Genomic DNA, 288358 nt, shown 5'->3' with positions numbered 1-288358 from the left:
CATCTTGAGTATCTCTGCAGAACTCGAACAGTAGGTGTGTGTGGCTGTGGGTATAACAGTAGGGGCTGTGGGTATATCGTAATGGCGGTGGCGTGACTAATGTGAATAGAACTCGGAACTCTAAACGAACTAGACACTAAGACCAGCAACTCGACACGACGATGCAACCGATAATTCAACTATGCAAGCAATGAAAAGAAAATTGCAAAGGCTCAGACTGGCTTGGACCAAGGATGAATAGATCTAACCCTTTTTTGTGGCTTTTTCTTGGACAATAGGTAAGAAAATAAATCTAATCTACGAAAACTGGAAATTCTCACCGAGCAACCTGAAAACTGATACCATTTGATAGAGGAGATAAGGGAAAAGGAGCCTGGTCCGATGTATCAGATGATGAGGACATGACTACCTTGGATACGACCAAAAATATTGCATACATGCATATTTGTCAGGTGATTTCTAATGCAAACTATTCAATAATCTATTTATGTTATCCAGAACAAAAATACTTCACACACTTTTGTGTTTTGTCTAATTGCAGGTGTATGGGACATTTGTATAATCCACATATGAAGATAAGGGAAAAGGAGAAGTTTATGTTGTGTTCAAAAAGTCCTCTAACGTCACTTTTGGGCCAAGAGAAGATAGAGTCCAAGTCTTTCACGTTCTGGATTCAGATTCGGACTGCACAGACATACCTGACTCAAAATGCCAACAACTTTTTCATACGGACTCCGAATTGGGTGATTCTTTTTTTGTTGGAAACTAGATTTCATGCTCTTTCCAACCCAATTGGATTCACCTTCAAATTCGTCCGGATAGTTGAGTTACGGACGAAACAATCTGACGTTGCAGCAGAATCTGAGTCAAACTACAAGCCCAAAGGTGTTGCATCACCTCCACTTGGGCCCATGAGCCTTGTACGACCTAGGGTTAGTTTTAGGCTGCCTTGGGACGTCCTCCCACCTCCTTGGCCGCCACCCCTTGCTCCTATATAAGTAGATCCATCTAGTAGCTTTTTCCTTGGGATTTGTTTAGTTAAAAGTTAGCCATTGCAACTTCGTGTACTTCGTTTGTGTCCAACGACCAGACCAAGACCGCTTCCGGATCCCCACCATTATCAATACTTCATATATATTTGCGATATTCAGATTGCTTTATCATATTCTTGCTCGTTCTTCGATTGCTTGCAGGAATAGACCTTCGTGGTCAGGCTGACCGTGCTTCCAGCATTGTCAGTAACCTCAGGAGATTGGTTTAGCGGTTGCTAAGGCGCAACGTCGTGCACGTTTGTAGTCGGATCGTCAAAGTCGTCTCCACCAAATCGATAGTTATCATCTCATCGAAAGATCGGGACACCCTCGCCCTCTATCAAACATTCTCAATGATGTTTCAACTACCATGATAGTTAAATTAAAATCTATTCCTTTGTTGTAGGGAAAAATTGGCTTTTCGTAAAAACTATAACCATAGAGCTTTCCACCAGTCAAATATGCATGTAGTGATAGCATTATTCTGTTCTTGCTCTACTGTGTTATATTGCCAGCATATTCCATGTGCTGACCCGTTTTTGGGCTGCAACATATTCTGTTCTTGCTCTACTGAGTAAGGTGAGTTAGGTCGTTGCCGTGCAGCTCAGCTATGCCGTTGAAGTTGATGGACTCACTTTATCTTCCAAGCCTTCCGCTGTTATCGTATTAGATGGCCTTAAGCCCTATTTACTGTAATAAGTTCTCTCTTGAGACATTCGTTGTAATAAGTGTGTGATTGCTACTTTGTTATAAATCCTTCGAGTACTGTGTGTGTCAGCATTACCGATCCAGGGCTGACACTGAAGCATAGAGACTTGACCATCTGAGGTCGGGTCGCTACAACTGCGGGATCGGTTGTGCCGTCGTATGATTCGATATTGACGGGCTTGAACCCCTCGGGGAATTCATGATCCAGTACTTTATCTGTGAAGCAGAGCGGGTGTGCGGCTCCTCTATATCGGGCCGCATCGTGGCGGAGCTCTGAAGGAGTCCGTCTGCGGCATTCGGCTCAAGCGTGGTCAAGTTTGTCATGTTTGAATACGTAGCCGTCGTCGCGCCTCGAGGCACGTCCTCGTGATCTGTAGATCGATCTTGTGTGTCCTGTTCTACTATCCAGGGTCTGTCGGAGGTCGTACGTATGGCCCCGGACTCTTACGTCCCTATTTTGATGGGGTGGTGGGGCAGTCTGCTGTTCGGCCTGAGTTGCCGCTTTATCTCGACCGCGGGTTGGTCATTCCGCCGCCATGTCCCGACCTTGTGGTGGTCGATCCGCATTGTGCGAGGGAGATATATGCTCTGGTGCCTCCTCATCGAATTGAGGTAGCATTCTATGTTTCGGGTAGATCTTGGCTGGGCGGTTGAGGCTGTATTCCTCGGTTGTCAGGACGTCAGTCCATCTGTGGACGAGCAGGTCTTGTTCAGCTTGAAGCTGCTGTTGTTTCTTTTTCAGGCTCCTGCTCGAGAGGATCCTCATACACGATGACGTCTTTGTTGCCGAGGCTTGTCTCCTCCTCGGAGGGTGGACGGTAACTTTCATCCTCCGGGTCATCTTCTATGGCCTGTTCGTCAGTGTTGTCTTGCCTGATGTCGTGTTCCTGTTCGGATGTAGCCCCGGCGGGGTCTTCACTGTTTTCGGTGTCACCCGGAGTACTATTTACTCCGGTGCCAGTGTTGCCGTCCTTTGAGCGACAGGGCTTATGGCGGTGTTTGGGCCGCCGACGCTTGGACTGTGTCTCGGAGGTTTTGTTCGCATCCGGCTCTTCTTTGTCGTCGCCAGATCCTTTAGGTGTATCAACCATGTACACGTCATACGAAGAGGTAGCCGTCCAGCGTCTAGTGAATGGCGGGTCTTGGCCTTGCTCCTTGTCGGGATCGTCGTCCATACCATTGATGTCTTCGGAGCCATAGTCAAGCACATCGGTTAAGTCATCGACGGTGCCTATGGAGTGGGTGGCGGGTGGGAAGCGAAATTCCTCATCATCCGTCACTAGCTCGAACTGGACATAGTTCAGCTGTGAGTCCTTTTCCAAGGACAAATTCTTTAAAGATTTTAGCACGTCACCCAAAGGCGAGTGTTGGAACACATCAGCGGCGCTGAACTCGAGGATCGATAACCGATCTAGCTCGGTGTCTGTGGGTGTACACAGTCCAGAACTTGTAGCCGGAGACGAGTCCAAAGTTCCATTAAAGCGAATATCGCAGGGTGTCGAGTCCACGTGCGGCTCCAACGCCGCGGACTCTGAGGCCTCGGATGGCTCAGTCTGCTTTGGCTCTAAGGTCGTTGCAGCCGCAGGAACCATCTCCTGGGTGTGATCCGATGACACATTTAAGTCATGTTCATCGGGATGAGGGGAGCGATCACCGTGGGCTCCAGTCCCTCGAAGATCAAGTCTCCGCGGATATCCGTGGCGTGGTTCAAGCTTCCGAATCCGACCTGATGGCCAATGGCGTAGCCGTCGATCTGCTCCAGATGGACAAGCGAGTTGGCCCGCAGTACGAAGCCGCTGAATACGAGGATCTGTCCGGGGAGGAAGGTTCCTCCTCGGACAACGTCATTATTGACGATTGAGGGGGCCATCAAACCTTTTGTCAATGACACAGTGGAACTGTCGATGAAAGCACCAATGTCGGTGTCAAAACCGGCGGATCTCGGGTAGGGGGTCCCGAACTGTGCGTCTAGGATCGATGGTAACAGGAGACGGGGGCACGATGTTTACCCAGGTTTGGGCCCTCTCTATGGAGGTAATACCCTACTTCCTGCTTGATTGATCTTGATGAATATGAGTATTACAAGAGTTGATCTACCACGAGATCGTAATGACTAAACCCTAGAATTCTAGCCTATGGTAATGAGTATATGTGGTGTCCTTTCCGGACTACCCCCTTCAGTTTATATAGACACCGAGAGGATCTAGGATTTACATGGAGTCGGTTACATAAGAAGGAATCTTCGGTCGCCAATCTTGCCTTCCACACCAAGTAGAGTCCAATCCGGACATGGTGCAGTCTTCGGCCTTCATGTCTTCACAGCCCATCAGTCCGGCCCATGGATAATAGGTCGGACACCCGATGACCCCTTAGTCCAGGACTCCCTCAGATGTTAATCCAACAGCCGTGCTCCTTCTTCAACCTCTGTTCTTGCTCCTGTCTCCCATGGGCGGCACCGCGGAAGTGCTGCCACGCACCTGAACCAGTCGAGTTTCCCACTCCTCTCCATCTGCGACTCCACTGCCGCGTCTTCCCCATCTTCAGGTCATTCCAGTCTAGGGCCTCGACGTCGTCCACCGGCCTTGGTGCGCTCGGCATGGCGTGGTCAACGTGGTCAACAAACAAGAGTCATCGGAAGATGACTGTACGTGAGGGGCTGACAATGGGGAGGCACCACGCCCATGGACACATGCATGCAACTGCATCCTTTTTACGTTGAAAAATAATGTTTTCTCCCCCTAACTCTGGGACCGACCAGCTACATCTTCGCACGCAAAGAAGTGTGTCCTTATTACGGGAAAAACAGTACCCCTTTGACAGCTGGGACCAAGCAGCTATATCTTTGCATGCAAGGAAGTGCATCCTTATCCTCCCTGACCGCTGGGACCCACCTCACCAGAGCGTACGTAGCGTTGTCATTCTGGTCGCGAACGTGTACGTGCATACTGGTCGATCGGTCTGTTTGCAAGCTGCAGCAATGAATCATGGCCGTGTAAGGAAGAGCACGTGTCGTAGTAGAGGCGCGCATGTGTCGTAGTAGAGGCGCACACGTAGCATGTACATGTACGTACAGCAGCCAAGGTGCAAGAAACTAAATACGGCCACGTACATACATACGGGCGGGGTCTCAAACGCCTACTCGCGCATACGTACGGCCAGGGCTCGTGTACATGGCTGGTTCGGAACGGAGAAACTGCGTCGTCGTCGTGTTCATGGGGAGGCAACGGAATGCGTCATGTTCATCGGGAGGCAACAAAATACGTGGTGTTCATCGGGAGCCAACCGGCTTGGACGCAGTCGATCGAAATGAGGCCTGGCGTACCACAGAACGAAGGAAACGACCTTGTGTTCGACCGGCCACGATCGAAACGGGATCCTGTTCATCGGGAGGGGTCTGGCATACCGAAAAACGGAGGAAACGAACTTCTCTTGGACCTCCTACGGTCGAAACGGGGTCCTGTTGATCGGGAGGGGTGTGGCGTGCTGCAAAACGGAGGAAACGGACTTGTGTTGGAGCGCTATGATCGAAACGATGATCCTGTTCATCGGGAGGGGTATGGCGTACCGCAAAACGGGACTCCACGGGATACTGTTCATCTCCACCATCGACTGCCTCCATGGGATACTGTTCATCCACCATCGACCTCCTCCAGCCTCCACATGCGACTGTTCATCCACGGGCTCCTGTTCATCCAGCCTCCACCGCTCCTCCACCGGCTACTGTTCAACCAGGCCTCTCCATAGGGTCCTGTTCAACAACCCCTCCATGGGCTACTATTCATCCAGCCCTCCACCGGCTAATGTTCAACCAGCCCTCCACGGGGTCCTGTTCATCCACCTCCCAACCGGCACGATCAATCGGGGTCCTGTTCATCCAGCGGCAACAGCCTCTACTGCCACGGGGTCCTGTTCATCCACCCCCACCGGGAACTGTTCATCCAACCCCCCCCCCCCAACAACGCTCACTGTTCATCAAGAGGCAGCAAGTTCGATCGGCTTCAGTTAGCAGCAGTAGCGAAGGAATCACTCAATCGGGTTCCGTTAACAACCATCGATTGATCGCTCGGGTTCAGTAATGTGTAGCCTGCAGTGCAATCGCTCGGGTTTAGTTAGAGCCCAACGCCTCGCTCGGGTTTAGTTAGAGCGCAACACCTCACACACACGCGCGTATGTATGAGAGAAACGCGCATCACTCGGCCCCGGACCACCCACCGTAACCGGGAACCCCCCCCCCCGATATTTTCCTCGCCCTCGCTTCTACCATGGTTTTTTCCGTCATGGACGGCCCAAAGAATGTCATGCAGCTGCGTCTCTGGCCCGCCCAGGAAGAAAATCCCATTTTCTGTTATGATTTATTGTCATAGAAGTAGGAGCCCGCCACATCTATGATGATACCGGGTTTTGTCACAATTATAGTCATAGAAGTGTCATAAGCATGACAGAAAAAAAATTCGACATGACACGCATGTATCGTTGCTATTAAGCAAAACAAGATGGTGTTTATCCATACGTGAGTTTATCTTATCTACATCATGTCATCTTGCTTAAGGCATTACTCCGTTCTTTCATGAACTTAATACACTAGATGCATGTTGGATAGCGATCGATGTGTGGAGTAATAGTAGTAGATGTAGAATCGGCTCAGTCTACTAATCTTGGACGTAATGCCTATATACATGATCATTGCCTTGGATATCGTCATAATTATTTTCTGTTCTGTCAATTGCCCAACAGTAATTTTTTTACCCATCGTATGCTATTTTCTCGAGAGAAGCCTCTAGTGAAAACTATGGCCTCCGGGTCTATTTCTATCATATATTAAAGCCAAAAATACCTTGCTGCAATTTTCTTTTATTTATTTTATTTTGTCTTTTCTTAGATCTATCTATCAAAAACTATATCTTTTAATCTTGCTCATACCCATTGAGGGATTGACAACCCCTCTAGACGTTGGGTTGCAAGTATTTGTTGTTTGTGTGCAGGTGTTGTTTACATAGTGTTGCTTGGTTCTCCTACTGGATTGATAACCATGGTTTCATAACTGAGGGAAATATTTATCTCTATTGTATTGCATCATCCCCTCCTCTTCAGGGAAATCCCAACGCAGCGCACAGGTAGCACTCCCCTGTGATGCGGAGCATCCCAAGGTCATCCCCATGGACCTACCATCGCCTCACCAAGTGCCTAGTGGACCCATGACATGAGCACGGGCAAGAGCTCTTGAAACCGAGGTGACATCTCTCCTCTCACATTTCCACTTTGATGCACATGAGACATGGCTACTACCTCATACGGACACTTTGTGCATACTCAGGTATCATGGAGAAGCTAAGGAGCAAGGAGAAGAAGAAGAGGAAGATGGATGTGAAGACGGAGAAGAAGAAGTGATGAAGAAGAAACTACAGGCTCCTGACGTCCGCTCGCCACCGGACGTCCGACGATCTCCAGGCTCCGGACGTCCGGCCCTCTCCGGACGACCGACGCCACCGCACCCGAGCCAAATCTATGGATCTCCGGAATCCAACGCACGACCGATGCCCGGACGTCCGACCGAAGACCACCCGAGCCGAATCTACGGACGTTCGACAGGCACCGGTCGTCCGGACCCTCGCGAGCCTCCGGATGACCGGTGACTCCCGGACGCCTGACGCATGTGTGTTGTTTCGTGTTGGGCCGCAACCCATGTACCCCTTCGCCCCCCCTCTTTTGCACTAAGACTATATATATACCTCCTATTCCTTCTAGCTAGGGTTAGCATTGGTTTGGCTCATATTAGAGATAGAGCATTGCTCATCCACATCGAATCTACTCCACGAGAGGGACCGCGGCCCCTCTACGGAGAAGATCCACGTTGGATTCAAGACCTCCTCATGGAGAAGAACATCAAGACCTCCTCACGAAGAACACCGGTTACCTCTTGTATCGTCTGTTGTTGACTTTGGATCTTGTATCTTCCTTTGTGTTCATGGATCTAACGCATGTGTGATCATACTTGTTTGTTTGAGTGTTCCCCTTGTGTTTTCCCCTCGTTTCCCTCCTCGTGTTCTTCGTGTTCATCGCGGGATCTGCTCCTTTCATGAAAGATCGGCCGATTAGGGTCCCTACTCTACATCATCTTGGTATCAGAGCCTAGTTGATCACAATTCCGGAGCCTCCCTATTGTGTTGCTAGCCTAGTTTTTGTCCCAAATTCGAAAATTTCCCCACAAAAATAGCCCCAATTTTTTTGTGATTTGTTGGTGTGTTCAAATTTTGTTGGATTTGATACGTGGATTTGCTTTGTTTTGAGTGGATCTAGCTTTTCCCCCTTGTCTCCACCATTTCCATCCACAAAATCCTCCGGATTCGACGAATTTCCATATCTCCACCACGAACCCTAGCAGTTCATCTCGTGCCCGAGTTTCACCCAGGCACCGGACGTCTGACGACCGGACGACCGGCCCAGCCCGGACGTCCGACCCACACTGACGAAACTGAATTTTTTTCAGTTAGTCACCACCACCGCCCCACATTTCCGCATACGCACTCCTACCACCTATACACCATCACCACTTCTGCATACCACCACCATTGCTTACCCGTTTCATACTCCGACACGTGTTGCCTCTTCGAGCTTTGAGAATTTGAGTTGCGGTTCTGTATCCTTTTGTGTTTCGGCTATCTAGGTACGGTTCGACATCAACATCACCGCCGCTCTTCTTCGCCACGGACACATCATCAACAACGACTACCTCGACGACGTCTTGGTATTCAGTCTACCATTTTGACACCATATCGTAAGCAAGAACGGTAACCTCTTCTTGGTATCGTGATACATCATCCTTGCCATTATATTGTAGCCATCCTAGCCTTACTCCTTTGCGTTTCTTACCCATCGAGACTAGCTATTGAGTATTGCCGGCAACGAGACTTGTGCACATTAGTGATCATACTTCCCATAGCATACATACATCATTGTTGCATATCTTGGTATCATCTCTTGTGTCACAAGGTTGTCATCGCATACACAATTGCTATCTTGGTTTGTCAAGCATTGCATGAGAAAAGAGCTCAAACAACAACGAGCCAAACAAGCTTTTAAGCAAAAGGGATAGATAAGAAAAGAGCTTTTAAGCAAGAACCATAGCATCATACAACATTAAGATTGTCATACTCGATCATCTTGGATCATTGCATAGAAACACCTTGCATAGAACATACTTGGGATAGAAGTCGTTGCATTTTTGCTTAGTAGGTTATGCACAAGTCTTGTATCCTCCTATTGTGCAATCGTGCTAGCGTCTCTCTAGTGTTGTGGAACACGAGCATTTTTGTGGATTCCACATTTTGGCTCATCCTTGGTTGCCCAACCCCACTTATCTCTTTGCGTGTGTGTTTCCATGTACACTACATTGCTTGGTCTACTTGTTACATTGGAATCTTGCGAATCTTTTCCAACATTATTGAAGCTCACTTACAATTGCATTAAATTTTGTGCCACCATCCTAACCAAGCTCCACCATAAGCTTTTACTTATGTAGGTGTGATAAACCGACAAGAATCGGTACAAATTGTGCTATTTCCTTGTCCACATTGGAGTGATCATTGATCCACTTTCAACTTCGGTCAAGGTACATTTGGTATTCGTTCTTCTCTTTCTACCACTCACATTGTGTATCTTGGAATGATGGATAGGCCAAGTACTTATACCAAACCACTCTTCATTGAGCATGACGACGACACGAACTCCTACGTCACCAAGAGCCACCTCTTTGGTGCACAACATGCTTTGCATCAAGAGCAATAAGCAATGAGTGCATGCATCGACAACCTCGCTGCCGACTTGCGACTCTCCGAGCAACGTACAAGGGACTACTTCGACCACAAGCTCAACGATCACAAGCAAGAGAATGACGCAAGGATGGACGAAATTCACGCTTTGTTGCTCAACCGCTCTTCTTCCACTTCGTCTTCATCAAGAAGGACTCGCTCAAGTCGACACTCCGATTTCACCCTCTTCGGCTCAAGTACACCGACATAGAACACTCTACGCCGTGCTGCACACAACGATCGTCAACCAAGCCTCAATCCTCTATGCGACACCGACTCTCAAGAGTGCCGACAACGTCAAACCCAAGAGGCTTTCGCGCTAGCACGAGAACGACAATGACAACGCCAACATGAAGAGCAAGAGCGAGTGCATCTACACCAAAATGCACAAGACGCCGAGGCACAACGCCAAGAACAACAACTCCGTGACGCTCAAGCACTTGCGGCACAATAAGCCCTCCAAGATTCATGTCGAGCCATAGCCAACCGAAGCCGACAAACTCGTGAACATGAAGAAGCACTTCACGAAGAAATTCAAGAACGAAGATTTCAAGCTCGCGTGCATCGTCAAGTTCCTCCTCGAGCTCGACAAGATCCTCCACAAGCTCGCCAAGAACATCAAGTTCATCAAGAGCATGACGAAAATGGAAATCCTCCACGACAAGAGCAACATGAGGTTGACAACCCTCCTCACCAAGAGCAACACGAGCTTGACAATCATCAATAACATGGGCATCATCATCCCCGACCCCAACACAATGAAGAGCAACACTACGGAAAGCTCAAGTTCACCATGCCCAAGTTCAATGGAAGCAACGATCCCGAAGAATACCTTTCATGGGCCTTGAAGGTCAACAAAATCTTCCGCTTGCACAACTACGACAAAGAGAAGAAGATCGTGATGGCATCCCTTGAGTTCCAAGACTATGTCCTCATTTGGTGGGAACAAGTTATCGAGCGTTGAGAGGCAAGAGGTGAACCACCCATCACTACTTGGGCACAAATGAAGGATGTCATGAGAGCACGCTTCATGCCTACCTACTACAACCGCGACCTCTTCAAGAAACTCCAACTACTCAAGCAAGGAACCAATTGTGTTGAAGAGTACTACAAGGAGATGGAGATTGCCATGATATGAGCCAATGTCATGGAAGATGATGAGAAAACAATGGCATGTTTCTTGAATGGACTCAACCATCCTATCAAGAAGATCGCCGACTTCCAACCATACTCAAACCTCATCGAGCTAGTGCATCAAGCTACCAAAGCGGAACGTCAAGTGCAAGATGATTTCAAGTATGCCAAGTTCTCATCCAAGTCATACGGCTTCCACAACACCCAAGCTTCAACGACTCCAACACTGTCTACCAAGCCTTCTACTAGCAACATCGACAATTCGAGTTCCAAGAAAGCTTCGTCAACTCCAAGTCATCCTTCTACTACGGGCAACTTCAAGCTGAGAGTTTCATCATCCTCAACCCCCACCGATGAGACCATCAAGATGAGTTCCTTCAAATGCTTCACATGCGGAGGCCGAGGCCACAAATCCTATGAGTACACCAACAAGCGGACCATGATACTCAATGACGACGGCACCTACAACTCGATGAGTGAAGGAGAAATAGACGCTCTTGAGCAAGTCGCCATACACCGGCAAGTGAACGATGAAGAGGAACAAGTCTTTTGCGATGAAGATTCAAGTCCCGCTCTTGTTGTCTCCAAGGTCTTGACTCTCCAACATCACCAAGAAGAAGACCAAAGATGCCATATCTTCCACACCAAGGCCGGCATCAATGGACGCTCCATCAAGGTCATCAACGATGGAGGGAGTTGTCATAATCTCGCAAGTGAAGAACTTTGCTCCAAGGTCCAATTGCCCAAGATGAAGCACCCACATCCATACAAAGTGCAATGGCTTAGCGACTCCGGCACTATCCAAGTCGAGCATCGAGTATAGGTCTCCTTCAAAATTGGCGCCTATGAAGACACTTTGGAGTGCGACGTCGTTCCAATGACCATTTGCCACCTCCTCCTTGGACGCCCATGGAAATTTGATAGAGGATTCATCCACAACGGATGAACGAACCACTACATCTTCAATATTAAAGGAAAGGAGTTCGTACTTCGTCCCATGTCTCCAAGCCAAGTTGTCGCCGACAAGCAAGCCACCCATTGTGGAGATAATAGTGAGAGAGCGAGCCAAGAAAAAGAGAGTGAGCACCACAAGCCCAAATCGAGCGCCTCCACGATGAGCGACAAAAGAACTTAATCCTATTTGCCACCAAAAGTGAGATAAGAGGAGTGTGTGAGAACCCATCTAGTGTCCTACACTACGTCCTTTTGTGCAAGGACAATGCACCATAAGCTAACACCTCTCACACTCTTCCTCTAGTGTTGTCTTCTCTTTTGCAGGAATTTCACGATGTTTTCCCCGACGAGCTACCTTTTGGACTACCTCCACTACGAGGCATCGAGCACCGCATCGACCTCATCCCCGGAGCACCGCTTCCGAACAAAGCTCCCTACCGCGTCAACCCCGAAGAAACCAAAGAAATACAAAGGCAAGTAAAGAATCTCATAGACCATGGACATGTGCGTGAAAGTTTGAGCCCTTGTGCCGTCCCGGTCATTCTTGTGCCAAAACGAGACGGTAGCTTTCGCATGTGCTCCGATTGTAGACCTATCAATGCTATCACCATTCGTTATAGGTATCCCATTCCACGCCTTGATGATATGCTTGATGAACTTAGTGGTGCCACTATCTTTTCAAAAATTGATCTTAAAAGTGGTTACTATCAAATCCGCATACAAGAGGGTGATGAATGGAAAACCGCTTTCAAAACCAAGTTTGACTTGTATGAGTGATTAGTCATGCCTATGGGTCTATCGGAAGCACCGTGTACTTTTATATGTCTTATGAATCATGTATTTCGCCCTTACATTGGTGTGTTTGTTGTGGTCTACGTCGATGATATCCTTGTTTTTACCAAGTCTCTCAAAGAGCATGTCACCCATGTCCGAACCATTTTACAAACTCTTCGAAAAGAGCGTCTCTATGCTAATATGGAGAAATGTCTTTTTGGCGTTGACAAGCTCGTTTTCTTGGGCTTTGTTGTATCTTCTAAGGGTGTTCATGTTGATGAGTCCAAGATCAATGCTATTAAGGCTTGGCCACAACCAACCAATTTGCAACAAGTGCTTAGCTTTCTTGGCCTTGCGGGTTTCTATCGTCGCTTTGTGAAAGATTTCAGCACCATTGCTTTGCCTTTGCATGATTTGAGCAAGAAGAATGCGCCTTTTGTTTGGGGACCATCCCAAGATACCACTTTCAATGAGCTTAAGAATTTGCTTACTCATGCTCCCGTGCTTGCATAACCCAACTTTGACAAACCCTTTGAGATTCATTGCGATGCTAGCGGTAATGGCATAGGAGGTGTGTTAACGCAAGAGAAGCGCCCCATAGCTTACTTTAGTGAGAAAATCTCTGGCGCACAACTCAATTACCCCATCTATGACAAAGAGCTCTATGCTTTAGTCCGCATTTTGCATGAATGGGAACTCTATCTTCGCCCTCATGAATTTATCATTCATACCGATCATGAAACGCTCAAGTATCTTAAGGGCCAAACCAAGTTGAACAAGCGTCATGCTAAATGGAGTGAATTTATTGAGTCTTTTCCTTATGTCATCAATTACATTAAGGGTAAGGAAAACATTGTGGCGGATGCCCTTTCCCGCATATTCATGCTTGTTACTAAACTTGAATTGGATGTCATTGATTTTGAGCATATAAAAGACTTGTATGAGCATGATCCTACTTTCGCTACTACTTATGCCAAGTGTTTGACGCACACCTCTTGGGAACGCTATTACATCAAAGATGGATATCTTATGAAAGCTAACAAACTTTGCATCCCCGAGTCTTCTCTTCCTTTGTTGATTTTGCAGGAATCTCATGGAGGAGGCTTAATGGGACATTTTGGACGCGACAAGATGTTCGCTACGCTCTCAAAGAACTACTATTGGCCCAAGATGTTTCGTGACGTCAACCGCTTCACCAACCGATGCTCTACATGTCGCAAAGCTAAGTCCAAATCTCAATCCCATGGCCTTTATATGCCTCTACCAATTCCATATCAACAATGGGAAGACATTAGCATGGACTTTGTACTTGGTTTGCCTAGGACTAGAAATGGGAAGGATTCGGTATTTGTCGTTGTGGACCGTTTCTCAAAAATGGCACATTTCCTTCCTTGCAACAAGATAGACGATGCTTCACATGTTGCTACTCTATTTTGTAGGGAAATATTGCGTCTACACGGAGTGCCAAAGACGATCGTCTCGGACCGCGACGTCAAGTTTCTTAGCTAGTTTTGGAAGACCCTATGCACCAAGCTCGGAATCAAGCTACTCTTCTCCACAGCGTATCATCCACAAACCGACGGCCAAACGGAAGTTACCAACCACACACTCTCCGCTCTACTTCGAGTACTCATCAATAAGAACATCAAGGAGTGGGAGGAGTGCCTACCTATCGCCAAGTTCGCCTACAACCGAGCAAGACACTCAACAACCGGCAAATCCCCCTTCGAGGTCGTCTACGGATTCAACCCTTTGTCCCAATTGGACATTCTCCCTCTACCACTCCAAGATCGCATCAATTTGGATGCAAGTGCATGTGTGACTCATCTCAAGAAGGTGCATGAAGATACAAGACATACTATCGAGGCCATGTACAATGACTTGCGACCAAGCTCAACATCAATAAGCACCCCATGGTCTTCACCATTGGTGTTCTTGTGTGGCTACACCTTCTCCAAGGACCGCTTTCCACAAGAACGCAAGTCCAAGCTTTGACCACGAGCGAATGGACCCTTCAAGGTGCTTGCACGCTGCAACGACAATGCCTACAAGATCGACATTCTACGCGACAAGTACTCCGTGAGCGACATCTTCAACGTCAAAGATCTCTCTCCCTACCATGGTGATGAAGAATTTGATCCGAGGACGGATCTTCCCCAAGGGAGGGGAGATGATGTGGAGAATCCCAAGGTCATCCCCATGGACCTACCATCGCATCACCAAGTGCCTAGCGGACCCATGACACAAGCACGTGCAAGAGCTCTTGAAACCGAGGTGACATCTCTCCTCTCACATTTCCACTTTGATGCACATGAGACAGGCTACTACCTCATACGGACACTTTGTGCATACTTAGGTATCATGGAGAAGCTAAGGAGCAAGGAGAAGAAGAAGAGGAAGATGGACGTGAAGACGGAGAAGAAGAAGTGATGAAGAACAAACTACAGGCTCCGGACGTCCGCTCGCCACCGGACGTCCGATGATCTCCAGGATCCGGACGTCCGGCCCTCTCCGGATGACCGAAGCCACCGCACCCGAGCCAAATCTATGGATCTCCGGAATCCAACGAAGGACTGTCACCCGGACGTCCGACTGAAGACCACCCGAGCTGAATCTACGGACGTCCGACAGGCACCGGACCTCCGGACCCTCGCGAACCTCCGGACGATCGGTGACTCCCGGACGTCTGACGCCTGTGTGTTGTTTCGGGTTGGGCCGCAGCCCATGTACCCCTTCGCCCCCCTCTTTTGCACCAAGACTATATATAGACCTCCTATTCCTTCTAGCTAGGGTTAGCATTGGTTTAGCTCATATTAGAGATAGAGCATTGCTCATCCACATCAGATCTACTCCACGAGAGAGATGGCGGCCCCTCTACGAAGAAGATCCATGTTGGATTCAAGACCTCCTCACGGAGAACACCGGTTACCTCTTGTATCGTCCGTTGTTGACTTTGGATCTTGTATCTTCCTTTGTGTTCATGGATCTAGCGCATGTGTCATCATACTTGTTGGTTTGAGTGTTCTCTTGTGTTCCCCTTGTGTTTTCCCCTCGTTTCCGTCCTCATGTTCTTCGTGTTCATCGCGGGATCTGCTCCTTTCGTGAAAGATCGGCCGATTAGGGTCCCTACCCTACATCACCCTGTGAACACATTCCACGGCTTCAGCCTTCTAGAAGTCAACAGCCTTCTCCTCTTCCTCATCATTCGCATCATCCTTGTATCGCTTGTCATGGCCTCTGGCTGGCTACTCTTCTTGCTTTTTGTCCTTCTTCTTGAAGCCCCCAACTCCAACCTTAGCTCTCCTCTCCTTGTCCCGCCTCTCCTATTCCTTCTTCTACTTCTCGACCAGGTATTCCACCCAGCGGTAGTCTTCAATGTCGTGGTCGGAGGAGCAATGGATCTTCCAGTAAGGGCTCCCCGGGCCACCACATATGGCTCAATCTCCATCCTTGCTGCTAGACTTGGGTTTCTTGCCGGGTGACTCCACCGCAACTACCACTTTGGACTTGCGCTTCTGATTCTTGCGCTTATTGTGACCACAAGAAGTATCAACCCTTTCCTCGGTATCAACGTATCTTCCTTCGCTCGAGCGCACCTGTCGGCGAGCTTGCTACTTGTGAGCACGTTGGGATTTCCTTGACGAGGAGACGATGATGCAGTACAGTAGAGATAAGTATTTCCCTCGTTTAAGAACCAAGGTTATCAATCCAGTAGAAGAACCACGCAATACCTCGTGAACAACATCTACACACAAAATAACAAATACTTGCACCCAACCCACACAAGGGGTTGTCAATCCCGTGGTGGGTAATTGTAAGGATCAAATCTCATGGTGGTAGATAGATAAACAAAAACACAAAATTAAAGAAAAGAAATTAAACTACAGCAAGGTATTTTGGATTTTAATATATGATCACTACAGGAATTAGCTTATTTGTCGTCTGCCACGGCGGACAGCAAAGGCACCAAAAGCAGATAGCAAAGTGCTTTGCCGTCCACCACCGACGGCAAACCTGTCCGGCAAAGAGGGATACGGTAAATAGGTTCTTTACCGACTACTTCGTCAAAGCGGACGGCAAAGGACCTTTGCTGTCAGTGGCGGACGACAAAGAAAATGGACGGTAGCTAATAGGTGTTAGCCATGTTGGGTGGCTAACGACAGCCTTTGCCATCCGCCAGCGGACGGAAAACATTCCCTCCCCTTTGTCGTCCGCTGGCGGATGGCAAAGTAACCAAATGGTCAGCTCCCAGGTTGCGCAGGTTGCTGCCACATGGAATCTTTGCCGTCGGTGGCAGACGGCGAAGAACCCTTTGTTGTCGGTGGCAGACGACAAAGAGGTTGTATTTTCTCTTTTTTTGTTTTTTCTTATATCCAAGCATTTTCAAAGCAAAATAGGTGATATATATATATATATATAATATATATTTCATAGGGCAATTACAGAGCAAACATATAAGATATCCAATACATAACTTCATCATACATGCATAGTTCCATCCAACCATACCAAGTTCCATCATACATAGCAAGTTCAACATAGAGGCACCCAATCATATATATTGCAATAGTTTCATCCAACGATATGTGCATAGTTCAACGATAAAAAAAGAAACAGATAAAGGGATAAGAAGCACTCCATCAATGCAAGCTTTCGTCAAGTGAATGAAATCTGCAAAATGGGAAATAAGAAAGTTAGGAGAAGAAGAAGAAGAAGAAGAAGAAGAAGAAGAAGAAAAAGAAAATGAAGAAGAAGAAGAAGAGGAAGTAAGCATATTAGGTAAAATGGAGCTAACCTGGCTAATTATGCCATTTTTAGTGAACTAAGCATATTATGCCATTTTTGATATAAACCAGCTTAGTATAGGTCATTATTGAGCTAACCTAGGTAACTAAGCATATTAGAGCTAACTTAGATCATTTTGGAGAAGAAGAAGACGAGAAGAAGAAGAAGACTAGAAGAAGAAGAAGAATACTAGAAGAAGAAGAAGAAAAGTCTAGAAGAAGAAGAAGATTTCTACCCTTTTCCATCTCATTCTTCTTCTTTATCTCCTCTTCCTTGTTTTTCTTATTCTTATTCCTTATTTGTGTCATTTTAGAGCTTACATAGGTAATTATGCCATTTTTGAGCTAACTAAGCTTATTATGTCAATTTGGAGGGAAAATGTAAGTATAGGTCATTTTTGTGCTAACATAAGTAATTATGCCATTTTTGAGCTAACGTAGGTAAAATGGATCATTTTGGAGCTAACCTAGCTAAAATGGATCATATTGGAGCTAACCTAGGTAAAGTTGGTCATTTTGGAGCTAACCTAGGTAAAATGAATCATATTGGAGCTAACCTAGGTAAACTTGGTCATTTTGGAGCTAACCTAGGTAAAATGGATCATATTGGAGTTAACTTAGGTAAAAATGGGTCATTTTGGAGCTAACCTAGCTAATTATGCCATTTTTGCGTTAACAAAGCACATTATGCCATTTTTGACATAAGTAAGCTAAGTATAGGTCTTTATTGAGCTAACCTAGGTAACTAAACATATTAGAGCTAATTTAGCATTTTAGAGCTAACTTAGGTCATTTTGGAGCTAACTTGGGTAAAATTGATCATTTTGGAGCTAATTAGGCTTATTGTGTCATTTTCGAGGAAAATAAGCTAACAATATGACATATATGAGGTTACCAAGATTTTTATGACATTTCAAACCTAAGTAAGCTAATTATACCAGTTTTTACATAAGTAAGCTAAGTGTATGTCATTATTGAGCAAACCTAGGTAACTAAGCATATTAGAGCTATCTTAGATAATTTCAGAGGAAACAAAGCTAAGTATAGATCATTTTGGAGCTAAGTAAGCTAATTTTGTCATTTTGGAGGAAGATAGGCTACATCTAGGTCATTATGGTAAGCATGTTGGAGGAAATAAAGCCAAGTCTGGGTCTTTATGCATTTCGTGAGCAAAAGACTAGAGAAAACTTACCATCATCACGGAGGTTGTTGGGGATATAGCTATCAGTTATTACCCGCCCAGGAGGGGCCGGGTCAGCCCCAATGGCGGGTTACAAAGGAAGCCCAGTAAACATTAAGATGATAGTTTATAAAATCTTATAGAAGGCCTAAAAGGCCTAGAGGCGGCTTAAGGCCCAATATTGTAAATCGTCGTATGTAAGGAAAGACTTGTAAACAAAGGCATGTAAAAGAAGTCACCGAGCCGGACACGATTTATGAGCCGGCGGGGACTCTGTAGGCCACCAGGCGTCAACCCGTGTATATAAGGGGACGACCCGGTGGCGGCTTAGGGCAAGAAACAAGAGATCGATAACCAAGCTGGCGAGTTAAGCCTCTTAGTGATCGAAACCCCAGCAATATCAACACAACTAGATGTAGGCTTTTACCTTCATCGTAAGGGGTCGAACTAGTATAAAACTCTCATGTCCTTTGTCCCGATCAACCCCTTTAAGCTTCCTAGTTGCGATGGCCCTACGACTAAGTCCTTTTGCTAGGACATCTGTCGTGATAATTCCATGACAGTTGGCGCCCACCGTGGGGCCAGCACACGGTGGATTTGAGTTCTTGAAGGGCAACTTCGAAGGGCTCAAGGGATACGTTGTGGGCCGGATGACCAAGAGTCGTCACGGCAAGCTCTACATAGACGACGAAGGCTGGGCCCCCGATGTCGGCTCAATTGAGTACGGGTATCGGGTTCCCTTCGGCGGAATTCATGTCTTCATCGGCCGGATCGGCGAGTCAAGTCCTGAGTCGGACGTCCACACCAACCTCATCGTAACGGCTCAGTGCGCGAGGACCACCCGTGTTCAATCTGTCGTGAAGCATGCTTTCGTAGGCTGCGTCCACGGCGGTGAATACTCTGAAGGATTGGTGGATGGCGGTGAGACGACCGTCTGTTCTGACACTGCATCATCAACGGGCGAGACGGACTCTTTGTATCAGCTGCAGGATGGCATGCTCGGGGGTTGTTCCGGTGGCAGCAGTAATCCGGACCTCCTTGAGCCGCCGAATTGGGCCGGAGTCTTCATGACAGGAACACAGCCCGGGCAGAACTCCACAGCAGCAGCAGCAGCGACAGCTACCGGGTCGGCCGCAGCCGGGTCAGGAGACCCCGCGCGCCCCCCGGCTCAGATTCTAGTGGACCTCATGGATAAACTGACGACTCTGTTGACTGCCGTGGTAGAACCGGCGGATAAAGCCCAGCATGACGCAGAGGTGGCACGCATACGTGAAGAGATGGTACAAGCTAAGGAAAATCTAGCAGCGGAGGAGGTCAGGATGGCAGCGGAGCGGGCGGCTTTGGACGTTCGGGCTCAACAGCTTCAGGCAGAGACTTTCTGGCTCTCGATGGATCGGAACGCATCAAACGAGGTCATGAGAAGAAGGCATCAGATAACTCAGTCATGTCTACCTCTGATGCTCGATCCTAGGAACCTTTTTCATACACCCGGAGCTGGGACAAGCAACCCGCCGGAGGCAAATCGGGTCACGACACCCGGCGCACCAGTCCAACCGCGCGCCATGGAACCACCTTGTGTACATACCGCTCCACCACATTATGTACCAACGCCGCCGGGTCACTTCTCCAATCCTTTGGAAAACCTCATTGCAGCATCGGCTCATTTGGCGGCTCTTCTGACGGAAGGTGACTTGCCGGCAGCGATCGAAATGCGAAGGGTGAGAGAACTTCTTCAAACAGCTCTGGCACAGCAGGATGCATACTCCTATAGCCGAGACAGGATCCATTCAACTCCTCGCACGAGCCGGAGCCCAAGCTACAGTAGGCATATGGATTCAGCCGACATGTCAAGCAATGCTCAGCGCCGCAACCGGCCACACATGTATGAGCCGGTACAGGCTGGAGCCTTTAACTTGGCGGATCAGGAGAGGATCCGACAAGAGGCTGAGCGAGCGGTTCAATTGGCAGCAGAGCAGGCGGCTCATCAGACTTTTCCGGCTTATCCAGCAACCTCGGTTGAGGCAGGAGTGGCCACAAGAACCGGAGGTGTTCCTTGCCTGGTGTCGGCCATACGTAATGAGTGTTTGCCAAAAGACTTCAAGGGGCCTCATAAGGTGCCTAATTACACGGCCGACTTGCAGCCCAGGGCTTGGATTGAGAGTTATGAGATGGCTATGGAGTTGTTGGAGGTCAGCGACGCAACAATGGATAAGTATTTCACTATGATGTTGGATGGAACAGCTCATACTTGGTTGAAGGGGTTGCCACCCAATTCTATCGGCTCATGGGCGGAGTTGAAGGCCCGGTTCATCCAGAACTTCAAAGACACATGTAAGCAGCCTATGTCGATTGTGGACCTGACTAATTGTAAGCAAGAGGACGGTGAATCTACAACCCATTGGGTGCGTCGGGTCAAGGAGATAATACATTCGTCTGATAAGATGGATGCCGGCTTGGCAGTCTTGATGTTGGAGAAAAATTGCCATTTTGAACCTCTGAAGTAGAAGTTGGGGTGGCTCAAACGTGACTGCAATGACATGGGCCAGTTGATTGCGGCTCTCGTCAAGTATGCTGATTCTGATAGTACCAAAGACCTGGTGTCTGACGAAGAAAAGACAACGAAGGGAAAGAAGAACGGCAATGGAAAGGGTCACCAGCATAACCCGGCAAATCAAGGAGGTAATAAACGTAAGGCTGATGAGTTTGTCTCTAACACCAATGCACAGGGCGGCAATCAACGGCGCAAGGGCAGGCAACCCCCTCGGTCAGGTGGGTCAGGCCCCACCCTTGAGCAACTATTGAATGAGCCTGGTCCAAGACACGGCACCCGGGAGAAGCCAGCCACCCACCTGTGGAAAGATTGTACGATCATGAAGGCGTTTAAAAATTCAAACGCGTTTGATGGAGGTCACGGTCCAGGCGCCAGTTCAGGTGGAGGCGGTTTCCATGGCCCGGGTGCCGGTTCAGGTGGAGGAGGATTTCACGGTCAGGGCCATCCTGGTAACCAAGGAGGATATAATCCACAACCCGGCCAAGGTAATCAGCCGCAACAGTCCGGAAATCAGAGCAACCCAAAGCAGCTAAATAGTGGGCAATACCATGTGTTCACCACTAGTTTATGTAAGAGGGACCAGACGCTTCACAAGAGGGTCGTCAATGCCGTTGAGTCGACGATTCCATGTTACTTACGTTGGTCCGAGTAGCCTATTGTGTGGAGCAGAGAGGATTACCCACCCCGGGTTGATAATCTGGGTCACTTGGCCTTGGTAGTGGCGCCTCAGGTTGGTGGATATAAATTCACTAAGGTACTCATGGATGGAGGCAGCAGCATCAACATCCTCTACTATGAGACGTTTCGCCGGATGGGGTTGACTGGTAAGAGTCTTAAGCAATCCAACACTGTGCTTCATGATGTGGTACCTGGCAAGTCGGCATACCCATTTGGTAAGATTGAACAGGAAGTAGCCTTTGGGGATGAGTATGACTCCAGAGCAGAAAAATTAACCTTTGAGGTGGTTAAGATCAAAAGCCCATATCATGCTTTGTTTGGACGGCCGGCTTATGCCAAGTTCATGGCTTGGCCGTGTTATGTGTATTTGCAGCTCAAGATGCCGGGTTATAAGGGCACCATTACAGTACATGGAAGCCGGAAAATAGCCTTGGAGTGTGAAGAAGGTGATGTTGCCTATGTTGAGTCTATTTGTGCAACAAAGGAGTTAAAGTTTTATAAGGATCATGTTGACCCGGCAGACATGACGTCTTTAAAGAAACCAACGACGGAGCATGAGCCAGTGTTGAAGTTCAAATCAGCTGATAACACCAAGATGGTTGACTTTGTGCCTCGCGACTCATCCAAGCAGTTCATCATCAGTGCAAACTTGGATCCGAAATAGGAAAGCGCGCTCATCGAGTTCATCCGTGAGAACCGGGACATCTTTGCATTGAAACCTTCCGACATGTCAGGTGTCCCGAGGGAACTCGCTGAGCACACTCTCAATATTGATCCAAAGTTTAAACCTCTTAGACAGTTTCTGATGCGGAGCATCCCAAGGTCATCCCCATGGACCTACCATCGTCTCATCAAGTGCCTAGTGGACCCATGACTCGATCACGTGCAAGAGCTCTCGAGACCGAGGTGACATCTCTCCTCTCACAATTCCACTTCGATGACCATGAGACATGGCTACTACCTCAAATAGAGACATTGTGCATACTCAGGTATCAAGAAGTTAGCCATGGAGACGCCAAGGAGCGAGGAGACATTGTGCATACTCAGGTATCAAGATGGATGTGAAGACGGAGAAGAAAAAGGGCTAAGTCAGAAGAAGCCCGGACGATCCGGACCGCCGTCCGGACGATCCGGCCTCAGCCCAGATGATCCAAACCCCGGCCCGGACGATCCGGATAATGTGCCCAGCGACACCCGAGACGGTATCTTGGAGATGGTTCATCCGGACCCAAGCCCGGATCATCCGGCCACGCCCGGACGTCCGGCCCAAGACCCGGACATCTGGCCCTCCCGCAGCTGCTACAACCCAGCCGGATCATCCGAATGCCAACCTGGATCATCCGGACTCCCAAAGCCCGGATCATCCGGACCAACTCCCGGATCATCCAGACATTGCCTGTGTGTGTGACTTGGGCCGAGGCCCGTGTACCCGTTTCGTCCCCCCACTTACCCTCTCGCCCCTTGGGCCATAAATAAACCTTCTACTCCTCATTTTTTAGGGTTAGCAAATGTTTGGCTCATGTTTGTGAGAGAGCTTTGCTCATCCACTTGGTAGTCTTCTCTATGGAGATTCGAGCCTCCACCGGAGAAGATCCCCCAAGCGGATTCAAGACCCCTTTTAGGGAAGAACTCAAGACCTCCTCATGGAGAAGACCGGCTACCCTTGTATCGTCCCTAGTTGTCCGTGGATCGTGTATCTTTCCTTATGTACTCGAGGATCTAGCCCATGTGTGACTTATTCATGTCGGTTTAGTGATTTCTCTCATGTTTCCTCTTGTGTTTTCCCTCGTTTTCCCCTCGTGTTCTTCGTGTTCTTGGACGGGATCCGCTCCTTTCATGAAAGATTGTCCCCTAGGGTTCCTACCCTACATCATCTTGGTATCATGAGCAAGGTTGATCACAATTTCGGAGCCTCCCCTCTTCGTTTTCTAGCTTGATTTTGTTGTTTTTCGTCCTAATCCGAAAATACCCACAAAAATTGCCCCAAAAAATTTTCTTGTGATTTGTGAGTTTTGATGATGTTTTGTTGGTTTTGATCCGTGAGTTTGTTGTGTTGCAAGTGGATCTAGCCTTCCCCCACCATCTCCACCTCAAAATCCCTCCAAAATCCGCGAAATCCCCGAATTTGTGGCCGTTTTTGAGTTCATCCCGAGCCCTCCCCGACCGTGTTTGACCCGCCTGGATCATCCGGCTGGTCGCCCGGATCATCCGGCTTCATCTGACCAAACTGCATTTCCTGCAGTTTTTTTAACCACCGCCGCCTACGCCTCCGCATACCCACTTGGACCACCACCCCCTAACTTCCGCAAACCCCTACGCAAACCTTTCCAATACCCCAACCCACACCACCACTTGATCGCTACCTACTCCGACGCTTTTTGTCGCACTTGGTTTTGAGAATTTGAGTTGTGGCTCACCGTTTCCTTTCGTGTTTCGGCTACCTAGGGACGGTTCGACATCAACATCTCCACCGCTCATTTTCGCCAAGGACTACTACGAATGACTACACACTTGTGGTATCAATTTTCCATTGGTATCATCTTGGTATTGTGATATCACCATACTCTTTTCCATTTGGATTGATAACCCCATAGCCTTACTTTTGCGTAGCTTACCCATCGAGACTAGCATTTGAGTATTGCCGGCAACGTGACTTGTGCACATTAGTGATCATACATCCCATAGCATACATACTATCATCGTGTTGCATATCTTGGAATCATCTCTTGTGTCACAAAGTTGTCATCGAATACACAATTGTTATCTTGGTCCGTGAAGCATCGCATGAGAAAAGAGCTCAAACATCAAAGAGCCAAACAAGCTTTTAAGCAAAGAGAAAAGATAAGCAAAGAGCTTATAAGCAAGAACCATAGCATCATACAACATTAAGATTGTCATACTCGATCATCTTGGATCATATCTCCGGAACCTCATACTTGGGATAGAAGTCGTTGCATTTTTGCTTAGTAGGTTGTGCACAAGTTCGTATCCGCCTATTGTGCAATCGTGCTAGCGTCTCTCTAGTGTTGTGCAGCAAGAGCATTTTCATGGATTCCACATTTTGGCTCACCCTTGGTTGCACGACCCCATTTATCTTTCCGTGTGTCATGTTTCCATGTACCACATCTTGATATTGGTCTACTTGTTGCATTTACAAGTCGTGAATCTTCTCCAACATTATTGAATCTTGCTTACATTCACATCAAAAATTGTGCCACCATCCTAACCAAGCTCCACCATAATCTTTTACTTGTGTAGGTGTGAGAAGCCGACAAGAATTCGTACCAATTGGGCTATTCCCTTGTCCTACATTGGAGTGATCATCGATCCACTTTCAACTTCGGTCAAGGTACATTTGGTATTCGTTCTTCTCTTTCTACCACTCACATTTGTCTTGGAATGATGGACAGGCCAAGTACATCTACCAACCCACTCTTCACGGAGCAAGATGATGACATGAACTCCTTCGTCACCAAAAGCCACCTCTTTGGTGCACAACGTGCTTTGCATCAAGAACAACAAGCCATGAGTGACCGCATTGACAACCTCGCCACCGACTTGCGACTCTCCGAGCAACGTACTAGGGACTACTTCGACCACAAGCTCGACGATCACAAGCAAGAGAATGACACAAGGATGGACGAGATTCGTGCTTTGTTGCTCAACCGCTCTTCTTCCACTTCAAGAAGGAGCCATTCAAGTCGCCACTCCGACTTTACCCTCTCCGGCTCAAGTACACCGCCATCAAACACTCTTCGACGTGCCGCACGCAACGAGCATCAAGCAAACCTCAATCCTCTACGCGACACCGACTCGCAAGAGCAGCGACAACGTCAAACCCAAGAAGCCTTTGTGCTAGCACGAGAACGGCAACGACAATGCCAACATGAAGAGGAAGAACGCGCGCGTCTACACCAAAATGCACAAGATGCCGAGGCACAACGCCAAGAACAACAACTCCGTGATGCTCAAGCACTTGAGGCACAACGAGCTCTACGTGATTCAAGTCGAGTCGTAGCCGACCGAGGCTGACAAGCTCGTGACCATGCCGAAGCACTTCGCAAAGAAGTCCGCGAGAGGATTTATCAAGCTCGCGTGCACCGTCAAGTCCCTCCTCGAGCTCGAGAAGCTCCTCCATAAGCTCGCCAAGACCATCAAGTTCATCGAGAGCATGAAGACAATCAGAATCCTCCACAACAAGTGCAACACGAGGTTGACAACCCTCCGCGCCAAGAGCACCACACGTTGAACAATCATCTACAACATGGGCGTCACCATCCCCGACCCCAACACAATGAAAAGCAACGCTACGGCAAGCTCAAGTTCACCATGCCCAAGTTCAACGGAAGCAACGATCCCGAAGAGTACCTTTCATGGGCATTGAAAGTTGACAAGATCTTCCATTTGCACAATTATGAAGAAGAGAAGAAGATCACAATGACATCCCTTGAGTTCCAAGACTATGTGCTCATTTGGTGGGAACAAGTCATTGAGCGCCGCGTGGCAAGAGGTGAACCACCCATCACTACTTGGGCACAAATGAAGGATGTCATGAGAGCACGCTTCGTACCTACCTACTACAACCGCGACCTATTCAAGAAACTCCAACAACTCAAGCAAGGAACCAAGAGCGTTGAAGAATACTACAAGGAGATGGAGATTGCAATGATAAGAGCCAATGTCACAGAAGATGATGAGCAAACAATGGCATGCTTCTTGAATGGACTCAATCATCCCATCAAGAAGATCGTCGACTTCCAACCATACTCAAATCTCATCGAGCTAGTGCACCAAGCTACCAAAGCGGAACGCCAACTGCAAGATGATTTCAAGTATGTCAAGTTCTCATCCAAGTCCTACGGCTTCACCAACAACCAAGCTTCAACGACTCCAACACCAACTACAAAACCTTCTTCTACCAACATCGACAAATCGACTTCCAAGAAAGCTTCGTCAAATACAAGCCATCCTACTACAAGCAACTTCAAGCCGCGAGCTTCATCATCATCAACCCCAACCGATGAGACCATCAAGACGAGTTCCTTCAAGTGTTTCACTTGCGGAGGCCGAGGCCACAAGTCCTATGAGTGCACCAACAAGCGAACCATGGTCTTCAACGACGATGGCACTTATGACTCCATGAGTGAAGGAGAAATGGAAGCCCTTGAGCAAGTCGCCATGCACCGCCAAGTGAACAATGAAGAAGAACAAGTCTTTTGCGATGAAGACTCAAGTACCGCACTTGTTGTCTCCAAAGTCTTGACCCTCCAACATCACCAAGAAGAAGACCAAAGATGCAACATATTCCACACCAAGGCCGGCATCAATGGACGATCTGTCAAGGTCATCATCGATGGAGGAAGTTGTCATAATCTCGCAAGTGAAGAACTTTGCTCCAAGCTCCAATTGCCCAAGACGAAGCATCCACATCCATACAAAGTGCAATGGCTTAGTGACTCCGGCACCATCCAAGTCGAGCACCGAGTACAAGTCTCCTTCAAAATCGGCACCTACAAAGACACCTTGGAGTGTGACGTTGTTCCAATGTCCGTTTGTCATCTTCTCCTTGGATGGCCATGGCAATTCGATAGAGGAGTCGTCCACAATGGGCGTACAAACCACTATAGCTTCAAGATGAAAGGAAAGGAGTTTGTGCTACATCCCATGTCCCCAAGTCAAGTGATCGCCGACAATAAAGCCACCCATCGTGGAGAGAATAGTGAGAGAGCGAGCCACCAAAAAGAGAGTGAGCGCCACAAGCCCAAATTGAGCGCCTCCACGATGAGCGACAAGAAAAACATAGTTCTCTTTGCCACCAAACGTGAGATGAGGGAAGTGTGTGAGAACGCATCGAGTGTCCTACACTATGTCCTATTGTGCAAGGACAAGGCACCACAAACTAACACCTCTCACAATCTACCCTTGGTGTTATCTTCTTTATTGCAGGAATTCCAAGATGTTTTCCCCGATGAGCTACCTCCGGGACTACCTCCACTACGAGGCATTGAGCACCGCATTGACCTCATCCCCGGAGCACCGCTTCCGAACAAAGCTCCCTACCGCGTCAACCCCGAAGAAACCAAAGAAATACAAAGGCAAGTAAAGCATCTCATAGACCATGGACATGTGCGTGAAAGTTTGAGCCCTTGTGCCGTACCGGTCATTCTTGTGCCAAAACGTGATGGTAGCTTTCGCATGTGCTCCGATTGTAGACCTATCAATGCTATCACCGTTCGCTATAGATATCCCATTCCATGCCTAGATGATATGCTAGATGAACTTAATGGTGCCACTATATTTTCCAAAATTGATCTTAAGAGTGGTTACTATCAAATCCGCATACAAGAAGGTGATGAATGGAAAACCACCTTCAAAACCAAGTTTGGTTTGTATGAGTGGTTAGTCATGCCTATGGGTCTCTCGGAAGCACCGGTCACTTTTATGCGCCTTATGAATCATGTCTTTCGCCCTTACATTGGTATATTTGTCGTGGTTTACTTCGATGACATTCTTGTGTTTAGCAAATCTATCAAAGAGCATGTCACCCATGTCAGCACCGTTTTGCAAACTCTTAGAAAAGAGCGCCTCTATGGTAATATGGAGAAATGCCTTTTTGGTGTTGATAAGCTCGTCTTCTTGGGTTTTGTTGTTTCTTCTAAGGGTGTTCATGTTGATGAGTCCAAGATCAATGCTATTAAGACTTGGCCGCAACCAAGAAACTTGCATCAAGTGCGTAGTTTCCTTGGCCTTGCGGGTTTTTATCGTCGCTTTGTGAAGGATTTTAGCACCACTGCTTCGCCTTTGCATGCTTTGAGCAAGAAGAATGCGCCTTTTGTTTGGGGACCATCCCAAGATACCGCTTTCAATGAGCTTAAGAACTTGCTTACTCTGCTCCCATGCTTGCCTTACCCAACTTTGACAAACCTTTTGAGATTCATTGTGATGCTAGTGGTAATGGCATAGGGGGTGTGTTAATGCAAGAGAAGCGCCCCATAGCTTACTTTAGTGAGAAACTTTCCGGAGCGCCACTCAATTACCCTATCTATGACAAAGAGCTATATGCTTTAGTCCGCGTTTTGCATGAATGGGAACATTACCTTTGTCCCCATGAGTTTATCATTCATACCGATCATGAGACCCTCAAGTATCTTAAGGGTCAAACCAAGTTGAACAAGCGTCATGCTAAATGAAGTGAATTTATTGAGTCTTTTCCTTATGTCATCAAGTACATCAAGGGTAAAGAAAACATCGTACCGGATGCTCTTTCCTGCATATGCATGCTTGTCACGCAGCTTGAGTTAGATGTCATTGGCTTCGAGCATATCAAAGACTTGTATGAGCATGATGCAACTTTTGCTACTCCTTATGCCAAGTGTTTGTTGAATACATCTTGGGAACGCTATCACATAAAAGATGGCTATCTCATGAGAGCTAACAAACTTTGCATCCCCGAGCCGTCTCTTTGTTTGTTGCTTTTGCAGGAATCTCATGGAGGCGGCTTAATGGGACATTTCGGACGCAACAAGACATTCGCCACGCTCTCTAAGAACTACTTTTGGCCCAAGATGTTTTGGGACATCCATCATTTCACCAACCAATGTTCTACATGTCGCAAAGCTAAGTCCAAAGCTCAATCTCATGGCCTCTATATGCCTCTCCCAATTCCATACCAACCATGGGAAGACATTAGCATGGACTTTGTACTTGGTTTGCCTAGGACTCGAAATGGGAAAGATTCCATATTTGTCGTTGTGGACCGTTTCTCAAAAATGACACATTTTATTCCTTGAAACAAGATAGACGATGCTTCACATGTTGCTAATCTCTTTTGTAGGGAAATATTGCGTCTACATGGTGTGCCAAAGACTATCGTGTCGGACCACGACGTCAAGTTCTTGAGTTACTTTTGGAAGACCTTATGCGCCAAGCTCGGAATCAAGCTACTATTCTCCATGGCATATCATCCACAAACAGATGGCCAAACAGAGGTGACAAACCGTACGCTCTCCACCCTTCTTCGTGTTCTAATCAAGAAGAACATCAAGGAGTGGGAAGAGTGCCTACCCATCGCCGAGTATGCCTACAACAGCGCAAGACATTCGACTACCGGCAAGTCCCCTTCGAGTTGTCTACGGCTTCAACCCGTTGTCTCCATTGGACATTCTACCTCTACCACTACACGAGCGCATAAACATGGATGCGAGTGCCCGAGTCAACCACCTCAAGAAGATGCATGAAGATACAAGGCACACCATTGAGCTCCAAGTACAAAGACTCGCGACCAAGCTCAACGTCAACAAGCATCACATAATATTCAACATTAGAGATATTGTGTGGCTACACCTTCGCAAGGAACGCTTCCCCAACGAACGTAAGTCCAAGCTTCTACCACGAGCCGATGGACCATTCAAGGTGCTTGCCCTCTACAACAACAACGCATACAAGATCGACATCCCACGTGACAAGTACTCCGTGAGCGACATCTTCAACGTCAAAGATCTCTCCCCGTACCATGGTGATGAGGATTTCGATCCGAGGTCGGATCTTTCCCAAGGGAGGGGAGATGATGCGGAGCATCCCATGGACCTACCATCGTCTCATCAAGTGCCTAGTGGACCCATGACTCGATCACGTGCAAGAGCTCTCGAGACCGAGGTGACATCTCTCCTCTCACAATTCCACTTCGATGACCATGAGACATGGCTACTACCTCAAATGGAGACATTGTGCATACTCAGGTATCATGGAGTTAGCCATGGAGACGCCAAGGAGCGAGGAGAATCCGAAGAGGAAGATGGACGTGAAGACGAAGAAGAAAAAGGGCTAAGTCAGCAGAAGCCCGGACGATCCGGACCGCCGTCCGGACGATCCGGCCTCAGCCCGATGATCCGGACCCCGGCCCGGACGATCCGGATAATGTGCCCAGCGACACCCGAGACGGCATCTTGGAGATGGGTCATCCGGACCCAGGCCCGGATCATCCGGCCACGCCCGTACGTACGGACCAAGTCCCGGACATCCGGCCCTCCCGCAGCTGCTACAACCCAGCCAGATCATCCGGTCGCCAACCCGGATCATCCGGACCCCCGAAGCCCGGATCATTTGGACCAACTCCCGGATCATCCGGCCACCGCCTGTGTGCATGACTTGGGCTGAGGCCCGTGTACCCGTTTCATCCCCCACTTACCCTTTCGCCCCTTGGGCCATAAATAGACCTTCTACTCCTCATTTTTAGGGTTAGCAAATGTTTGGCTCATGTTTGTGAGAGAGCTTTGCTCATCCACTTGGTAGTCTTCTCTACGGAGATTCGAGCCTCCAACGGAGAAGATCCCCCAAGCGGATTCAAGACCCCTTATAGGGAAGAACTCAAGACCTCCTCACGGAGAAGACCGGCTACCCTTGTATCGTCCCTAGTTGTCCATGGATCATGTATCTTTCCTTATGTACTCGAGGATCTAGCCCATGTGTGACTTATTCATGTCAGTTTAGTGATTTCTCTCGTGTTTCCTCTTGTGTTTTCCCTCGTTTTCCCCTCGTGTTCTTCGCGTTCTTGGACGGGATCCGCTCCTTTCGTGAAAAATCGGCCCCTAGGGTTCCTACCCTACATCAGTTTCTCCGACGGTTCAATGAAGAAAGGCGCAAGGCCATTGGAGAAGAGGTGGCCAGGCTCTTGGCGGCCGGGTTCATTGTGGAGGTCTTTCACCCAGAGTGGTTAGCCAACCTGGTGCTTGTACTCAAAAAGAATGGCACTTGGCGCATGTGTGTGGATTACACCGATTTAAACAAGGCTTGTTCGGCTGACCCTTTTGCCCTCCCCCGTATTGATCAGATCAAAATGCTACGGCGGGTTGCGCATGTTTGAGTTTCTTGGATGCTTATTCAGGTTATCATCAGATCAAGATGGCAGTCAAGGATCAGGAGAAGACAGCTTTTATCACTCCTTTTGGAGCTTTCTGCTATGTGTCTATGCCTTTTGGGCTTAAGAGTGCCCAGGCGACTTACCAACGGTGTGTGCAGAATTGTCTTCACGATCAGATTGCGCGTAATGTTCATGCTTATGTGGATGATATAGTGGTAAAATCCAAGAAAGAGGAAACCTTGGTCGCAGATCTGAAAGAGACCTTCGATAACCTCCGGGTCTACAAAATGATGCTTAACCCGGCTAAGTGCGTTTTTGGAGTCCCAACTGGCAAGCTCTTGGGTTTTTTGGTGTCCAACCGAGGTATTGAAGCTAACCCGGAGAAAATTAAAGCAATCACATCCCTGGCCAAACCAACATGTATCAATGACGTTCAACGGCTAGCGGGTCGAGTTGCTGCTTTGAACTGGTTCATAAGCCGGTTAGGGGAGAAGGCGATGCCTTTGTATTAGATGATGAAGAAAACGGATGATTTTGTTTGGAGCGATGTTGCAAACTCTGCTTTTGAGGATCTGAAGACACAGCTTGCAGAGCCGCCGGTTCTTGCTGCTCCAGTTGAGAAAGAGCCGCTGTTGTTATATGTAGCCGCCAACTCACGAGCTATTAGTGTGGCAATTGTGGTGGAGCGCAAGGAGGTTGGCAAGGAGCATCCGGTTCAACGAACGGTTTACTACGTCAGTGAGGTGTTAATTGAATCCAAACAATGATATACACATTGGCAGAAGCTCGTATATGGGGTGTTCATGGCGAGCCGGAAGCTTAAACATTACTTTCAGGGTCACCCAATCACTGTGGTTAGCTCTGCTCCTTTGGGAGACATCATTCAAAACAGAGAAGCCACTGGACGAGTCGCCAAGTGGGCCATTGAGCTTGGGTCTCAGGGGTTGAAGTATGTACCACGTACTGCGATCAAGTCTCAAGAACTGGTTGATTTTATTAATGAGTGGACAGAGATGCAGATGCCGGAAGAGAAACCAGACAAGACATATTGGACTATTCACTTTGATGGGTCCAGACAACTGGAAGGCTCGGGGGCTGGAGTTGTTTTAACCTCCCCTCAAGGTGACAAATTTTGTTATGTGTTGCGGCTGATGTTTCCGTGCACTAACAACGCAGCGGAATATGAAGCCTTGCTCCATGGTCTTCAAGTGGCCAAAGAGATGAGCCTGAGCCGGGTCCGGTGTCTTGGCGACTCAGATTTAGTGGCTCAACAAGTCTCAGGTAAGTGGGATTCCAAAGATCCTCTCATGGCGGCTTATCGCCGTGAAGTTGATGCTATTGCAGGGCATTTTAAAGGTTATCAGGTGGAGCACATTCACTGTAGGAAGAATGAAGCGGCTGATACTTTAAGCCGGTTGGGATCTCAGCGTAAGCCGGTGCCACCTAACACCTTTTTGGATGTTTTGCATAACCCGTCTGTCAAGTTACCCACAGAAGAAGATCTAGCCGTTCCTGACCCGGAGGCACAGTTGGTGGCGGCTCTTCATGTCATCCCAGATTGGACAGTGCCGTTCTTGGCTTACATGACCCGGGGAGAATTGCCAGCGGATGAGACCCTGGCTCGACAGATAACCCGGCGGTCTAAGTCAATGACGATTTCGGATGGAGAACTATACCATCGCAGCGTCTCTGGAGTGTTTCAGCGATGTGTTTCCCCTGAAGAAGGCCAAGAAATACTTCGTGAGATCCATGAAGGCGATTGTGGTCGTCACGCCGGGTCAAAATCTCTGGTGGCCATGGCTTTTTGTCACGGTTTTTACTAGTTGACGGCTCACGCTGATGTAGAGGATCTGGTCAGCAGATGTGATGAATGTCAAAAGTTCGCACGACAAGTACATGTGCCGGCTCAAGAGCTCCGGATGATTCCAATCACTTGGCCGTTTGCGGTCTGGGGACTTGACATGGTGGGACCTTTCAAAAGGTCTAAGGATAAAAAGACACATCTTTTAGTGGTAGTTGATAAACTCACAAAGTGGGTTGAGGCAGAGCCGGTGAGTAAGTGTGATGCGGCCACGGCAGTTCAGTTCATGAAAAAGGTGATCTTCCATTTTGGTTTTCCACACAGCATTATCACTGACAATGGCACTAATCTATCCCAAGGGGCTATGGAGGAGTTTTGTCAATGTGAGCATATTCGGCTTGATGTTTCTTCTGTAGCTCATCCTCAATCCAATGGTCAAGCTGAGAGAGCAAATCAGGAAATTTTAAAAGGTCTCAAACCGCGGCTTATGGTTCCTTTACAGCAAACGTCGGGTTGTTGGGTAGAGGAATTACCCTCGGTGCTGTGGAGTATCAACACCACACCTAACAGGTCTACAGGTTACACGCCTTTCTTCATGGTATATGGAGTAGAAGCAGTGTTGCCTAGTGACAACTGTCATGACTCGCCCCGTGTGGCGGCTTATGTTGAAGCTAACAATGAACAAGCCAGATAGGATGCACTTGATTTGTTAGATGAGGAAAGAGACTTAGCAGCAGCTCGATCAGCAATTTATCAACAGGACATGCGCCGTCATCACAGCCGCCGGGTTAAGTCCAGGACTTTTCAGGAAGGCGACCTGGTGCTCCGGCTCATCCAGGATCTGTCAGATGCACACAAGTTATCCCCACCTTGGGAAGGACCCTTTGTGGTCAGCAAGAACTTAAACGACGGGTCATATTACCTCGTTGACGTTCGAGAGCACAAAGACTGAAGTAAGTCGGAAGAGGAGACCCACCGGCCGTGGAACATTGCTCAACTTCGGCCATACTACACCTGAGCCACCGGCTCTCATCATGTACATACTTTAAAGGTTGTATATACTATGATAAGTAATAAATCAGGACCATCGGTCTCTTTTCTTTTCAAAAGATTAAGCATCTTTGTTGTTTCTTATTATTCAAATGACTATTAAGGAGCTGATCAAATTTGAATCAAGTCTAACCTTTTTGGTCCGGCTTATGATCGTATTCGAATCTAGCTGCAACTATCATGGTCACTTGGGGGCTTCCTGTTCAAACATAGGTCGTATTCGAACCAAAGAGAACATAGCTGCCGTAACCCTCTTGATCGGCTCAAGGCCAAACTCACTAGGGGGCTTCTTGATCGTATCCGAATCATAGCTTAACTCCTTTTGGGTCCGACTTGGATCGTATTCGAATCAGGGTTGTTAAAAACCTCTCAAGGTCATTTGGGGGCTTCCTGTTCATACATAGGTCGTATTCGAACCAAAGAGAACATAGCTGTCGGTACCCTCTTGATCGGTGCAACGCCAAAGCCACAGGGGGCTATATGGTCGTATTCGAACCTTAACTTAACCCCTTTGGTCCGGTTTACTGATCGTATTCGAATCAGAAACTCCCAACTTTTAATTACAAGGTTCAATTTTATTTACTTTTACCACCTGTTATTTGCCTTCTAGTTTTTTGTTGTCTCAGTTTCATGAATAAACAGCATGGTCTCTTTCGCCGGCTGGACTATTGGATAACAAACCACAAAGGTATGATAATCATTAAGTATTCAGAAGCATTGACTTCTCCAAAAAATTGGATTATCAGCTTCAACACCCAGGTTATTTAAACCGGTGGTCTAAAGATCAAAGGTACAAGTATGACTATTGTTTACAAGCAATTACCTGTTGTATTAATCAAAGGGTTATTTTCAGCCTTGTTCTCTTTTTATGTCGGTTTCTGTTTTCTACTATGGAAAAAATATTGGCTATAAGCCGGGTGTTCTAACCCGTTCGGTACTAAGCCGCCAAGCCAGTCTTTTCTCTTGTATCTACAGGAATAGAGTTGAAGTATTATAGGGACAACCGTAAATATGATGCATATATTGACATCAGGAAACACAGGATCACACACAAGTGTTTTATGCGTGATGGCATAGGCAAAGCATGCAGTGTTTTCACAACTAATCTATTACAAGGCTTTTATAAGCCGATGAAGATGGTTATTACTCCTCCCTCGCCGGTTCACCGCCCTCTGTTGACTGGAAGCTGGGTTTTGACCAATCAAAACCGTTCACGGTGACAAATTCTGCTTCTTCATCAATCAGGCCGACCGAATCAACTTCCGGAGCAAATGTATTTTCACGAACAGGCGGGATTAAATCAGTCACCTTGTACGAGGGAGTTGCCATCTTCTTATTTTCAACATCAAAATCCGGCTGATACTTGTCGATGTTGGTTTCAAATCCAAGAATAGTCGCCTGAGGTCGGACTCCGCGCATGCAAGCCATGAAGTCATCTTGTTCAAAGGGAGATCTGTCTTCCTTCACGGTAGGATATCCTCTGGCCACGTCCGCCGGGTCTAGATCTGGCACCCAAGCCTTGGAGCGGCTCAGGGCAGTCAAAGCTCTGGCTCTCACACAAGAGCTCTTCACTTCTTGAAACCTGGCGGGTAGGATTGATAGTTTCTTTAAGACGTCGCTGAGCCGTTTGGGTCCTTGATTGGCAGGAGAGATGGCGGCAAGTGCCCGTTGTGCGCCAATATACAATTGCTCCACTAAGGTATACACTGCCTTCAGTTTAATCACATGATCTTGGCTCGGATTCTTGCTTTGTGGGCCTGCACATATTTTATAAACAAAGTCAGCTAGCGGCTTATATTCCGGATCAGCAAAAAGTACACAAGATCAAAGACAGACGGCTTACCAAAGATGGCGGCCACCATTTGAGACACCCAGCCCTTTAAACTGTTCAGCTCTGTTGAAACCTCTTAAAGGGCTACTTCGGCCTTCTCGGCGCGTTGTGTCAGAAGCGTTTTTTCCTCTGCCCAGGTTTTCTTCTTGGCGGTGAAGCTGGTATTTAATTTTTCCGTCTCAGAGAGACTTACTTGAAATTTGGAGTTAGCAAACTTGATTTCTGCCTCCTGACCCGCCAGCCGGATCTTCGCATCAGTCAATTGCAAGCTCAGTTCAGATACGGCATTCTGCAAAAAACGTACCCAGATGAGTCAAGATTTCGCTTAAGGTTCAAAAGTCAAGATTCAAGTCTCAAGTATTTTACAAAACCACTTAACACTTGGGGGCTAATGTATGCCAAAACAATTTCTTATGACTCTAAAGACATACTTTAAGTCCCAAGTACTTTACAAAGTAACAACACTTGGCACTTGGGGGCTAATGTATGTTATTCAGCAAGTTTCTCAAGGTTAAGCCAGATTACGAAGTTCTTTGAATACGGTACAAGACAATTTAAAGTATCGGCTCATTTATGATCAAATGAACCGGCCCTTGGGGACTACATGTGAAGCTTTTGTTCTATTTTATTGAACTCAAGAAAAGTTTCAAAGGTAAAAGTCTTAGCCTATATTATAAAGTCTACAGATCATTCCGGTTCTCTCATAATCTGAAGACTTGGGGGCTGGTAGAATATAGATAAGCCAAAAGAACATACCTCGTATTTCAGCTGCAACTGTTTGACCATTTCGATCTCTGAGCCGCGACTGGAGTGCACATGGCTAAGATAGCCGGATAAAATATCGTTGGCATTCAGATGATCATAATGTGCAACATCAAAGCACACTTTCTGTCTCTCCAATGCCTCTTTTTTCGCCGTGTGGCGAGCCAACATGGTTGGATTCCCCGGCTCAACAAAGCGGCTCCCGGTGATCAAAACATCTTGCGCAGACGGTGACGGCGGGTTGGCCGAGCTCGATGGTCCAGTTGTGTAAGGGTTAATGATGGTATCATCAACCGACGGCTCAAGAGGATTTGCTTTTGCATTGACAGGCGGGTCTTCTGGAGTTTCAATTGATGGAGGAGAAGGTGGCCTCGCAGGTTCAGGTGCAAGGACTAGCGGGTCTTCCACCGGCTTAGTTACCTTGGCCTTCTTAGACTTAGCTTGACCACTAAGAGAAATATTATAGGACTGTCAGTATAAGGATACAGTTTGAAAAAACACGGAGGAAAGAGGATTTTTTCCTTACCCAGGGGCAGTCTTGAAGGCCGGAAACTGGGTCTGAGACGAGTCGCCAGAGGAGCGAGATACCTCCTACAAAGATAAGACAAAGTAAGTAATGCAAGGGAGGAGATCCATTAATAGAAAGTCAAAGATAAAGAAATAAACCTCGTTCTGGCGTTTTTGAGGATTTTGTTGAAGAACAACAGCCGGTTCGTCTTCGGTCCGGGCTTGATGGCGGCTCTCATGCTGCTGCTTTATCAAAAGAAAGTGAGGGTCCAGATAAGCTAAAGGGTGTGAAAACCTTACTTTCCGGGTTACGACTCGAAGTTTCTGTCTTGGCAAATGGGCTGAGTCGGAGGAAGTAGTTACCTCTTCTTCCACGGCCTGACTGGCCCTAGTGTCATCCTGGTAATGATCAGTGTTAATAAGATTATTAAAAAATTGTCCAAGGGAATCAAGGGCTACCTCCGACTCAGAAGTATCATCAAGCCTCATCAAATCTTCAGCAGTGCTCTTCTTCTTCTTTTTCGACCTCTGGGTCGTTTTCTTGGCGTTTATGGCGGCGGCTCTAGCTTTCTTGGCAGCTCCGTGGTCATATTTAGCTTTCCAGAAATCAGATTTGGCCTGCAGATAGGTAAAAACAAGATGAAAGGTCAGGTAATTGTTAAACAACACGGCTGGGAAAATACAAAGGAGAGAGATCAGAGTTTCCGTACTTCTGGCCCCGGGTTAAGCTTGCAGAAGGGGTTTAACCCAACGATACTACAGTCTTCATATTTTCCGTTCACCATAAGGGTTGACATTGAAACAATATCTTCTTCCGTTAGTTGAACGGAGTTGTGACAAAGAGAATCATCTAGGCCTCCACCATACTCGTACATCAATTTTGACCGACGGCTTAGAGGGATAACCCGCCATGAGATCCAGCAGCGGGTCAGATCAACTCCGGTTAAGCCGTTTCCTAATAAGGCATTAATCCTCTTTATTGATGGGATAAGCTTCTTGTGTTCGACAGCAGTAAGCTTGTCAGGGAGCGCGAACTTGGAGTCAAGACGTTCGGGGCGATAACCCGGCAGTGGCTTCTCGTTTGATGGTGAAATGTCTTGACAATAGAACCAAGTCTGATTCCAGTCTTTTCGATGACTCGGCAAGACTATGAGGGGGAAGACAGTGCCTTGCCGGCACTGAATTGAGATGCCTCCAAGCTCCAAGCTAAGGCCGTTGGTGCACTCGTTCTGCCGATTCAGATAAAAATATTCTCTAAACGGCTCCGCGCTCGGCTCTTCTTGAAGATACACCTCACAAAGCACTTGGAAGTTACAGATGTTAGAAATGGAATTGGGCCCGATATCTTGAGGGTGGAGTTTGAAAAAGTGGAGGACCTCTTTGAAGAACTTTGAGCCGGGCGGTGAGAAGCCACGGTTCATATGGTCAGTAAAAACAATCACTTCGCCATCTCTTGTATTAGGCCGTTCTTCGTCTGGTTCAGGGGCACGGTAAGACATGACGTCTTTTCCTGGCAAAAATCCTATGGAAAAGAACTCCTTCAAACGTTCCTCAGTTACGGTTGAGGGAACCCAGTTGCAGATGGTTGGCGCTTTGGACGGCATGATGTTCAAAAACGAACTAAAAAGAAAGGCAACATGCCGGTTCAATTCAATGGTGAAATTAACAGTTAAATGATGATAATACAGTGGAGTAATGGCGGCTTAGTTAAGGGCTAATGCCATATAAGGAAAAGTAAGCCGGCACAGTAAGCCGCCATGACTACAGATATTTGAGAAAGCAAATTCAGCTAAGTGTTGAGACAAACAAGTTTCCTAATTGCTTGGTATTATTCCAGATCAAATGGCTATTCAAAATGGGAAAAATTCTAGACCTAAAAAGTTTAGCGCAGATGAGTCTGTAAGTTCTAATGAGGTCTTTGAACCAGAGAAAGGGATCTATGGGTATCAAGAGTAGGCACAAAACCACTACCGCACAAGCATATATATCTTTTTGGATCAAGAAGAGGCCTGCGGTGGAAGAACTACGAAGAACTGCGATGAACTATGAAGAACACGCAGAAGCCTGGAAACCCTAATGCGGATCTGAGAAGCGAAAAGGAGAACACTTACAGCCACAGATCTTCTGCGGAGGTCGCCGCTGTTTCTCTGGACTGATTCGGGTTGATGCAGCAGCCAAGGTCGACGGAGATGGAGGTGAAGCGCGACGGCGGCGAGGCTCGAGCAGCAGAAGGGTTGCGAGAGGAAGAAACCGGAGAGAGAGAGAGAGAAGAATGAGGAAGGCTGAGGCGTGCCTATTTATAAGGAAAAAGGTGAACAGACGGGCACAAAAATTGAGGAAGAGCCGAATAATGGTTATCCAACTACACGGACGCCTCGATTCTCGGAAGGCATTAAAGATGAAGATCTGTTGGGAGATGACATCATAAAAGTTTTTTGTGTTTTCAAGAGATGACGTCATGGCAGGTTACAAAAAGCTTCTGTGAGGATAAGAAGATGGATTTTGTTTAAGTGTTGAAGATTGACAAAGAACAAAGTTCAAAGTCAACCTGCGGCCTAATGTTGGGGATATAGCTATCAGTTATGACCCGCCCAGGAGGGGCCGGGTCAGCCCCAATGGCGGGTTACAAAGGAAGCCCAGTAAACATTAAGATGATAGTTTATCAAATCTTATAGAAGGCCTAAAAGGCCTAGAGGCGGCTTAAGGCCCAATATTGTAAACCACCGTATGTAAGGAAAGACTTGTAAAGAAAGGCATGTAAAAGAAGTCACCAAGCCGGACACAATTTATGAGCCGGCCGGGACTCTGTAGGCCACCAGGCGTCAACCCGTGTATATAAGGGGACGACCCGGTGGCGGCTTAGGGCAAGAAACAAGAGATCGATAACCAAGCCGGCGAGTTAAGCCTCTTAGCGATCGAAACCCCAGCAATATCAACACAACTAGACATAGGCTTTTACCTTCATCGTAAGGGGCCAAACTAGTATAAGACTCTCGTGTCCTTTGTCCCGATCAACCCCTTTAAGCTTCCTAGTTGCGATGGCCCTACGACTAAGTCCTTTTGCTAGGACATCTGCCGTGACAATTCCACGAGAGAGGTGAAGGACCGCCGTGGCTCGTGTCGGTACCATCACCTGGAGAAGGAACGTGTGATGCTTGTCTGGAGGAACGTTGCACCAAAGATCATTGGCAATGTCTCGTTAGCATGACGACACTCAAATTTATGAGGACATAAACTTGAGCTGCCTGCAGATTTTGGGGTTAGCCCCACTTTTAACATTGCAGATTTGAAGCCTTATTTGGGTGAGGAAGATGAGCTTCCGTCGAGGACGACTTCATTTCAAGAAGGGGAGGATGATGAGGACATCAATACCATTGTTACACCCATAGCCCCTGCTACATATTGGACCAATCACTAGAGCTCGCGCACGCCAATTGAATTATCAGGTACTTTCGATTCTTGATAACGATTCTAATGTTCATGAGAATATGATGCTGCCTAAATTGGATACATTTGTTTTGCTTACAAATGAAGGGCCTAGCTTGGACAAGAAAGATGAACCTTGGAGCAAGTTCAAGCATGGAGATGATGGCATGCGCAAGGGGATTAAGAACGGAGTTACAAGTGATGATTTCAGAACTTTGAAGCCACCATAAGGGGTGCATGAAGCCTTGGACGAAATATACAAGATGCCACTTCATAAATTTCGTCCAGAGGCTATTCTAGGTGCAGCGTCACCTTATTATTGGGCCAGGCCCATGTATTTTCAAAATACTTAAGTATAGGCTGTTTTTAGAGTCCGTATGTGTGGGGAAACAAGAGTTAGGGTTAGTTTCGGACCCCTCCTCCAAGGGCCATGAAATTCCCCCCTCTTCCTCCATATATACATTCCTTAGGGCGTCGTCTAGACTTTGGGTTTTGTTTAGATTAAAAGTCTGCCATAGCTGCAACTTCGCGTACTTCGTTTGTGTCCAACGACCAGACCAAGACGTCACAGAACCCCACCTTCATTAATAAAGCTTTCCTCTTTTATTCGCAATATCCCGATTGCAATCTCAGTTTCTTGCTTGTTCTTCATTTGCTCGCAGGAAATAGACCCTCGTGGTCAGGTTGATCATGCTCCGGTGTGGTCAATAACCCTCGGAAGTTGGTTTAGCGATTACTAAGGCGCGACGTCTTCGCACGTTCGTAGTCGAATCATCAAAGTCGACTCCCACAAAACGATATCTATCTCATCGAAACATCGGGACACCTTCGCCTCTATCAAGTGGTATCAGATTTTCAGGTTGCTCGGTGAGATTTTATAGTTTTTCGTACTTTAGATCGAGTTTGTCCTTCATACCTACAGTCCACGAAAAAGCCACAAAAAATCGGGTTAGTTCATCATATCCGAACCAATCTGAGCCTTTGCATAATCTTTTTAGGATTTCGCATTGTTGAGTTTGCGGTTGCATCGTCGTGTCTAGTTGCTGGTCTTAGTGTCTAGTCCTTTAGAGTTTCGAGTTCTGTTCACAAGTAGTCACGCCGCCGCCGCATCATCATCATCACCGCTACCATATACCACCATCATTGTCACCGCTGCCATATACCACCATCGTCATCACCACTGCCATATACCACAATCGTCATCGCCGCTGCCATATACCACATATCTACTGCCATCACGATAATCCGAGTCCACCTCCATCATAGATTCGCCACCAGTCCGTGTTCCACCGCCCTACATATATTCGCCACCAGTCCGAGTTCCACCAGATTCATCTCCGCCACTAGTCCTAGTACGAGTCCAGGATTTGTTGCTTTGTTTTGGATTTCCAGATCACGCCATACTCCGAGTCGTGACAGAGTCGGACTCCCCAACTTCCATGCTACCTGCAGTCGTGACAGAGTCTGGAAAATTCTGGCTAGGCAGTTTTTAAGACCATTTGTAGACTTTTTCAAAAAAAATTGTTGCGGAGAAAAAAAGAGAGGAAAAAAGTGGAAAAAAATTCAGAGCGTGCTCCTCCCTTGTTTCCGTGCAGCGTCGTGATTTTGTTGGTGTTCTAGGCTCGTGTCTCTAGCACGGTCTAGCCTAGGACCAGCACAGTACCGTCGTTGAGCGTTTATTCAACTTTGCATCTCTGAATTGATTATTGATGACCCTTTTTGCTACCATATTATAAGCCTTCCCAGCTCCACATACATCTACGTCGTGCGTTTGACTCTCCCTGGTAATCGCTCTATCCAGACTTTGAGAGTTTTGACTACGACGGTTGCTGATCACCGCCTGCTGCTGGGTAAGAACTGGTAAGAATTTGAGATTTTCTTGACTGATTTGTGACACCCACCACCACCTCTTGTTAGTAGTCTGTAGGATCATATTCTTGTGTGTTTCTATTGCTGCTAATCATGGCAGGATCACAAGCCAACGAGACTGACTGGGAGAACATGACGAATAAGGAGTTGCATGATAAATTTCAGCAAACGATCGGTGGACAGGTGCAAGATGTGCTAAATAGATTTGAAGAGGCCATGGAGAAGATAGATGGCATGGAGAAGACGTTTGAAACAAAGCTCGATAACAAGTTCAATGAATTGCTCGCGCATCTTCCACCACCACCACCGGCTGCACCTAACACACCTCTACAACGACAACAACAACAACAACAACAACAACAACAACAACAACAACGACAACTACCTCCACGTCGCGAAACAGCCCTCCGCCGAGCGAGCTGTATCCCTCTTGCGCCTGGCCAAACTGTCGATGCTGATGTTGATACTTCTGTGGCTCCTGCTGCTGATGCAGAGGAGGATGATTTTGCGGGAGATTACGAGGATGAGGTTGATCAAAATTAGAACTACGTGCAACCACCAGCACCGCAATCACCAGGCCATCCACATGCAAATAATGGCAATGGTAGGGCTCCCCCTCAGGTATGAGATCATGACCATCTCTCTAAACTGAAGTAGAATATTCCACCATTTGAGGGTAGATATGTTCCTGAGATATATCTTACTTGGGAGTTAGAAACTGAACAACGATTTACATGTTTACAATATCTCGAGGAGAGACGTGTTCCTGCTGCTGTTTGTGCTTTCACTAGTTTTGCATGTGTTTGGTGGTCTGAGCATTGTAGATTATATCCTATTCCAGCTACTTGGGCTGCTTTGAAAACTGCTATGCGTACTCGTTGGGTTCCACCATATTATCAACGTGAATTACTTCAAAAATTGCAGCGTTTAAGACAAGGAAAAAATTATGTAGAAGAATATTATGAGGAATTACAAACTGGCATGATTAGATGTGGTATTGTTGAGGAGAATGAAGCTATGCTTGCACATTTTATGGGTGGATTAAATAGAGAGATTCAGACCATTCTAGAGTATAAGGAGTATACTAATGTCACTCATTTATTCCATCTTGCTTGTAAAGCTGAACGTGAAGTGTAGAATCGACAGACATTGGCGCGAACTAATTTTTTTGCAGGTCGATCTTCATCATGGACACCACGTGCATCCTCCGATTCCACTGCATCAGCATCTCCATCAGGTGTCACCTCCAGCCGTGATACAAGAAACCAGGCACAACCACCACTATCTGCCAAGAGCACACCTGTTGGGCCTGCGCATAGCTCTTCTTCTTCCATGGCATCAACAGGGCACACAAGTGATATTATTTGTCGTCGTTGTAAGGGAAGAGGACATTTTGCGAGAGAATGCAAATCTCACCGTGTGATGATTGCTACTGAGGATAGTGGTTATGAGTCCGCTAGTGACTATGATGAGGAGACTTTGGCTCTTATTACACGTGAAGAACACGGTGGAGATGATTCTGATCATGAGACACAATACATGGATCCTGAAGATGCTGACATGTATGAATGTTTAGTTGTTCAACGTGTTTTGAGTGTGCAAGTCACACAAGCTGAGCAAAATCAGAGGCATAATTTGCTCCATACAAAGGGAGTTGTGAAGGAACGTTCTGTTCGCGTCATCATAGATGGAGGGAGCTGCAACAACTTGGCTAACATGGAGATGATGGAGAAGCTATCTCTCACCACAAGATCACATCCACATCCTTACTACCTCCAATGGTTCAACAACAGCGGCAAGGTTAAGGTAACACGTACTGTTCGTGTGCATTTTAGTATCTCTACATATGCTGATTATATTGATTGTGATGTGGTACCTATGCAAGCATGTTCCTTATTACTTGGTAGACCATGGCAATTCGATAAAAATTCTATACACCATGATAGAAACAATCAGTATACTCTTGTTCATAAGGATAAAAATATTATTTTGCTTCCTATGACTCCTGATTCCATTTTGAAAGATGATATTAATAGAGTTAATAAAGTAAAACAGGAGAAAAGTAAGAGTGAAAATCATATTGTGGTAAAAGAATTTGAGCAACAAATGAAGCCTAATAATAAACCATCTGGTGTTGTTTCTGAAATTAAATTGAAAAGTGCATGTTTACTTGCCACCAAATCTGATATTGATGATCTAGATTTTAGCAAATCTGTTTGCTATGCTTTTGTGTGCAAAGAGGCATTATTTTCATTCGAGGATGTGCCTTCCTCTTTGCCTCCTGCTGTCACTAACATTTTGCAGGAGTTCACTGACGTCTTTCCACAAGACGTGCCACCGGGATTACCACCTATTTGAGGGATTGAGCATCAAATTGATTTAATTCCCGGTGCATCATTACCCAACCGTGCACCATACCGTACCTATCCAGAGGAGACGAAGGAGATTATGCGTCAAGTACAAGAACTGCTCGACAAAGGTTATATACGCGAATCCATTTGTCCTTATGCTGTTTCTATCATTTTAGTGCCAAAAAAGGATGGTACGTCGCATATGTGCGTTGATTGTAGAGGCATTAATAATATTACTATTTGTTATCGTCATCCTATTCTAGGCTAGATGATATGCTTGATGAATTAAGTGGCTCTACAATATTCTCCAAAGTTGATTTGCATAATGGATACCATCAAATTCGTATGAAATTGGGAGATGAATGGAAAACAATATTTAAAACTAAGTTTGGATTATATGAGTGGTTAGTCATGCCTTTTGGATTAACTAATGCACCTAGTACTTTCATCTATATCTATCTATCTATCTATCTATACCTATACTAATTACAGACTCCTTGTAAAATCACACATTGAACGGTAATTAAGAGCCGTTTATCTGGTGGGACCGAATTATTACGGTGGAGATCGATTCATATAATCCTAGGGCAAAATTGACATGCCAGTCACAAAATTTTGCAAAATCATCCATCCGATCCCTGTGTTATGTATTCTACATAGTCATCGGATGAATCCCAGCCGGGCAAACTTTTACACACGCCTCCTCTTTTTTTATAATACAGAATACAAAAAAAATGTCTGCTCCATTGGCCCGTCTTCTCCTCCGCCTCCATTGTTTCTCCTCGGCTGCTCTCCATGCCCTAGGCGGCACTCCCATTCATGGCCGGCGACCCGTCTTCTCCTCTGCCTCCATTGTTCCTCCTCCGCTGCTCTCCATGCCCTAGGCGGCGCTCCCATTCATGGCCGACGAGCAGAAGCTTCAGCCTCCGTCGCGCCCCGAGGTACTCCGTCGCCGCGCGCCCAGCCGGCTCCCTTTTCCTCTTTGTTCTCCGCTGCAGGTCACCGGCCATCCGTGCTGCAACCCAATCTCTTCTCAATCCCGCCCCTGTCAAATCTTTAAATCTCCTCTTATTTCAACTTTTCATATCCAGGACCGTAGTGATGATCTCAGGTAAGCCATGTGTGTTTCTATTTTCCATTAGATTGATGTGCCTCTTTGATCTAGAAAAAGATGCCGGATCTGGGTGTTCTTTTGATCTGAAAAAGGTTGCATCACAATAGCATTAATAATTTGTGTTTTTGCGGGGATTAGTAATTTGTGTTTTAGGTCTCTATCTGAGCTTTTGATTTTTGTTGTAACATTAGTATTTTTTCTCACTATGTATATTTATCAAACTCGCATTGTTATTCTTGGAGTTCCATGTATACAGATCTCCTTCTTGTATTTCATTGCAATGTTATGATCAGTGATGCAAACCAATTTCTCCTCATCCAACCATTAGAATTCTTCTTATTTCAAGTTTTTAAATATAGATGGTTGATGCATCATATGAGGAGGTGTAGTACGCATGATGTTTTCAAGAAAGGAGGCCCCGGTTGGTACTTGAGGCCGTCAAGTTGAGGAATTACGTTGGACTGGTGGCACCACAACTTACAATCGAAGCCCTACTCGAATCCGTCTCCCGTTATTCCTGCCCCACTCCACTGGTAAATCACCCTGCATTGTTAAATCCGTACTCCTCCATCCGTTTAATTCATATAACCCATAACAAGTCGGCTTAATCCATCACATCTCATCAACAACAACAGGCCTTTTTTTCTATCTATCTTCATCACTTCTCTACGTCAGATTATACATTTGGGTGAGTGGGTGAGAACCAGCTAGAATGTGATCTCGCCTAAAGTGGCACCATGCAGCAAGTTTCTGTTAAACTACATCCACATCAACTGTCAACCAGCCAATTTACATTAACTGTTTACACAGGAAGCTTTACACATGTCTTCCCGTGCGACCATTTGTTAGACAACAAAAATAGTTGACGATTCCTATGGAATGAACTTCGACGTTGTATGTTATTTCTCCCGAGTAAACGCTAATTGTTAGATTATCGCATGGTAGTGGTATATATATATCTATTAATTCTCTCTTCTGGGATTACAAAAGGCTAAGTTGACATTTTAAGTTTTACAAACTTCCTAGATTTCTCAAAATGATTTCCAATAATGTGTATGATCTATCTTTGGCAGATCTGCAGTAAGATTTTCAAATTGTTGCCCATGCAAAATTAAGCTAGATGTATGGCGTACTTGAGTTATATAAATTCTATTTACAGCACATACACGTACTGTTTTTGAAAAGGGATCCAAATCTATGTTTTTATTATTATTAAACACCCATATGAAATTTCCCTGCAAATGTAACCATGGAATCCATATTTCCTAGGTTCGTTCGTGATAATATGCTATTTCTTTTGGAGTTCCAGTGTTTAGATTTTAGAGATGCTAACTTATACAAAAATATGTATCAGTGTGCCCTATTAGTGATTTGCATATTTAGAGCGGGGAGGTATATACATTGATAATGATCCGAATATTGTCAGCTAAATATGTTTTTACGAAACTAACAGATTTATGTGTTCCATTGTGCGCAGCACAATGTTTAGTGTACATGCGTGACACTATATCTACTTTTCCAAATAGTACTCTAGACTAGGAACTGTAAAAACAATATGTGAGAAAACTTAATCACTACCATACTATTTTTAAGTAGGTTGCAAATAGGATATATAGTCCTTATATGACTTTAACTACCTCCAATTCACGTCATTGATCACATTGTAACTGTTCCTGCTGCTGCAGGTTCGACTTCAATTTTTGCTTCTGTACGTATAGTGTTGGTTCGCTTCTCCATAGCTTTCTACCTCCCGGAATCCATCTTCCTATTGCCACATAATTACATCATTTGTTTTTGGGAAATCAATGTATAGATACATTGTTTCCCATCCCTCGAATAGGTGGTAATCCCGGTGGCACGTCTTGTGGAAAGACGTCAGCGAACTCCTGCAAAATGTTAGTGACAGCAGGGGGCAAAGAGGAAGGCACGTCCTCGAATGAAAATAATGCCTCTTTGCACACAAAAGCATAGCAAACAGATTTGCTAAAATCTAGCTCATCAATATCAGATTTGGTGGCAAGTAAACATGCACTTTTCAATTTAATTTCAGAAACAACAGTAGATGGTTTATTATTAGGCTTCGTTTGGTGCTCAAATTCTTTTGCCACAATCTGATTTTCACTCTTATTTGTCTCCTGTTTTGCTTTATGAGCTCTATTAATATCATCCTTCAAAATGGAATCAGGAGTCATAGGAAGCAAAGTAATATTTTTTATCGTTATGAACAAGAGTATACTGATTGTTTCTACCATGGTGTACAGAATTTTTATCAAATTGCCATGGTCTACCAAGTAATAAGGAACATGCTTGCATAGGTACCATATCACAATCAACATAATCAGCATATGTAGAGATACTAAAATGCACACGAACAGTACGTGTTACCTTAATCTTGCCGCTGTTGTTGAACCATTGGATGTAGTAAGGATGTGGATGTGGTCTTGTGGTGAGAGATAGCTTCTCCACCATCTCCATGCTAGCCAAGTTATTGCAGCTCCCTCCATCTATGATCACGCGGATAGAACGTTCCTTCACAACTCCCTTTGTATGGAACAAATTATGCCTCTGATTTTGCTCAGCTTGTGTAACCTGCACACTCAAAACACGTTGAGCAACTAAACTTTCATACCTGTCAGCATCTTCAGGAGCCATGTATTGCGTCTCATGATCAGAATCGTCTCCACCGTGTTCGTCACGTGTAATAAGAGCCAAAGTCTCCTCATCATAGTCACTAGCGGACTCATACCCACCATCCTCAGTAACAATCATCACACGCTTAGATGGGCATTCTCTCGCATAATGACCTCCACCCTTGCAACGTCGACAAATAATATCATGTGTTTGCCCTGTTGATGCCATGGATGAAGAAGAGCTCTTTGCAGGCCCAGAAGGTGTGCTCTTGGCAGATAGTGGTGATTGTGCCTGCTTTATTGTATCACGGTTGGAGGTGGTAGCCGACGGAGGCGCCGGTGTAGCAGAACGTGTGGAAGTAGATGATGCACGTGGTGTCCATGATGAAGGTCGACCTGCAGAAAAGTTAGTCTGCGTTAATGCCTGTCGATCCTGCACTTCACGTTCAGCTTTACAAGCAAGATGGAATAAACGAGTGATATTAGTATACTCCTTATACTCTAGAATCGTCTGAATCTTTCTATTTAATCCACCCATAAAACGTGCAAGCATAGCTTCATTCTCCTCAACAATACCACATCTAATCATGCCAGTTTGTAATTCCTGATAATATTCTTCTATAGAATTTTTTCCCTGTCTTAAGCGCTGTAATTTTTGAAGTAATTCACGTTGATAATATGGTGGAACCCAACGAGTACGCATAGCAGTTTTCAAAGCAGCCCAAGTAGCCGGAATAGGATATCATCTACAATGCTCAGACCACCAAACACATGCAAACTAGTGAAAGCACAAACAGCAGCGGGAACACGTCTCTCCTCGGGATATTGTAAACATGTAAATCGTTGTTCAGTTTCTAACTCCCAAGTAAGATATATATCAGGAACATATCTACCCTCAAATGGTGGAATATTCAATTTTAGTTTAGGGAGATGGTCATGATCTCGTACCTGAGGGTGAGCCCTACCATTGCCATTATTTGCATGTGGACGACCTGGTGGTTGCTGTGCTGTTGGTGGCACGTAGTTCTGATTTTGATCAACCTCATCCTCATAATCTCCCACATAAGCATCCTCCTCCACATCAGCAGTAGGAGCCACAGAAGTATCAACAGCAGCACCAGCAGTTTGGCCCGACTGAAGAGGGACACGGCTCGCTCGGCGGAGGGCTGTTTCCCGATGTGGAGGTAGTCGGTGTTGTTGCTGTTGTTGCAGAGGTGCGGCAGGAGCAGCCGGTGGTGGTGGTGGAAAACGCGAAAGCAATCCAGCAAACTTGTTATCAAGCTTTGTTTCAAACGTCTTCTCCATGCCATCTATCTTCTCCATGGCCTCTTCAAATCTGTTTATCACATCTTGCACCTGTCCATTCATCATTTGCTGAAACGTATCATGAAGCTCCTTGTTCGTCAAGTTCTCCCAGTCAGTCTCGTCGGCTTGTGATCCTGGCATGGTTAGCAGCAATAGAAACACACAAGAATATGATCCTACAGACTACTAACAAGTGGTGGTGGTGGCGGGTGTCACAAATCCGTCAAGCAAATCTCAAATTCTTACCAGTTCTTACCCAGCAGCAGGCGGTGATCGGCAACCGTTGTAGTCAAAAACTCTCAAAAGCTTGGATAGAGCGATTGCCAGGGAGAGTCAAACGCACGACGTAGATGTATGTGGAGCTGGGAAGGCTTATAGTATGGTAGCAAAAAGGGTTAGCAATAATCAATTCAGAGATGCAAAGTTAAATAAACGCTCAATGACGGTACTGTGCTGGTCCTAGGCTAGACCGTGCTAGAGACGCGAGCCTAGAACACTAACAAAATCACGGCGCTGCACGTAAATAAGGGAAAAGCACACTCTGGAACTTTTTTTCGCTCTTTTTTTGCGCTCCTTTTTTTTGCGCTCCTCTTTTTTTTTCCGAGACCTACGCAGGCAAGGAAACACGACTCGGAATTTAGATTGATCTCAAGAACAAACCTAACATGAGAAGAACTCGGATTGGTGGTGGATATATGGTTGTGGTATATGGCAGCGGTGGTGGTATATGGTAGCGGTGGTGGTATATGGATAGAGATTGGTGGTGGTATATGGATACGGATTGGTCGTGGTATATGGATATGGATTCAGAGCGGTGGCGGATAAGCAAAAGTGGTAGATGGGCGATGATGATGGTGCGGCGGCGGCGTGACAACTTATGACCTGAACTCGAAACTCTAAAAGACTAGACTCTAAGACCAGCAACTTGACACGACGGTGCAACCGCAAATTCAACAAAGCAAAAAAAACCCTAAAAAGATTATGCAAAGGCTCAGATTGGTTCGGATATGATGAACTAACCCTAATTTTTTTGTGTGGCTTTTTTTTTCATGGACTGTAGGTATGAAGAACAGACTCGATCTAATCTACGAAAAACTATAAAAATCTCACCGAGCAACCTGGAAATCTGATACCACTTGATAGAGGCTAAGGTGTCCCGATTTTTCGATGAGATGGTGGCTATCGTTTTCTGTGGGAGTCGACCTTGACGATCCGACTACGAACGTGCGAGACGTCGCGCCTTAGCAATCGCTAAACCAACTTCCGAGGGTTATTGACCACGCCGGAGCACGATCAACCTGACCACGAGGGTCTGTTTCCTGCGAGCAAACGAAGAACAAGCAAGAAACTGAGATTGCAATCGGGATATTGCGAATATAAGATGAAAGCTTTATTGATCAAGGTGGGGTTCTGTGACGTCTTGGTCTGGTCGTTGGACACAAACGAAGTACGCGAAGTTGCAGCTATGGCGAACTTTTAATCTAAACAAAACCCAAAGTCTAAACGACGCCCTAAGGGCTGTATATATGGAGGAAGAGGGGGGAATTTTGTGGCCCTTGAGGGTGGGGTCCGGAACCAACCCTAACTCTTGTTTCCCCACACATACGGACTCTAAAAATAGCCTATACTTAAGTATTTCGAAATTACATGGGCCTGGCCCATTAATAAGGTGATGCAGCACCTAGAATAGCCTATGGACGAATATTATGAAGTGGCATCTTGTATATTTCGTCCAAGGCTTCATGCACTCCTTATGGTGGCTTCAAAGTCCTGAAATCATCACTTGTAACTCCGTTCTTGATCCCCTTGCGCATGCCATCAACTCCATGCGTGTTCTTGCTCCAATGTTCATCCTTCTCCAAGCTAGGCCCTTCATTTGTAAGCAAAACAAATGTATCCAATTTAGGCAGCATCATAATCTCATGAACATTAGAATCATTACCAAGAAACGAAAGTACCTGGTAATTTAATTGGCGTGCGCGAGCTCTAGTAATTGGTCCAGTATATGTAACAGTAGGGGCTGTGGGTGTAACAATGGTATTGATGTCCTCATCATCTTCTCTTTTGCAGGAATTTTACGATGTTTTCCCCGCTGAGCTACCTCCGGGACTACCTCCTCTACGAGGCATTGAGCACCGCATCGAGCTCATCCCCGGAGCGCCACTTCCAAACAAAGCTCCCTACCTCGTCAACCCTGAAGAAACCAAAGAAATACAAAGGCAAGTAAAGCATCTCACAGAACATGGACATGTGCGTGAAAGTTTGAGCCCTTGTGCCGTCCCGGTCATTCTTGTGCCAAAACGAGACGGTAGCTTTCGCATGTGCTTCGACTGTAGACCAATCAATGCTATCGCTGTTCGTTATAGGTATCCGATTCCACGCCTTGACGACATGCTTGATGAACTTAGTGGTGCCACTATCTTTTCGAAAATTGATCTTAAGAGTGGTTACTATCAAATATGCATACAAGAGGGTGATGAATGGAAAACCGCTTTCAAAACCAAGTTTGGCTTGTATGAGTGGTTATTCATGCCTATGGGTTTATCGGAAGCACCGGCTACTTTTATGCGTCTTATGAATCATGTCTTTTGCCCTTACATTGGTGTGTTTGTTGTGGTCTACTTTGATGATATCCTTGTTTTTAGCAAGTCTCTCAAAGAGCATGTCACCCATGTCCGAACCATTTTACAAACTCTTCGAAAAGAGCATCTCTATGCTAATATGGAGAAATGCCTTTTTGGTGTTGATAAGCTCGTTTTCTTGGGTTTTGTTGTCTCTTCCAAGGGTGTTCAGTTGATGAGTCCAAGATCAATGCTATTAAGACTTGGCCACAACCAACCAATTTGCAACAAGTAGAATAGCTTTATTGGCCTTGCGGGTTTCTATCGTCGCTTTGTGAAAGATTTTAGCACCATTGCTTCTCCTTTGCATGCTTTGAGCAAGAAGAATGCGCCTTTTGTTTGGGGACCATCCCAAGATACCGCTTTCAATGAGCTCAAGAATTTGCTTACTCATGCTCCCGTGCTTGCTTTACCCAACTTTGACAAACCCTTTGAGATTCATTGCGATGCTAGTGGTAATGGCATAGGAGGTGTGTTAACGCAAGAGAAGCGTCCCATAGCTTACTTTAGTGAGAAACTTTCCGGAGCGCAGCTCAGTTACCCCATCTATGACAAAGAGCGATATGCCTTAGTCCGCGTTTTGCATGAATGGGAACACTATCTTCGCCCTCATGAATTTATCATTCATACCGATTATGAAACGCTCAAGTATCTTAAGGGCCAAACCAAGTTGAACAAGCGTCATGCTAAATGGAGTGAATTTATTGAGTCTTTTCCTTATGTCATCAAGTACATTAAAGGTAAGGAAAACATTGTGGCGGATGCCCTATCCCGCATATGCATGCTTGTTAATCAACTTGAGTTGAATGTCATTGGCTTTGAGCACATAAAAGACTTGTATGAGCATGACCCTACTTTTGCTACTCCTTATGCCAAGTGTTTGATGCATACTTCTTGGGAACGCTATTACATCAACGATGGATATCTTATGAGAGCTAACAAACTTTGCATCCCCGAGTCTTCTCTTCGTTTGTTGCTTTTGCAAGAATCTCATGGAGGAGGCTTAATGGGACATTTTGGACGAGACAAGACATTCTCTACGCTTTCAAAGAACTACTGTTGGCCCAAGATGTTTCGCGACGTCAACCGCTTCACCAACTGATGCTCTACATGTCGCAAAGCTAAGTCCAAAGCTCAATCCCATGGCCTTTATATGCCTCTACCCATTCCATATCAACCATAGGAAGACATTAGCATGGACTTTGTACTTGGTTTTCCAAGGACTCGAAATGGGAAGGATTCAGTATTTGTCGTTGTGGACCGTTTCTAAAAAATGGCACATTCCATTCCTTGCAATAAGATAGACGATGCTTCACATGTTGCTAATCTCTTTTGTAGGGACATATTGCGTCTACCCGGAGTGCCAAAGACTATCGTCTCGGACCAAGACATCAAGTTCCTAAGCTTCTTTTGGAAGACCCTGTGCGCCAAGCTCGGAATCAAGCTACTCTTCTCCACGGCTTACCATCCTCAAACCGACGGCCAAACGGAGGTGACCAACCGCACACTCTCTGCTCTACTTCGAGTACTCATTAAGAAGAACATCAAGGAGTGGGAGGAGTGCCTACCTATCGCCAAGTTCCCCTACAACCGAGCAAGACACTCAACAACCGGCAAGTCCCCTTTCGAGGTAGTCTATGGATTCAACCCGTTGTCACCATTGGACATTCTCCCCCTACCACTCCAAGAGTGCATCAATTTGGACGCAAGTGCACGAGTGACCCATCTTAAGAAGGTGCATGACGAAACAAGGGAAACCGTCGAGCGCCAAGTACAACGATTTGCAACCAAGCGCAACATCAACAAGCACCCCATGGTCTTCAATATTGGTGATCTCGTGTGGCTACACCTTCGCAAGGACCGCTTTCCATAAGAACGCAAGTCCAAACTTTGACCATGAGCGGACGGACCCTTCAAGGTGCTTGCATGCTACAACGACAACGCTTACAAGATCGACCTCCCCCGTGGCAAGTACAGCGTGAACGATATCTTCAATGTCAAGGACCTCTCGCCCTTCCATTGTGATGAAGAATTCGATCCGAGGATGGATCTTCCCCAAGGGAGGGGAGATGATGCGGAGCATCCCAAGGTCATCCCCATGGATCTGCCTACATCTCATTTTGTGAGATAGAGCTTCGCTCATCCACATCGGATCTACTCCTAGTGAGAGACCGCGGCCTCTTCGGAGAAGATCCCTTTGGATTCAAGACCCCTCTTTAGGGAAGAACATCAAGACCTCCTCACGGAGAAGACCGGCTACCCTTGTATCGTCCTTGGTTGATTGTGTACCGTGTGAACACTATGTATTTGAGGATTTAGCACATGTGTGACTTCCTTGTGTTGGTTTAGTGTTTCTCTTGTGTTTCCCTTGTGTTTTCCCTCTCTTTCCACCTCGTGTTCTTCATGTTCACCACGGGATCCGCTCCTATCGTGAAAGGTCGGGCTATAGGGTTTCTACCCTGCATCAGGTTATATAAGCGAATCCCTTAGTCCTTGTGTTGTTCCTATCATTTTAGTGCCGAAAAAGGATGGTACGTCGCGTATGTGTGTTGATTGTAGAGGCATTAATAATATTACTATTCGTTATCATCATCCTATTCCTAGACTAGATGATATGCTTGATGAATTGAGTGGCTCTACAATATTCTCCAAAGTTGTTTGCGTAGTGGATACCATCAAATTCGTATGAAATTGGGAGATGAATGGAAAACACCATTTAAAACTAAGTTTGGATTATATGAGTGGTTAGTCATGCCTTTTGGGTTAACTAATGCACCTAATACTTTCATGAGGTTAATGAACGAAGTTTTACGTGCTTTCATTGGACGATTTGTGGTAGTTTACTTTGATGACATATTGGTTTATAGCAAATCTTTGGAGGAACATTTGGAACATTTACGTGCTATTTTTATTGCTCTACATGATGCAATTTTGTTTGGTAACCTTGGAAGTGCACCTTTTACACCGACCGAGTACCTTTTCTTGGCTATGTTGTTACTCCACAAGGAATTGAAGTTGATAAAGCCAAGACTGAAGCTATTGAGATTTGGCCGCAGCCCAAAACGGTCACACAAGTGAGGAGTTTCCTTGGCCTCGCTGGTTTCTATAGGCGTTTTATGAGAGATTTCAGCACCATTGCTTCACCTCTCAACGAGCTTACAAAGAAGGATGTGCCTTTTGTTTGGGGTAGCGCACATGAAGAAGCCTTCACGGTATTGAAAGATAAGTTGACACATGCTCCTTTACTCCAACTTTCTGATTTTAATAAGACTTTTGAGCTTGAATGTGATGCTAGTGGAATTGGATTAGGAGGTGTGTTCTTACAAGATGGCAAACCTGTTGCATACTTTTCTAAAAGATTGAGTGGGCCTAGTCTGAACTATTCTACTTATGATAAAGAATTATATGCTCTTGTTCGGACCTTAGAAATATGGCAACATTATATATGGCCCAAGGAATTTGTTATACATTCTGATCATGAATCTTTGAAACACATTAAAAGTCAAGCAAAACTGAACCGTAGACATGCTAAATGGGTTGAATTCATTGAGACTTTCCCTTATGTCATTAAACACGAGAAGGGTAAAGAAATTGTTATTGCTGATGCATTGTCTCGTCGTTATACTATGCTTTCACAACTTGACATTAAAATATTTGGTTTGGAGACCATCAAAGATCAATATGTGCATGATGCTGAATTTAAAGATGTATTGCAGAATTGTGAGGAAGGGAGAACTTGCAACAAGTTCGCTCTTAGCGATGGATTTGTGTTTCGTGCTAACAAGCTATGCATTCTAGCTGGCTCCGCTCGTCTTTTGTTGTTGCAGGAGGCACATGGAGGAGGATTAATGGGGCACTTTGGCGTTAAGAAGACGGAGGATATACTTGCTACACATATCTTTTGGCCAAAGATGGGACAGGATGTTGATTGTTTTGTTTCTCGCTGCACTACATGTCAAAAAGCTAAGTCAGGACTCAATCCTAATGGTTTATATATGCCTTTGCCTATACCTAGTGTTCCTTGGGAGGATATATCCATGGACTTTGTTTTAGGTTACCTCAAACAAAGAAGGGGAGGGATAGCATATTTGTTGTCGTGGATAGATTTTCGAAAATGGCACACTTTATACCATGTCATAAAAGCGATGATGCTGTTAATGTTGCTGATTTGTTCTTTCGTGAAATTATTCGCTTGCATGGTGTGCCAAATACTATTGTTTCAGATCGTGATACTAAATTTCTTAGCCACTTTTGGAGATGTTTATGGGCTAAGTTGGGGACTAAACTGCTTTTTAGTACTACTTGTCACCCCCAAACCGATGGACAAACTGAAGTAGTCAATAGAACATTGTCTACTATGCTTAGGGCTGTTTTGAAGAATAATAAGAAAATGTGGGAAGAATGCTTGCCTCATATTGAATTTGCTTATAATCGTTCATTGCATTCTACTACTAAGATATGCCCTTTTGAAATTGTGTATGGTTCCCTACCTCTTTCACCCATTGATTTGTTGCCTCTTCCATCTTCGGAGAAGGTTAATTTTGATGCTAAAGAACGTGCTGAATTGATTTTGAAAACGCATGAGTTAACAAAGGAAAACATTGAGCGTATGAATGCTAAATATAAAATTGCTGGAGATAAGGGTAGAAAACATGTTGTGTTTGCACCTGGAGATCTTGTTTGGTTACATTTGCGTAAGGATAGATTTCCTAATTTGCGCAAATCAAAGCTAATGCCACGTGCTGATGGTCCTTTTAAGGTGTTAGAGAAAATAAATGATAATGCATATCAACTTGAGCTGCCTGCAGATTTTGGGGTTAGTCCCACTTTTAACATTGCAGATTTTAAGCCTTATTTGGGTGAGGAAGATGAGCTTCCGTCGAGGATGACTTCATTTCAAGAAGGGGATGATGATGAGGACATCAATACCATTGTTACACCCACAGCCTCTACTGCTATACATACTGGACCAATTACTAGAGCTCGCGCATGCCAATTGAATTAGCACGTACTTTCGTTTCTTAGTAATGATTCTAATGTTCATGAGACTATGATGCTGCCCAAACTGGATACATTTCTTTTGCTTAAAAATGAAGGGCCTAGCATGGATAAGAGGGATGAACACTGGAGCAAGACCAAGCATGGAGATGATGGCATGCGCAAGGGGATCAAGAACGGAGTTACAAATGATGATTTCTGGACTTTGAAGCCACCATAAGGAGTGCATGACGCCTTGGACGAAATATACAAGATGTCACTTCATAAATTTCGTCCAGAGGCTATTCTAGGTGCTGTGTCACCTTATTATTGGGCCAGGCCCATGTATTTTCGAAATACTTAAGTATAGGTTGTTTTTAGAGTCCATATGTGTGGGGAAACGAGAGTTAGGGTTGGTTTCGGACCCCTCCTCCAAGGGCCACGAAATCCCCCCCCCCCTTCTTCCTCCATATATACAGCCCTTAGGGCGTCATTTAGACTTTGGATTTTGTTTAGATTAAAGTTTGCAATAGCTGCAACTTCGCGTACTTCATTTGTGTTCAATTACCAGACAAAGGCGTTACAGAACCCCACCTTTGATCAATAAAGCTTTCCTGTTATATTCGCAATATCCAGATTGCAATCTTAGTTTCTTACTTGTTCTTCGTTTGCCTGCAGGAAATAGACCTTCATGGTCAGGTTAATCGTGCTCCGGCGTGGTCAATAACCTCTCGGAATTGGTTTAGCAATTGCTAAGGCGCGACGTCCTCGCACGTTCGTAGTCAGATCGTCAAAGTCGACTTCCTCCAAAACGATAGCCACCATCTCATCGAAAGACGGGACACCTTTGCCTCTATCAACCATCATACACTTCATTGTCATCATCCGCTGCCACTTATTTTGTTCACCATCGTCACCACCATCCATCCGCTTTCGTCATTCGTTGTCATCACCTTCTTGGTTCATCTTGTTGCTTGATTCATCTTAGAGAGAGAGAGAGAAAGAAATCTGAAAAAAAAGAAAAAGGAGAGGATGCGGGATAGAGTTTGTTTGGAAACTACATAAGTTTGGATCAATCATAGAGGAAACAGAAGAAGCAGCAATCATTGGAGTTGATCGAAGGAAGGAAGTAGGTCACGTGATTCTGCTGGTCCCTCGCCCGTAGCCCCGTACATATCCCAGTTGGTTTTTTTAAGAGAGAAAAACGTTTGAAGAGAGAAAGAGATAGAAGGACAGAAAGGATTGTACGCAACAAAAAAGGCAAGCACTGATCTACTATAAATCCCTCATTTTTCGTGGTATAAAAAAACAGATCAGGTCGAATCCTCCTGATTTGTAAGTTCGGATCAGCAGAATAACAGGGCAAGTTTTGGTGCGGCCTAAAACATAGAGGGAGTAGTTGGCGAGCTCAAGGTTGGAAAGAAAGAAAAGGTCCACGTTTGGAAAGATATAAGTCGTTCAATTGGCACGATCTTCTGGGTATCGAAAAATCGCCTATCTTTGGAAGGTTTGGATCGGTAAAAAAAGAGAAATTATAGCAGATCGGTTGACTTTTTAGGACGTTGCCAACAAGAAAAAAACTGTACGGCCAATCTGTTGATACTTTGGAAAGGGTGCGATCCGTGAAAAAAGGAAAAAAAACCAGATTCGGTTGGAGTTTAGGAAGCGATCCACATTGGCTGTTTAACTTTGGAAAGGAAATCAAAGAGATTGAAAAAAAGGCGATTCTGACCGGCCAAAAAAACAAAATTTGGAAAGTAAAGATTGGATCGGCCTCCAATGCTATGTTTTTGGTTAGTAATGTGGTGGTACAGGTTTTGGAATCGGCATTTATTGTGAGGAATTATTTTTGGACATTGCCAAAGGAGATACTGAAAGAAGTAAAGAAAAAGGAAAGTACCAGTCGGTTTGGTTTGTGGCTGATTTGGTGTCCTTGTGTGGCATGTTTGTTGTTTAATAAAAAAGAGCAGATTGCATTACGGGAGAGTGGAGATCGCAGCAAGGAAAAAACGAAAAAAGGACGAATTGTTTCCAGATCTGTTTCCTTTGAGACTACTAATTCGTTTGGGACGTAGAGATAAAAAAAGATTTGGTTCCCACGAAGTAGTACTCCTTGGTTTGGATACAATTTTTCTAAAAGAATCACGTGGCCCTCATTTTTTTGGGGCGAAGTTGACATCTTGTTTGATTTTTTCCCCTATTTTTGCTACGTTGGAATCTTGAGAGAGAGTAAAAAAAGGATATAGTGTTTGGAAAGAAACAAAAAGTTGCAGAGTTGACTTGGATAAGGGAAAAAAGACACCTGACTAGTCCTAGTCCTAGTTTGTTTGGAGAGCTGAGATTCTTTCTCAAATAGAACATTCACACGCACTGTATTTTGGTATTGGACATATTAGATTTGACGGAAGAAAGACAATTGGAGTGTCAGTTGATTTGTTCAGCGAGTGTTACATTTTATCTGTCTGTTGGTCATTGCTCAAGAGGACAACTTGCTGATTCTTGTTGATTCCACATGAAATGTATTTGTGTCTTAGACTCGCGTCTCTAGTACGGTCTAGTCTAGAACCAGCACTCGACCACTTTGAATGGATTTTCAGCTTGCATTAATTAATGTGGTTTTGGCATTTTTTTTGCACATATATAAAGCCAACCCAGCTCCACATATTTCTGCACCATGTATCCATACATTTAGCTGGCAATCGCTTTACCCAACTTTTGGAGTTACTTTACACCGCTGGTTGCCGATCACCGCCTGCTGCATGGTAAGAACTTGTAAGACATTGATATTTGCTTTATTGTTAGTGTTTTACCACCACATCCTAGTAGTTATAGGAACATTATTTTTGGATTATGTTTCTTGTTTCTACTAATCATGACATGATCTAGAGTCAATTCATGGGCTTTGTCGATCACGGGAGACGTGCCACCACCTATGCAAATTCCACAACGATCACGAGAGGTGCATAAACATCCAAATGCACATGCTCAGGTTAATGTTTCTATACCATCATTTAATGGTCGTTTTAGACCTACTTTATATATTGAATGGGAGTTCGACATAAATAATATATTTGCTTCCCATAATTTTTGAATGAACATAAAAAATTAATGTTGCGGTTGGTTCTTTCACTGGTTATGCTTTAGTTTGGTAGAGTGAATATTGTCGGTTACACCCTGATTATATACCTATTACTTGGGATGATTTGAAACTTGCCATGCGACATACATTCGTCCCCGCTTATTATACTCGTGACATGATTAAAAAGTTGCGACTTTTAAAACAAGGTAGTGACACTATAATGAAATATTATGATGATTTACAAACTACCTTGTTACATTCCTCTTTAGAAGAAACTGGAGATGATTTTATGGATAGATTTTGGGAACGATTAAATCGTGACATTCAGGAGATACTAATTCATGAACAGTGTTATCCTATGGACCGTTTGTTTCATCTTGCTTGCAAAGCTGAATAGGAGATAACAAGACGTGTTACCCAGAAGACAAACAAGCGGAAGGTGCAAATCCCAAGAGTTGCGACGGTTGTTCCTTCCACCACTGCGCCTACTATGACAACAACATCCATTGTTGTGAGCACTACATCACCTCCACCACGTGATCTGTCGCCACCTAGAGTGCCTACATCATCTGAGTTAACCATAATAGGTAATGACAAAGGTATTAATCTTCCACCTCCACATGAGTATGATGAATGCTTGTTAATTTAAATGCACCATGCGATGAGCTACCTACTACTTTGATCACACCAACTATTTTAGAGGACTCTGTTGATGATTCGACTTTGCCATGTGATCAAACAATTTTGAGTGAACCCATTGAATTAAGTATTGATGCGAAAGAACCATGTGAATCAGGAAATAACTCAAATTTGGATCAAATACGTTTGAAAATAATTGTGCCAATGTTTAATCATTTTGATATGACCTCTAGTCTTGGTGATGGTTCATCAATGTTGGGATGGTTTAATGATAAGCATTTTCAATCTTTTGATATGAATAAGAGCTTCACTTATATGTGCAAACTGAGTTGCAATATTTTCATGCCTTTGAATTCTTGTGATATATATATTGGCTTTATATTTCATGATTTTTGAAGGGTGCTCTTGTATAACCATGTGACATGTGCCCCAACTGAGATCAGTAAAAATGGATGAATATACATATACAATGTGTACACCTTGTCTTTTTTGTTAGCCACATTTCAGACTAAGCAACGCCGAGGACGACTTTGATTTCAAGAAGGGGAGGATGATGAGGACATGGCTACCGCGGTTACACCCATATCCCCTGCTGTTTTACCACTTGGAACAATTTCTAGAGCTCGCATACACCAATTAAATTATCTGGTACTTTCGTTTCTTGGTAATGTTTCTAGTGTTCATGAGAATATGATGCTGCCTAACTTAGATACATTTGTGTTGCTTGCAATTGAAGGGCCTAGCACGGACAAGAAGGATGAACATTGGAGCATCGTCAAGCACGTGGATGAAGGTGTGTGCCAAGAGAACAAGAACATAGGTTCAAGTGGAGATTTCCGGACTTTGAAGCCACCATGATGACATATAAGAAGATGGACAAAATATACAAGATGGCCTTTCATAAATTTCGTCCATAGCTTATTATTGGTGTTGCGCCACCTTATTTTGGGCCAGGCCCATGTAATCTAGACCAGACCAAGACCGCTTATGAAACCCCACTTTTATCAATACTTCATCCATATTCGCAATATTCAGATTGCTTAATCATATTCTTGCTTGTTCATTGATTGCTTGCAGGAATAGACCTTCGTGGTCATGTTGATCGTGCTCCGGCATGGTCAATAACCTCTCGGAGTTGGTTTAGCGATTGGTAAGGTGTAACATCGTTACACGTTTGTAGTCGGATCGTCAAAGTCGTCTCTACCAAATCAATAGTTATCATCTCATCGAAAGATCAGGACCCTCGCCTTTATCACTTGCCATATTTGAAGTCTTCTTGTACTTGTCGTTCCGCCTTGGTCTCTTGATGAACTAGCTCGAGAAGTTTGGAGTAGGGTTGGAAATCGGCAATCTTCCGTATTGGGTGGTTGAGGCCATTCAAGAAGCGTGCCATTGTTTGCTCATAATCTTCTTTGACATTGGCTCGCATCATGGCAATCTCCATTTCTTGATAGTATTGTTCCACCGTCTTCATGCCTTGCGTGAGGAGCTGCAACTTCTTGAATAGATATCGTGTGTAGTATGTAGGCACGAAGCGAGCTTGCATGACGTCCTTCATTTGTGTCCAAGTCGTGATGGGTGGCTCGTCCTTCTCGCGACGTCGCTCGATCACTTGTTCCCACCAAATGAGCACGTGGTCTTGGAACTCGAGGGATGCCATGGCGATCTTCTTTTCCTCGTCGTAGTTGCGACGACGGAATATCTTGTCGACTTTCAATGCCCATGAGAGGTACTCCTTAGGGTCATTGCTTCCGGAGAACTTGGGCATGGTGAACTTGAACTTTCCTTAGCGGAGTTCTTCATCATAGTGACGATGTTGATGTCGCTCTTGTCGAGGAGGAGGATCTTCAAGCACTCGATCTACTTGGTGTTGCTCATGGCGTGGATGGGGGTCTTGGATCACTCGATCCAGTTGTCGAGGAGGAGGTCGGGGCATATGTTCACGGTTTCACCTTTCTTGTTGTTCTTCACGTTGAGTGGCTTTTTCTTGTCGTGCTTGACGAAGGGCTTCTTCTTGCTCACGTACTTGATGACTGCGTTGGGCAACTGCTCGATTGGAATCTCGGAGTGCGTCTTGAGCCGCTTGAGCTTGAGCTTCACGACTTTGGTGCTCTTGCCGGATTGCATCGCTGTCTTGAGATTCTAGACGTGGACGATGTGGCGACGATTGCTCTTGATCCATGTCTTCTCGCTCTTGGCGTTGTGCTTGCTCACGCGCTCGAACTCGGTCTCGGAGGCCATTGCCATGGAATGGATTTTCTTGCGCTTGGCGATCTTGAGTGTCGTTGCGTCAAGGAGGACCTGCGTCGGAAGAAGAATACGACGACGAGTGGCGACTCGAGTGGCGCCGTGAAGAGAAGGAAGACGTGCGGCTCACTAGCATGTTGCGAAATTCATCCATTTGTTTGGATAGCTTGGCATCCAAATAGTCCCATTGTCATTCTCCTGATTGTCATAGGTTGGTGGCGAGTTGCTCGATGCGATCACCCAAAGCTTCACTCTCTTAATGTAGAGCTCGTTGCGTGATGAAGAAGTGATTCTTTGTGACGTAGTCGCATTCTCCATCTTGCTCCTCGAAGAGAGGCTTCGCCGAAGAAGAAGGCCTATCCATCATGTGGAAGTGGTGGCGAGTAGGAAAATGAGAGAACAAAACCAAAGTTACCTTTTCCGAAGATTGTGGATGTAACAAGTACGATCCCACATGATGCTATAATAGTAGAATTGGTACCGTGTATTGTTTCTCACACCTACAAGTGAACGGCTTATGGAAGAGCTTGGTTAGGAAGTGGCACAAATAATTCAAGCAAATGTTAGTCAAGATGTTGAAAAGGTTGAAAAGATTCACAAATGGCAAGTAAGACAAATAGATCAAACCCAAGGATATCACTAGGAACACACACATGAAAGATAAATGGGATCCGCACAACCAAGGAGTGAGCTTTCAGAAGTGGAACCATGGAAAAATCTCTTGTTGTACGAATACTAGAGAGATGCTAGCTCGATTGCTCTAATGGGATAGATACGCTAGTGCACCAACCTAATAGAGAAACGGGTCATCTCACCATCCCAAGTATGCTTATGTATGTATGAACCAAGATGATGAACTAGGCAAAGTGGAGCAATGCTATTTGCTTCCAAGCTCTTGCTTCTCTTCTCTTTTGCTTAAAAGCTTTTCTTCTTTTTTTGACTATGCCATAATGCTTGATATGTGAGCCACAATGCGAGGTAACAAATAGTATATGCACGGGAGAGACGTAACACTAATGGTGCACCAAAGGCGTGGCCTGGCAATACTCAACAAGCTAATCTCGACGGGTGAGCTACGCAAAAGAGGATCGAGGCTATCAAGGTAATGGCAAGGGTAAGACAATGGTGTCATCGAGGTTACGGTCCTTACTTATGGTTGGTATGAAGATGGAGTGGTCGAAGCTGATGTGGAGGCCGAGTCGATGATCGAGTGGCGGTGATGATGACATCGAATCGCGCCTAAGTAGCCAAAATACCTTAGGACACGAGAGAAACCGCAACCCAAAACTCAAACAAACGCGAGAAATATTGTGGAAGAACACAAGTGGTGGTGGGGTATCAAAATGGTGCAAAACGAAAAATGGCCAAAGTGCTCTCGATGGTCCGTGCGCACGGGGTAAGTGAGTCCCGTGTGCATGGGGTCCCGTGTGCACGGGGTCCCGATGCCCCGTGTGCACGGGGTCCTCTGGAAGCGTATGAAAAGCTTCGGATCCATGGTGATTTTCAACTTTGAGGCAAAATTCGATGGGTGGAAAGGTGGGGAAGATGGTACGGGTGTAGATCCACTTGCTAAAGACCAAATTCGTGGATCAAATCAACCAAATCTCACAAGATCCAACAAATTGCAAGAAAAATTTGGGGGCTATTTTTTGTGGGGATTTTTGAAATAGGACGAAAAACAACAAAATCAAGCTAGAAAGTGGAGGGTAGGGACTCTAAGATGTGAATCAACCTTGCTCATGATACCAAGATGTTGTAGGGTGAAACCCTAAGATGTATCTTTTCTCACTTGGAGGGGAAAGGGATGAACACCAAGAAACACAAAGAGGAATTCACTCCAACAATACCCAGTTACACATCCACTAGAATAGCAACACAAGATACACAAGTTCACAAATGTAATCAAAGGAAGATACAATGGTAGAGTTCTTCCCACTCCTAGGAGATGAGGCCTTGATGATGGTAGTCTTTTCCAAGATGGAGGTCTTGATATCCACAAGTGGATCCTCTCCAAAGAGGCCTTGATCTCCAATGGAGGTGGTAGAAGGAGCAAAGCTCTGAAATTCTCATCTATGTCTCTGCTAAACCTAAACATATCCCTAGGTATGAATTATATGGGCTGGGATAGGTAGGAGGTGAAGTGGATGCGAAGTGGAGGCCCAATAGCCCGCATCAACCGGCCATCCTGTAGGGCCCGTCCACACGGGGTAAGTTGGGCGCGTGCGCATGGTACACGCCCATGCGTACGTGGTGCTACAGTCGTAGCTCCTTGTGTAGTTTGTGGGCACTGGGTCTCGGGGGCCCGTGCACATGGGGTCGCCTGGGACTTCCTGTCCAGCTGCTGTTCGGCTCGTTCTTCATCCTTTGTGACTTGGGTTGCTTCTCCTTGGACTTGGTGGTGCTCCTCAACTGCTTGGAATGGTTCCTCCTCGTACCTAATGAGGCATAGAGTATTTTGGTGAGTAGCAACCAATTTCCACTTGTATGCATATGCATGTCAACTAGGAAGGAGTTCACCTCGGTTTCCATTGCACTTGCTCTAGCTCTTGTCATGCGTCCACGTAGTGGTTGATGTGATGGTGTAGAGTCCATGGGGATGACGGAAGGATGCTCCACATCACATTTCCTTCCCAATGAAAGCACGTGCCTTGCTAGATGATCTCTTCTTGTAAGATGAAGACTTTGAAGAAGACTTTGAGGGTTTTTTCTTCTTCTTGTCGTCAGAGTCATATTCCTTGCTCTTCTTCTTTTTCTTTGCTTCCTTATCCCATTGAGGACATTTAGATATGTAGTGGCCTGGCTTCTTGCATTTGTGGCATGTTCTCTTTTTGTAGTCACGAGTGGAAGTCTCAACATTCTTGGAGTTGGATCTTGAAGACTTTCTGAAGCGATTCTTCTTGGAGAACTTTTGGAACTTTCTCACAAGCATTGCTAGCTCTTTGCCAATGTCTTCAGGATCATCAGAACTGCAGTCAGATTCTTCAGATGAGGATACAACCTTTGCGAACTACTTCCCTTTGGCGCTCAAGCCAAACATGAGGTCTTGACTGATGCATCTGCCAGAGAACTCCATCTCGACCTGGGCTGACCTGTGCCATGAGTTCGTTGGCGCCTTCATGGGCGGCCACCAAGAACCAGGACGGCCCAGCGATTTGCAGCTTCTCCCACAGAAGGAAGGAGAGACTCCACGGAAGTACATGCACCGGTTTAGCCGAGTCCACAGGAATATTCCAGATATTCACCCGGTAGTTGTGATAGCTGCATTCCAGTACAACTTACGCAACCGTCGGATACGTTCCAAGATGAATGTCTGGTTTCCCAAGACTATGAAGGAACTTTACACCTTGGCGGACAAGTGTTCTTGAGTGGAGGAGGGGAGGAAACTCCCTGGAGAATAATATGGCGTCAACATCGACTCAGAACATAACGACGAGGCCACCTGTCAGAAGAAGAAGAACAAGAAGCGCAACAAGAAGCGCAAGGATAAGGCTGTGCTGACCGTTGAGGGATCAGGCACGCCTAGTACCGGCAAGAAGGCCAAGGCCGAAGCCCCCAGCAAGGTCGTTGTCGCGTGCACTGACTGCCGGGAGGCTGCGGTAGCCGAGAAGGCTGGGAAAGGTGATGGGCCGTATTGCAAGATTCATCAGGTTGAGAAGCTCATCAAGAAGCAGAGGGCTGGATATGAGAAGCGTGATAAGGAAAAAGGCAAGAATGGCGCTGGCGGGAAGGGCCGAGGCAGTGAAGAAAATCGCACAGGCAAGGCTCTTAGGAACCAAGGAAAACCCGCCAGGGGCCGAGAGAAGGAGGATTGCAATGATGAAAGTGATGGAGGGGATGAAGAGGAAACCAGTGAACAGGAATTCCAGAAGGCAACTGACGCCCTATGCATTGATGGTGCACTCCTCTCACCACCAACTTAAATGGTGGGCGCATGAGGTCAATGCCATGGAGCCAGCGGTAGAATCTCGAAAGCCGCTCAAGTGGTAACGCACGCCCATCATCTTTGATGAAGAGGACCATCATGATCGCACCACTGCGGTAGGGTGCTTGTCGTTGTTGGTTTCACCAACGATAGGCAACCTCAAAGTCACAAAGATGTTGGTTGATGGTGGGGCCGGGTTGAATCTGATTTCCCCAAAGGCCATCAGCAAACTTCAGATAGCAAAGGAAGAACTCAAAGTCACGGGCATGTTTCAAGGAATCAACCCCGGTAGGAGTCATCCTAAGGGAAAGATCACGTTGCTAGTGACATTCGGAGGAGAGTTGACCTACCGGACTAAGAATGTTGTGTTTGATCTGGTTGACCTCCCGCTGCCAAACAACGGGATCCTTCGACGCCCAGCTCTGACAAAATTCATGGCAGCATCCCACTATGCCTACAACACCTTGAAGATGTCTGGGCCGGTAGGTGTCATTTCCGTTCCATTAGACGAGAAGGACACAATCATTTGCGTAGATAAGATGTACCGGGACGCAGTCGCGGCAGAGGCCGCAGAAGCCGCAATTCCCACCAAGGAAAGTAGAGGAAAGAAGAAGGCTAGTAGGTACACCAGCAAGGAATCTAGGAAGTGTACCTCTTTGGAGTACGCTGCGCCTGTTGATGACTCGTCGGAGAGTTCCCACAGCAAGAAATCCAAGGCCGTTGCACCTCATGTGAAAAAGGTCCCGGCAGGGCTTGCTGGCGCTGATGGTACCTTTACTATCAATGCCACCCTTCATGACAAATAGGAAAGAACACTTGTTGCCTTCCTGCGGGCGAATATCGATGTGTTTGCTTGGCAACAATCTGATATCCCCGATGTTCCCAGGGAGGTAATCGAGCACCACCTTACTGTCTGCCCACATGCCCGACCTGTCAAGCAGAAGGTATGAAAGAAAGCCTTGGAGCGGTAGCAATTCATTGTAGAGGAAATCAAGACACTTGCGGCAGCTGGTTTGGTCAGAGGAGTACTACATCCAACATGGTTAGCAAACTCAGTGGTCGTACGCAAGGCTAACGGAAAATGGAGGCTTTGCATAGATTTCACGGATCTTAACAAGGCCTGCCCGAAGGACCCATTTCCCTTGCCGCGCATCGACCAGATTGTGGATTCCACTTCAGGATGTGATTTGCTCTCCTTTGTGGATGCGTACTCTGGATATCATTAGATTTTTTATGTCCAAGGAAGACGAAGAGAAGACCTCATCCATCACCCCATGTGGCACATACTGCTTCGTGCTCATGCCTTTCGGGTGCAAGAGTGTTGGGTCCACTTTTTCAAGAGCAGTCCAGATTGGTTTTGAATCACAGTTGCATAGGAAAGCTTATATGGATGATATTGTGGTCAAGACCTAGGACAGATCAACCCTCATCCTGGATTTAGAAGAGACGTTCGCTAACCTGCGCAAGATCAGCTTGAAGCTGAACCCGAAGAAGTGCGTGTTTGGAATTCCCTCTGGCAAGCTACTTGGTTTCTTCGTGTCCCATCGCGGGATAGAGGCCAACCCCGATAAGATCAAGGCTATCGAGTAGATTCAAGCACCTAAGACAGTTAAGGACGTGAGGCGTTTGACATGGTGCGTTTCTGCGCTTAGCGGATTCATCTCCATGTCTACCGAGCGCGCCTTGCCGTTCTTCAAGATCTTGAAGAAGGCAGGACCCATGAAGTGCACTCCGGAAGTAGATACAACACTATAAGATTTGAAGACCTACTTGTCCTCTCTGCCCACTTTGGTTGCTCCCAAACCACAAGAGACGTTGCTACTATACCTGGCGGCAAGTAATCAAGTGGTTAGTGCAGCACTAGTGGCATAGCGGGAAGTGGAGGAAGCAGCGGCCTCAGCTAGTGTCCCTTCCAGGGAGGAGAGTGAGAACAGCCTGACAAGGCCAGATATGGATCAGGATAAAGAAGAGCGCGATAGCAGAGACAACCCTAAGGACGTGGCAAGAAAGAAAGTGGTGCATCGCCCAGTGTATTTAGTCAGCTCCCTATTGCAGGGGGCTAGATCCAGGTACTCTGGTGTGCAAAATTTGATTTTTGGCCTTGTCATGGCCTCAAGGAAACCGCGCCACTACTTCCAAGCCCATGAGATCACTGTTTTCACCCGCTTTCATTTGCAAAGGATACTCCGAAACCGTGAGCCTACCAGATGAATAGTTATCCAACTTTGGCCTGAAATTTGAAAGCACATAAAGAATTCAGAGCAGGGCATTGGCAGAGTTTATTGCAGAATGGACGCCAACGCCTGATTAAGAAGTGCTGGAAATAGTTATTCCCGGCAAGAAAGCATCCCAAGAATGGATCATGTATTTCGATGGTGCCTTCTCCCTACAAGGTGCAAGGGCTGGCGTGCTTCTCATTGTTCCCATGAGAGAGCACCTGAAGTGCGTCGTCCAGATGCATTTTCCCCGGGAGGAGGCGACCAACAATACAACAGAGTATGAAGGGCTCCTTGCCGAGCTCAGGATTGCCACCGAATTGGGAATCAAGAAGCTGATCATTCGAGGAGATTCTCAACTTGTGGTGAAACAAGTCAACAAGGATTACCAAAATCCATTAATGGAGGCATACATTGAGGAAGTGAGAAGACTGGAGGAGCGCTTTGACAGATTGCAAACGTAGCACGTACCCCATGCGGAAAACATCATTGCTGATCATCTGTTAAAGTGCGCTGCGCAAAAGCTTCCTATGGAACCAGGAACTTTTGTTCTCCATCTTACTCAGCCCTTCATATCCCCGACAAAAATGTCCCGAAAAGGAGGAAATTGGACTCTGGTAAGCCTCTCCCGGTAGAGCCTCCCGAGGCTCCTGGCAGGGACCCTGTCGGAAACAACTCCCCTTCGATTGCCGGGTTGCACCCTCCTGTCGGGCCATTGGTCCCTGTGGTTGATGAACGCGCTCCAGCGAATGAGGAGGTGTCGCTAGTCCTCATTGGCGAGCCCCAGGCTGCAACTTGGGCAAGGCACACAGTCCACTTCCAAGAAACTGGAGAACTTCCTGAAGAGCAAGAAGCTGAAAGAGTAGCCCGGAGGGCCAATATGTATCAGTTTGTCGATGACACACTATACAAAAGGAGGCCCAACGGTGTGAAATTGAAGTGCATTTTCCGGGAAGAAGGAAAGGAACTGCTGGCATAAATACACAAAGGTATGTGCGGCTCCCACATTGGATCAAGGGTGTTGGTTGGGAAAGCATTCCGGCAAGGATTCTATTGGCCCATAGCCCTCCAAGATGCGGTCGAGCTAGTCACCAAATGTGAAGCCTGCCAGTTCCATTCCAAGAACATCCATATGCCTACTCAAGCTCTTCAGGCAATCCCTTTGTCATGTCCGTTTTTGGTCTTGGGGCTCAATATACTCGGCCCTTCCCCCCGAGCTGCCGGGGGCTTTGAATTCTTGTTTGTTGTAGTCGACAAGTTTACAAAGTGGATGGAAGTAGAAGCCGTGAGAAAGGTGACTGGTCAGTCGGCTATTAAGTTCTTGAAAGGATTGGTGTGCCACTTCGGGGTCCCTGGCCAGATCATCATCGACAATAGCGCCCAGTTCACGAGCCGCCCCTTCATGAAGTATGTTCATGCCCTTGGAAGCAAGATCTCATTTGCCTCTAATGCACATCCCATAAGCAATGGACAAGCTGAGAGGGCGAACGCTGAAGTGTTGCATGGACTCAAGACAAGAACATTTGATAACCTGCAGAAGTGCGATAGGCAATGGATCGACGAGCTGCCGGTGGTTCTTTGGTCCCTTAGAATGAGAAAAATCAAGCTACCAGATAGACTCCCTTCTCCCTAGTCTATGGGCCAGAAGCAGTTATCCCCACGGAACTCATTTACGGGTCACCTCGAGTGCTTGCGTATGATGAAGTAGCGCAGGATCAGCACCAGTTTGACGACGCTGTACTTCTCGAGGAGAACTGTCTCCGGGCTGCTAGGTGTGCTGCACGCTATCAGCAAGCCCAGTGTCGCTATCATAGCCACAAGGTTCATGCCCGGTGTTTTGAGGAAGGTGACCTTATCCTTAGCCACGTTTAGTCCGCCAAGGGTGCAAACAAGTTGACGCTGAAGTGGGAAGTCCCTTATCGGGCAGTATGAGTCACCAGACCTGGCGCAGTCCGTCTAGAGACCGGAGATGGCATTCAATTGCAAAACTCATGGAATATTGAGCATATCCGCAAGTTCTACCCGTAAGGCGCGGCTGTCGGGCCCTGCCCAGCAGCCACCCTTTTGTACAGGCCTTGCCTTAGTTGCATGTAACCCCGTGTACAAAGCCAGGCGCAGACCCTGAGCAACAGATAAATAAATGAAGCGTTGGGGGCCCCCGACAAGTTGCATGCATGCATAAGCATTTCATGGGCATCGCATGTTCATGTAGATAAGATCGCATCTGGCATCATTTTCATCTGCATAAACTGCAGGCTCCTGCCAAGGACTTGGTCCCCAAGAGGAGATGGAAAGATAAGCCTACGCAATGATCTCCAACAAGCCAAACAGATAAGTTCTTTATCTTATCCATACATGTTCTGTAAGCGAGGACTGGTGGATAAGAAAACTTCGTCGCTTTTTGAAACTTAGGTGCTCCCATTCCTTGACTTGAACGTTGCTTCAGTCAGGATGGTTGCAGTGGTCTTGGGTGAAAAAAGATCAGCAGGGGCTGGTCCCTCTTCACGATTTGTGACCGGTAGGCCTAACTCCACGGCAACAAAACTGAGGGTACCGGCAGGGTAGCCTGCCGGGGGAAACTTGTTTACTTAAAAGTATAGAGGCGTTCCACCTCTGCATGGACATATTAATTGCATGAGTCCACGACAAGGTTTATATTTTTCATTAATATGTTGATCGAACAAGTACTGATCATACAGGACAGAAACGTGGATTCAAGAGATTACATAATTTGAACTAAAATTTGGCAAATGCCTATAGGTTTAAGATTGAGAAAAGATAAGTGCCCCATAATCTCCTCTTTTCGTTTTCCCTCCGCCAGGTATTGTGGTGGGAAGAGGAGAGGGCTAAAGGAGCACCCAAGCAGGAACCCACTCCAATCCCGTGATGGCCTACCAGGCGTAGCATGACAAGATCAGGAGTGGCGAGGCTGCAAAGGAGGGGCACGGGGAGCAGCTCGGTGGTGCCCTGGTCACCACCTCCAGGACCATCAAGAAGTCCCAGCTCGAGCGCTGGTGGGATCAACCACCAATGCTCAGCTGGAAGACTGCTGGATGGGGATGAAGGCACCAAAGGAACATCGCTCCCCGGCTATCACCCGAAGAGACCAGTGATGATGGTGCGGGAGGGATGGGAAGAGCAGAAAGACGAGGCGGCAGGTCGCCAGAAGGAGATGAAGGCGTCGGTGCCATCGTACTCTGACATGACGCCCCGCCACCTGCCTTCTCCGTCTTCGCTTGTTTTCTCTCCATCACCACTGCTCCAGGGAGACGTCGGGCCCCCGGTCCGACATCTTCCCCGAAGAAGCGGCCGATGTCCAAGACGGCCAGGGGGCTTGGGGTGCTCGACTCTCCACCTTGGCGGGCAGGAAGGTGCTCCTTTCTTCAGCATCAGCCCTGGCTCTAGTCAGTTCTCCCACTGAAGGTGCAAGGCGCATCTATGATGAAACAGAACTTTCAACTCATCTGATGCAAGTCCTGATGAAGCCTTTGAAGCCTGGCCAAGCTCCAAGGACCACATTCCTCATCAAGGAATTTCTTTATGTGCCAAGGACTATATATCACATATTTACCAAAAGCCTTAGTCCAATCAGGGCCCACAACTCTGATGATGAAGAAGTTGTTGGCATAATGAAGAATCTGCTATTCAATATCATACACGACATTCCTATCAACTACCATGATTTCTTCATGAGGACTTTGGCCAATGTAGCTCTGTCATCTTTTGAGTTGAAGCCTTACTCTCACTAGACTATGAGATTCATCATATCAAGGTCTTCAATTCATTACAAGGCTGATTGTCAAAATCATCTCAACTACTTAACACCAATTGAAGTCCTCAAACGGACTATTTCCTCAGCTGATGAGAAGGGCAAGGCTGCTGTCATTGATGAAGGCACTCGTCCATTGGATGGACAGTTTCGCAAAGCTGCATCATATTCCACCAATGACGATTCTACAATGCATGATATTGCCGCAAATGCTTCAAAGTAATATCCTCAGCCACTTCTCCGCGTGTGATGACTGGCCGTGAGCTTCTCCTCAGCCTACATCAGAAAGTTGATAGAAATCTTAAGTGGGTCAAGCATCAGTTTGGTGTTATTCTTCAGAACATGACAGTCACTCAAAATACAGTGAAGAAGAACCACTATTACTTGCATGAAGTCTATGACCGCACTTGGGCTATTCTTTCAAACCTTTACAGTGCTGAAGAGCTCAAGGAGATGGAATTTCAACATGACTTTGACTGGGCGTAGCCACCTTCGAAGAAATTCAAGAATGTCAAAGTTCCTCAGCTCGTTGCCAGCTCATATTCCTCATCGCGCGAGACGGATGAAGCCGAAGATTTGAACGACACCACGGCAGGCCCTACAACAACGGACGACCCCAACAATGCTGACGCTCCTCCATCGACATCATGATGATATTCTTCAGGGGCGTTAGTCCTCATTTTTCATCCCTTTTGGTCATTCCATGACAAAGGGGGAGAAATTTGAGTTAGTCTTCAAGCGGGTCTATATACGGGCATTTTTTCTGTTAAGTTATAACTCTCGCTCTTCTAAAGTGTACAACTCTTGCTCTTCTAAAGTGTTTGTTGATCGAGTTGTAAACTTAAGTCCTATGGTGATCTGATACTTCTGCTCTGCTTTCTGCATGCTATTTCCTCAGAACCTTAATGCATGCATGTCATGTTGAATTTCATCAGACACCATATTTCATCATGCATTTCAAATTCTTCATATCGTATGTTAAATGCGTGTATGAATTACACGATATAGGGGGAGATCTCCATGATTCTACTCTACAATGTGCATTTTCTATTCAAAGCAAATTACTCACATATGCACATCTTTAGGGGGAGTTCTTCTATATCTTGCAATCACATTCCTCAATATCAGTATTTACATCTCATATGTTTATCCCCGTTGAAAACTTAACCTATATTGTCACCAATCACCAAAAAGGGGGAGATTGTAAGTGCATCTAGTGCCCCTTAGTAATTTTGGTGTATTGAAGACTTATAGGTTAAGGCACTAATGCGTTTGTGGGTGTACACAGGTCTATAAGTCTATGCGGAGTTTGATATTTACGATGAAAGTCAACCCCTAAAAATGAATGTCCTCAGCTAAAGACTTTGGTTTTCTTGAAGACCTTGAAAGTGAAGAAATTGGTGTGACCTTGAAGGATTATGAAGCGTGAAGACTTTTGTTTTCGTAGTTTCATTTTCTCTTTCTTGATTCATAGGAAACACCATACTGTTAAAGGGCATCGAGGTAAAACTAAGGAAAAGTTTCCAAGTGATGCTCATCTCAAAATCCTACACCTACCCAATCCTTTTGAGTGAAGCCATTGGAAATCTCATACAGTTCAGTCAATTTCTTCAATGACAAAGACAGAGTTCTTCTGGTCTCTGAGGAATTTGTTCTGACTAAGGAGTTAGGAATTCCCAGTGTGAATTTCCTACAAGTAAGGAACATGATAGCCCTAAGGAATTTGATACTCAAATATCTGACCGTTGATGTGCTATGCCAGCTGTCCCAAAATATCTACCCACCTAACGGTCATATCATTGAAGGGCATTTATGTCTTATCATGTCGGGCTGCTCCCTAGGCTATAAATAGCCGCCCCCTACAACCACTAGTTGGTTGGCTGCTCCGAGAGAACCTAACACTTGTCATTGAGAGCACCCCATCCTCCGAGGACTTTGAGCAAAAATCATCAAGTGAGGAAAAACTGAAACCCAAACACCTACAAACCAAAGTGATTGAGCATCACTAAAGAGATTGTTCCTGTATGGACCCGACGCTTGTTACCTTTGAGGACTGTGCATCCTCCAGACGGTTAGGCGTCATGGTCTGGAGCATCTAAGAGGAAATTGTGGATCGCCGAGTGACTGAGTCTATCAAGGTTTGGAAGTCACCTGAAGACTTACCACGAGTGATTGGGCGACATCTGTGTGACCTTTGCTCAAGGAGAAACATGGTGAGGACTATGTGTCCGAGACTGTGCGTCCTTAGGTTTAAATACCTAGCCGCTCCAACCAGACGTACGACTGTCGCAGCAGTTGGAACTGGTCTACCAAATCATCGTGTTCACCAAGCTACTAGTTCTATTTCCTCAACCCTTCCATGTCCTCATTCATGTGTTGATGAACTTGATCGTTACTGTTTGAAGACTTTGACTGAAGACTTTGTTAATTTCCTCAGTCCTAATTCTTAAGTCACTTTGTCTTTAGCCTACTTATCCTGTTTATACGCTTCTTGTACTCAGTGCTTGTTTTCATTTCATCATGATGACTGTGCTACTACTCTGTTACGCTTACATCTGTGTACTTATTCCGCTGCTAGTTGTTTGTGACTTAGGAATTTCCTCACATAGAAATTTCTCAGTGACGAATTTGTAAAAATCGCCTATTCACCCCCCTCTAGTCAATATAACACACTTTCATGTGTTGAGCTCGATTGCAGGCGTACTCGGCGATGGGAAAGCACTCCTCCCACTCCTTGATGTTCTTCTTTATCAACACGTGGAGGAGAGTAGAGAGCGTTCGGTTGGTGACTTCCATTTGGCTATCGGTTTGGGGACGATAGGACATGGATAAAAGAAGCTTGGCGCAAATGGTCTTCCAAAAGTAGCTTAAGAACTTGATGTCCCGGTCCGACACAATGGTCCTTGGTTCTCCATGCAACCTCAAGATTTCCCTACAAAAAAAGATTAGCAACATGTGAAGCATCGTCTATGTTGTAGCATGTTATGAAATATGCCATTTTTGAGAATCGGTCCACAACAACAAAGACGGAATCATTTCCATTGCGAGTTCTAGATGGGAGGAGAGTTCACTCTCTGGTCCATGGCCTCCATGGCGGCAGAGGGGTGGGATCCCCTTCAACATTGGATCCCCCTCTCTGTTCTCTTCTGTTTTGCGTTCCCCACATCTGGCCCTTCACGATTTCTTAAATTCCCGGAGATACCTAACTCCGATTGCGCTGAAATTTTTACACATTTTTTTCCATAAATTATCTTTCTTGTGCCAGAAGAAGGGCCCGAACCAACGTTCGAGGAGGGCACAAGATACCTGGGCATGCCAGGGGCTGCCCGGTGCGCCCTGGAGTTGTGGTCACTGTGGGCCCCCGTTTGTGTTGATTCCACCTCCCAAAAATCATAAATGTTCCAAAATAATTCTCCGTAAATTTTTATCACATTTGGACTTCATTTGATATGGATTTTCTATTAAACAAAAACATGCAACAAATAGGAACTGGGACTGGGCACTGGATCAATAGATTAGTCCAATAAATCATATAAAAAGTTGCCAAAAATATGTGACAGTTGTATAATATTGGCATGAAACAATCAAAAATTATAGATACGACAGAGTCGTATCAGCATCCCCAAGCTTAGTTCCCGCCCGTCCTCGAGTAGGTAAATGATAAGAAAGATAATTTTTGATGTGGAATGCTACCTAGCATAAACTTGATCATATATCTAATCATGGAATGAATATTAATACATAAGTGATTCAAAGCTATAGTCCATAATTTGACATAAAGACATCAATACTCAGGCATCCCAACAAACAATCATGTCTTTCAAAATATCAACGTTGAAGAAAGCTATCCCTACAAAATCATATAGTCTTGTCATGCTCTGTCTTCTTATCAAAATGTATTTATCATGCACAACCCCGATGGCAAGCCGAGCAATTGGTTCATTACTTTTTAACGCGCTTCAACTTTTTCAACCCTCACGCAATACATGAGCGCAAGCCATGGATATAGCACTATAGGTGGAATAGAGTATGATCATAGGGGTAAATATAGAGAAGACAAAAAAGTAAGATAGTCTCACATCAACGCAGCTAACCAACGGGCTATGGAGATGCCCATCAATTAATGTCAACATGAGTTGTAGGGATTGCCATGCAACGAACGCACTAGGAGCTATAAGTGTATGAAAGCTCAATATGAAAACTAAGTGGGTGTGCATCTAATCCTAAAATGAAAAATTCCCACTAGTATATGGAAGTGACAACATAGGAGACTCTCCATATGAAAAACATGGTGCTACTTTGAAGCACAAGTGTGGAACTAGCATGCCCCTGCTCTCTTTATTTCCTTCTTTTTCTTTTTCTTTTCTTTCTTTTCTTTCTTTTTTTTCCTTTTTCCCTTTTTTCCTTTTTTATTTTTCTCTCTCTCATTGTCCGGAGTCTCATCCCGACTTGTGGGGGAACCATAGTTTCCATCATCCTTTCCTCACCGGGGCAATGCTCTAATAATGAAAATTGATGATCATCACACTTCTATTTACTTACAACTCAATATTACAACTCGATACCTATAACAAAATATGACTCTATATGAATGCCTTCGGCAGTGTACCAGGATGTGCAATGATCTAGCGTAACATGTATAAAAATGATGAACATTGGCTGGTCCACAACTACTATGTTAGCTATATGATCATGCAAAGCAATATGACAATGAATGCTCAAGTCATCAAAACGGAGGCGGTGGAAGTTGCATGGCAATATATCTCAGAATGGCTATGGAAAGGCTATAATAGGTAGGTATGGTGGCTGTTTTGAGGAAGATGTAATAGGCTTATGTGTGATAGAGCAATCATATCGCGGGGTTTGGATGCACCGGCGAAGTTTGCACCACATCTCGAGGTGAGAAAGGGAAATCCACGGTACCGCAGAGGCCAGCAAATTGCGAAAAAGTAAGAGTGTGTATAATCCATGGACTCACATTAGTCATAAAGAACTCATATACTTATTGCAAAATTTTATTAGCCCTCGAAGCAAAGTACTACTACGCATTCCCCTAGAGGGATAGATTGGTAGGAAAAGACCATCGCTCATCCCCGACTGCCACTCATAAGGAAGACAATCAATAATAAATCATGCTCCACCTTCATAGCATAACGAGAGACTATATGTGCATGCTTCAGGAATCACAAACCTTAACACCAATATTCTTACCAACCACAACTGTTTACTAGTACCTCCCACATATTCCATCTCTATATCGCAAAACCATTGCAAGGAATCAAATATATCATATTCAGTGATCCACAAGTTTTATATAGGATTTTATGACTAAGCATGCAATTGGCCAATTCCTGTTGACTCTCTAAATAGATATAAGTGAAGCAAGAGAGTTTAACTCTTTCTACAAAAGATCATTCTCTAATAAGTATAAGTGAAGCAAAATATCATTCTACAAATAACGGTTTTCTATATGAAGAGAAACAGACAATCCAAATTTCAAATGATATAAGTGAAGCACATGAAGCATTCTATAAAGCCATACTCACAATATATAATTGAAGTGCAATGAGCATTCTATAAATCGACCATGGACTATCTCATACCAGCATGGTGCATAAAATAAAAATGAAAAATAAACACAAAAGACGCTCCAAGATTCACACATATCACATGAATGAAACAAGAACGAAAACATACCAATACTTGTTGAAGAAAGATGGGATGCCTTCTGAGGCATCCCCAAGCTTAGATGCTTGAGTCTCCTTGAATATTTACTTGGGGTGCCTTGGGTATCCCCAAGCTTGAGCTCTTGCCTCTCTTCCTTCTCCTCATATCAAGACCTCCTCGATCTTTGATCACTTCATCCACACAAAACTCAACAGAAAGCTCGGTAAGATCCGTCAGTATAATAAAGCAAATTACTACTCCAAGTACTATTTCAAACCAATTAATATTTTGTTTTTGCATTGTAGATATAGTATTATAACTTTTCCATGGCTTATACCACCGATAAAAGTCGATAGTTTCATCATAACAAGCAAAACAATGCATCAAAAACAGAATCTGCCTTAAACAGGATAGTCTGTAGTAATCTGAACATCTACCATACTTTTTTTACTCGAAAAATTCTGAAAACGTAGGATAAAATAAAAAATTTGTATAGAAATACTTTTCAAAAAGTTTCAGAAACTTTCGATGTACCATTAAAAAAATGTAAAATCACACACTACAGCCAAAGTTTCTGTTTTTGCACCCCACATACCATTAAGCAATCTACTCATCCCAAAGGCGGATGGATGAAGTGGCCCCAAGCTTCTGGCATTCTCTGTGACAAGAGAGTGCCACAAAAGCTAAAAGGAAAGTTCTACAGGATGGTGGTTCGACCTGCAATGTTGTATGGCGCTAAGTGTTGGCCGACTAAAAGGAGACATGTTCAACAGTTAGGTGTGGCGGAGATGCGTATGTTGAGATGGATGTGTGGCCACACGAGGAAGGATTGAGTCTGGAATGATGATATATGTGATAGAGTTGGGGTAGCACCAATTGAAGAGAAGCTTGTCCAACATCGTCTGAGATGGTTTGGGCATATTCAGTGCAGGCCTCCAGAAGCTCCAGTGCATCGCGGGCGTCTAAAGCGTGTGGAGAATGTCAAGAGAGGGCAGGGTAGACCGAATTTTACATGGGAGGAGTCCGTTAAGAGAGACCTGAGGGATTGGAATATCACCAAAGAGCTAGCTATGGACAGGGGTGCGTGGAAGCTTGCAATCCACGTGGCAGAGCCATGAGTTGGTTGCGAGATCTTATGGGTTTCATCTCTAGCCTACCCCAACTTGTTTGGGACTAAAGGCTTTGTTGTTGTTGTTGTTGTTGTTGTTGTTGTTGTTGTTATGCCTGATCAAGAGGGTATGAAAGCTAAACCCGGTCGATTGGAAGCCCCTGAGGGAGTCCTGGACAAAGGGGTCCTCGGGCGTCCGGCCTATTAGACATGGGCCAGACTGATGGGCTATGAAGATACAAAGACCGATGACTTGACTCTACCCGTGTCTGGATGGGACTCTCCTTGACGTGGAAGGCAAGCTTGGCGTCCAAACATAAAGATTCCTTTCTCTGTAACCGACCTTATGTAACCCTAGATGTAACATCCCAAATTTTCAATTTGGAATGTTATACACTAGATCATCATTGCATATCATATTTTATAGCATTTTGGTTGATCCTAGAAATTCTACGCGACTGAAGGACCCTCGGAGAGAGTTGGGGATTTCGTTATTTTCATATTTGAGTTTTCTCAAATTTTAAAAATAGGATCATTTGATTTTATTTATTTTATCTTCAATTATTTCTATTATCAAACTATGAGAGAGGGAATAAAATGACTTTCCCAAAACAAAGAAATATTGAGGATTTAATAATAAAATCAAATAAGATTTTATTTTGGTTTTATTTGCTATTTTCTTTGAATTTAGGAAAAATGCGCGTTTTTCAAAATTTCATTTAGGCCCCAAATAAATGTTCATCTTGTGCGGCTTGATTTTAGAAGCCGGGCAAAATCTATTTCGGGACTTTTGGAGTCAGTTTAGTATTCCTTTTGTTTTTTTCCGAGCGTAATTATTTAAAAAAACGCGAACCGACTTCGGGCCGTGTTCGGCCTGGACTCTGTCCGGCCGAAGCCTTTAAGTACCGCCGCCCAGGGCCACCCCAACCCACCACCGCGCCCCACCCGAAACCCTAGCGCCAGGAGCCGCTGCCGCCGCCGCATGCCGCCACCGCCGCCTGAGTTCGCCGCTGACGAGGTAGAGCCACCCGCCGGTTTTTTTAGAAAACCGTTAGGTTTTCACCGGTTTTTTTTCGTTTTTTTAGATTCGTTTTTTTAGATAGATCGGTTTTTTTTGGTTTAGTTAATTAGCGAGCGTTCGCTCGTTCGTTCGTTTTAACGAACGCATTCATCATTTAGATCCAGATAACGAACGTTTGTTCCTTAATCTGTTCATCGCTTTTCTTTTCTCGGATTAAATCCGTGATTTTTCTGATCGCGATTCCTGATCCGATTTTCGTTCTAGTATAACTTTTCGCTCGTTTATCGGAATCAGGTGATTCAATCACCTGGAGTTTCGTCTCGAAACCCTCTTTCCGTTTAACCAACTCAAAAAAGTTTTTGCCTCTGTAAAAATTTCCCTAGATCTAGAATAGTAAACAACGCTTGTTTGTTTTGCCGTTTGTCTTTCGTTGCTTCGTTCGATTTGGTTTTTTTGCCAACCGGAGTTCTTAAGTTGAACTTTTTGGTTAGATCTCTTATTTGAGTTTTACCTGTGCATTAGTTGAGTACTTATTGTATGCTTGTTTGTTTGCGATAGAGTACCCGGAGTGCGCCACTTGCTACTTCGAATCGCTAGGTTTCCCGGATCATCGGAAAGGCAAGTAACACTTTGCTCATACTTCCTTCTACCCAGTTTTTATTGCATTAGATCAATCCTCACACATTGCATGTTTAGGATCTAATTAAATTGTGAGTTTGGGAAGTAGTTGAGGTAGTACCTATTACCTGTTTATTATCAAACCTTTGTGAGTTATTTCTACGTTTGCTTATGCCATGCTATGCTAGTAGACGTGGATTGGGTGAGTGAAATCCATGACAGATGTGAGTTTGTTAAATCAATGGTTTTATCTAAGGTGGCAACTTAAATACACAGCTGGGTGGATTGAGGCACCTGGGTATTCCAGCGATTGCCTGTTTTCTTTTGGACCGCCACCCAGGCTCAAAGGGATCATGAGATTATTCATGCTAGAAACTTCCGTGTGCAGCCACAAGCTACTATGGGCTCTAGCATAGTTGAGTAAGTCGTGCGAACTCTTACAGTGGTAGACTAGCAGATGTAGGGGAAAGTAGGTGTAACGGTCTACCCGTTCGTAAGGTGCTAGCACTTCTGAAAGACTATGTCTCGGTCATCCGTTTCTCAAACACCATGTAGTGCGAGAATCCCAACGGAGGAGATCGAGTCTTGTGGGGAAAAGTGCGCAAACCTCTGCAGAGTGTATAAACTAATCATGGTTAGTCGTGTCCCCGATTATGGACATCTTGAGTATCTAGTACTTGCATTATCATGTGAATCTCATCATGTTACTCTAATTAATTTGTTGGTTTTTAATGTTGATGTTTAATTGGGATTGAGAGGGTGTCTACACTCTTAATGTTTAACAACTACCATGATAGTTAAATAAAATTTATTCCTTTGCAGTAGGGAAAAATTGTCTTTACGCAAAACTGTAACCATAGAGCTTTACACCAACCAAATATGCATGTAGTATAGCATTACTCTTTCATTGCTCTCTATGTGTTACATTGCCAACATATTCCATGTGCTGACCCGTTTCGGGCTGCAACGTTCATGTTGCAGACTTTTCAGACGACGAGTAAGGTGCCTTTTAGGTCGTGGTTCTATACTCAGTGATGTCGTTGGAGTTGATGGACTCACTTATCTTCCAAGCCTTCCGCTGTTATCATATTTATATGGCCTTAAGCCATATTTATTGTAATAAGTTCTCTTTTGAGACACTCGATGTAATAAGTGTGTGATTGCTACTCTGTTATAAATCCTTCAAGTACTATGTGGTGTCAGCATTACTGATCCTGGGATGACACCTGAGCACAGAGATTGGACTGTTTGAGGTCTGGTTGCTACAAGATGGTATCAGAGCACACGCTGACTGTAGGACACGACCACTAAGATAAAACCCTAGATCACTACTCACTCTCTTCTCATTCTGACCTCTCATCTTTTCTACTCTTTTAGGATGGAGGATGCAAGGAACAAGTTCACGCAACCGGATGAAGATACACCCTTTGGACGTCATTTGAAGGAAGTCACTAGATATCTGAACATAGGAGTACCAAGCTTCACCGGGACCTACAATGCCACTTTACCTGAAGAAGAGCGCTGGATGATTCAAGTTCAAATTCCAGGAAGGACGTTCATGCCAATCACTGAACCCATAGAGTTTTCTTTTGATGCACCAACATGGAGTCTAGGAAAGAGCATGGCAGCTCACATCGCCATGGGACGCATTGGAGAAGTTTACCGTAATGATCTCAAGGATACTATATACCAGATTTGTGGGCGCCGAGATGAGCACTGGGAGATGATCAGCACCAGGAAGGATAGATCAATTGCAGCTTTTATCCAGGGGTTAAAACAGCACATTCGATGTCAGGAGAACCAGATGTGCGCCGACATGATAGATCTGAAGAAGGCGAGGACAAGAATCAAGGAACTGGAGGAAGAACTCAAGGCTACACGTGAAGATTATGAAGAGGAAATCGAAGTATTAGTGGAGAAGAATGACGATCTGATCAAGAAGATTGGAATATTTATGGGAGACCCTACACCAGTAGAAGAAGACAAAGAACCCAGGGAGATTCGCCCGGAAGACTACATCATCATCGACGACACCGACTCGGATCCAGATGATAGCAATGATGACTATGTTGATGAAGCAGGAGCAGATATCACGGAGTCTGCAACCGAGGAATATTTCTAGTAGACCACCCCAATAGTAGTAGTAGTCCACCATGTAAATATAGTAGTCTGAGCACTTTTGCGATAGTTAGATCGATTGTATGCCCTTGTTTGATTGAATGAAGTGAATTGTTTGCTTTTGCCTCATGTGCATATGGGTAGTGTTTTCTCTCTAGACCCCTCTCTATTCTTAAATCTCATCTTTTCTAAACCCTCAGATGCCTCCGAGACATGACCCCGGATTTACCTTCCCACCGGAGCTCACCCAGTTGATCCAGCAGTAGAACACATTGATGCAGTTGCTAGTCCAGAATCAGAATCAGGGGAACAACAACAACAACCCACCACCACCACCACCCGTTGATCACTTAGCCCATTTTCTTAGGCTGAATCCGCCGGTGTTTTCCAGTAGCACCGACCAATAGTAGCAGATGATTGGCTCCACAAGACAGCAAGGGAGTTGACCACAGCAGGACGCACAGATGCGGAAAAGGTGAAGTTTGCCGCACACCATCTTGACGGACCCGCAGCATCATGGTGGGAGAATTTCACCGCCACTTTCCCTATTGACACTGTCACATGGGACCAGTTCCAGCAGGCTTTTTGTACTGCCCATGTTTCAGCAGGAGCTATGGCCATGAAGAATCGAGAGTTTCGCAATTTGTGTGAAGGAGGACGGACAGTTGGCCAGTATGTGGAGGACTTTAGTAAGTTAGCACGTTATGCCCCGGATGACGTTGCTACGGATGCAACTAAGCAGGAGAAGTTTCTGGAAGGACTGAATGATGAGCTGAGCATGCAGTTGATGGTAGAAACTTTCAATAACTACCAGGAGTTGGTAGATCGTGCTCTCATGATTGAAGGGAAGCAGCAGCAGATTGAAAATCGCAAGAGGAAGTATGGACAAGGGAAGTACAATTCAGGAGCTCAGCTGAAGCCACGTTTTACCACTAGACCGGGAGGACATTTTCAGCATACCCATGGAGGAGGTAGCTTGCACAATCGCAATGGCACCAAGAATGGTAATGGGAATGGAGGAAGCAATGGCCAGAACCGCACCAACCCATCAACCCCAGCCAAGAGAGACCTGAGCCAAGTCACTTGTTTCAAGTGCCAGAAGACCGGACATTATGCCAATGAATGTCCTGAAGCCCAGAATGGAAATGGCAATGGAAGCTCTGGGAATAAGCCGAACCCTTTCAACAGGGGACAGGTGAACCATGTTAACGTGGAGGAGGTTGAAGAGCAGCCGAATGCAGTAATCGGTAAGTTTTTGGTTAAGTCATTTACTGCACTTGTTCTTTTGATACTGGTGCATCGCATTCATACATATCAAGGGGATTTGTGGATAAGTATAACCTGCCCACCAAAGTTCTTAGAACCCCTATGTTAGTAAGCTCACCAGGAGTGGAGTATATGGCTAGCAAGGGATGTTTTCAAGTGCCATTGAGTATAGGTAGGCATGTGTTTCCCTCGGATTTGATCATTTTGGAATCACAAGGTTTGGATGTAATCCTGGGTATGGATTGGCTGTCGATGTATGGAGGAAACATCGATTGCGCCAGTAAGTCAATTTTGCTTACCACCCCAGAAGGAAGAAGGATCAAGTATGTATCCCGGCATGTGCCAAAGAGGACTCAAGTAAATTGCTTAACAGGAGTTGTGCAGGAGGAATTACCAGTAGTGAAGGATTTCCCAGATGTATTTCCAGAGGAGTTGCCAGGCATGCCACTGGATAGAGATATTGAGTTTTTGATTGAGCTTTTGCCAGGCACAGGGCCAATATCTAAGAGACCATATAGGATGCCCGCAAAGGATTTGGAAGAGATTAAGGAGTTACTGGATAAAGGTTATATTCGCCCAAGTTCTTCGCCTTGGGGATCGCCAGTACCTCTAGTGGAGAAGAAGGATGGATCGTTAAGGATGGTTGTTGATTATTGAGGATTGAATGAAGTAACCATCAAGAACAAGTACCCACTACCGATGATCAATGATCTGTTTGATCGATTGCAAGTAGCTAAGGTATTTTCTAAGATCGACCTGCGATCAGGATACCATCAGTTGAAGATTCGAGAACAGGATATACCTAAGACAGTTTTTACCACCAGGTATGGGCTGTACGAGTATACCGTTATGTCATTTGGTCTGACTAACGCACCTGCCTATTTTATGAACATGATGAACAAAGTGTTTATGGAGTTTTTGGATAAGTTCGTCGTAGTGTTCATTGATGATATCCTGGTTTACTCAAAGAACGAAGAGGAGCATAAGGAGCATTTGCGTTTGGTACTTGGTAAGCTCAGAGAACATCAGTTATATGCCAAGTTTAGCAAATGTGAGTTTTGGTTGAAGGAAGTTGGATTCCTCGGACACGTTATATATGGAGAAGGTATAGTAGTAGATCCCACCAAGGTTGACACTGTGACAAATTGGGAAGCCCCAACAATAGTTGGAGAGATCCGGATTTTTGTTGGACTTGCAGGATACTACCGGAGATTCATTGAAAATTTCTCGAAGATTGCGAAGCCTATGACGGAGTTGCTGAAGAAGGATACCAAGTTCATATGGACTGAGGAATGTGAGGCCAGTTTCCAGGAGTTGAAGAAACGTTTGGTTACATCACCTGTGTTGATTTTGCCAAATCAGACCAAGGATTATGAGGTGTATTGCGACACTTCACGTCGAGGACTTGGAGCAGTGCTTATGCAAGAAGGAAGAGTTGTTTCATATGCCTCACGACAGCTCAAGCCTCATGAGTTAAATTATTCCACGCATGATTTGGAGTAGGCAGCCGTAGTGCATGCATTGAAGACTTGGAGATACTTTCTCATTGGAAATCATTGTGAGGTGTACACGGATCACAAGAGTTTGAAGTATATTTTCATGCAGAAGTAGTTGAATCTCAGGCAAAGGAGATGGTTGGAGCTCATCAAGGATTATGATATGAGATTGCATTATCATCCCGGAAAGGCTAACGTAGTAGCCGATGCGCTGAGCCGTAAAATTCATGTCAACACCCTAATGACGGGAGATTTACCAAGGGAGTTAGCCGAAAATCTTTGTGAGCTACGTTTGGAGATAGTCCCGAGAGGCTATGTAGCAGCATTGGAGATTCAGTCTACTTTGATGGATAAGATCAGAGAAGCTCAAAAGACTGACAAGGAGATCACTTCTATTAAGGAGAAAATGAGCAAAGGAAAAGCTAAAGGATTTCGTGAGGATGAGCATGATACCTTATGGTTTGAAGACCGTGTTTATGTGCCCAATGACCCGAAGATCAGGAAGTTGATTCTGCAAGAGGCCCATGATTCACCATATTCAATTCACCCATGAAATACCAAGATGTATTTGGATTTGAAGGATACTTTCTGGTGGACCGGAATGAAGAAGGATATTGCGGAGTATGTAGCAGTTTGTCATGTATGTCAGAGAGTAAAAGCAGAGCATCAGAAGCCAGCAGGATTGCTACAACCATTGCCGATACCTGAATGGAAGTGGGATAAGTTAGGCATGGATTTTATCACAGGATTGCCCAGAACTCGTTCAGGCTATATATCGATATGGGTTGTAGTCGATCGTTTGACAAAGGTAGCTCATTTCATCCCAGTGAAGACTACCTATACTACTGCCAAGTTGGCAAAGATATACATGACCAGGATCGTATGTCTGCATGGAGTTCCAAGGAGCATTGTATCAGATAGAGGAACCCAGTTTACCTCAAAGTTCTGGAATCAGTTGCATGAAACTTTGGGTACCAGGCTAGAGTTCAGTACAACTTTCCATCCGCAGACAGATGGACAGACCGAGAGAGTCAATCAGATTTTGGAGGATATGCTGAGAGCTTGTGCGCTAGATTACAGATCTATTTGGGACGAGAATTTTCCATATGCAGAGTTCTGTTACAACAACAGTTATCAATCCAATTGAAGATGGCCCGTTTTGAAGATTTGTACGGAAGAAGGTGCAGAACACCATTGTCATGGGATGAAGTTGGAGACTGACAGTTGTTTGGACCGGATCTGATTAAGGAGTCTGAATAGAAAGTGAAATTGATTCGCGATAGGCTCAAAGTAGCCCAATCCCGGCAGAAGAGCTACGCAGATTCAAAACGCAAGGAGACAGTTTACGAAGTCGGAGAGCGAGTTTATCTTCGAGTATCTCCACTTCGAGAAGTTAAGCGTTTTGGAGTTAAGGGAAAATTAGCGCCATGTTTTGTAGGCCCATACAAGGTTTTGGAGCGTATGGGAGAAGTAGCTTATAAGTTGGAATTTTTCGAAGGATTGTCAGGAGTTCATGACGTGTTCCACGTTTCCCAGTTGAAGAAGTGCCACGCAGAGATGGCTGATATACCGCTGAGAGATACAATGCCGCTGGAAGCGATTCAGTTGGACAGTGATTTGACCTATGAGGAGAAACCAGTCAAGATTCTTGAGTATGCCAGCCGAGTCACCCGCAGCAAGGTTATCAAGTTTTGCAAGGTTCAGTGGAGCCACCACACGGAGGATGAAGCCACCTAGGAACGAGAGGAAGAATTGCTGAAGGACCACCCTCACCTATTTTCTAGCCAACCCGAATCTCGAGGGCGAGATTCATCTTAAGGGGGGTAGGTTTGTAACATCCCAAAATTTCAATTTGGAATGTTATACACTAGATCATCATTGCATATCATATTTTATTGCATTTTGGTTGATCCTAGAAATTCTACGCGACTCAAGGACCCTCGGAGAGAATTGGGGATTTCGTTATTTTCATATTTGAGTTTTCTCAAATTTTGAAAATAGGATCATTTGATTTTATTTATTTTATCTTCAATTATTTATATTATCAAACTATGAGAGAGGGAATAAAATGACTTTCCCAAAACAAAGAAATATTGAGGATTTAATAATAAAATCAAATAAGATTTTATTTTGGTTTTATTAGCTATTTTATTTGAATTTAAGAAAAATGCGCGTTTTTCAAAATTGCATTTAGGCCCCAAATAAATGTTCATACTGTGCGGCTTGATTTTAGAAGCCGGGGAAAATTTATTTCGGGATGTTTGGAGTCCGTTTAGTATTCCTTTTGTTTTTTTCTGAGCGTAATTATTAAAAAAAACGCGAACCGACTTCGGGCCGTGTTCGGCCTGGACTCTGTCTGGCCGAGGCCTTTAAGTACCGCCGCCCAGGGCCGCCCCAGCCCACCACCGCGCCCCGCCTGAAACCATAGCGCCAGGAGCCGCCGCCGCAGCCACCTGCCGCCGCCGCCCCACCGCCGCCGGAGTTCGCCGCCGACGATGTCGAGCCGCTCGCCGGTTGTTTTAGAAAACCGTTAGGTTTTCACCGGTTTTTTCGGTTCTTTTTTACATTTGTTTTTTAGATAGATCGGTTTTTTTGGTTTAGTTAATTAGCGAGCGTTCGCTCGTTCGTTCGTTTTAACGAATGCGTTCATCATTTAGATCCAGATAATGAACGTTCGTTCGTTAATCTGTTCGTCGCTTTTCTTTTCTCGGATTAAATCCGCGATTTTTCTGATCGTGATTCCTGATTCGATTTTCGTTCTAGTATAACTTTTCGCTCGTTTATCGGAATCAGGCGATTCAAGCGCCTGGAGTTTCGTCTCGAAACCCTCTTTCCGTTTAACCAACTCAAACAAGTTTTTGCCTCTGTAAAAATTGCCCTAGATCCAGAATAGTAAACGAAGCCCGTTTCTTTTGCCGTTTGTCTTTCGTTGCTTCGTTCGATTTGGTTTTTTTGCCAACCGGAGTTCTTAAGTTGAACTTTCTGGTTAGATATCTTATTTGAGTTTTACTTGTGCATTAGTTGAGTACTTATTGTATGCTTGTTTGTTTGCGATAGAGTACCTGGAGTGCGCCGCTTGCTACTTCGAATCACTAGGTTTCCCGGATCATCTGCAAGGCAAGTAACACTTTGATCATACTTCCTTCTACCTAGTTTTTATTGCATTAGATCAATCCTCACACATTGCATGTTTAGGATCTAATTAAATTGTGGGTTTGGGAAGTAGTTGAGGTAGTACCTATTACCTGTTTATTATCAAACCTTTGGGAGTTATTTCTATGTTTCCTTATGCCATGCTATGCTAGTAGACGTGGATTGGCTGAGTGAAATCCATGACAGATGTGAGTTTGTTAAATCAATGGTTTTATCTAAGGTGGCAACTTAAATACACACCTGGGTGGATTGAGGCACCTGGGTATTCCAGCGATTGCCTGTTTTCTTTTGGACCGCCACCCAGGCTCAAAGGGATCATGAGATTATTCATGGTAGAAACTTCCGTGTGCAGCCACAAGCTGCTATGGGCTCTAGCATAGTTGAGTAAGTCATGCGAACTCTTACAGTGGTAGACTAGCAGATGTAGGGGAAAGTAGGTGTAACGGTCTACCCGTTCGTAAGGTGCTAGCGCTTCTGAAAGACTATGTCTCGGTCATCCGTTTCTCAAACACCATGTAGTGCGAGAATCCCAACGGAGGAGATCGAGTCTTATGGGGGAAAGTGCGCAAACCTTTGCAGAGTGTATAAACTAATCATGGTTAGCCGTGTCCCCGGTTATGGACATCTTGAGTATCTAGTACTTGCATTATCATGTGAATCTCATCATGTTACTCTAATTAATTTGTTGGGTTTTAATGTTGATGTTTAATTGGGATTGAGAGGGTGTCTGCACTCTCAATGTTTAACAACTACCATGATAGGTAAATAAAATTTATTCCTTTGCAGTAGGGAAAAATTGGCTTTACGTAAAACTCTAACCATAGAGCTTTCCACCAACCAAATATGCATGTAGTATAGCATTACTCTTTCATTGCTCTCTATGTGTTACATTGCCAACATATTCCATGTGCTGACCCGTTTCGGGCTGCAACGTTCATGTTGCAGACTTTTCAGATGATGAGTAAGGTGCCTTTTAGGTCGTGGTTCTATACTCAGTGGTGCCGTTGGAGTTGATGGACTCACTTATCTTCCAAGCCTTCCTTTGTTGTCGTATTTATATGGCCTTAAGCCATATTTATTGTAATAAGTTCTCTTTGGAGACACTCGATGTAATAAGTGTGTGATTGCTACTCTGTTATAAATCCTTCAAGTACTGTGTGGTGTTAGCATTACTGATCCAGGGATGACACCTGAGCACAGAGATTGGACTGTTTGAGGTTAGGTCGCTACACTAGATCCCTCCGGTGTCTATATAAACCGGAGGGCTAGGTCCATAGAGATATATCCTCATAATCATAGTCAGACAGACTAGACTTTTAGGGTTTAGCCATTACGATCCCGTGGTAGATCAACTCTTGTAATACTCATATTCATCAAGATCAATCAAGCAAGAAGTAGGGTATTACCTCCATAGAGTGGGCCCGAACCTGGGTAAACACTGTGTCCCTTGTCTCCTGTTACCATCGACCTTAGACACATAGTTCGGGACCCCCTACCCGAGATCCGCCGGTTTTGACACCGACATTGGTGATTTCATAGAGAGTTCCACTGTGCCGTCGTCAAAAGGTTCGATGGCTCCTTCGACCATCTACAATGATGCTGTCCAAGAGAAAGTCTTCCTCCCCGGCAGATCTTCGTGTTCGGCGACTTCGCACTGTGGGCCAACTCGCTTGGCCATTTGGAGCAGATCAAAAGCTACGCCCCTGGCCATCAGGTCAGATTTGGAAGGTTGAACTACGTCGCAGATATCCGCGGAGACTTGATCTTTGACGGATTCGAGACCACGACAGCTTCTCGCCACCACCACGATGAACACGATGTAAATCCGTCATCGGACCATACCCAGGAGATAGTACATGTAGCTGCTCTAGCCTTAGATCCGGAGCAGATCGCGCCATCCGAGGATGGGAAGCTCAACCCCGCCGCGGAAGCTGCAGACTCAGCGGCGTTGGAGCCGCACACAGACCTAACTTCAAGTGACATCTGTGTCACCGTAACCATGGACTCGTCTCCGGCTACAGGTTCCGAACCTTGTGCGTCCGCGTACGTCGAGCTTGATCGGTCATCGATCATCGAATTCATCTCCACAGATATTTTCCGGCACTCGCCTTTGGGCGACGTGTTAAACTCGTTAAGAGCACTATCCTTAGCGGGGGGCTCACAGCCGAATTATATCTGGTTCGAACTGGAGGCTGATGACGGAGAATTTCGCTTCCCACCCACCGCCCACTTCGTAGCCACTATCGAAGACTTAACCGACACGCTTGATTATGGCTCTGAAGACATCGACGGTATGGACGACGATGCCGATGAGGAGCAGGGCCAAGACCCGCCGTTTACCGGACGCTAGACGGCCACCTCTTCTTACGACGTGTACATGGTGGATACACCTAAAAGAACTAACGACGATGACAAAGAAAATCCAGTTGAGGACGAACCTCCTGTGATACAACCAAAATGCCGGCGTCAACGGTGCCGCTCTAAGTCGCGTCGTGGAAAAGACAGTAACACCGGCACGGGAGACGATAACACTCCGGACGATGCCGAAGACAGAGAAGATCCCGACAAACGAACTGTCGAACAAGACGATCGGGAAGATGGGCAAGTTAGCCCTAATGAACAGGCCATAAACAAAGACTCGAAGGACAGTAGTTATCTCCCGCTCTCCGAGGATTTTATCGTACCTGAGGAACCTCTTGAGTAGGAGCGCTTTAAGCACTAGATAATAGCCACATCTGCTCAATGATAGATGGACCTATGTCCTAGCAGCCAAAGAATACGGCCTCAAGCGCCCAGCTAAAAGCTACCCGAAGCGCAAATTGCTACCTCAGTTCGATGACGAGGCACCGGAGCCCGCACCATCATCGCGCAATGCGGCTGACCGACCGCCACTTGGTCGGGATAAAACGGCAACTCAAGTCGAACACCAGCCCGCCCCGCCTCATCGTAAAGGCAGAGATAAAACATTGCATACCTTGCATAACATGTCACTAACATTTTGCAGGAGTTCGCTGACGTCTTTCCACAAGACGTGCCACCGGGATTACCACTATTCGAGGGATTGAGCATCAAATTGACTTAATTCCCGGTGCTTCGCTACCGAACCGTGCACCATACCGTACCAATCCAGAGGAGACGAAGGAGATTATGCGTCAAGTACAAGAACTGCTCGACAAAGGTTATATACGCGAATCCCTTAGTCCTTGTGCTGTTCCTATCATTTTAGTGCCGAAAAAGGATGGTACGTCGCGTATGTGCGTTGATTGTAGAGGCATTAATAATATTACTATTCGTTATCGTCATCCTATTCCTAGGTTAGATGATATGCTTGATGAATTGAGTGGCTCTACAATATTCTCCAAAGTTGATTTGCGTAGTGGATACCATCAAATTCGTATGAAATTGGGAGATGAATGGAAAACAGCATTTAAAACTAAGTTTGGATTATATGAGTGGTTAGTCATGCCTTTTGGGTTAACTAATGCACCTAGTACTTTCATGAGGTTAATGAACGAAGTTTTACGTGCTTTCATTGGACGATTTGTGGTAGTTTACTTTGATGACATATTGATTTATAGCAAATCTTTGGAGGAACATTTGGAACATTTACGTGCTGTTTTTATTGCTCTACGTGATGCACCTTTGTTTGGAAACCTTGGAAAGTGCACCTTTTGCACCGACCGAGTATCTTTTCTTGGCTATGTTGTTACTCCACAGGGAATTGAAGTTGATAAAGCCAAGATTGAAGCTATTGAGAGCTGGCCGCAGCCCAAAACGGTCACACAAGTGAGGAGTTTCCTTGGCCTTGCTGGTTTCTATAGGTGTTTTGTGAGAGATTTCAGCACCATTGCTGCACCTCTCAACGAGCTTACAAAGAAGGATGTGCCTTTTGTTTGGGGTACCGCACAGGAAGAAGCCTTCACGGTATTGAAAGATAAGTTGACACATGCTCCTTTACTCCAACTTCCTAATTTCAATAAGACTTTTGAGCTTGAATGTGATGCTAGTGGAATTGGATTAGGAGGTGTTTTATTACAAGATGGAAAACCTGTTGCATATTTTCTGAAAAATTGAGTGGGCCTAGTCTGAACTATTCTACTTATGATAAAGAATTATATGCTCTTGTTCGGACCTTAGAAACATGGCAACATTATTTATGGCCCAAGGAATTTGTTATACATTCTGATCATGAATCTTTGAAACACATTAAAAGTCAAGCAAAACTGAACCGTAGACATGCTAAATGGGTTGAATTCATTGAGACTTTCCCTTATGTCATTAAACACAAGAAGGGTAAAGAAAATGTTATTGGCTGATGCATTGTCTCGTCGTTATACTATACTTTCACAACTTGACTTTAAAATATTTGGTTTGGAGGCCATCAAAGATCAATATGTGCATGATGTTGAATTTAAAGATGTATTGCAGAATTGTAAGGAAGGGAGAACTTGGAACAAGTTTATTCTCAACGATGGATTTTTGTTTCGTGCTAACAAGCTATGCATTCCAGCTAGCTCTGTTCGTCTTTTGTTGTTGCAGGAGGCGCATGGAGGAGGATTAATGGGACACTTTGGCATCAAGAAGACGGAGGATATACTTGCTACACATTTCTTTTCGCCAAAGATGAGACGGGATGTTGAGCGTTTTGTTGCTCGCTGCACTACATGTCAAAAAGCTAAGTCACGACTCAATCCTCATGGTTTATATATGCCTTTGCATGTACCTAGTGTTCCTTGGGAGGATATATCTATGGACTTTGTTTTAGGTTTACCTCGAACAAAGAAGGGGAGGGATAGCATATTTGTTGTCGTGGATAGGTTCTCGAAAATGGCACACTTTATACCATGTCATAAAATCGATGATGCTGTTAATGTTGCTGATTTGTTCTTTCGTGAAATTATTCGCATGCATGGTGTGCCAAATACTATTGTTTTAGATCGTGATACTAAATTTCTTAGCCACTTTTGGAGATGTTTATGGGCAAAGTTGGGGACTAAACTGATTTTTAGTACTACTTGTCACCCCGAAACCGATGGACAAACTGAAGTAGTCAATAGAACATTGTCTACTATGCTTAGGGCTGTTTTGAAGAATAACAAGAAAATGTGGGAAGAATGCTTGCCTCATATTGAATTTGCTTATAATCGTTCATTGCATTCTACTACTAAGATGTGCCCTTTTGAAATTGTGTATGGTTTCCTACCTCGTGCACCTATTGATTTGTTGCCTCTTCCATCTTCAGAGAAGGTTAATTTTGATGCTAAATAACGTTCTGAATTGATTTTAAAAATGCATGAGTTAACTAAGGAAAACATTGAGCGTATGAATGCTAAATATAAACTTGCTGGAGATAAGGGTAGAAAACATGTTGTGTTTGCGCCTGGAGATCTTGTTTGGTTACATTTGCGTAAAGATAGATTTCCTAATCTGCGCAAATCAAAGCTAATGCCACGTGCTGATGGTCCTTTTAAGGTGTTAGAGAAAATAAATGATAATGCATATAAACTTGAGCTACCTGTAGATTTTGGGGTTAGTCCCACTTTTAACATTGCAGATTTGAAGCCTTATTTGGGTGAGGAAGATGCGCTTCCGTCGAGGACGACTTCATATTAAGAAGGGGAGGATGATGAGGACATCAATACCATTGTTACACCCACAGCCCCTACTGTTACATATACTGGACCAATTACTAGAGCTCGCGCACGCCAATTAAATTACTAGGTACTTTCGTTTCTTGGTAATGATTCTAATGTTCATGAGATTATGATGCTGCCTAAATTGGATACATTTGTTTTGCTTACAAATGAAGGGCCTAGCTTGGAGAAGGATGAACATTGGAGCAAGAACACGCATGGAGTTGATGGCATGCGCAAGGGGATCAAGAACGGAGTTACAAGTGATGATTTCAGGACTTTGAAGCCGCCATAAGGAGTGCATGAAGCCTTGGATGAAATATACAAGATGCCACTTCATAATATTCGTCCATAGGCTATTCTAGGTGCTGCGTCACCTTATTAATGGGCCAGGCCCATGTAATTTCGAAATACTTAAGTATAGGCTATTTTTAGAGTCCGTATGTGTGGGGAAACAAGAGTTAGGGTTGGTTTCGGACCCACCCTCAAGGGCCACGAAATTCCCCCCTCTTCCTCCATATATACAGCCCTTAGGGCGTCGTTTAGACTTTGGGTTTTGTTTAGATTAAAAGTTCACCATAGCTGCAACTTCGCGTACTTCGTTTGTGTCCAACGACCAGACCAAGACGTCACAAAACCCCCCTTGATCAATAAAGCTTTCATCTTATATTCGCAATATCCCGATTGCAATCTCAGTTTCTTGCTTGTTCTTCGTTTGCTCGCAGGAAACAGACCCTCGTGGTCAGGTTGATCGTGCTCCGGCGTGGCCAATAACCCTCGGAAGTTGGTTTAGCGATTGCTAAGGCGCGACGTCTCGCACGTTCGTAGTCGGATCGTCAAGGTCGACTCCCACAGAAAACGATAGCCACCATCTCATCGAAAAATCAGGACACCTTAGCCTCTATCAGAAGACAACACTAGAGGAAGAGTGTGAGAAGTGTTAGTTTGTGGTGCATTGTCCTTGCACATGAGGACATAGTGTAGGACACTAGATGGGTTCTCACACACTCCTCTTATCTCACTTTTGGTGGCAAATAGGACTAAGTTCTTTTTTTCGCTCATCATGGAGGTGTTCGATTTGGGCTTGTGGCGGTCACTCTCTTTTTGGTGGCTCGCTCTCTCACTATGATCTCCATGATGGGTGGCTTGCTTGTCGGCGATCACTTGGCTTGGCGACATTGGACGGAGGACGTACTCCTTGCCCTTCATCTTGAAGATGTAGTGGTTCGTACGGCCGTCATGGAGGACTCCTCTATCAAATTGAAATGGGCGTCCAAGGAGAATGTGGCAAACGGTCATTGGAACGACGTCGCACTCCAAGATCTCTTCGTAGGCGCCAATTGAAGGAGACTTGTACTCGATGCTCGACTTGGATAGTGCCGGAGTCGCTAAGCCATTGCACTTTGTATGGATGAGGGTGCTTCATCTTGGGCAATTGGAGCTTGGAGCAAAGTTCTTCACTTGCGAGGTTATGACAACTCCCTCCATCGATGATGACCTTGACGGATCGTCCATTGATGCCGGCCTTGGTATGAAAGATGTGGCATCTTTGGTCTTCTTCTTGGTGATGTTGGAGAGTCAAGACTTTGGAGACAACAAGAGCGGGACTTGAATCTTCATCACAAAAGTCTTCTTCTTCTTCATCGTTCACTTGCCGGTGCATGGCAACTTGCTCAAGAGCGTCCATTTCTCCTTCACTCATCGAGTCATAAGTGCCATCGTCGTTGAGGATCATGGTCCTCTTGTTGGTACATTCGTAGGACTTGTGGCCTCGGCCTCCGCAAGTGAAACACTTGAAGGAACTCGTCTTGACGGTTTCATCGGTTGGGGTTGATGATTATGAAGCTCTCGGCTTGAAGTTGCTCATAGTAGGATGACTTGGAGTTGACGAGGCTTTCTTTGAGCTCGACTTGTCGATGTTGGTAGTAGAAGGCTTGGTAGTCGGTGATGGAGTCATTGAAACTTGGTTGTTGGAGAATTCGTATGACTTGGATGAGAACTTGGCATACTTAAAATCATCTTGCACTTGGCGTTCTGCTTTGGTAGCTTGATGCACTAGCTCGATGAGGTTCGAGTATGGTTGGAAATCGGAAATCTTCTTGATGGGATGATTGAGGCCATTCAAGAAACATGCCATTGTTTGCTCATGATCTTTCGTGACGTTGGATCTTATCATGGCAACCTCCATTTCCTTGTAGTACTCTTCAACACACTTGGTTCCTTGCTTGAGGATTTGGAGTTTCTTGAAGAGGTCGCAGTTGTAGTAGGTAGGCACGAATCATGCTCTCATGAAATCCTTCATTTGCGCCCAAGTAGTGATGGGTGGTTCACCTGTTGCCTCACGGTGCTCGATTACTTGTTCCCACCAAATGAGGACATAGTCTTGAAACTCAAGGGATGCCATCACGATCTTCTTCTATTCTTCATAGTTATGCAAACAGAAAATCTTGTCAACCTTCAATGCCCATGAAAGGTACGCTTCGGGGTCGTTGCTTCCGTTGAACTTGGGCATGGTGAACTGGATTTTGCCATAGCGTTGCTCTTCATTGTGTTGGGGTCATGGATGATGACGTCCGTGTTGTAGATGATTGTTCAACTCATGGTGCTCTTGGCATGGAGGGTTGTCGACCTCATGATGCTCTTGTCATAGAGGATCTCCAATGTCTTCATGTTCTTGATGTACTTGATGTTCTTGGAGAGCTTGTGGAGAAGCTTGTCGAGCTCGAGGAGGAACGTGACGGTGCACGCGAGCTTGATGTTGTCGTTCATGAATCTCTTCGCGAAGTGCTTCCTCTTGTTCACGGGCTTGTGGGCCTCGGTCGGCTCCGGCTCGAATTGAATCTCGTAGAGCTTGTTGTGCCGCAAATGCTTGAGCGTCACGGAGTTGTTGTTCTTGACGCTGTGCCTCGGCATCTTGGGCATCTTGATGTAGATGCACGCGCTCTTCCTCTTCATCTTGGCGTTGTCTTTGCCGTTCTCTTGCTAGCGCGGAAGCCTCTTGGGTTTGACGTTGTCGTCGCTCTTGAGAGTCGGTGTCGCGTAGAGGATTGAGGCTTGCTTGACGATCGTTGCGCGCGGCACGGCGTAGAGTGTTCGAAGTCGGTGTACTTGAGACGGAGAGGGTGAAGTCGGAGTGTCGACTTGAATGGCTCCTTCTTGAAGTGGAAGAAGAGCGGTTGAGCAACAAAGCACGAATCTCGTCCATTGTTGCGTCATTCTCTTGCTTGTGATCGTCGATCTTGTGGTCGAAGTAGTCCCTTGTACGTTGCTTGGAGAGTCACAAGTCGGCGGCAAGGTTGTCGATGCGTTTACTCATAGCTTGTTGCTCTTGATGCAAAGCACGTTGTGCACCAAAGAGGTGACTCTTGGTGACGAAGGAGTTCATGTCGTCGTCTTGCTCCATGAAGAGTGGGTTGGTCAAAGTACTTGGCCTATCCATCATTCCAAGACAAATGTGAGTGGTAGAAAGAGAAGAACGAATACCAAATGTACCTTGACCGAAGTTGAAAGTGGATCGATGATCACTCCAATGTAGGACAAGGAAATAGCATAATTGGTACTAGCTCTTGTCGGTTTCTCACACCTACACAAGTAAAAGGTTATGGTGGAGCTTGGTTAGGATGGTGGCACAAAATTTGATGCAATTGTAATTGAGCTTCAATAATGTTGGAAAAGATTCGCAAGATGCAATGTAACAAGTAGACCAAGCAATAAGGTACACAGAGACACACACGCAAAAAGACAAGTGGGGTCGTGCAACCAAGGGTGAGCTAAAATGTGGTATCCACAAAAATGCTCTTGTTTCACAACGCTAGAGAGACGCTAGCACGATTGCACAATAGGCGGATACAAGAACTTGTGCACAACCTACTTAGCAAAAATGCAACGACTTCTATCCCAAGTATGCTCTATGCAAGGTGTTTCTATGATATGATCCAAGATGATCGAGTATGACAATATTAATGTTGTATGATGCTATGGTTCTTGCTTAAAAACTCTTTGCTTATCTTTCCTCTTTGCTTAAAAGCTTATTTGGCTCTTTGATGTTTGAGCTCTTTTCTCATGCCATGCTTGACGAACCAAGATAGCAATTGTGTATGTGATGACAACTTTGTGACACAAGAGATGGTACCAATATATGCAACAATGATGTATGTATGCTATGGGAAGTATGATCACTAATGTGCACAATTCTCGTTGCCGGCAATACTCGAAGGCTAGTCTCGATGGGTAAGCAACGCAAAGGAGTAAGGCTATGGTGGCTATCAATGTAATGGCAAGAGTGATATGTCCAATACCAAGACAAGGTTACTGTTCTTCGGTTCCTTGTCCGTAAGCAGGAATGGAGGACGGTGATCAAATGGGTGGCACGAATACCAAGATGTAGTCGAGGTGGTCGTTGTTGTTGACGCGTCCGTGGCGAAGATGAGCGGCTGTGATGTCGATGTCGAACCGTACCTAGATAGCTGAAACACAAAAGGATACGGTACCGCAACTCAAATTCTCAAAGCTCGACGTGGAAAACGTATCGGAGAGCTAAACGGTCCAAAATGGTGGTGGTATACAGAAGTGGTGATGGTGTATAGTGGTTGAGGCAAAGATGCCAATCGGTTTTGACTGAAACTGGGCGGGGCGGTAGTACCGCTTGTGGTATTTAAGAGGTAGTGCCGCTCGGGGGGGGGGTAGTACCGCTGGGGTCGTAAAAAGATCGCAAGATCTAGATCGATGCGTGTTTTGGGGCGGGCAAGGGTGATTTCGATGTCAAAATTCGAGCGATTTCAAGGATGGAAGGTGGAGAAAATTGGGGAGATGCTAGGTCCACAAGTAACAAGGCAAATCCCCGGATCAAATCCAACAAAATCTCAACACACCAACAAATCACAAAAAAATTGGGGTTATTTTTGTAGGGAATTTTCGAATTAGGACGAGAAACAACAAAAACTAGGCTAGAAACACAACGAGGAGGCTCCAAAATCGTGATCAACCTGGCTCATGATACCAAGATTATGTAGGGTAGAAACCCTATAGCCCGATCTTTCACAATAGGAGCGGATCCCGCAGTGAACACAAAGAACACGAGGTCGAAAGAGAGGGAAACACAAGAGAAACACAAGAGAAACACTAAACCAACACAAGGAAGTCACACATGTGCTAGATCCTCAAATACATAGGGTTCACATGGTACACAATCAACCAAGGACGATACAAGGGTAGCCGGTCTTCTCCGTGAGGAGGTCTTGATGTTCTTCCCTAAAGAGGGGTCTTCAATCCAAAGGGATCTTCTCCGAAGAGGCCGCGATCTCTCACTAGGAGTAGATCCGATGTGGATGAGCGAAGCTCTATCTCTGAAAATGAGCTAAACCAACGCTAACCCTAGTACGGAGCTAAGGGACAAGTATATATAGTCCAAGTGGTAAGTTGGGGGATACATGGGGTGAAACCCCTGTCGCTGCGCGCAGGCAGGGTGGTTGTTCCAGTCATGGGGGCGGTTGTACCGCTGGGAGCTCAGGTACTAGTTCCTGGAGGGGGTTTCCGGATGTGCTCAGCAGTTGTACCGGTGCTTGGGGCGGTTGTACCGGTCACATGGCTGTTGCAGGGATAAACCGGTGATGTATCGGCCTTGCACCGCTTGATGTCAAAAGCTTGACCGGTGGTCGAGTGGTTGTACCGCCCGAGCGGTAGTTGGGCGGTGCATGGGCGGTTGTTCCGGCACTTCTGAGCTGGGATGATGTTCTTCATGCTCTTGATGTCCTTCTTGCATCGTGACTCCTCCTTGGTTGCTTACTTGGTACCTAAGCACACAAAGCGTCTCCGCTTGAGGTAGTAGCCATGTCTCAAGTGGGTCAAAGGGAAGTTCAACAAGGAGAGAGTTAACATCGTTCTCAATGGTTCTCGCACGGTCTCTTGTCATTGGTCCAAGTGGTGTCGTGGGAGATGTAGGTAGATCCACGGGGATGACCTTGGGATGCTCCGCATCATAACCTTTGTCGAGCAGTTCTTGTACTTGACGCATAATCTCGTTCGTCTCCTCTGGATTGGTACGGTATGGTGCACGGTTGGGTAATGATGCACTGGGAATTAAGTCAATTTGATGCTCAATCCCTCGAATAGGTAGTAATCCCGGTGGCACGTCTTGTGGAAAGACGTCAGCAAACTCCTGCAAAATGTTAGTGACAGCAGGAGGCAAAGAGGAAGGCACGACCTCGAATGAAAATAATGCCTCTTTGCACACAAAAGCATAGCAAACAGATTTGCTAAAATGTAGATCTTCAATATCAGATTTGGTGGCAAGTAAACATGCACTTTTCAATTTAATTTCAGAAGCAACACTAGATGGTTTATTATTAGGCTTCATTTGTTGCTCAAATTATTTTGCCACAATCTGATTTTCACTCTTATTTTTCTATTGTTTTGCTTTATTAGCTCTATTAATATCATCTTTCAAAACGGAATCGGGAGTCATAGGAAGCAAAGTAATATTTTTATCCTTATGAACAAGAGTATACTGATTGTTTCTACCATGGTGTACAGAATTTTTATCAAATTGCCATGGTCTACCAAGTAATAAGGAACATGCTTGCATAGGTACCACATCACTATCGACCTAATCAACATATGTAGAGATACTAAAATGCACACGAACAGTATGTGTTACCTTAACCTTGCCACTGTTGTTGAACCATTGGATGTAGTAAGGATGTGGATGCGGTCTTGTGGTGAGAGATAGCTTCTCCACCATCTCCATGCTAGCCAAGTTATTGCAGCTCCCTCCATCTATGATGACGCGAACAGAACGTTCCTTCACAAGTCCCTTTGTATGGAACAAATTATGCCTCTGGTTTTGCTCAGCTTGTGTAACCTGCACACTCAAAACACGTTGAGCAACTTAACATTCATACCTGTCAGCATCTTCAGCAGCCATGTATTGTGTCTCATGATCAGAATCATCTCCACCGCGTTCTTCATGTGTAATAAGAGCCAAAGTCTCGTCATCATAGTCACTACCAGACTCATACCCACCATCCTCAGTAGCAATCATCACATGCTGAGATTTGCATTCTCTCACAAAATGTCCTTTTCCCTTACAACGACGACAAATAATATCACCTGTGTGCCCTGTTGATGCCATGGAAGAAGAAGAGCTCTGCGGAGGCCCGGCAGGTGTTCTCTTGGCAGATAATGGTGGTTGTGCCTGCTTTTTTGTATCACGGCTGGAGGTGGCACCCAATGGAGATGCTGGTGCAGTGGAAGTAAAGGATCACGTGGTTTCCATGATGGAGATCGACCTGCAGAAAAGTTAGTTCACGCCAATGCCTGTCGATCCTGCACTTCACGTTCAGCTTTACAAGCAAGATGGAATAAATGAGTGATATTAGTATACTCTTTATACTCTAGAATGGTATGAATCTCTCTATTTAATCCACCCATAAAACGTGCAAGTATAGCTTCACTCTGCTCAACAATACCACATCTAATCATGACAGTTTGTAATTCCTGATAATATTCTTCTACAGAATTTTTTCCCTGTCTTAAATGCTGTAATTTTTGAAGCAATTCATGTTGATAATATGGTGGAACCCAACGAGTACGCGTAGCAGTTTTCAAAGCAGCCCAAGTAGTTGGAATAGGATATACTCTACAATGTTCAGACCACCAAACACATGTGAAGCTAGTGAAAGCACAAACAGCAGCATGAATACGTCTCTCCTCAGGATATTGTAAACATGTAAAATGTTGTTCAGTTTCTAACTCCCAAGTAAGATATATATCAGGAACATATCTACCCTCAAATGGTGGAATATTCAATTTCAGTTTAGGAAGATGGTCATGATCTTGTACCTCATATGGTGGTGCAGCTCTACCGTTGCGATGATATACCTGAGGACGACCTAGTGGTGGTGGTGCTGGTGGTTGCACGTAGTTCTAATTTTGGTCAACCTCATCCTCATAATGGTCCTCCACCTCTGCAGTAGCAGCAGGAGCTACAGAAGCATCAACAGCGGCACCAGAATTTTGCCCAGGGTCAATGGTAATGCGCTGTGCTCGTCCCACTTGATTTGGAAGGCGACGTTGTTGTTGTTGTAGATGTGCATTAGGTGTAGCCGGTGGTGGTCGTGGAAGACGCGTGAGCAATTCATTAAACTTGTTATCGAGCTTTGTTTCGAACACCTTCTCAATGCAACCTATCTTCTCCATGGCCTCGTCAAATCTATTTAGCACATCTTCCACCTGTCCACTCATCATTTGCTGAAACTTATTATGTAACTCTTTGTTTGTCATGTTCTCCCAGTCAGTCTTGTCGGCTTGTGATCCTGCCATGGTAGCAGCAATAGAAACACACAAGAATATGATCCTACAGACTACTAGGAAGTGGTGGTGATGGTGTGGTGGACAGTCACAAATCCTTCAAGCGAATCTCAAATTCTTACCAGTTCTTACCAAGCAGCTGGTGGTGATCAGCAACCGTTGTAGTCAAAACTCTCAAAGCTTGGATAGAGCGATTACCAGGGAGAGTCAAACGCACGACGTAGATGTATGTGGAGCTGGGAAGGCTTATAATATGGTAGCAAAAATGGTCACCAATAATCAATTCAGATATGCAAAGTTGAATAAACGTTCAACGACAGTACTGTGCTGGTCCTAGGCTAGACCGTACTAGAGACGCGAGCCTAAAACACTAACCAACTCACGGCGCTACACGTAAACAAGGGAGGAGCACACTCTGAATTTTTTCTTTTTTTGCACTTTTTTCTCACTCTTTTTTTGAGTTTGGAACTATTTTTCTTCTGTGGATGGCTCGGAAGTTGGGGAGTCCTACTCTGTCAAGACTCGGAGTATTGCGTGGTCTGTAAATTGAAAACAAAGCAACAATTACTGTACTCCGAATAGGACTGGTGGCGGAGATGAATCTGGTGGAATCTCGGACTGGTGGCGGAGATGAATCTAGTGGAACTCAGACTGGTGGCGGATATATGTTGTAGGTGGACTCGGATTGGCGTGATGGCGACTGATATTTTGTGGAGGATATGGACTCGGATTGGCGGTGAATATATGGTGGTGGTATATGGCAGCGACGATGAACTTGGTGCGGTGGTGGTATATGGCAGTAGCGATGATGATGATGCGGTGGTGATATATGGCAGCAGCGACGTGACAACTTGTGAACAGAACTCGAAACTCTAAAGGACTAGACGCTAAGACCAGCAACTTGACATGACGATGCAACCGCAAATTCAACAAAGCAAATACAGAAAAGATTATGCAAAGGCTCAGATTGGTTCGGATAGGATGAACTAACCCTATTTTTTTGGCTTTTTCGTGGACTATAGGTATGAAGAACAGACTGGACCTAAACTACGAAAAGCTGTAAAATCTCACCGAGCAACCTGGAAACCTAATACCACTTGATAGAGGCAAAGGTGTCCCGTCTTTCAATGAGATGGTGGCTATCGTTTTGGAGGAAGTCGACTTTGACGATCCGACTATGAACGTGCGAGGACGTCGCGCCTTAGCAATCGCTAAACCAACTCCGAGAGGTTATTGACCATGCCGGAGCACGATCAACCTGACCACGACGGTCTATTTCCTGCAGGCAAATGAAGAACAAGCAAGAAACTAAGATTGCAATATGGATATTGCGAATATAAGAGGAAAGCTTTATTGATCAAAGGTGGGGGTTCTGTGATGCCTTTGTCTGGTCGTTGAACACAAACGAAGTACACGAAGTTGCAGCTATGGCGAAATTTAATCTAAACAAAACCCAAAGTCTAAACGACGCCCTAAGGGCTGTATATATGGAGGAAGAGGGGGGGATTTCGTGGCCCTTGGAGGAGGGGTCCGAAACCAACCCTAACTCTTGTTTCCCCACACATACGGACTCTAAAAACAGCCTATACTTAAGTATTTCGAAAATACATGGGCCTGGCCCAATAATAAGGTGAAGCAGCACCTAGAATAGCCTCTGGACGAAATTTATGAAGTGGCATCTTGTATATTTCGTCCAAGGCTTCATGCACTCCTTATGGTGGCTTCAAAGTCCCGGAATCATCATTTGTAACTCCGTTCTTGATCCCCTTGCGCATGCCGTCATCTCCATGCTTGGTCTTGCTCCAGTGTTATCCCTCTTATCCAGGCTAGGCCCTTCATTTGTAAGCAAAACAAATGTATCCAGTTTAGGCAGCATCATATTCTCATGAACATTAGAATCATTACTAAGAAATGAAAGTACCTGGTAATTCAATTGGCGTGCGCGAGCTCTAGTAATTGGTCCAGTATGTATAACAGTAGGGGATGTGGGTGTAACAATGGTATTGATGTCCTCATAAATGGTGGTTGTGAAGACAGTGTGAACAAAACGTGACTAGAACCCGAAACTCTAATAGTCTAGACACTAAAAACCAGCAACTCGACAAACAATGCAACCAAAAAAATTCAACAATGCAAAAACTAAGTGATAATAGCAAAAGGCTCAGATTATCTGGGACACAGATGAACTAATCTAAATTTTTTTGGCTTTATCGTGGACTGTAAGTATGAAGGACAGATGCATTCTAACTATGAAAAACTGTAAAATCTCAGCGAGCAACCTGAAAACTGGTACGACTTGATAGAGGCAAGGGTCCTGATCTTTCGACGAGATGATAACAATCGATTTGGTGGAGATGACTTTGACGATCGGACTACAAACGTGTAACGACGTTGTGCCTTAGCAATCGCTAAACCAACTCCGAGAGGTTATTGACCACGCCGGAGCACGGTCAACCTGACCACGAAGGTCTATTCCTGCAAGCAATCGAAGAACAAGCAAGAATATAATTAAGCAATCTGAATATTGCAAATATGGATGAAGTATTGATAAAAGTGGGGTTTCATAAGCGGTCTTTGTCTAGTCGTTGGACACAAACGAAGTACACGAAGTTGCAGCGATGGCTAACTTTTAACTAAATAAACCCAAGTCTAAACGATGCCTTAAGGGCTATATTAATAGGGAAAAGAGAGGGGTCGTCCACCCTAGGCAAGGTGGGACTAAAACACCTCCTAAGTCATTTCCCCTACAATATGGACTCTAAAAATACATTACATGGGTCTGGCCCAAAATAAGATGGCGCAACACCAATAATAAGCTATGGACGAAATTTATGAAAGGCCATCTTGTATATTTCGTCCATCTTCTTCTATGCCATCATGGTGGCTTCAAAGTCCGAAAATCTCCACTTGAACCTCTGTTCCTGTTCTCTTGGCACGCACCTTCATCTCCGTGCTTGATGATACTCCAATGTTCATCCTTCTTGTCTATGCTAGGCCCTTGAATTGCAAGCAACACAAATGTATCTAAGTTAGGCAGCATCATTTTTCCATGAACACTAGACACATTACCAAGAAACAGAAGTACATGATAATTTAATTGGCGTATGCGAGCTCTAGCAATTGTTCCAAGAGGTAAAACAACATGGGATATGGGTGTAACTGTGGTAGCCATGTCCTCATCACCAAGTACTCATCCAAGACCTATGGCTCATACACTCAAGCTATCTCTACTACGACTTCGACACCTCCTACCTCGACTCGAGCATCACCCAGTACTAGCGACAAGTCAAGTTCCAAGGAAGAGCCGCCTTCCTCGACTCATCCTCCGGCATGCACCTACAAGAACAAGACTTCTTCTTCGACACCACCAGACGATCACATCAAGACAAGTTCTACCAAGTGCTTCACATGTGGTGGCCGTGGACACAAATCTTTCCAATGCATCAACAAGCGAACCATGATCGCCAATGATGATGGCATGCACGATTCCATGAGTGAAGATGAAATGGAAGCTCTCAAGCACGTCGCCATGCACCACCAAGTGAATGAAGAAGATGCTCAAGTCTATTGCGACAATGATTCAAGTCCCGCTCTCATGGTCTCCAAGGTCTTGACGCTTCAACACTATCGGATTTCGGGTTCCGGCAGACCCTTGAGGTTCGAACACTGGGGTGCACGCGGAGATTTCGCCTTCTACCTACCTGCACCCCTCCGCCTCGCTAAGATCTAAGCTATGGAAAGAACAGCACAAGAGACACGGGGTTTATACTGGTTCGGGCCACCATTGTGGTGTAATACCCTACTCCAGTGTGTGGTGTGGTGGATTGCCTCTTGGGCTGATGATGATGAGCAATACAAGGAAGAACTGCCTCACGAGGGTCTGTTCTTGGCTGGGGGGATGAACTGCTAGGAGGAGTTCAGTCGCCCTTCTCTCTCTCTCTCTCTCTCTCTCTGTGTGTGTGTGTGTGTGATGCTACTCGATCCGATCCTAGCTAGTTTCTCTCTTGGCTTCTAGATTCTCCCTTCTTGATTGCCCCCTACCCTAGGGGTGGCTAGTCCTATTTATAGGCAAAGGACCTGGGCCTCTTCCCAAATATTGAGCGGGAAGGGCGCCAACAATTGGCCATTTTGAAGGGGAACATCTGGTACACTTATCCTGACTAAAGTTGGTCCTCACCTGCCAAAGGCTCTGGTGGTGACGCTGGCTTGGGCTCCACAATGACTTCCTCCTTGCCGTTGGACTCGTCTTGGTCTCGTTGCACCGAAACGGGTGCCTTTGCTTGATGCTCTCGCCTGCGCTTGCTCCCTTTGCACCAAAGAGGAAAGGAGGACACTTCGCGGCTGGCGCCCGCCTGGCGCCTTTGGTCATCATGGCTTGTGTCACGGGCACCTCGTGAGGTACCCCGCCTAGATCTCTTCACCTCCTTGCGAGCCAGCCTGATGAGGCCGTGCCTGAGGAAGCTCCGTGTCATCCGCCCAGCGAGGCTTGGCCCCTCGCGAAGGTCTTGGGTCTGTGTTGATGAAGATGGGCCGCGCTGGGCCCCCTTTTGAGCCATGCCACAGGCCGGAGGCAGGCAAGTCTGGGGACCCCCGTTCCCAAAACGCCGACAGTAGCCCCCGGGCGCAAGGCGCGCCCGGACTTGGCCGTGCAGGGAGGCGAAAGGGCAAGAGCGAAGCGCCGCGGGCCCTAACAGCCTGCGGCCTTGGGCGCCGCGTGGCGGTTGACTGGACGTGGGCGCCTCAGCAACCGTGCGAGTTGATAAGGGAGCGGCATCTGCCTAGGCTTTGCTTTTTTTGCTTTCTCCGGTTGCTGCTCAGATCCCCTTTCTTGCGCCTCTCCTTCCTTCCTCCAAAATTTCCAGATCTACTCCGACCGCGTGACCTAGGAAGCCATGGCGCCTCGTCAGTCCTCGGCCGGAGCTTGGTACTCGTCTGCCCTGGACTCGCCGAACGTGTCGGAGGCGAGCCTCGCCCGGTTGCGCCGGATGGCGGCGGCGCAGGGCATCGACGGGGCGAAGGTGTTCAAGGCCGGCTCCGCCACCCCTGAGGGCCAAGGGAGCACCTTCTATCCGTTCTTTGTAAGCGCCATTGCTGCTGGCCTGGTGCCTTCCTTCTCCGAGTTCTTCTTCTCTGTCCTCCGCCATTATAAGCTATAGACTCTGCATCTCCACCCCAACTCCGTCCTTCTCCTGGCAATCTTCGCCTATTACTGCGAGGCTCGTGTAGGGGTGCAGCCCTCAGTGGCCTTGCTGTGCCACTACTTCTACCTCCGGATCTCTCGCGGTCCTGCTTCCGCGTGCGCAAGCTTCATCGCGTACGGTGGCGCCATTGCCATTTCGAACCCCGGGAAAAGGATTGAGGGCTTCAGGAGCAAGTGGGTCTTGGCAGATGCTGGGCGCATCCACCCTCGGCTGATCTTGCCCACGGAGCAACCCACGAGCTCCAGCGATTGGGGTCGAGCGGAGCTCGCAGACCCCCACGCGAAGTTGGTGTTGGAGAAGATGGACGCGGATCTGAGGCCGGCCAACATGGCGGCGGCGAAGCTGACCGGCGCGTCGCTGCTGAGGGAATTCCCGGAGCACCAGCTGGCTCCGCTTCGGCAGTACTCACTTCTGATGTGGAGGCCCCATCCGAGCCCCGTGGCCTTGGCTGCCGAAGATCTAGCTGCGGTCCTCCAATCTCTGGTCGGGGGCGATGTGGCGAGGTTGGAGGGCGCTCCTACGCCCTTGTTCCTCCGCGACGACTGGGAGCAGGTAGTGGAGTCCATGCCCGTCTTCAACGGGGATGGGCCCGTGCCCATGGAAACTTCAGCGAAGAGGAGGAAGGAGGGGAGCGGGAAAAAGGGCCTGACTCCGAGGCGACTGATGGAGAGTCGAGGGCTCCCCTCCCCTGGTGCAGGTCTCGCGCTCTCCGCCTCTCTCCGAGCGATGACGACGAGGATGATGACGAGCAGGGCGGCGGGAGCTTGCCCCCGATCCCGAAGAAGGACAGGACCGGGCTGATCTCCCGCGGGTCTGCCCCGGCCCCGAGGCGGACCGCAGACGCACCTTCCGCTCCCGAGCTTCCCAAGGTTGACCCTTCCAGCCAGCTTTCAGGCTTCAAATTTGGCCGAAGGCTGCCTGAGCTCACTGGCGAAGACCCGTAAGCGCTTGATTCTTGTCTTTATTTCTTGTTCTGCTGCTGAGGCTTGACGTCCACATCTCTTGGACAGGCTGGCGCCCGCAGCAAAGAAGCCGAAGGGAGCTCCTGAGGTTCCATCCGTGGCAGCGCCTCTGCCCGCGAAGGAAGGTGACCGCGACGCACGGGCTTCTCCTGCCCGGTCGTCCTCGTGAGGCCTGGCTGAGCCGGCTGGGGCGAGCTCAGCCCCCATGGCCCAAGTGACTCCCGAGGTGCCTTTGCCTGCTGCCGCCACTACAGCCGTTGGGGCGCAGCAGGCTCCGCCTCAGGATGTTGTGGTCGCGCTGCCGCCTTCTCCTCCTACTCCACCGACTGCTGTCTCTCTGACTCCTCCTGTCGTTCTGGATCGTGCTGCTGCTGAGCTGGACCGGCTGCGGCAGGATCTTCTTGGTGTCGGCCCTCGCTTGGTGGCCAGGCGCTTGGAGCTGGCTTCGGGATGGATTCGCTCCGACGCTTCGATTCGGGCGGCGCTGGTCCAGGCCTCGATGGCTTGCGATGAGGAGAGGCAGGCCATCCTTGAGGCGAAGGCTGCTCATGACGCAGCCCTGGGGGAGGTGGTCGACGTCCGTGGTCACTGCAAGGCGCTGGAGGACGAGCTGCAAGGCCTGTGGGACCAGCTCGCGAAAGAGGCCCGCCTTCGCCAAGAGCAGGAAGAAGGCGTGAAGGCTCACGAGGCGGCCGTCAAGGAGAGGGAGGTCAAGCTCAGGAGGCGCCGTGACCGCCTAGGCGCGCTGGAGCAGGAGTTGGGGGCGAGGAAGGTCGAGCTGGACGACAAGGCCCAGGTTCTTGCCGAGGACCGCGTGGCCTTCGCGGAGATGGAGGCGAAGGCTCGTTCCTCGCTGAGGATGCTTTACGACAGCGGCCTGGAGAGCCCGCTGGCTGGCGTCGAGGATGGCCCCGCCAAGCTGCTTCCCTTCCTGGTTCGCGCTCTTGAAGATGTCACCCTTGGCCTTGGCCCCACGGCCGAGGCCGAGGCGCGTGTCCTGTCTTCTACAGCGCTGACGCGGGTCCTCACCCACATCTACCTTCACGATCCCAACGTCGACCTCGACAGCCTGCTAGAGCCAGTAAGCGGCGAGCGTGCCGCTGCCGCTGCCGAGGCCGTGAAGGGTCGCGCGGAGGCTCTGCTGGGGAAGTTCCGGGCCTTCAGTACCAAGCCGAAGCAAGGCACTGCCGACCCCGCTGCTCCATGAGGCGAACCCACTCCGCGCTACTCCACCGCCGACAAGTGACTCCGTTGTGGCTCCTGTCCTGCCTTTAATTCCTGCACATGTATCATGCCTCAGGGAGGCGTTTAAACTTGCGTTTGGCATTGAGATAACAGTGTGGACTGTAATATTTGCTTTTGAATTCCTTGAAATTTACGCTTTTCCTTCCTACTTGCTTATGTTCTACGCCGGCAGAGCCCGGCCCCGCGCATACCTCAGCCGCCGTTAGCCCCGACCAGAAACCAGGACGGGACCAAGGAGTGAGGGGCTACGTGACAAGTTAGGCTCCTGAGTCGCGATGCTCAGGAGTCCCCCTTGGCGCACGAACAGCAAGTAGGGAGGTGTGATGTGGGTGGATCTACCGTTCTAGTCTGCAGAGCCCAGCCACGCGCATACCTCAACCGCCGTTAGCCTTTCGGAACTAAGGAGTGAGGGGCTACGTGACCAGTTAGGCTCCTGAGTCACGATGCTCAGGAGTCCCCCTTGATGCTCAAACGGCCTTCGTACCTTGGCTCCGCTCGTGGAGAGACACGCGACGATCCAGGCCCGGGGGGGCCTGGCTGGGTGGCGTGCGTCTGGGCGTGACCCAGGCGCAGCCCCCGTGCCCAGCCCCCTCGCACGGCACTCCCGAGGGGAGGTGTTACGATGAGGCTAGACACTGAGCTCTGGGCTCCCTGAGGTTGATGCGGCCCGGGGGCTGCCCTCAGTTGTTTATCACCAGCGCGGAGCATAGCGCTTCCGTATGTGTACGGGCATAGCCGCTCCTCGGCAGTGTCGTCAGCCAGCGCGGAGCATGGTGCTTCCACTGGTACGTGGGAGGGGGCTCCCCTCCGGGAGGAGCCCCCGGGGCGTGTACAGCCCCGCCCTGACACGTGGATGTTACGGTAGGGCCTAGCGAGGTGTATCTGGGCACCCGTGAGCCAGCGCGGGACTCACGGGGCCCTACCTCTAGGCGGGTTGCGCCTGGCACTGGGCCTTATCTTGTGATGTGTCCCTGCAAATTTGGTTAGATGCCGGCACTCTACATCCTCGGGCCCCGGCCCTCGAGCTGGTCTCAGCCGTCGCTGGTATGCCAGGTCGCGATGCCGTGGACAAGGCCAGAGGGTGAGGGCTGGAGAGACAGTAAGAGCCCTGAGTCGCGATGCTCAGGTACCCCCCCTTTAACGTGCAAGTGGTCGGCATGGAGAAGAAGGGGTGCCGTGGACAGGCATCAAATAATCAAGCATGGTGGGTCGAATGCATAGCCGGAAATAAACGCAAAAGGGATACATGCCACTGGGTCTGGCCCAAGCGACTTGGGGGATGATGCAGCCCGAGGGGCGCCCCCAATAAGGTAAGCTAACAACATGAAATAAAAGGGATACATGCCGCAGGGACGGACCCACACGGCCTGGGAATAATGCAGCCCTGGGGGGCGCTCCTAGCTGGAAATGAAACTTGAAAGATGTCACCTGATGATGTTGAGGACGAAGGAGTGTTGGCGTAGCCGACTCGGTGGGCTGCGGAAGCCGATCCTCACGAGCCCCCAGGCCCAGGGGCCTCGGGAGGCTCCGGAGGCGCTGGTGGCTCCTCGCGGACCATCTCCATCTCCGCCAGGGCTGCGGAACGCCTGGCCTCTTGAGCCTCCATGATGCCCCTCATGAGGCGCTGGTACGTGGCAGCCGCGTTCGGCAAGCCGTAAGGCATGCGAACGTAGCTGTGGGGTGGACCTTTGCAGCGCCCCACTCGCGAGGGCCAGAGGCGCTCCAGAGAGGTGACTCGATTGAGCCCTGGTATGTCGATGCAGACGCGCAGCCCACCATCCTCGCCTGGATGGGGAGCCACAGCTGGTAGGCGGCGGCCGCCTTTCATGACTCTTGACTCCTGTAGCTCCTGAATGGCCTTGCTGGCGAACTCCTGAGGGTCTGGCTCTCCTTGCCTTACTCCTTCTTGAGGGAAACGTGCTTCGAAACACGCCTCCATGTGGTGCCCAAGTGCCTCCCTCGTGACCTTAGCCAGGTCGGTGGCCCTCCAGGGGAGAGCCCCCGAGCCCTGCCTGAGGAGGGTGCCAGGCGCGCTTTCCTATGCGATGGAAGGAGGTTCCCCCTGGGCAGGCGCGGGCCCTGAGGGGCCTGCCTCCTGAGGGGCCGGGCCGGACGATGTCTTCTTCTTCTTGGGGGCGGTCTCGGGAAGCCTCCTGCTTCCACGATCCGGGTCTTCCAGTGATGCGGCCTGAAAGGCTCGTTCCAGGGAACACACCGCGTCCTTCTCTTCACAGGGCACCGTGATGACTCCGCCACTTCCTGGCATCTTGAGGACGTTATAGCCGTGGTGAGTTACGACCATGAACTTGGCCAGCGCTGGGTACCCAAGGATGGCGTTGTACGGCAGGCGAATGTGAGCGACGTCGAAGTCGATGAGCTCGGTGCGGTAGTTGTTGCGTGCCCCGAAGGTGACAGGGAGGCGGACCTGCCCAATCGGGACCGTGGAGCCGTCGGTGACTCCGGAGAAAGGCTTGGTTGGCTGAAGCTGGTTGTAGGGCACTTGGAGATTGTTGAATGTTTCCATGGACAGGACGTTGAGCCCTGCCCCGCCATCGATGAGGGTCCTGGTGACCACCACATTACTGATGATTGGGGAACAAAGCATCGGGAGGACTCCGGCTGTGGCGGCACACTTGAGCTGATCTGCTGAGCTGAACGTGATGGCGCACGCCGACCACCTGAGAGGGCGCGTGGCTTCGAGCTTGGGAGGACTGCATTCACTTCACGGGCGAACTGCTTGAAGATGCGTTGAGAGGCTGGGGATTGAGCCCCGCCCAGGATGCAGGCGATCGTGCGGGGCTCCTGGAAGCCCCCAGCCCCCTCGTCTTGATGGCGGTCCTCGTTTCTCCTTGGCTGCGGCGGCAGCGGAGGGAGGCCTGCGGTTGCCTTGCGGGCGATCCTCGCGAGGCTGATCCCTCCAGTCTCCCTCGTGAGGCGGGTCTTGCCAGCGATCCTCGCGAGGTCGGTCGCGCCACCCTTGGCGCGGGCAGCGGTCTTCCCAGCGTCCTGCGTTCCTTCCTCCTCCTCGACCGTAGCCCCGGTCACCGTGGTCGGGGCGACGGCCGATCCTTCCTTCTCGCACGGCTCGGAGCTCTTGACATTCATTGGTGTTGTGGGTGTGGAGGTCGTGGTACACACTGTACCGACTGCCCTTGGAAGATTCGGGCTGATCTCTGCCCCGCTTGGTGTCTGGTTCTGCCGCGAGCACGGCAGCCCCCTTGCGCTTCACATCCTTGGCCTTGGGCTTCTTCTCTTCTTGGTCTGCGGCAGGCAGCTCGAGGAGGGAGAGATGCCCTTCCTCAGCCCTGGCGCACTTGGTTGCCAAGTTGAACAACTCCAAGGAAGTGCACAGGTCTTCATGCATCGCCAGCTCCTCCTTCATCTTGACATTGCGCACGCCGTCGGAGAAGGCTCAGATGATGGCCTCCTCGGTCACCTTGGGAATCTTGAGGCGTGCGTTGTTGAAGCGCTGGATGTACTTCTGCAGGGTCTCTCCGGGTTGTTGCTTGATGCCACGCATGTCGCTCATGGCAGGTGGCCGGTCGCGAGTACCTTGGAAGTTGGCGATGAAGCGGGTGTGCATCTCGTCCCAGGAGGAGATCGTGCCTAGAGCCAGGTTCAGGAGCCAGGTGTGGGCCCCGTCCTTGAGCGCCATGGGAAACCAGTTCGCCATGACCTTCTCGTCTCCGTTGGCAGCTTCGATGCCCAGCTCATAGAGCTGGAGGAACTCCGCAGGGTCGGCCGTGCCGTCGTAACGAGGAGGCAGGTCTGGCTTGAACTTGCCGGGCCACACAACGCTGCGTAGCTCGGTGGTGAAGGCACGGCAGCCTGCTGTGGCCACGTGAGGCCTTGGGTGATGGAGAGCTTGGTCTTGCATGTCCCCACGCACTGCAGCTGGGAGCAGCGCGGGGTCTTGACGTGCGGGAGCAGGAGCATGGTCGCGACGTGCTGGAGCAGGGAGCGCCCGGGCAGCTTCTTGCGGGCGAGGGACTTCTTGGTAGCTCTGCTCTTGCCGCGCTGGCACCTGACGGAGCGGGTTCCGCCCAGGGGCCACGCGCCTTGGAGCCATGGCGCCTTCTTGAGGAGGAGGCATCTGGGGCACCCCCGGAGCTTCGTCGCCCGCGCGGGGTGGGGTGCGGTGCAGCGGAACGGACAGCGCAAGAGAGCCCCCTGCGGCGCGGACGAGCTCGGCGACGCGGTCGAGCCATTCTTCGTAGACGTCGTCGACGGGACGGTAGCGCAGGAGCTCATTTGCCGCGATGAGCGCAGCTCGAGCCTCCATGGGTGCGTGGAGCGCGCGGGACGAAGAACCAGCTAGGGTGAGCGAGGGAGTAGCGGCATGGCCATCTTGCCGCACGGATGGATGCTGAGACGACGCTTGCTGCTCGTTCCCCGCCGGGCCGGTGGCGGCGTTGACGGCAGGTGACGGGGAACGGCGAGGACGCCCGCCGACAGGAGCCGTCTGGGCGACGCAAGAAGCGAGAGCGGCCCGGCGCTCGGCGCGGGCCCGACGAGCGTCAGACATGGACGCGATGGTCGGAGGAGAACGGGGTGGTGGAAGACGAATTCCGGCGCACCCCTACCTGGCACGCCAAATGTCGGATTTCGGGTTCCGGCAGACCCTTGAGGTTCGAACACTGGGGTGCGCGCGGAGATTTCGCCTTCTACCTACCTGCACCCCTCCGCCTCGCTAAGATCTAATCTATGGAAAGAACAGCACAAGAGACACAGGGTTTATACTGGTTCGGGCCACCGTTGTGGTGTAATACCCTACTCCAGTGTGTGGTGTGGTGGATTGCCTCTTGGGCTGATGATGATGAGCAATACAAGGAAGAACTGCCACGCGAGGGTCTGTTCTTGGCTGGGGGGATGAACTGCTAGGAGGAGTTCAGTCGCCCTTCTCTCTCTCTCTGTGTGATGCTACTCGATCCGATCCTAGCTAGTTTCTCTCTTGGCTTCTAGATTCTCCCTTCTTTATTGCCTCCCTACCCTGGGGGTGGCTAGTCCTATTTATAGGCAAAGGCCTTGGGCCTCTTCCCAAATATTGAGCGGGAAGGGCGCCAACAATTGGCCATTTTGAAGGGGAACATCTGGTACACTTATCCTGACTAAAGTTGGTCCTCGCCTGCCAAAGGCTCTGGTGGTGACGCTGGCTTGGGCTCCACAATGACTTCCTCCCTGCCGTTGGACTGGTCTTGGTCTCGTTGCACCGAAACGGGTGCCTTTGCTTGATTCTCTCACCTGCGCTTGCTCCCTTTGCACCAAAGAGGAAAGGAGGACACTGCGCGCCTGGCGCCCGCCTGGCGCCTTTGGTCGTCATGGCTTGCGTCATGGGCACCTCATGAGGTTCCCCGCCTTGATCTCTCCGCCTCCTCGCTAGCCAGCCTGATGAGGCCGTGCCTGAGGAAGCTCCGTGTCGTCCGCCCCGCGAGGCTTGGCCCCTCGCGAGGGTCTTGGGTCTGTGTTGATGAAGATGGGCCGCGCTGGGCCCCCTTTTGAGCCACGCCGCAGGCCGCAGGCAGGCAAGTCTGGGGACCCCCGTTCCCAGAACACCGACAAACACCAACAAGACGAAGACCAAAGATGTCACATCTTCCACACCAAGGCCGGCATCAACGGGCGCTCCATGAAAGTCATCATCGACGGAGGGAGTTTCCATAACTTGGCAAGTGAAGAGCTATGTTGCAAGCTACAATTGGTCAAGAAGAAACACCCTTGCCCCTACAAGGTTCCATGGCTAAGCAACTCTGGCACAATTCAAGTGGAGCACACCATGGACGTTTCTTTCTAGATCGACGCCTACGAGGAAACCATTGAGTGTGACGTGGTTCCTATGTCCGTGTGCCACCTTCTCTTAGGAAGACCTTGGCAATTCGACCGCGGCGTCATCCACAATGGAAGAACAAACCACTATAGCTTCAATATGAAGGGAACGGGGTACGTGCTACGACTTATGACTCCAAGCCAAGTGATTGCCAACAAGCAAGTATCCACGCATCATGGAGAGACTAGTGAGAAAGTGAACCACCACAAAGAGAGTCAGCGCCACAAGCCAAAATTGAGCGCCTCTTCGTCAAGAGAGAAAAACTTAATCCTCCTATCCACAAAAAGAGAGTTGAGAGAAGTGTGTGAGAACCCATCGAGTGTCATCCACTATGTCCTAGTGTGCAAATATGAGGTGGCGAAGACTAACACTCCTAATCTTCTTCCTCTAGTGTTGTCCAACTTGTTGCAGGAATTCGCGGATGTCTTTCCTGATGAGGTACCTCCCGGTCTTCCTCTTCTATGTGGCATCGAATATAGGATCGACCTCATTCTCGTCGCACCTCTTCCTACCAAGGCACCATACCGCATCTACCTGAAGAAACCAAAGAAATGCACAGGCAAGTCCAACATCTCATAGACCATGGACATGTGCATGAAAGTTTGAGTCCTTGTGCCGTACCGGTCATTCTTGTGCCAAAAAGAGATGGTAGCTTTTGCATGTGTTCCGATTGCAGACCTATCAATGCTATCACCGTTCGCTATAGGCATCCCATTCCACACCCCGATGATATCTTAGATGAGCTTAGCGGTGCCACTATTTTCTCAAAAATTGATCTTAAAAGTGGTTACTATCAAACCCACATACAAGAGGGTGATGAATGGAAAACCGCTTTCAAAACAAAGTTTGGTTCATATGAGTGGTTAGTTATGCCTATGGGTTTATCAGAAGCACCCGGTACTTTCATGCGTGTGACGACATTCTTGTGTTTAGCAAATCCCTCAAGGAACATGTAGATCATCTTAGGGTTGTTTTGCAAACACTTAGAAAAGAGCGTCTCTACGCCAATATGGAGAGATGCACTTTTGGTGTTAACAAGATAGTTTTCTTGGGTTTCATTGTGTCCTCAAAGGGTGTTCATGTTGATGAGTCCAAAATTGAAGCAATTAAAACTTGGCCCCAACCCACTAATTTGCAACAAGTGCGTAGTTTCCTTGGTCTAGCGGGTTTTATTGTCGCTTTGTGAAAGACTTTAGCACTATTGTCGCACCGTTACATGCTTTGAGTAAGAAAAATGCACCCTTTGTTTGGTGACCAACTCAATCTACCGCATTTCATGAGCTCAAATCTTTGCTTACACATGCCCTAATTCTTGATATACCTGATTTCACCAAAACTTTTGAGGTTCATTGTGATGGTGGCGGTAATGGGATTGGTGGAGTTTTGACACAAGAAAAGTGGCCCATTGCATACTTTAGTAAAAAAATTCCAGTGCTCAACTTAACTATCCTATATATGACAAAGAATTGTATGCTTTACTGCGAGTATTGCATGTCTGGGAGCATTAGCTTTGCCCACATGAATTTTTCATACATACCGATCATGAGACACTTAAGTACCTTAAAGATCAAACCAATTTGAATAAATGGCATGCTAAATGGAATGAATTTATTGAGTCTTTCCCTTATGTGGTCAAGTACATTAAAGGCAAAGAAAATGTTGTGGCGAATGCTCTTTCCCGCATATGCATGCTTGTTACCCAACTTGAGTTGAATGTTATTGGCTTTGAGCATATTAAAGATCTTTATGCGAATGATACTTCCTTTGCACTTACATATGCAAAATGTCTTACTCACACTTGTCGGGAGAACTATTATCTCAAGGATGGCTACCTTATGCATGCTAACAAACTTTGTATACCCAAGTCTTCTCTTCGTTTGTTACTTTTACAAGAGGCTCACAGAGGTGTACTCATGGGACATTTCAGGCACGACAAGACCTTCGCCACACTCTCCTTCAAGTACTTTTGGCCAAAGATGTTCCACGACGTGGCACGCTTCACCAACAAATGTTCTACATGCCGCAAAGCTAAGTCCAAAGCCCAATCTCATGGTTTACATATGCCACTTCCAATTCCATATCAACCATGGGAAGATATTAGTATGGATTTCATGCTTGGTTTGCCTAGAACTCACAATGGAAAGGATTTTGTCTTTGTTGTAGTAGACCGATTATCAAAAATGGCAAATTTCATACCATACAACAAGATAGACCATGCTTCACATGTTGCTAATCTTTTTTGTAGGGAAATCTTGAGGTTGCATGGAGTACCAAGGACCATTATGTCGGACCGGGACATCAAGTTCTTAAGCTACTTTTGGAAGACTATTTGCGCCAAGATCGGCATCAAGCTTCTTTTCTCCACGTCCTATCATCCCCAAACCGATAGCCAAATGGAAGTCACCAACCGGACGCTATCTACTCTCCTACGCGTGCTGATAAAGAAGAACATCAAGGAGTGGGAGGAGTGCTTACCCATCGCCGAGTACGCCTACTGATAGAGGCGAAGGTGTCCCGATGTCTCGATGAGATGGTGGCTATCGTTTTCTGTGGGAGTCGACCTTGAAGATCCGACTACGAATGTGCGAGCGCGCCTTAGCAATCGCTAAAACAACTTCTGAGGGGTTATTGACCACGCCATGATCAACCTGACCACGAGGGTCTGTTTCCTGTGAGCAGACGAACAACAAACAAGAAACTGAGATTGCAATCTCGGTATTGCGAATATAAGAGGAAAGCTTTTTTAATGAAGCTGGGGTTCTGTGACGCCTTTGTCTGGTTGTTGAACACAAACAAAGTACTCGAAGTTGCAGCTATGGCGAACTTTTAATCTAAACAAAACCCAAAGTCTAAACGATGCCCTAAGGGCTGTATATATGGAGGAGAGAGGGGGGAATTTCATGGCCCTTGGAGGAGGGGTCCAAAACCAACCCTAACTCTTATTTCCCCACACATACGGACTCTAAAAACAGCGTATAATCAAGTATTTCGAAATTACATGGGCCTGGCTCAAAAATAAGGTGACGCAGCACCTAGAATAACCTCTGGATGAAATTTATGAAGTGACATCTTGTATATTTCGTCCAAGGCTTCATGCACTCATTATGGTGGCTTCAAAGTCCTGCAATCATCACTTGTAACTCTGTTCTTGTTCCCCTTGCGCACGCCATCATCTCCATTCTTGAACTTTCTCCAAGGTTCATCTTTCTTGTCCAAGCTAGGCCCTTCATTTGTAAGAAAAAAAATGTATCCAATTTAGGGAACATCATATTCTCATGAACATTAGAATCGTTACCAAGAAATGAAAGTACCTGGTAATTTAATTAGCGTGCGCGAGCTCTAGTAGTTGGTCCTGTATGTATAGCAGCAGGGGCTGTGGGTGTAACAATGGTATTGATGTCCTCATCATCCTCCCCTTCTTGAAATGAAGTCGTCCTCGACGGAAGCTCATCTTCCTCACCCAAATAAGGCTTCAAATCTGCAATGTTAAAAGTGGGACTAACCCCAAAATCTGCAGGCAGCTCAAGTTTATATGCATTATCATTTATTTTCTCTAACAGCTTAAAAGGACAATCAGCACGTGGCATTAGCTTTGATTTGCGCCAATTAGGAAATCTATCCTTACGCAAATGTAACCAAACAAGATCTCCAGGTGCACACACAACATGTTTTCTACCATTATCTCCAGCAAGTTTATATTTAGCATTCATGCGCTCAATGTTTTCCTTAGTTAACTCATGCATTTTTAAAATCTATTTAGCATGTTCTTTAGCATCAAAATTAACCATCTCCGAATATGGAAGAGGCAACAAATCAATAGGTGCACGAGGTAGGAAACCATACACAATTTCAAAAGGGCACATATTAGTAGTAGGATGCAATGAATGATTATAAGCAAATTCAATATGAGGCAAGCTTTCTTCCCACATTTTCTTATTATTCTTTAAAACAGCCCTAAGCATAGTAGACAATGTTCTATTGACTACTTCTGTTTGTCCATCAGTTTGGGGGTGACAAGTAGTACTAAAAAGTAGTTTAGTCCCCAACTTATCCCATAAATATCTCCAAAAGTGGCTAAGAAATTTAGTATCACGATCTAAAACAATAGTATTTGGCACACCATGCAAGCGAATAATTTCACGAAAGAACAAATCAGCAACATTAATAGCATCATCACTTTTATGACATGGTATAAAGTGTGCCATTTCCGAGAATCTATCCACGATAACAAATATGCTATCCCTCCCCTTCTTTGTTCGAGGTAAACCTAAAACAAAATCCATAGATATATCCTCCCAATGAACACTAGGTACAGGCAAAGGCATATATAAACCATAAGGATTGAGTCGTGACTTAGCTTTTTGACATGTAGTGCAGCGAGCAACAAAACGCTCAACATCTCGTCTCATCTTTGGCCAAAAGAAATGTGTAGCAAGTATGTCCTACGTCTTCTTCAGGCCAAAGTGTCCCATTAATCCTCCTCCATGCGCCTCCCGCAACAACAAAAGACGAATGGAACTAGCTGGAATGCATAGCTTGTTAGCATGGAACACAAATCCATCATTAACGACAAACTTGTTCCATGTTCTTCCTTCCTTACAATTCTGCGTTACATCTTTAAAATCAGCATCATGCACATAATGATCTTTGATAGTCTCCAAACCAAATATTTTGAAGTCAAGATGTGAAAGCATAGTATAGCGACGAGACAATGCATCAACAATAACATTTTCTTTACCCTTCTTGTATTTAATGACATAAGGGAAAGTCTCGAGAAATTCAACCCATTTAGCATGTCTACGATTCAGTTTAGCTTGACTATTAATATGTTTCAACGATTCCTGATCAGAATGTATAACAAATTCTTTGGGCCATAAATAATGTTGCCATGTTTCTAAAGTCTGAACAAGAGCACATAATTCTTTATCATAAGTAGAATAATTTAGACTAGGCCCAGCCTATTTTTTTTAGAAAAGTATGCAACAGGTTTGCCATCTTGAAATAACACACCTCCTAATCCAATTCCACTAGCACCACATTTAAGTTCAAAGGTCTTATTAAAATCAGGAAGTTGGAGTAAAGGAGCATATGTCAACTTATCTTTCAATACCGTGAAGGCTTCTTCCTGTGCGGTACCCCAATTAAAAGGTACATCCTTTTTTGTAAGCTCATTGAGAGGTGTAGCAATGGTGCTGAAATCTCTCACAAAACGCCTATAGAATCAAATGAGGGCAAGAAAACTTCTCACTCGTGTGACCGTTTTAGGCTGCGGCCAACTCTCAATAGCTTCAATCTTGGCTTTATCAACTTCAATTCTATGTGGAGTAACAACATAGCCAAGAAAAGATACTCGGTCAGTGCAGAAGGTGCACTTCCCAAGGTTACCAAACAAACGTGCATCACGTAGAGCAATAAAAATAGCAGGTAAATGTTCCAAATGTTCCTCCAAAGATCTGCTATAAATCAGTATATCATCAAAATAGACTACCACAAGTCTTCCAATGAAAGCATGTAAAACTTTGTTCATTAATCTCATGAAAGTACTAGGTGCATTAGTTAACCCAAAAGGCATGACTAACCACTCATATAATCCAAACTTAGTTTTAAATGTTGTTTTCCATTCATCTCCAATTTCATATGAATTTGATGGTATCCACTACGCAAATCAACTTTGGAGAATATTGTAGAGCCACTCAATTCCTCAAGCATGTCATCTAGCCTAGGAATATGATGACGATAACGAATGGTAATATTATAAATGCCTCTACAATCAACACACATATGCGACGTACCATCCTTTTTGGCACTAGTATAATAGGAACATCACAAGAACTAAGAGATTCACGTATATAACCTTTGTCGAGAAGCTCCTGTACTTGACGCATAATCTCCTTCGTCTCCTCTGGATTGGTACGGTATGTCGCACGGTTAGGCAGCGAAGCACCGGGAATGAAGTCAATATGATGCTCAATCCCTCAAATAGGTGGTAATCCTGGTGGCACGTCTTGTGGAAAGATGTCAGCGAACTCCTGCAAAATGTTACTGACAGCAGGAGGCAAAGAGGAAGGTACATCCTCAAAAGAAAATAACGCCTCTTTGCACACAAAAGCATAGCAAACAGATTTGCTAAAATCTAGATCATCAATATCAGATTTGGTGGCAAGTAAACATGCACTTTTCAATTTAATTTCAGAAGCACAACATGGTTTATTATTAGGCTTCATTTGTTGCTCAAATTCTTTTGCCACAATCTGATTTTCATTCTTATGATTCTCCTGTTTTGCTTTATTAGCTCTATTAATATCATCTTTCAAAATGGAATCAGGAGTCATAGGAAGCAAACTAATATTTTTATCCTTATGAACAAGAGTATATTGATTGTTTCTACCATGGTGTACAGAATTTTATCAAATTGCCATGGTCTACCAAGTAATAAGGAACATGCTTGCATAGGTACCACATCACAATCAACATAATCAGCATATGTAGAGATACTAAAATGCACACGAACAGTACCTATTACCTTAACTTTGCCACTATTGTTGAACCATTGGATGTAGTAAGGATGTGGATGTGGTCTTGTGGTGAGACATAGCTTCTCCACCATCTCCATGCTAGCCAAGTTGTTGCAGGTCCCTCCATCTATGATGACGCGAACAGAACGTTCCTTCACAACTCCCTTTGTATGGAACAAATTATGCCTCTGATTTTTCTCAGCTTGTGTAACCTGCACACTCAAAACACATTGAGCAACTAAACATTCATACCTGTCAGCATCTTCAGCAGCCATGTATTGTGTCTCATGATCAGAATCATCTCCACCGTGTTCTTCACTTATAATAAGAGCCAAAGTCTCCTCATCATAGTCACTAGCGGACTCATACCCACCATCCTCAGTAACAATCATCACACGCTTACATTGGCATTGTCTCGCATAATGACCTCCACCCTTGCAACGACACCAAATAATATCATGTGTTTGCCCTGTTGATGCCATGGATGAAGAAGAACTCTGTGCAGGCCCAGAAGGTGTGCTCTTGGCAGATAGTGGTGGTTATGCCTACTTTCTTGTATCGTGGTTGGCGGTGGCAGCTAACAGAGGCACTGGTGCAGCAGAACGTGTGGAAGTAGAGGATGCACGCGGTGTCCATGATGAAGGTTGACATGCAGAAGAGTTAGTTCGTGCCAATGCTTGTTGATCCTGCACTTCTCGTTCATCTTTGCAAGCAAGATGGAATAAACGAGTGATATTATTATATTCCTTATACTCTAGAATGGTCTGAATCTCTCTATTTAATACACCCATAAAATGTGCAAGTTTTCAAAGCGTTGCAATTTTTGAAGTAATTCACGTTGATAATATGGTGGAACCCAACGAGTACGCATAGCAGTTTTCAAAGCAGCCCAAGTAGTTGGAATAGGATATAATCTACAATGTTCGGACAACCAAACACATGCAAAACTAGTGAAAGCACAAATAGTAGCAGGAACACATCTCTCCTCAGGATATTGTAAACATGTTAAATGTTGTTTAGTTTCTAACTCCCAAGTAAGATATATATCTGGAACATATCTACCCTCAAATGGTGGAATATTCAATTTTAGTTTAGGGAGATGGTCATGATCTCGTACCTCGGGTGGTGGTGCAGCCCTACCATTGCGATGATATGCATGAGGACGACCTGGTGGTGGTGGTGGTTGCACGTAGTTCTGATTTTGATCAACCTCATCCTCGAAATGGTCCTCCACCTCCGCAATACTAGCAGGAGCTACAGAAGCATCAACAGCGGCACCAGAATTTTAACCGGGCTCAAGGGGAACGCGCAGTGCCCGTCCCACTTGATTTGGAAGCTGAAGCTGTTGTTGTTGTTGTTGTTGTTGTAGAGGTGCGTTAGGTGCAGCCAGTGGTGGTGGTGGAAGACACGTGAGCAATTCATTAAACTTGTTATCGAGCTTTGTTTCGAATGTCTTCTCCATGCCATCTATCTTCTCCATGGCCTCTTCAAATCTGTTTAGCACGTCTTGCACCTGTCCACTCATCATTTGCTGAAACTTATCATGAAGCTCCTTGTTCGTCAAGTTCTCCCAGTCAATCTCATCGGCTTGTGATCCTGCCATGGTTAACAGTAATAGAAACACACAAGAATATGATCCTACAGACTACTAACAAGAGGTGGTAGTGGGTGTCGCAAATCCGTCAAGCAAATCTCAAATTCTTACCAGTTCTTACCTAGCAGCAGGCGGTGATCGACAACCATTGTAGTCAAAACTCTCAAATCTTGGATTGAGCGATTACTAGGGAGAGTCAAACGCACGACATAGATGTATGTGGAGCTAGGAAGGCTTATAATATGGTAGCCAAAAAGGGTAAGCAATAATCAATTCAGAGATGCAAAGTCGAATAAACTCTCAATGACGGTACTGTGCTGGTCCTAGGCTAGACCGTACTAGAGACGCGAGCCTAGAACACAAACAAAATCACGACGCGGCACGTAAACAAGGGAAAAGCACACTCTGAAAAAAAACTATATTTTTTTGGCGCTCCTCTTTTTTTGCGCTCTTTTTTGGGGAAAAATCACTATAATGGCAAGTGTCTCAAAACTCTTCCCTGGTCAAACTGACAGGATGGCCACGAAAAGTTTTTGACTATTTTTTCGGAAATCAGGGCAACGATGATGAAAAAGTGTGACAAAAATCACTATCATGGCACATGACTCAAAAGACTCAGAAAAGCCTAAAAATAGGATAGGGAAAAAATATTTTTGCCTGCGAAACTTTTGACCTAAAAACTGCCCGGGGGTCTCCAGACTTTTTTTTTCTGAAACCTACTCAGGCAAGGAAACACGAATGGGAAAATAGATGGATCTCGAAAACAAACCTAATATGAAAGGAACTCGGATTGGTGGTGGATATACGGTGGTAGGATATGGCAGCGATGTTTCTATATGGCAGCGATGGTGGTAGCGGTGGTTGTATATGGATACGGATCGGTGCTGGTATATGAATACGGATTGGTGGTGGTATATGGATACGGATCGGTGGCGGACAAACGGTGGTGGTAGATGGCAGGGGCGATGATGATGGTGCGGCGGCGGCGTGACAACTTATGACCAGAACTCAAAACTCTAAAAGACTAGACGCTAAGACCAGCAACTAGACACGACGATGCAATCGCAAATTCAACAAAGCAAAAACCCTAAAAAGATTATGCAGAGGCTCAGATTGGTTCATATATGATGAACTAACCCTAATTTTTTTGTGGCTTTTTTGTGGACTGTTGGTATGAAGAATAGACTCGATCTAAACTATGAAAAATTGTAAAATCTCACCGAGCAACCTGAAAATCTGATACCACGTGATAGAGGTGAAGGTGTCCCGATGTTTCGATGAGATGGTCGCTATCGTGTTCTATGGGAGTCGACCTTGACGATCCGACTACGAACGTGCGAGACGTCACGCCTTAGCAATCGCTTAACCAACTTCCGAGGGGTTATTGACCACGCCAGAGCACGATCAACTTGACCACGAGGGTCTGTTTCCGGTGAGGAAACGAAGAACGAGCAAGAAACTTAGATTGCAATCTGGGTATTGCGAATATAAGAGGAAAGATTTATTAATGAAGGTGGGGTTCTGTGACGCCTTTGTCTGGTCGTTGAACACAAACGAAGTACGCGAAGTTGCAGCTACGGCGAACTTTTAATCTAAACAAAACCCAAAGTCTAAACGATGCCCTAAGGGCTGTATATATGGAGGAGAGAGAGGGGGAATTTCGTGGCCCTTGGAGGAGGGGTCCGAAAGTAACCCTAACCCTTGTTTCCCCAAACATACGGACTCTAAAAACAGACTATAATCAAGTATTTCGAAATTACATGGGCCTGGCCCAAAAATAAGGTGACGCAGGACCTAGAATAGCCTCTGGACGAAATTTATGAAGTGACATCTTTTTTATATTTCGTCCAAGGCTTCATGCACTCATTATGGTGGCTTCAAAGTCCTGGAATCATCAATTTTAACTCCGTTCTTGTTCCCCTTGCGCACGCCATCATCTCCATGCTTGAACATGCTCCAAGGTTCATCTTTCTTGTCCAAGCTAGGCCCTTCATTTGTAAGCAAAACAAATGTATCCAATTTAGGTTGCATCATATTCTCATGAACATTAGAATCGTTACCAAGAAACGAAAGTACCTGGTAATTTAATTGGCGTGCACGAGCTCTAGTAATTGGTCCAGTATGTATATCAATAGGGGTTGTGGGTGTAACAATGGTATTGATGTCCTCATCACCTACAATCATGTTCGACACATGAAAGTGCATTATATCGACTAGAGGGGGGTGAGTAGGCGATTTTTACAAATTTGTCACCGAGGAATTTCTATGTGAGGAAATACCTAAGTCACGAACAACTAGCAGCGGAATAAGTACTCAGATGCAAGCGTAACACAGTAGTAGCACAGTCATCATGATGAAATGAAAAGGAGCACTAAGTACAAGAAGCGTATAAATAGGATAAGCAGGCTGAAGACAAAAGTGAATGAAGAATTAGGACTGAGGAAATTGAGAAAGTCTTCAGTCAAAGTCTTCAAATAGTAACGATCAAGTTCATCAACACATGAATGAGGAAATGGAAGGGTTGAGGAAATAGAACCAGTAGCTGGTGAAGACGATGATTTGGTAGACCAGTTCCAACTACTATGACAGTCGTACATCTGGTTGGAGCGGCTAGGTATTTAAACCTAAGGACACACAGTCTCGGACACACAGTCCTCACCGTATTTCTCCTTGAGCTAAGGTCACACAGATGTCACCCAACCACTCGTGGTAAGTCTTCAAGTGACTTCCAAACCTTCACAGACTCGGTCACTCGGCGATCCACAATTCCCTCTTAGATGCTCTAGACCATGATGCCTAACCGTCTGGAGGATGCACAATCCTCAAAGGTAACAACCGTCGGGTCCATACAGGAACAATCTCTTCAGTGATGCTCAATCACTTTGGTTTGTAGGTGTTTGGGTTTGGGTTTTTCCTCACTTGATGATTTCCGCTCAAAGTCCTCAGAGGATGGGATGCTCTCAATGACAAGTGTTAGTTTCTCTCGGAGCAGCCAACCAACTAGTGGTTGTAGGGGTGGCTATTTATAGCCTAGGGAGCAGTCCGACATGATAAGACATAAATTCCCTTCAATGATATGACCACTAGGTGGGTAGATATTTTGGGACAGCTGGCGCATAGCACAGCAATGGTCAGATATTTGAGTATCAAATTCCTCAGGGCTATCATGTTCCTTACTTGTAGGCAATTCGCACTGGCCAATTCCTAACTCCTCAGTCAGAACAAATTCCTTAGAGACCAAAAGAACTTTGTCTTTGTCACTAAAGAAATTGACTGAACTGTATGAGATTTCCAATGGCTTCACTCGAAAGGATTGGGTATGTGTAGTATTTTGAGATGAGCATCACTTGGAAACTTTTCCTCAGTTTTACCTCGAACCCCTTTAACACTACGGTGTTGCCTATGACTCAAGAAAGAGAAAATGAAACTACGTAAACAAAAGTCTTCACGCTTCATAATCCTTCAAGGTCACACCAATTTCTTCACTTTCAAAGTCTTCAAGAAAACCAACATCTTCACCTGAAGACATTCATTTTTAGGGGTCGACTTTCATCGTAAATATGAAACTCCTCATAGACTTATAGACCTGTGTGAAGGAAATATGCCCTAGAGGCAATAATAAAGTTGTTATTTATATTTCCTTATATCATGATAAATCTTTTTTATTCATGCTAGAATTGTATTAACCGGAAACTTAGTACATGTGTGAATACATAGACAAACAGAGTGTACCTAGTATGCCTCTACTTGACTAGCTCTTTAATCAAAGATGGTTAGGTTTCCTAGCCATGGACATGTGTTGTCATTTGATGAACGGGATCACATCATTAGAGAATGATGTGATGGACTAGGCCCATCCATTAGCTTAGCACTATGATCGTTTAGTTTATTGCTATTGCTTTCTTCATAACTAATACATGTTCCTATGACTATGAGATTATGCAACTCCCGAATACCATAGGAACACTTAGTGTGCTATCAAACGTCACAATGTAACTGGGTGATTATAAAGATGCTCTACAGGTGTCTCCGATGGTGTTTGTTGAGTTGGCATAGATCGAGATTAGGATTTGTCACTCCGATTGTCGGAGAGGTATCTCTGGGCCCTCTCGATAATGCACATCACTATAAGCCTAGCAAGCAATGTGACTAATGAGTTAGTTGCGGGATGATGCATTACGGAACGAGTAAAGAGAGTTGACGGTAACGAGATTGAACTAGGTATTGAGATACCGACTATCGAATCTCGGACAAGTAACATACCGATGACAAAGAGAATAATGTATGTTGTTATGCGGTTTGACTGATGAAGATCTTCGTAGAATATGTAGGAACCAATATGAGCATCCAGGTTCTGCTATCGGTTATTGACCTGAGATGAGTACCGGTCATGTCTACATAGTTCTCGAACCCGTAGGGTCCGCACGCTTAACGTTCACTGACGATCGGTATTATGAGTTTATGTGTTTTGATGTACAGAAGGTAGTTCGGAGTCCCGGATGTGATCACTGACATGACGAGGAGTCTCGAAATGGTCGAGACATAAAGATTGATATATTGGACGGCTAAGTTCGGACACCGGATGTGTTCCGGGAGGTTTTGGATAAAACCGGAGTGTCGGAGGGTTACCGGAACCCCCCGGGTAGTTATTGGGCCCTTAGTGGGCTTTAGGGGAGAGAGAGGGCAGCAGCCAGGAGGTGCCCCCCCCCCAAGGGAGTCCGAATTGGACTAGGAGAGGGGGGCGCGGGCCCTCTTTCCCTCTCCCCCCCTCTCCTTCCTTCCCCCTCCTAGTAGGACTAGGAAAGGAGGAATCCTACTCCTACTAGGAGGAGGATTCCTCCCCCCTTGGCGCGCCCTCTAGGGCCGGCCGGACTCCTCCTCCCCTCCTTTATATACGAGGGAAGGGGGAACCCCACAGAACACAATTTGATTGTTTAGCCGTGTGCGGTGCCCCCCTCCACAGAATTCCACCTCGGCCATATCCTTGTAGTGCTTAGGCGAAGCCCTGCGCCGGTAACTTCTTCATCACCGTCATCACGCCGTCATGCTAATGAAACTCTCCCTCGACCTAAGATGGATCTAGAGTTCGTGGGACGTCACCGAGCTGAACGTGTGCAGATCCCGGAGGTGCCGTACCTTCCATGCTAGGATCGGTCGGATCGTGAAGACGTACGACTACATCAACCGCATTGTCATAACGCTTCCGCTTACGGTCTACGAGGGTACGTGGACAACTCTATCCCCTCTCATTGCTATGCATCACCTAGATGGATCTTGCGTGTGCGTAGGAAATTTTCGAAATTACTACGTTCCCCAACGGTGGCATCCGAGACAGGTCTATGCGTAGATGTTATATGCACGAGTAGAACACAAAGGAGTTGTGGGCGTGGGTATATACATATTGCTTGCCGTCACTAGTTGTTTCTTGATTCGGCGGTATTGTTGGATGAAGCGGCCCAGACCGACATTACATGACCGCGTTCATGAGATTGGTTCTACCGACGTACTTTGCACACAGGTGGCTGGCGGGTGTCAGTTTCTCCAACTTTAGTTGAATCGGATTCAATGAACAGGGTTCGTTCTGAAGATCAAAAAGCAATCACTATACAACGTGGTGGTTTTGATGCATAGGTAAGAACGGTTCTTGCTAGAAGCTCGTAGCAGCCACGTAAAACTTGCAACAACAAAGTAGAGGACGTCTAACTTGTTTTTGCAGGGAAGGTTGTGATGTGATATGGTCAAGAAATGATGCTAAATTTTATTGTACGAGATGATTATGTTTTGTAACAGAGTTATCGACAACTGGCAGGAGCCATATGGTTGTCGCTTTATTGTATGAAATGCAATCGCCATGTAATTGCTTTACTTTATCACTAAGCGGTAGCGACGGTCGTAGAAGCAATAGTTGGCGAGACGACAATGATGCTTCGATGGAGATCAAGGTGTCAAGCCGGTGACGATGATGATCATGACAGTGCTTTGGAGATGGAGATCAAAGGCACAAGATGATGATGGCCATATCATATCACTTATATTGATTGCATGTGATGTTTATCCTTTATGCATCTTATTTTGCTTAGTTCGGCGGTAGCATTATAAGATAATCTATCACTAAATTTCAAGGTATAAGTGTTCTCCCTGAGTATGCACCATTGCTACAGTTCTTCGTGACGAGACACCACGTGATGATCGGGTGTGATAAGCTCTACGTTCACATACAACGGGTGCAAGCCAGTTTTGCACACACAGAATACTCGGGTTAAACTTGACGAGCCTAGCATATGCAGATATGGCCTCGGAACACTGAGACCGAAAGGTCGAGCGTGAATCATATAGTAGATATGGTCAACATGGTGATGTTCACCATTGAAAACTACTCCATCTCAGTGATGATCAGACATGGTTTAGTTGATATGGATCACGTGATCATTTAGATGACTAGAGGGATGTCTATCTAAGTGGGAGTTCTTAAGTAATATGATTAACTAAGCTTAAATTTATCATGAACTTAGTCCTGATAGTATTTGCATATCTATGTTGTAGATCAATTGCTCGCGTATAGCTTCCCCGTTTTATTTATGATATGTTCCTAGAGAAAACTATGTTGAAAGATGTTATTAGCAATGATGCGGACTAGATCCGTGATCTGAGGATTATCCTCATTGCTGCACAGAAGAATTATATCCTTGATGCACCGCTAGGTGACAGACCTGTTGCAGGAGCAGATGCAAACGTTAGGAACTTTTGGCAAGATCAGTATGATGACTACTTGATAGTTTAGTGCGCCATAATTTACGGCTTAGAACCAGTTATTCAAAAATGTTTTGAATGCCACAAAGCATATAAGATGTTCCAAGAGCTGAAATTGGTATTTCAGACTCATGCTCAAATCGAGAGGTATGAGACCTCCGATAAGTACTTTGCCTACAAGATGGAGGAGAATAGCTCAGCTAGTGAGCATGTGCACAGAATGTCTGAGTACTACAATCACTTGAATCAAGTGGGAGTTAATATTCTAGATAAGATAGTGATTGACAGAGTTTTCTAGCCACTATCACCAAGTTACTAGAACTTCATGATGAACTATAATATGCAAGGGATAACGGAAATGATTCCCAAGCTCTTTGCGATGTTGAAATTGGCGAAGGTAGAAATCAAGAAAAAGCATCAAGTGTTGATGGTTGACAAGACCACTAGTTTCAAGTAAAAGGGCAAGGGAAAGAAAGGGAACTTCAAGAAGAATGGCAAGCAAGTTGCCACTCCCGTGAAGAAGCCCAAAGCTAGACCTAAGCCTGAAACTGAGTGCTTCTACTGCAAAGGGAATGGTCACTAGAAGCGGAACTACCCCAAATACTTGGCGGATAAGAAGGATGGCAAAGTGAACAAAAGTATATTTGACATACATGTTACTGATGTGTACTTTACTAGTGTTCATAGTAACCCCAGGGTATTTGATACTGGTTCAGTTGCTATGATTAGTAACTTGAAACAGGAGTTAAAAAATGAACAGAAACTAGTTGAGGGCGAGGTGACAATGTGTGTTGGAAGTGATTCCAAGGTTGATAAGATCACCATCGCACACTCCCTTTACCTTCGAGATTAGTGTTGAACCTAAAATAAATGTTATTTGGTGTTTGCGTTGAGCATAAGTATGATTGGATCATGTTTATTGCAATATAGTTGTTCATTTAAGTCAAAGAGTAATTGTTGTTCTATTTACATGAATAAAACCTTCTATGGTCATACACTCAATATAATGGTTTATTGAATCTTGATCATAGTGATACACATATTCACAATATTGAAGCCAAAAGAGGCAAAGTTAATAATGATAGTGGAACTTATATGTGGCACTACCGTTTAGGTCATATTGGTGTACAGCGCATGAAGAAACTCCATGCTGATGGACTTTTGGAATCACTTGATGCTTGCGAACCATGCCTCATGGGCAAGATGACTAAGACTCCATTCTTCGGAACAATGGAGAGAGCAACAGACTTGTTGGAAATAATATATACTGATGTGTGCGGTCCAATTAGTGTTGAGGCTCTCGGTCGGTATCATTATTTTTTGACCTTCACAGATGATTTGAGCAGATATGGGTATATCACAAGTCTGAAACATTTGAAAAGTTCAAAGAATTTCAGAGTGAAGTGGAGAATCATCGTAACAAGAAAATAAAGTTTCTATGATCTGATCGCGGAGACGAAATATTTGAGTTATGAGTTTGGCCTTCAGTTGAAACAATGTCGAATAGTTTCGCAACTCACGCCACCTGGAACACCACAGCGTAATGGTGTGTCCAAATGTCGTAACCGCACTTTATTATATATGGTGCAATCTATGATGTCTCTTACTGATTTACCGCTATCGTTTTGGGGTTATGCTTTAGAGACGGCTGCATTCACGTTAAATAGGGCAACATCAAAATCCGTTGAGACGACACCTTATGAAATGTGGTTTGGCAAGAAACCCAAGTTGTCGTTTCCTAAAGTTTGGGGTTGCGATGCTTATGTGAAAAAGCATAAACCTGATAAGCACGAACCCAAATCGGAGAAATGTATCTTCATAGGATACCCAAAGGAGACTGTTGGGTACACCTTCTATCACAGATCTGAAGGCAAGATATTCGTTGCTAAGGATGGATCCTTTCTAGAGAAGGAGTTTCTCTCGAAAGAAGTGAGTGGGAGGAAATTAGAACTTGATGAGGTAATTATACCTTCTCCCGAATTGGAAAGTAGTTCATCACAGAAATCAGTTCCAGTGATTCCTACACTAATTAGTGAGGAAGCTAATGATGATGATCATGAAACTTCAAATAAAGTTACTACCGAACCTCATAGGTCAACCAGAGTACGGTCCGCACTAGAGTGGTACGGTAATCCTGTTCTGGAAGTCATGTTACTAGACCATGATGAACCTACGAACTATGAGGAAGCGATGATGAGCCCAGATTCTGCGAAATGGCTTGAGGCCATGAAATCTGAGATAGGATACATGTATGAAAACAAAGTATGGACTTTGATTGACTTGCCCGATGATCGGTGAGCCATAGAGAATAAATGGATCTTCAAGAAGAAGACTGACCCTGATGGTAATGTTACTGTCTACAAAGCTCAACTTGTTGCGAAAGGTTTTTGACAAGTTCAAAGAGTTGACTATGATGAGACCTTCTCACCCATAGCGATGCTTAAGTCTGTCCGAATCATGTTAGCAATTTCCGCATTTCATGATTATGAAATTTGGTAAATGGATGTCAAAACTGCATTCCTTAATGGATATCTTAAAGAAGTGTTGTATATGATGCGACCAGAAGGTTTTGTCGATCCAAGAGGTACTAACAAAGTGTGCAAGCTCTAGCAATCCATTTATGGACTGGTGCAAGCCTCTAGGAGTTGGAATATACGCTTTGATAGTGTGATCAAAGCATATGGTTTTATACAGACTTTTAGAGAAGCATGTATTTATAAGAAAGTGAGTGGGAGCTCTGTAGCATTTCTAATATTATATGTGGATAACATATTGTTGATCAGAAATGATGTAGAATTTTCTGGAAAGCATAAAGGAGTGTTTGAAAGGAGTTTTTCAAAGAAATACCTCGATAAAGCTTCTTACATATTGAGCATCAAAATCTATAGATATAGATCAAGACGCTTGATAAGTTTTTTCAATGAGTACATACCTTAACAAGATTTTGATGGAGTTCAAAATGGATCAGTCAAAGAAGGAGTTCTTGTCTGTGTTGCAAGGTGTGAAGTTGAGTAAAGACTCACAACCCGACCACGGCGGAAAATAGAAAGAGAATGAAAAGTCATTCCCTATGCCTCAGTCATAGGTTCTATAAAGTATGCTATGCTGTGTACCAGACCTATTATATACCTTAGCATGATTTTGGCAAGGGAGTACAATAGTGATCTAGGAGTAGATCACTGGACGCCGGTCAAAATTATCCTTAGAGGACTAAGGAAATATTTCTCGGTTATGGAGGTGATAAAAGAGTTCGTCGTAAAGTGTTATGTCGATGCAAGCTTTTGACACAGATCTAGATGACTCTAAGTCTCGATCTAGATACATATTGAAAGTGGGAGTAATTAGCTAGAGTAGCTCCGTGCAGAGTATTGTAGACATAGAAATTTGCAAAATACATATGGGTCTGAATGTTGCAGACCCGTAGACTAAACTTCTCTCACAAGCAAAATATGATCACTCTCTGGGTGTTAATCACATAGTGATGTGAACTAGGTTATTGACTCAAGTAAACCCTTTGGGTATTAGTCACATGAAGATGTGAACTAATCACATAAAGATGTGAACTATTGGTGTGAAATCACATGACGATGTGAACTAGATTATTGACTCTAGTGCAGGTGGGGCCTGAAGGCAATATGCCCTAGAGGCAATAATAGAGTTGTTATTTATATTTCCTTATATCATGATAAATGTTTATTATTCATGCTAGAATTGTATTAACCGGAAACTTAGTACATGTGTGAATACATAGACAAACAGAGTGTCCCTAGTATGCCTCTACTTGACTAGCTCGTTAATCAAACATGGTTAAGTTTCCTAGCCATGGACATGTGTTGTCATTTGATGAACGGGATCACATCATTAGGGAATGATGTGATGGACTAGAATCATCCATTAGCTTAGCACTATGATCATTTAGTTTATTGCTATTGCTTTCTTCATAACTTATACATGTTCCTATGACTATGAGATTATGCAACTCCCGAATACAGGAGGAACACTTAGTGTGCTATCAAACGTCACAATGTAACTAGGTGATTATAAAGATGCTCTATAGGTGTCTATGATGGTGTTTGTTGAGGTGGCATAGATCGAGATTAGGGTTTGTCACTCCAATTGTCGGAGATGTATCTCTGGGCCCTCTCAGTAATGCACATCACTATAAGCCTTGCAAGAAATGTGACTAATGAGTTAGTTGCGGGATGATGCATTACGGAACGAGTTAAGAGACTTGCCGGTAATGAGATTGATCTAGGTATTGAGATACCAACGATCGAATCTCGGACAAGTAACATACCGATGACAAAGGGAACAACGCATGTTGTTATGCGGTTTGGCCGATAAAGATCTTCGTAGAATATGTTGGAACCAGTATGAGCATTGAGGTTCCGCTATTGGTTTTTGGCAGAAGATGAGTCTCGGTCTTGTATACATAGTTCTCGAACCCATAGGTTCCGCACGCTTAACGTTCAGTGACGATTGGTATTATGAGTTTATGTGTTTTGATGTACCGAAGGTAGTTTGGAGTCCCGGATGTGATCACGGACATGATGAGGAGTCTCGAAATGGTTGAGACATAAAGATTGATATATTTGATGGCTATGTTTGGACACCGGAAGTGTTTTAGGAGGTTTCGGATAAAACCGGAGTGCCGGAGGGTTACTGGACCCCGCCGGGAAGTTATTGGGCCCTTAGTGGGCTTTAGGGGGAGAGAGAGGGCAGAATCCAGGAGGTGCCCCCCCAAGGGAGTCTGAATTGGACTAGGGGAGGGGGGCGCGGCCCCTCTTCCCCTCTCCCTCCCCCTCTCCTTCCTTCCCCCTCCTAGTAGGACTAGGAAAGGAGGAATCCTACTCCTACTATGAGGAGGATTCCTCCCCCCTTGGCGCGCCCTCTAGGGCCGACCGGCCTCCTCCTCCCCTCCTTTATATACGGGGGAAGGGTGCATCCCATAGACACACAAGTTGATTGTTTAGCCATGTGCGGTGCCCCCCTCCACAGAATTCCACCTCGGTCATATCGTTGTAGTGCTTAGGCGAAGCCCTGCGTCAGTAACTTCATCATCACTGTCATCACACCATCGTGCTGACGAAACTCTCCCTCGACCTCAGCTGGATCTAGAGCTTGTGGGACGTAACCGAGCTGAACGTGTGCAGATCGCGGAGGTGCCGTACCTTCAGTGCTAGGACCGGTCGGATCGTGAAGACGTATGACTACATCAACCACGTTGTCATAATGCTTCCGCTTACGGTCTACGAGGGTACGTGGACAACTCTATCCCCTCTCGTTGCTATGCATCACCTAGATGGATATTGCGTGTGCGTAGGATATTTTTGAAATTACTATGTTCCCCAACCCTGTGTACACGCACAAACGCATTAGTCCCTTAACCTATAAGTCTTCAATACACCAAAATTACTAAGGGGCACTATATGCGCTTACAATATCCCCCTTTTTGGTGATTGATGACAATATAGGTTAAGTTTTCAACGGCAATAAACGTATGAGGTGTAAACACTGATATTAAGGAATTTGATTGCAAGATATAGAAGAATGATACGTCTCCAACGTATCTATAATTTTTGATTGTTCCATGCTATTATATTATCAACCTTGGATGTTTTATATGCATTTATAAGCTATTTTATATGATTTTTGGGACTAACCTATTAACCTAGAGCCCAGTGCCAATTTCTATTTTTTCCTTGTTTTTGAGTATCGCAGAAAAGGAAAACCAAGCGGAGTCGAATTGACCTGAAACTTCACAGAGCTTATTTTTCGACCAGAAGAAGGATATGGAGTAAAAGAGTTGGGCCAGAAGAGTCCCGGGCTGCCCACGAGGGCGGGGTGCGCGCCCACCCCTTGGGCGGGTCCCCCTGCTTCGTGGACAGCCCGGAGACCCCCCTACCTTGTTCCCGACTCCAACACCTCTTATATAACCCAAAACTTCCAGAAAGAAACCTAGATCGGAAGTTCCACTGCCAGAAGCCTCCTTAGCCCCCGAAAACCAATCTACACCCGTTCAGGCACCCTGCCGGAGGGGGGAATCCCTCTCCGATGGCCATCTTCATCATCCAGGCACTCTCCATGTCGAGGAGGGAGTAGTTCACCCTCGGGGCTGAGGGTATGTACCAGTAGCTATGTGTTTGATCTCTCTCTCTCTCTCTCTCGTGTTCTTAAGTCGGCACGATCTTGATGTATCACGAGCTTTGCTATTATATTTGGATCTTATGATGTTTCTTCCCCTCTACTCTCTTGTGATGAATTGAGTTTTCCCTTTGAAGTTATTTTATCGGATTGAGTCTTTAAGGATTTGAGAACACTAGATGTATGTCTTGCATGTGCTTATCTGTGGTGACAATGGGATATCACGTGATCCACTTGATGTATGTTTTGGTGATCAACTTGCGAGTTTCATGACCTCGTGAACTTATGCATAGGGGTTGGCACACATTTTCGTCTTGACTCTCCGGTAGAAACTTTGGGGCACTCTTTGAAGTTCTTTGTGTTGGTTGAATAGATGAATCTGAGATTGTGTGATGCATATCGTATAATCATACCCACGCATACTTGAGGTGACATTGGAGTATCTAGGTGACATTAGGGTTTTGGTTGATTTGTGTCTTAATGTGTTATTCTAGTACGAACTCTAGGATAGATCGAAGGAAAGAATAGCTTCGTGTTATTTTACTAGGGACTCTTGAATAGATCGATCAGAAAGAATAACTTTGAGGTGGTTTCGTACCCTACAATAATCTCTTACTCTTTGTTGCATGTTGAGGGATAGTTATATCTTCCAATTATGCTATTATTGTTAAGAGAACTTGCACTAGTGAAAGTGTGAACCCTAGGCCTTGTTTCAATGCATTGCAATACCGTTTGCGCTCACTTTTACCACTTGCTACCTTCCTGTTTTTATATTTGCAGATTACAAAAACCTTTATCTACCATCCATATTGCACTTGTATCACCATCTCTTCGCCGAACTAGTGCACCTATAGAATTTACCATTGTATTGGGTGTGTTGGGTACACAAGAGACTATTTGTTATTTGGTTGCAGGGTTGTTTGAGAGAGACCATCTTCATCCTACGCCTCCCACGGATTGATAAACCTTTGGTCATCCACTTGAGGGAAATTTGCTACTGTTGTACAAACCTCTGCACTTGGAGGCCCAACAATGTCTACAAGAAGAAGCTTGTGTAGTAGACATCAAGCTCTTTTCTGGCGGCATTGCCGGGGAGGTTAGCGCTTGAAGGTATATCTTTAGATCTTGCAATCGAATCTTTTTGTTTCTTGTTTTATCACTAGTTTAGTTTATAAAAGAAAACTACAAAAAAATGGAATCGAGGGTACCTCATATGCTTCATCTTTTTAATATCTTTCATGAAAATAAGATTCCGATAATTGTGCAAAAGTGTTAGAAGAAGAATGCATTAGAATATTTGGCACTAAATATTTGAATGATGACCTTGATTGCAATGTTGTTAGTATGAATTCCTCTAATATCCATGATGCTAATGATATGCAAAGCCACAAGCTTGGGGATGCTATGTTTGATGAAGATGATATTTTTTGTCCCCCAAGTTTTGATGAGCAAATTTATTTTGATGATAGCATGCCTCCTATTTATGATGATTATATTGATGAAAGTGGGTTTGTAAGAGTGTCAACTTTAGGAATTAATGATCCCACTTTTTTGGAGGGTGTTGAATCTTATTGTGATAATTATGAAAGTGGGTTTGGATTGGTCATGACTTTACTTAATGTTAATCCCACTATTTTGGAAGAGTGTCAACTTTGCATACATGTAGATCATGAAGATAATGCTTTATGTGATGCTTATATTGTTGAATTCATTCATGATGCTACTGAAAATTATTATGAGGGAGGAATATATGCTCGTAGGAATTGCAATAATATCAAGTTTCCTCTCTATGTGCTTAAAATCTTGAAGTTATGCTTGTTTTGCTTTCCTTTGCTAGTTGATTCTTGTTCCCATAAATTGTTTGCTCACAAAATCCCTATGCATAGGAAGAGGGTTAGACTTAAATGTTCTAGTCATATTCTTCATGATGCTCTCTTTATATTTCAATTCTTATCTTTTATGTGAGCATCATTGAAATCATCATGCCTAGCTAGGGGCGTTAAATGATAGCGTTTGTTGGGAGGCAACCCAATTTTATTTTTGTTCCTTGCTTTTTGTTCTTGTTTAGTAATAAATAATTTATCTAGCCTCTGTTATGATTGAGTTTTGATGTTTTAATTAGTGTTTGTGCCAAGTAGAACCTTTTGGAAGACTTGGGGAAAGTCTTTGTGATCTTGCTGTAAAAAATAGAAACTTTAGCGCTCACGAAATTTGCTGCTATGTTTTATTGGAGAGTGCTACTTAGTTGATTCTTTATGCAGATGATTAATAGATAAATTCCTCATGTCCAGAAATGTATTTTAGAATTTTTGGGGTTCCATAAGTATACATTTGATCCAGATTACTACAGACTGTTCTGTTTTTGACATATTCTGTTTTCCATGTGTTGTTTGCTTATTTTGATGAATCTATGAGTAGTATCGGAGGGTCTGAACCATAGATGAGTTGGAATACAATATATATTACACCAATAGTAATTTAGAATGAGTTCACAACAGTATATAAGTGGTGATTTATTTTCTTATACTAACGGAGCTTACGAGTTTTCTGTTAAGTTTTGTGTTGTGCAGTTTTCAAGTTTTGGGTAAAGATTTGATGGACTATGGAATAAGGAGTGGCAAGAGCCTAAGCTTGGGGATGCCCAAGGCACCCCAAGGTAATATTCAAGGGCAACCAATAGCCATAGCTTCGGGACGCCCCGGATGGCATCCCTTCTTTCGTCTTCGTTCATCGGTAACATTACTTGGAGCTATATTTTTATTCACCACATGATATGTGTTTTGCTTGGAGCGTCATTTTATTTTGTTTTGTTTTGCTTGCTGTTTGAATAAAATACCAAGAGCTGAAATTATTAAATGTTAGAGAGTCTTCACATAGTTGCATAATTATTCGACTATTCATTGATCTTCACTTATATCTTTTGGAGTAGTTTGTCATTTGCTCTAGTGCTTCACTTGTATCTTTTTAGAGCGCGATGGTAGTTTTATTTTGAAGAAATAGATGAATTCTCATGCTTCACTTATATTATTTTGAGAGTCATAAACATCATGGTAATTTGCTTTGGTTATGAATTTAGTCCTAATATGATGGGCATCGAAGAGGGATATAATAAAAACTTTCATATAAAGTGAATTGAATACTATGAGAAGTTTGATACTTCATAATTGTTTTGAGATATAAAGGTGGTAATATTAGAGTTGTGTTAGTTGAGTAATTGTGAAATTGAGAAATACTTGTGTTGAGGTTGGCAAGTCCTGTAGCATGCATGTATGGTAAACGTTGTGTGACAAATTTGAAGCATGGGGTGTTCTTTGATTGCTTTCCTTATGAGTGGTGGTCGAGGATGAGCGATGGTCTTTTCCTACCAATCTATCCCCCTAGGGGCCTGCATAGTAGTACTTTGCTTCGAGGGCTAATAAACTTTTGCAATAAGTATATGAGTTCTTTATGACTAATGTGAGTCCATGGATATTACACACTCTCACCCTTCCATCATTGCTAGCCTCTTCGGTACTGTGCATTGCCCTCTCTCGCCTTGAGAGTTGGTGCAAACTTCGCCGGTGCATCCAAACCAAGTGATATGATACGCTCTATCACACATAAACCTCCTTATATCTTCCTCAAAACAGCCACCATACCTACCTATTATGGCATTTCCATAGCCATTCTGAGATATATTGCCATGCAACTTTCCACCGTTCCGTTTATTATGACATGCATCATCATTGTCATATTGCCTTGCAGGATTATGTAGTTGACATCGTATTTGTGGCAAAGCCACCATGCTAATTTTTCATACATGTCACTCTTGATTCATTGCATATCCCGGTACACCGCCGGAGGCATTCACATAGGGTCATATTTTGTTCTAAGTATCGAGTTGTAATTCTTGAGTTGTAAGTAAATAATAGTGTGATGATCATCATTATTAGAGCATTATCCCACGTGAGGAAAGGATGATGGAGACTATGGTTCCCCCACAAGTCGGGATGAGACTCCGGATGAAAGAAAAAATAAGAAGAAAAAGAGGCCAAAAAGAAAAAAAGAGAAGGCCCAAATAAAAAATGAGAGAAAAAGAGAGAAGGGACAATGTTACTATCCTTTTTCCACACTTGTGCTTCAAAGTAGCACCATGATCTTCATGATAGAGAGTCTCTTATGTTGTCACTTTCATATACTAGTGGGAATTTTTCATTATAGAACTTGGCTTGTATATTCCAATGATGGGCTTCCTCAAAATGCCCTAGGTCTTCGTGAGCAAGCAAGTTGGATGCACACCCACTTAGTTTCTTTTGAGGAGCTTTCATATATTTATAGCTCTAGTGCATCCATTGCATGGCAATCCCTACTCCTTCCATTGACATCAATTGATGGGCATCTGCATAGCCCGTTGATTAGCCGCGTCAATGTGAGACTTTCTTCTTTTTTGTCTTCTCACATACCCCCTATCATCATACTCTATTCCACCCATAGTGCTATGTCCATGGCTTGCGCTCATGTATTGCGTAAGGGTTGAGAAGGCCGAAGCGCGTTAAAAAGTATGAAACAATTTCTCGGCTTGTCATCGGGGTTGTGCATGATGGGAGCATTTTGTGTGACGAAAATGAAGCATGGCCAAACTATATGATTTTGTAGGGATAAGCTTTCTTTGGATATGTTATTTTGATAAGACATAATTGCTTGGTTAGCATGCTTGTAGTATTATTATTTTTATGTCAATATTAAAGTTTTGTCTTGATTCTTATGGATCTGTATATTCTTGCCACAATAAAGAAGATTACATTGATAAATAAAGAAGATTCCACATCAAAAATTCTGTTTTTATCATTTACCTACTCAAGGACGAGCAGGAATTAAGCTTGGGGATGCTTGATACGTCTCCAACGTATCTATAATTTTTGATTGTTCCATGCTATTATATTATCAACCTTGGATCTTTTATATGCATGTATATGCTATTTTATATGATTTTTGGGACTAACCTATTAACCTAGAGCACAGTGCCAGTTTCTGTTTTTTTCCCTAATTTTTGAGTATCGCAGAAAAGGAAAACCAAACGGAGTCCAATTGACCTGAAACTTCACGGAGCTTATTTTTGGACCAGAAGAAGGATATGGAGTAAAAGAGTTGGGCCCGAAGAGTCTCGGGCTGCCCACGAAGGTGGGGGACGCGCCCACACCCTGGGCGCGCCCCCCTTCCTCGTGGATAGCCCGGAGACCCCCCTGCCTCGTTCCCGACTCCAACACCTCTTATATAACCCAAAACTTCCAGAAATAAAACTAGATCGGGGGTTCCGCTGCCAGAAGCCTCCGTAGCCATCGAAAACCAATCTAGACCCGTTCTGGCACCCTGCCGGAGGGGGGAATCCCTCTCCGATGGCCATCTTTATCATCCCTGCGCTCTCCATGAAGAGGAGGGAGTAGTTCAACCTCGGGGCTGAGGGTATGTACCAGTAGCTATGAGTTTGATCTCTCTCTCTCTCTCTCTCTCTCGTGTTCTTGAGTCGGCACGATCTTGATGTATCGCGAGCTTTGCTATTATATTTGGATCTTATGACGTTTCTCCCCCTCTACTCTCTTGTGATGAATTGAGTTTTCCATTTGAAGTTATTTTATCGGATTGAGTCTTTAAGGATTTGAGAACACTTGATGTATGTATTGCATGTGCTTATCTGTGGTGACAATGGGATATCATGTGATCCACTTGATGTATGTTTTGTTGATCAACTTGCGAGTTCCGTGACCTCGTGAACTTATGCATAGGGGTTGGCACACATTTTCGTATTGACTCTCTGGTAGAAACTTTGGGGCACTCTTTGAAGTTCTTTGTGTTGGTTGAATAGATGAATCTGAGATTGTGTGATGCATATCGTATAATCATACCCACGGATACTTGAGGTGGCATTGGAGTATCTAGGTGACATTAGGGTTTTGGTTGATTTGTATCTTAAGGTGTTATTCTAGTACGAACTCTAGGATAGATTGACGGAAAGAATAGCTTCGTGTTATTTTACTAGGGACTCTTGAATAGATCAATCAGAAAGAATAACTTTGAGGTGGTTTCGTACCCTACAATAATCTCTTCGTTTGTTCTCCGCTATTAGTGACTTTGGAGTGACTCTTTGTTGCATGTTGAGGGATAGTTATATGATCCAATTATGTTATTATTGTTGAGAGAACTTGCACTAGTGAAAGTATGAACCCTAGGCCTTGTTTCAACGCATTGCAATACCGTTTACGCTCACTTTTACCACTTGCTACCTTGCTGTTTTTATATTTTCAGATTACAAAAACCTTTATCTACCATCCATATTGCACTTGTATCACCATCTCTTCGCTGAACTAGTGCACCTATACAATTTACCATTGTATTGGGTGTGTTGGGGACACAAGAGACTCTTTGTTATTTGGTTGCAGGGTTGTTTGAGAGAGACCATCTTCATCCTATGCCTCCCACAGATTGATAAACCTTAGGTCATCCACTTGAGGGAAATTTCCTACTGTTCTACAAACCTCTACACTTGGAGGCCCAACAACGTCTACAAGAAGAAGGTTGTGTAGTAGACATCAAAGAACTCCCTGTGAAGATGTGCATATGTGAGGAATTTGCTTTGAATAGAAAATGCACATAGTAGAGTAGAATCATGGAGATCTCCCCCTATATCTTGTAATTCATACACGCATTTAACATATGATATGAAGAATTTGAAATGCATGATGAAATATGGTGTCTGATGAAATTCAGCACCCATGCATTAATGTACCGAGGAAATAGCATGCAGAAAGTAGAGCAAAAGTATCAGACCACCATAGGACTTAAGTTTACAACTCGATCAACAAACACTTTAGAAGAGCGAGAGTTGTAACTTAAGCGAAAAGAACGCCCATATATAGACCCGCTTGAAGAGTCACTCAAATTTCTCCCCCTTTGTCATGGAATGACCAAAAGGGGTGAAAATGAGGACTAACGCCCCTAAAGAATATCATCATGATGTCGATGGAGGAGTGCCAACGTTGTTGGGGTCGTCCGTTGGAGTAGGTCCTTCCGCGATGTCGTTCAAATCTTCGGCTTCATCCGTCTCACGCAATGAGGAATATGAGCTGGCTACGAGCTAAGGAACTTTGACCTTCTTGAATTTCTTCAAAGGTGGCTGTGCCCTGTCAAAGTCTTGTTAAAATTCCATCTCCTTAAGCTCTTCAGCACTTTAAAGGTTTGAAAGAGTAGCCCAAGTGTGGTCAAAGACATCATGCAAGTAGTAGTCATTCTTCTTCACTGTATTTTGAGTGACTGTCATGTTCTCAAGAATGGCACCAAACTGACGCTTGACCTACTTGTGATTTCTATCAACTTTCTGATGTAGGCTGAGGAGAGGCTCATAGTCAGTCATCACACGCAGAGCAGTGGCTGAGGATATTTCTTTGAAGAATTTGCGGCAGTATCATGCGTTGCAGAATTGTCATTGGTGGAATATGTTGCACCTTTGCAAAACTGTCCATCCAATGGACGAGTGCCTTCATCAATGACAGCAGCCTTGCCCTTCTCATCAGCTGAGGAAATAGTCCATCTGAGGACTTCAATTGGCGTTAAGTAGCTGAGATGATTTTGACAATCAGCCTTGTAATGAATTGAAGACCTTGATCTAATGAATCTCATAATCCAGGGAGCGTAAGGCTTCAACTCAAAAGATGACAGAGCTACATTGGCCAAAGTCCTCATGAAGAAATCATGGTAGTTGATAGGTGAATAGTAGATTCTTCATTATGCCAACAACTTCTTCATCATCAGAGTTGTGGCCCTTGATTGGACTAAGGGTTTTGGTCAATATGCGATATATAGTCCTTGGCACATAAAGCAATTCCTTGACGAGGAACGTGGTCCATGGAGCTTGGCCAGGTTTCAAAGGCTTCATTAGCACTTGCATCAGATGATTTGAAAGTTCTGTTTCATCATAGATGCGCCTTGCACCTTCAGTGGGAGGACTGACTGGAATGGCATGAAGCAATTCAGAGGCCGGTGCTTTTGTAATGAGTGTTTTAGGTCATCCAGTCAAGCACCCATGAATTCACATCTTCAACATTTCCAGTGATGTGCAGCGTTGCGTAGAATTGAAGAATTAGTTCTTCATTCCAGTCGCAGATGTCGGTGCAGAAGTTGAGTAGCCCAGCGTCATAAAGAACACTGAGGATTGGGGTGAAGCATGAAAGAGACTCCATATCCACATGAGGAATTTGCTCATGGTCAAAGATCTTTTCCTTATCAAACATCAGTGAGGAATAGAAATTCATTTGGCTGGCCGTCCAGAAATGCTTGCGACGAAGTCTACCAGAGTCATAGGGATTGTAGTTAGTGAAGAAATGATGCTCAACGAAGAAATCATCAGCTTTGAATTTCTGCTTCTTGGTGTGAGGATTCTGTGGCTTGGGCTGAAGATTAATAGTTTAAGTCTTCATAACCTCTTGACGCACAACCTCTGGTGGCACATGTTGAGGATTTTCAGTAGCAGTTTCATTAGTTGTAGCCTTGGCTTCCATTTCTTCAGCACTAGCGGCTGGAACTTCTTCAGGAATAGAAATAAGTGAAGCTTGATGTCCTTCAGAGCCCGTATGAATTTGTTCGGTTTGGACCGAGGACTGAGGAAGTTGATGAAGAGGTGTTGTCAGAGGTGAATTGGGGTGATGACTTTCCCAATAGTCATCATTCAGAATAGGAGTAGTTGACCCAATACCCACCTCCTCGTCTTCTTCATCAATTTCTTCAATGCCTGCCTCTTCAGCTATGAACTGAGGCATGGGCGATGATACCAGTGGAGTTGAAGCGATATTTTGCAAAAGAGCTGGTTAAAGTCTTCACTTCCTTAGGAGCTGAAGACTCCGAGGTTGTAGATGCTTTCCTCTTTTTCACTATTGCCTTCTCCATAGCTTTGGTCTTCTTCACTTCTGATGCAGAAGGAATGTTGATACTTGTCATCCTTGATGACTTTGCAGGAGGAGCAGAGGAAATAGGTTCGATTTCTTCATAACTGATGCAGTTGCCCTGGCATGTTCAGATTCCTTAGGCACTGTAGCAGATGCTTCAACTGGCATGGTTTGTTCTTCAGGCGCAACATTGGAGGTTGCCCTGGCAGTTTCTTCAGAGGCCGGAATTTCTTCAGCAGCCCTGGTGCTTTCATTTTCTTCAATAGCCTGCTTTTCATCAGTTGTGCTTGCATGTTCTTCAGTAGGCTGAGTAGTTGTCTCAGCCTGAGGAATTTCATGTTGCGATGAAGCTGCAACATTTGGAGTAAATGGCTTGGTTAGCTTGACAAATCTGACTTTGGCGCCTAGCCAATCAGCATAGTATCTGTCAAATTCACCATTGAGTCCCTTGATTTCTGTTTGTAGAGCTACAAGTTCATTAGGAGATAGCTTTAGAACATTATTCTTCAGAAAGTGCTCTTTCTTGTACTGAGCTTTCTTGACATTCCTCCCCTATTTAGATTTCCATTTTTCTTCATTAATGAAGGCTGTCAACACATGACTTTGTCTAGGAGTGAGGTTCAGCTCAGGTAGAGGAGTATTGGGGTCCTTGTGCCATAGGTCGATGAAGTCAAGGATCAACATGCAATCTAGCATGAGTGGCACTGTGCTGCCTTTGGCTCTAGCGGACCTTTGTTGTCTATCTCTAATGATTTCAGTTAATTCTTCATCATCAGCTTCGTCATCGCTTGACAGTACTTGAAAGGCAACCTGCTTCTTGTGAGGACATGGCCTTGTGCCTCGTCTAGTAACGGCCTTTTTCTTTAGCAAGGTTGGGCATGTTGAAGACCGTGGAGGAGCTGAAGAACTTGCAGATGCTCCTGAAGCAATAGAGATTCATGTGGTCCTTTGGCAAGAGGCAAGATGCGCAAGTGACGAGGACTTTGTAGCAGTTGCTGAGGATTTTGCAACAGAGAGGGCTGGAGCTGCTTTTGAAGATGTTGCAGCTGAGGAACTTGGCTTGACAACTGGTTTCTTTGGCATTGCCTTCTTAGGCTTGCTAGCAGAGGCCTCAGCTGCGGCAACCGCAAAATCTTCATTCAATTTCTTCACTGCTTCTTTGGCCATTTTGGCCAACTTAGCTTGCCGCTTGGCCCATTCTTTTGGAAATTCTTCACCTCTTCTGATGCTTGAGGGATCAGCCTCTTGGCCTGGTCCCAATGGAGGTCTTTGGCATGGAGGGTGTACGGCGAATTTCTTCATGTACTTCGAAGTCACATAGCGATACTCCCTCCATTCTCTGGCCCATCTTCTCTCTACCCTCTGAATGCGCACTTTGCGCTGATTTTTATTTTCCTTGCCATGAGTGGCTTCGTCAGGAGTGCAATATTCATCATATATGTCATCAGGGATTTCAAAAAGCAGTATTCGCCTCTGGTCTCTTTCCTCCCTTCTGAGGTATTTTGCCATCAACCATATTATTCACTTGAGGATTTTGAGCAATTGAATTTTCTGATGAGTTATGCAATTTGTCTTCGAGGAACGCTGCAAATGAGTTAAGTTGATGAGAACCTAGAGATTCAGTAGCGGACATGTGTACCTGTGAACAGAGTATTGGTGAGAAAAATTTGGAGAGGTCATATGCATTCTCAAAAGTTTTTCAAAAGACAAGTTTGAGGAATTTGACCATGTGTGTCTTGAGGAATTTCACTAAGCGTGCTTGACTTAGGTTCTAGAGTTGTATAGATTGAAAATCCACACAATTGAGGAATCTTGAGGAAAACGTTGCTTAGAGAAACCAATCAAGAACATATGCAACTATGGTGTTTAAGGGAATTGAAGTTGAAGAATAAACACCTTTTGAAGATTTTGTGGAAATCATCAAAATCAACAAGGGTAGTAAAAACATATTTTATTTACCCTTGACGAAGAACATGACGAACTGGGAGTTGGAGTTGAGAAGCTTGTCCGTTCAGATCTTCCACACCCTAACTTGGCGGCGGAAGACAGCTACGGCGGCGGTGGAGTGAAGATTTCCGCGGCCGGTGTGAGTACGACGGCAACGAGGTCGAGGCAGCGAATCTCTTCCTCACCGACGATGATGAAAGGTAGCAGCGGCGCTAGGTCAGAGAGCTCCAGCGAGGAGTGAGATCGAGCAGAGTAAATGAGGTCTGAGGAGGGCGAGGGGTATTTATAGCTGAGGTGAAAATTGCTCGTCCAAAGAAAATGGACGAACGTGCCCCTGACCCTTCTCATCCTAGCGACATGTGTCACCCACGTACTGAGAAGTGGAGATCATGTTAGATCGTGGGTGAAAAGATAAATCATATCATGGGATGCGGAACGGTTTGAGCGGCGAAAGCCAAAAATTGAGATATGAAAATTTTAATGTTTCCTTCGCAAATTCCTCAGCTGACAAGGACACAGTGAAGATTTTGAACAGGTTTCAAATAGAACGCACATGAATAATTTGTGAATAGACCGGGTTGAGTTTAGCATAGAGGGGGATATGTCCGATCACATTCACTTAGGCAAAAAGTCAACTTCAGGAATTAGCAATAAGTGAATGGTGTAGAGGACTGAAAACTCAAATATATATATATATATATTCAATGAAGAACACAGACAGAAAGAGTGAAGACTTTGCAAAGTTGAAGAATTTGAACAACTGAGAAATTTCGAAACTGAAGAAAAACTCAAATTGAAGATTTTCAACTTTTGTTGGTGGCGTGACCCACCGTATAAGAATGATGATTTCAGACGCCACGTACAATTGTCGTAGGGATCTGAGAATCAAATTATTTGTTAATTTCTTCACACTTAGAGCGTTAGTCTTCATTGATTGAAGAAAAACATTACTTCGTGTGTTCACATCTAAGTCATCAATTTTGCATAAGTGTTAGAATGTGTGTCCTTTCCAAAGAACATTTGAAGATTCTAAGATATTTAGCTCACACCGCAACTTGCTAAATCTCTTCTAATCCAAGGGCATTTTGAAGATATCAGCTAGCTATTCTTCAGTCTTCACGTGCTCGATAGAGATGTCGCCCTTCAACACATGATCTCGAAGAAAATGATGATGAATCTGGATGTCCTTTTTCTTCGAGTGCTAAACTGGGTTATGAGCAATCTTGATGGCACTCTCATTGTCACAGAAGAGTGGCACATTCTTCATATTGATGTCGTAGTCCTTGAGGGTTTGCTTCATCCATAGCAATTGAGCATAGCACGAACCAGCAGCAATGTACTCAGCTTTAGCAGTAGAGAGTGATACACAGTTCTGCTTGTTCGAGGACCAAAATACTAAGGATCATCCGAGGAAATGGCATGTGCCTGATGTTGACTTGCAGTCCACATGATCACCAGCATAGTCAGAGTCAGAATATCCAATGAGATCAGAAGCCGAGCCCTTGGGATACCATAATCCAAGTGTTGGAGTGTGAGCTAGATATCGAAGAATATGCTTCACAGTCTTATGGTGTGATTCCTTCGGTGTAGCTTGAAAACGGGCACACATGCAAACACTAACCATAATATCTGGCCTAGATGCACATAGATACAATAAAGAGCCAATCATGGAGCGGTATACCATTTGATCGAAGTCTATGCCATTTTCATCAGTGCATAGATGGAAATTTGTGGGCATAGGGATTTTGACGCCTTTGCAATCTTGCATGCTGAATTTCCTCAACACATCCTTGAGGTATTTCTCTTGATATATGAAGATGGTGTTTCGCTGTTGACGAATTTCAAGACCTAAGAAGAATTTCAATTCTCCCATCATAGACATTTGATATTCCTCACTCATCATATAGGAAAATTCTTCACTATAACATTGGTTAGTACAGCCAAAGATAATATCATCAACATATATTTGGCAGATGAATAATTCATTATCATAGGTTTTGGTGAAAAGAGTTGGGTCAAGTGAACTGGGTTTGAAGCCTTTCTTCATGAGTAATTCCTTCAAAGTATCATACCACGCCCGAGTGGCCTGCTTGAGGCCATAGAGGGCCTTATTGAGTCTGAAGACTTTGTCAGGATGCTTTGGTTCTTCAAAACCTGGGGGTTGAGTAACATATACTTCTTCCTCAAGCTTACCATTGAGGAATGCACTTTTCACATCCATTTGATATAAGATGATATTATGATGGTTAGCATAAGTAATTAATATGTGAATAACCTCGAGTCTAGCAACAGGTGCAAAAGTTTCATCGAAATCAATTCCTTCAACCTGTGTATAGCCTTGAGCTACAAGACGAGCCTTATTCCTCACCACAAGTCCATTTTCATCTTGCTTGTTGAGGTAGATCCATTTGGTACTGATGATATTGTGCGTGCGTGGGTCTGGACGCTTGACAAGTTCCCAGACATTGTTGAGCTCGAATTGATGTATTTCCTCTTGCATCACTTGGATCCACTCAGGCTCCAGAAATGCCTCATCAACTTTGGTGGGCTTTGTGATAGGAACAAAAGCAAAGTGCCCGCAAAAGTTAGACAAACGTGCAGCCCTTGAGTGTATGAGAGGACCTGGTGCATTGACATCATTGATGATTTTCTCGATCTGCACTTCATTTGCGACGCGAGGATGATTAGGTTGACGACGTTGAGTGGGCTCAGCGTTTTCTTCAGAGCCATTTTCCTGAGGTGCACTAGCATGATGTTCTTCACATTCTAGAATGACTTCTTTGGCAGATTCTTCGGTAGGTATGACATCCTCTGTAGTCTTGAACTTGATGGATTCCTCAGGTGACATTTCATCTAGCACATGAGGTAGGTGTTCTCTTTGCGAGCCATTAGTTTCATCAAACCGCACATTTACAATTTCAACAACCTTGTGATGAACGGTGTTGAAGACTTTGTAGGTGTGTGAGTCCTTTCCATAACCAAGCATAAAACCTTCATGTGCTTTTGGTGCAAATTTAGAATTGTGATGAGGATCTCTAATCCAACATTTAGCACCGAAGACTTTGAAATAACTCACATTGGGTTTCTTGTCAGTGAGGAGTTCATATGATGTATTTTTGAAGAATTTGTGAAGATATACCCTGTTGATGATGTGGCACACAGTATCAATTGCTTCAGGCCAGAAGCAAGAAGGTGTCTTATATTCATCAAGCATAGTGCGAGCCATCTCAACAAGAGTCATGTTCTTGCGCTCCATGATGCCATTCTGCTGAGGAGTATAGGGGTCAGATAACTCGTGAGTAATACTTCATCAAGATAGTCATCAAGACCATTATTCTTGAACTCTGTCCCATTGTCACTCCTAATGTGCTTGATCTTCACATCAAAGTTTGTTGAAGCCCTCGAGGAAAATCGTTTGAAGACTTCCTGCACTTCAGTTTTGTAAGTGATGATATGCACCCATGTATAACGAGAATAGTCATCAACAATAACAAAGCCATATAAAGATGCAGCTTTTGTGAATGTGGCATAATGACTAGGGCCAAAGAGATCCATGTGGAGGAATTCAAATGGACGAGTGGTAGTCATGATAGTCTTTGGGGGATGCTTGGACTTGGTCATCTTTCCAGCTTCACAAGCTCCACACGGATGGTCCTTGAGGAATTTGACACCCTCGATGCCAATGGCGTGCTTCTTCTTCGCGAGTGTGTGCAAGTTCCTCATGCCAGCATGACCTAGTCATCGATGCCATAACCAGCCTTTTGAAGCTTGTCAGGCTGTGGTCCTGTAGTGAAATCAACAATATACAAGTCTCATCTCCTAAAGCCTTCGAAGACTTTGGAATTGTCAGATTCCATGATCACAACACAACGATACTTGCCAAAGACAACAACCCTATCAAGATCACAAAGCACTGAGACAGACATGAGATTGAATCCTAAGGACTCGACAAGCATGACTTTGTCCATGTGTCGATCATTTGAGATCGCAACCCTACCTAGACCCAACACCTTGCTTTTGCCTTTGTCTCCATAGGAGATATGCTTTAGATGCGATGGAGATAAAGCAGTGCCCATCAATAAGTTCTTGTCACCGGTCACGTGATTTGTACATCCACTGTCGGGGACCCACTCAGTGGCTTTGGGTTGATCATCCTGCAGATGAATTAGTGCATCTTACGAACTCATATACTTCATCAGTGAAGAATATGACATCAAATTCATAAGATCATTTTCATCAAGCAATACAACAGATATAGCAATATGAGGATGTGAGAAATGAATATTCATTTCTCCATGATTAGCTTGCGTCCTTTCAAGTTCATTTGGAGACCTGACCTTGCATAAGAGTTTAGTTCTTTTTCTTCACCACCCACATCTGGAGGGGTGGCAAAGAGTTCATCATTCTGCGAGCTCCATATGAGAAAGGTGGCATAGAAGCCAGTCCACTTTGTTTCACAGAAGAGGGGTTAGAGTAAGCATATGAATAAGCAGAGAAATTCTTTGAGGACTTATGAACATAATGATTTGAAGAATAATGCACATATTCATAGCCCTTATGCTTTCTCTGTGAAACAGAAGTGTTAGCACGACGATGTTCATATGAGGGATTGGATCCATATGAGGACTTTGATCCACGTGAGGAATTTGATCCATATGAGGACTTGATCCATATGAAGACTTTGGTCCATATAAAGAATTTGATCTAGGGTTCCTATTCTTCATAGGTGGTGTCATGATGACATTCACCTGAAGACTTTCAAGGCACCTTTTGGGAACCCAGATTTTCTTCATAGGGAAACCATTCCTGCATTTGGTTCCAACATATCTAGTAAATACTTCACCATTCTGATTTTTGAACAGTTTATAGTTGGAGTCAAAAGACTCAACAAAAGAATATGAAGATTCACATGTAAAGCCAGATAAAGTGGATGGATCTACGGGAGGTCCTTTCGCAGCAACCCATGAGGTTTCGGGATACTGCTCAGGTTTCCAGTAGGTCCCATCAGCATTGAGTTTCCTCTCAAAGGCAATACCCTCTTCCCTAGGGTTCCTGTTGAGGAGCTCCTTCTTAAGCACATCACAAAGAACCTGATGCCCTTTGAGGCTTTTTTACATGCTTATCACATACAATTCCTTTAACCCTGCATTGTCAGTGATACTTGTGGTATCCTTAGATGAGGAATTTGTGACCATAGAGATAGTTGAAGAATTTGCAGCAATAGAAGAATTTGAACTTTCAGGTGAAGAATTAGCAGATTCACGTTCAATGCATTTCAAACATGGAGGAATGAATTAAACCTAAGCGGAACTGAGCAAGCAATGAATCACGTTCCTTCTGTAGATCTTCATAACTCACCCTCAGCTTCTCAAGATCTTGCTTTCTTTGAAGAAATTCATAAGAAAGTTTCTCATGATCAGCTAAGAGTGTGTTATGATGACTCTGAAAGTTATCAAACTAGTCTAAAGTCTCTTAAGATTATCAGTTAGAGTTTTAGTTCGATCCATTTCTTCATCCAATAGGTCATCACTTTTGTCTAGCATATTTTGAACCTTTTCAAAAGCCTTTTGTTGCTTTATAGCAATCTTAGCAAGTTTAGAATAGCTAGGCTTTTTTCATCAGATTCATCCTCACTTGATTCAGAGGAGGGATATTTGAGTACCTTGGCACCTTTTGCCATGAAGCAATAGGTGGGAGCATAGTCATCATCACCGTCGTCGGCATTGTTGGGGAAGACATTTTCCTCAAAGTTGAAGATGGACTTGCTGACAAAAGAAGTAGAGAGAGCTAGGCTCTCCACACCAGAGTCTGACTCCTCAGATGCCTCCTCTTCCTCATTTTCCTCAAATTCAGCTTCAGGGTCCATTTCCTTGCAAATGAATACCCGAGCCTTTTTGGAGCTGCTATTCTTGTGAGATGAGGATTTTGAAGACTTTGATGATGAGGATTTTTAAGATTTCTTCTTCTTCGAGTCATCAGAACTATCCTCCTTGTATTTCTTCTTCTTTGATTCCTTCTCCCACTAAGGATAGTCCATAATGTAGTGACGAGGTTTCTTGCATTTGTGACAAGTTCTCTTCTTGTAGTCACGGGATGAGGAATCTGATCTCATGTCATCACCTCTTAAGTATTTACCAAAGCAACCACGTCTTGAGAACTTCTAGAATTTCCTCATGAGCATTGCAAGTGTGGCACCCGGCTCAGAGAAACCGGAACGCTCCGTATTCCAGCCCAGAGATCGAGGAGAAGTCTCTGGAATAGGACACTGCTTGACATAGAACAAATCAGCTCTTATTACAAGAATAATAATACAAGGGTCTGATGTCACAAAGAAGCACATCAGCACGGCTACACTACGCATGCGATACTACACTTGCTCTATGCTAGCAGCGGAACAACTCGTAGCAGCGGAATACTCCTAGCAGCGGAACAACGACGAAGGTGGTGAACTCCACTCCGCAGGGACTCTTGCTGGGACATGATTTAGCTCGCACGCACAGTAACCTCGACAAGCAATCAACCAATCATGGCATCACCTGCAATCTGGCATGACACGCTAGGTCAGTACATTGAATATACTTGCAAGCTCACAACAACCATAAACATCAAGGCAAGACAATAACATAGCATTAAACATGTTAATTAAATTAACAACCATGATGAAGCAACTACTAAGCATGGTATGAAACTACTACAATACTGATAAACCAATCTCTCAATTTCAATAGCCATCTCACTCTTGGGTATCTAGCCAAGCAATATACCATCTCGATCACCTCGTGATCTACCTGACCACCTTGTGATCAAAACATCCACATGATCACCTCGTGATCTACCTGACCACCTTGTGATCAAAACATCCACATGATCACCTCGTGAAAATATCACAATCTGAATGCTCATCCTTGAGATCATCTCAACATCATCATCATCATCCTGCCAAATTGTTACTGCTCAAAGTACATCAACATATAAATCACCTATAAGTCATTCCGTCATGTGAGTGTTGATCAAACGATGTCACCTAGTACGAACTTGTGCCCATGACCAAGGATGGGGCTATCAATAGATTCAACACACATACTCTACAGAGGTAGTGCACTTTGCCCACACCACAGAACCCATGGCCTCGTGCTCCCATTCGGGTGAATCAACGGCGTTCCGACAAAACCAATCTACTGCCATGACACTCTCCTAGCCACTCCGACCAACACCCCTTTTGGGTTCAGTCCTGGGTGGCCCTGTTCCTACCAAAGGCATCAACGGCCACCGTCGTGGCAAAACACACATGGTCCCAAACGGGGACAAGAGATCTCAATACCAACTATGGGCACACAAGGTTTATGTCCGCCTACCTGATTAGGGTAGCGCGTGCCCATAACCTTCCCTCGTTGGGGGCACCGGCGAGAGGCATGACAATAGACCGGATTAGGGCCTTCCAATAAAAGGCAAATGTGGTTGCACCGAAAAAAGCCCGGTGCGGTGGCACTTGACCAACTTAATGACGGAATTTATCCGCAACATATAACAATGATAACTGATACTCCTCTATCATCTACCAACCTGTAATCCAAGTCATAGCAATATCCAACAAATAATCCAAAGCGTACTATCGACATATCAAAGTACTCCGAGGATAGCATAACACTTCTATCAAGATGAATCCAAGAACGATAATACTACTACTCAAATATCAAGAACTAGCTATCCAACTATGATCCACATGCAAGCATCATCTCCAACAGCATACTCTAAAACATAACATCAACTAGCATCATGATGAAAATAGAACTAGCCACTAATAACCCAAAGGCAGCATGCCATCCAAAGCAAATACTCCAAAATATCATATCCACAACCACCATGAAGATAATCATAAAAGCCAGTAATAATCGCAAGGTAACATGTCATCCACATCATCATCAAAATATAAGTCCTAGAACTCCAAGCAATATCATGACAATAGCAAGATCAAAATAATACTCCGAGAATTGCCATGAACAAGATCACATGTAACTAAAGCAATATATTAAATAAGTTTAAATAACTAAACCATGTCACTGCATTGCAATCATGCAAATGGAGGGTGTGGCTTGCCTGGGGTAGATGAAATCACCGGGAAGAAGTGCGAGAAACTCGCGGAATGAATCGCCGAAAAACATTCTCTCTCAAAGGGGGCTGATTAAGAGCAAGGGCAAAATGGTCATTTTCAGAATGTTAACACATGGTGAAAATGATACCAACAGAACATGCTCGACGAGACGAAGAAATGGGCTTTGGAATCACCTCATTTGGAGTTGTGAGCAGAAAGATATAGTTGTTTTTCTGCCAGGGACCCATTTGTAAATAAAATCATCACAAACAAGCCCTTGGCTAGAAAAACAGAACGCGCCTTTGGCAGAATAGGCTTTCCAACTGAGAAAACGTAAACTATATCGAAGTAGAGCCAAAGTACGCTTTCGGAAAGGGAAGACGTATTCTAGTGGAATACGCTTCCACATATCCTAGTGAGTAGAGGCGGGGCCGGGCGCTGACTCACTGACAAGTGGGCCCCACTGCTGACATCTCTCTCTCCTGCTCCTCCTTCTTCTTCCCCGACGCGACACAGAACAGGGGTGAGGTCGCCGGCACCGGCAGCCGTCCCGGCGTCACCGGACACGGTTTGAGGCGCCCGGACGACCGCTAGAGTCGGGGAGGAGTGCCGCATCCATCCGGGCATGACGCGGCCTCCGAGGAGCACCGAGTCGGGTGGGGCATCGACCGTGGCGGAGAGTGGCTTCGGGCACTGTCGAGTACACGACCACAAGCCACCAGAGGAGGAGGGAGACAACGGGGAGACTCCAGGGGACTTGGGGAGGGCCGTGGTGGTGTTTAGGCGAGGGGAAAGCGCTTGGCTTGCTCGAATTTGAGCAGTGGCCGACGGTGAAGCTTCGGACATGGGAGGGGCAGGAGAGCTTCTCGAGGTCGGGGAAGAGGTGAGGTCGGGTTCTGAGAGGTGGGTGAGGCGAGTGGTGAAGAGAAACGGGGGCGGGGTGGCTTATATAGCCAAGGGGAGGGGTGTGCCGTGCTGTCGTCGCCGCGGATGAGTGTGCGCGTGCTCGAGATCGGGGGTAGGCGACGAGAGGGGGCACAGGGAACGCTCGTGAGGCAGAGGGAGCCAAGGGAACATGGGGAGGAAGAAGAGGCGAGCTCCGAGCCAAACTGCCACTGTTCGCCCATGGGCACGCGGCGGCGAGCACCGGTGAGGAAGCGGGCGGAGGGGGAGAGGGGTCTAGGGGAACGGCGATGATGAGATGAAGACGCTGGACACGGTCACGCGCGCGAAGGCGACGAGAGGAAGAGAGGACAAAGCGCAAACAACGTCCTGGACGCACCGCAGCGCACAGAGCATGTCAGTTGGCATGGCAGCCGCGCGGTCACCACGAGACAATGAACAGGGAGGTCACGAGAGGCAAGTAAATGGTGTCTAGCGTTATGTCCTTGCAAGATGGAGCATTTGAGGCCATGGCTTGATCTGGGGTGGTATGGTTAAATGGTAACTAAGCTCTGCAGTTTACTGTATCAAACTTGGACGTGCACTGCTGATCAACAGGGAATGGATTGGGAGCAATGGAGTTGTGTGGGAGGTTTAGGTTAAGAAGGACTATAATCCTGTGGTTTATGAGGGGATTCGGACCACAAACTAATATAGTTGTTGTGCAACACACATTTGGGTCCAGAAACTTGATCAGGAAGGTGCCCTCACATGGAGAAGCCACTTGAGCTGAAATTTGGCAAGGCGTAGTGATTTGGTCATAAGAAGATGCTGTAAAAAATTTGTACCAAATGGTCAAGCCAAAGTGGTACTTGTTTCACAAACATCCTCACTGACCAGAAACTTGGGAAAATTCTAGAGAATTATTGGCTTGATGATTTTATCCTAAATTTGGTGGAGAGAGGTTTTATGGTCAATAGAATACTCTCTTAAATTTTCAGCCAAAATGAGGCAATATAAAATATACTTGCTTCACAACTTGACAATATGGACAAAAACAAATATTTGGTCCTGTGCTCACATAGATCAAGGGATGGAGCTAAAATTTGGAGGAGTATAAATATATGAGCACATTAAGGAGTGTGAAAAATTTCAACTTATTTGGATAACCCTAGCTAGTACTTCCTTCACAATCCCTTCTGCGTGACAAAAACTTTAAAAAATTGTTGAGGAAGATTAGCTAGGCAAATAAAGTTGAATTTTGGCATGGGTCAATGATTTGGATGAAATAGCATGCCCAAAAAGTTTGGGAGCAATCCAGAAAGGATAGGTGGCACTTCCTTCATAGAAAGCCACACTGGACAGAAATGAAGAATAATTATTGGGGGAATTATTCTTAGGCTAAGACAGGAAAGTTTGGTCATATTTGAGAAACATATTACCCAAAGAAATTATGAGAATTATTTGGGAATTTTGGGAGTGGGTAGAAATATAGGTTGCTTCACAACCTAGGGCAAATATTCCTTAGAAAAGAATTTTAGGGTTTGGCTAGAATGGAAATGGCATGATCTTGGGAAATATTTTTGAGAATGATGAGTAACTTGGGAGAGGAAATGATGATGATCTCCCAGGTGTCAAGTCCACAGAACCACTCCAAAAGGAAAATCAGAGCAAAAACCAATAATTCAAAAAGAAAAAGGAAAGGGCCAAAAGCCAGGCTATTACAGCTAGCTCCTGGCTCAGTTCTTCAGGATCACCAACACTGCTACCGGGATCTTCTTCTTCAGATTCAGAGACTGCCTTGGCCTTCAGTGCGCGTGATCTACTATACCTCAGTCCATAGAGATCTCTCTTCTCAGCAAGTTGGAACTCATGAGTATTTGGCCTCTTGAGGATATCAGCAGGATCAAGTGACTTGTTGTATCCACGTTCTTGAATCATCAGTGCAAGAGTGTCAAATGAGGAATCAAGCAATCTCAACAATTTCTTCACCACCTCATGGTCGGTGATGTCAGTGGCACCAAGTGCTTCAAGCTCATTTGAGATGTCAGTGAGGCGATCGAAGGTTTGCTGAACATTTTCGTTGTCGAGTCTTTTGAAGCAGTTGAAGAGATTGCGAAGAACGTCAAAACAAGAGTCACGTTGTGTTGAGACTCCTTCGTTGACCTTGGACAACCTATCCCAGATAAGCTTAGCTATCTCCAAAGCACTCACTCTGCCATACTGCCCTTTGCTCAGATGGCCACATATGATATTCTTCGCTTGAGAGTCGAGTTGCTTGAATCTCTTCACATCAACAGCATTCACGGAACGCCATTTTCCACAACGTACGAGGGATCATTGTCAATTACCTCAAGACGCATGCGCATCTTATTCTTCGAGTAGGGGTAGTCCGTCCCATCGAAGGTAGGACACCCAGCCAAGACCTTGATCATGCCTACAGTTGACATAACTAAAACTCCAGGTGGTTAAACTAAAATAAAATAAAACAAGGGAGTACCTTGCTCTGATACCAATTGAAAGTGCGTTATATCGACTAGAGGGGGGTGAATAGGTGATTTTTACAAATTCATCACTGAGAAATTTCTATATGAGGAAATTCCTAAGTCACGAACAACTAGTAGCGGAATAAGTACTCAGATGCAAGCGTAACAGAGTAGGAGCACAATCATCATGATGAAATGAAAACAAGCACTGAGTACAAGAAGCATATAAACAAGATAAGCAGGCTGAAGACAAAGTGGCTGAGGAAATTGAGAAAGTCTTCAGTCAAAGTCTTCAAACTGTAACGATCAAGTTCATCAACACATGAATGAGGAAACAGAAGGGTTGAGGAAATAGAACCAATAGCTTGGTGAAGACGATGATTTGGTAGACCAGCTCCAACTGTTGTGACAGTCGTACGTCTGGTTGGAGCGGCTAGGTATTTAAACCTGAGGACACATAGTCCCGGACACACAGTCCTCACCGTATTTCTCCTTGAGCTAAGGTCACACAGACCTCTCCCAGTCACTCGTGGTAATTCTTCAGGTGACTTCCAAACCTTCACAGCTCGGCCACTCAGCGATCCACAATTTCCTCTTGGATGCTCTAGACCATGATGCCTAACTGTTTGATGGATGCACAATCCTCAAAGGTAACAAGCGTCGGTTCCACACAGGAACAATTTCTTCAGTGATGCTCAATCGCTTTTGTTTGTAGGTGTTTGGGTTTGGGGTTTTCCTCACTTGATGATTTTCGCTCAAAGTCCTCGGAGGATGGCATGCTCTCAATGACAAGTGTTAGTTTCTCTCGGAACAGCCAACCAACTAGTGGTTGTAGGGGGCGGCTATTTATAGCCTACAGAGCAGCCCGACATGATAAGACATAAATGCCCTTCAATGATATGACCGTTAGGTGGGTAGATATTTTGGGACAGCTGGCGCATAGCATAGAAACGGTCGGATATTTGACTTTCAAATTCCTCAGGGCTATCATGTTACTTACTTGTAGGCAATTCGCACTGGCGAATTCCTAACTCCTCAGTTAGAATAAATTCCTCAGAGACCAGAAGAACTCCGTCTCTGTCACTGAAGAAATTGACTAAACTGTATGAGATTTGCAATGGCTTCACTCAAAAGGATTGGGTAGGTGTAGGATTTTGAGATGAGCATCACTTGGAAACTTTTCCTTAGTTTTACCTCGACCCCCTTTAACAGTACGGTGTTTCCTATGACTCAAGAAATAGAAAATGAAACTACGAAAACTAAAGTCTTCACGCTTCATAATCCTTCAAGGTCACACCAATTTCTTCACTTTCAAAGTCTTCAAGAAAACCAAAGTCTTTAGCTAAAGACATTCATTTTTAGGGTTCGACTTTCATCATAAATATCAAACTCCCCATAGACTTATAGACCTGTGTACACTCACAAACGCATTAGTCCCTTAACCTATAAGTCTTCAATACACCAAAATCACTAAGGGGCACTAGATGCACTTACAACACACTACTATCGGCAAGTCCCCCTTCGAGGTTGTCTACGGCTTCAACCCGTTGTCCCCATTGGACATTCTACCTCTTCCGCTCCAAGAACACGCAAACATGGATGCAAGTGCAAGGGCAAGCTTTCTAAAGAAGATGCATGAGGATACAAGGGCAACGATCAAGCGTCAAGTACATCACACCACCACCAAGCTCAACATCAACAAGACACCAATAGTGTTCCAACCGGGAGATCTTGTATGGCTTCATCTTCGCAAGGACCGTTTCCCCAACGAGCGCAAGTCAAAGCTTCTACCACGAGTCGACGACCCATTCAAGGTGCTAACACGCTACAATGACAACGCCTACAAGATCGACATCCCACGCGACAAGTACAACGTAAGCGACATCTTCAACGTCAAAGAAGCCAAACATCTTATGAACTACTCACTGGTAAGAAGCCAAACATTAGTTATTTAGAAGTCTTCGGTGCTAGATGCTGGATTAAGGATCCACATCACACTTGCAAATTTTGCACCGAAAGCACATGAAGGTTTTATGCTCGGTTACGGAAAGTATTCGCACATCTATAGAGTCTTCAACCTCTTTCACTATAAAGTGGTTGAAACTATGTATGTGCGATTCCACGAGACTAACGGCTTGCAAAGAGAGCACCTGCTGTAGCAACCCGATCCCAATGGACCGTAGTCTCTGTGCTTCAGTGTCATCCCTGGATCGGTATTGCTGACACACACAGTACTTGAGGATTTATAACAGAGTTCAATCACACACTTATTACATCGAGTGTCTCATAATGAGTACTTATTACAATAATATGGCTAAAGTCCATCTAAATAACTGCGGAAGCTTCGAAGGTAAATGAGTCCATCCAACTCCACGACAAAACTGAGTGCATGACAACGACCTATCGCACCTTGCACTTCATCTGAAAATTCTGCAACATGATACGTTGCAGCCATGTAGGTTAGCAGATGGAATATGCTGGCAAGATCACACTATAGATAAAAATGATGGAATAATAGATACCACTACATGCATATTTGGCTGGTGGAGGCTCTAAGTTTATCATTTGCATAAAGCTAATTTTTCCCTACAACAAAAGGAATAGATTTTATTTAACTACCAAGTTTATGCCATTATTGAGAAGGTTTCCCCAACTCAATCCCAAATTACCACGTAAATAAATTAATAACCCAACAAATTCATTAAGTAAAGTGATGAGATCAATCAATAATTCAAATACCAGATACTCAAGATGTCCATAACGGGGGACACGGCTAACCATGATTAGTTTACACACTCTGTAGAGGTTTGCACACTTCTCCCCACAAGACTCGATCTCTGCCTTTGAATTTCTCACACTACATGATGTTTGAGAAATGTCTGATCGAGACACAGTCTTTTCGAAGCATTAACTCTTTACTTTGGGTAGACAGTACCACCTACTTTCCCCTACATCTACTAGCCTACCACTGAAAGAGGTCACACAACTTACTCAACTATGCCAGAGCCCATAATGGCTTGTGGTTGCACACGGAAGTTTCTAGCATGAATAATATTATGATCCCTTTAAGCCTGGGTGGCATTCCATAGGATGATCACATGGGTACCATGGGATATCCTAGGACAACACTGGATTCTCCAGGTGCCTACAACAAATCCACCCAGATGTGTATTAAAGTAGCCACCTTAAGTTTGCCTTAGTTTACATTACTCTCACAACTTTCAAGATTCTCACATACCAATCCCCATCTACGAACATGGCTAAGCAACAAGAGCATAACGTATATTCCTAGGGTTGATAAAAAGGATAATAGGTTCCTACCTCATCAACTACTTAACAATAACCACATGTTCCCAATCCTACTCATGCAATGTTTGAGGGTTGAAACTAATGCATAAAAACTGGGTAGTAAAGGGATATGATCAAAGTTTAACTTGCCTTGCTGATGTTCGGAAAACCCTAGAGATTTGTAGTAGAAAGCTTCGCACTCCGGAAATATATCGTAGACAAACAATAGCAATACATAAGCACTTAAGCAAAGGTAAAACCAAATAAAAAGATCTAAACAGAAAGTTTAAGTGAAGAGCTTCGATTTGCAGAAAGAATCAATCAAATCGGAGATTCGAAACTCAGGTTACGATCAAAAGAAGTTCAAATTCAAATCTATTTGAAACTAAATTTTAAAATTTCAAAAACATGTTTAAGTTGATTATCTAAACAGAGGGGATCGTAACGAATAATTTGGCGTTGGTTTCGTTGGATTTGGATAAACGAGAAAAAAGTTGTGATCGTTTTAAAGGCCAGGGACTAATCTGTGAAGAAAATAACTATGGATAGGTCCCTGGCCGAAAATAAACAGAAAAAGAAAAATCTAACGAACGAACGTTCACTACAGAAACCTAACGGACGAAAACTGTTCACTACCGAAGACTAATGGACGAACGTTCGCTAAATAAACTACCCTAAAAATAATAAACGGGGTTTATAGGAAAACCCAAACACGAAAAAACACCGGGTCGGGGGTCGGCGTTTTATACTGGTTCGGGCGGTTCGGTGGCGGGGTGGTGCGGTAAGGCGGCGGCGTCGGCGGCGGGACTGTGGCGCGGGGCGGCATTGGCGGCTTGCGGCGAGGCGACGTCGGCGGTGCGGCAGTGGCAAAAGGCGGCGGTTGTGGCGGCGATTTGTGGAGGAGGGGCGGCTAGGCGTCGGCTTTTAAAGGGGCCGGGGGGTGCTGGCGTGGAGGAGGGGGCAAGGTGGCGGCGGGGACGGAGTCCTGGCCGGACTCGGCGGCGGCGCGCTCGTGCGGGAGCCGAACTACCGCAGTGGCTCGGGGATGGCGGGGCGCTGGGCCAGCTGGGCTTCGGCCCAGTAGGTTTGAAGAAGTTTTTTTTAAATAACGCCGCGAAGAAAAATCCAAATAAAATAAAATAAAATTCCTAAAATTCTAGAAACAATTTTCACCATCCCCTCCGAATATTTGGGACAATGTGAACATTTTTCTCAGCTAAATGCAATTTTTAAAAATGCACCTTTTTTCCTAATTTAATAAAATGCAACCGAATAAAATTGCAAATAAAATTCAAATAAATATATTTTTATTCAAAATTAAATTTCCAATATTTCCTAGCTATTTTGAAGAAGTCATATTATTTTCTCTCATTATTTTATTTATTTGAAATAAGTGAAAAAATAATTTTCGAATAAAAATCACTTTGATCCAATTTGCCAATTTTGAAAATTCAAAAATGGATTTTTGTGGAAACCTCCAACTCTCTCAATTCCAAATAAAACAAATTCCAAATGCACAAATTATGGATGCATATGATGACCTAATGATTAACATCCAAATTGAAAATTGGGATGTTACACCTGCCAAACGTGCTAGACAAAGCTTCTCCTAGTGAATTTATCAAGCTAATGGGAATTGGAGAATCATACCATCGGAGGAACAGGATGAAGAGGAAATTGTCATTGCAGCTCCTACTCAACGTGAAGAGAATGTTGAGCCTGAAGATAATGCTGAAGATGAAGACAATGATCAGCAACAACAAAATCTTCGCCCTGTTCATCCTCGTGTGGCCAATGAAGTTCAGATTGAGAAGATAATTGATAGCATCAACGCACCTGGTCCGCTTACTCGATCAAGAGCTAGGCAAGTAGCAAACTTATGTGGGCACTTTGCATTTGTCTCCATAGCCGAACCCAAAATAGTTGATGAAGCCTTTATGGAATCAGAGTGGATTCAAGCTATGCATGAAGAGCTTCAACAATTTGAGTTTAACAATGTCTGCAAGCTTGTCAAACGTCCTGATCCTCGCAAGCACAATGTTATTGGCACGAAAAGGATCTATCGCAACAAACAAGATGTGATGATGACATTACTATCTTGGATACGACCAAAAATATTGCATACATGTATACTTCTGAGGTAATTTCTAATGCAAACTATGCAATAATTTATTTATGTCATCCAGGACAAAAGTACTTCACAGACTTTTGTGCCATGTCTAATTGCAGGTGTATGGGACATTTTTACAATCCACATACAAAGATAAGGGAAAAAGAAAAGTTTCGGTGATGTTCAAAAAGTCCTCTCACGTCACTTTTGTGCCAAGAGAAGATAGAGTCAAAGTCTCTCACATTCTGGATTTAGATTCGAGCTGCACAGACATACCTGACTAAAAATGCCAAGAACTCTTTCATACAGACTCCATATTGGGTGATTCTTTTTTTGTTAGAAAGTAGATTTCGTGATCTTTCCAACCCAATTGTATTAACCTTCAAATTCATCCGGAGCATTGAGTAATCAACGAAACAATCTGATACTGCAGCAGAATCTGAGTCAAACTACAAGTCCAAAGGTGTTGCATCACCTCCACTTGGGCCCATGAGCTTTGTACGACCTATGGTTAGTTTTAGGCTGCCTTGGGACGTCCTTCCACCTCCTTGGTCGCCACCCCTTGTTCCTATATAAGTATATCCGTCTAGTAGCTTTTTCCTTGGGATTTGATTAGTTAAAAGTTAGCCAACGCAACTTCGTGTACTTCGTTCGTGTCCAACAACCAGACCAAAACTGCTTTCAGACCCCCACCTTTATCAATACTTCATCTATATTTGCAATATTCAGGTTGCATTATCATATTTTTGCTTGTTTGATTACGTGCAGGAATAGACCTTCATGGTCAGGCTGATCGTACTTCCAGCATCATCAGTAACCTTGGGAGATTGGTTTATCGATTGCTCAGGCGCAACATCGTGCACGTTTGTAGTCGGATCATCAAAGTCGACTCCACCAAATTGGTAGTTATTATCTCATCGAAAGATTGGGACCCTCGCCTCTATTAAGTGGTATCAGTTTTCAGGTTGCTCGGTAAGATTTTATAGTTTTTCATAGTTCAGATTGCTTCTGTCCTTCATACCTATAGTCCACGAAAAAGCCAAAAAAAAGTTAGATTAGTTCATCTGTGTCCCAGACTTTCTGAGCCTTTCGCTATTATCACTTAGGTTTGCATTATTGAATTATCAGTTGCATCTCGTGTTAAGTTTCTGGTCTTAGTGTCTAGTTCATTTAGAATTTCGAGTTCTGTTCACATTAGTCACGCCGCCACTACATCGTTATTCCTTTCCTCTGTCCACCATCCCATCCATCAATTTTCACCATGTGCTACCCACCGTTCATTGTCATAATCATACTGAGGCCGTTCACATCTTCGCTTGATCCAATCTGCATCTTATCTAGTTTGTTTTGGAAAGAGGGAGGGAGGAAAAAAGACATAGAAAAAATATAGAGAGAAAAAAGTGGGAGTAAAAAAAGAGAGAAGAAAAGAAAAACAAAATTCAGATCTATCTAGAGTGAATCTCGTAGCTGAATTCAGATTGGAATCTGTTTTGTGCAATGTTCAGTAAAACAAGCATGTATTCCTCATAAGAAGTCCGTTTTGGCTCCGTGTGTACTCAAATTAAATCTAGCGACGAGCCGCATCTAAATAGTTGCAGAAACTAGTTCAATATTTTACACCTCAAAATCAGCTTCTAAATAGGTCTTTTTGCCCTCTGAAGTTCGTGAACACAGCTTGTTCCAGTGTTTTAGGCCCGTTTTAGAATTTTTTGACTCCTCATATCAACTCGGAATTGAGTGATTCTTTTTGCATGTGAAAGCTTGAGTCAGTGCCATTCTTGAGAAAAAATATTGGAAAATTGGAACAAACTTTTCAAGAGTAAAGTTGGAGAGAAATTTGTTGGTATATCCTGCTTGGCAGTTGTTTCTCATCATTATCTTTACTGCCATTGTGATCTTCACTTATATCTTGCTATCCAGAGCAACTTCATATCCTTTATTATGCTAGTTGTGCTACGCCGTGACCTCATTAGTGTTCTAGGCTTGCGTCTCTAATCCGGTCTAGCCTAGGACCAGCACAGTACCGTCATTGAGCGTTCATTCAACATTGCTGAATTGATTATTGCTAATCTTTTGCTATCATATATTTAAGCCTTCCAAGCTCCACATATTTCTACACCGTGTATACGTACGTTCCCCTGGCAATTGCTTTACTCAATCTTCGGAGTTATTTGACACCGCTGGTTGCCTGTCACCACCTGCTGCTTGGTAAGAACTTGTGAGATATTGATATTTGCTTTATTGTGAGCGCTTTACCACCACATCCTAGTAGTTCATAGGAACATTATTCTTGGGTTTTTTATCTTATTTCTACTAATCATGATAGGTTCCAGAGGTAGAAGTTCTTGGATGACAGATACATCTTCACCATCACGAGAGGTGGGACAACACACATAAGCACATGGTCAGGTTATCTCTTTGCCATCATTTGAGGGTAGATTTAATCTTGCTATTTATCTAGCTTGGGAGCTTGAAGTAGAACAAGTTTTTAGTAACCATGATTTTTCTGAACTTGAGAGAGTACGAACTGCTACTGGAGCATTTGGTTTTCTTCTGTTTGGTGGAGTGTACATTGTAAGAAAAACATTGATAACCAACCCACAACTTTTGGAAACATTTGAAAGCTCCAATGAGACAACATTTTTTCCTCCTTAGTATCATCGTGAATTGCTTTGCAAATTGGAACTATTAAAACAAGGCAGTAACACTGTTCAAATCTTATATGCATCATTGTGACATAGAAGAATCTGAGGATAGTACGATGCATATATTTTTTGGTTGTTTGAACCATGATATTCATGCAAGATTTCAGTATATTCCTTGTTGCATTACTGGTATGTATGTTCATGCTTGTACCTTTGAGAGACAGATACAGGAGGATGCATTGGGTGACTACAACAATTACTATTCTAGTTCATGCTCACCACCATCGGTTGGTTCCTACACCGTTGCACCTACTAGAGCAGCCACACCTTGGATTGAGAGTGCGACATCATCTCAAGAGTATGGTACATTGTCATCGTCCGTACCTACATCAGCTACGTCTTTGCGACAAGGTAATAATAAAGGTATTGATGATATAACTTCACATGAGAATGATGTGTGCCTAGTTAACTTGAATGCATCATGTGTTGAGTTACCTGTTGATTTGAGCACACCACCTATTTTAGAGAATCATGTTACTGTCATGAATGCGTCATGTGATCAAACAACTGAAATACCAACAATTTTGAGTGCACCCATTGAATTAACTGTTGATGCAAAAGAACCAATGTTTAATCATTTTGAGATGGCCTCTAATCTTGGTGATGATTCTGTGTCAAATGACTTGTTGCATGTTTGCTTATTTAAGCATGTTGTAGCATGTAAATTTGATGCAAGTAAGGTTTATTCACCAATCGTTTTTCTGGAAAGTAGATTTCGTGCTCTTTCCAACCCAATTGGATTCACCTTCAAATTCATCCGGGGTGTTGAGTTATCAATAAAACAATCTGATGATGTAGCAAAAACCGAGTCAAACTACAAGTCCAAAGGTGTTGCATCACCTCCACTTGGGCCCATGAGCCTTGTACGGCCTACGGTTATTTTTAGGCTGCCTTGGGACGTCCTTCCACCTCCTTGTTCGCCACCCCTTTGATGTAGGGTAGAACCCTAATCGGCTGGTCTTTCACGAAAGGAGCGGAATCCCACGAAGAATACGAAGAACACAAAGGGGAAAATGAGAGAAACACAAGGGCAAACGAAGAGGAACACTCAAACCAACATGAATAAGTCACACATGTGCTAGATCCTCGGATAAATGGAACGATACACGGTTCACAATCAACTAGGGACGATACACGGTAACCGGTCTTCTCTGTGAGGAGGTCTTGAATCCACAGGGGGATCTTCCCTTAGAAAAGGGGGCTTGAATACAAAGGGATCTTCTCCGAAGAGGCCGCGGTCTCTCGCAAGGAGGAGATCCGATATGGATGAGCGTAGCTCTATCGCTCAAATGAGCTATCACAACGCTAACCCTAGCTAGAAGGAATAGGTGGAGTATTTATAGTCTTAGTGCAAAAGAGGGGGGCAAAGGGGTACATGGGCTGCGGCCCAACAAGAATCAGCACACAGGCGTCGGGCGTCCGGGGGTCACCGGTCGTTCGGAGGCTCGCGAGGGTCCGGACGTCCGGTGCCTGTCGGACGTCCGTAATTTCGGCTCGGGTGTGCTTTGGTCGGACGTCCGGTCGGGGTCGGACGTCCGGGCGTCGTCGGTCGTCCGAGGGTCTCCAGAAATCCGTAGATTTGGCTCGGTTGTGGGGGCGTCGGTCGTCCGGAGAGGGCCGGACGTCCGAAGCCTGGAGGTCGTCGGACGTCCGGTCCAGGCTGGTCGTCCGGAGCCTGTAGCTTCCTCTTCATCACTTCTTCTTCTCCGTCTTCACGTCCATCTTCCTCTTCTTCTTCTCCTTGCTCCTTAGCTTCTCCATGGTACCTGAGCATGCACAAAGTATCCATATGAGGTAGTAGCCATGTCTCATGTGTATCAAAGTGGAAATGTGAGAGGAGTGATGTCACCTCGGTTTCGAGAGCTCTCGCACGTGCTCGTGTCATGTGTCCAAGAGGTGTCGTAGGAGATGTAGTTGGGTCCATGGGGATGGTCTTGGGATGCTCCGCATCATCTCCCCTCCCTTGGGGAAGATCCGTCCTCGGATCAAATGCTTCATCACCATGGTAGGGAGAATGATCTTTGACGTTGAAGGTGTTGCTCATGGAGTACTTGTCGCGAGGAATGTCGATCTTGTATGTGTTGTTGTTGTTGTAGCGTGCAAGCACCTTGAAGGGTCCATGCGCGCATGGTCGAAGTTTGGACTTGCGTTCTTGGGGAAAGCGGTCCTTGCGAAGGTGTAGCCACACGAGATCTCCAATGTTGAATACCATAGGGTGCTTGTTGACGTTGAGCTTGGTCGCAAGGCGTTGTACTTGGCACTCGATGGTGTTTCTTGTATCTTCATGCACCTTCTTGAGTTGTGTCTCGCGTGCACTTGCGTCCAAATTGATGCGGTCTTGGAGTGGTAGAGGAATAATGTCCAATGGTGACAATGGGTTGAATCCGTAGATGACCTCGAAGGGGGACTTGCCAGTTGTTTAGTGTCTTGCTCGGTTGTAGGCGAACTCGGCGATAGGTAGGCACTCCTCCCACTCCTTGATGTTCTTCTTGATGAGTACCTGAAGTAGAGTGGAGAGTGTGCGGTTCGTAACTTCCGTTTGGCCATCGGTTTGTGGATGATATGCCGTAGAGAAGAGTAGCTTGATTCCTAGCTTGGCGCATAGGGTCTTCCAAAAGTAGCTAAGGAACTTGACATTGCGGTCCGAGACGATAGTCTTTGGCACTCCATGTAGACGCAATATTTCCCTACAAAAGAGATTAGCAACATGTGAAGCATCGTCTATCTTGTTGCAAGGAATAAAATGTGCCATTTTTGAGAAACGGTCCACAACGACAAATATCGAATCTTTCCCATTTCGAATCCTAGGCAACCCAAGTACAAAGTGCATGCTAATGTCTTCCCATGGTTGGTATGGAATTGGTAGAGGCATATAAAGGCCATGAGATTGAGCTTTGGACTTAGCTTTGCGACATGTAGAGCATCGGTTGGTGAAGCGATTGACGTCCCGAAACATCTTGGGCCAAAAGTAGTTCTTCGAGAGCGTAGCGAACGTCTTGTCGCGTACGAAATGTCCCATTAAGCCTCCTCCAAGAGATTCCTGCAAAAGCAACAAACAAAGAGAAGACTCGGGGATGCAAAGTTTGTTAGCTCTCATAAGATATCCATCTTTGATGTAATAGCGTTCCCAAGAGGTGTGAGACAAACACTTGGAATAAGGAGTAGCAAAAGTTGCATCATGCTCATACAAGTCTTTGATATGCTCAAAACCAATGACATCCAATTAAAGTTAAGTAACGAGCATGCATATGCGAGAAAGTGCATCCGCTACAATGTTTTCCTTTCCGTTGATGTACTTAATGACATAAGGAAAAGACTCAATAAATTCACTCCATTTAGCATGATTTTTGTTCAACTTGGTTTGACCCTTAAGATACTTGAGAGTCTCATGATCGGTATGAATGATAAACTCATGTGGGCGAAGATAGTGTTCCCATTCATGCAAAACGCGCACTAAAGCATATAGCTCTTTGTCATAGATGGGGTAATTGAGTTGCGCTCCGGAAAGTTTCTCACTAAAGTAGGCTATGGGGCGCTTCTCTTGTGTTAACACAACTCCTATGCCATTACCACTAGCATTGCAATGAATCTCAAAAGGCTTGTCAAAGTTGGGTAAAGCAAGCACGGGAGCATGAGTAAGCAAATTCTTAAGCTCATTGAATGCGGTATCTTGGGATGGTCCCCAAACAAAAGGCGCATTCTTCTTGCTCAAAGCATGCAAACACGAAGCAATGGTGCTAAAATCCTTCACAAAGCGACGATAGAAACCCGCAAGGCCTAGAAAGCTACGCACTTGTTGCAAATTGGTTGGTTGTGGCCAAGTCTTAATAGCATTTATCTTGGACTCATCAACATGAACACCCTTAGAGGAAACAACAAAACCCAAGAAAACAAGCTTGTCAACGCCAAAAAGGCATTTCTCCATATTAGCATAGAGTTGCTCTTTTCAAAAAGTTTGCAAAACGGTTCGAACATGGGTGACATGATCTCTAAGAGATTTTCTATAAACAAGGATATCATCAAAGTAGACCACAACAAATATACCAATGTAAGGGCGAAAGACATGATTCATAAGACGCATAAAAGTACCCGGTGCTTCCAATAGACCCATAGGCATTACTAACCACTCATACAAACCAAACTTGGTTTTGAAAGCGGTTTTCCATTCATCACCCTCTTGTATGCGGATTTGATAGTAACCACTCTTGAGATCAATTTTTGAAAAGATAGTGGCGCCACTAAGTTCATCAAGCATATCATCAAGGCGTGGAATGGGATACCTATAGCGAACGGTGATAGCGTTGATAGGTCTACAATCGGAGCACATGCGAAAGCTACCATCACGTTTTGGCACAAGAATGAACGGGACGACACAAGGGCTCAAACTTTCACGCACATGTCCATGGTCTATAAGATGCTTTACTTGCCTTTGTATTTCTTTGGTTTCTTCGGGGTTGACGTGGTACGGAGCTTTGTTCGGAAGCGGTGCTCCGGGGATGAGGTCGATGCGGTGCTCAATGCCTCGTAGTGGAGGTAGTCCCGGAGGTAGCTCGTCGGGGAAACATCGTGAAATTCCTGCAAAAGAGAAGACAACATTAGAGGAAGAGTGTGAGAAGTGTTAGTTTGTGGTGCATTGTCCTTGCACACGAGGACGTAGTGTAGGACACTAGATGGGTTCTCACACACTCCTCTTATCTCACTTTTGGTGGCAAATAGGACTAAGTTCTTCTTTTCGCTCATCGTGGAGGTGTTCGATTTGGGCTTGTGGTGCTCACTCTCTTTTTGGTAGCTCGCTCAATCACTATGATCTCCACGATGGGTAGCTTTCTTGTCGGCGATCACTTGACTTGGAGACATGGGACGATGTACATGCTCCTTTCCCTTCATCTTGAAGATGTAGTGGTTCGTTCGGCCGTTGTGGATGACTCCTCTATCAAATTGCATGGGCATCCAAGGAGAAGATGGCAAATGGTCATTGGAACGACGTCGCACACTAAGGTGTCTTCGTAGGCGCCAATTTTGAAGGAGACTTGTACTCGGTGCTCGGCTTGGATAGTGCCGGAGTCGCTAAGCCATTGCACTTTGTATGGATGTGGATGCTTTGTCTTGGGCAATTGGAGCTTGGAGCAAAGTTCTTCACTTGCGAGATTATGAAAACTTCCTCCATCGATGACGACCTTGACGAATCGTCCATTGATGCCGACCTTGGTGTGGAATATGTGGCATCGTTGGTCTTCTTCATGGTGATGTTGGAGAGTCAAGACCTTGGAGACAACAATGGAAGGACTTAAATCTTCATCGCAAAAGACTTGTTCCTCTTCATCGTTCACTTCTCGGTGCATGGCGACTTGCTCGATGGCGTCCATTTCTTCTTCACTCATTGAGTCGTAAATGTCGTCGTCGTTGAGGATCATGGTCCGCTTGTTGGTGCACTCGTAGGAATTGTGGCCTTGGCCTCCGCAAGTGAAACACTTGAAGGAACTCGTCTTGACGGTCTCATCGGTTGGAGTTGATGATGATGAAGCTCTCGGCTTGAAGTTGCTCATAGTAGGAGGATGACTTGGAGTTGACGAAGCTTTATTTGAATTCGACTTGTCGATGGTGCCAGTAGAAGGTTTGGTAGTCGGTGTTGGAGTCGTTGAAGCTTGGTTGTTGGAGAAGCCGTATGACTTGGATAAGAACTTGGCATACTTGAAATCATCTTGCACTTGGCGTTCCACTTTGGTAGCTTGGTGCACTAGCTCGATGAGGTTCAAGTATGATTGGAAGTCGGCGATCTTCTTGATAGGATGGTTGAGTCCATTCAAGAAACGTGCCATTGTTTGCTCATCATCTTCCGTGACGTTGGCTCGTATCATGGCAATCTCCATCTCCTTGTAGTACTCTTCAACGCTCTTGGTTCCTTGCTTGAGTTGTTGGAGTTTCTTGAAGAGGTCGCGGTTGTAGTAGGTCGGCACGAAGCGTGTTCTCATGACATCCTTCATTTGTGCCCAAGTGGTGATGGGTGGTTCACCTCTTGTCTCTCGGTGCTCTATGATTTGTTCCCACCAAATGAGGACATAGTCTTGGAACTCAAGGGATGCCATTGCGATCTTCTTCTCTTCATCATAGTTGTGCAAGCGGAAGATTTTGTTGACCTTCAATGCCCATGAAAGATATTCTTCGGGATCGTTGCTTCCATTGAACTTGGGCATGGTGAACTTGAGCTTTTTGTAGCGTTGTTCTTTGTGTTGGGGTCGTAGATGATGACGTCCATGTTGGTTATGATTGTTCAACTCGTGGTGCTCTTGGCGCGGAGGGTAGTCATCCTCATGTTGCTCTTGTCGTGGATGATCTCCATTGTCTTCATGCTCTTGATGAACTTGTTGTTCTTGGCGAGCTTGTGGAGGAGCTTGTCGAGCATGACGTTGCACGCGAGCTTGATTTCGTCGTTCATGAATTTCTTCGCGAAGTGCTTCCTCTTGTTCACATGCTTGTCGGCCTCGGTCGGCTACGGCTCCACTTGAATCTCATAGGGCTTGTTGCGCCTCAAGTGCTTGAGCATCACAGAGTTGTTGTTCTTGGCGTTGTGCCTCGGCATATTGTGCATTTTGTTGAAAACGCGTTCGCTCTTCCTCTTCACGTTGGTGTTGTCATTTCCGGTCTCGTGCTAGCGCAAAGGCCTCTTTAGTTTGACGTCGTCGGTGCTCTTGCGAGTTGGTGTTGCGTAGAGGATTGAGGCTTGCTTGATGCTCGTTGTGCACGGCACGGCGAAGAGTGTTCTATGTCGGTGTACTTGAGCCGGAGAGGGTGAAGTCGTAGTTGCGACTTGAACGACTCCTTGAAGTGGAAGAAGAGCGGTTGAGCAACAAAGCGTGAATCTTGTCCATCCTCGCGTCATTCTCTTGCTTGTGATCATCGAGCTTGTGGTCGAAGTAGTCCCTTGTACGTTGCTCGGAGAGTCGCAAGTCGGTGGCGAGGTTGTCGATGCGGTCAGTCATGGCTTGTTGCTCTTGATGCAAAGCACGTTGTGCACCAAAGAGGTGACTCTTGGTGATGAAGGAGTTCATGTCGTCGTCTTGCTCCATGAAGAGTGGGTTTGTAGAAGTAATAGGCCTATCCATCATTCCAAGACAAATATGAGTGGTAGAAAGAGAAGAATGAATACCAAATGTACCTTGACCGAAGTTGAAAGTGGATCGAGGATCACTCCAATGGAGGACAAGGAAATAGCACAATTGGTACTAGCTCTTGTCGGTTTCTCACACCTACACAAGTAAAAGCTTATGGTGGAGCTTGGTTAGGATGGTGGCACAAAATTTGATGCAATTGTAAGTGAGCTTCAATAATGTTGGAAAAGATTCGCAAGATGCAATGTAACAAGTAGACCAAGCATATAAGGTACACGGAAACACACACGCAAAAAGATAAGTGGGGTTGGGCAACCAAGGATGAGCCAAAATGTGGAATCCACAAAAATGCTCTTGTTGCACAACACTAGAGAGACGCTAGCACGATTGCACAATAGGCGGATACAGAACTTGTGCACAAGCTACTTAGCAAAAATGCAACGACTTCTATCCCAAGTATGCTTTATGCAAGGTGTTTCTATGATATGATCCAAGATGATCGAGTATGACAATCTTAATGTTGTATGATGCTATGGTTCTTGCTTAAAAGCTCTTTGCTTATCTTTCCTCTTTGCTTAAAAGCTTGTTTGGCTCTTTGATGTTGGAGCTCTTTTCTTATGCGATGCTTGACGAACCAAGATAGCAATTGTGTATGTGATGACAACTTTGTGACACAAGAGATGATACCAATATATGAAACAATGATGTATGTATGCTATGGGACGTATGATCACTAATGTGCAAAAGTCTCAGTGCCGGCAATACTCAATGGCTAGTCTCGATGGGTAACCAACGCAAAGGAGTAAGGCTATGATGGCTATCAATGTAATGGCAAGAGTGATATGTCCAATACCAAGATGAGGTTACCGGTCTTGCTCTCGGTATGGTGTCAAAATGGTGGCACGAATACCAAGGTGTAGTCGAGGTTGTCGTTGTTGATGACGCGTCCGTGGCGAAGATGAGCGGCGGTGATGTCGATGTCCAACCGTACCTACATAGCCGAAACACAAAAGGATACAGTGCCGCAACTCAAATTTTCAAAGCTCGAAGTGGTAGCACGTGTCGAAGTGCGAAACGGTCCAAATGGTGGTGGTATGAGGAAGTGGTGATGGTGTAATGGTGGTAGGAGTGCGTATGCGGAAATGTGGGGTGGTGGTGGTGACTACACTGAAAAAATTCAGTTTCGTCAGGGTCGGCCGGACGTCCGTGCTGGGCCGGTCGTCCGGTCATCATCGGATGTCCGGGCTGGGTCGGACGTCCGGTGCCTGGGCGAAATCGGTGCACGGGATGAACAGCTAGGGTTCTTGATGGAGAGGTGGAAAATCGTCGAATCCGGGCGGATTTGTGGATGGGAAGGGTGGGGAAAAGGGGGGAAAGCTAGATCCACTCAACACAAAGCAAATCCACGGATCCATAACAAAATCTCAACACACTAACAAATCACAAAAAAATTAGGGCTATTTTTGGTGGGGAAATTTTCGAATTAGGACGAAAAACAACAAAACAAGGCTAGAAACACAACGGGGAGGCTCCGAAATCGTGATCAACGTGGCTCATGATACCAAGATGATGTAGGGTAGAACCCTAATCGGCCGATCTTTCACGAAAGGAGTGGAATCCCATGAAGAACATGAAGAACACAAAGGGGAAATGAGAGAAACACAAGGGGAAACAAAGAGGAACACTCAAACCAACATGAATAAGTCACACATGTGCTAGATCCACGGATACATGGAACGATACACGGTTCACGATCAACTAGGGACGATACACAGTAACCGTTCTTCTCCATGAGGAGGTCTTGAATCCACGGGAGGATCTTGCCTTAGAAAAGGGCCTTGAATCCAAAGGGATCTTCTCCGAAGAGGTCGCGGTCTCTCGCAAGGAGGAGATCCAATATGGATGAGCGTAGCTTTATGTCTCAAATGAGCTATCACAACGCTAACCCTAGCTAGAAGGAATAGGTGGAGTATTTATAGTCTTAGTGCAAAAAAGGGGGGCAAAGGGGTACATGGGCTGCGGCCCAACACGAATCAGAACACAGGCGTCGGACGTCCGGGGATCACCGGTCGTCCGGAGGCTCACGAGGGTCCGGACGTCTGGTGCCTGTCGGACGTCCGTAATTTCAGCTCGGGTGTGCTTCGGTCGGACGTCCGGTCGGGGTTGGACGTCCGGGCACCATCGGTCGTCTGAGGGGCTCCAGAAATCCGTAGATTTGGCTCGGGTGCGGGGGCGTCGGTCGTCCGGAGAGGGCCGGACGTCCGAAGCCTGGAGGTCATCGGACGTCTGGTCCAGGCCGGTCATCCGGAGCCTGTCGCTTCCTCTTCATCACTTCTTCTCCGTCTTCACGTCCATCTTCCTCTTCCTCTTCTCCTTGCTCCTTAGCTTCTCCATGGTACCTAAGCATGCACAAAGTATCCGTATGAGGTAGTAGCCATGTCTCATGTGTATCAAAGTGGAAATGTGAGAGGTGTCACCTCGGTTTCGAGAGCTCTTGCACGTGCTCGTGTCATGGGTCCAAGAGGTGTCATAAGAGACGTAGTTGGGTCCATAGGGATGGTCTTGGGATGCTCTGCATCACCCTTGCTCCTATACAAGTAGATCCATCTAGTAGCTTTTTCTTTGGGATTCGATTAGTTAAAAGTTAGCTAACGCAACTTCGTGTACTTCGTTCGTGTCCAATGACCAGACGAAGACCGCTTTCGGATCCCCACCTTTATCTATACTTCATCTATATTCGCAATATTCAGGTTGCAATATGATATTCTTGCTTGTTCTTCGATTGTGTGCAGGAATAGAGCTTCGTGGTCAGGTTGATCGTGCTTCCAGCATCGTCGGTGACCTCGGGAGATTAGTTTAGCGATTGCTAAGGCGCAACGTCATGCATGTTTGTAGTCAGGTCGTCAAAGTCGACTCCACCAAATTGATAGTTATCATCTCATAGAAAGATCAGGACCCTCGCCTCTATCAAGATGAACATGGTCAAGTTGTCAGAAACGAAGCTCGTCTTCTTGCTCAAGGTTACACACAAGTTGAGGGAATTGACTTCGATGAATCATTTGCTCCTGTCGCTAGGCTTGAAGCCATTCACATACTGCTAGCCTATGCTAACCACAATAACATCCTCCTGTATCAAATGGATGTGAAGAGCGCTTTTCTCAAAGAAAAAATCAAAGAAGAAGTATATGTAGCTCAACCACCTGGTTTTGAAGATCCAAAGCATCCTGATATGGTCTATAAGCTCAACAAGGCACTCTACGGCCTCAAACAAGCACCACGAGCTTGGTATGACACACTCAAAGACTTCCTAAAGAGCAAAGGCTTCAAACCTCTTTCTCTGGATCCCACTGTCGGTGTCAAAACCGGCAGATCTCGGGTAGGGGGGCCCGAACTGTGCGTCTGAGGATCAATGGTAATAAGGGGCGAAGGGGACACAATGTTTACCCAGGTTTGGGACCTCTTAAAGGAGGTAAAACCCTGCGTCCTGCTTGATTGTATTCAATGAGTATATGGGTTACAAGAGTTGATCTACCTCGAGATCATAATGGCTAAACCCTAGCTGTCTAGCCTATGAGAATTCTTATAGCTTCTACGGACTAAACCCTCCGGTTTATATACACACCGGAGGGGTCTAGGGTTTTACAGAGTCGGTTCGTAGGGGAAGGAAATAACATATCCGGACACCAATCTTGCCATCCATGCATATAGGAGTCCTACCCAGACATGGGGGAAAGTCTTCTGCTTGTATCTTTATGGCCCATCAGTCCGACCCATATCAAATAGCCTGGACACCCGAGGACCCCATAATCCAGGACTCCCATAGTAGCCCCGGAACTTGCCTTCAATTGATGATGTGGTATCTATCTTATGTCTTCGGCTTTTGCAAGGCAGGTTCTTCATTATACTTTGGACGGATAATAGTCCGACCCTGACTTTCATGTTCTGCCTTTATGACTCCTTCCCCGTCGTCGCCTCGATTTCCACGCACCGGGCAAATGCGAACGGTCCATAATATTTTTTTACAAATAAACCCCTGACCACACTGGGTCGGCGCCTATATAAAGAGGTTAGATCCCCAAGTGCCATCCACATCATGCAGAGAACATCAGAACTAGCCACGGAAAACTTCAAATCATGGCCAGCGCTCGCAGCTCTTCTTCGCGCCCTCATGGCCTCAAGAGGGTGATTGACGGAGCTGCTTAGTGTCCCATCTTCAGCTAAGTCGACTTCAGATGCAGGGATATCTCCCTCTCGCAGATCTAGTTCCCGTGCGAGCGGGATTGGCCTTGATCGGCAATGATGTGCTAGCAGAAAATTTCCCCAACCACAACAAGGAGGAGAGGGTATGCTTCATTTTGTTTCTCTTGTGGGGCTTGGGATTTCTAATCCATCCCTTTCTCAGGGGCCTGTTGGAGTTCTATTGAATCCAACTACAAAACCTCACCCCAGGTTCGATTCTACACATCTCGGGCTTTGTCGCTCTCTGCGAACCGTTTTTGGGCTGTGAGGCCCATTTCGAACTATGGAGAAAGTTCTTTTGCCTCGTCCCTCGCCATTGAGGGGGTTCCATATTTGAAGTGGGCGGCACCGAAGTGTGCCGCATAGCCGGATCAGGCTACCCTATTGGAACTCCTCAAGGAGGTATCCCAAGAGTGGTCTTCGGAATGGTTTTATATTGAGGATGTCCCCCTTCCGGACCCAGTTCGGTGCGGCCTCCCTGAATTCTCGAGTGCTCCTTTGAAGAAACGCCTCAATTGGCGCCCCTGGAGTCCCAAGGAGGAAGACAGTGCGGAAGTAAAGAGGTTGGTCGGCAAGGTCAGATTACTAGCTCATTCCGAGCTCTCGATAATCGAAGACATGGCCATCGCAATAAAACGATGTATTCAACCCCTTCAGTCCAGAGTAACTCCTTTATGGTGTTATAATGGAGAAGACAATGCATCTCGCTATAGATGTAAGGGCCCAGATACCCAGCCGAACTGGCATAATCCTGACCGATCTGTATAAGGGGGAGAAAGAAGACTTCCTTCGCTTAAACTGCCGAGAAGGCTTTTCCATGTACCACCCCATTGAATGGGTAAGTTTTTCGATTATCAGCACTATTCCACCTTGTTATCGAGGTATGCTAATCAAATTGTTCTTGTTGTCTTAAATTAGTCATGGAGGAAGGAGGTTGAGAACATTCATTGTCCCTCCCCACAACCAGAGGATCACGCTCGCAACAAAGACCCCGGCTTCCGCGACAATCCAGATATATACATAGTGTTCGATGATGGAGTATTTTATCAGGCGAGCCTTCACGGCTCGGAGGTGGCAATTACGGCCGACTACCCACACCTTATCCCTTCTCGATCATAAGTATTCGAGAAACTTCCTCAAAAAGGAGCCCATGTTTACACCCTACCCCTCACATTAAAATGTGTTTTATAGGATCGGCGCTCCGCAAGCCGTACTCCATCGAGAGTGGCCTCTATGCAGGGTGATTGTTCGAAATGAAAGGAAACCGGAAGCACTGCCGAGCCCCCTCCTTCTCCAAAGAGGTACATCTTTTGATATGTGCCTAAGCATGAGATCAAATTGTAAAACTTCTCCTCCTGGGCAAACGCCCTGCTAACTGTGTATCGGCTAATCCGGCCCCGGGCCCATCAATCAGGATGAGAGCTGATACAGTACCAGATCCACCCCCTCATGAGGATTTGGATGACGTATCCATCACAAATTTGGAGGTGGAGAGCGTGATGAATCATCACCGACTAAAAGAGGCCATGCGCGCTCCAGTTTTTATTGAACAGGAATTCACCGCCCTCAGCTCCGTGGATGCATATATCCGGGCAGCCCGAGACGGACTTGCCGGAGTTATGCAACTATTCTCAAAGGATATGTAGGTAATAGCTTGTGCAAATTTAATAGATATATGCCAGTAGCCCCAGAGACTTGAAGCAGTTTAGGCCAACCGATTTAAGGATCGTTATGACCTGCAGGTTTTTAGGGGGAAGAACAATGCGCTATCCCAGGAGCTGAAAACAAACCAGATGAAGCTGAATGCCGTCACCATGGAGCTGGCGGAGATGAAGAAATCCACAATGACCACCGAGCAAAAGAAAAAGCTTGAAGAGGAAAAAGATAAACAAGCCGAAGAGATAAAGAGCTTAAAGGCTCAGTTATCAGCCACACAGAAAGAAAATAAGAAGTTGAAAGGCGGCATATTCGGTATGGCCTTTTAACCTATCCAAACAATTTATAATATCCCATAGTTCAGATTTTCACAACTTTGTTGTTGTTGCAGGTTTGCTAACCAGTCGGCCTGAAGAGGAAGTATCCGAAATTCGAGGCGACGTGCTTAAGGAACTGACCATGGTGCATGAACGAGCCTAGAAAGCTATGAAAAGTATGGTGAAGGCTTTATGGCCGTCCGATGCCCCTCCAGAAAGTATGGAGGGGTTGGCGAACCTGTTCAAAGGTGCCCGGCGCCGTTTCGAGCTATGGAAGGCGTCCGCATGTTGGGAAGGTGCAAGAGAGGCATGGGCGATGGTGAAAACGTGCTACACCAGACTCGATCCGAACCATATGGCCCATGTTGGACCTCAGGGACCCGACGGAAAAGAGATTCCCGTGAACTTGGTATATGACCAAGTGATGATAGTTGTGAAGTACTCGCAAGAAGACTGTAGTTTAGACAGTCTTATAGATGGCATAGATAAATAGTAGGCGTTCGATTCTGTGTATCAATATACTTTTATCACCGAACTTATCTCCAACCGAACATGTCAAAATTGTTCATCGCAGACTTTTGGCTTCGGGCTCCGAACCAAGAAGGTGGAGTGTTTTTGGATACCATTTTGGAGTGTAGGAAACATTCCCTATGTCCGGAAAACAGGCAATCCAGTCATATTGCTCAAACAGACAAAATTTGTTCGGGGAGTTATGTTATATTAATTTTTGAACATAAGAAACATCTTCCAAGGAAAATAGTTCCATTAAGGGTTCCTTTCCCTGGGTTGGCATTCTTAGGCCTTGATCCGAATCACAGGGAGCCTATGTTGTATAAATTTTGAAGGGTTATAAAACATAAATGATATGTCGCTTCTTTGCCGACCAATTATTCTCTTAAGAACACTAGCTTTCGGCTTTGCCCGTCTGAGGTACAGGTCCGGATTACCTGACTGTAACAATCACAGAGGTGATCCCTTTACACCCTAGTCAAACAATTGGGAACGTAGGGTATAAACACAAGAGCGAGGCAACCCAGCTTGACAAAAACTTAAGTCATAGAGGTGCATATAATGGCAAAAAGTGTATATAACAAAACGACATAGACAATGTAAGCCATAAGCTTTTAGTAATAAGCTTCGTCAAGGAAGCCCCCAGTCATAGTGGGGTGCATACATTTAAGGATGTGTACCCCTGAGAGTTCGGCAGATCCGAACATACCCTGTGAAAAAAAGGAAAAAGTAAAAAATAAGAGGAGAGAAAAAGAAAAAAGGAAATTTAGAAAAACAGAAAGGATGCGTCCAAACTATCCGTAGAATCTTCGGAGCCGAGCGGCGTTCTAGGGATTCGGCTAAAGGCGATTATGTGATGCATTATGAAGGTGGTAGGCTCCTCCTATGAGAACTTCATCTATGATGAAGGGGCCCTCCCATTTTGGTTTGAGCTTATCCTTCTTCTTCTTCTCTGTGAGGCGCAAAATGAGTTTGCTGACGTTATAAGTCTTGGCCCGCACTTCTTTGCTTCTGTATCGCCTAGCCTGTTGTTGATAAAATGAGGAACGGGCTTGTGCAACATCACACACCTGTTCAAGGCCGTCTAGGTCATCCTGTTGGTCGAGCTCGGCTTCTATCTCTTCGTACATGTGCACTCGAGGTGAGTCATGAATAATGTCGCAGGGCAAGACGACCTCTACGCCGTACACCGTGAAAAAGGTGCGTATCTGGTTTTTCGATTAGGCGTAGTTCGCAGCCCCCAGAGTACGGAGTCGAGTTCGTCAACCCAGTGCTTATCTGACTCTCGTAGGGAGCGCACTAGTCTAGGTTTAATGCCGCTCATTATCAAGCCATTAGCCCTTTCAACCTGACCGTTTGTTTGAGGGTGGTAGATGGATGCATAGTCGAGTTTAATGCCCAAGTTAGCACACCAGTTCTTCACCTCATCAGCTGTAAAATTAGAGCCATTACCAGTGATGATGCTATGCGGGACACCATAACGGTGTACTACAACGGATATAAAGTCGATCACAGGCCCTGCTTCAGCCGTTTTTACTGGTTTGGCCTCTATGCATTTAGTGAATTTATCCACCATGACCAATAAGTATTTCTTTTTATGGCTTCCCACTTTAAGGGGTCCGACCATGTCTAGCTCCCAGACTGCGAAAGGCCAAGTAATGGTGATTGTTCTTAAGGTAGTGGGAGGCATATGGCTTTGATTGGCGAAAAGCTGACATCCCACAATGTTGCACAAGGCCTTGTGCATCTTCTCGGGCCGTTGGCCAGAAGAAACCTGTTCGGAAGGCCTTACTTACGAGGGCCCGAGCTACGGCGTGATGGCCGCCCAGACCAGCATGTATTTCAGCCAAGAGTTGCCATCCCTCCTCTTCGGAGATGCACCTTTGAAGGACTCCAGTAGTGCTTTTCTTGTATAGTTCACCTTCGTGGACTCTGTAAGCTTTAGAACATCGGACTATGCGACGGGCCTCATTTGATCATCAGGAAGCTCCTGCCTATTAAGGTAGGCCAGGAAGGGTTCAGTCCATGGAGCGATAACAGTCGTGATTTCATGAGCAGAGGGTGTTATTGCGGTATTTGAACCCCCGATGATATATGTATCGTGGTCGGCTGCTCGGGGAATGATCGGGTCTAGACTGGCATTTCCGCTCTCGTCCTGCCACACCATGGATGGCTTAAAGAGCCTTCCCACAAAGGTGTTAGGTGGGGTGGGGTCGCGCTTGGCGCCCATTCGAGCAAGGTTGTTTTCTTCCTGGTTACTGTCTCGAGCGACGTGATGAAACTCAAGCCCCTCAAACCGAGCCAATATTTTTAATACCGCGTTTCGGTATGCCACCATTTTGGATCTTTTGCATCGAACTCTCCATTTATCTAGGATATCACGAGGTTTGAATCACCGCACACCTCTAGGCGTTGTATGCCCATGGAGACAGCCATTCGGAGACCATGTAGAAGTGCCTCGTATTCGGTTGCGTTATTGGAGTCCGTGTACATGATTTGAAGCATGTAGCAGACTGTGTCCCCCGTCAGGGATGATAAAATGACACCGGCCCCAGTCCCACTAGCATTTTAGAGCCTTCGAAGTACATGGTCCAGTTGGAGTATGAACAGTACTCTTTGGGGAGCTCGGCTTCCGCCCACTCAGCGATGAAGTCGGCCAACACCTGAGATTTAATAGCTTGGCATGGCTTATATGTTATTTTGAATGGTAAGAGCTCAATGGCCCATTTGTCTATGCGGCCGATGGCATCCCTGTTATTTATATTGTCATTGAGTGGTACTTCCGATGCCACCTTTATCGAACACTCTTGAAAGTAGTGCCGGAGTTTTTGGGATGCCATAAAGATTATGTAAGCTATCTTTTGGTAGTGAGGGTATCGGGGTTTACATGGTGTAAGGGCCTCAGTTACGTAATACACTGGTTTCTGTATGAGGAATTTGTGCCCCTCTTCCCCCCACTCGACGACGAGTACGGCACTCACTACCTGGTGAGTTGCGGATATATAAAGCAACATAGGCTCGCCAACACTTGGGGTTGCTAGGATTGGGTTGCCTATTATTAAAGCTTTTATTTCTTCCAATCCGGTTGTAGCCGCATTTGTCCACTCGAAGTTGTCGGTGCGTCGAAGCAGTCTGTACAGTGGTAATGCCTTTTCTCCCAATCTGGAGATGAAACGGCTCAGCGTTGCCACGCGCCCTGCTAGTTTTTCGACATGGTTTAATTCTGTTGGTATGGACAGTTGTGACAAGGCTCGGATTTTGGTTGGGTTTGCTTCAATTCCCCTGTTGGAGACAATGAACCCTATTAGCTTTCTGGCTGGGACGCCGAAAACACATTTCTCCGGATTGAGCCGTATGCCATATGTTCGAAGGTTGTCAAATCTGATGTGGAGATTGTCCACCCGTGATTTGACGTGTTTAGTCTTGATGACCACGTCATCCACATATACTTGCACTGTCTTGCCAATTTGGTTTTCCAAACATGTTTGAATCATGCGTTGGTAGGTGGCACTAGTGTTTTTAAGCCCAAAAGGCATGGTGTTAAAATAGAAAGGCCCGTACGGGGTAATGAATGCCGTTGCGACCTGGTCGGACTCTTGCATCTTAATTTGATGGTATCCGGAGTAAGCATCGAGGGAACACAATGAGTCATGTCCCGCGGTTGCGTCAATAATCTGGTCGATGCAGGGCAATGGGAAATGGTCTTTGGGGAAGGCTTTATTGAGGTATTTAAAATCGACACAGGGGAGCCAAGACTTATCCTTTTTCGGCACCATGACCAAGTTGGCTAGCCAATCCGGGTGCTTGATTTCTCTAATGAACCCGGCTTCGAGTAGTTTGGCTAGCTCCTCCCCCATAGCTTGTCGTTTGGGTTCAGAGAATCGCCGCATCATTTGTGACTGGTTTGAACCCCTTGATTTTGTTAAGGCTGTGTTCGGCCACTCTGCGTGGGATCCCGGGCATGTCTGAAGGGTGCCAGGCGAGGATGTCCCAATTTTCACACAGGAACGCTCGTAGGGAGGCATCGACTGTCGGATACAATTGTGCTCCAATGGAAGTTGTTTTGTTAGGATCCGTTGGGTGCACTTGAAATTTAACTATTTCATCTGCTGGTTTGAAAGAGGTGGATTTGGGTCTCTTATCGAGAATCACATCGTCCTTGTCCATCGTGGATCGCAGGGTGGTTAGTTATTCGGCCGCAAGGGTTTTGGATAATGCCTCCTAGGCCAAAGATGTGGTTTTGTTTTCAGCGCGGAGTGCTATATCCGGATCACTTATGATTGTGATTATCCCATTGGGCCCCGACATCTTAAGCTTCATGTACCTGTAATGCGGTAAGGCTTGAAAGCGTGAAAAGGCATCCCGCCCAAAAAGTGTGTGATATCCGTTGTTCAAGGGGGCCACGTGGAAGAGCAACTCTTTAGACCTGTAATTCTCAGGCGTGCCGAATACTACATCAAGTTTGATTTTCCCCGAACATCGTGCTTCTCAACTAGCGATGATGCCTCGAAAGGTGGTGCTGCTTTACTCTATGTGTGCTCTATCAATATGCATTTTGTCGAGCGTGTCCTCATAGATGAGGTTAAGTTCGCCGCCGCCATCCATGAGCACTTTGGTAAGTCAAAGCCGTCCACAATTGGGTTTAAGACCAAGGCGGCGGGTGCTCGGACTTATCGGGCCCTTGGTTTGTCATCAGCAGTGAAGGTTATTGTCGTGTCATTCCATGGGCTCATCGCGGTTACTTGGTTAATTTCATCGAGGTCATGGTGTGTCATTTTGCGCCGATTATTTGAAGAGAAGGTCTCAAAGATCGTAAAGACGTTAAGATCATCATCTTCCTAAGAATTCTTCTCTGGAGTAGTGGTGGTGAGGATAGCCTCCCCGCTTTATCCACTTGCCGGAGTACCCAACATGCCTGAAGGTTGTGAGTTGGTTCGGTGCTTGGCATCGCATGTACCGGACAGGGCTTGTCGAGGAGTTCGTCAAGAACGAACCTGTATCCCGTGAAGGGTTTGTTTTTCTTACCGACGGGGATGTGATCGGATGCCTCGTAAGGGTGTATCCATTTTTCCCGGACAGTGGACTGCTTAAAGGCAGCGGGTTCCAACCGGGCTTTCTGGGCCTTCCATGTGCTTTCCATCGCGCAATACTTCTGTACTAAGTGTGATAATTCCGTAAAATTCTGTATGCGACGACGGCTGAGGGCGTTCAGAATTCCCTCGTCCGTACAATTATGATAAAAATCAAAACTGCATCGTGATCATAGCAATCTTTACTCTTGTTTGTAACATGGAGGAATCTGGCCCAGAAGTGATGGACCGTTTCCTGAGGTTGCTGCCTTACATACATTAGGTCACATATGTCTGGAGGCCCTGAATTACTTGCAGAGTATTGATTGTGGTGGGTCGGTGGGATAAAACCCGAATCTCGACCCATGATTGAATCCGGAGCTTGAAAAATCTCCGAGGTCGCCAGTTCGGGTCCGGGAAGATCCAAGTGCTTTTCGGGCCCTATGTCCGACCCTGAGCTCGGAGGACGTGGAGTCTCGTTCCGAGGGAGGGTGTCCGGCTCGAGAGGTTTGGAGATCCGAACATAGCTCATGTTTAACTTAGGGGAAGAGGTTTTTTCGGCTCGTTCCTCGACGATCGCTACCAGATGGGTGATCGGCGGGGAATTCATTTCCCTCTGATCGGTTTTGAGCCCGATCCGATCATAATTCGTTGCTAGCCCCAGGGCGGTGATGCGATCTAGCAGCTCGTTTAAGGACGTGACATCTGTCGTATCCATCTTTTCGAAGTGTTCGAGACCGATGCAGAGGTGATGTTTGGGGGGCGCCGTCGGCTTGACGGTCGTGTGGGTGCCCACGGTGAAACCATCGGCCCTTCATTTGAAAGCAAAACAAATGTATCCAATTTAGGCAGCATCATAATCTCATGAACATTAGAATCATTACCAAGAAACGAAAGTACCTGGTAATTTAATTGGCGTGCGCGAGCTCTAGTAATTGGTCCAGTATATGTAACAGTAGGGGCTGTGGGTGTAACAATGGTATTGATGTCCTCATCATCCTCCCCTTCTTGAAATGAAGTCGTCCTCGACGGAAGCTCATCTTCCTCACCCAAATAAGGCTTCAAATCTGCAATATTAAAAGTGGGACTAACCCCAAAATCTGCAGGTAGCTCAAGTTTATATGCATTATCATTTATTTTCTCTAAAACCTTAAAAGGACCATCAGCACGTGGCATTAGCTTTGATTTGCGCAGATTAGGAAATCTATCTTTACGCAAATGTAACCAAACAAGATCTCCAGGTGCAAACACAACATGTTTTCTACCCTTATCTCCAGCAAGTTTATATTTAGCATTCATACGCTCAATGTTTTCCTTAGTTAACTCATGCATTTTTAAAATCAATTCAGAACGTTCTTTAGCATCAAAATTAACCTTCTCCGAAGATGGAAGAGGCAACAAATCAATAGGTGCACGAGGTAGGAAACCATACACAATTTCAAAAGGGCACATCTTAGTAGTAGAATGCAATGAACGATTATAAGCAAATTCAATATGAGGCAAGCATTCTTCCCACATTTTCTTGTTATTCTTCAAAACAGCCCTAAGCATAGTAGACAAATGTTCTATTGACTACTTCAGTTTGTCCATCAGTTTGGGGGTGACACGTAGTACTAAAAAGTACTTTAGTCCCCAATTTAGCCCATAAACATCTCCAAAAGTGGCTAAGAAATTTAGTATCACGATCTGAAACAATAGTATTTGGCACACCATGCGAGCGAATAATTTCACGAAAGAACAAATCAGCAACATTAACAACATCATCGCTTGTATGACATGGTATAAAGTGTGCCATTTTCGAGAATCTATCCACGACAACAAATATGCTATCCCTCCCCTTCTTTGTTCGAGGTAAACCTAAAACAAAGTCCATAGATATGCCCTCCCAAGGAACACTAGGTACAGGCAAAGGCATATATAAACCATAAGGATTGAGTCGTGACTTAGCTTTTTGACATGTAGTGCAGCGAGCAACAAAACGCTCAACATCCCGTCTCATCTTTGGCCAAAAGAAATGTGTAGCAAGTATATCCTCCGTCTTCTTGACGCCAAAGTGTCCCATTAATCCTCCTCCATGCGCCTCCTGCAACAACAAAAGACGAACGGAGCTAGCTGGAATGCATAGCTTGTTAGCACGAAACACAAATCCATCGTTAAGAACGAACTTGTTCCAAGTTCTCCCTTCCTTACAATTCTGCAATACATCTTTAAATTCAGCATCATTAACATATTGATCCTTGATGGTCTCCAAACCAAATATTTTAAAAGTCAAGTTGTGAAAGCATAGTATAACGACGAGACAAGGCATCAGCAATAACATTTTCTTTACCCTTCTTGTGTTTAATGACATAAGGGAAAGTCTCAATGAATTCAACCCATTTAGCATGTCTACGGTTCAGTTTTGCTTGACTTTTAATGTGTTTCAAAGATTCATGATCAGAATGTATAACAAATTCCTTGGGCCATAAATAATGTTGCCATGTTTCTAAGGTCCGAACAAGAGCATATAATTCTTTATCATAAGTAGAATAGTTCAGACTAGGCCCACTCAATTTTTCAGAAAAGTATGCAACAGGTTTTCCATCTTGTAATAACACACCTCCTAATCCAATTCCACTAGCATCACATTCAAGCTCAAAAGTCTTATTGAAATTAGGAAGTTGGAGTAAAGGAGCATGTGTCAACTTATCTTTCAATACTGAAGGCTTCTTCCTGTGCGGTACCCCAAACAAAAGGTACATCCTTCTTTGTAAGCTCATTGAGAGGTGCCAGCAATGGTGCTAAAATCTCTCACAAAACGCCTATAGAATCCAACGAGACCAAGAAAACTCCTCACTTGTGTGACCAGTTTTGGCTGCAACCAACTCTCAATAGTCTTCAATCTTGGCTTTATCAACTTCAATTCCCTGTGGAGTAACAACATAGCCAAGAAAAGATACTCGGTCGGTGCAAAAGGTGCACTTTCCAAGGTTACCAAACAAACGTGCATCACGTAGAGCAATAAAAACAGCACGTAAATGTTCCAAATGTTCCTCCAAAGATTTGCTATAAATCAATATGTCATCAAAGTAAACTACCACAAATCGTCCAATGAAAGCACGTAAAACTTCGTTCATTAACCTCATGAAAGTACTAGGTGCATTAGTTAACCCAAAAGGCATGACTAACCACTCATATAATCCAAACTTAGTTTTAAATGCTGTTTTCCATTCATCTCCCAATTTCATACGAATTTGATGGTAACCACTACGCAAATCAACTTTGGAGAATATTGTAGAGCCACTCAATTCATCAAGCATATCATCGAGCCTAGGAATAGGATGACGATAACGAATAGTAATATTATTAATGCCTCTACAATCAACGCACATACGCGACGTACCATCCTTTTTCGGCACTAAAATGATAGGAACAGCACAAGGACTAAGGGATTCGCGTATATAACCTTTGTCGAGCAGTTCTTGTACTTGACGCATAATCTCCTTCGTCTCCTCTGGATTGGTACGGTATGGTGCCCGGTTGGGTAATGATGCACCGGGAATTAAGTCAATTTGATGCTCAATCCCGCGAATAGGTGGTAATCCCGGTGGCACGTCTTGTGGAAAGACGTCGGCGAACTCCTGCAAAATGTTAGTGATAGCAGGAGGCAAAGAGGAAGGCACGTCCTCGTATGAAAATAATGCCTCTTTGCACACAAAAGCATAGCAACCAGATTTGCTAAAATCTAGATCATCAATATCAGATTTGGTGGCAAGTAAACATGCACTTTTCAATTTAATTTCAGAAGCAACACTAGATTGTTTATTATTATTAGGCTGCATTTGTTTCTCAAATTCTTTTGCCACAATCTGATTTTCACTCTTAGTTTTCTCCTGTTTTGCTTTATTAGCTCTATTAATATCATCTTTCAAAATGGAATCAGGAGTCATAGGAAGCAAAGTAATATTTTTATCCTTATGAACAAGAGTATACTGATTGTTTCTACCATGGTGAATAGAATTTTTATCAAATTGCCATGGTCTACCAAGTAATAAGGAACATGCTTGCATCGGTACCACATCACAATCAACATAATCAGCATATGTAGAGATACTAAAATGCACATGAACAGTACGTGTTACCTTAACCTTGCCGCTGTTGTTGAACCATTGGATGTAGTAAGGATGTGGATGTGGTCTTGTGGTGAGAGATAGCTTCTCCACCATCTCGATGCTAGCCAAGTTGTTGCAACTCCCTCCATCTATGATCACGCGAACAGAACGTTCCTTCACAACTCCCTTTGTATGGAACAAATTATGCCTCTGATTTTGCTCAGCTTGTGTAACCTGCACACTCAAAACACGTTGAGCAACTAAACATTCATTCCTGTCAGCATCTTCAGGAGCCATGTATTGCGTCTCATGATCAGAATCGTCTCCACCGTGTTCGTCACGTGTAATAAGAGCCAAAGTCTCCTCATCATAGTCACTAGCGGACTCATACCCACCATCCTCAGTAACAATCATCACACACTTAGATGGGAATTCTCTCGCATAATGACCTCCACCCTTGCAACGTCGACAAATAATATCATGTGTTTGCCCTGTTGATGCCATGGATGAAGAAGTGCTCTTTGCAGGCCCAGAAGGTGTGCTTTTGGCAGATAGTGGTGATTGTGCCTGCTTTATTGTATCACGGTTGGAGGTGGCAGCAGACGGAGGCGCCGGTGAAGCAGAACGTGTGGAAGTAGATGATGCACGTGGTGTCCATGAAGAAGGTCGACCTGCAGAAAAGTTAGTCCGCGCCAATGCCTGTCGATCCTGCACTTCACGTTCAGCTTTACGAGCAAGATGGAATAAATGAGTGATATTAGTATACTCCTTATACTCTAGAATCGTCTGAATCTCTCTATTTAATCCACCCATAAAACGTGCAAGCATAGCTTCATTCTCCTCAACAATACCACATCTAATCATGCCAGTTTGTAATTCCTGATAATATTCTTCTACAGAATTTTTTCCCTGTCTTAAGCGCTGCAATTTTTGAAGTAATTCACGTTGATAATATGGTGGAACCCAACGAGTACGCATAGCAGTTTTCAAAGCAGCCCAAGTAGCAGGAAAGGGATATAATCTACAATGCTCAGACCACCAAACACATGCAAAACTAGTGAATGCACAAACAGCAGCAGGAACACGTCTCTCCTCGGGATATTGTAAACATATAAATCGTTGTTCAGTTTCTAACTCCCAAGTAAGATATATATCAGGAACATATCTACCCTCAAATGGTGGAATATTCAATTTTAGTTTAGGGAGATGGTCATGATCTCGTACCTGAGGGTGAGCCCTACCATTGCCATTATTTGCATGTGGACGACCTGATGGTTGCTGTGCTGGTGGTGGCACGTAGTTCTGATTTTGATCAACCTCATCCTCGTAATCGCCAGCAAAATCATCCTCCTCCGCATCAGCAGCAGGAGCCACAGAAGTAGCAACAGCAGCACCAACAGTTTGGCCAGGTGCAAGAGGGAGACGGCTCGCTCGGCGGAGGGCTGTTTCACGATGTGTAGGTAGTCGTCGTTGTTGTTGTTGTAGAGGTGCGTTAGGTGCAGCCGGTGGTGGTGGTGGAAGACGTGCGAGCAATTCATTAAACCTGTCATCGAGCTTTGTTTCGAACGTGTTCTCCATGTCATCTATCTTCTCCATGGCCTCTTCAAATCTGTTTAGCACATCCTGCACCTGTCCATTCATCATTTGCTGAAATTTATCATGCAACTCCTGATTCGTCATGTTCTCCCAGTCAGTCTCGTCGGCTTGTGATCCTGCCATGGTTAGCAACACTAGAAAACACACAAGAATATGATCCTACAGAATACTAACAAGAGGTGCTGGTGGCGGGTGTCACAAATCCGTCAAGCAAATCTCAAATTCTTACCAGTTCTTACCCAGCAGCAGGCGGTGATCGGCAACCGTTGTAGTCAAAACTCTCAAAAGCTTGGATAGAGCGATTGCCAGGGAGAGTCAAACGCACGACGTAGAGGTATGTGGAGCTGGGAAGGCTTATAGTATGGTAGCAAAAAGGGTCAGCAATAATCAATTCAGAGATGCAAAGTTGAATAAACGCTCAACGACGGTACTGTGCTGGTCCTAGGCTAGACCGTGCTAGAGACGCGAGCCTAGAACACTAACAAAATCACGGCGCTGCACGTAAATAAGGGAAAAGCACACTCTGGAACTTTTTTTTTCGCTTTTTTTTGCGCTCCTCTTTTTGTTTTTGCGCTCCTCTTTTTTTTTGCGAAAAATTACTATAATGGCGAGTGTCTCAAAACTCTTCCCTCGTCAAACTGATAGGATGGGCACGAAAAAAAAATTCCACTTTTTTTTTTGGAAATCAGGGCAGCAACGACGAAAAAGTGCGACAAAAAATCACTATGATGACACGTGGCTCAAAAGACTCAGAAAAGCCTAAAAATAGGATAGGGAAAAATATTTTTGCCCGTGAAAATTTTGGCCTAAAAACTGCTCGGGGGTCTCCAGACTCTCTTTTTTTTCCGAGACCTACGCAGGCAAGGAAACACGAATCGGAATTGAGATTGATCTCAAGAACAAACCTAATATGAGAAGAACTCGGATTGGTGGTGGATATATGGTTGTGGTATATGGCAGCGGTGGTGGTATATGGTAGCGGTGGTGGTATATGGATAGAGATTGATGGTGGTATATGGATACGGATTGGTAGTGGTATATGGATAAGGATTCAGAGCGGTGGCGGATAAGCAAAAGTGGTAGATGGGCGATGATGATGGTGCGGCGGCGGCGTGACAACTTATGACCAGAACTCGAAACTCTAAAAGACTAGACTCTAAGACCAGCACTTGACACGACGATGCAACCGCAAATTCAACAAAGCAAAAACCCTAAAAAGATTATGCAAAGGCTCAGATTGGTTCGGATTTGATGAACTAACCCTAATTTTTTTGTGTGGCTTTTTCGTGGACTGTAGGTATGAAGAACAGACTCGATCTAATCTACGAAAAACTGTAAAATCTCACCGAGCAACCTGGAAATCTGATACCACTTGATAGAGGCAAAGGTGTCCCGATGTTTCGATTTTTTTGTGTGGCTTTTTCGTGGACTGTAGGTATGAAGAACAGACTCGATCTAATCTACGAAAAACTGTAAAATCTCACCGAGCAACCTGGAAATCTGATACCACTTGATAGAGGCAAAGGTGTCCCGATGTTTCGATGAGATGGTGGCTATCGTTTTCTGTGGGAGTCGACCTTGACGATCCGACTACGAACGTGCGAGACGTCGCGCCTTAGCAATCGCTAAACCAACTTCCGAGGGGTTATTGACCACGCCGGAGCACGATCAACCTGACCACGAGGGCCTGTTTCCTGCGAGCAAACGAAGAACAAGCAAGAACTGAGATTGCAATCTGGATATTGCGAATATAAGATGAAAGCTTTATTGATCAAGGTGGGGTTCTGTGACGTCTTGGTCTGGTCGTTGGACACAAACGAAGTACGCGAAGTTGCAGCTATGGCGAACTTTTAATCTAAACAAAACCCAAAGTCTAAACGACGCCCTAAGGGCTGTATATATGGAGGAAGAGAGGGGAGTTTCGTGGCCCTTGAGGGTGGGGTCCGAAACCAACCCTAACTCTTGTTTCCCCACACATACGGACTCTAAAAATAGCCTATACTTAAGTATTTCGAAATTACATGGGCCTGGCCCATTAATAAGGTGACGCAGCACCTAGAATAGCCTATGGACGAATATTATGAAGTGGCATCTTGTATATTTCGTCCAAGGCTTCATGCACTCCTTATGGCGGCTTCAAAGTCCTGAAATCATCACTTGTAACTCCGTTCTTGATCCCCTTGCGCATGCCATCAACTTCATGCGTGTTCTTGCTCCAATGTTCATCCTTCTCCAAGCTAGGCCCTTCATTTGAAAGCAAAACAAATGTATCCAATTTAGGCAGCATCATAATCTCATGAACATTAGAATCATTACCAAGAAACGAAAGTACCTGGTAATTTAATTGGCGTGCGCGAGTTCTAGTAATTGGTCCAGTATATGTAACAGTAGGGGCTGTGGGTGTAACAATGGTATTGATGTCCTCATCAGTTAGGGTCCTTCCAGAAGTGATATCGTCATTGATGACAAGGCGGGCCATCGATCCTTCTATTGACAACACAATGGAACTTTCAATGAAAGCACCAATATCGGTGTCAAAACCGATAGATCTTGGGTTGGGGGTCCTGGACTGTGCGTCCGAGGATCAATGGTAACAAGGGACGATGGGGACACAATGTTTACCCAGGTTCAGGCCCTCTTAAAGGAGGTAAAACCCTATGTCATGCTTGATTGTATTCAATGAGTATATGGGTTACAAGAGTTGATCTACCTCGAGATCGTAATGGCTAAACCCTAGCTGTCTAGCCTATGAGAATTCTGATAGCTTCTACGGACTAAACCCTCCGATTTATATACAACCCAGAGGTGTCTAGGGTTATACAACGTCGGTTCATAGGGGAAGGAAATAACATATCCGGACACCAATCTTGCCATCCACGCATATAGGAGTCCTACCCACACACGGGGGAAAGTGTTCTTCTTGTATCATTGCGGCCCATCAGTCTGGCCCATATCAAATAGCCCAGACACCCGAGGACCCCCTAATCCAGGACTCCCTCACCCACTCTCTTCATGAAGACATATGATGGAGAACTGCTTGTATGCCAAATATATGTGGATGACATTATCTTCGGTTGCACTGACAAAAGACATAGTGATGAGTTCGGGCATATGATGCGAGAGCAATATCAGATATCTATGATGGGAGAGCTGAAATTCTTCCTTGGTCTTCAAATCCGTCAATAGAGAAATGGCATCTTCATATCACAAGAAAATTACCTCAAAGATTGCCTGAAGAAGTTTGGAATGCAAGACTGCAAAGGATACACGACGCCAATGCCAACCAAAGGTCAACTGGGCTCCGACGATAATGGTAAGGTGTTCGATGAAAAGGTATACCGCTCCATGATTAGCTCTTTATTGTACTTATGTGCATCTAGGCCAGATATAATTCTTAGTGTTTGCATGTGTGCCCGATTCCAAGAGGCACCAAAGGAATCGCATCACCTCACGGTGAAACGAATACTTCGATATTTGGCTCACACCCCAACACTAGGATTATGGTATCCAAAGGGCTTAGAGTTTGATCTAGTTGGATTCTGAGATGCTGATTATGCTGGTGACAAGGTTGATCGCAAGTCCACATCAGGCACATGTCACTTTCTTGGCCGATCTCTTGTCTGTTGGTCTTCAAAGAAGCATAACTGTGTATCACTATCCACTGCTGAGGCTGAATACATTGTTGCTTTATCTTGCTGCGCTTGGCTTCTCTGGATGAAGCAAACCCTCAAGGACTATGGCATCAATATGAAGAATGTGCCCCTCTACTGCGACAATGAAAGCGCCATCAAGATTTCTCACAATCCAGTTAAGCACTCAAAGACAAAGCACATTTAGATTCGTTATAACTTTCTCAAAGATCATGTGTTGAAGGAAGACATTGATATCATACACGTCAACACTGAAGAGAAATTGGTAGATATCTTCACGAAGCCCTTGGATGAGAAAAGGTTTTTGCAAGCTGCGGTGTGAGCTAAATATCTTAGAATCCTCAAATGTCCTGTGAATGGACACACACATCCTAACGCTTATGCATATTGATGACTTAGGTGCGCAACACACAAAGTACAAGTCATGAAGACATACACTCTGAGTGTGAATACATTAATGCGGAAAATGACTTCGGAGCACCACGATAATTATGCGCTGTGTCTGGGTCTAATACTTCCTATAAGGTGGGTAACGCCACCACTAACATTTCTTGATTGTTTTAGTTTCACGTCACATTGCATTATTTTCAAAGTTGGTTTGTCTTCAACATTGTTAGAGTAACACTATTCTAATTGCAGGATTAGAATAGTTATTTGGATCAAGGCGTGCCCATATAGGGAGCGATCGGATGTTCCCGAACTGCCAAACCGGGCAACGACAAACAAAAAAAGGAAACCCACCCCACCTCTCCCAATCCCGATCCACCACCTCCCATGATCCAGATCCCCCATCTCCCCCGATCCAGATCCCCAAACCGGCAACGCACCCGCCACCCCGCCCCCAACCGGCGTTGGCGCCGCCACCGGCTGACAGCACCCCCCTCTTCCCGAGATCCTCTTCGACGCCAGCACACCACCGGCCAACCTCGCGCGCTACCACACGCTGGAAACCCCGTGCGTCACGGCCTCTTATCGAATCCCATCGGCGGAGCTCACCACAGCAACCACCGCGTTCTTCCTCTCGCCTACGCCCTGGAGAGGAACCTCCCAAACCTACGCCACAGTGGAGCTCTCCTGCCCCAATGCCTCCTCTCCACGCTTGCCCTTCTCTCGTCGGAGCTGATGTGGGCCGCCGCATCACCCAGCTAGCCGGGATCCCCATCCCCTGCCCCCGCGCCGTCCTGGTCGGCCACACTGACCTTCTCATGAGGGCCACCTTAACCTTCCTGGAGGAAGGTTCATCCATGGAGTGGCCGCTCCCGCCCCTCCATCTCCGGCGAGGTGTGCCATCCCTCCTGCTGTGCCCTCTTTCGGTGAAGCTCCACGCTAGCACCATCGTCATCCCACTCTAGCCACCAGCACGCACATGATATTCTTCTTGTGACGGACAGCTCCAGGTTGAGTGATAACGCAAAATACAGATGCTTGCCATACTCCTACTTGAATGTCTGGAGACATGGGACAATTATCAATTTCTGGCTGCGGATGAAGCATAGCAGTAGTAGTCATAGATCTACCATGGAAAATAGTTCGCGTGCTAATGTTTCAGAACGAGGTCTTTGAACCTTCGATGTTGTTAACAGATATTTTAGCACAGTAAGTCAGCAGTAGCTATATTCCATCTTCAACCTAAAACTATTGCATTTCGTTATATGGATAGTGTTTCATCTGCGGATTCAGCATAGCAGACATTCTGACGTTCCAAAATCTATAGAAAGTCTATGTAGAGCTGATCTACAGTCCAATCTATAGAAGGTCTATGTCTAACCAAGTGTCCAGAGCAAGGGAGAAAATTTCAGCAATCATAACAAGACAAGTTGCTCGATCCGGTTTATACCCATTAGTGTACCTTGGGTCCATTCCTTCCGGTCACCATCACTAATGTACTATATCAACTTACTGGTTCAATTAATTTATGGTTGAGCACCTCAAAGTCAAACTAGCAAATACTAACCGTTAAACTAGTTACTACAGTTATCCTCTTATTTTTTCATGATTTCTGGTGCTATTTGGGAGTAGTTAATCAATTTTGTTTTCGATTGGATGCATTTTCCAATAGAAATAGATGGTTTTTTACAGTTGAAAGTCCACATGTTCGTTCATACGCTCTACTAGTTTGAATTTTGGGGATGCTCAAGTAAACTGTAACAAGCGTCCTTCCCTTTTTTATTCCGTTGCTAACATTTTGACATGATGCGGGAAGCATATGAACCTTGTACAATACTACAATATTTGAACTTCTGTTAACTTCCTATTAGACACACTAATGCAATGCAGTATGGCACTGCTTTCTTTGAGTATTCTTATTAGACACATACGATTCAGGAGCTTGAACAAAAAAAATGTTGTCGTGATATAGGCCTTTAAGGTCTTTCCATTCAGTGTCTCTTCTGAAGGGAGTTCACAATTTTTATCTAGTCTTAATTGATTGTCTTTTTTGTGTTTGGGAAGTTCAAATTTTGGTGTTGGGACAGGTTCGCTCCATCGCATGTGATAGATAATTCTAGATACCAGTTTGACCAGAGCGACGGTTGCAGTTCGTCGCACTGAAAGAGGGCATTCAAGTTGATGATGATCTAGAGTAAATGCCCTATTTGTTGGTGCTCCACGAGTGCAAGCTTGAATCTAAAAAAATCATAGAAATGATCATTTGCAAGTTAACAGTAGAAGCTACATTGTTCAGCTTGAAAGTTTACTACATTTGGTCAGATGATGACCTCCTTTCAGCACAGCTAGGAGTTCAGACAAAATACATTCAGAAACTGCTACTCATTTAGTGAGCAGGGGCACAAATTCAAGGACATATGGAGCACTGAAGGTCCTTATATTTTCACTTTACCAATTCAAAAAAATTAAGTTATCAGCTCCACCAGCCGCTGGGAACTCCTTCAGTTCGACATCATGTTGTGCCATGTAGGCTACTGAAGGTGCAACAACATGTGCGTTCCTTCTCGCAGCTGTTTTCTCTGAATTTTTGCTACTACGTACACCCACAGAGGAAGATAAAGCACCTCTGAATCTGAAGTTCAACTTCTTCGCTATAGGAGTGGTCGTCGAGTTCTTAATCGCTTGCAATACTTGCTTCTAGCATCTTGTACATGGAGTCAAAGTGCTGCCTGGTGCGCCATCTTGTTTTTGGATGGGGCGCCATCATGACCCAACGTCTCCTTGAGCTCTGCATCCCGTTCATCACCACGGTTCTCCAGTGTCCTCACGACCTTCGCGACCAGTCCACCAACGCCCTTGCAGTGCGCCCTGAGCAAAACATGGGCTTTGTGCTAATGCGTCTGTTCATGCACCGGTGTATGCATGCGTGCTAGCATTTGTGTGTGCGCTGGGTGTGTTGCTTGCATGTTGTGATGTATGATGTATGGATTTTCTTTGAACTTCATGTTGTGAATCCAACTAAGTTTGTACAAAAAAGATCAGATCACTACTGCTTTGAATTTGCTCCTGTACCAGAAATCTCGCTTCATTGCTATTGTACTATGTCCACTTATGTATTGTTTCTACATGGCTTTTTGTCTGAAGTTCAGTAGTACCTTTGGGTGCAAAAAAGTAGGTTCAGTTTCATGGGTCCTTCAAAAACAGATGCTTTGTACAAAAAACTTTGGTTTCATGTGAGAAGTTCGAATATAAAATAAGGACAAGTTCGCATAGAGTAAAATTAGTGTAAATAAAAAATGTAGTGAGCCATGTATTGTTGATATTAAAAAAATAACGAAGATGTTTGATGTTCTAACAAAGATATATTTTTCCAAATTCTAAAATACCCCAAGAAGGTCAAAATGAAATAACAGAGTAGTTCAATTTTTTAATAAGAAAACAAATTTTCTCGGTTCTAAAAAACTAAATAGATTTTGTGCTTTTTTGGGGAGTATGTTCTGCAGCCCGGTCTCATAAAAAACAAAAACAGAACGACATTTCTTAGGAACATCAAACGAGTTCAAAAAATCTTTAGAAGTTTAGATAGAACAAAGAAACAAGTTCAGGTAGAACACAATTCCCGAGCTCCATCTCTCCCATGCTACTCTCTGTTTGTTGTGTTCTTCAGTGGCCACAACAAAAGTGAATGAAGATATCATCTCCCAAAAATGGATATGTAAAAAAATGTATTACTGTGAAAAAATGACTTTAATTTTTTTTTACGTAAAGGTCAAAATGTTGTGTTCGGGAAGGTCAAGTATGTTAACTGAAGGACGGGCGTGGTACTCTCTAGGGAGTAATATAAGAAAAAATGTACACAAAGAAGTTCGTGTATCACTTTCGTGAGAGTTCTGGAATTATTACCTATAGAGTTTGTGTATTGCTATCCAATTTATGCACACATAATTTTCTCTCCCGTGTGTGTCTATGCTTTTCGAAACTATAGTGATCCAAAAAAAATCACATGTAACCAAATTGAAAACTTTTGCAATTGCTACTGTTTGTTTGTTGTCATGTCTAAAAAATAAGTTTGAGCTGCTCTATGTTAGAATAAATAATTGAAAAAGACCCAAGAAGTCGAAATTTTAAAAAGAGAAGTTCAATATTTATACAAAATTCAGATTTTCCATAATATTAAAGAATGAGAAAAAAAGAAGTTCAAACATAAAAAACTAGAAGTTCAAAATTTTCTAGTTAAAGAATAAAACCAGTAAGTTCAACTTCAAATAACGAAGAAGTTCGATGTTTCTAAAAAAACCTCTAATTTTGACATTTCTAATAATACACAATGAATTCAAAAATAAAAAAAGTAGAGCGGTTCAATGTCTCTAAACACTCAGATATTTTCACGTAACCAAGAGAAGTTCAGATTAATAATTTCCAGAATTTCACGTACTACATAGTGTGCATTTTGTATTAAAAAAGAATGAAAAAGCAAAGGCAAAAAGTTTTGTTGCTAGAAGTTCAAGTGCTCAGCCCGAGAAAGTTCAAAAATTCCTGTGAGAGAGTTTGAACAAAAATACGTGATAGAAGTTCAATGTGAAAATAGCGTGAAGTTCAACTACTACACGGAATGCGTTTCAGATAGGAATATAATAATAGAAAACAAAAAGCTTAAAATGTTTGTTGCAAGAAGTTCACATGCTTCTCTCGGTGAAGTTCAAGATCTCTAGTGCGAGACGTTCGACCTTCAATTACATGGAAAAAAGAGGCAAAAAATGACAATGTTTTTGCCATTTTTAAAACTTCTCTCAAACGACAAAAAATTGTAACATCTGTCTACATGAAAAACATGCTCCTATTCATAAGCTTTTCAATGGTATATTGTATGCTATATTCCGATAATTGGTTTAAAAGTTTTTATCTATACTGTTAAAAACATATTTTTACGCAATCAAAAAAATAATTCGAACCGTCGCGAGTATGAAAAACTGATCAACACGAAAAAGTTGTGTCTTGTCAATAGCTTTCCATCGGTACATCATTTTCTCAATTCCGGTAAGTGGTTTAGGAGTTACTGGCAAAAAACCGCACATCAAAAACAGAGTGAAGTTCAAACAGACATGCCCGAGAAGTTCAACTACTTCACGCAGTGCATTCCATTCGCGATGAAGGAAGACATCAGGATCTCGTTATTTTCTAATTTACTGCAAAACGGCAGGAATATGATTTGTGTAAGCTCAAGTCCTTGGTCGGAGAAAGTTAAAAAAATTATTGTGAGAGAGGTTTGTACAAAAGGAATATCATTTTTGTAACACTGACAAATGGATGAGAAAATTACAAACGAAAATACGTAACAGAAATTCAACGTGAAAACATTAGGAAGTTCAACTACTACACATAATGATTTTTGGGTGAAAAACTTTGAAAACCGTCACAAGAATGAAAAAATGATCAAGACTGAAAAGTTGCGTGTTTACAGCAGCTTTCCATCGGCTCAATTACGGTGAGTGGATGGAGAGCTACGAGCAGAAAAAGCACGTGAAAAACAGAGTGAAGTTCAAGTAGACATGCCGAGAAGTTCAGGTTCTTCACATGGTGCATTTTCGAAGCTTTCAACGGTATATTATTTGCCCCATTTTTGAAGCTTTCAATATGAAAATGGCTAGGAATCAGAGAAAACCATCAACATGAAAACCATCAACCATTAGAGAAAACCTTCAATATTTTTTAACTTTCTCCGACCGAGGACTTGAACTTACACAAATGATATTCCTGCCATTTTCAAGTAATTTAGAAAATGGCGAGATCATGATTTTTTTTCCTTCATCGCAAGAGGAAATGCATTGCGTGAAGTAGTTGAACTTGTGGGGCACGTCTGTTTGAACTTCACTCTGTTTTTGATGTGTTATTTTTTTGCCCGTAACTCCCCAACCACTTACCGGAATTGAGCAAATGGTATACCGATGGAAAGCTGTTGAAAACCCGCAACTTTTTCGTATTGATCATGTTTTCATACTTGCGACGGTTCAAAATATTTTTTGAATGCGTAAAAATGTGTTATTAACGGTATACATAAATTTTTAAACCATTTATCAGAATGTAGCATATAATATACCATTGGAAAGCTTATGAATAGGAGCAACTTTTTCATCTACACAAATCATTAGAAATGGCAAAACAACATCGTTTTGCTTGTTTTTAACATGTAATTGATGGTCGGATGTCTCGCACTAGAGATCTCGAACTGCACCCGGAGGAGCACGTGAACTTCTTGTAACAAACCTTGTAGGATTTTAGTTTTGTATTCTTTTATTCTCTTCCGAAATGCATACCTGTAGTAATTGAACTGCTCAATGTTTTCACCTTGAACTTCTGTCCCATTTTTTCTGTTTGTAATTCCCCGCTCCTGTTTTGAAACGCATTCTGTATAGTAGTTGAACTTCTTACTGTTTTCATATTGAACTTCGGCCAAATATTTTTTGTTTGTAATTCCTCACACATTCCTCGGAGTTCCACAAATGGTAAATCATTAGAAACTTGTTGAAAAGATGCAACTTTTTCAAATACGGGTAAACTTTTCTTTTCGAACATCATACACCAATTTGTTTTTACCATTTTTTGCAACATAGTATACAATATAACCTCGGAAAGTTGTTGAATAGGAGAAACTTTTTTCATGTAGAGAATTTCTGTTTCCAATTTGTAATGGATAGAGGATTTTGTTAAAACATAAAAACTAACATATTGTGTGTGTGTGTGTTTGCACAAGTAAATACACGGACCTCCTTCATAAGAGGTTTTGAACTTCCTTGGCCCACCGCGTAAACTTTTAGCAAATGTTTCTTTTAACTTTACCTTTTTATTCCTTTTTTGTATATGAAAAACACTCCATATAGTAGTTTAACCGCTGGTTGTTTTCACTTTGGACTTCTGTGTTATTTTTTATCTGAACTTCACATTTTGCATTTTTTGAGTAAAGACTCCTTTGTGATTTTTCAAACAAACAACGAACTTCACTATTTTTCAGTTTGATCTTCATGGTTGATTCTTTAATAACAACGAATATATATATATATATATATATGAGTTTTATAAAAATGGTAATATCCTATATTTTAAAGTAGACACTGAGCACTTCATTGTTTTAGTATGAACTTCTAGTTTTTCTAAAAATAGGGTAAAATCTATTAAAACTTTTTTAGTTGTTCCTTTTTTTAATTTCAACTTCTTCATTTTATTTTTAGTAACGAGAAAATTCTAAATTTTTTATATACTTCGGTCTTCTATGTTATTTTAATTTGAACTTCTCAACCTTTTTTTTAGAAAAAAATATGTTTTAAAATAAGCATCAAACATTTTAAAAAATGAACTTCATAATTTTGTTTTTCCTATAATAGGAAATAATTTGAGTTTTCCGTATACATCGAAGTACTTCGTTATTTTATTTGAACTTCTCGATTTTATTTGTTTAGTTCCAAGTAAAATCTGAGTTTTTAAATTTGAACTTCTTATTTTTTTAATTTGGACTTCTCGTTTTTTCGAAAATGTGAAAATAAAATGCTCCCTTATATGTTCGCATAATTTATCGGAACGGGGCAAGTGATATACCATTGGACTTTTTTGTTTTGTTCTTCTGTACAGGAATAATCCGAGTTTTGTAATAATTTTCGAACTACTTTGCTTTTTAAAATTGAACTTCTTGGTTTTATTATTTATTGACAAGAAAAATCTGAGTGTTTTACATCTGTTGAACTACTCCATTTTTTAAATTTGAACTTCATGGTTTTATTATTTAGTATCGAGGACAATCCCTTTTTTATAAATTTTATACTATTATGTTTTTAATTTTAGATTTATTGGTGTTATTTATTAGTAACGAGAAATGTCATAGTTATGTAATAAACATCGAGCCGCTCACCTATTTAAATTTACACTTCTAGGTCTTTAAATAATAGGGAAATGTGTTTTTATAAACTTTTTGAACTGCTTGTTTTTTTAATTTGACCTTGTTGGTACCATAATAAATATAGAACTTCTTTGTTATTTAAATTTGAACCATTGGTTTTTTTAGAAATGAGGAGAATCCATTTTTCCTATAAATTTTGAATTGCTCAATTTTTTAAATTTGACCTTCTTGGTTTATTCTTTAGTAAGATGTAAAATCCTAATTTCGTAATAAACATTGAGCCACTCCTTTATTTAAATTTGAAATTCTAGGTTTTTTTACAAACAAGGAAATTCATTTTCCAAAAATGGAAAAATCCATTGGATTTTTGGTACACACATATGTGTGCCATTACATAAATTTGAACTTCTATTTTGTGTGTGTTTTGAACATGTAAATACATGGTGAACCTCTCTCACAAGAATCTTTGGATTGAGTACCTGAACTTCTAGAAACAAACCTTTTAGACTTTTCCTTTTTATTCTCTTTTTTCTATGAAACACACTCCATTTAGTAGGTGAACTTCTGGTTGTTGTCAATTGTACTGCTCTCTGTTTTTTTGACCCGAACATCCAACGTACTCTTTGTAATTGAGCAAATGATATACCATAAGAAAGTTCTTTCAATGGTGCAAGTTTTCCGTCAGCACGTTTTCCAAATTCACGATGGTCCAAGAGTTATTTCAATATGTTAAAATTTGTTTCGAATGATATACTCAAAAATTTCAAACCATTTTTTGAATTAAGGCATATGATATACCTGGTGGAAAACTTATAAATATAAGCAACTTGTTCATGTACACAATTTTTCGATGTTCTTCGTTGTTTATGAGTAGTTTTAAAAAAGCCCAAAACGCCATCATTTTTCGTTTTTAGCATGTAAGCCCTTCTACAAGTGAACTCTCTGCTATTTTTATTTGACCTTCTTACTTTTATTCTTAGAAAAGCAAAAAAACATTTTTAATTAAACATAGAACAATTATTTAAAAAACTGAACTTCAAACTATTATTTTTCCGAGGAACGAGAAGAATTTTGAGTTTTGTTGGACATCGAACTACTCCGTTTTTATGAACATGCAAGTATTTTTGTTACTTTAATTTGACCTTCTTGCTTTTTTTTCAAACACGGGAAAAATTCGGTTCTTTTTATAAACATCAAAATAGTATTTTTATTTGAACTTCTTGGTTTGTTAGAAATTGGTATAATCTGTTTTTTAAAGAACGTCAAACCGTTATGTTATTTAAATTTAAACTTCTTGGTTTTATTTTTTGCAAACATGAAAAACCATTTTTTCATAAACACTAGCTAGGATTTTTCTAGAAACATTGAACGCCTTAATTATATTATTATTGAACTTCTACGTTTCTTTTTAAAATCTTGTTTCAACTTCACTTACGTATTTTATAATGTTTAGTTGGTTTTGTTTGGACTCCCCCATTTTTGGTGTTTGAATGTTTTCATATGCCTTCCCAAAACGTCCTAAGTTTTTCATCTCTGGATTCCCAATATTATGCAAAGTTTTTTTGTGTCTTTCTAAGTGGACTTCTTTTATCCACTTTTATCGACTGAAGTTGTAAAGTTTGAAAAGTGAGTATATTTTGCTTCTACACTGGGCGATGGACAAATATAACATTTACAAGTTTCTCGAGACAATCAAATAACCTTATGAACATATGGGAACAATAATTATACGGAGTATACATGATAGCACACATGGCACACACACTAGAGCACGCACACATGGAAGCATACGGCCCACAGGAACACACGAGGACCCACACAGTGAACATGCGCACACACATACGAGACACCACACCTACTACGGACGCAGCAGCACATAGCTCTCACTTTTTTTGAACTTTTGTTTTAGTCTACTTCAAACTTCTAAACATCCTTTTACAAGGTAGAGGTTAGCATGTTTCAGCGGCCCAAAATTTAGTTATCATAACTCTGAAGAATAATACTACATCTCTAAATGAACTTATGTATTTTTTGCAGCCACAGTGGATGCAACATGCATTTTCCTCCGACTAAATCAAGCGAATCTTTGAGCTTGTCGCTCATTGTGGGTGTGCGACGCGGCAGATCACTGGGCCATGAGATTTCTTCAAGTTGAAAGCAGAGATTGTGTGAGTGGGCCGACCAGCCAATGATGTAATTACTGATCTTGAATTCTAAAACACACACTCAATTGGATGATAGACTTGCCATTTTTCTTCTTCTGTGTAGTATCAAGAAGCAACATATTGATCATTCAGATCAAACCACCAAAAAATACTGAGGTTCTGAGTAGTTAACGCTCTTTGAAACTCCCTGCATGATCCTAGGGGATTGGGTTCAGGGAAGAAGAGAAGTCAAGCGAGCGATCATGATCATGAAGAAGAGAAAGCTTGCAACTGAATTGGAAGCACCGCTCGCACAAGTGAACTTAGTCGGCATATATGTAGGTGCAGAAATCTGAATTTTGTTAAGAGAAGTGAAAGCTCTGAACTTGTATCTTGCCAGAATCAGAACTTCTTTTGTTTTTGGACTTGAGTGTCGTGGCTGGAGGATGGAGGAGCTGGATCGGGGCAGTGCTGGTTAGCACGTGGGGTGACCAGGAAGGTGATATGAGCCGGCGTGATGGACGGCGGCGGCCGCAAGATGTAGTGGGTTGATAAGTCTCCGTCGTATCTATAATTTTTGATTATTCCATGCCAATATTCTACAACTTTCATATACTTTTGGCAACTTTTTATACTATTTCTGGGACTAACATATTGATCCAGTGCTCAGTGCCAGTTCCTGTTTGTTGCATGTTTTTTGTTTCGCAGAATATCCATATCAAACGGAGTCCAAACGGGATGAAAACTGACGGTGATTTTTTTGGAATATATGTGATTTTTGGGAAGAAAAATCAACGCGAGATGATGCTCGAGGGGCCCACGAGGCAGGGGGAGCGCCCCTGACCCTCTTGGCCACCCCGTAAGGTGGTTGATGCCCTTCTTTCGCCGCCAGAAAGCTAATATTCGGATAGAGATCGTGTTAAAATTTCAGCCCAATCGGAGTTACGGATCTCCGGGAATATAAGAAACGGTGAAAGGGTAGAATTTGAGAACGCAGAAACGGAGAGAGACAGATCCAATCTCGGAGGGGCTCTCGCCCCTCCCACACCATGGAGGCCATGGACCAGAGGGGAAACCCTTCTCCCATCTAGGGAGGAGGTCAAGGAAGAAGAAGAAGAAGAAGAAGGAGGGAGGGCTCTCTCCCCCTCGCTTCCGGTGGCACCGGAGTGCCACTGGGGGCCATCATCATCACCGCAATCTTCACCAACAAATTCACCGCCATCATCACCAACTCTTCCCCCCTCTATGCAGCAGTGTAACCCCTCTCTTACCCGCTGTAATCTCTACTTAAACATGGTGCTCAATGCTATATATTATTTCCCAATGATGTATGGCTATCCTATGATGTTTGAGTAGATCTGTTTTGTCCTACGGGTTATTTGATGATTGTGATTGGTTTGAGTTGCATGTTTTATTATTGGTGCTGTCCTATGGTGCTCTCCGTGTCGCGCAAACGCGAGGGATTCCCTCTGTAGGGTGTTGCAATACGTTTATGATTCGCTTATAGTGGGTTGCGTGAGTGACTGAAACACAAACCCGAGTAACGGGGTTGTTGCATATGGGATAAAGAGGACTTGATACTTTAATGCAATGGTTGGGTTTTACCTTAATGATCTTTAGTAGTTGCGGATGCTTGCTAGAGTTCCAATCATAAGTGCATATGATCCAAGTAGAGAAAGTATGTTAGCTTATGCCTCTCCCTCAAAGAAAATTGCAATAATGATTACCGGTCTAGTTATCGATTGCCTACGGACAAATAACTTTCTCGTAACAAACAGCTCTTTACTAAAAGTAAGTTAGTTGTGTCTTTATCTAAACAGCCCCTACTTTTTATTTACATGCTCTTCATTATCTTGCAAACCTATCCAACAACACCTACAAAGTACTTCTAGTTTCATACTTGTTCTAGGTAAAGCGGACATCAAGCGTGCGTAGATTTGTATCGGTGGTCGATAGAACTTGAGGGAATATTTGTTCTGCCTTTAGCTCCTCATTGGGTTCGACACTCTTTCTTATAAAAAACTATTGCGATCCCCTATACTTGTGGGTTATCAAGACCTTTTTCTGGCGTCGTTGCAGGGGAGCAATAGCGTGGGGTGAATATTCTCGAGTGTGCTTGTTTGCTTTATCACTAATTAATTTTTATTTGTTGTTCTTAGTTGTTTTCTATCTTTAGTTATGGGTAGGCAACGCAAAATACCAAAAAAAATAGTTGTACCTACTGAACCAATGGTTGAAGAACCACTCAAAATCTATCACACTCCTGAATCTTATTACTTGGATCATCTTCGATCCCTATGTGCTCGTGCTGAAACCCCAACTAGCTTAGTTGAGGGCAAATATTTAGATGAGCATGCTTGTTATGTGCGACACCGTATATCTGAAAAGGGGAAACTTTTACTGGGTCAAATTCATCATTTGCAATGCTATGCTTGGAATTTATGTGAAATATATGATTTTACTTATTGTTCTGAAAACCCTAAGAAACACCTTCCCTATCAATGTGAGTTTAGTGATAATGGAATCGTATCTTCGTATGCTAAGGGTGTTTATAATTACTATGATGTTCAAAAAATTGAAGAATTTGTTGCTTTTAAGGGTGCTTACGAAATTGCTTCTTTGATTGAAAAGTATGATGCTACTCTTTACAAATCTGAATTTTTTTGCCATACTTAAATATTGCTATGATAATTATGCTTCTAATGCCTATTTTGAACCATATATTGAGGACTACTCCGCTGTCCAAGAAGAGACTAATATTTTGCAGGAATCTATGGAAGAAGAAATTGATGAAACTGTGAGCTCATTGGATGAAAAAGATGAGGAGGAGAGTGAAGAACAAAAGGAGGAAGAGCGGATTGATCACCCGTGCCCACCTTCTAATGAGAGTAACTCTTCAACTCATACATTGTTTAATTTCCCTTCGTGCTTACCGAAGGATGATTGCTATGATGATTGTTATGATCCCGTTGATTCTCTTGAAATATCCCTTTTTGATGATGCTTGCTATGCTTGTGGCCAAGATGCCAATATGAATTATGCTTATGGAGATGAACTTGCTATAGTTCCTTATGTTAAATATGAAATTGTTGCTATTGCACCCACACATGATAGTCCTATTATCTTTTTGAATTCTCCAAACTACACTATATCGGAGAAGTTTGTGCTTATTAAGGATTATATTGATGGGTTGCCTTTTACTACTACACATGATGATTTTGATAGATATAATATGCATGTGCTTTCTGCTCCTACTTGCAATTATTATGAGAGAGGAATCTCCACCTCTCTATGTTTCCAATACGATAAAATTGCAAGAAACTGTGTATACTATGCATTGGCCTTTACTGTGTGTGCATGAATTGTTCTTTTATGACGTGCCGATGCATAGGAAGAGAGTTAGACTTCGTCATTGCTTGATTTATGTTACTTCGTGCTCACTACTAAAAGCCAAATAATTGCTAATTATAATTGGCTTCGATATACCTTGGGATCCGGGTGGATCCATTACTTGAGCACTATATGCGTAGCTCAATGGCTTTAAAGAAAGCGCTGCCAGGGAGACAACCCGGAAGTTTTAGAGAGTCATTTATTTCTCTCGTGTGCTTTTATAAAGTTTAAAAGTAAAAATAATGTGCCAAGATTTGCCTTTAGGATGTTTACTTTGCTTGTTGGTTTGTACGGTGCAGGACAGAAACTTTGGCTGTAGTGCGCGATTTTACATTTTTTATTGGAATGTCAAATGGTTCTGATTGTTTTTGAAATGTCTTTCTACACAATTTTTTTTCCTAATTTTGGTAGAATTTTTTTAGTACCAGAGGTTTGGTGAATGTTCAGATTATTACAGACGGTTCTATTTTAGACAGATTCTGTTTTGATGCATAGTTTGCTTGTTTTGATGAAACTATCGATTTATATCAGTGGATTAAGCCATGAAAAAGTTATATTACAGTAGCTACAATGCCAAAACAAAATATGAATTGGTTTGCAACAGTACTTAGAGTAGTGATTTTCTTTATTATACTAATGGGTCTTACCGAATTTTCTGTTGAAGTTTTGTGTGGATGAAGTGTTCGATAATTGAGAAGGTCTCTATATGAGAAGAAGGAAGAGAGGCAAGAACTCAAGCATGGGGATGCCCTAGGCACCCCAAGTAAATATTCAAGGAGACTCAAGCGTCTAATCTAGGGGATGCCCGAATGCATCCCCTCCTTCTTCAACAAGTATTGGTATGTTTTCAGATTCGTTTCGTTCATGCGATATGTGCAATCTTGGAGCGTCTTTTGCATTTAGTTTTCACTTTTATTTTATGCACCATGCTGGTATGAGATAGCCCTTGGTTGATTTATAGAATGCTCTATGCACTTCACTTATATTTTTTGAGTATGGCTTTATAGAATGCTTCATGTGCTTCGCTTATATTATTTGAAGTCTGGATTGCATGTTTCTCCTTACATAGAAAACCTCCATTTGTAGAATGCTCTTTTGCTTCACTTATATTTGTTAGAGCATGGGCATATCTTTTGTAGAAAGAATTAAACTCTCTTGCTTCACTTATATCTATTTAGAGAGATGACAGGAACTGGTCATTCACATGGTTAGTCATAAAATCCTACATAAAACTTGTAGATCACTGAATATGATATGTTTGATTCCTTGCAATAGTTTTGCGATATAAAGATGGTGATATTAGAGTCATGCTAGTGGGTAGTTGTGGATTAGTAGAAATACTTGTGTTGAGGTTTGTGATTCCCGTAGCATGCACGTATGGTGAACCGTTATGTAACGAAGTCAGAGCATGATTTATTTATTGATTGTCTTCCTTATGAGTGGCGGTCGGGGACGAGCGATGGTCTTTTCCTACCAATCTATCCCCCTAGGGGCATGCGTAGTAGTACTTTGCTTCGAGGGCTAATAAACTTTTGCAATAAGTATATGAGTTCTTTATGACTAATGTGAGTCCATGGATTATACGCACTCTCACCCTTCCACCATTGCTAGCCTCTCTAGTACCGCGCAACTTTCGCCGGTACCATAAACCCACCATATACCTTCCTCAAAACAGCCACCATACCTACCTATCATGGCATTTCCATAGCCATTCCGAGATATATTGCCATGCAACTTCCATCATCATCATATACATGACTTGAGCATTCATTATCATATTGCTTTGCATGATCGTAAGATAGCTAGAATGATGTTTTCATGGCTTGTCTGTTTTTTGATGTCATTGCTACGCTAGATCATTGCACATACCGGTACACCGCCGGAGGCATTCATATAGAGTCATATCTTTGTTCTAGTATCGAGTTGTAATATTGAGTTGTGAGTAAATAAAAGTGTGATGATCATCATTATTAGAGCATTGCCCCAGTGTGTAAAGGATGATGGAGACTATGATTCCCCCACAAGTCGGGATGAGATTCCGGATGAAAAAAATAAAAAATATATAAAAAAGTAAAAAAATAGAAAGGCCAAACAAAAGAGAAGGCCCAAAAAAATTAGAGAAAAAGAGAGAAGGGGCAATGCTACTTTCCTTTTACCACACTTGTGCTTCAGAGTAGCACCATGTTCTTCATATAGAGAGTCTCTTGAGTTATCACTCTCATATACTAGTGGAAATTTTCATTATAGAACTTGGCTTGTATATTCCGATGATGGGCTTCATCAAAAGCCTGAGGTCTTCATGAGAAAGCAAGTTGGATGCACACCCACTTAGTTTTCAGTCTGAGCTTTCATACACTTATAGCTCTTAGTGCATCCGTTGCATGGCAATCCCTACTCACTCACATTGATATCTATTGATGGGCATCTCCATAGCCCGTTGATACGCCTAGTTGATGTGAGACTATCTTCTCCTTTTTGTCTTCTCCACAACCACCATTCTATTCCACCTATAGTGCTATGTCCATGGCTCACGCTCATGTATTACGCGAAAGTTGAAAAGGTTTGAGAACGTCAAAAGTATGAAACAATTGCTTGCCTTGTCATCGGGGTTGTGCATGATGTGAATATTTTGTGTGGTGAAGATGGAGCATAGCCAGACTATATGATTTTGTAGGGATAACTTTCTTTGGCCATGTTATTTTGAAAAGACATGATTGCTTTATTAGTATGCTTGAAGTATTATTGTTTTATGTCAAATGATAGACTATTGCTTTGAATCACTCATGTCTTAATATGCATGCCATGATTAGATATGTGATCAAGATTATTCTAGGTAGCATTCCACATCAAAAATTATCTTTTTTATCATTTACCTACTCGAGGACGAGCAGGAATAAAGCTTGGGGATGCTGATACGTCTCCGTCATATCTATAATTTTTGATTGTTCCATGCCAATATTCTACAAATTTCATATACTTTTGGCAACTTTTTATACTATTTTTGGGACTAACATATTGATCAGTGCCCAGTGCCAATTCCTGTTTGTTGCATGTTTTTTGTTTCACAGAATAACCATATCAAACGGAGTCCAAACGGGATGAAAACTGATGGAGATTTTTTTTGGAATATATGTGATTTTTGGGAAGAAAAATCAACGCGAGACGATGCTCGAGGGGCCCACGAGGCAGGGGGAAGGCACGCCCCTGACCCTCGTGGCGACCCTGTAAGGCAGTTGATGCCCTTCTTTCGCCACAAGAAAGCTAATATCTGGATAGATATCGTGTTAAAATTTCAGCCCAATCGGAGTTACGGATCTCCCGGAATATAAGAAATGGTGAAAGGGTAGAATCTGAGAACGCAGAAACAGAGAGAGACAGATCCAATCTCAGAGGGGCTCTCGCCCCTCCCATGCCATGGAGGCCATGGACCAGAGGGGAAACCCTTCTCCCATCTAGGGCAGATGTCAAGGAAGAAGAAGAAGGAGGGGGGCTCTCTCCCCCTCACTTCCGGTGGCACCGGAGTGCCACCGGGGGCCATCATCATCACCACAATCTTCACCAACAACTTCACCGCCATCATCACCAACTCTTCCCCCCTCTATGCAGCAGTGTAACCCCTCTCTTACCCGATGTAATCTCTACTTAAACATGGTGATCAACGCTATATATTATTTCCCAATTATGTATGGCTATCCTATGATGTTTGAGTAGATCCGTTTTGTCCTACGGGTTATTTGATGATTGTGATTGGTTTGAGTTGCATGTTTTATTATTGGTGTTGTCCTATGGTACTCTCTGTGTCACGCAAGCGTGAGGGATTCCCATTGTATGGTGTTGCAATACGTTTATGATTCGCTTATAGTGGGTTGCGTGAGTGACTGAAACACAAACCCAAGTAAGGGGGTTATTGTGTATGGGATAAAGAGGACTTGATACTTTAATGCTATGGTTGGGTTTTACCTTAATGATCTTTAGTAGTTGCGGATGCTTGCTAGAGTTCCAATCATAAGTGCGTATGATCCAAGTAGGGAAAGTATGTTAGCTTATGCCTCTCCCTCAAATAAAATTGCAATAATGATTACCATTCTAGTTATCGATTGCCTAGGGACAAATAACTTTGTCGTAACAAAAAGCTCTTTACTAAAACTAACTTAGTTGTGTCTTTATCTAAACAGCCCCTACTTTTTATTTACATGCTCTTTATCATCTTGCAAACCTATCCAACAACACCTACAAAGTACTTCTAGTTTCATACTTGTTCTAGGTAAAGCGAACATCAAGCATGCGTAGATTTGTATCGGTGGTCGATAGAACTTGAGGGAATATTTGTTCTGCCTTTAGCTCCTCGTTGGGTTCGACACTCTTTCTTATCGAAAACTGTTGCGATCCCCTATACTTGTGGGTTATCATGGGTCGTCCGAGTGAGGCGAAGCCCTACAGCGTCAAAGCCACTACCTCAAACCGAGTCATGCAGCCTTGCAGTTCAATATGTGTAAGCACATCCGGAATCGGCCTTCTCCACGTGCAGACAAGGGGAGGAGGTGGGTTGGGCATGAGCAGAAGCCAGGAGGAGCCAGGAGTAGGTGCTCACCTAGAGTCGACAGTGACCACCTCCGCAGCCAATGAACTTCTAGAGCTCCATGGATCTGTCCGGAGTCACTCAGAGTAGGTAGACAAGGAGGCTCTCGCCGGAGAGGCGTGGGAAGAGAAGGAGCTCAGATCTGGCCGTCCAAAGAAGTTGCATACCCCAGCTCAGTGTCCTTCTAGGCTGTACACTCATGCATCCAAGTTTTGGTCCCCGAATAGGAGATCTTCAACATAAAAAAACTGTTTTTGGTCTTGTTCTCGTTGTGAAATCCTGTAGTAATGATGCTTCAAGGTAAGATATGACTACACTTAATCTCAATTTCGAATACAGCGTTTGAGATGCGGCACAAGAATAAAGCTTCCCCCATTAACAATCTACTGTTGGTGTAGGTTAACATACTGGCTGTCCAATACAGTTGTTCTCAGAGAGATAATTTCAAAATCTTTTGGCATCTCGCGTCAATCAACTCCAACCAGGATCAACACCTACAGGAAAGAGGTAGATGTTCATAGACATAACAACAAGTTCAGCTTCATAGCTCAACCCATGGACCGCTATTTGAAATCAAGACAACTACTGTCGGATTTCGAGTTCTGGGAGACCCTTGAGGTTCGAACACTGGGGTGCGCGCGGGGATCTCTCCCCTACCGATCTACGTCCAATCTCCTCGCGTGATCTAAGCTAGAACAACGAACAACACAAGGGACACGAGGTTTATACTGGTTCGGGCCACCATTGTGGTGTAATACCCTACTCCAGTGTGTGGTGTGGTGGATTGCCTCAGGAGCTGATGATGAATAGTACAAGGGAAGAACAGCCTCGCGAGAGGTGTTCTTGAGCTGGTGCGATGAACTGCCTCGGTGAGTTCAGTCGCCTTTCTCTCTCTCTGCTAGGGTTCTATCAGATCTCTAGGTGTCTTTGTCTCTTGGTCCGATCTCCCCTCTCCTCGATGTCCCTCTTCTCTGTGGTGGCTAGCTCTATTTATAGAGGCCCTGGGCCTCTCCCCAAATAATGAGCGGGAAGGGCGCCAACAATTGGCCATTTTGAAGGGGAACATCTAGTACAAGTTATCCTGACCAAAGGTGGTCTTTGGCTGCCAAAAGCACTGGTGATGACGTCGTCTTGGGCTCCACAGTGACCTACGTCCTGCCGCTCTGCTGGTCCTGGTCTCATTGCACCGGAATGGTAACCTTTGCCCGATGCCTTGGCCTGAGCTTGCCCCCTTTGCACCAAAGGGGAAACAAGGACACTGCGCAGGCCAGCGCCCGCCTGGCGCACGCCTGGTCTCGATTGTCATGGCTTGCATCACGGGCTCCTCGTGAGGTACCCCTGCCTTCATCTCTCCGCCTCCTCGCGAGCCTGCCTGATGAGGCTACCTCTAAGGAAGCTTCCGGTCGTTCGCCCCGGGAGGCTTGGCCCCTCGCGAGGGTCTTGAGCTTGAGCTGATGGAGATGGGTCGCGCTGGGCCCCCACTTGAGCCACGCCGCAGGCCGCAAGCAGGCAAGTCTGGGGACCCCCGTTCCCAGAACACCGATAGTAGACCCTGGGCCCAAGGCGCGCACGGGCTTGGCCTAGCAGGGAAGCGGAGGGGCAAGCGCGAAGCGCTGTGGGCCCCAATAGCCTGCGCACTTGGGCGCCTGTAACGCCCCGAGACCGATGTGCCAGGTGTCGTCCAATTATTCGTTGTTGTTGCCTTGTCATTGCTTGCGTGTCATGCATCTCATATCATGTCATCAGGTGCATTTCTTTTGCATACATGTTCGTCTCATGCATCCGAGCATTTTCCCCGTTGTCCGTTTTGTAATCCGGCGCTCCTATGTCACCCGGTGCCCCTTTCTACCTCTTTTCGTGTGCGGGTGTTAAACGTTTTTGGATTGGACCGAGACTTGTCATGCGGCCTTGGTTTACTACTGGTAGACCGCCTGTCAAGTTTCGTGCCATTTGGACTTCGTTTGATACTCCAACGGTTAACCGAGGGACCGAAAAGGCCTTGTGTGTGTTGCAGCCCAACACCCTTCCAAAGCGGCCCAAAACGCACCTAAGACATCTCCATCATCTCGGTCGTTTGATCACAATCGCGTGGCCGAAAACCGCACCTCATTTGGACTCTCCTAGCTCCCTCTACCTATAAATTAGTCCTCCTCCCCTGATTTCGCAGTGCAAACCCTAAATATTCCCCTCTCGCCCGCCGGACATGTCCGTCCCGGACCGGACAAGATCCCGCCGCCGCGCCCAGCCACTCCGGGGCCGCCATGTCACCCCGCTGTCGTCTCCTCCATGCCGGCCCGCGCGGCCCAGGGAGGGCCCGCGCGAGCCCGCAACCACCGCCGCCTGGCTCCGTGCCTGTGCCGCCTCTCGCTCGCGGCAGGGCCCCGTCACCGCCCCGGGCGCCATCGCCGGCGCCGCCATCTGCACCGACTCCGGCCACCTGCGCCCGTCGGAGCTTCGCCGGGCTCGCCTCGCTCCGCCGCTGCGCCTTCCGTACCGGCCGCCGCCGCCCGCGCGCTGTCTCCTCCTCCACCTCGTCGCCGGCACCGCCATGCTCTTCGTCGCGCCACCACGTCCCTCGCCGCCGGCCATCGCCGGAGTTCGCCGGTGCCCGTCTCCGGTCGCCGTCCGGCCGGATCCGTCCGAGATGGATCAGATCCACCAAGTCCACCAACCAAACGGCGCCATCCCGTACCAGATCCACCCCGTCCCGGATCTCCTCGTCCCGGGTTGACTTTTCCCGCGAGGTAAAATTCCACTAAGTCCCCGAAGTTTCTAGATTCATATGCCCATTTTCGACGCATCATAACTCTGCATCCATAGCTCCGGTTCATGCGTGTAGCATATCAAAATGTCCGTCTCGACAAGTACATCATTTCATCTCATTGCATCATTTTAATTTGAGCTCATCTGGATGCCCGAAATGTTGTTGGAAGAGGGCTATGTGAGTAATTTGTCAGATCTGTTTCAGCAAATGGCATTGTCATTTTTGCAATTATTTAATGTGTGCATGTTATGATCCTGAGCTCTACATGTGTTTTGTTATATGACATGCCATCTTTACAGAGGTGCTTGCCTTGTATTTTTGTGATATTTGTGGTGACTAGCACAAGCTTGCAAAGTAGCGTAATCGATAATGCTGATTTCAGGGACTTAGAATTTCACTAAGTCCTTAACGTGATTTTGTTGTTATGCCATATGTTCATGTTGTTTCCTAGTGATCCGTGCCTCGTTTGAGGATGATCAGTAAGGATGTTTTGTTAACATTGTGGTGCTCTATCCATCCATGTCTTTGTTTGCATTTATGGAGCACCCTAGCTTCAGTCAATCGAGCTCTACTTTTGCTATATCGTGAATCCTGGCAGATTGTTGACTTGTTAGCGATTCTGCCGAGGATGTTGCTATTGATCCGTGCATGCTATGTTGTTGTTCTTGCCATGTCTAGCTTCTATGGCACGTATTCTTGATGGGTGTATGCTTAGTTTGTCATGCCATGCTTTGTAGTGAGTGCATCGAGCTCGTAAACATGCCTACTCGTTAACTGTTTTGCATGCTCCAGTTTTTCACTAAGTCTGTATATGTTTATGTTTTTGCCATGTTCACATGCTTCCAATTGTATTTTCTGTTCCCTTTTGGCTCAAGGTCACTAAGGGACTTTTGTTAAGTGCTTTCAGTAGCTTCATGAAATGCCTTGCTTTGCCATGATATGTTCCTGTAGCATGTAGTTTTCATGCTCTAAAGTGTGCTTCCTGATGATAAATCCCAGACTTGTGTTAATTTCACTAAGTCTGAAACCTGTTATCATTTGCACTGTTGCCATGCTTGTTTGAGCCTGTTAATGGATGAATTAGCCATAGCTCAGTGTTCATCTTTTGTCAAGCATCATGAGTGGATCCCTTCCATGTATTTTGTTGCCATGTTTGAGTGTTGTAGCATATTTATCTTGATGCATTTAGTTGGCTACTTGCTGTTTATCGCAGACCGGTACCATATTTGTTTTGCTTGCCGTTTCCAAACCGGGCATCTGATTCCGGTGATCTTTATATCGATTTCAACCGAAATCACCTCACCTTTCCAGTGGCACTCTGGGATTTCCATGTTGAGGCCAGGTCCAATCATTCCTTTCCAAATCATGCATATGCATCGCATACCGCATCCCGCATATCATACCATGTTCATGTGTTGGTTGTTTACTATGTTGTGTGCTTCTTTCCGGTGTTGCTTCTTCGGGTTGGTTCTGGTAACGTCGTGATTGTGAGGACCCATTCGACTATGTCCGTTTGTCTTCTTCATGGACTCGTTCTTCTTCCTTGCGGGATCTCAGGCAAGATGACCATACCCTCGAAATCACTTCTATCTTTGCTTGCTAGTTGCTCGCTCTTTTGCTATGCCTATGCTGCGATACCTACCACTTGCTTATCATGCCTCCCATATTGTTAAACCAAGCCTCTAACCCACCTTGTCCTAGCAAACCGTTGATTGGCTATGTTACCGCTTTGCTCAGCCCCTCTTATAGCGTTGTTAGTTGCAGGTGAAGATTGAAGTTTGTTCCTTGTTGGAACATGGAGATGTTATTCCTTGTTGGAACATGTTTACTTGTTGGGATATCACAATATATCTTATTGACTTAATGCATCTATATACTTGGTAAAGGGTGGAAGGCTCGGCCTTATGCCTGGTGTTTTGTTCCACTCTTGCCGCCCTAGTTTCCGTCATACCGGTGTTATGTTCCCGGATTTTGCGTTCCTTATGCAGTTGGGTTATAATGGGAACCCCTTGACAGTTCGCCTTGAATAAAACTCCTCCAGCAATGCCCAACATTGGTTTTACCATTCGCCACCTAGCCTCTTTTTCCCTTGGGTTCTGCAGACTCAAGGGTCATCTTTATTTTAACCCCCCCCCCCCGGGTCAGTGCTCCTCTGAGTGTTGGTCCGAACTGGGCAGCCTGCGGGGCCACCTTGGGGCAACTTGAGGGTTGGTTTTACTCGTAGCTTGACCTATCTGAGTGTGCCCTGAGAACGAGATATGTGCAGCTCCTATCGGGATTTGTCGGCACATTTGGGCGGTGTTGCTGGACTTGTTTTACCATTATCGAGGATGTCCTATAACCAGGATTCCGAGCCTGATCGGGTCTTCCCGCTAGAAGGAATATCCTTCATTGACCGTGAAGTGGCGATTGTGTGAAGTGGTGATTGTAAGCCAACTATGTATCTCTTTCCCTTATGTATTACATGGGTTGTGTGAAGATTACCTCACTTGTGACATTGCTTTCAATGCGGTTATGCCTCTAAGTCGTGCTTCGACACGTGGGAGATATAGCCGCATCGAGGGCGTTACAAGTTGGTAATCAGAGCCTTCCACGACCTTAGGAGCCCCCTGCTTGATCGAATCGCTGGCGTTATTGAGTCTAGAAATGTTTTAAGTTATTTAGGAATTATATATATCAGAGAGTTAGGACTTCTTTTTACTCCCCAGTCCGTTCTCGCTCTGGTGAGGCATCCTGACGTAGAGTTTTGACTCTTCTTTTCTTAAATTTCACTAAAAAAATTTAGGATCACGCGGGTATCTTGGAATCGTTTCGATGGTTTTGTGATTGGAACATTGTTCTTGGTGCCTCCTGTCATTTAGGGGTTGTGGCAGTGTCCCGGGGAGTTGAGCTCCGAGGTGTTGTCGTCACAATTTTATCGTTGCAGTTCTGGAATACCTGAGATTAGTTTCGCCGACATCGAAAATCTCTTTTATGCAGTTGTTGGTGAGATAACCTCGACGCCACCCAGTACTGGGGCGGGAGTTCGGGAGTATTGCCCTAACTTGTATAACGAATGCTTTTCGAAGGTTGAGGTAGACGATTTCCGAAGGTTTCTGGGTTATGTGTTGAAGGATGGATACAGCTGGATGTAGGATTTGCTAGTTTTGGGTGAGATATTATGCTTCCCCTGTATCCCCAACACCTTATTGCATAACCGGAAAATTTCGGGCGTTTATAAGTGGGAATTCAAGTAGCTCCTAGGATATCTTTCTGTCAGATGTATGATATGAAATTGGGGTTCGACGTCTAGTGGTCCGCCTATTCACGGTTGGTTTTACAGTGGTCTCGTTGTGTCTTAAAGAGTCCTTGGCTATGCCGACTCGGGGACGCTTCGTATGTCATGTGCACTGCCTTGTACATGATGGTGCTGTACGATCGAGCCCGTGTAGGGCCCACCACGAAAACTTCAGACGAAATCTCTATCATATGTTTGTTTCGGATTATTCTGCAAGCCAATCCTTTGTTTTGTTTTGAGTTGTGGTATTCGAGTTGCTTCGAAGTCAAATGTTGATTCCATACCTTTCCTAAGTGGTGTTCTCACATTTCTATGCGAATACTAATCCTTCATGATAATCGAGATTGTCATGTCAATCCTTTTCAACCGGCGTGTTTCTTTTCAAGTGGATCCGATCATTCCACATCCGCAAGATTCAGTCTAAGATCTCAACGTTGGTTGTTTCATCCATCCCAAGTTGCCTTTGTTTTCCCACCCTCCCACCCTTGTTTCTTCAAGGACTCAGATTTCTTAATCAAGTATCCTTTTATTCATGTGAAGTCTCGCCATTCTTTTCCTTCATGTTCTTACTCGGTGGTTCTCATGAAGATGCTCTACTAGTTCAATATTCTCCATTCTTTTCTTCTCCGGCGGATTTAATTCAAGCTTTGTCGATCATATCTGTCCTCGCTTCAAATGTTTTCTCATGCCGGTGCACCTCATAATCATCCACTTCTTGCTATTTAATTGTTCCGGAGTGCTGGAGATATCTCAAAAGATTTGTGTCTCCATTATCAATCCGTCCAAGATATCTCGAGGTGTTATCTCATTCAGGCCATTTAATTCAACCGGTGCTATCTCCTTTGCAAGTAATCGTTCAACGGTGTATCTTTTTAGTGGGCCATAACCCACAGGTCTTTTCCCAGGATCTTACTTGACTCTTCTAATTTTTCCGGAGTTATTCTCAAATTCTTTTCTAAAGTTTGACATAAGAATGATTTATCATCAGTCAAATGTCTTTCTCCAAGATCGGTTAAATTCTTTTCATCGTTGGTTCAACCTTTCTAATTTTCATCCCGGAGTATCTCAACAATTTGGTGGTTTCTCGTGGTCATTCTCAGATTTTGAAGACCGAAGAAGAGTTTTACCTCCATATCTTATCCGTTCTCTCAGAGATTCGTGATTCTAGTTCGAGCCCATCCTCTCATAATTGTTTTTTATTGTCAGAATTCTTTTCACCTATCCGGAGCAATTCAAGATTCTGTTCAGTTTGATTATCCGGAGCCCATCATCGAAGATTTATTCATTCCAGCTTTCAGCTCTCATACTCTAAATCATACCAGTGCTTAAATCAAGGATTCTCTAATCATCTCGTAATCTCTTCGTTCTCATGGATCTAAATTCTCTCAAGCATCTTCGTGTATTTGCTAATCCTTCCCGGTGTTTCTTCATGTTTTATTCGTTCTTTTTCAATTCTTACGGTGGTTTGCTCAAGATTCTCTTCCATGGGTATCATATTAATTCATTCGTTGTTTCATCCTACCGGTGGTTCGTTGAAAACCTTCTCAAGTTTGATTTATATCTCTCTTAATCTTTTCAACGAGAATAAGTAGTATGCCAAACCCGTTGTTTGTCATCAATTTAATTGGTGAAGGATAAGCATAATGTAATTCTTATTCTTGTTTCATCCATATGTTAATTTTTTTCTTCTGGAGTTTGTTTACGATGATTAAATTCCTGATTTCAATTGTTCATCCTCTATTTTTCCCGGAGTTCCAATCTTTTCCAACTATTTCACCACGGAGATTCATCTAAATCGGTACAAGGATTCACCTTGTGTTTTCAACTTCCTTTTCTTTTCGTCATCCTTTTGTTTACCGGAGTTCTTCATGGAGACTCTACATGATGTTTCATCAAGGATTTAATTTCCTTCTCGAAGTGTTCATCAACATTCTTTTCTACGGAACTCATGTATTCTTCTTCGTGTAATCCGGAGTGCAATTCTTTCTACCATATTATTAGAGGTGATATTATGTCATTCTTGATAACGTGAGCTCATGTTTCATGATTCACATGTTGTTAAGAATGAGGTATTTTAAATCCATCAACCTTTTCGTTGGAGTTATCTTGTGTCATGTTTCACCTAAAGCCTTTCCTAAGGACTGTTGCTATTTATGGTGCTCATAAATGACCCAAGTTCTTCATCTATCCTCCTGGTGTAATAGCTTTCTCGTCTCCTTGTTCATACCAATCCAATTCTTTTTTCCGTGAGTGGTAGGTTGTCACCTCATAATTTGAGATGTATTCCATAAGACTATATCAAGCTTACCCTTTTTTGTTGTTGGTTTTCCAACAACTCCGTTTTAACCTTCCTCGAAGGGTGCTCTCCAAGCTCATTTGTGGCAGAAGTTGGCATTTTCTTCTCCATTCTCCTATTTCAATTATCTATCTTCTATTCTTTTGTTCTGGAGGCATTGTGATGTTGCTCTCTTCAACCCTTCTTCCTTTTCTTGTCAGGACCTTGTTCTTTTTAGGCTTATCCATTTAACCGGAGTGTCGCGTCCTCTTTTCAAGTATCCTCTCATCTTGTCAAGATCATGTAAATTCCTTCCTTTTCCAACCAGAGTGTTGTCGTATTTGATCTCTATCGTTCCATGTGCTTCTTATTTCAATCGGAGTGCTTGCATGTGCTTCTTGTTCTTTGCAACCTTTATTTTTTATGTCTTCCAATCTACAAGGTTCTCGTAATGTTCCTTGTTCATCTTTTTTAACGGAGTGTTTTCAACTTTTTTCACCTTCGTTGTGTTCTTTCTTTCAATTTGTTCAACCTTTTCAAGGTTCCTGGGTTTCACTTGTTTGTCAAAGAAGCAACTTAGTTTTACCTCTTCTTTATCTCTTCCGTTGTCCCTCCGGTGCCATTCTAGATCTCGGGACGAGATCCTCTCGTAGTGGTGGAGTGTTGTAACGCCCTGAGACCGATGTGCCAGGTGTCGTCCAGTTATTCGCTGTTGTTGCCCTGTCATTGCTTGCGTGTCATGCATCTCATATCATGTCATCAGGTGCATTTCTTTTGCATACATGTTCGTCTCATGCATCCGAGCTTTTTCCCCGTTGTCCGTTTTGTAATCTGGCGCTCCTATGTCACCTGGTGCCCCTTTCTACCTCTTTTCATGTGCGGGTGTTAAACGTTTTCGGATTGGACCGAGACTTGTCATGCGGCCTTGGTTTACTACCGGTAGACCGCCTGTCAAGTTTCGTGCCATTTGGACTTCGTTTGATACTCCAACGGTTAACCGAGGGACCGAAAAGGCCTAGTATGTGTTGCAGCCCAACACCCTTCCAAAGTGGCCCAAAACCCACTAAGACATCTCCATCATCTCGGTCGTTCGATCACGATCGCGTGGCCGAAAACCGCACCTCATTTGGACTCTCCTAGCTCCCTCTACCTATAAATTAGTCCTCCTCCCCCGATTTCGCGGTGCAAACCCTAAATATTCCCCTCTCACCCGCCGCACATGTCCGTCCCGGACCGGACGAGATCCCGCCGCCGCGCCCAACCACTCCGGGGACGCCACGTCACCCCGCCGCCGTCTCCTCCGCGCCGGCCCACGCGGCCCAGGGAGGGCCCGCGCGAGCCGCAACCACCGCCGCCTGGCTCCCATGCCTGCGCCGCCTCTCCCTCGCGGCAGGGCCCCGTCGCCGCCCCGGGCGCCATCGCCGGCACTGCCATCCGCCGCCATCTGCACCGACTCCGGCCACCTGCGCCTGCCGGAGCTTCGCCGGGCTTGCCTTGCTCCACCGCCGCGCCTTCCATACCGGCCGCCACCGCCCGCGCGCTGTCTCCTCCTCCACCTCGTCGCCGGCGCCGCCATGCTCTTCGTCGCGCCACCACGTCCCTCGCCGCCGGCCATCGCCGGAGTTCGCCGGTGCACGTCTCCAGTCGCCGTCCGGCCGGATCTGTCCGAGATGGATCAGATCCACCAAGTCCACCAACCAAACGGCGCCATCCCGTACCAGATCCACCCCGTCCCGGATCTCCTCGTCCCGGGTTGACTTTTCCCGCGAGGTAAAATTCCACTAAGTCCCCGAAGTTTCTAGATTCATATGCCCATTTTCGACGCATCATAACTCTGCATCCGTAGCTCCGGTTCATGCGTGTAGCATATCAAAATGTCCGTCTCGACGAGTACATCATTTCATCTCATTGCATCATTTTAATTTGAGCTCATCTGGATGCCCGAAATGTTGTTGGAAGAGGGCTATGTGAGTAATTTGTCAGATCTGTTTCAGCAAATGGCATTGTCATTTTTGCAATGTTTAATGTGTGCATGTTATGATCCTGAGCTCTACATGTGTTTTGTTATATGACATGCCATCTTTACAGAGGTGCTTGCCTTGTATTTTTGTGATATTTGTGGTGACTAGCACAAGCTTGCAAAGTAGCGTAATCGATAATGCTGATTTCAGGGACTTAGAATTTCACTAAGTCCTTAACTTGTCCTGATTTTGTTGTTATGCCATATGTTCATGTTGTTTCCTAGTGATCCGTGCCTCTTTTGAGGATGATCAGTAAGGATGTTTTGTTAACATTGTGGTGCTCTATCCATCCATGTCTTTGTTTGCATTTATGGAGCACCCTAGCTTGAGTCAATCGAGCTCTACTTTTGCTATATCGTGAATCTTGGCAGATTGTTGACTTGTTAGCGATTTTGCCGAGGATGTTGCTATTGATCCGTGCATGCTATGTTGTTGTTCTTGCCATGTCTAGCTTCTATGCCATGTATTCTTGATGGGTGTATGCTTAGTTTGTCATGCCATGCTCTGTAGTGAGTGCATCGAGCTCGTAAACATGCCTACTCGTTAACTGTTTTGCATGCTCCAGTTTTTCACTAAGTCTGTATCTGTTTATGTTTTTGCCATGTTCACATGCTTGCAATTGTATTTTCTGATCCCTTTTGGCTCAAGGTCACTAAGGGACTTTTGTTAAGTGCTTTGAGTAGCTTCATGCCATGCCTTGCTTTGCCATGATAAGTTCCTGTAGCATGTAGTTTTCATGCTCTAAAGTGTGCTTCCTGATGATAAATTCCAGACTTGTGTTAATTTCACTAAGTCTGAAACCTGTTATCATTTGCACTTTTGCCATGCTTGTTTGAGCCTGTTAATGGATGAATTAGCCGTAGCTCAGTGTTCATCTTTTGTCAAGCATCATGAGTGGATCCCTGCCATGTATTTTGTTGTCATGTTTGAGTGTTGTAGCATATTTATCTTGATGCATTTAGATGGCTACTTGCTGTTTATCGCAGACCGGTGCCATATTTGTTTTGCTTGCCATTTCCAAACCGTGCATCCGATTCCGGTGATCTTTATATCGATTTCAACCGAAATCACCTCACCTTTCCAGTGGCACTCTTGGATTTCCAAGTTGAGGCCAGGTTCAATCATTCCTTTCCAAATCATGCATATGCATCGCATACCGCATCCCGCATATCATACCATGTTCATGTGTTGGTTGTTTACTATGTTGTGTGCTTCTTTCCGGTGTTGCTTCTTCGGGTTGGTTCCGGTAACGTCGTGATTGTGAGGTCCCATTCGACTACGTCTGTTTGTCTTCTTCATGGACTCGTTCTTCTTCCTTGCGGGATCTCAGGCAAGATGACCATACCCTCGAAATCACTTCTATCTTTGCTTGCTAGATGCTCGCTCTTTTGCTATGCCTATGCTGCGATACCTACCACTTGCTTATCATGCCTCCCATATTGTTAAACCAAGCCTCTAACCCACCTTGTCCTAGCAAACCATTGATTGGCTATGTTACCGCTTTGCTCAGCCCCTCTTATAGCGTTGTTAGTTGCAGGTGAAGATTGAAGTTTGTTCCTTGTTGGAACATGGAGATGTTATTCCTTGTTGGAACATGTTTACTTGTTGGGATATCACAATATATATTATTTAATTAATGCATCTATATACTTGGTAAAGGGTGGAAGGCTCGGCCTTATGCCTGGTGTTTTGTTCCACTCTTGCCGCCCTAGTTTCCGTCATACCGGTGTTATGTTCCCGGATTTTGCGTTCCTTACGCGGTTGGGTTATAATGGGAACCCCTTGACAGTTCGCCTTGAATAAAACTCCTCCAGCAATGCCCAACATTGGTTTTACCATTCGCCACCTAGCCTCTTTTTCCCTTGGGTTCTGCAGACTCAAGGGTCATCTTTACTTTAACCACCCCCACCCCAGGCAAGTGCTCCTCTGAGTGTTGGTCCGAACTGGGCAGCCTGCGGGGCCACCTCGGGGCAACTTGAGGGTTGGTTTTACTCGTAGCTTGACCTATCTGAGTGTGCCCTGAGAACGAGATATGTGTAGCTCCTATCGGGATTTGTCGGCACATTCGGGCGGTGTTGCTGGACTTGTTTTACCACTATCGAGGATGTCTTGTAATCGGGATTCCGAGCCTGATCGGGTCTTCCCGCTAGAAGGAATATCCTTCGTTGACCGTGAGAGCTTGTGATGGGCTAAGTTGGGACACCCCTGCAGGGATTTGAACTTTTGAAAGCCGTGCCCGCGGTTATGGGCAGATGGGAATTTGTTAATGTCCGGTTTTAGAAAACCTGAAGTTGACCTTAATTAAAATACATCAACCGCATGTGTCACCGTGATGGTCTCTTCTCGGCGGGGTCCGGGAAGTGAACACGGTGTTGGAGTAATGCTTGACGTAGGTTGTTCTAGGATCACTTCTTGATCATAGTTTCTCGACCGTGCTTTGCCTTCTCTTCTCGCTCTCATTTGCGTATGTTAGCCACCAAATATGCTAGTCGCGTGCTGCAACCCCACCTCATACCTTTACCTTACCCATAAGCTTAAATAGTCTTGATCGCGAGGGTGTGAGATTGCTGAGTCCCCGTGACTCACAGATACTTCCAAAACCAGCTTGTAGGTGCCGTTGAACCGTGCAGATGACGCAACCGAGCTCGAGGAGGAGCTCGATGAAAATCTTGTCCTTTGTGTTGTTTCGTTCTAGTTGATCAGTAGTGGAGCCCAGTTGGGGTCGATCGAGGATCTGTGTAGCATTTGGGGTAGTCTTCTTTTATTTTGGGTTCCGTAGTCGAACCTTGATTGTATCTGGTTGATGTAATGCTTTATTCATGTAATTCTGTGAAGTGGCGATTGTAAGCCAACTATGTATCTCTTTCCCTTATGTATTACATGGGTTGTGTGAAGATTACCTCACTTGCGACATTGCTTTCAATGCGGTTATGCCTCTAAGTCGTGCTTCGACACGTGGGAGATATAGCCGCATCGAGGGCGTTACAGCACCGCATGGCGATTGATTGGTCGTGGACGTCTGCGCTTGCCCACGACACCTTGGCAACTGTCCATCTGACAAAAGAGGTGCCCGGGCCAAACCTACTTGCCTTGTTCTCGTTCGCCTCGGCCCAGATCCCCTTTCTCGCTCTCCTCCTTCTTGCTCCTGAAATCCTCCAGATCTGTCTCAATCCTCCTCATCCGGCATGCCATGGCGCCTCGCAAGTCCCCGGCCGAGGCCTGGTACTCGCCGGCCCTGGATTCCCCGAACCTGTCGGAGAAGAACCTCGCCCTTACACGCCTGATGACGATGGCGCAGGGCAGCAAGGGGGCGACTGTGCTCAAGGCCGGCTCCGACCAGCCTAAAGGCAAGGGAAGCACCTTCTATCCGCTCTTTGTGAGCGCCATCGTCGCTGGTCTGGTGCCTCCTTTCTCTGAGTTCTTCTTTATTGTTCTCCGCCAGTACAACTTGCAGGCTTTGCATCTCCACCCCAACTCTTTTCTTCTCCTGGAGATTTTTGCTTACTACTGTGAGGCTCACGTCGGGGTAAAGCCCTCGGTGGCCTTGTTGCGTCACTATTTTTCCCTCCGGGTTTCTGGTAGCCATATCTCCGCATGTGCGAGCTTCATTGCATACTCCAATTCCAATGCTATCTCGAAGCCTGGGAAGAGGATCGAAGGCTTCCAGAGCAAGTGGGTCATGGTGGACGTCGGGCGCATCCACCCCCGTCTGGTGTTGCCTACGGGGCAGCCCAAGGCTGTCGACGCATGGTCCCACGCGGAGCTCATCGACCCCCGTGCGAAGGCGGTGCTGAAGAGGATGAACGCGGACCTGAGGCCAAGCAACTTGGGGGCGGCGAAGCTGACTGGGGCCACGCTCCTGAGGGAGTTCTTGGAGCACCGGGTGGCTCCACTTCAGGAGCACTCGCTCCCGTTGTAGAGGCTTGGGGAAGCGGACGCCGTCTTGCGCCTAAGCTCTGAGGCCCTGTCCGGCGAGGATCTAGTCACGGCCCTCCATTCCTTGGTTGGGGGAGACGTGGCGAAGTCGGTGGGCGCCCCCGTCCACCTGTTCCTTCGTGATGACTGAGAGCAAGTGGTGAACGCCATGCCCACCTTCAATGGTGAGGGGCTGGTGCCCACGGAAGCTCCCGAGGATCTTGCGGCGTGGGCGATGGTGAACGTGTCCTTCGGCAGCTCCAGCGGGAGCGAAGGGGAAGAAGAGGCGGAGGAGGAAGAGTCTGACTCTGAGGCGACTGGCGAGGAGTCGGGGGAGTCTTTCCCTTGGCGCAGGTCCCAGGCCCTCCGCTCCATGCCGGACGACGATGAGGCCGGCGCCAGGCGAGGAGGAGAGGACTCTCCCTTGGTCACAAGGAAGGGCAGGTCGGGGCTGGTTCCCCCAGGGTCTGCTCTGGTCCCTGGGCTGTTTGAGGCCAGCTCCAACCCGCCTGATGTGCCCTCTACTTCCGGGCCTCCCGAGGCTGACCCCAGCTGCAGGCTCTCGGGCTTCAAGTTTGGCCAGAGGTTGCTTGAGTCCGCGAGCGACGACTAGTAAGTGCTCGATTCGTGCTTTGCTTGGTTTCTGCCGCCGGGGCTTGACGCCCATATTCTTTGTCAGGGTGGCGCCTGCGGCGAAGAGGTTGAGAGGGGCTTCTGCGGCCTTGCTTGGGGCGAGTCCATCTGTCGGGGTGGCGCCTTCGTCTGCTGGGGAGGGACAAGGCGAGGCTCGCGCCTCCCCTACCCGGTCGTCCTCGCGAGGCCGACTGGAATGCCTCGGCGAGGAGTCAGCCCCCGTGGCCCCGCTGACCCTGGAGTCGACTGCGCTCCATGCTGCAGCCGGGGCAGCCAAGGCCCAGGGGGTTCCTTCTTGCCAAGCCGTGATCATGTTGCCGTCCTCTTCGCCCGCTCCGCCGGTTCCCGCTTCTTCTGTTCCCTCTGCCACCGTCCTGGACCAGGTCGCCAGCGAACTGAGCCAGCTGTGGGAGGATCTTCTGAGCGCGGACCCTCGCCTAGCGGCCGGGCGCCTAGAGCTAGCTTCTGGCTGGGCCCGTTCCGCTGCCTCCGTCCAAAAAGCGCTGAGCCAGGCCGTGTCGGCCTCCGATGGGGAGAAGCAGGCCGCCAACCAAGCCAAGGCCGCTCGCGACGCTGCCAGGGGCGACGTTGCGGCTGCCCAGGCTCGCTGCAAGACGCTGAAGGCCGAGCTGCAAGGCCTGCGCGACGAGCTCGCCAAGGAGGTCCACGGCCGCCAGGAGAAAGAGAAGGAGATGAAGGCTCGGGAGGCTGCCGTCAAGGACCGGGGCGCCAAGCTTGATGACCGCCATGGCCGATTGGAGACGCTGGAGCGGTCGCTGAAGGTGGAGAGGACCGAGCTCGACGCCAAGGCGAAGGTCCTGGCGGAGGATCGTGTGGCCTTCGCGAAGATGTAGAAGAAGGCTCATGCTACGCTGAAGATGCTTTACGAGAGCGGCTTGGAGGAGCCGTTGGCCGATGCGGAGGACGGTCCCGCCAAGCTACTTCCCTTCCTGGTCCGTGCGCTTGAAGATGTCGTAGACGGCCTTGGCCCCACGGCCGAGGCTGAGGCGCATGCCTTGTCTTCTGCGATGCTGACGCATGTCCTCAGCCACGTCTACCTGCGCGACCCCAACGTCGACTTCGACAGCCTGCTGGAACCCGTGAGCGTTGCCACTCAGGCCGTGAAAGGCCGAGCCGAAGCTTTGCTGGGGAGCTTCCGCACCTTCAGCATCTTGCCCGGGCGCAGTGCAGCCAGCTCCGCGGCCCCAGGAGGCGGAGTCGCCCAGCATGACTCCACCACAGGCGGCGGTGCCACTAGAGAGTGATCCCTTCGTGGCTTCTGTCCTGTTTTTATTCCTGCAACATGCACCATGCCTCGCGGAGGCGTTTAAACTTGTGTTTGGCGTCATGAAACTATCTATGGCTTGTAATACTTGCTTTGAATTTCCTGGAATTTGCATTTTTCTCTCCTACTTGCTCGCGCTCTACGTCGGCAGGGCCCGGCCCCACGCATACCTCACCCAGCGTTAGCCCCAACCGGAAACCAGGACAGGACTAAGGAGTGAGGGGCTACGTGGCAAGTTAGGCTCCTGAGTCGCGATGCTCAGGAGTCCCCCTTGACGCGCAAGCGACAAGTAGGAAAGGGGGGAACAAGGGGTGGATTGGTCATTCTGCGTCGGTAGGGCCCGGCCCCGCGCATACCTCACCCAGCGTTAGCCCTGACCGGAAACTAGGACGAGACTAAGGAGTGAGGGGCTATGGGGAAAGTTAGGCTCCTGAGGCACGATGCTCAGGAGTCCCCCTTGACGTTGAAACGGGTTCCCATACCTTGGCTCCGCTCGGGGAGGGGCGCGTGACGACCAGGTCCGAGGGACCTGGCTGGGTGGCGTGCGCTCGGGCAAGGCCCGGGCGTAGCCCCCGTGTCCAGCCCTCTCGCGCGGCGCTCCCGAGGGGAGGCATTGTGATGGTGACGGACACTGACCTCTGGGCTCCCTGAGGTTGGTACGGCCGTAGGCCGCCCTCAGTTGTTTATCACCAGCGCGGAGCATAGCGCTTCCGTATGTGTACGGGCATAGCCGCTCCTCGGCACTGTCGTCAGCCAGCATGGAGCATGGTGCTTCCACTGGTACGTGGGAGGGGGCTCCCCTCCGGGAGGAGCCCCCGGAGCGTGTACAGCCCCGCCCTGACACGTGGCCGGCACGGTAGGGCTAGGAGAGGTGTATCTGGGCGCTCGTGAGCCAGCGCGGGACTCACGAGGCCCTACCACGAGGCGGGTTGCGCTTGGCTCTGGGTCTTTATCAATGGTGTGTTCCTGCAGGATGGTTAGAATGCAAATGCTCTACGTCCTCAGGTCCTGGCCCTCGAGCTAGCTCAGCCGCCGCTGGTATGATAGGTCGCGATGCCGTGGGTCAAGGCCAGGGGTGAGGGCTGGAGAGCCAGTAGGAGCCCATGAGTCGCGATGCTCAGGTACCCCCATTTTAACGTGCAAGCGCTTTGCATGAAAGCGGAGAAATCCGCGATAAGCAGCAGGTGACAATTAAGCGTGAAAGAGCAAATTCATTTTAAGTAGATGCGGGAAAAGCAAATGCCGCTGGGCCAGGCCCGAGCAGCTCGGGGATGATGCAGCCCGAGGGGCGCCCCCGACAAGGTAAGTAGAGAGCATAAGCAAAACGGATACATGCCGCAGGGACGGGCCCACATGACCTGGGAATGATGCGGCCCTGGGGGCGCTCCTAGCTAAAAACGGAACTTAGAAAGATGTCACCTGGTGCCGTTGAAGATGAAATGATGTTGAAGAAGCGGGCGATGCGTGATGAAGACGTCGATACTCACGAGCCCCCAGGCCCAGGGGCCTCGGGAGGCTCCGGGGGCACAGGTGGGTCTCCGAGGGCCGTCTCCATCTCCGCCAAGACCGCACAATGCCTGACCTCCTGGGCCTATAGAATGCTCCTCAGCAGGCGCTGATGAGCGGCGACCGCGTTCGGCAGGCCAAAAGGCATGCGAACGTAGCTGTGAGGTGGACCCTCGCAACGCCCCACGCGCGAAGGCCAGAGGCACTCCTGAGATGCGTCTCGGTTGAGCCCTGGCATGTCAACGCAGACGCGCAGCCCACCATCCTCGCCTGGATGTGGGGCCACGGTGGGCAAGTGGCGGCTGCCGCGCATGACTCTCGACTCTTGTATCTCCTGGGTGCTTCTTGCGATGAACTGCTGAGGGTTTGGTCTTCCTTGCCTTGTACCTTCCTGAGGGAAACGTGGCTGGAAGCACCCCTCCAAGTGGTGCCCGAGCGCCTCCCTCGCAACCTTGGCAAAGTCGGTGGCTCCCCAAGAAAGAGCCCCCGAGCCCTACCTGAGGAGGGCGCCAGGCGCGCCTTCCTATGCGAGAGAGGGTGGCGCTCCCTGATTGGGCGCAGATCCTGACGCAACACCTTCGGAGGCGCCTACCTCCTTATGGCTTGGGCCAGGCGAAACCTTCTTCTTCTTAAGGGTCGCCTCGGGAAGTCTTCCGTTCTTGTGGTCCGGGTCTCTGATTGTTGTGGCTTGGAACGCGTGCTCAAGTGAACACACTGCGTCCCTTTCTTCACAGGGCACAGTGATGACTCCACCGCTTCCTGGCATCTTGAGGACACTGTATCCATGATGAGTCACTGCCATGAACTTGGCCAGGGCTGGGTACCCGAGGATGGCGTTGTATGGCAGATGCATGTGGGCGACGTCGAAGTCGATGAGCTTGGTGCGGTAGTTGTTGCGCTGCCCGAAGGTGACTGGAAGGCGAACTTGCCCTATTGGAACAGTGGAACCATCAGTGACTCCTGAGAAGGGCTTGGTTGGCTGAAGCTGATCGTACGGCACTTGGAGATTGTCAAACGTCTCGACGGACAGGACGTTGAGTCCTGCTCCGCCGTCAATGAGGGTCCTGGTGACCTGCACGTTGCTGATGACCGGGGAGCAAAGCATCGGGAGGACTCCGACTGTTGTCGCGCACTTGAGCTGATCCGTTGAGCTGAACGTGATAGTGCACGCAGACTACCTGAGAGGGCATGTGGCCTCAGGCTTGGGGAGGACCGCATTCACCTCGTGAGCAAACTGCTTGAAGATACTCTGTGAGGCTGAGGCCTGCACGCCACCCAAGATGCAAGCGATTGCGCGCTGCTCCTGGAAGCCCCCAGCCCCCTCGTATTGATGTTGGTCTTCGTTCCTCCTTGGCGGTGGTGGTGATGAGGACATGACTACCTTGGATACGACCAAAAATATTGCATACATGCATATTTGTCAGGTGATTTCTAATGCAAACTATTCAATAATCTATTTATGTTATCCAGAACAAAAATACTTCACACACTTTTGTGTTTTGTCTAATTGCAGGTGTATGGGACATTTGTACAATACAAATGAGAAGTTTATGTTGTGTTCAAAAAGTCCTCTCACGTCACTTTTGGGCCAAGAGAAGATAGAGTCCAAGTCTTTCACGTTCTGGATTCAGATTCGGACTGCACAGAAATACCTGACTCAAAATGCCAACAACTTTTTCATACGGACTCCGAATTGGGTGATTCTTTTTTTGTTGGAAACTAGATTTCGTGCTCTTTCCAACCCAATTGGACTCACCTTCAAATTCGTCTGGGGCGTTGAGTTACGAACGAAACAATCTGACATTGCAGCAGAATCCGAGTCAAACTACAAGCCCAAAGGTGTTGCATCACCTCCACTTGGGCCCATGAGCCTTGTACGACCTAGGGTTAGTTTTAGGCTGCCTTGGGACGTCCTCCCACCTTCTTGGCCCCCACCCCTTGCTCCTATATAAGTAGATCCATCTAGTAGCTTTTTCCTTGGGATTTGTTTAGTTAAAAGTTAGCCATTGCAACTTTGTGTACTTCGTTTGTGTCCAACGACCAGACCAAGACTGCTTACGGATCCCCACCATTATCAATACCTCATATATATTTGCAATATTCATATTGCTTTATCATATTCTTGCTCGTTCTTCGATTGCTTGCAGGAATAGACCTTCGTGGTCAGGCTGACCGTGCTTCCGGCATCGTCCAGTAACCTCAGGAGATTGGTTTAGCGATTGCTAAGGCGCAACGTCGTGCACGTTTGTAGTCGGATCGTCAAAGTCGTCTCCACCAAATCGATAGTTATCATCTCATCGAAAGATCGGGACACCCTCGCCTCTATCAAGTGGTATCAGTTTTCAGGTTGCTCGGTGAGAATTTCCAATTTTCCTAGATTAGATTTATTTTCTTACCTATTGTCCAAGAAAAAGCCACAAAAAATAGTTAGATCTATTCATCCTTGGTCCAAGCCAGTCTGAGCCTTTGCAATTTTCTTTTCATTGCTTGCATAGTTGAATTATCGGTTGCATCGTCGTGTCGAGTTGCTGGTCTTAGTGTCTAGTTTGTTTAGAGTTTCGAGTTCTGTTCACATTAGTCACGCCACCGCTGCATCATTATCTCTTCCGCTGTCCACCACCCATCCATCAATTTCCACCACGTGCTACCCACCATTCATTGTCATAATAATAGTTGAGATCGTTCACATCTTCGCTTGATCCAATCTGCGTCTTATCTAGTTTGTTTTGGAAAGAGGGAGAAAAAAAGAGAGAGAAAAACGAGAAAAAAAAGAGAAAAAAAGTCTGAAAAAAGGAGAAAAAAATCAAAAAAATCGGCACAAACTTTTTCAGAGGAAAGTTGGAGACAAAGTTGTTGATATATCCTGCTTGGCTGTTGTTTCACATCATTATCTTTACTGCCGTTGTGATCTTCACTTATATCTTGCTGTCCAGAGCTACTTAGTATCCTTCATTGATGCTAGTTGTGCTACGACGTGACCTCATTAGTGTTCTAGGCTCGCGTCTCTAGTTCGGTCTAGCCTAGGACCAGCACAGTACCGTCGTTGAGCGTTTATTCAACATTGCATCTCTGAATTGATTATTGCTAATCTTTTGCTACCATATATAGCCAACCCAGCTCCACATATTTCTACACCGTGTATACGTACGTTCCCTGGCAATCGCTTTACACAATCTTCAGAGTTAGTTGACACCGTTGGTTGCCGGTCACCACCTGTTGCTTGGTAAGAACTTGTAAGATATTGATATTTGCTTTACTGTGAGCGCTATACCACCACACCCTAGTAGTTCATAGGAACATTATTCTTGAATTTTGTTTCTTGTTTCTACTAATCATGACAGGTTCCGAAGATAGAAGTTTTTGGACGACGGACACATCTTCACCATCACGTGAGTTGGGACAACACACACAAGCACATGGTCAGGTTATCTTTTTACCGTCATTTGAGGGTAGATTTAATCCTACTACATATCTAGCTTGGGAGCTTGAAGTAGAACAAGTTTTTAGTCACCATGACTTTTCTGAACTTGAGCGAGGGCGAGCAGCCACTAGAGCATTTACTGATTTTGCTTCTGTTTGGTGGAGTGTACATTGTAAGAAAAACATTGATAACCAACCCACAACTTGGAAAGTTTTGAAAGCTGTAATGAGACAACAATTTTTCCCTCCTTATTATCGTCATGAATTGCTTCGCAAATTTGAACAATTTAAACAAGGCAACAACACTGTTCATGCTTACTACCAAGAGTTCAAATCTTATATGCATCATTGTGACATAGAAGAATCTGAGAATGATACAATGAATAGATTTTTTGGTGGTTTGAACCATGATATTCAGGCAAGATTTCAGTATATTCCTCGTTGCATTACTGGTATGTATGTCCGTGCTTGTACCTTTGAGAGACAGATAAAGGAGGATGCATTAGGTGACTACAACAACTACTATTCCAGTTCATGCTCACCACCGCCGGTGGGTTCCTCCATCATTGCACCTCGGATTATGAGCGCGGCATCATCTCAAGGGTATGGTACATTGTCAACGTCCGTACCTACATCAGCTACATCTCTGCCACAAGGTAACAGTAAAGGTATTGATGATATAACTTCACATGAGAATGATGCATGCCTAGTTAACTTGAATGCGTCATGTATTGAGTTACCTGTTGATTTGAGCACACCACCTATTTTAGAGAATCTTGTTACTGTCATGAATGCGTCATGTGATCAAACAACTGAAATATCAACAATTTTGAGTGCACCCATTGAATTAACTGTTGATGCAAAAGAACTAATGTTTAATCATTTTGATATGGCCTCCAATCTTGGTGATGATTCTGTGTCCCATGACTTATTGCATGTTTGCTTATTTAAGCATGTTGTAGCATGTAAATTTGATGCAAGTAAGGTTTATTCACCAAAGTTGGGATTGTTTAATGATGAACATTGCGAATCTTTTGAAATGAATAAGAGCTTCACTTATATGTGCAAACTGAGTTCTAATATTTTCATGCCTTCTACTTCTTGTGATAATTTTTTGGCTTTAGTTTTTATGAACTATGAAAGTTACTCATGTATACATGTGTTATACGTGCAAAAATCAAGGGAAGTTAAACTGGATGACATATACATATACAACATGTACACCTTGTCTCTTTTGTTAGCCACATTTCAGATTAAGCAACGCCGAGGACGGCTTTGTTTTCAAAAAGGGGAGGATGATGAGGACATGACTACCTTGGATACGACCAAAAATATTGCATACATGCATATTTGTCAGGTGATTTCTAATGCAAACTATTCAATAATCTATTTATGTTATCCAGAACAAAAATACTTCACACACTTTTGTGTTTTGTCTAATTGCAGGTGTATGGGACATTTGTACAATCCACATATGAAGATAAGGGAAAATGAGAAGTTTATGTTGTGTTCAAAAAGTCCTCTCACGTCACTTTTGGGCCAAGAGAAGATAGAGTCCAAGTCTTTCACGTTCTGGATTCAGATTCGGACTGCACAGACATACCTGACTCAAAACGCCAACAACTTGTTCATACGGACTCCGAATTGGGTGATTCTTTTTTTGTTGGAAACTAGATTTCGTGCTCTTTCCAACCCAATTGGACTCACCTTCAAATTCGTCTGGGGCGTTGAGTTACGGACGAAACAATCTGACGTTGCAGCAGAATCCGAGTCAAACTACAAGCCCAAAGGTGTTGCATCACCTCCACTTGGGCCCATGAGCCTTGTACGACCTAGGGTTAGTTTTAGGCTGCCTTGGGACGTCCTCCCACATCCTTGGCCGCCACCCCTTTCTCCTATATAAGTAGATCCATTTAGTAGCTTTTTCCTTGGGATTTGTTTAGTTAAAAGTTAGCCATTGCAACTTCGTGTACCCCAAAGGTGTTGCATCACCTCCACTTGGGCCCATGAGCCTTGTACGACCTAGGGTTAGTTTTAGGCTGCCTTGGGACGTCCTCCCACCTCCTTGGCCGCCACCTCTTGCTCCTATATAAGTAGATCCATCTAGTAGCTTTTTCCTTGGGATTTGTTTAGTTAAAAGTTAGCCATTGCAACTTCGTGTACTTCGTTTGTGTCCAACGACCAGACCAAGACCGCTTACGGATCCCCACCATTATCAATACCTCATATATATTTGCAATATTCAGATTGATTTATCATATTCTTGCTCGTTCTTCGATTGCTTGCAGGAATAGACCTTCGTGGTCAGGCTGACTGTGCTTCCGGCATCGTCAGTAACCTCAGGAGATTGGTTTAGCGATTGCTAAGGCGCAACGTCGTGCACGTTTGTAGTCGGATCGTCAAAGTCGTCTCCACCAAATCGATAGTTATCATCTCATCGAAAGATCGGGACACCCTCGCCTCTATCAGGTGGCAGAGGAGGAAGGCCTGCATTGCCGTGCGGGCTATCCTCACGAGGCTGATCTCTCCAGCCTCCCTTGCGAGGCTGGTCCTGCCAGTGATCCTCGCGAGGTCGGTCACGCCACCCTTGGCGTGGGCCATGGTCTTCCCATCGTCCGCCACCTCTTCCTCCTCCTGGGCCATAGCCCCTGTCGTTGCGCTCGGGGCGTCGGCCGATACGTTCATCTCTCATGGCCCTTAGCTCTTGACATTCGTTGGTGTTGTGGGTGTGGAGGTTGTGGTACACGCAGTACCGGCTGCCCTTGGATGACTCAGGCTTATCCATGCCTCGCTTGGTGTCTGGTTCCGCCGCAAGCACGGCAGCCCCCTTGCGCTTCACGTCCTTGGCCTTGGGCTTCTTCTCTTCTAGGTCGGCAGCCGGGAGTTCGAGGAGGGAAAGACGCCCTTCCTCAGCCCTGGCGCACTTGGTCGCCAAGTTGAAAAGCTCCAAGGATGTGCGGTCTTCATGGATTGCTAGCTCCTCCTTCATCTTGACGTCGCGTACACCATCGGAGAAGGCCGAGATGATGGCCTCTTCAGTCACCTTGGGGATCTTGAGGCGAGTGTTGTTGAAGCGCTGGATGTATTTCTGCAGGGTTTCCCCTTGCTGCTGCTTGATGCGGCGCAGGTCGCTCACGGCTGGGGGCCGGTCGCGAGTGCCCTGGAAGTTGGCGACGAAGCGAGTGCGCATCTCATCCCAGGAGGAGATCGTGCCAGGAGCCAGGTTCAGGAGCTAGGTGCGGGCCTCGTCCTTGAGCGCCATGGGAAACCAGTTCGCCATGACCATTTCGTCTCCGTTGGCGGCTTCGATGCATAGCTCATAGAGCTATAGGAACTCCGCGGGGTCCGACGTGCCATCATAGTGAGGGGGCAGGTCAGGCTAGAACTTGCCTGGCCATGCGACGCCATGTAGCTCGGGGGTGAGGGCACGACAGCCTATTGTGGTCACCGTCGCCTTTTGTTGGTGCTGGGCTTGTTCCTGGGGATTACCACGCGCCGCCGCTTGGAGCAGCGTGGGGTCTTGGCACGGAGGTGCAGGGACGTGATCTTGGCGCGTCGGTGCTAGGAGCGCGCGAGCACCTTCTTGGGGATGAGGGATCTCTTGGCAACTCCTTTCTTGCTGCGCAGGTGCCGGACGTGGAGGGTCTTGCCCTGGGGCTGCGCGCCTTGGAGCCAGGGCGCCTTCTTGGGGAGGAGGTGGTGGAGGCACCTCCTGTTCCTCGCCTCCTGCGCAGAATGGAGGGCAAGGCAGCGAGAAGAATGACAAGGGGGAGCCCCCTGCGGCGCTGACGAGCTCGGTGATGCGGGCGAGCCAGTCCTCGTAGAGGTCATCGACGGGGCGGTAGTGCAGGAGCTCTCTTGCCAGGAGCAGCGCGGCGTGCGCGTCCGTGGGGGCGCGACGGGCGTGGGACGACGAAGCGGCTGGAGTCAGCGACGGTGTGGCGGAGCGGCCCTCCCGCCGCACCGAAGGATGCAGGGACGAGGCCTGCTGCTCGCTCCCCGCCGGGCCGGTGGCGGCATTGGCGGCAGGCGACGGGGAACGACGAGGGCGTCCGCTGACGGGCACCGTCTGGGCGACGCGGGTGGCGAGAGCAGCCCGGTGCTCGGCGCGAGCCCGACGAGCGTCAGCCATGGACACGACGGAAGATCACACGCGAACAGCGGAAGAAAGATTCCGGCGCACCCCTACCTGGCGCGCCAAATATCGGATTTCGGGTTCCGGCAGACCCTTGAGGTTCAAACACTAGGGTGCGCGCGGAGATCTCTCCCCTACCGATCTACGTCCAATCTCCTCGCGTGATCTAAGCTAGAATAACAAACAACACAAGGGACACGAGGTTTATACTGGTTCGGGCCACCGTTGTGGTTTAATACCCTACTCCGGTGTGTGGTGTGGTGGATTGCCTCAGGGGCTGATGATGAATAGTACAAGGAAAGAACAGCCTCGCGAGAGGTGTTCTTGAGCTGGTGCGATGAACTGCCTGGGTGAGTTCAGTCGCCTCTCTCTCTCTCTCTCTGCTAGGGTTCTATTAGATCTCTAGGTGTCTTTGTCTCTTCGTCCGATCTCCCCTCTCCTCGATGTCCCTCTTCTCTGTGGTGGCTAGCTCTATTTATAGAGGCCCTGGGCCTCTCCCCAAATAACGAGCGGGAAGGGTGCCAACAATTGGCCATTTTGAAGGGGAACATCTAGTACAAGTTATCCTGACCAAAGGTGGTCTTCGGCTGCCAAAAGCACTTGTGATGACGCCGTCTTGGGCTCCGTGGTGACCTCCGTCTTGCCGCTCTGCTGGTCTTGGTCTCGTTGCACCGGAGTGGTAACCTTTGCCCAATGCCTTGGCCTGAGCTTGCCCCCTTTGCACCAAAGGGGAAACAAGGACACTGCGCAGGCCGGCACCCGCCTGGCGCCCGCCTGGTCTCGATCGTCATGGCTTGCGTCACGGGCTCCTCGCGAGGTACCCCTGCCTTGATCTCTCTGCCTCCTCACGAGCCTGCCTGATGAGGCTGCCTTTGAGGAAGCTTCCAGGATTCTGCCCCGCAAGGCTTGGCCCCTCGTGAGGGTCTTGAGCTTGAGCTGAAGGAGATGGGCCGCGCTGGGCCCCCACTTGAGCCACGCCGCAGGCCACAGGCAGGCAAGTCTGTGGACCCCCGTTCCCAGAACGCCGACAACTACCTCATGGGTTGCTCTCACAAAAAGTCTCCCTTCACAGGATTCAACAGAAGTTGAACTTATTGGTGGGCAGTAGGATCCGGGGTGTTGTGTTCACGAACGGTCGGCAGCTCCATTGTTGAATGGCCTGGGGCTGCATACTTGAATGGATCAGGGCTGCTTTGGGAGGACTCAGGGCGCTGCTGCAGATCGGATCACGGTGAGGGTGCTCTCCACAGCCCTGTAGAAAATGCTCTGCAGGACAAAACACACACACAAGAAACTTTGGATATAAGTGCGCGACGGATTTAGGAGCTACAGGATCAGTAGAAATTGAACTGCAGAGTGCATATGAGTCGAGCTTCACTCAAATGCTCAGGAGGTGCCGAGCATGACGGAGGATGCCGGCGATGCGCGACCATGCCGAGCATGACGGAGGATGCCGGCGATGCGCGACCATGGCGCACAGCCAGCTGCAGGTTGTGGCCTCCTCCGTCTGAGGTTCAAAGCCTCCTCGATCTGCAGGATAGCACCGCATCCGCATGCGCGCCGATGGTCGCCAGAGAGTGGAGGGTGGTGAGGGATCCTCGCTAGATCCGGTGACCCCGAGGTGCTCCGACAGGTGGTGTGGCGCGTCATCGGTTGGGGTCAAGGCTGCGGTGGCGTCGCCGGCGGGGGTGGGGCTGCGGCTGCGTGGCGATGGCGGCGTCACCGGATGGGGTCTAGGCGGCAGGATGGGTGCTCCCACGGTGCCGACGGGGAGGAAGGAGGAGATCGATCAAAGGGAAGGGCGGGCATGTCGGTGCCCGGCTAGCCGGCGGGGCGGGGGCAGCGACTCGCCAAAAGGAGGCGCGGGCGGCGACGCTGGGTGGGGGCGGGGTCAAGGAGAGCTAGGCATCGCTGGGACTGGGGAGATAGGGAGGTTGGGGATCGGGCGAGGTGGTGGATGAGGGAGTGTGGAGTGGGCTTTTTTTCTTCTTCGTGGGTTTTGGGAGTTCGGGAACGTGTCTTCGGGCCCTATATAGGGCCAAGCATGATCCGGATAACTATTTTGATCCTGGGATCAGAATAGTGCTACTCTCTCTCTCTATATATATATATATATATGACTCCTCTTCTGTACTCCTGAGAGTATGTACTCTCATCCTCAATATACCTCATATACGCATTAATTATATCACTTTATTATTCTCAATATACTTCATTAAATATTCTAAGATACCCCAATACGAGTTTTGTTGAAAAAATAGCATTTGCGACGTATTTTTTGTAATATACCTTTTTCACATACAAACACATCAGTATATACGTAAACATTGAAAAATATATAGACTCACTTGAATTTTTTCATGAAACTCATTTTGGGGTATCTAATAATTACTAATGAAGTATGTTAAAAATAATAAAAAGATATAAAAGATTCATCTATGTGGTATATGAGGAGCGGGCGTACGTACTCCCAGGAGTACACAACCATTTTCCTATATATATATATATGTATGTATGTATACACACACACATATATATATATGTATACATATATATATATGTATATACATATATATATATATATATATACGCATATATATATACATATATATAAACACTATTCTGATCGCAGAATGAGAATAATATTCTGATCACAACCTGACCTGCCCCAGCTATAGTATGTTGAACTTCCCCTAATGCTAGGTTGAACTTCCGCCAACACTATCCAAATGGGGCTTGCGATATACCGTTGGAAAGTTATGGACACGAGTATCATGACCCAAGTTAAATTTTTAGAAATATGTGAGCGGTTTAAGAGCAGTTTTGAAAACCATTTTTTCTTCATACAAAAAAACGTGAATCGTATTTTCGATCGCATTTCTAAGCCGTTTATCGGAATGAGGCAAATAATATGGTGTTGGAAAGCTGCTGCAAAACCGCTCATTCCACATGTCAAAATTTTTCTCTAATTCCCTATGGTTAAAGAGTAATTTGGTAAATCGTGAAATTTCACAAATCGAACATCCGAGTTTGTATTTTTGATGTCATTTCTAAACGGCTAATCCAATTGAGGCAAATGATATGGCGTTGGAAAGCTTATGTAAATGCACTACTTTCCCATGTTGAAAGTTTTTTCTAATTTTAAACGGTTTAAAAGTAATTTAGAAAACGATACAAGTTCCACCGAATTCGTATTTTCAAGCTAATTTTTTAACAGTATGTCCATATGCAGCAAATGATATGGCGTTGGAAAGCTTGAGGAAATGCGAAATGTTTTGGTATATATTGTTTCTCCAAATTCTTTACTGTTTTAAGTCAATTTTGAAAATGGCTAAAAACGTATTTTCGCAGTAATTTCTACAAATTTTATCGGAATGGCGCAAATAATATACCGTTGAAAGCTACAGAAAATGCAAAACTTTTTCATGTTGATGTTTTTTTTCTGATTCCTAGTTGTTTTCAAGTAATTTAGAAAATGGCGGGATCTTTCGTTCTGCCTTTATCGCGAAACAGATTCTTCAAAAATGCACCGCGTGAAGAACTTAAACTTCCTGGCATGTCTATTTGAACTTCACTCTGTTTTTCACGTGTTTTCTTGCCTGTAGCTCTCCATCCACTCACTGGAACACTCATCAGAATTGAGAAAGTGATATACCAGTGGAAACTGTTGTAAACACACAACTTTCCTCTGTTGATCATTTTTTCATACCCGCGACGATTTAAAAAAAATTCATCTGAAATTCATTCACTGTAGTAGTTGAACTTCCTGTTGTTTTCACGTTGAACTTGTGTGACGTATTTTCATTTGTAATTTTCTCATACATTCATCAGTGTTACATAAATGATATTCCTTTTGTACAAACCTCTCTCACAATAATTTTTTAACTTTCCCCGACGGAGGACTTGAACTTCTAACAAAAGAAAATTTGCCTTTTCTTTTTTATTCTTTTTAATACAAAATGCACACCGTGTAGTACGTGAACTTCTGGCAGTTATCAATCTGAACTTCTCTTGGTTACGTGAACATATATGAGTATTTTTTATTAATTTTTAATCTGACTTTCTTAATCCTTTTTTCTGAAATTTTGAATCGCTCTATTTTTTAAAGTTGAACTTCTTGTTATTTCATTTTTAACTTCTTGTTTCCATTCTTTAATAACGAGGAAAATCTGAGTTTTCTATAATCATCGAACTTCTCCATCTTTTTAATATCGACTTCCTGGTTTTATTTCTTAATAATTTTTTATGAAATTTTGAAACGCTCTATTTTTAAAAGTTGAACTTCTTGTTTTTTATTTTTGAACTTCTTATTTCCAATATTTAATAACGAGGAAAATCTGAGTTTTCTATAATCATCGAACTTCTCCATCTTTTTAATATGGACTTCTTGGTTTTATTTCTTAATCCTTTTTTTTGAAATTTTGAAGCGCTCTATTTTTAGAAGTTGAAATTCTTGTTATTTAATTTTTGAACTTCTTATTTCCATTCTTTAATAACGAGGAAAATCTGAGTTTTCTATAATCATGGAACTTCTCCATCTTTTTAATATGGACTTCCTGGTTTTATTTCTTAATCTTTTATGAAATTTTGAAGTGCTCTATTTTAAAAAGTTGAACTTCTTATTATTTAATTTTTGAACTTCTTGTTTCCATTCTTTAATAACAAGGAAAATATGAGTTTTCTATAATCATCGAACTTCTCCATGTTTTTAATATGGACTTCCTGGTTTTATTTGTTTTAGTAACGGAAAAAATCCTACTTTTTGATAGACATCGAGCCGCTCCATTTTTAAATTTGAACTTCTAGTTTTATTTTAATAGAGAATTTTTTTATATAAAATTGTTTGAGATGATTTTTTTAATGACCTTCTTTGGGTTTGTAATAAGACTTGGTGCGATGCGACACGATACGACATAATAGTCTTCAGGGTGGCGGGGATGGCGGCGCGCCCGGAGGTGGCGGGGTCGACGGCGTGCCTGGAAGGAGGCGACAGCGTGGAGGTGCGCCGTAGCAGGGTGGGCGGCGGCCGGAGATCGCTGTGGGGAAGGGTGGGCAACGGGGATAAGGGGGTCGGGGCGCTTTGGGTTTTTTCTTTGTTTTATTCTTATGTATGGGGAAAATCCGAATTTTCTAATAATTTTAGAACTGCTCCACTTTTTAGAATGAACTTCTTGGTTTTGTCCTTTATTAATGAGAAAAATCTGAGTTTTTTTATATAAATTGAACTACTTCATTTTAAATTTTGAACTTCATGGTTTTATCCTATAGTATTGAAGAAAATCCCTTTTGCACTTCTTGGTTTTATTCTTTAGTAATGAGGAAAGATCTGCATTTCTTATAACCATTAAATTGCTTTATCTTTTAATTTGGACTTCTTGTTTTATTTTCCATTAACGGGAAAAATCCAAGTTTTGTAAGAAATGAAAAACATTGAACCACTCCCTTATTTTAATTTGGCCTTTTAGGTTTTTGGCGGCAATTGGCAAACAACACAAAACCCCTATCCGGTGCAGACCAAATTGTTGGGAGTTTTTTTGTTAGTTTTGTGAAATTACCATCAACCATGCTAGAGCAGGTAAAACACCCAGAGTTAAAGCCACCATCGCTAGGTGACTTGTGTCTACACCCATGTTGGTGGAAGTATGCAAAAATGCTGGACGGACTGTGATGATACTTGGCTGGAGCCCTTGGTTGTTTCATATGCCCCAGTTATAATTTTGTTTTAGGTTCATCAGTTTGTTTGTGCAACAAATTTACAACATGGTATGAATTGGTCTTAAATTGCTCTGCTCGAGTCGATTAAAAAATTAACAAACTACTGTATCAGACACCGCTGTACATGTACGGTATAGCTAGCATTTCGTATAACTAAAGAGCATCAAATAACTGACGCTTCTCCATGCTTGTTTCAGATAAAGAAAAGAGGTCAGGTAGGACCTTGAGTCCTTGCATCAGACCCAGCTGGACATGGAGCTCGGGTGGACTGTGGACGTGCAATCCGACGGGGTTTGATGACACTGCCGCAAGCCTGTGTGCAGCATCAGAGGCAGCCCATAGTCCTCTGTGACGCTGACGCTCACTGTCTTTAGCTCTCTGCCCAATTATTGAACTTCAGTTGTGCACATACTTGGATATGAGAAAAGATGAATTAGAAGAGAGGAGCAGGAAGTTGGAGTAGTCGGAGTTGGCCAACGGTTGCATACACATGCTGCAGGTGGAGTGGTGGACACAATCGGACTGCTAAAAAACAACACAATGGATTGTAACCATACTGGCCTCATCACATTGATACTCAGATAGTACTACTTGTCATCTCCTGAATGTCGACAACTTGGAACAGGCTCAGAAAGTTCTACTACAAATCAAGCTAAGTTTTTCAATCTTGTATAGCTAGCTAGTGAACTAGTATAAGTAGCCACCGCCAAATTAACAGGTTTGAAATCACACAAGAGTAGAAGAAGAAAATTAGCCGAAAGGTAGGATGTAATTAAGCTTGGTGATAGTGCAGATAAACTCGTTGTACTGATAGTTTAGTACAGTACTAGTAATGACAAGCGAAGTAGTTGATGAATCAATTCATGACCATAATCGTGTAGTATAACCATTACATAAAGCGTCACTGTCTCCCAATTAATTTGCTCAATGGTCTTGATTAAACAGGCGCACATTCTATACACCGAGACAAAAACGGAGTATTTCACTCTTCAAAACATGTCTCTCACTCTCAATTTGAACTGCAGCAACAGTGCGGCAACAGCGGCCAGAGGACACAGATAGCTAGCAATGGTTGACAACAGAAGCTAGTAGTGGCCGACAACAAGAATCGGTGATACGAATAACAGATCTCAAAATGATTTTTGGGGACGAAGAATACTTGGCTAGGATCGGGTGAATCGCAAGAAATCGAACAAATTAGTAGCTACCAAAACAAATCTCTGGCCATAAGCTGAGGAGGAGAAAAGGGTCGTGACAAGCGCTGGATACCCGCATTCCCACCGTAGTAGAGAGAGAGGGAGGTGATGCTCAGCCTCTACGCTTACGGAGCAGATCTCATGCGCGCTAGAGGAGGGCATGCTGGAGCAGAGGGCAGGTCGCGTCGGAGCGAAAGGAAGGTCGCGTTGGAGCGAAAGGAAGGTCGTGCCGGAGAGGACAGAAGGTCACGCCGGAGGGGAGGTTGGGGCGTGTAGAATGGATGTGGTCAGGGCGTAGGGCAGCGATGGAGAGGCTGCGGAGGAACTGGTCTGGGAGCACGACCGTGGCTGAGGACGGCGGCGTGGGCGTCCGGTGGCGACACCGTCCAGGTGGTGCGAGGCCGGCGAGGAGGGGCTGCGTGTGGTCGGCAGGGAGGAGCGGCACGATCCTACGGGGAGGGGCGGCGCGATCTGGAAAGCAGGGGAGGGGCAGCAGTGCACCGTGGTTGTTGCGCCGGCGGGAGAAGCCGGCTGGTGGCCGCTGTTGTGGGACAAGGTGCCTTGTGGCCGGAGCGGCGGGAGAAGGTGGCCGGCCATGGCGGCGGCGGGGGGCCGGGAAGGTCGCGCGGGGTGAGGGGGATCTAGGACGGGGCAAGAGGTTGCTGGTGATGGGATCGGGGAGGGTGTTTTTTTTTCTTTTTGTCGCTACCCATTTCCAAGAGTTCGGGAACAACTGATCGCCACCTATATAGGTGCGCCGTCAGCCAGTCTATTCTGCTAATATTAGCAGGATAGTTATTCTTATAACAGTTCCGCACTACACACACAATATGAGGGCACTACACTTTCAGTAGCAAGGGTACTCCAATATAGAGACTAGTGAACTTCCCGTCACAAAAATACTGCACGCGGTGTTTTCTCGGTACTATTTTCGCTCCAGTTTTTAAATCGTTAGTCGGAACGAGACCTATAATATACCATTAAAAATCTATAGATTAGGCGCAACTTCGTCATGTTGAAATTTTTTCAAGTTTCATCATGGTTTAAGAGCAGTTTCAAAAACAGTGCGGCACACGACGAGTCGCAGCAAGCATTTTTTCGCGTTTTTTATAAACCGCTCGTCGAATTGCAGCAAATTATACACCGTTGGAAGATATCGTCTAGGTGCATCTTTTTCATATATATTATTTTCTCTAATTCGCTACGATTTAAGAGCAGTTCCAAATTTACTAAATCGCGGAATTTTGTTTTTCAAAAAAATCAAAATTTCGGTACTGTTTTCGCTACAGTTTTTTAACCGTGTGTCGAAATGAGACGTGTAATATACTGTTGAAAAGCTTTGGACGAGGCGCAACTTTCATGTGTTGAAATAGTTTTGAGATTCCTTATAGTTTTAAGTTAATTTTTAAAATCATGCGGCTGATGATGAGTGGCAGTGGCCGTTTTTCGTGAATTTTTTACAAACCGTTGGAAAGATATTAATGAGGCACAACTTTTTCATGTAGAACACTCTCTCTGATTCCTTACGGTTTAAGAGCAATTTTGATTTTAATGAAATGCAGACACTGTTTTTTCGCGACACCAAAATCATCGTATGTACTGCATCAGACAGAAAACCGCACTTCATCAGACGGACAAGTGCACTGCATGATTTCTTTTTTGTGGGACGTAAATTTCCCCAAACGGGGTTGAGTGCACTCATGTCGAGCGTTGGTGAACCGCAATACTATGAGAAGTGAACCTCGCGACTACCGTAAATGGGTCGCGACACTACCGAAAGTGAACCACGTGAGTTTTTTCCAAACTCGATATTTTTTACGTGCGTAGACCGAGCGAGTGGACCACATGGACTGAGCAAGTGAACCACATGTAATGAGAAGTGAGCTGCTTCCCAAGGTGTTTTTTGTTTTTGGATTACCAAGTGAACCACAAAGGAGTTTTATAGTGAACTGCGTGAGAGAACAAAGTGAGCTTAAAAACATACATATCCATTCATTATTTTAAACAGTGACACAACCATCTAGTACACATCAGAATCAATGATGCAATAGCAGTACCCAACAGAACTGCACTAGGCAAAGACTTGCTTATTAAATATGACCATGCATTCTTACTACCCTTTTTCTCTCTGTGTTTCCCATAAACAACAAAGTAAACTTCAAATGAACATCGATGTTCTCTTCTCTTTTCTTACTAAGTGTACTGTAAATGATTTCCAGAATAAAAAAGAGTGAGCTGCAAAACAAAAAAGAGTGAGCTGCAAAACAAAAAGAGTGAGCTGCAACACACTGTAAAACTAAACACACCAAAAAACTGAATCGCATTGGGTGAGCACCCAATCCGGAATAAGCCCAGGTGTTTTGCAGCTAATGATCTACACCACCCCGTCCAGTGACCTTCTGAGATCCATTTTGTCATAATTAACTTCAATGCATTTTTTCAACACATCTCCCATCGAGATTGCAATCCTCGTGCACCGAAATGCAACCAACGCACTGGAGAACCTCGCTTCAAAATAAAAAGGAGCATAAGCAATTCTGCACCGAACTACACCACTGAAACCGCATAGGTCACCATCACCCACCAGCGTGGAAGGTTGGGGCGGCGCTGTTGTGCGAGAGGTGAGGAGTGGAGCTAGATGCATTGTCGGGGAAGATCTACTCCATGTGCTTTAGGTCGTCGAAGATCCAACTGCCGTCGTTTCTGCCAGTGAAGGCATCTCGCCAGCGGGGGACCAGTGGTGGAGGACACCGGAGGTCCAGCAGGGGAGGCGGGGCGAGCTCCATTCTCTTCCAGCCGTCAAATGAAGCCCGCGCGCCCATAGTATTTTTTGCCGCCCACCCACAGACAAAGGAGAAGCCTGAGGAGAGCCAGAGGGAAGCCAGCCAGGCGAACGGCGGCCGTGGAACTCACCGGGGGCGGAGAAGATGACCCCTGGAGCAGCTTGACGGGTCGGATCCGTCATCGGGGGCGCGGGGAGCGGCCTGCCGCCGGACAAGAGGCATGGATAACGAGGAAGGAAGGTGTCGGCGGTGACCGGCGGTGGCGGGGGCCGTGGTGCGCGGCGCGGGATGGTTGGGATTTTGGGCGGCCGCGCGATAGAAGGTGGATGGGGGGCGGGGTGAGGCGGCGGTGCGGTAGAAGGTGGACGGGGCGGGGGCGGGGCGAGGCGGCAGCGGCCCGGCAGAAGGTGGACAGGGCGGGGCGGCGGCGGCACGGCAGAAGGTGGACAGGGGCGAGGCCGCGGTGGCGCGACAAAAGGTGGAGGGTAGGAGGTGGGGGATTTTGATCGAGGGAGGAGGTAGTGGGGGCGTTGTGCGGGAGGTGGGGGTGGGGTGGGCTTTTGCTGTGTTTTGGTTTGTCAGGCTGGGTGGTTCAGTTCTGGGCATGGGACAGTACCGTTAGTGTTAGCAGAATAAGAAAAGTGTTGTCAGAATAAGGTCTTAAGGGGTGTTATTAGAATATGCCCACCCTATATGTGTGTGTGTGTGTTATGTCCTCTACAACATTCACTTATAGTTATGTCTTCAAGTTGCCATTTTCTACACTAAGTGAATGTGATCGGACCCTAACCCCACTTGTGCTCATCTCTCCTACTCTCTCTAAATCTTCATATGCATTATGTTGACACGTGTCGATTATCTTCAGTGTATCCTTGTCAGTCGAAGATCAAGAGACAAACATTTAAAAGGCTTTTATTATACTTATCCTTTTTGCCTGAATCTGGAGTGGTCGAAACGACCACCCGACAAACCAGGCACGCGTGTGGTCGTGGCACAACATTTAAGCTGCTGCATGCATGCCACGTGGTGCTCAGATGTGAACCGCTAGGGGCAGCTGAGTAAATTCATTCACCCGTCACCTTCCTTATAAATACTTAAACCCCCTGCGGTCATTATTTCCTACTCCCCTCGCTACCTCGCTCAAACACTAGCACCCTCGCTAGCTTCCGTCGTCGCCGGAGACGAAGCGCTTCACTGTCGTGACCTCTCCATCATCGTCATCACGCCGACCATGGACATCTCCCTCCCGTCGCTGTCGTAGGTGTCTTTCACCGCCAAGTTGGGGCGTGAAAGATTGGACTGCTCGGCCTCCTCCCACAACTCGTCTAGCATTTCTCATTTGTTCTTCTACAGTAATTAAAGGTCTATTTTTACCGCCTGTTTGATCTATTAAAAATTTCCATATCTTTAGAAAGTTGTTTCTTCACTTCCAAATCTGGATCTTTACTTCTATGCATCTAATAACCTGCAAGTACGTTCACTTATGCTTCACAACTAGTTAGATTCCCCACTTGTACTTATTCCTAATTCGTACAAATCTAGAATCGACTCACATCGATAAGTGAATGTCTTCACGCTATGAGGTCAATGTCTTCAAACTAATTTATCTTCAAAATCCTCTGAGAATGCATATGACCTCTTCCCCTTCCCTCGCATCTCTAATGCAGTCACAGGTACATGTTTGTGGGAGAGTCCCTTGGTTCTCATAGTATGCATTCATTTGCAGAGTTCTTACAGCATCATATTGGATCGCCTAAAGCTAGTTCTTGTCTGACCAGCCGACTTGATGAGGACATCCCAACCATGGGCAACACACCACCAATCATCAATGGTCCAATCACAAGAAGCCGCGCAATGCAAATACATGATCAGGTGAACGCTAACTTAAGTATATCATTTGACCTTGAAAATATGGTTGTGCCTTCACCTCCTTTGTTGTTGGTTGAACTCAGGTGCGATATAGAAGAAGGCCAAACACATTTCAGTCCGTGCAAAACAATGTTTTATGGTGAAGGAACAAAGTTAGGAATTCATGAAGAATGAGTTGTCTGCTGAAGAAAAATTGTTCCGATTCTGACGAAACAATGTTTTGTACGAGTTTGAATATTCCAACTTGCGAAAGGTTCCCAGAACTCGAGTTTGCTGCTGAAGGAAACATTATTCGACTCCAGTGAACAATGTTTGGTCAGGAACTGCCAACCACCTCCAACGAGAGTATTCCAGAAGCTACCTCATTAAGTCTTGAAGCCATCTAGTGAAACAAAGCTGGTTCCCTTTCACACCTAAGCTGGTTCCAGAAGCTAGTTCTCTTTCACACCTATCCAAGGGGGTTGTCCCGATTATAAATAGGCTACCTCTTCCCTTCATTGGGGACTTTTGCCATTTCTATCAAAGACCAAAGACATAGACTCCTCCTGAGATTGGAGAGCTCTTGTTACCCTTATTCTCGTTATTCCTTGAGAAATTTCTCCTAATTCGTGCTCCACGACTAGATCGTGTTGTGTGGGTTAGAGTTCGTGGTTTCCCTTGTGGATTGCACCTATCCCGTGCTCCACGACTAGAGCGTGGTTGTGTGGGGTAGTATTGCGGGTTGTGGATTGGCGAATGTTCGGATTGCAAGCTTCGGTGAGCCTCCTCCTCGTCGGTTCATAATCTCTTATTTTCCATTTTCCGGCTGATTGCAGCTAGTTATCTCCATCTGTTTATCGATCCTACACCGTGAAGATCGGACCTCCCCTTGAACACCCTCTTCTCCGAAGACGGTGTCGCATCATCTGGTATTAAGAGCAAGGTTTACACGGTGGGATCTGTATCTTTGTTGCTAGATCTATCCTTTTTAGTTTGGTTTTCCCCATCCTAGAGTCCAAAGCCAAAAAGCCACAAAAAAATCCAGGCCTTTGTTTGCTGAGATCTAGTTGTTTGCTTTACTCTTTGTGTTTGCACCAAGTTCTATCCAGAGTTGCTGCAGTTTTTCTTTGAGTCTTGTTGTTGGATCTATTGTATTGCAAAAAAGAGAAAAAAAAGAAAGAGCAAGAAAAAAGAGAAGAGAAAGTGTTGAGCAACTGTGCAATCATATTTAGTTTGGTGAGAAATTTCAGAAGTTGAAGTAGCAAGTGTTGCAGCTCAAACATGGTGCAAGGATCTACAAACATTTTCTTGTTTATTTGGTTTGCATCGATTGGATCTCAGCACTAGCCCTCCCTTTTTACCCCACCCAGATCCACCTAGAAACTGTCAGCTTCCTTCCTTTCATTCGCCCGTCCACTCCTAATTTGCTACTTCCTCACAGCAGCCAAGGAATGATTAGAATTTGGGTAAGCAAGAAGGTGAGCTGAGTGTCTTCCACATATTTTTCTTTTTCCACTTGTTTCCAAGAGTTAACATGACAGGATCCAACTCGAGTGTACATGGACATCAACATGTGGAAGATGATCTCCCAAAAACTCGAGCAACACTTGGTGATATGATTGAGGAGAGTATAGTTGCAGCTATGTGAAGGATGTTCGGTGGTCGTCTTCCTATCACGGGTAATGGGGATCAACATCAACACAACCCTACTGCCTTGCTGGCCGCCGACAACCGGCAGCGGCAAGGAAACAATGATCACCATGTTGGTCATGGAAGAGCGGCAGGAGGTGCTGCACATGACGCCCCTGATGTTGGTGCTGAACGGAGGCGTGGCGACTTTGCTGCCCCCCGTGAGGGTGGGCTGCATGGAGGAGAAGCTCGCTGGCGAGGCCATGACCCATGTGGGTTTGCTGCTGATCACCGGCCACGAGCGGCACATGATGATGATGTCATCTTCCTTGAAGATATCTCTGAGCATGGTGATGAAGATGAAGGCATGGGGGACCATGAACCCCACTCCCTGCCTTGTTGTGGTGCTATTTTTGGTCGCAATGGTCATCATTATGACCATCGTGATCAGGATGACCGTGACAACCAAGCGAGAGTGAAGCTACATGTGCCATCATTCACGGGTAAAGAGGACCCGGATGCATATATTGAGTGGGAAGAGAAGTGTGACCAAATCTTTTGCATCCATGGTTTTTCTGAAGCCAAGAGAGTTGATCTTGCTGTTATGGAGTTCTCTGGTTATGCTCTTACATGGTGGAATCAGCTGCAAGACGATCGATTGATGTCAGGCAATAATCATATCCGCAGCTGGACCTTGATGAAGGAAGTCATGAGGCGCTGTTTTGTTCCCTCATACTAGGAGAGGCAATTGTACAAGCGGTTGCAGGGGCTCACTCAAGGTTCCCGCACTATTGAGGAGTACTATAAAGAGATGGAAGTGCTGCTGATTTAGACAAGAACTCATGAAAATGATGAGGCAAAAATGGCAAGATTTTTACATGGGCTGAATGACGAAATATCAGATTTTGTGGAGATATTTCCTTATGATACAATACAAGATGTGGTACATCAAGCTATAATAGTTGAGAAGAAGAATATGCGTAATGGTCATACTCGTGCTTTCCAAGGCCGCACCACCACACGGTCATGGCAGCGAACACAACAACCATATGGTTCTCAGTTTGAGGGTGCACCACCTAGGCACCCACATGCCTCGACGACTTCCTCACTTGCCATTCACAATCAAGATAAGAGGTCATCATCTAAAGCAGGAGTATCCTCTGCTTCACCTCCAGAAAAGAGTTCTACACGCAGCAGCGACATTCAATGCCACAAAATGCAAAGGAAGAGGTCATATTTCTTCGGAATGTCCCAGCAAAAGAACTATGATCCTCAATGAACGAGGCGAATGGGAGTCTGGCAGTGACCATGAAGGTGGCAATGATGAAGTGGAAGAGGAGAAAGGTTGGGAAGTAGGAGGAACTATTTTATCTCATGAGGGACTTGATGGAGAAGCTTTGGTTGTATGTCGTTCACTTAACGCCCAAGTTGTGGAGGAGGAAAAGGGGCAGCGACATAATCTTTTCCACACCCGTTGCCTTATCAACTCAAAGATATGTCAATTGTTTTTTGATAGTGGCAGCTGCAACAATATTGCAAGCACAGAGATGGTCGAGAAGCTTCAATTGCAAACAAAACGTCACCCACAACCATACCGCATGCAATGGTTGAATGACTGTGTCGCAATTAAGGTGATTAGCAGCGTGCGAATACATTTTCAGTAGGGACATATCAAGATGATGTTGAGTGTGATGTGGTGCCGATGCACGCTTGTCACTTACTTCTTGGACGACGTGGTTGCATGACTGTGATGTGCAAATCAGTGGGCGTGCGAATCGCTTATGTTTTGTCCATAGAGGAGAAAAGTTCACTTGGCTACCCATGACACCCAAGGAATTATATCTTGATGAGATGAAAAGAAAAGGAAAGAAAAAGGTAGAGAGTGATCATACACAGCGAGTGAGCCACCAACATAGTGAGGGAGTGTTTCCATAGCCAAAAGCTCCACAGCCAAATATGACCAAGCCCCGGGAAAAAGAGGGATTAGTTATGATAGCTAGGAAAAGGGATATGCGGGAATTGAGAGAACCTAATACTCCATTCTTTGTACTCCTATACAAGGAAACTTTATTGGCTGCTAACGACTTACCCTCAACTCTTCGTAGTGTTGTTCTTGATCTTTTGCAGGACTATGAGGATGTGTTTCCCAAGGAGGTACCACCTGGTTTGCCACCGAAGCAGGGCATTGAGCACCAAATCGACTTGGTTCCGGGAGCCCCACTTCCAAACCGGCCACCATATCGAGCAAACCCAGAGGAGACGAAGGAAATTCAGAGGCAAGTAGAAGATCTTCTTAACAGAGGGTATGTAAGGGAAAGTCTTTCTCCTTGTGTTGTTCCATACTTTTAGTTCCAAAGAAAGATGGTACCATGCGCATGTGCATTGATTGTAGATCCATTAACAACATCACTATGAGATATCGGCACCCTATTCCTAGGCTCGATGACATGCTTGATGAACTTTGTGGCTCCACCATATTTTCCAAAATTGATATGCGAAGTGGTTACCACCAAATAAGAATGAAAGAGGGTGACGAATGGAAAACTGCATTTAAGACAAAATTTGGCTTGTATGAATGGTTGGTTATGCCTTTTGGATTAACAAATGCACCTAGTACTTTCATGAGATTGATGAATAATGTGCTTAGATCCTTCATTGGCAAGTTTGTCGTGGTTTACTTTGATGACATATTGATTTATAGAAAAACTTTGGAGGATCATGTTGTACATATAAAATGTGTGCTTAATGTCCTACGGGAGGAAAAGTTGCATGCTGATGTCTAATACACAACCTTCTTCTTGTAGACGTTGTTGGGCCTCCAAGTACAGAGGTTTGTAGGAAAGTAGCAAATTTCCCTGAAGTGAATGACCTAAGTTTTACCAATCCGTGGGTGGCGTAAGATGAAGATGGTCTCTCTCAAACAACCCTGGAACCAAATAACAAAGAGTCTCTTGTGTCTCCAACACACCCAATACAATGGTAAATTGTATAGGTGCACTAGTTCAGCGAAGAGATGGTGATACAAGTGCAATATGGATGGTAGATATAGGTTTTTGTAATCTTAAAATATAAAAACAGCAAGGTAACTAATGATAAAAGTGAGCATAAATGGTATTGCAATGCTAGGAAACAAGGCCTAGGGTTCATACTTTCACTAGTGCAAGTTCTCTCAACAATAATAACATAATTGGATCATATAACTATCCCTCAACATGCAACAAAGAGTCACTCCAAAGTCACTAATAGCGTAGAAAAAATGAAGAGATTATTGTAGGGTACGAAACCACCTCAAAGTTATTCTTTCTGATCGATCTATTCAAGATTCCGTAGTAAAATAACACGAAGCTATTCTTTCCGTTCAATCTATCCTAGAGTTTGTACTAGAATAATACCTTAAGACACAAATCAACCAAAACCCTAATGTCACCTAGATACTCCAATGTCACCTCGAGTATCCGTGGGTATGATTATACGATATGCATCACACAATTTCAGATTCATCTATTCAACCAACACAAAGAACTTGAAAGAGTGCCCCAAAGTTTCTACCAGAGAGTCGAGATGAAAACGTGTGCCAACCCCTATGCATAAGTTCACGAGGTCACGGAACTCGCAAGTTGATCACGAAAACTTACATTAGGTGGATCACGTGATATCCCATTGTCACCACAGATAAGCACATGCAAGACATACATCAAGTGTTCTCAAATCCTTAAAGACTCAATCCGATAAGATAAATTCAAAGGGAAAAATCAATCCTTCACAAGAGAGTAGAGGGGAAGAAACATCATAAGATCCAACTATAATAGCAAAGCTCACGATACATCAAGATCATGCCAAATCAAGAACACGAGAGAGAGAGAGAGATCAAACACATAGATACTGGTACATACCCTCAGCCCCGAGGGTGAACTACTCCCTCCTCGTCATGGAGAGCGCCAGGATGATGAAGATGGCCACCGGAGAGGGATTACCCCCCTCTGGCAGGGTGCTGGAACGAGTCTAGATTGGTTTTCAGTGGCTACGGAGGCTTGCGGCAGCGGAACTCCCGATCTAGGTTATGTTCTGGAGGTTTCTCTAGATATAAGAGCTTTTGGCGTCGAGAACAAGTCAGGGGGGTCTCCGGTTTGTCCACGAGGTAGGGACGCGCGCCTAGGGGGGTGGGCGTGCCCCTACCCTCATGGGCAGCCCGGGACTCTTCTGTCCCAACTCTTTTACTCCATGGCCTTCTTCTGGTCCAAAAATAAGTTCCGTGAAGTTTCAGGTCAATTGGACTCTGTTTGGTTTTCCTTTTCTGCGATACTCAAAAACAAGGAATAACAGAAACTGGCACTGGGCTCTAGGTTAATAGGTTAGTCCCAAATATCATATAAAATAGCATATAAAAATCCAAGGTTGATAATATAATAGCAAGGAACAATCAAAAATTATAGATACGTTGGAGACGTATCAAGCATCCCCAAGCTTAATTCATGCTCGTCCTCGAGTAGGTAAATGATAAAAACCAAATTTTTGATGTGGAATGCTACCTAAAATATTTATCAATGTAATCTTCTTTATTGTGGCAAGAATATTCAGATCCATAAGATTCAAGACAAAAGTTTAATATTGACATAAAAATAATAATACTTCAAGCATACTAACTAAGCAATTATGTCTTCTCAAAATAACATGGCCAAAGAAAGTTCATCCCTATAAAAGCAAATAGTTTGGTCATGCTCCATTTTCGTCACACAAAAATGTTTTCATCATGCACAACCCCGCTGACAAGCCAAGCAATTGTTTCATACTTTAGTAATCTCAAACTTTTTTCAACTTTCACGCAATACATGAGCGTGAGCCATGGACATAGCACTATGGGTGGAATAGAATATAATGATGGGGGTTGTGTGGATAATACAAAAAAGGAGAAAGCCTCACATTGACGCGGCTAATCAACGGGCTAGGGAGATGCCCATCAATTGATGTCAATGCGAGGAGTAGGGATTGCCATGCAACGGATGCACTAGAGCTATAAATGTATGAAAGCTCAACAATAGAAACTAAGTGGGTGTGCATCCAACTTGCTTGCTCACGAAGACCTAGGGCACTTGAGGAGGCCCATTATTGGAATATACAAGCCAAGATCTATAATGAAAAATTCCCACTAGTACATGAAAATGACAAAACAAGAGACTCTCTATCATAAAGATCATGGTGCTACTTTGAAGCACAAGTGTGGAAAAAGGATAGTAGCATTGTCCCTTTTTTCCTTTTTTATTTGTCCTTTCTTTTTTTTCTTTTTTTATTTGGCCTTTTTTTTCTTTTTTCGGGACAATGCTCTATTAATGATGATCATCACACTTCTATTTATTTACAACTCAATGATTACAACTCGATACTAGAACAAAGTATGACTCTATATGAATGCCTCCGGTGGTGTACCGGATGGGCAATGAATCAAGAGTGACATGTATGAAATTATGCATGGTGGCTTTGCCACAAATACGATGTCAACTACATGATCATGCAAGGCAACATGACAATGATGAAGTGTGTCATAATAAACAGAACGGTGGAAAGTTGCATGGCAATATATCTCAGAATGGCTATGGAAATGCCATAATAGGTAGGTATGGTGGTTGTTTTGAGGAAGATATAAGGAGGTTTATGTGTGATAGAGCTTATCGTGTCACGGGGTTTGGATGCACCGGCGAAGTTTGCACCAACTCTCAAGGTGATAAAGGGCAATGCACGGTACCGAAGAGGCTAGCAATGATGGAAGGGTGAGAGTGCGTATAATCCATGGACTCAACATTAGTCATAAAGAACTCACATACTTATTGCAAAAATGTACAAGTCATAAAAAACCAAACACTACGCGCATGCTCCTAGGGGGATAGATTGGTAGGAAAAGACCATCGCTCGTCCCCGACCGCCACTCATAAGGAAGGCAATCAAAGAACACATCATGCTTCAAATTTGTCACACAATGGTTACCATACGTGCATGCTACGGGACTTGCAAACTTCAACACAAGTATTTCTCAAATTCACAACTACTCAACTAGCATGACTCTAAATATTACCATCTTCATATCTCAAAACAATCATAAGGAATCAAACTTCTCATAGTGTTCAATGCACTTTATATGAAAGTTTTTATTATACCCATCTTGGATGCCCATCATATTAGGACTAGTTTCGTAACCAAAAAAAACTACCATGCTGTTCTAAAGACTCTCAAAATAATATAAGTGAAGCATGAGAGTTCATCTATTTCTTCAAAATAAAATGACTGACGTGCTCTAAAAGGATATAAGTGAAGCACTAGAGCAAATGTCAAACTACTCCGAAAGATATAAGTGAAGATCAATGAGTAGTCGAATAATTATGCAACTATGTGAAGACTCTCTAACATTTAAGAATTTCAGATCTTGGTATTTTATTCAAACAGCAAGCAAAACAAAGTAAAATAAAATGACGCTCCAAGCAAAACACATATCATGTGGTGAATAAAAATATAGCTCCAAGTAAAGTTACCGACAGACGAAGATGAAAAAGGGGATGCCATCCGGGGCATCACCAAGCTTAGGATCTTGGTTGTCCTTGAATGTTACCTTGGGGTGCCTTGGGCATCCCCAAGCTTAGGCTCTTGCCACTCCTTATTCCATAGTCCATCGAATCTTTACCCAAACTTGAAAACTTCACAACACAAAACTCAACAGAAAACTCGTAAGCTCCGTTAGTATAAGAAAATAAATCACCAATTTTGGTACTGTTGTGAACTCATTATTTTTTATATTGGTGTAATATCTATTGTATTCCAACTTCTCTATGGTTCATACCCTCCGAAACAACTCATAGATTCATCAAAATAAGCAAACAACACATAGAAAACAGAATCTGTCAAAAACAGAACAGTCTGTAGTAATCTGTATCAAACGTATACTTCTGTTACTCAAACAATTATGAAATAAATTTTTGGACATGAGGAATTTGTCTATTAATCATCTGCAAAAATAATCAACCTAATTGCACTCTCCAGTAAAAAATGGCGACTAATCTTGTGAGCACTAATGTTTCTGTTTTTTACAGCAAGATCGCAAAGACTTCACCCATGTCTTCCCAAAGGTTCTACTTGGCACAAACACTAATTAAAACATAAAACCACATATAAACAGAGGCTAGATGAATTATTTATTACTAAACAGGAACAAAAATAAAATTGGGTTGCCTCCCAACAAGCACTACCGTTTAACGCCCCTAGCTAGGCATGATGATTTCAATGATGCTCACATAAAAGATAAGAATTGAAACAGAAAGAGAGCATCATGAAGAATATAACTAGCACATTTAAGTCTAACCCACTTCCTATGCATAGGGATTTTGTGATAAAACAACTTATGGGAACAAGAATCAACTTGCATAGGGAGGTAAAACAAGCATAACTTCCGTATTTTAAGCACATAGAGAGGAAACTTGATATTATTGCAACTCCCACAAGCATATATTCCTCCCTCATAATAATTTTTAGTAGCATCATGAATGAATTCAGCAATATAACTATCACATAAAGCATTCTTTTCATGATCTACAAGCATAGGAAATTTACTATTCTCCACATAAGCAAAATCCTTCTCATTCGGAATAGTGGGAGTATCATAAGAAATTCGAATACTATAAATTGTTTCCACATTAAAAGGGTAATGTTCAGAAAGAGGGTAATCATAATCATGAAAAGTTTTATAAATGTAATCATCACTACTTTTTATAGCATAAGTGTCATCACAATAATCATCATAAGTAGCAACTTTGTTCTTATCATAATCAATTGAAACCCCTTCCAAGATAGTGGAATCATTACTAAATAAAGTCATGACCTCTCCAAATCCACTTTCATAATTGTCAAAATAAGATTCAACATCCTCCAAAATAGTGGGATCATTACTTCGTAAAGTTGACACTCTTCCAAACCCACTTTCATCAATATAACCATCATAAATAGGAGGCATGCTATCATCATAATAAATTTGCTCATCAAAACTTGGGAAACTAAAAATATCATCTTCATCAAATGTAGCATCCCCAAGCTTGGGACAAACATTAATTGTAGCAAATACATTCTGAAACATGTCATTCTCATCAAGCATAACATCCCCAAGCTTGGGCCTTTTCATATCATAAGCATAATCACTCTCATCTTTAATAGTATGGATAGCACCAATAGTATAGCAATTATCATCATCACAATGAGTAATAGGAGCAACATGATTTGGGAGAGATACCTTTTTACCTTTACTTCTCCGTCTTTTCTTTTTCTTCTTCACGTCATGTGTGGGTTTAATCCTCTTTTTGGAGCTCCTTATTAATGAGATTGGTTGAATAGAAGGATCCTCCTCGTTACCTGATTCATCATAAGAAATAACAGGAGGATATTGGGAAGTCTCTTCCCTTTCATTAGTATTCTCTTCATCTTCTAATTGTTTTCTTGACTTTATGTAATAGGAAATATAAGGATTCTCAATGCAATTCACTGCACAATACATATAAACTTCCTCTAGATCAAAATCAAGAAATTTATAAAGGGCAAATTCTGGAATATCCTTAGTTATACATTTCATTTCTTCATAACCCAGAAGCAAACTAAGTTCATTATGATGTGCAAGGGTAATCAAGTCATCACAATTTTTGGACACGATTCGATCATGAAACAATTTGCATTGGATATTTAAATGATCACGTTCATTGCAAAGTTCACAAGGATGGCAAAGAAATTTTAAATCTTCAGCACAAGCATCTAGCCTTTCTTGCAACCATTTAGTTTCTAAATACTTATGCCTCTTGCAAAATCTATCTTCCCTATTTGGTGTGTACTTGCAAACTGTATGCACTCAACAAAAAATGGCATGCTTATAAGAGACATTTTCATCATGACCAGTGCAATCATCATTAGTACCATGGATATCCAAGGAATTCATACTAACAACATTGCAATCATGATCATCATTCAAAGATTTAGTGCCAAACAATCTAATGCATTCTTCCTCTAGCAATTTGGCACAATTATCGGAATCCTTATTTTCATGAAAGAATTAAAAAGATGAAGCATATGAGGTACCCTCAATTCCATTTTTTTGTAATTTTCTTCTATAGACTAAACTAGTGATAAAACAAGAAACAAAAAGATCTGATAGCAAGATCTAAAGATATACCTTCAAGCACTAACCTCCCCGGCAACGGTGCCAGAAAAGAGCTTGATGTCTACTACACAACCTTCTTCTTGTAGACGTTGTTGGGCCTCCAAGTGCAGAGGTTTGTAGGACAGTAGCAAATTTCCCTCACGTGGATGACCTAAGGTTTATCAATCCGTGGGAGGCGTAGGATGAAGATGATCTCTCTCAAACAACCTTGCAACCAAATAACAAAGAGTCTCTTGTGTCCCCAACACACCCAATACAATGGTAAATTGTATAGGTGCACTAGTTCGGCGAAGAGATGGTGATACAAGTGCAATATGGATGGTAGATATAGGTTTTTGTAATCTGAAAAAATAAAAACAGCAAGGTAACTAATGATAAAAGTGAGCGTAAACGGTATTGCAATGCTAGGAAACAAGTCCTAGGGTTCATAATTTCACTAGTGCAAGTTCTCTCAACAATAATAACATAATTGGATCATATAACTATCCCTCAACATGCAACAAAGAGTCACTCCAAAGTCACTAATAGCGGAGAACAAACGAAGAGATTATCATAGGGTACGAAACCACCTCAAAGTTATCCTTTCTGATCGATCTATTCAAGAGTCCATAGTAAAATAACACAAAGCTATTCTTTCCGTTCAATCTATCCTAGAGTTCGTACTAGAATAACACCTTAAGACACAAATCAACCAAAACCCTAATGTCACCTAGATACTCCAATGTCACCTCGAGTATCCGTGGGTATGATTATACGATATGCATCACACAATCTCAGATTCATCTATTCAACCAACACAAAGAACTTCAAAGAGTGCCCCAAAGTTTCTACCGGAGAGTCGAGATGAAAACGTGTGCCAACCCCTATGCATAAGTTCACAAGGTCACGGAACTCGCAACTTGATCACCAAAACATACTTCAAGTGGATCACGTGATATCCCATTTTCACCACAGATAAGCACATGCAAGACATACATCAAGTGTTCTCAAATCCTTAAAGACTCAATCTGATAAGATAACTTCAAAGGGAAAACTCAATCCATCACAAGAGAGTAGAGGGGGAGAAACATCATTAGATCCAACTATAATAGCAAAGCTCGCAATACATCAAGATCATGCCAAATCAAGAACACGAGAGAGAGAGAGATCAAACACATAGCTACTGGTGCATACCCTCAGCCCCGAGGGTGAACCACTCGCTCCTCGTCATGTAGAGCGACGGGATGATGTAGATGGCCACCGGAGAGGGATTACCCCCCTCCGGCAGGGTGCCGGAACGGGTCTAGATTGGTTTTCGGTGGCTACGGAGGCTTGCGGCGGGGAACTCCCGATCTAGGTTATGTTCTGGAGGTTTCTGTATATATAAGAGCTTTTGGCGTCGAGAACGAGCCAGGGGGGTCTCCGGGCTGTCCAGGAGGTAGGGAGGTGCGCCTAGGGGGGATGGGCGCGCCCCTACCCTCGTGGGCAGCCCGGGACTCTTCTGATGCGGAGCATCCTATGATCATCCCCATGTACACTACGACTTCTCCCCAAGCCCCTAGTGCCCATATGTTGAGACCTCAAGCATACGCCATTGGACACAAGGTGAACTCGCACCTCTCCGAATCTTCCCTTTCTGCATGTAAGACACGGATGCTACCTCAACCGCGGCCTTGTGCATACTCAGGTCCATCCGAGGAGATCATGGAGAGCCTACAGGCCAAGGCCAAGTGCGGGCGGGAGCGAGGGAAGGAGAGCCAGCTGCTACAGCCCGAGCGGTACTACCGCCCACACCAAGCGGTACTACCGCTGAAGGCCCGCAAGCGGTACTACCGCTGAACGCCCGCTCCACTGCCGCTCAGCATGACAAATTCCTGTGTTCGCACGACCCGGGCCCGGTACTACCGCCTGTCCAAGCGGCACTACCACTTAAGCGGTACTACCGCCCTGCCTGTGCGCAGAGAACGGGCCAACGGCCCATGTGTCCCCCCTCTCACTTACCCCTTCGTGGGCTTAGACTATATATACTCCCCCTCATCCTCCTAGTTAGGTTTAGCAAAGGATTAGGTCATATTTTGTGTGAGAGCTTTGCTCATCCACTTGGACACCTTCTCCTCGGAGATTTAAGCCTCCATTGGAGAAGATCCCCCAAGCGGATTCAAGACCCCTTTTAGGGAAGAACTCAAGACCTCCTCATGGAGAAGACCGGCTACCCTTGTATCGTCCTTAGTTATCTGTGGATCATGTATCTTCTCTTATGTATTCGAGGATCTAGCACATGTGTGACTTATTCGTGTTAGTTTAGTGACTCCTCTTGTGTTTCCCCTTGTGTTTTCTCTCCGTTCTTCCCCATGTTCTTCGTGTTCTTCGCGGGATTCGCTCCTTTCATGAAAGATCGGCCCCTAGGGTTCCTACCCTACATCATCTTGGTATCAGAGCCACGTTGATCACGATTTCGGAGCCTCCCCATTGTGTTTTCTAGCCTAATTTTGTTGTGTTCTTCCCCAAATTCGAAAATCCCCACCAAACATAGCCCCAAATTTTTGTTGTGATTTGTTGGTTTGTTGAAGTTTTCTTGGTTCTGATCCATAGATTTGCTTGGTTTCAAGTGGATCTAGCATCTCCCCAAGTTTCTCCACTTCCCATTCATGAAATCGCTCGAATTTTGACCTCGAAATCATCCTTTTCTGCCCCAAAATTCGCCTCGATACAGTGCTGCGAATTTTCCCGACATGAGCGGTACTACCTCCCCACCAAGAGGTACTACCGCTGAGCACCACAAGCGGTACTACCGCCTATACAAGCAGTACTTCCGCCCCTCCCAGTTTCAGCATTCTGAGTTTCACCATTTCGACCATAACGTTCACATCCAGAGTCTGATTTTTGCGTTCTTCAGCTCGTTAAGTAGCTATTGACAGCCCCCATCCATCTACATAGGTTACAACACCATTTGACTCCATAATTTTTTTGGAACTTTGGCATCTTTGCCTAGGGCTTCCACCACATCCTCCGCTACACCACCACCGACTTCCGCAACCTAACCAATTTTGTTCCCCATCGCATATGTGGTTGCTTGAGTAGTGATTCGAGTCTCCTAAGGTGTTTCGGCTACTTAGGGATGGTTGCTTCTTCATCAACCACCACCACCACTTCCGCATAGGCTTGCCCACCAAACATTTCCGCCACCCCAACTTATCCCAATTTTTGTTTGTGTTGTGAGTTGTGTCTCCTAAGGTGTTTCAGCTACTTAGGGACCGTGCTTCAAACTCCGACACCGTGTATAGTCCACCACCTTCCCTCCATTTCCGCATTGCTACTCCACAACCCATCATTTCATTTCCGCAATCCCATTGAGCTTCCGCAACCACCACCGCATCCCGCTACCACCATTTGACATTTGAGATTTTGAGTTCGCATTTTTTCCGTTTCCTAAGGTGTTTCAGCTACTTAGGGACGAGTCTCCATCATCTTGGTATCTCCATCAAGATCACTGCCACTCATCATCACCGTGGACAATAACCTCCATATCAACTTGGTATCATGGTATCCCTCCATTGTATATTCCCTTGCCATTGCTTTGATAACCCCTAGCCTACTTTGCGTTACTTGCCTATCGAGACTAGCCATTTGAGTATTGCCGGCAACGTTACTTGTGCACATTAGTGATCATCGAGCTACACCTCCCATTGCATACATACCATACCATAGGTATCATCTTGTTATCATATCATCTCGTGTGCCTCAAGTTTGTTCCCGCATATTGTGAAAAAGTGGCCATACAAAAAAATAGAAGAAAGCTTTTAAGCAAAGAAAAAGAGCGAACAAAGAGCTTGTAAGCAAGTGCCATAGCATCATACCACATTGTCATATATGATTATCTTGGATCATAACACCGGGAGCCATACATACATAGCATACTTGGGATAGAAAGTCCATACATTTTGTATCTTATAGGTTGTGCACAAGTGTCGTATCCGCCTTTTGAGAAATCATGCTAGTGTCTCTCTTGAGTTGTGCAACACGAGCGTTTTCCATGGATTCCACATTTTGTGCTCATCCTTGGTTGCACGACCCCATTTATCTATCCGTGTGTGTGTTTCCGTGTGCCACATATTGCTATTTGTCTACTTGTTTCACTTGCAAATTTGTGAATCTTTTTCAACATTATTGACTTTTGCTAAAATTTTACATCATTTTTTTGTGCCACTATCCTCACTGAGCTCCACCATAAGCCTTATTTGTGTAGGTGTGAGAAACCGACAAGAATTGGTACCAATTGTGCTATTTCCTTGTTCCACATTGGAGTGATCATTGATCCACCTTCAACTTCGGTCAATGTACATTTGGTATTCGTTATTCTCTTTCTCCCACTCATAATGGCTCGAGTCTTGTGATGGATAGGCAAGGCATTTCATCTTCGGTCTTCCACAACAATGACGGCGTGAACAACTACATCACCAAAGTGTCCATCTTCGATCTACAATGACAAATGCAAGGCGCACAATCAAGATTGCGAGAGCGCATCGAGAACCTCTCCATCGACATTCGCCACTCCGAAGCGAGGAAAAGGGACTACATCGACAACAAGCTTTCCACACAAAAGAAGGAGCAAGATGCAAGGATGGAGGAGATTCGGGCCTTGATCAAGTCTACTTCCCCTTCGTCATCTTCAAGGCGGCGGCAAGCACATCGATCCTCTTCGGAGTGCCCAAGCGATACAAGCACAAGTCGTCCACGTCCACATCTCCATGGCGACCACCATCATCTTCGTGATACACGTCGTCATGAAGGAAAAGTCACCTCCAAGCATCTTGTGCACGACGACGACGAACGACATCTACTACGAGCTCAAGTGCGACAACTCCAACATCATCATGACGATGCTCACCAAGCGCAAAACTACAAGTCCCAACAAGCCCTACTTCATGCCAAGGCCAAGCTTCGAGATAAAAAGAGAAGACCGCGAGATGAGCACCACCAAGACGGCGCTACGGCTACTACCACCACCACTTCGGCATCTTCGCCAAGTGCTATCAAGGCATCTTCGCCTTCGGACGTATGACATCTTCGCCTACTTCCTGTGAGTTCGCCTACATCGACATCTTGAACAACGAGGCGACCACCTATGAGCGAGGGCGACACTTCCATCTTCGGAAGCCCCTCAAGGAAGATGACCGAGCATGGGAAATTCCCTTCGATCATGGAGACGAGCTCCGAGGTGCCACGTCATATGGGCCTCCAACAACAAGACGGTGACAAGACGGTCGAGCTAGGGCCATCCCCTTCGACTACGGCGACGAGCATGAACCTCTTCAACAACATGAAGACGGCGCCCATATCGGACTCATTCTCCGAGTCAAGCTATGAGACTACACATGAGACCTTATCTTTAGTCTTAGAGGAGAGTGATGATGTGCCATCTTCGGCCTTCATCCACGGCTACGACTATGACATGATTGAGCATGGAGACATTTGCACCTACATCTCTCCGACACCCACATATGACGAGATGCCCAAATTCCCATGTGAGGAGAGACACCCCACCATGAGTGATATGAGTGACTCCACCATATGTGACATTGAGTGCATTTCCTATGAGAGGATGAGTGTGACCACCACTAGCCCCACACATGAGAGCATGCCACACATCCTATGTGAGGTTGAGAGCCATTTGCATGACTCCACCAACCATATGAGTGAGAGCATCATACCGGGAGTGAGTGAGCCACATCACTTAGTGAGTGAGGTAGTTGACATGGCACGTGAGGCCTCTATGATTCCTAACGACTTAACCTCTACTCCGAGTGTGTTTTCTTCTTTGGTTCTAGGTCTCCTACATGACGACACGCCCATCCTCGATGAGTCCATACCTCCAATGGAGACGACGATGGCCATGGTGGACGATGATGCACTCCCCACATGGTTCCATCAAGATGAAGATGACCACAACTTGGTCTTCGACACCTCACCTACAACACATGAGTGATGCTCCAAAGGTAACACATGTGATGGTGCTTATCTTGTCCCACTAGTGGACTATTTTACGAATGATTGCTTGCATGATGTTGACACATATTTTCCCATGCTTCATGCTAGTGCGACCTCCTCATGTCATGACTTACCTATTTATGATGAATATGATGATGAGCATGTCAAGTTGCCTAGTTGTGATGTTATGCTCCATAGGATATCATGTGAAGATTCTATTGGTCACATCATGTTTGACAATCCATTGAACTTGTCATATGCTATGAGTGAGATCTCCCATATTGCATCATTTCAATGTCAACATAGTAACTATGCATGCCCCATTAAAATAAACCCCATTTGCACTTATGGCATAGATGACGAGATGATGGTCATTGGCTTTTGTTTTTCATGTGATGATATTGCCATGCTTCCTTTACATGATTTGTGCAATTCATCTACTATACCATGCCATGATCACATTGTTCCAAATATGCTTTGTTTTAGATGTTGTCAATATTCTCCAAGAGATGTTTCCATTAATTCTCATGAGGAGACACCCATAGTTTCCTCATACATATTAGGAGATTTGGATGCATTCCATACTTGGCATGATTCCCATAATTGCTTGCACCATATGCATTCCACGCATAACAATGCTCTAGATATTTCCCATGACGCATTACACCATTTGAGTCTCCATTATGCTATACATCACAACAAACCTATCATGATGGATGACATGTTTCTATATCACGCATCTCATTTATTTGAGCATTGTCTATTTTGTGCTAACCAACACTTGCACGTGAGCATCATGATGGATGATGTGTACATCTACCACGCACACACAATTTTCCCTTTGTCTTTGTTTTGTGTAGGTACTCACGTGTACTCGTCAACCTCTCAATCCCAAGAGTTGACGAAACGAGCTCTTGAGAGGATAGATGACTTGGGATCCCGTGAACTACCCTTCCCACCGTTCTCTTCGCGCAACGACTACACACATCTATTCTACTTGTCTCTCACACGGCTTTGTGCTATATATCACTTGTTACGTTATGCCCATTTTCCCGTGTTCACTTTGCATGCTATGCTTGTTTGTATGTCTTTGCCATGCAATTGTGACCCTTGCTTGCATCTACCCATGATTCACCATTATGCTATTCCTATGTGTATTTGCATGCTTGGTGGAGATCCTTGTTGTTATTGCCATGTTTATCATGTGCCTCATGCTATTGATGCTTGTTGTGTTGGGAGAGTCATGATGTCCCATTGCTATCACAAGCATGAAGGCAAGATATGAGCAAAATATTATTAATGTATTGGCGAGAGGTCTCGCCAATACATTAATAATATTTTGCTCATATCTTGCCTTCATGCTTGTGATATGTCTTGTGCATTATTCATGACTACCATTTGTACACATGACATACTTGACATGATTCCTTTTGGTACGTTGCATCTTCGCACTACTAGCTTGCTTGCCTTGATTCATAGGATTGCTTGCTTTGTCGCATCACCCATGTTCCATTATTACTTGCTTTCTTGGGTTGATGACATATATATTCATGGCTCTCACATGATACATCTTGTTCATTGTCGCTTGCCTCCAATTGTTGCATCTACGATTATTGATCTTGGAGGCTTGGACACTTTAATTGTGATGCATGCTTGTTTGATTGAGCCTATTGCATTTGGTTGTTCTCACATCATATGCCTCCATACTATGAAATGCTCCCTTGTCCTTTCTTATGATGAGCATGATGCATACACTTGTTGGGTATTTTACCACACGAATGCTAGGTTTTGCATTTCTGCTAACCTCATTTGTTTTTCCAAGTGTTTGTCATGTTCTTTCATTTTCAAGGATTCACAAGGCGATACCGTCATGAGACAATTTGGTCATGTGAAGGCATACACGATGTGCAACACCAACATTTGCAAGAATCTCCTAAAGGTGAACTCCTTCCCTTTGAGCCCTCCTCAATTACACATATTGGATGGGTCATTCTTTCATTGTTGTTTCATTCTCCTTGTCTACATGTTGCACCTATTGGATGGAGGACCGACATTGAAGATTGGCTCTATGGACCTTCGCATTGAGGAGCGCTCGGACTTATTGGATACACCTTCGAACCTCCACTCATGCCACGACATCGAGCATTGGTACACCAACACCTCCTTATTTGTTGATTGTGCTCACACATGTCATGCTCGATGGACATATCATACACATGAAAAATTTGCATGTTATGCATGGATTGACTCATGTTATGATTGCCTTGTTGCATCTTGTCTTTCTATGTCATCCATGATATATGAGCTTGTGCATTTCCTTAGCAAAATTGTTGTGATCTTTCTTGATGGCATATTCATACATCATGATCATATTGCCCATCATCAATTGCATGATCACATACACATCTTGATCATCCATTGCCATATTCATGCTATTGATAAACTATCTCTCTATGACATCATTTTACACCGTGGTTGCATTGATCATTTTCACAACACAATTGTGTGCACAATGAATGTTTTTGCTCCCATGAATGCTTTGCATACCTTTCTATATCTTTTGGATAAGCTTCATGCACCTTGTCATGATCAATCTTGTTGCAGGGACTCATTCTTACATGACGGACACCTTGTGTGCGCTAACCATTGTATTTCCAAGTGTCGTTTGTGTTTGCTCTTTTTGCATGTGTACCACTCCGGAGACACCTTGGAGTACTTGGATTGCGCCATGTCTCCCACTTCGTCCAACTACAAGTCCGTCAACGACAACCGTTTCCATGGTGATGAGGTTTTCGATCCGAGGTCGAATCTTTCCCAAGGGAGGGGAGATGATGCGGAGCATCCAATGATCATCCCCATGTACGCTATGAATTCTCCCCAATCCCCTAGTGCCCATATGTTGAGACCTCAAGCATACGCCATTGGACACAAGGTGAACTCTCTCCTTTACGAATCTTCCCTTCCGGCATGTAAGACATGGATGCTACCTCGAGCGTGGACCTTGTGCATACTCTGGTCCATCCGAGGAGATCATGGAGAGCCTACGGGCCAAGGCCAAGTGCGCGTGGGAGCGAGGGAAGGAGAGCCAGCTGCTACAGCCCGAGCGGTACTACCGCCCACACCAAGCGGTACTATCGCTGAAGGCCCGCAAGCGGTACTACCGCCGAATGCCCGCTCCACTGCCGCTCAGCCCGACAAATTCCTGTGTTTGCAGGACCCGGGCCCGGTACTACCGCCTGTCCAAGCGGTACTACCATCCGATGTCCGGTACTACCACCCTGCATGTGCGCAGAGAACGGGCCAACGGCCCATGTGTCCCCCCTCTCACTTACCCCTTTGTGGGCTTAGACTATATATACTCCCCCTCATCCTCCTAGTTAGGGTTAGCCAAGGATTAGCTCATATTTTGTGTGAGAGCTTTGCTCATCCACTTGGACACCTTCTCCTTGGAGATTCAAGCCTCCACCAGAGAAGATCCCCCAACCGGATTCAAGACCCCTTTTAGGGAAGAACTCAAGACCTCCTCACGGAGAAGACCGGCTACCCTTATATCGTCCTTAGTTGTCTGTGGATCGTGTATCTTCTCTTATGTATTCGAGGATCTAGCACATGTGTGACTTATTCGTGTTGGTTTAGTGTCTCCTCTTGTGTTTCCCCTTGTGTTTTCTCTCCGTTCTTCCCCGTGTTCTTCGCGGGATTCGCTCCTTTCACGAAAGATCGGCCCCTAGGGTTACTACCCTACATAATCTTCTGTCCCAACTCTTTTACTCCATGGCCTTCCTCTAGTCCAAAAATAAGTTCCATGAAGTTTCAGGTCAATTGAACTCCGTTTGGTTTTCCTTTTCTGCGATACTCAAAAACAAGGAAAAAACAAAAAATGGCACTGGGCTCTAGGTTAATAGGTTAGTCCCCAAAATCATATAAAATAGCATATAAATGCATATAAAACATCCAAGGTTGATAATATAATAGCATGGAACAATTAAAAATTATAGATATGTTGGAGACGTATCATATGCAAACGTGGAAAATTGCACATTTTCCACAAACAAGGTTGTGTTTCTTGGCTTTGTTGTTTCAGCAAAAGGTGTGGATGTCGACGAAGAGAATATCAAGGCTATTCGTGAGTGGATGCCTCCACAAAATGTGAGCCAAGTACGTAGCTTCCTCGGACTTGCAGGTTTCTACCGTCGGTTCGTTAAGGATTTCAGCACCATTGCTGCACCAATGAATGAGTTAACGAAGAAAGACACTCCATTCCAATGGGGTGATGCCCAAGACAAGTCCTTCCCAGAATTGAAGATGAGATTGACATCAGCCCGACTGCTTTCACTTCCTAATTTTGGTCAGACATTTGAGATTGAATGTGATGCAAGTGGTGTTGGCATTGGTGGAGTACTAATGCAAGAAGGTAAACCCATCGCCTATTTTAGTGAGAAGCTTAATGGTCCAACTCTTAATTATTCTGTCTATGATAAAGAATTGTATGCACTTGTTCGATCTTTGGAAACATGGCAGCATTACTTGTGGCCAAAAGAGTTTGTAATACATTCTGACCATGAATCTTTAAAACACCTAAAGGGTCAACTAAAACTGAACCGTAGACATGCAAAATGGAGTGAGTTCATAGAGTCTTTTCCTTATATGTCAAGTACAAGAAAGGGAAGGATAATGTTGTTGCCGACGCATTGTCTAGACGTCACATTTTACTTTCCCAACTTGATGTTAAAATCCTTGGTTTAGAAAGCATCAAAGAATTGTATGCTAACGACTCATACTTTTCTGAGCCATTTTCAAAGTGCAAAAAGTGGAAGGGATGGGATAAGTTTCACTTGCATGCTGGATTTCTATTTCAAGCTAACAAATTGTGCATTCCAGAATGTCCTGTTCGTTTGTTGCTCTTGCAGGAGGCTCACGCTGGTGGCCTCATGGGACATTTTGGAGCCAAGAAAACCGAAAGTGTGCTCGTTTATCACTTCTTTTGGCCGCGCATGAGACGTGACGTGGAACGCTACGTGATGAGATGCGAGATTTTTCACAAAGCTAAGTCCCGCTTGAATCCTCATGGTTTATATACTCCTCTATCTATTCCAAATACTCCGTGGGAAGATATTTTTATGGATTTTGTTCTTGGTTTACCACAGACTAAGAGGGGGAGCAACTCGGTGTTTGTGGTAGTTGATCGTTTTAGCAAAATGGCACATTTTATCCCTTGTCATAAGAGCGATGATGCTTCACACATTGCTGATCTATTTTTTAGGGAAGTTGTGCGACTACATGGAGTACCACGCACGATTGTGTCAGACCATGACACCAAATTTCTGAGCTACTTTTGGAAGACCTTGTGGGGAAAACTTGGCACCAAGCTCCTATTTTCCAAGACATGCCACCCACAAACTGATGGACAGACTGAAGTTGTCAACCGAACATTGTCCATGATGCTACGAGCAGTCCACAAGAAGAATTTGAAGATGTGGGAAGAGTGCCTACCTCATGTGGAGTTCGCGTATAACAGGGCGGTACATTCGACCACTAAATTTCACCCATTTGAACTTGTTTATGGATTCAAACCTGCTCCCATCGATCTTTTGCCTTTGCCACTGCAGGAACGAACCAGCCTTGATGCAAGTAAGCGTGCTGATTTCGTCAAGAAACTTCATGCCCAAGCAAAGGAGAACATTGAGAAAATGACTAAACAATATACGAAGCGGGTAAACAAGACCAGGAAGAAGCTGGTGTTCGAGCAAGGTGATTTGGTATGGGTACACCTTCGGAATGACCATTTTCCTGAGCAACGCAAGTGAAAATTACAGCCACGTGGTGATGGACCATTTGCGGTGCTCGAAAGGATCAATGACAATGCTTACAAGATCGATCTTCCAGAAGAATATGGTGTTAGCCCAACCTTCAATGTTTCCGATCTTTCCCCATACTTTGGGCCTTTAGAGTCGAGGACGACTCCTTCTCAAGAGGGGGAGGATGATGAGGACATCCCAACCATGGGAAACACCGATAATGCTCCATCTACGAAGGAAGCTACGTAAAGTAACGTAACCTTCCTAACCATAATTCTCTCCCCCCTGATTTTCAAGGGGTGGGCCCCTCAATCCTCTTACATCCAATCTTACTTGTCCATGTTGGCTATTACGTAAGGTACGTAACAATCTTTACATAAGTGTAGCATTGCCCTGGGCAACACACCACCAATCATCAATGGCCCAATCACAAGAAGCCGCGCAATGCAAATACATGATCAGGTGAATGCTGTGACGCCCTCGATTCAATCGTTCACTAATCATAGACGCAAATGTGTACGATCAAGATCAAGGACTCATGGGAAGATATCACAACACAACTCTAGACACAAATTAAAATAATACAAGCTTTATATTACAAGCCAGGGGCCTCGAGGGCTCGAATACATAAGCTCGAATACACAAGAGTCAGCGGAAGCAACAATATCTGAGTACAGACATAAGTTAGACAAGTGTGCCTTAAGAAGGATAGCACAAAGCAACAACGATCGAAAAGGCAAGGCCTCCTACCTGGGAGCCTCCTAACTACTCTTAGTCGTCTGCAGTCTTCACGTAGTAGTAGGCATCCTCCTGGTAGTAGTAGTCTTCAGTGGCATCGTCTGGCTCCTGGGATCCGTCATCTGGTCGCAACAACCGGGTATAGGGGAAATGGAGGTAGCAAAGCAACCGTGAGTACTCATCCAAAGTACTCGCAAGACTCACATCAAATCTAAACCAAGTATGCATCTGTATCAAAGGAGATGGGCTGTATCTGTGGACTAAACTGCAGAATGCCAGAAGGGAAGGGGAAAGCCTAGCCTATCGAAGACTAGCATCTTCTGGAAACCACCATCTTGCAGCAATAGGAGGGACTAGAGTAGCATAAAGTAAAGTAGCAGTAATGTTATCAACCTCGGCCGGAGATCCTTTCTCGACTCCCTGCGAGAAAGCAATCCCAGAGCCATACTATCCAGTTATCATCACAATCCAATTCTCATCACCATGTCTCACCTCAAGTATCCAGTTCTAGTTGTATCGATCGGGATACAACTCCAAGTGTCCGTTACCATAGGACAGGCTATCGATGGATGTTTTCTTCCCTGCAGGGGTGCACCAACTTACCCACCACGCTCGATTAACTCCGGCCGGACACACTTTCCTGGGTCATGCCCGGCCTCGGCCAAACAATACACCGCAACCCGACCTAGGCTTAATAGAGAGGCCAGCATGCCGGACTAAACCTATGCCCCTAGGGGTCATGGGCCATCTCCCCGGGAACTCCTGCACGTTGCGAACGCGGCCGGTGAGCAGACCTAGCTACCTCCTTCAACAAGGTAGGTGCTTTCCAGTCCAACCCGGCGCGCGCCACTCAGTCGCTGACGTCTAATAAGCTTCGGCTGATGTATACAACGCAGAACGCCCATACTATGCCCACGTGATGGTTAGTGCTATCAGTCCAGAGGCCCCTCAGATCAAATATCCAAATCGTAGTGGATTAGGAACGCATGGTAACGAGCAGAGACTCACGATCGATGTGACCCCGTCGCCCCGTCTCGAGTACTTGCGACAAGGGCTAAGAATGCCCGGCCACGCCTCGTAAGTATCTCGCAGGCACCTCCCAGGTCAACCCGACTCCATATCACTCGCAATTAAGCTCGCGCGGGTACCCCTCAGGGTCGACCCGTCTTTAGTAACATGGCTCAGTGTAAAGTCATAGTAACCATAGTAACTGTGTGTCTAACACCAAGGGGAAAACCCGAGGAATCACCCCCGGTGAATCCCACTCGATATTATCATCAAGGTGAACGTAAGAGGATCCACCCTCGAGGTTCACACTTGAGGGGTTGCACGACAGAGCGGTAACGGAAGTGGTTAAGGAGGAAATCACCCTCGATGACCTCGACCGTATAGCTACACTACAGAGATCACATCAGGAGTGATGTATGAGGTTCACCCTCGGCACTCGATTGTAACTCTGTAGTGTCGTACAAATAGGGGGGTGATGTGCGGTGTCGGGGCCTGGACGTCGATCACGTTGATCGATTCATCGAACATAAAGCGAGGCAACTGGGACAAGGCGAGGGGGTCACTGATGGATCACTAACCAACCTATACTAAGCAGTTTATGATAAGCAGGTAAGGTATGAAAGCAGGTAACAACAACAGGCTATGCATCAGAGTAGGATCATACAGAAAGCAGTAGCAGTTCTAATGCAATCATGAGAGGGAATGAAATGGGCGATATCGGAATGCTCAAGGGGGGTTTGCTTGCCTGGTTGCTCAGACAAGAAGGAGGGGTCGTCGGTGACGTAGTCGATCACAGTGGCAGCATCGATCTCGGGGTCTACCGGAGAGAAGAGGGGGAAGAAACATTAAATACAGAGCAAACAATGCATCACAAGGCCTAACATGACGACGGGCAAAGCTAGGGTTACCCTAACGTAGTACTACACGTTGCAGACGGGGGGTAAACATCCAAGGATGAATTCCCGGCGTTAGGCGGATTCCGGACAAAGGAAAAGAGGGGGAAAGTTCCATGTTCAGCATGCTAGGGGCATGTGACAGATGAACGGACCGCGTATTCGAATTCGTTGGATTTTTCTGAGCAACTTTCATATAGAGAACATTTTCATCCGAGCTACGATTTAATTACTATGAATTTCTACATATTTTCTTATTTTCTGGAATTATTTTATTTACAGAAAAAGATATATGACGCCAGCATGATGTCATAGTGACATCAGCAGGTCAACACGGCTGACCAGGTCAAACCTGGCATGTGGGTCCAGTGGGACCCACATGTCAGCCTCTGTTGGCTTAACAGTGGATTAACTAATCTAGCAGGATCAATTAGGGGTGTGGGCCCCAGGTGTCAGTGAGTGTTTTAGGTTAAACTAATTACTTTTATTTATAAAACGTTATTAGACTAAAAAACAGAGGGGGACCACATGTCAGAGGCTGGGGCTGCCCAGTCAGCACGGTTGACTGGTCAAACCAGTCAACAGGGGGGTCAGCGGGTCCACTGGGGGCCACGGGTCAGTGACCTAGGTGGTGGCCTGGGGGTGGCCCACACGGCGCCAACTCAGCGGAGTTGCTGGAGTAGCTCCGGTGAGCTCGTGCGCGGCGGCGGAACGCCGACGAGGTCAGAAAACGCCTACGGGTCACCATTTCGTGTGCCTTACTTGCGTTCGAAAGCTAGGAGGGAGCCGCGTCGAGTGGTGGTGCTAGACTACGCCGGGGAGGTCGGAAACGTCACCGGCATCGAGCTTGGCGGCAGTGGCTTTCGGGCGTGCGTGGAAATAGCGCTAGGAGGAACGGGGAGGCGCACTAGTGGTGGCGTTGGACTCGCACGAGCTCCCGGAGCTCGATGCAAGGCTCAGCCGCGCGTTACAGTGGCGAAGGCCACGACGGCGAGCCCGTCGGCGGCAATGCGTGCGGGTGCTAGCGGAGCAGCGGCTACGGCGCGTTCGCAGGCTGAAAGGAGGGGAGCAGGAGGCGGAGGAGCTCACCTAGCGGCACGCACGGCGGCCCTTGACGGCTTAGGAGCAGCAGGGGTGTTGGTGGAGAAACGATGATGTCGCGGTGGCCGAAGATGGGGACGAGGACGAACGGCGGCTGCGGTGCCTCCCAGCTCCAGCTGAGGCCACCAGTCGACGTAGTCGACCCCGGCGGAGCTCACCGACAGGGTCAGCGGGCGCGGGGCCGCCGGTGGCCGCGACAACGACGGAGGGCGGCGGCGACTACGCTCGGGCCGCGGATCTGGAGGAGAGGAGGGGCGAAGCGAGTGCGTGGGCGAGAGAGAGAAGGGCAAGTGGGCGAGTGGGAGGCGAGGGGGCCGAGGCGTCGGGGCGGCCTTATCCCCTCCCGTCGACGGCGAGGTGGTCCGGTGGCGACGCGCCGGCGCGCGCCCTCGGTCGGTTGAGCAGGGTGAGGGGAGAGTGACGACCCAGGGGGTGTGGGCCGGCCTGTTGGGCTAGCTGGCCCGGGTGGGCTGAAGCCTGAGTGAGACAGAGGGCCTCTCTCTCTCCCCTCTACTTCCCCTTTTCTTTTTCTTTTTTTATTCTGCCTTTATTTATTAACAGAGAGAGAAAGGGAATTATTTGGTCAACTGTTTCACTTAAGAGAAATTTGGGATGTGTCCCATTAAATCCCTGGTGATTATAGACAGTGCCACAAATATTTTGGAGACCAGAAGAATTCATTTGCTATTTTTCATAAATAGGATAGCATTTAAAAATGTTGAATTGGTGCTGTTATGATTGCTAATGCTCATCTTTGCACAAAAGTAATGTTGTGTTCCTTCACAAATAATTGTTATGGAATTTTTGACAAATGATGAACATTTTTCCAGCGACTTTTGAGCAACTTCAAACTTCACTTGAATTTGAATTGACTGGAATTTCAAATGGGATATTGATCAAAGGTGATGAAGCACTGTTTGGAAAAAGATTAGTTTGATCACAGACGGTTACTGTAGCATGACACTGGGGGTGTTACAAATCTCTTCCACTACAAGAAATCTCGTCCCAAGATTTATGTGCGGAAGTAAAAAGTAAGTTCGGGAGAACTGACCCTTATAGGGTTAATTATCTGGTGAACAATTCAAAGAATGTGGCAGAAGTATCTCTCGAGTTGAAACTTAATAAGACCTCGAGAGCATGTATGAAGGTACAACAGGAAGGATCAAACGGATAGACAAATGATTGATACCCGAATAGAGTGTGAGAAAGGGGTTTAGAGCATCGGGAATAGATCATCTCTCGGACGGTGGCTCGTGACAACACACAAAGCCAAGAGCAAATGATACTTCAGAATAAAGGATATACAGGAGAGTCAGGTTCCGATCCTGTGGAACTGTGGGTTATGGGCCCACCATGTGGGTTAAAAGTAGGGGGAGCAGTGACATTTTGCATGGTCATGATAGCAAGGCATGTCAGAGGGTAGCCTGTCAGTTATGTCGGCAACAACGTCGGTACCAAGGGCGAGGGACGAAGTGAACCATTATCCTGCTCGTTGAACGAGGCGGGCCATTAGGCAATGTTCTCGTCCATCGGTAGTTACCGGATTGCCAACAGCAATAATATCAGGGTCTTTACTGACAGAGTTGTACATTGAGGTGCTTACCTAAGCAAGAAAGTATCCCTGCTGAGATAAGTTAGTTTACCGGAAAGGTTAAACAAAAGAATGGAAAGGAAAATATGATTAGCATAATAATCAGAATAATGGAAAGGAAAATGTGTTCAACACAATTATCAGGAGTATATCCTTCCCAAGGACAAGCAGAGGATGATATCCATGGCAGGATAGTAAGTAGATAACCAATTAGGTAAAGGGAAAGAAACTTCATGACGTCACCCATACAACGGTGTTTGGATAATTGATCAAGAAACATTCAACATTGCGCTTCCAATGTTCTTGTTGATGAACGAAGTACTACAGTCGTGCTTCGAGATAGCATTGGCATGGCCATCAGGTAAAGGTCGGGCCTTGGGAATACGAAGGATCCATCAAGAATTTCTAGAACACCTCATGCAATTTTATCAGGAAAAAGATGAGGATGTGGCTGATGGGTTCAGCAGCAAACAGGTCAAAAGGATGTAACGCCAAAATGATATGAACAAAATTGTGTTGGGGGGGAAGGCAAGAATGTTGTCGAGCCCAATCATCGATGGGCACGGATGGTATTTCTCATCATGAATTCGATTGATACCCTGGAGGAGCATCAGAATGTTGATGATGATCACGACACATTTGTCGAGAGATTTCATGAAGATGTAATCGATCGACGATGACATCAAGTCAAAGGAATGATGAAGCGAAAGCTTATTAGAACCATGGGTATGACACATACTCGAAATCAAGCTTGCTATTCAAGGCAAAATGATATGACGAGGAAGCTCGACGTAGGCTTAGCTCATCATCGAAAAATGTGCTCTGGGAAGAAAGACCGGGTAGCACAGTTAAATTTTTAGCACGATAATGATATAGCCGATCAGGGTAAGAAACAAAAATTACTTCGAGTTATAGAATTAGAGTGTGGAATCGATTCACTTATCGGCGTTCTTGAGTGACTAACAACTCAGAATCCATGAAGTGACAAAGAAAGGGTAAGGTAGTACTTCATCAAAAATTCATAAGATGTGGAGCAATGGCATGATATCCTCGAGATACCATGGGTAATACTCGAAGGTAGATCATAACAGAGGTCGGGCAGACGCATTGATCTGTAGAAGTCAGGTGTTTTAACTTGTCCGAGAAATGGGATTAAAGAAGAACAATCATGGTCGGATCCATGGTTGTAAAGGATCAATTCACAGATACCAGATGATAGTTATCAAGGAAATAGTTATTATTACAAGAAGCTTCCATGATAGGATCTACATCATGTCCATGGGCATGAACACAAAGTTCAAGGCCGACTCCCACTTCTTCAATGCCTAACCTTCCATTAACTTCTTGTTTTCGATGAAGCCATAGTGTTGAAATTATATCTGGCAAAACACCAGAAGAGTAAGACTCGTTAAAACTCTCAATTTCAAACGGATTAAGGGAGGCATAGGTTCAACCCATCGGGGCACCTTAGGAACATATATCATAAATTTTAAGACTAAATAACACAAGCTCGGTAGTAGAGCATGCTAGAGAAAGCGGAGGATACAATTTACTAAAAGCATTATGTATCCGAGGAAAGGCTCACAAGCTTATTGAATATGAAGGACGTTATCGGATAAAATCCAAAAAAAGGGGTCTGGTGGTCCACAAGGGATCTGATGTGAGCATCAATATTCAACCAAAGGAAGAAAGAATGCAAGGAGATCAGATTATAGAAACAACTGACTAACTCAAAGCTCAATTGCAAGAGGGATGATGAATTCCACGACAAGGGATCAGAAGCAATGCTCTGATTAGAGATAGATAGGTAGAATAGCCTTAGGGGGTACAATCGATGGCGATTTGATTGATCGAGATTCAGCACATGTTAAATTGACGTCTGAGCCGGAAGGATGAATTCTAGGATCTGATTGAGGATTGCGAGCATTCGCAACATATTGTATCAACGGACTCAAAATGATAATGACAAAGGCTGACAATAAGATTACTAGACTTATGGTATTGACCATAATGCAAGCAAGCAAGAAAATCAAGAACAATAGGTTGTTGAGGATTTTCACAAGAACGAATGGTATTACGAAGACTTTTGTGAAGTACATGAGTCAACTGAGGATGAGGGATACTCGATAGGTGCACAAGGTTATCCGTAGGGGTATTCAGATGACAAGGAACTGCAAGGCAGTAAGCTCAAAGGATTCTCGGAAAAAAGGAGAGCAGTTCAGGGCATCTTGTAATAACAAGAGCAACAAGGAATGATTGTATGAATGACAAGTGTATATAGTTATCCATAAGGATATATCGGTGGTAGGGAGCTGCAAAGAAGTGGGCACAGGGTCTCGGGACTCATCGAGGAGTACCTTCAGTGTCTTCTGATGAAACAGTCGGTCATCTGTGGTGAAGGGGCTCTCCGGGATGAAGTGGTTACCAGAACCTAATGTCAAGTTAGTAAAAATTTAACCCGAAAGGAAGAGAGATCAGAGTCCTAGAGTATAGACGAGGAGTAAAAGATCCTAATACCTCCCAATGGCGACGTGGGGCCGTAAGCCACACAGCCATGTTAGTAAAACATTTTTCACTGACTAGACTCAACTTCAGCCAAGGAGTTTGTAGAAGGGGATTCCTATAGGCAGTCGGCTCTGATACCAACTTGTGACGCTCTCGATTCAATCGTACACTAATCATACACGCAAATGTGTACGATCAAGATCAAGGACTCACGGGAAGATATCACAACACAACTCTAGACACAAATTAAAATAATACAAGCTTTATATTACAAGCCAGGGGCCTCGAGGGCTCGAATACATAAGCTCGAATACACAAGAGTCAGCGGAAGCAACAATATCTGAGTACAGACATAAGTTAGACAAGTTGCCTTAAGAAGGCTAGCACAAAAGCAACAACGATCGAAAAGGCAAGGCCTCCTGCCTGGGAGCCTCCTAACTACTCCTAGTCGTCTGCGGTCTTCACGTAGTAGTAGGCATCCTCCGGGTAGTAGTAGTCTTCAGTGGCGTCATCTAGCTCCTGGGATCCGTCATCTGGTCGCAACAACCGGGTATAGGGAAAAGGAGGTAGCAAAGCAACCATGAGTACTCATCCAAAGTACTCGCAAGACTTACATCAAATCTAAACCAAGTATGCATCTGTATGAAAGGAGATGGGCTGTATCTGTGGACTAAACTGCAGAATGCCAGAAGGGAAGGGGAAAGCCTAGCCTATCGAAGACTAGCATCTTCTGGAAACCACCATCTTGCAGCAACAGGAGGGAGTAGAGTAGCATAAAGTAAAGTAGCAGTAATGTTATCAACCTCGGCCAGAGATCCTTTCTCGACTCCCTGCGAGAAAGCAATCCCAGAGCCATACTATCCAGTTATCATCACAATCCAATTCTCATCACCATATGTCTCACCTCAAGTATCCAGTTCTAGTTGTATCGATCGGGATACAACTCCAAGTGTCTGTTACCGTAGGACAGGCTATCGATAGATGTTTTCTTCCCTGCAGGGGTGCACCAACTTACCCACCACGCTCGATTAACTCCGGCCGGACACACTTTCCTGGGTCATGCCCAGCCTCGGCCAAACAATATGCCGCAACCCGACCTAGGCTTAATAGAGAGGCCAGCACACCGAACTAAACCTATGCCCCCAGGGGTCATGGGCATCTCCCCGGGAACTCCTGCACGTTGCGAACACGGCCGGTGAGCAGACCTAGCTACCTCCTTCAACAAGGTAGGTGCTTTCCAGTCCAACCCGGCGCACGCCGCTCAGTCGCTGATGTCTAATAAGCTTCGGCTGATGTATACGACGCAGAACGCCCATACTATGCCCACGTGATGGTTAGTGCTATCAGGCCAGAGGCCCCTCGGAACAAATATCCAAATCGTAGTGGATTAGGAACGCGTGGTAATGAGCAGAGACTCACGATCGATGTGACCCCGTCGCCCCGTCTTGAGTACTTGCGACAAGGGCTAAAAATGCCCGGCCACGCCTCATAAGTATCTCGCAGGCACCTCCCAGGTCAACCCGACTCCACATCACTCGCAATTAAGCTCGCGCGGGTACCCCTGAGGGTCGACCCGTCTTTAGTAACATGGCTCAGTGTAAAGTCATAGTAACCATAGTAACTGTGTGTCTAACACCAAGGGGAAAACCCAAGGAATCACCCCCGGTGAATCCCACTCGATGTTATCATCAAGGTGAACGTAAGAGGATCCACCCTCGAGGTTCACACTTGAGGGGTTGCACGACAGAGCGGTAATGGAAGTGGTTAAGGAGGAAATCACCCTCGATGACCTCGACTATATAGCTACACTACAGAGATCTCATCAGGAGTGATGTATGAGGTTCACCCTCGGCACTCGATTGTAACTCTATAGTGTCGTACAACTAGGGGGGTGATGTGCGGTGTCGGGGCCTGGACGTTGATCACGTTGATCGAGTCATCGAACATAAAGCGAGGCAACTAGGACAAGGCGGGGGGGGGGGGTCACTGATGGATCACTAACAAACCTATACTAAGCAGTTTATGATAAGCAGGTAAGGTATGAAAGCAGGTAACAACAACAGGCTATGCATCAGAGTAGGATCATACAGAAAGCAATAGCAGTTCTTATGCAATCATGAGAGGGAAAGAAATGGGCGATATCGGAATGCTCAAGGGGGGTTTGCTTGCCTAGTTGCTCAGACAAGAAGGAGGGGTCGTCGGTGACGTAGTCGATCACAGTGGCAGCATCGGTCTCGGGGTCTACCGGAGAGAAGAGGGGGAAGAAACAGTAAATACAGAGCAAACAATGCATCACAAGGCATAACATGATGACGGGCAGAGCTAGGGTTACCCTAACGTAGTACTACACGTTGCAGACGGGGGGTAAACATCCGAGGATGAATTCCCGGCGTTAGGCGGATTCCGGACAGAGGAAAAGAGGGGGAAAGTTCCATGTTCAGCATGCTAGGGGCAGGTGACAGATGAACGGACCACGTATTCAGATTTGTTGGATTTTTCTGAGCAACTTTCATATAGAAAACATTTTCATCCGAGCTACGGTTTAATTACTATGAATTTCTACAGATTTTCTTATTTTCTGGAATTATTTTATTTACAGAAAAAGATATATGACGCCAGCATGATGTCATAGTGACATCAGCAGGTCAACACGGCTGACCAGGTCAAACCTGACATGTGGGTCCAGTGGGACCCTCATGTCAGCCTCTGTTGGCTTAACAGTGGATTAACTAATCTAGCAGGATCAATTAGGGGTGTGGGCCCCAGGTGTCAGTGAGTGTTTTAGGTTAAACTAATTACTTTTATTTATAAAACGTTATTAGACTAAAAAATAGAGGGGGACCACATGTCAGAGGCTGGGGCTGCCCAGTCAGCACGGTTGACTGGTCAAACCAGTCAACAGGGGGGTCAGCGGGTCCACTGGGGGCCACGGGTCAATGACCTAGGTGGTGGCCTGGGGGTGGCCCACACGGCGCCAACTCAGCGGAGTTGCTGGAGTAGCTCCGGTGAGCTCGTGCGCGGCGGCGGAACGCTGACGAGGTCAGAAAACGCCTACGGGTCACCATTTCGCGTGCCTTACTTGCGTTCGAAAGCTAGGAGGGAGCCGCGTCGAGTGGTGGTGCTAGACTACGCCGGGGAGGTCGGAAACGTCACCGGCATCGAGCTTGGCGGCGGTGGCTTTCGGGCGTGCGTGGAAATAGCGCTAGGAGGAACGGGGAGGCGCACTAGTGGTGGCGTTGGACTCGCACGAGCTCCCGGAGCTTGATGCGAGGCTCAGCCGCGCGTTACAGTGGAAAAGGCCACGACGGCGAGCCCGTCGGCAGCGATGCGTGCGGGTGCTAGCGGAGCAGCTGCTATGGCGCGTTCGCAGGCTGAAAGGAGGGGAGCAGGAGGCGGAGGAGCTCACCTAGCGGCACGCACGGCGGCCCTTGACGGCTTAGGAGCAGCAGGGGTGTTGGTGGAGCAATGGCGACGTCGCGGTGGCCGGAGATGGGGACGAGGACGAACGGCGGCTGCGGTGCCTCCCAGCTCCAACTGAGGCCACCAGTCAACGTAGTCGACCCCGACGGAGCTCACCGATAGGGTCAGCGGGTGCGGGGCCGCCGGTGGCCGCAACAACGACGGAGGGCGGCGGCGACTGCGCTCGGGCTGCGGATTTGGAGGAGAGGAGGGGCGAAGCGAGCGCGTGGGCGAGAGAGAGAGAAGGGCAAGTGGGCGAGTGGGAGGCGAGGGGGTAGAGGCGTCAGGGTGGCCTTATCCCCTCCCGTTGACGGTGAGGTGGTCCGGTGGCGACGCGCGGGCGCGCGCCCTCTGTCGGTTGAGCAGGGTGAGGGGAGAGCGACGACCCAGGGGGTGTGGGCCGGCCTGTTGTGCCAGCTGGCCCGGGTGGGCCGAAGCCTGAGTGAGATAGTGGGCCTCTCTCTCTCCCCTCTACTTCCCCTTTTCTTTTTTATTTTTTTATTTTGCCTTTATTTATTAACAGAGAGAGAAAGGGAATTATTTGGTCAACTGTTTCACTTAAGAAAAATTTGGGATGTGTCCCATTAAATCCCTGGTGATTATAGACAGTGCCACAAATATTTTGGAGACCAGAAGAATTCATTTACTATTTTTCATAAATAGGATAGCATTTAAAAATGCTGAATTGGTGCGGTTATGATTGCTAATGCTCATCTTTGCAGAAAAGTAATGTTGTGTTCCTTAACAAATAATTGTTATGGAATTTTTGACAAATGATGAACATTTTTCCAGCGACTTTTGAGCAACTTCAAACTTCACTTGAATTTGAATTGACTGGAATTTCAAATGGGATATTGATCAAAGGTGATGAAGCACTGTTTGGAAAAAGATTAGTTTGATCACAGAGGGTTACTGTAGCATGACACTGGGGGTGTTACAAATGCTAACTTAAATATATCATTTGACCTTGAAAACATGGTTGTGCCTTCACCTCCTTTGTTGTTGGTTGAAGTGAGGTGCGATATTGAAGAAGGCCAAACACATTTCAGTCCATGCAAAACAATGTTTTATGGCAAAGGAACAAAGTTAGGAATTCATGAAGAATGTCTGCTGAAGAAACATTGTTCTGATTCTGATGAAACAATTTTTTGTATGAGTTTGCATATTCCAACTTGCGAAAGGTTCCCAGAACACCAGTTTGCTGCTGAAGGAAACATTGTTCGACTCTAATGAACAATGTTTGGTCGGGAACTGCCAACCACCTCCAATGAGAGTATTCCAGAAGCTACCTCATTAAGTCTTGAAGCCATTTAGTGAAACAAAGTTGGTTCCCTTTCACACCTAAGCTGGTTCCAGAAGCTAGTTCTCTTTCACACATACCCAGGGGTTGTCCCGATTATAAATAGGCTAGCTCTTCCCTTCGTTGGGGACTTTTGCCATTTCTATCAAAGACCAAAGACATAGACTCCTCCTGAGATTGGAGAGCTCTTATTACCCTTATTCTCATGATTCCTTGAGAAATTGCTCCTAATTCGTGCTCCATTACTAGATCGTGTTGTCTGGGTTAGAGTTCGTGGTTTCCCTTGTGGATTGCACCTATCCCGTGATCCACAACTTGAGCGTGGTTGTGTGGGGTAGTATTGCGGGTTGTGGATCGGCAAATGTTCGGATTGCAAGCTTCGGTGAGCCTCCTCCTCGTCGGGTCATAATCTCTTATTTTCCATTTTCCGGCTACTTGCAGCTAGTTATCCCCATACGTTTATCGATCCTACGCCGTGAAGATCGGACCTCCCCTTGAACACCCTCTTCTCCAAAGACGGTGTCGCATCACGACTGAAGCCAAACATAGTTGTGAAGCCTTTCAGTCTAAACCCAATGGCAAGTGGCAAATCTGCAAAGAAGGGTGGCAGACAATGCTGTGATAACACTGCATTGGACCTGCCTCCCGATCTCTATGAAATGTACAAGTCGGATCCAGATGAATCCTATACACAACACAAGTCTAGAGTTCAGTGGATATGAAGATATTGGGCAGAGCAGTGGTTCCTGTACCACTTTGAAACTCCTGAGTACATGGGCAAGAATGTTGTGAGGCCTCCCTGGGCAGATATAATATATAGGAAACTTCATCCCAAGACTAAGGCGGAAGCCATTGAGAAAGGCTTCTTTCCTTGCATGGCCAGAGGCCCAATGCCTGAAGATGCCGACACATCCAGTCTTTGATGGTGCGCGAGGATGATCCGTTTGAAGCCAATCTTCAATTTGCAAAAGCTTCAGCAATTCAGAACAAGAAGGACCTTGGGATTGACTTCAACTCAGGTCCAGCGGCCCCAAGGCCCGATGGCAGCCGCGAAGCTAAGCCAAATCTTATTGGCCCCTTTGATGACTTCAACTCATTTCTGGCACATTGTGTCGTACAGAGGGCCAGCGTTGAAGATGCTGCTGAGGATGAGGAACAAACTGAAGTTC

The sequence above is a fragment of the Triticum urartu genome, chromosome 5 (assembly GCF_003073215.2).
Source record: "Triticum urartu cultivar G1812 chromosome 5, Tu2.1, whole genome shotgun sequence".
Classification (NCBI taxonomy): Eukaryota; Viridiplantae; Streptophyta; class Magnoliopsida; order Poales; family Poaceae; genus Triticum; species Triticum urartu.
This window is presented reverse-complemented; position numbering follows the sequence as displayed.